This window comes from Eptesicus fuscus, chromosome 7 (assembly GCF_027574615.1).
Source record: "Eptesicus fuscus isolate TK198812 chromosome 7, DD_ASM_mEF_20220401, whole genome shotgun sequence".
In the NCBI taxonomy this organism is placed as follows: domain Eukaryota; kingdom Metazoa; phylum Chordata; class Mammalia; order Chiroptera; family Vespertilionidae; genus Eptesicus; species Eptesicus fuscus.
Window position 1 is genome coordinate 102,427,650 of NC_072479.1, and position 229,672 is coordinate 102,657,321.

At 47.8% G+C, this 229,672-nt stretch overlaps 3 protein-coding genes and 2 pseudogenes across 6 annotated transcripts; 3 read left to right on the forward strand and 2 right to left on the reverse strand.

Annotated features, from left to right (window-relative positions):
* Positions 1-29,280: 29,280 nt before the first annotated feature.
* On the reverse strand, positions 29,281-113,449 carry ENTHD1 (ENTH domain containing 1). Its single transcript, XM_054719548.1, has 7 exons — positions 113,431-113,449; positions 108,082-108,585; positions 99,974-100,117; positions 87,209-87,327; positions 75,223-75,352; positions 38,265-38,660; positions 29,281-30,550 (listed from the first exon to the last, which is right to left on the reverse strand). The coding sequence occupies exons 2-7, from the start codon at positions 108,428-108,430 to the stop codon at positions 29,937-29,939; spliced, it is 1,752 nt and encodes a 583-aa protein (XP_054575523.1). The 5' UTR covers positions 108,431-108,585; positions 113,431-113,449; the 3' UTR covers positions 29,281-29,936.
* On the forward strand, positions 59,864-60,126 carry LOC103289068 (60S ribosomal protein L37a-like; annotated as a pseudogene).
* Positions 62,855-65,412, reverse strand: LOC103289067 (acidic leucine-rich nuclear phosphoprotein 32 family member A-like; annotated as a pseudogene).
* A 54-nt stretch (positions 113,450-113,503) lies between the features above and the next one.
* Positions 113,504-182,546, forward strand: GRAP2 (GRB2 related adaptor protein 2). Of its 4 annotated transcripts, none has more exons than XM_028149961.2 (9): positions 113,504-113,691; positions 119,417-119,480; positions 162,305-162,396; positions 170,409-170,500; positions 174,418-174,537; positions 177,503-177,671; positions 179,798-179,986; positions 181,460-181,582; positions 182,243-182,546. In XM_028149961.2, the coding sequence occupies exons 3-9, from the start codon at positions 162,319-162,321 to the stop codon at positions 182,420-182,422; spliced, it is 951 nt and encodes a 316-aa protein (XP_028005762.1). In that variant the 5' UTR covers positions 113,504-113,691; positions 119,417-119,480; positions 162,305-162,318; the 3' UTR covers positions 182,423-182,546. The 4 variants fall into 4 exon arrangements, with proteins under 4 accessions (XP_028005762.1, XP_054575525.1, XP_054575524.1 ...); XM_054719550.1 differs by lacking the exon at positions 113,504-113,691 and adding an exon at positions 113,741-114,019; XM_054719549.1 differs by lacking the exon at positions 113,504-113,691 and adding an exon at positions 114,197-114,405.
* A 13,676-nt stretch (positions 182,547-196,222) lies between these two features.
* On the forward strand, positions 196,223-227,256 carry FAM83F (family with sequence similarity 83 member F). Its single transcript, XM_008144600.3, has 5 exons — positions 196,223-196,784; positions 218,332-218,499; positions 218,984-219,105; positions 220,018-220,700; positions 226,956-227,256. Exons 1-5 carry the CDS (start codon positions 196,290-196,292, stop codon positions 227,003-227,005), a joined length of 1,518 nt encoding a protein of 505 aa, XP_008142822.2. The 5' UTR covers positions 196,223-196,289; the 3' UTR covers positions 227,006-227,256.
* Positions 227,257-229,672: the final 2,416 nt, after the last annotated feature.

The following is a 229,672-nucleotide window of genomic DNA, read 5'->3' on the forward strand; positions in this document are numbered from 1 at the left end:
TGGGAGCAGGCGTGGAAACCTGCCTGGGCCCTGGGACCACCCACCCCCCTTCACACCCTGTCACCTGGAGCCAGCCCCCCGCCTCCCCCCCCCCCCCCCCCCACACACCCCTGTTTCACTTTCCCGCCTTCCCAAAGCTGCAGAGCAGGTTTCACGACAGCAGTGCTTCTCGCGCGGTTTGCAGACGGGCATTTTTCTTTGAACGGTTTATGCATTTAGTTCAGTGTTTATTAGGAAGACAGCAGTCACTGAGCCCTGCACGTCACAGACATCTTGCTTAGGTCAAGGCTAAGCTTTTAAAAGTGAGTAGACAGGTCAGTCTAAAGAAGATTGGGAAGGTGGTGGCCGTCGGGGGTGGGACACGCTGCACTTCAGCAATAACCAGGCCTTTTCCCTCTGAAATCTCAGATGCTGTGGCTGGGCCCTGCCTTAGGGGGCCTGTCCTTGTTCCCAAACCCTGACCTTGAAGAACGTGGCTTCAGGCCGGGCTGGCAGGTGGTGTGTGGGGGGTAGCTGCTTGGACAGGCTCTGGGTGTCTCCCGAGGCCTCTGTCGGTGCTGTCGGTGCCGTGGAGCCGGGCCGGCGAGGCAGGCAGACCTGGACTGGGCCCTGCACCGCCGGAGCGCGCTCTCCTTACCCGAAGTGTGGATGGTCGGCCTCGGTGAGCGTACAGGACGGCAGCCTCCAGGGTGAGGGGCTAGCCGGGCTCTCCCTCTTGGTCTTGTCCTGCCCCTGGGTGGCCCATCCCTGCAGGGGGTGGCCTGGCACAAGCCCGAAGCTGCTGCTCCAGAGCACCTGGGGCCGCCTCCCTTGCTGTGCTGATCGGTTCATTTTGGGGCAGGAGAGGGGCAGGCAGGCCTGTCTGGCTCTGCGCGCCCTCCCCACCCACACTGGGGGGGCTCCCAGCAGTCGAAGTTAGAGGGAGCAGCACACACATTACTCAGCATGTTCCTCGAGGGACCCGTGTGCCGGAGCCTGGAGGAGGGCAGCGGGCTCTGTCTGGGTGAAGTGGGTGAGTTGGCTTGGGCCCCAGGGGACGGCATGGACACTGGTCAGCAGCTTCTACTTTCTGGGCGCAGGCGTCACCCCGTTTAATGGGCACGGTGGCCCAGAGCGGTGTGCACACCAGGGAAGTGGCACCAGAGAGCAGAGCGTGCGCCGGGGTGGGACTAGCTGAGCCTAGAGGAGAGACGCTTCGCCTGGGGAGTCACGGGAGCCGGTCTGGCTCCTGGCGGCCCAGTGCTGTTCCCAGGCCTGGGGGACAGAAGCTGCGATTGGCTGGCCAGGACGAGCTGCAGTGGGGAGGGTTAGGTGATGGCCCCTGGGCCCTTCCTGATCCTACGGCCTGGCCTGTCCGTCACAAAAGCACAAACTTACCCTCATCCCCACAGGCCTGGCCCTGGGGCGAGCGGGGACGTGGGGTGGAGCTCCCCACGCTGTCTGTGTGCAGGCTCTGCAGAGTGGGGGCTGGCAGGCACCTGGTGTCTGCGCAGACGGACCCACGACCAGCCAGGGGTGTGGTCCACCCCCGCCAAAGCCTCTTCCCGCCGCCCGCCCTCCTGCACCAGGCAGCACCCCAAAAGACGCAGTATGCACAGTGCCCGTCCGTCTGCCGTCTCCCCTTCAGGTCCTCTCCCTGGAGCCTTGTCTCCAGGGCCCCCTTTGCTGCATTGTGTAAGGGCTTGGGGTCTTAGAAGCCGCTACACATACTCTTTTTGTCTTTGTGCAATAATCAGTGTTTCCGGTGGGGCCGGGTGGAGCTGGGGCCTGAGGAGGAGGCAGAGGCCACCTCCTCCGGGAAGCCCTCAGCCTGGCTCTGCTGCTGTGACTACTGCACTCCCAGTCGCTGTACAGTTTCTATGGTGTGAATGAACCTCCCTCCTAGTTGCTGATGGCGCTGGTCCCCGCTGGCCCAGATGGCCTGGGCACAGAGAGACCACGTGGCAGCTGCCGCCAGCGTTGTTCTGAATAAAACCCAGCAGCCTATTTCAGAATGCCTCTGCGTCCGTGCTGCTCTCTCGGCAGGTGGGTGTGGAGCTGGGGGGTTCTCCGGAGGTGGGGTCCTCCATCAAGCCCAGGCTGGGGCCTGGGGTGTCTGGGACCTGGAGAAGGGCCCCGTGGCAGGGACCCCTCATGGCGGGGGGATGGGTCAGGGTCTGCTGGGCTGGGGAGGAGGCAGGGCCTGGCTCTCACGCTCTGGTTCGGGAGCTAAGATGCTGGACCTGGGTGATGGGTCACACGGGAATCATAACCTACTCTATTTGGCACTGTTTCCTGGATTCGTGTTATGGATATTATCAGGACTCTCGGCTGCAAATGACAAAAAATTAAAAAAATAAAATAAAAAACAAGCTCAAAGGAGCTTAAGAATAAAGGAAAGGGCGAGAGCGAGGAAAGGAAGGGAGGGAAGAAAGAAAGAAATAAGAAGGACGTGACTTAGTAGCTAAAGGGCCCCGAGGTGGTCTGGCTTCAGGTACAGTTGGGTCCAGGGCTCCAGCTGACACTCAGGGCACAGCCCTTCCCTGCCTCTTAGCTCTGCTTCCTTCTGTGCTTGCTCCCTCCTCTCCTGTGCCACAGGCAGCCCCGGCTTCAGCCTGCCCACCAGTCCCCTCACGGTCAGGCCAAGTCCATGGAATCAGCCACGCTCTGATGGCCCGGCCTGACCTCGGGGGCCCAGGCCCTGGCGACGGCAGCCCCTTCCCTGTGTCGGGCACCTGGTTCGCTCTCTGTCCCAACCCTGTTTGAATACCTCCTTGGCCCCGAAGGCCTGAGCCTGGCCCCCGTGTCCTGTCAACCAGGCCCACTCTCGCCTCCCCTGCTCCCTTTCTCCCTTTCCCCTGGCTAGTGCTTCATGGTCCCTTCAGGTCTCAGCTCAAATGCCACTTCCTCCAGGCAGCCTTCCCAGCTTCCCATGGCTTTGCCTGTCTCCTGACTGAGTCCTAGAGCCCAAGGGTCCCTCGTCGCAGCCCAGGGCCTAGTGCAGGGCTGAGCCTCAACACAAGTCAGCGATGGGTCTGTGTTTTGGAAGCCAAAGGGATTTTCAAGACCAATGAAGCCTCTCCCCCCTTTATCTATGCGAGAGAACGGAGGCCCAGAGAGGGGGCGCTGCTCGCAGGTCACACAGGAAGGAGGTGCTGGGGTGACCCGTGCCCACACTGCCCCTCCAGGGTGGGGGAGTGAGCGCCCAGCTCTCCCGCTGCAGTCACCGCCCCTGGGTGCAACCTGCTTTGTCTGGTCTCCCTCACCCGTTAATAATGGGATTAAAAGCAAGTTGCTGCCAACGGGAGTGACTGACTTTAAAAAAAAAACCCACCCAGGAACATTTAAAGAAAATGAAAAACTTGAGCCACCAGCACTTTTTATTTAAACCTGAATTCATGAATTTTAACCAAATAAACACTGGCGTGTTCGGTATTAATATATGTACGATTATGCAAAACTACTTTTATGGCTGTGACGAAAATTAGATTCTGACTCAGGGGTGGCATTCCAGGAGAGAGGCGTCCTCCTGTTCCCAGCACCGTGAACTCCGGTTGCTGTTGCCATGGTAACTGGGCTATCGTGGGAATCTGTGGACCAGAGGCTGGTTGGTCCTGTGGGGAGGGGCTGGGCTCAGCTCTGTCCCTGAACCTCACAGGAGATGGGCAGGCCACCAGTGGGAGCAGGTGGGGTAGGCAAAACCAGCAAGTGCTCAGTGCCCCCAGGTCACCCACATCCTTCCGCGCTCCCCAGGGAGGCATCCCTTTCACTTTTCAATAAACATTTGTTGAGCGCCTACTATGTGCTGGGCCTATGCTAGGTGCTGAGGATACAGAAGCAACAGGTGCCTGAGCTCATGAACCTGTATCTCAGAGCAGCAGACAGGTAATAAACAGCAAACAGACACGTGGGTTCCAGACACATCAGAGCCTGGGAGTCCCCGGAAGGCAATGGGGCAGGTGATGTGGGGAGTGACTCAGGGGAGGAGGGGGGAGGTCCTTTCACAGGGTGCTCAGGGAAGACCTCACGGGGGAGGGGTCATTTGAGCTGGGACCTAAAGGACCAGAGGGAGACAGTCATGCAAAGGCATTGCGACCCCTCAGAGTAGAGCCGCCAGCTAAAGTAGGACACGCCGTTCAATGTGCATTTCAGATAAACCACAAACACATTTTTAGTGTAAGTATGTCACATGTCATGTTTGGGACATGCACTAAAAAGTTACCCATGGTTCGTCTGAAATTCACATTTTTATTTGCTAAATCTGGCAAGCCTATGAGGGGAGGTGACTTGCCCAGGCCACCAGCAGCACAGCGGGCACACACTCTGCCCGTTTACCTGGCCACCCCAATTCCTCTCACTCACTTGCTCTGTTGGAAACCGACGGCCATGCCACATGGAGATGCCCTCCTGACGAGGAGTTGAACGATGCCTCCTGCCCTGGGGGAGGAGGCCCTCAGGGCAACAAACCCAGGGCAACGGATGCCGCCCACACTAGCAGGTCTCCCTCGGCCCAGCCAACACGTCAACTGCAGACTTGAGACCCCTCAAGCCAGAGGATGCAGTGAAGCCACGTCTGGTTCCCAACCCACAGAAACGGTGAAATCCTAAGAGTTGTTGTTTTAAGTTGCCTGATTTTGGGGTGATGTGTTACGCAGCCACGGGTAACTGATACAAGTACAAACTGGACCGTGTTATGAAATCACATCCCGTAGTAGGTAAAATTCTACAACAGGCAAGATTAGTGAGACGAGTGCATGATGGGAAACCATCAGAAGAGTGCTTGCCTCCTGGGAGCAGGGGCAGGACTGAGCGAAAGAGGCCCGAGGGAACGTTCTGGAAGGAAGGCAATGTCCTTTAATCTGATAGGGGCTTGTGTTACGCAGGCGTAAGCATTTGCGAAAATTCAACAGCTGACTTTCAAGATTTGTGCATTTCGTTATATGTAAGTTTTATATGCAAAACAGTAAACACTAAATTGTTTAGGGGAAATTGGACTGATGTCAAAAAATAAGATGGATTGATGGGTGGATATTGATAAAGCAAGTGTTATGAAATGTGAATGGTAAAAGTCCGCCATTACGGTCTATGGGTAGTCACTACAAATTCAACTTTGCTGTGTGTTTGAAATTTTCATAATGAAGTGTTGCAAAATCACCTATTCTGCAGATACAGAGTGCTTAATGGGAGAAGATTAGAATAATAGCACTGTGGTCTGATAGTTGTAATCAAGGTTTATTATGTGCTAAGCATCTGATGAGGCTTTTGCACACGTGTTGCCTCATTTCACCCTTAAGGCCAGCACACAAGGGAGCGATGAGGGTTCCTAATTTACAGGTGGGGAAACTGAGGCATACGTGAGTCGATCCAGCCATGTCATACATCAAGAAAGCTGCAAAGTTGGGATTTTCCCAGGTATGAGTGCTCAGAGGGGTGAGCTGTGACGGCCTGGGGGTGCCGTTCCCCTCTGTGCCTCAGTTTCCCGATCTCTGAAGCAGAGAGGCAACCTGCCCGTGGGTGAAGTCGGGGACAGCGGCTGCCCTTCTCCAGGGCTGTGTCTGTGCAGCTCCGCTGCTGTCGCAGGGAGAGGCTGTGGAGGCCTAGGCGGCCCCGCTTCCCCCCAAAGCAGGCGCAGTAGGTGGGGTGACCCCGCAGCATGGAGGCACTGTCACTCCCGGCCTGTCCTTCCTTAGAGGCCGGCCTCCTCTCCTCCAGGCCTGCTGCCCAGATGCCCGGCCGGGGGTTTCTGGGGACCTCACTCCCACGTAGCCGGGTCCCCCATCGGCAGTGACTGGGCATAGAGGGCCTACCCATCATAGCCCCTCAGGCCCCCAGGGCCTCGCCCAGCCCTTCTCTTCGCCAGGAAAAAGGCCACTCAGTTTAGGCCCCAGCCCTGCCCCTGACCGTGCCGATGGGACACAGGCATGGCTTCCCCGGGTGGGAGCACCCGCGCCCGGAAACACGCATTCGAAGCCCAGTTCCGACCCGGGAGGAGCAGGAAGAGAGGACGGTGGAGAGCGTGGTCCATGACTCCCACACTGTCCCCACCCGGCACCCCGCCCCCCACTTAGTCACCTCTGACCACCGTCCTAACGTCCCTCACCCCCTGGGAGTAATGCTAGTCATCACAGGTCCTGTGTCCCCCCAGGCCCGTGGTCGGCAAACTGCGGCTCGCGAGCCACGTGCGGCTCTTTGGCCCCTTGAGTGTGGCTCTTCCACAAAATACCACGGCCTGGGCGAGTCTATTTTGAAGAAGTGGCGTTAGAAGAAGTTTAAGTTTAAAAAATGTGGCTCTCAAAAGAAATTTCAATCGTACTGTTGATATTTGGCTCTGTTGACTAATGAGTTTGCCGACCACTGCCCCAGGCTTTTGCAGGCAAGGGCAGGTGTGGGGGGGAGGGAGGGAATAGGAGGCGGGACTACGGGGCCAGGAAGAGGGACGGGTGCTAAGGGAGCACTTTTTGTTGTTGTTAATCCTCACCCGAGGATATATTTTCCCATTGATTTTTAGAAAGAGTGGGAGGGAGGGAGAGAGACACATTGATTGGTTGCCTCCCTCACATGCCCAGACTGGGACCCAGGAAGGAACCTGCAATCCAGGTTCTTCGACAGGGAATCGAACCCTAACCCTTCGCGGCACGGGCTGCCGCTATAACCACCGCGCCAGGCCGGCAGCGCGTGGTTGAGCACTTCCAGTGCCCTGGGCTGCTCTCCCTCCACCCTCACAGCAGCCGGTGAAGTGGACGCTGTCATTCCCGCTCCTGTGGACAAGGGACTGGGCTCCCGAGGTGACGTGACTCCAGCCCTGACCTGCAAGGCCTGTCCTCCGGTCTAAGGAGAACATGCGTGACATAAGCCACCTGCCTAGAGGTGTGTGGGCTTCTGAGCGAGTGGCCGAACCTGCAGCACAGCCTTCCCAACGCTCTTTAACCCTAAAACCCAGAGGCTCTGCTATAAGCGGGGTAACCAGGCGAGGGAGGTGCAAAGGAGGAGCGATTGTTTTCTGGAATCTAGAGTGCAGTGCGGTGACCAAAATAGGCCCCTCAAGTTCAGGGGCCGGTCCAGGCCGCAGGAAACGGGGGAGTGTGGCCGGCACGCCGTGGGCTGACGTGATGCTCTGCGCCCTGGCCAGCTCTGGGCCACGTGCTGGGGCCCCTCCGGCTGCTGCCCCCGAGCCCCACCTGCCCTCACTCCCCAGGAGCTCCTTCAGAGCGGGCCACGTCTGAGTGGGCTGGGGACTCGGCCGGCCCAGGGCCTGGCCCAGGGTGCTGACCGGGCGGGGAAGGGAAGGAGGACCTCTCTCGGACCATCTTCCCATTTGCAATGCCAGCGAGCCCCTCTGCTCTGGGCCCGTGGTCCCGCCTCCTGAGAGCCGGAGCCCTGCAAAGGTTCTGTGTGTGATACCCAACGGCGGAACAGCTGTATGCGGGCTGATTCGGGCCGCGCGGGGGGCCGGTGTACTAGCAAACAGCGCTCGCTGCCACAGCAGGGAAACCCCACATCCCAGCGGCCTTTGTCCTGCTCGTGGAAAGTCTGAAACCAAAGGTAGTTCTCCTCCCAGCAGCCACGAGGGATCCAGGCGCACCCATCCAGTGGCTCCTCCATCTTCATCCTGTGGATCGTGGGGGAGGTTTCAACGGGCTGACCTCAAACAGGTCCCACTGGACAGAACGCAGTCACGTGAGCACTCTTAGCTGTGTGTGGGGGGAGTGGGGCTGGGAATGTGATCTAGCTGTGAACCCCAAAGGAAGGAGAAGTGGTTTGGGGGCCAGCAAGAGCTATTCTGCTGCAGTCAGATCTTCTGGGGGCAGCAGGGGTAACGGAGGAGACACTCCTGTTACAAAACACTTAAACGTGTAGGATCAGTTACCACAAACGTCTTCATTCAATGACCAGCTAAGTTTGCAGGGAATCATGGGAAATTCCCGAGAAACAAGGCCACCAGACCAGGAAGCACATGCTGACCGCGGCTGCACCGAAGCGGCGGCCCATCCCGGGCACCTGGAACCTTGGGGTTTAACACGATGCAGGAACGGAAGACGTCATTTTATCCTGAGCTCATAAAAGATTGGGTGCAGGACGTGAGACCCCATGGGAGCTGGGACCTTCAAAGTGGTGCCCGAGCGTAAGGGTGGCTTATAAATGCGGGATGGGAGCTCCCTTCATGGGAGTGTTTGCTTAAACTGCCCTTGGTTCGTGCTTGAGACCCACACTTGTAAGCTGAGGTCCAAATGTGGGGTCCAGAAAACCCCAAGCCAAGAAATTAACCTGAAGCGATGTCGGGCTGGTACACTGGGGCACGTGGCCAGGGCACACCCTGGTCTGGGCGCTCCCAGCGTCCCTCCGAAGACCAGCAGGCCCACAGTCTCAAACGGCCAAACACAGGAGGAGGAAGCAGCCATGGCGAGTCGGTCGGCAGACCACCCACGCAGAACTAGCCCCCGCGATTTCAGGTGTTTGCATGAGCAGCACTGGAATAAAAACGAGTTAAAGAGGTTTCTAAAGAGAGAAGAATTGAGACCATGGATGAGGAAAGAAAGACGATACGAGACAGAGAGATGGAAAAGAAGCAAGCAGAACCCCTGGAAGTGGAAATTGTAATCACTGAAGCATGAAACTCACTGGGGCGGGGGGTCAGCCGCAGACACACACGGTTCAGGAGGGAATGACGGACCCAGAAGATGCGGCTGAAGCGATTAGCAGAAGGCACAAGGCAGGGCCGGGGAAGGAGACACAGAAAATGAGGAACGGAGCTTAAATGACGAGAAGGTGGGAGTGAGGAGGAAAATGCACATCTATTTGGAGTTCCAGCGGGAGAAGAGAGAACGGGAGAACAGAGTCATTATTCAAAGAGGCGATGGCTGAGGCTTTCCCAGAATGGATAAAGGTCATGAATTTCAGATCAGGGCACACAACTGATCCTTCGCCAGGGATAAAGAAAACCACCCACACGGGGACCCATCTCAGTGCACAGAAGAGGAGATTTTACAAGAAGCCGGAGGGAAGAGACAGAAGGACCCTCACGGGAATGGCAAGTCGATGGAGAGCAAACTCCCGGGCCAGGAGCCGGGATGCAATATCATCAAGTAGTAACAAATAAATGACTTGTCCACCTAGAATCGATACCAAGTGAAAACGTTTCTCAAGAACAAGATGGAGATGTCTCCAGACAAAGCGCGGACCATGCAGGTGCCAGCGCCCCTCACGGAGCCGCTTCTAAAGGGAGGAGATCCAGAAGGAAGGAAGGCCCAGGGGCCAGAGCAGGGGGGCCAAGACGGCCGAGGCGCGGGGAAGCCTACATGTACGCTGACGTGATAGCGCAATTCTAATCCTGTCTCATCTGGGGGCTAAACGATACAATGTTCAGCGAGGTTCTGGTATTTTTCCATGATGCCTATTTTGATGCTTTTTGGAAAAACACCAAATACGAAATTCTTTGAAAAACTGTTTTCTGCTTTGCCTGTGCCCAAGTGCGCACTGTCCACCTGTGGGGTGATTGAACACCTGGACGGGAGCCTGGAAAGCCCGAACTCTTGGCCAAAGGAGAGAATTCCCAGGATGTTGGTTCCTCGGGCCGGTCTTCCCAGGCCCCGGCCCGGTGGTTCCCCAGCAGAGCACCTGGAGGGCTCGTTAGTCCCGGGCGCTGCGCCCCGCCCCTGAGTCCACGCAGCCGCAGCAGAGTCTGCATTTCCAAGTCCCCAGGGGCTGCTGGCCCCCCAGCACCACGGGAACCATCGGAGAACCATCGCGTTAGCCCAAGGACCCCACGTCTCTCCGTCTGTGCGGGGCTGGCCGCTCCTCCAGGAGGCCTTCCAGCACGCACACCTCATCAAGCAGGGACTGCGTTTTCATCGTCTCCGCCTTCTCACCACTGCCTGCTCAGAGCGGAGCAGATGCTACGTCACTTTTAGTTGAATGACTGACTTTCTAAGCCTTCAAGGGTATATTGTGTCCAGTAGGTCTTTGAGTGGGGGTGGAAGTCAGAGATACCTCTGGGCCCTGTGCGTGCTCGCGCACACACACACACGCACACACACACACACAGACACCCACACAGACACACACACACACACACACACAGACAGACACACACACACAGACAGACACACACAGACACACACACACACACACACACAGACACACACACAGACACACACAGACAGACAGACACACACACACACACACACACAGACACAGACACACACACACAGACACACACAGACACACACACACACACACACACACACACACACACGCTTTCTCTTCACCGGAGTCAGCAGGTCTCCTCCACCTCTTAGCAGCTTCTCGGGCGCCCCCTGTGCGTCAGGCCTGGCGCTGGGCGGGCCCATTCTACTGTCCTTTGCTTGGTTGGGACAAGCAGGGTTCCCCAGGGGCTGCACCCGGGGACTTTTTCTAAAAAACGAGCCCCAGGGTGATTCTTCTAGCTTCCCTTCCTCCTCCAACCCCCCCACACCGAAGGCCAGGTCCCTTCAGGATTGGTGTAGGGTCCCAAAAAGTCCTCGCTCCTCCTCTCCCCTGAAGCTGTCCGTCTCCTGGCGGCAGGATTAAGTGGGACACCACGGGCAATTGAGCCCAACGAGCTTAAGACGCTCCGTTCCAGGAGACGGCCCTGCTGACAGGAGGGGCTCCTGTGGAGCCCTGTGCCCCCTCCCCCCACCCCATCCCCCGCCAGGGGGAGGGAGGGCGGTGCTGCAGGTCCGCGCTGCCCAGAGAGGTGCCCAGAGCACTCAGTGGGCGCCCGGGAGCCCCGGGTGGCTGGCTTGTGAGGACGGATTAAGAAGACGGATGGCCTGTCCCTGAGCCAGGAAATGAGTCTCCTTGCAAACCTCTGAGGCCGGGCGTGGAGGAGGCGAGCTTTATCCAGAGCAGCTCAGGGGAGTAACGAGGAGCAATGGGTTGAAACTGAGCCGAGTGTCAGGAGAGATGTCTGGGCCGGGAAGCCTGCGGTGGGTGGTTGGAAGCCGGCTCTGGCGGGAAGGGGCGGGCCTGCTGCCTTGATTGATGGGCTCTGGCTGCACCGGGTGTGGCAGGCGCACCTGGGAGAGCCCGGGCCTGCGGGGATAACCCGCATCAGCCGGGGACCACTTCTCTGAAGCCACTTTCGCCATGGCCCTCCTCTCCTGGGCCCCCCAATCCCTGGGCGGCCAGACCGCCTGCATCCTCCCTGAACACGGGCGAGTTACAGCCGGGGCCTCTGTGGGCTGCCCGAGGCCAGGAGCTCCCAGGAGGGGTGGGGTCCCAAAGAGGGAGAGAGGCAGAGCTCGGGCCTCTGCTGTCCTCGGGGCAGGCGTTTGTTCTTGGTGTCTGTCCTTTTCCTGGGGGAGGGGGATGTCTAGGCACCAGCACCCACTGTGGGGGGCCCAGGTCACACAGCGGGTGCACAGCGGCGTGGGGATTCGAACACCAAGCGGGTTAATTCCAGAGCCCAGCTTTCTGCTCCGGGTCCCGGCGAGGAAAGCTCAGGAAGGCTCACCTCGCCACCGAGGTGCTCTCGAAAGCATCTCCAGGGCCGCGGGGACTGCGGCACCCCAACGCACGCACCCCTTTCCCGAGCGGGCAGTTGGAGCGTTCCTCCACTAATGACCGGGCCTCACAGTAACGTGGGTCCAGGTGGCAGGCAGGGCCCAGCGCTGAGGAATGGGACGGCGCCGGCCCCGGTGGCTCCTTGGCTGCAAGAAGCAGCCTGACTCCCGCTCTGACTCAGGGCCCAGAACAGGGGGGCACAGGCTGTGGGTGCCGGGGGGGGGGGGGCCTCCACCCTGCCCAGCGCCTGCACGGCTTCACTGGAGCCGGGGAGGCAAACACTGGTTCTCCCCACTTTGCAAATGAGAGACCGGGGTGGGGGAGGGGGGCGGGGGCAGGGGAGGCGCAGCATCCTGCCCACCGGAGGCTGTGAAGTGCAGATACGGTTCAAACCCTGATTTCCTTTCCGCCTCGCCCGCCCAAGGGCACACGTCTGGCTCTGCTGTTATTGCTTCATCGCTCCCAGCCCCTCCCAGAGGGAGGCAGGCCTGGTACCCGCAGGGCCCAGGGAGGTACTTGTCCAGCCCGGCCCTCGTACGCGCTCTGCCTTCTGAGGGCCAGCCTGGGCTGAGAGCCTGGGACCTGCTGCGGCCGCGGGCCTATAAAGCAGGGACGCCCTCCTCATGCAAGCCCGACGCGTCCAGACAAGATTCGCCCTGGCCTGAGAGATGGACCAGGACCCACGTCTGTAAGGGAGAGGGTGGAGTCTGTCCCCGTTACCTTGTCTGGAGCTTGGAAATGGCACTGAAACTTCTGACGTTCACAGAGGTCCCTGCCCAAGCCCAAAAAGGCCCTGCCCCGGGTGGGGTGGCCTGAAGAGCCCCATCAACATCCCCCATCAAAGACCAGGCCCCTGGCCCTCCAGCCTCTGGGAAGGGGAGGAGGTGCTGGTGGACGGGCCGCCTCGGCCTCGGGGCTGAGGCCAGTGTGGGGCCCACAGCGTCCTCACCGCTGGACGGCAAGCATCTTCCTGCCTTCAGTAACCCTGAGGATTCTGGGGGGGCCCCGGCCCGCTCTCACTCAGCGCCCCTTCTCCCAGGGCCGTCAGCCTGGGGGGAGAGGCTGGCCGCTTGGGGCTCCCTGGCCCGCGGGCCCCTGATGGGCTCGGGGGTGCCAGCCTCTGCCTGCTGGGCGTGGCCGGCCGGCCAGGCGTCCGGGGCTCAGACTTGCCCCGATTTTAATGGGAGGCGTGAGCGTCTCCGTGTGGGTCCTGTCTCCACGCGGAGCCTGTTACACAAGGAGTCATCTCTCCGCCCAGATGCCCGCTTTTCCTGTAGCTCCGCGTGCAGCTTCGCTGGACCCCGGCTGCATAAAACGGTGAGGCCTCCCTCCGCCTCCGGGAGGGGAGCCGGTTCTGGCTCGACTGTCATATGTTAATGGAACTGCCGTTGCCTGGAGCTCCAGGCGGCCCCCTGCCTTCAGCGCGCGGCCTCCGGGCCGCACTGGCCATCATTAGAGAAGGTGCTACTGCGCTTCAGTTAGTGACCAGGTTTAGCAACCGTGGGGCCTCTCCTCCCGGGCTCCGAGGGTAACGGCCTGCCTGGGCCGCCCCCGCCCCCTCCCCAGCCTGCTGCCTCCCCCGCGTCACTGCCTCTGGGCGCTGGGACCTGCTCAGCTCTCTGTGACCAGGCCCTGAGCCCAAGGGCAGCCCGGAGCCTGGCCTCCCAACCTTCCTCTGCGCCCAGACCACTGACCACCCAACGGGCGGACTCGCCTCCTCATCCCTCCCCGGCACCCAGCCTCCCCTCCCCCACCCTCCCTAGGATCCACTTTAAGTGCAAATGAATCGGAATGCACCAGCCTCTCACCTTGGGCAGCTCCCCAGAGCTTTCAGAATAAATTAGGCTCCCTCTCCCTCCCTCCCTCCCTCCCCCTCACGTCAGCTGCCCTCTGTCCACTCCCCCACTCTTCTCTCCAGTTTCCTGCCTCGAAAACCCAAGGCAGCTGCAGTCGCCCCTCCCACCCCCACTTCTCCCAGCGTCCCCTCCCATGCCGGTCCCTCGGCCCGAGTGCCCTCCCCTCCCTGATTCCCCGGGCTTTGCGGGGTTGTGAAATGTCACATTGGGTGAAAACTTTTATTTCCCAGCTTATATAAGCCTTAGCCGCAATGTGCCCCCCGAGACACGCTGACGCCGGTTCCCACCCCACGGAGCCGCAGAAGGACAATAAACCTCACGCATTCTGGAGCGAGGCGGGTCTCCTCGCCTTCTCCTCATTACCCCGCAGCCTCCAGGGACCAGTAACGGACGGGGTGGTGGCGGGGGGCGGGGCAGCTGCGCTCACAGCCCCGGGGCCACAGACCCACCCGAGACGTGTGCGGGACAGCGAGGGCCTGTCCAGCGCTCTTGCCCGTCTTTGTGGCTGTGCTCCTTCCATTTCTCAGAAATGCTCCTCCTGCAGCTCAAGCCTCTCCACGGACACGACAGGGATCTCGGGCAGGTGCACGCCCGGGTCAAAGGTCAGACAGGAGCTTGGAGGAAACTGGAGGGGCGGGGACGCAGGGTTTGAGTCAGCGTGGGAAGCAGCCACAGGCCGGTGGTAACAAGTGGGCCCGCAGGGAAGACGGAGTTGAACGGACCCTCTGGGGGGTCAGTGTCCTGATTTCAAAGGGCCTCGGGTTTGGGCGGTGCCCCTGGTGCCGCGTGGGGAGGCGGGGTGGCGGGTGCCCTGGAAGGTGGCTGTAGGCGCACGGTGGGTGCTGAGGGTGCAGAGCCCAGGACAGAGGCTTGGCTGGGATTGGTTGTTTGCACACCGCTCCGGAGGCGGTTTAAATAAGGAGAGCTTGTCGCCAGGATCCAGGGGGACCTCCCTCCCGCCTCCGTCTGGGGCGCTTGTCCTCAGCGCCCGCCCCTCTCTGCAGGCCAGCTCCATCCTCACGCGCAGGCGGCGCGGTTCCGCTCTCCGGAGACTTTGCCTTCGCTGCTCTCTCACTCCTCATCTAGACGCGCAAACCAGCACCGTCTCAGGCCTCTCAGCGTCTGCGGAGTCCCAGACAGAGGCCGTTAGCCCCGGTCGCACCTGGGGTGCCCACGGTGGTCTCCTGGGAGGAGGGAGTCCCCTTTCCCACGGGGCTGGAACAAGCTCTCTTTGGATGTACATCCATGCATCTCTGTTACAGACAAAACGTAGATCAGGGAGCCGCCCCCAGGTGAACTGCGGAGAGCTACCCTCTCCCCGCTCCCCCTCCACCCCCAACCCGAAGTGTCCCTCTGCGGCCAACCTTGAGGATGGAGGTCGTATCATTATTACGGAAAGTGGCAAATTCCTTACAGAAACCAGGCTCAGAGAGGGGGAGGGGCTTGCCTGAGGTCACACAGTAACCGGAGGGCCAGGGGGAGAGCCTGTTTCCTACAGCTTGGCGCGTGGGAAGGAAAACCTGATGTCAGAGGAGTGAGCCTCTGATGACATCTCCGCCTCCTCCGTAGGCTGGTCCGGGAGAGAACGGCTCTGCGCCCCTGCAGTGACCCCCGAGAGCCTCCTGGAGGCGGGCCGCCAGCCAGCCTTTCTGCTCCATCTGAGCCTCCCAGCTCCCACGGTGCCGCGGGGGGTACTTCCCGGCAGTAACCGCCCCTGTGTCTGTCCATCAGGCGTCGGACACGCCCCTTGGGAGGGGAGGCGGTCATTTCCTGGCTCCCCGCTGCCTTCATTGAAACTCCAGATGCCCATGTTGCTCACCTCTCGGGGCCTTGCAGATGGGGCGCCTGCCTGTTTGCAGGACAGCTCCTGTCACTCACAGCGGGCCCCGCCCTGCAGATAGGCTGCTCAGGGATGCATGGCCTGTGCCCTCTGCCCCCCACTTCTCCACCTGGCGAGCAGAGCCTTGAAGACCCAGGGCAAATGGCATCTTTTCGTGACACCTTCCAGGGCCTGCGTATCACTTCCCCATCCCTGACAGGATCAGTCACCCCACCCCACCCCACCCCACCCCAGCACAGCACAGCACAGCACAGCACAGCACAGCTGCCTCTAGGACAGTCCATTCTATGACAACAGGGGGGACCTGTCTCCAGTCTGCCCCTCAAGGTCACAGACAAGGTCATCTCCATCTTGGTGTCCTTGAACTTGGCTTCGCAGAGGCACTCAGGAAATGGCCACGTTTTATTTAAATTCAGGAAAGAAGGGACGACCGTCGATCCCTTCTTACCTGAAAGTGGTCCCGGAGAGCGTGTGGGTGGGACGACCTTCAGAGTCCTGTCTCTGGGGAGGGGTCCCCAGACCCTCCCTCCCACGGTGGCAGCCGTAGAGAGCTCTGTCCCAGGTTCCAGCCTCACATGACCCCTCACCCGGAAGCTGGTCTCATTTTTCTTCCTCCGACCCTGCCTCCAGCTCGGTGCCGATGAGGCCGGAAATCGTGGACTTCACAGTCCGCCTGCAACCGCGCTTCCTGCCTGTGTGACTGTCCCAAGACGGGAGCAAGTGTCCCCTCTGGCGGAGACGCCGGATGGCAAGGCCCGATCGGAGGGCTGGGCCACCTCGGTGCTCGGCAAACACGGCTGCTGCCACCTCTCTGGCGTCGCCCCTGAGCCGGGTGGTCCCGCTGCAGCCTCGCCACGGCTCACTGAGTGGTTTTACATGGAATTGGAGCCTTCTTTCCTCTGTTCCGTTTCCCCACGATCACTCTGACCCCCTCCTATCGAAGGACTGGGGGAGTTAGACTCAGCGGTTCAAGTCGGGGGGACCGAGATTGGGGGGGGTTTTTTCCATCTTTCTCGAAGCTTTTTGCAACGAGATTATTTCTATCCTGGTCTTGTCTGAGCCCCGGCTGGTGCCCTCTGCGTCATGGGAACAGGCGGGGAGCGGAATGAAATGGAAAAGTAAACATCAGCCTGAACCAAGACGCTCGCTTTTGACATTGGAGACCAGGCGAGGAGACAGGGGGGCCCCTGCCTGAGTCCTGCGCCTCCGCTGGCAGGGGCCTTGGCGCCCCCTTAGCTTCTCAGAGTCGAGGTTCCTCCCGTGTGAGGCCCGTAATCGCTAAGCCCTGCCTAAGCACATAATGATGGCTACTTTAAAGGTTTCTCTGCAAACCCTGATGGGGAATCAAATGAAAAAAGTGTGAAGAAACCACTTTCTAAACTGAAAAACAGTGTATAACTACTAGCCATTGTTTAAAAAATGTGTGAGATATCTTTTTTTTTTTTTTCAAATCCTCACCCGAGGATATTTTTTCCATTGCTTTTCAGAGAGAGTGGAAGAGAAGGAGGGGGAGGGAGAGAGAGAGAGAGAGAGAGAGAGAGAGAGAGATCGATTGGTTGCCTCCTGCATGAGCCCCAACCAGGGCTGAGGATCTAACCTACAACCCAGGTATGTGCCCTGGACCAGGAATCGAACTCGAGACCCTTCGGTGCACAGGCCGATGCTCTAACCGCTTAGCAACACTGGGCAGGGCAAGACAGCCTTGCAGTGGAATAGTCTTCAGCCTTCAAAGGAAGAGAATTCCGATACAGGTTGCACAGAGATGAAAGGGGCCAGCCACAGAAAGACAAGTACCCTCCGCTTCCATGTCAATGCGGTGCCCAGAGGCGTCCAATCACGAGGGCGGGGCTGCGGGGCTGCGGGACAGGGAAGCGTTAGCGGGTAATGGGCACCTTTCCGTGCGGGGTGATGGGAGAATCGTGGAGATGGTGGTGCTGATGGCTGCACAGCAGTGTGACTGTACTTACTGCCACCCACCTGCACCCTTACAGAGACTAAAATGGTAAGTTTTATGTACATTTTACCACAATTTTTTTTAAAAAGCCACTTTTTCGGGATGGAAAATGAGGGAATGGAGACGTACCTCATTTCCGGAAAACAATAAAGGGGTGTGTGTGTGTTTCCTTTAGACAGAGACACGTACAACGAAGGGCCGTGAGCGGGGCTTCGGAGGGAAGGCTGCCGTCCAGGAGGCTGAGGTGTTTGCAGCCTCCAGGCCCGTGCCCTTCACGTGGGAGAGAGGCTGGTACCGCCTGTAACATTTTTAAAGGTCAGAGCCGAGCGGAATGTCAGCCACTGCCTAAATGCATGATAAGAGCGAACTTAAAAATTAATTACAGGGCCCCTCCTGCTGACCCTGGGGGGGCCCAGTGGTGCGGAGCCCGGCCGCCCCTCCGAGGGGCCGACCTCAGAGACCCGTCCCGGCGGCTTTGTTCTCGGGCACAGCTCCGCGCTGCTTCAGGCCATTGTCCTGGCCAGCGATATGCTTTGAAATTGAAAGCTGTTCTAATTGGACACAAAGGGAGACACCTTCTGGATCGGGAGCCCAGCCGGGAATAAAAGCTGTACTTAGCCGCGGGCGGAAGGAAGAGCAGGTCGGCGGGGCGCCTGGGGACCGTCCTAAGCTACAGGACCCCCTGAGACAGAGCCCGGGAGGGTGGACAGAGCGCTCTGGAGCGCCCATCACGGCCGCGGGCTTTCCACGTGGCGCCTGACTTACGTTCTCCCAGTTTCCAAGGCGGCCCTGGGTCAGGGGGTGCCTTCCTTCGCTCACTCACTCAGGAATTTCTCTATCAGTCAGTATGGCAAGGTTCTGCTGCAGTGACAGCATCAGCATGCACCAACCAACACACACTCATGCTACGTGTCTCTCTCTCTCTCTTTTTAAATTTATCTTGATTGTTGATAGTGTTACAGATGTCCCCTTTATTGTTTTCCCCAGGGGCCCCCCTTCTCTCCCAGGCCTTCACCACACTATTATGCTATGTGTCTCTTGCCAGCCAGCGCCACGTCTCCCACCTTGGGACCCAGGCCATTCCATACCAGGAGACGTGACTCATAATGCAAAGGGTTTGGCCACGTTTTAAGTGACTTAGCCACGCCTAACCTCCAGGGAGCGGGGAGCGCAGCTTTGCCTTGTGCTGGGGAGGAGGGGGGCCGGACGATTCCATCAGCACGGTATGTTTTCCTGCTTGCTTTGCTGGGCTGTCCTTGGGATGGAGGAATTGTATGTGACGCACTTTGTAAATCATCAAGTCCTCACGGATGTAAATGACGCACGTGAGATACAAATGTAAAGTACGAGTGTATTCTCATTGTTGCTGTTACCGACATCAATAACCTTTCCTGTGTTTTTTTTTTTTTTTTTAACAAACATATTTCTTTATTGATTTCAGAGAGGAAGGGAGAAGGAGAGAGAGAGATAGAAACATCAATGATGAGAGAGAATCATCGATCAGCTGCCTCCTGCACGCCCCCTACTGGGGACCGAGCCCGCAACCCAGGCATGTGCCCTTGGCCGGAATCGAACCCGGGACCCTTCAGTCCGCAGGCTGACACTCCATCCACTGAGCCACGCCGGCTAGGGCACCTTTCCTGTGTTTTACTCCAGGCAGAACCAGCCATGACCGACCGTCAGCCAAAGTCGTGGGAGGCGCTCTTCCCAGCGGGACCGAGACGCCGAGCAGACGCGGCTCTGTGAGCGTGCTCCCCGCGTTTGCCTTCTGGTGTCTGACAGTCATTAGATTTTTTTCTTCCTCTGCTGAAATTTCTATCATTATCCAATCCCAAAGCCACAGAAGCATCCGAATTTTAATAGAGCTGGGCCCCTGGGCCTGCGAGCGAGGCATCTCGATGCTCAGCCACAGATGGAAGCGCTGGCCTCCACGTGGCGAGGCGAGCGCTGCGGCTTTCACCCATCCCGGGGGCTCAGGCCCCGCAGGGCCCCGGAGAAGCTCCTGGGAGAGCATTCAGAGGCCCGGCGCCCGTGTCGCTGGCTCGGTCCTGCTGGCCCTGGCCCTGGCCCAAGGTGATGCCATAGGATGGATAGCAGGGCTTTAGAGAAAACTCATCAACCAGAGTCTGACAACCTCGAAAAGTTTCCAAATGCCTGTCCTTGAGGGTTCTGCTCGCAATTGTGTTTCCTTATTCTCTCCCTCAGCCCGTGCCCTTCCCGCAGCCGCTCTGTCTCTTCCCTTATCCTTTTAGCGGGTAGTTCTCATTCTGCCCCCCCCCCCCACCCCCGCCCCAACACGCACATTTAGCCCCGGGTTCTCTCTCTGCACTTCTTCTCTGAGAGGAAGTGGAGTGCAACGCAGCTGCAAGAACTCTGGGCTCCAGGCAGACCTGCATTCGGTCCCTGCCTCTGACCCTTACTGGGTGCTCCCGGCCAGTTCCCGAACCTCTCTGAGCCCAATTCCCTTCCCAGCGTGGGGGAGGCAACGCCTGGTGTATAGAGCTTGCTGTGTGACTATGATAAACTCATGCCTTTCTGTCCTCCCTCTCCTTCCCGCACTGGCCACCTTGGCCCAAGACCCACACCACCCCGCTCTGGGCTCCCCAGTCCCCCTGCTCCCTGCCCTGGCAACTCAGCCCACGGGGCCCTGGCTCAGCCCAGCCCTGAAGGCCCGACCAATGCGCCCCCCCCCCCCCGCCCCGCCGCCCCTGTCTCAACTCCTCTGCGTGCCAGGCAGCGCCGGTGGGTGGAGGGGATGGGCATGAGGGATCCTCGGGGGCGGGGGGGGAGGGGGGCAAAAAGTCAGCTGGGGCACAGCTGCGTCGGCTTTAAGCGAGGCAGAGATAAACGCGGAGCCTGTGTATTACTTTGGCGGCTTCGGTTGGGCTTCTGGCCTGTGACTCAGTCAGAGGCTGGGCCGGGGGCCCCACGGCACAGAATTACCCTCCAGTTAATGTTCAGTCCACGCGAGCAGCCCCGTCCCCGGTGCGGGCTCACCCGTGGGCGCCGCACGCACCAGGCACCCAGGAGAGCCTCCTTCTCTCCCAGGCCCCGTCTGTGGCTCTCAGTCACCTTGACCGCTGGAACACAGCTCCATGGGACCATCGCTCGGGGGTGTCCTGGGTTCCCCTCACTCCAGGCCTCCAGCCTTCTCTGACATCCCCTGGGCCCACCCGCTCAGCCGTGCCCGCGCTCCCTCCCAGCCTCTGTGAGTCATTTGGAAATCTGGACTTGGGGTCCTTGGACCTTGCTTGCAGCCTCTTTGGGGTGCCATTTCTGCCCCCGTGGGCCGGCCTCCTCCTCATCTCTGCAGCCTGCTTCCAGCGCCCCCAGTATGGCCTCCGGACCTCGGCGGCCAGGTTCTGGCCGCACACAACCTCTCCTCTCTGGGTTTATAGCCCCCGAGATGCTGGTGCATTTTTTTCCTGAATGGACACCCCCAAGTGGACACTCCGGCCCCCGCCGGCCTCTCCAGCCTCATCTCCCCACTGCTTTTCTCTCTCGTGTCCCCGGCTCTTTCCTGTCCCTGTCCTATGCCCACCACCGCTGGGAAAGCCACCCCATCTTTCCAAGCCTCGGTCTCCCCATCTGTCAGAGGGAGGATAATGGGCCCACTCAGGATTATTTCAAGGGTTAAAGGCGCCCACAGGAAAGTACCCAGCCCTCCTGGGTGTTTGTTGAATGAACAAATGAATGAATGAATAAACACTTGAAGTCTGGTCCCTTTTGATCTGGCCTTTTACAAACCAGTCTCCGCCGGCTGGAACGTGTCTGGAGAAGCTGATAAGGCCGGTGTTTCTGAACCTATAACGCCCAGGTGGCGGTGACCCCGGCAGTGACCCCGGCGAGGGGCGGCCCTCCCGTGAGGGACGTTTTTCAGAGAGTGTCAGCCGGGGCCCTGAGCAGAGAGACGCGGGCCCCGCGCGGCGCCGCTCTTCTGAATGCTGCTCCTCGGGGTGCAGGCGCCCAGCGGCAGGGCAATCGATGCGGCAGGGCAGACACAAAAGCCCACGCGACGTGGGGCCCGGAGAGACACCGCGACCGTCAATTAGCGCCAGGCACAGCGTTCGACCTGTGTCCTTGTCAAAGGGGGCGGCCCGCCGGTTGGCTTGGTGCCCCTTGGTGGATGCTGAAAACCCCGGCTCTGAGAAATGCTTCTCCTTGTCAGCTGATGGAACCACAAAGTCAGCGCAGGAAGCACCTGCTGGTGTGCCATTGCCTGGGTTACACTGACAGGCCAAGTGTGTGAGGTCTGTGGGACACGCCGAGATGGAAGGAGGGGGCTGATCTTTGCTGGGCATCTACTATGTGCCCGGCACCGTGTGGGTACGTTTTCATTGAATTCTCACAATAACCGGGCAATTGACTTTTGATGCAGGTGAAGGGACCGAGGCTGAGGTGTCAATCAGCCCTGTCTGACCCCCAAACTGTGCGAGTCCCATGAGCCTGCAGAGCCTGCGTGGATGAGAGGCCAGACAAGGAGGACCGGCCTTGGGGTCCGCTGCCTCCTCAGGACTGGACCGATCCGGGTGGGTGCCTGCGGGAGGGCCTGTTTTATTGACATGTTTGTTCACATGTGAGGAGAAGAGATGCTACGTGTGGGACACGGGGACTGGGATGGGCTGAATTGTGTCTCCTAAAAAATAAACGTTGAGTTCTGACCCCCAGGACCTGAGACGGTCCTAGTCCAATAGGAAGGGTGTCCTTACAAAAGGGGGCCTTTGGACTCAGAGATGGACACGCGCAGAGGGGAGGCATGCGATGGGACACAGGGCGAAGGCCGGGGGAGGCAGAAGCTGAGGAAGGCGGAGGTTGCGGGGCACCGAAGCCAGAGGGAGGCCTGGAACATTCCACTCAGCCCTCAGGGAGCACCAACCTGCCAACACCCGGCCCCAGCCTGTGGCCCCCAGAGCTGTGACGTCACACTTCTGCTCTCCCAGGCCCCACGCCCATGGCACTTCGTTCCGGCAGCTCTGGGACACGAGTGCAGGGGCGTGGCTGTGGCTCCGCTCTCTTGTTGGCGCATTCGGCCCTGGCGTGGCGCGGCCAGGCCACTCTCTCAGCAAAGCCGGCCGACCTCCCGGTGGGAGGGCTTTGGTGGCAGCCCCGGTATCACCAGCATCGCCACCGGAAGTCACCCGCCCTGGGCCCCGGGGAGCGTGGTGAAGACAGCGTTCTCATCCCATTTCCGCCCGCTGTGCCGCGATGCCCGAGGGGCCCGCCAGCCGGCCACGGAGACCAACTTCAGGGCGAACTGCACACACCGGAGAGAAATCCCAGAAGGCACCTGCTCACTCCTAACCCTGCCCACCACGGGGTTGTTTTGACACTAGAGGCCGGTGCATGAAAATTCATGCACTGGAGGGGGGTCCCTCAGCCCAGCCTGCCCCCCTCACAGTTCCTCGATCGGGGGAAGGCGACGCCCCCATCACACCTCTGCTGCTGCCACTGCCAGCAGCGCCAGCCTCAAATGGTCCTGATTGCCTGAGCCTCGGGTGGCCCTGGGCGGCTGGGCAGCCGACATCCGAGGCTTGCCTGCACCTCGAGCCTGCCCTGGGTGGCTGGGGGGCTGAGGGGACTGGGGGATTCTGGAGGCAGGCACACAGCCCCTGCAGGGCTGAGGGGACTGGGCGCCACCATCTTTGAGGGTGTGACAGTCAATTAGCATATTCCCTCCTTATTGGCTGTGGGTGCCACCATCTTTGTGGGGGTGTGATGGCCAATTAGCATATTCCCTCTTTATTAGATAGGATTCTTTAAAATTGGGAGTTCTTATGAATGAATGAATGAATGAATGAACTCATTGCTCATTAATATTCAAGCCTCTACTTTATTTTTCCATGTGGGACTGGTGATGGGCTAGGAAGTGGGCGTGGGGCGTGTACTGCTTATGTTCCAACGTTAGACAGCAGGGGGTATGGCTGAGAACCTGGGCAGGTGAGTCACCGAGGCTCACCCGGCAATGACTGTCATTTAGGCATCTAGACAGAATCACAGGGACATCCACCTCCCCCCTGCGGCTCGTCTCAAGAATGCCAGGTGTCTGGTCTTTGTGGAACACTGTTTCCAATAACCCTGGCTTTGCAGGGGGAGACGTGGAGATGAATGAGCCATAGAAAACACTAATTTCCATACATTAGAGATAATAGAATATGTTAATAGCTTACACAAAGCTAATCTACAAGATGAAGATTATAACAGACAATTTAAGGGCAGAGACGCCACAGTGAGTTTTTGGCAGCTGATCAGAGTCGGGCGCTTCCCTGTGCTTTCGGAGAGGAGCTGCAGGCGCCTGGCCGGCAGGAGACAACGCCGCCAGCATCCAAAACCTGGGGGAGGCCCTCGCCCCGCTGCCCGGGGCTGTGTGACCTTGAGCAGGTGACTCAGCCTCTCTGGGGCCCCAATCCTTCATCTGCCTAACTCTCCAAAGAGCCATGAAACTAAATAGAAATGTATCCAAGTGCTTTGTAAAGGGCTCCCCTAACGTTTGGAAGCACAAGGCCAGGGAGATGTGAACAATTGCGAGGGGACTGAACTGTGAGCAGCAGAAACTGGAGATAACCAGTTGCTCCCTCTGCAGCTTCCTAAAACCCTTCATGAGGCTTGTCCGCCCACCCCGGCCTACAGGGCAGGTAAGGAGCCCTGGGCCTTTTGCTCCTAAGCCGCATGCCATGACTGTCCTAGGGGCCGGTGGCTGGTTAAGGCGGTTAATGCAGCGTCCCCTTCAACAGAGCAGGGACCATTCAGAGGCCACGCTCAGCAGTGCTTCCCAGCAAACAGGTGAGGAAGCTGGCGCGGAGCTGCCCGCCTCCAAGGGACCGGTCAGCTGTGCTCAGCAAAGGAGGGGCTCTCAGAAGGCCACCTCCCGCCCGGCCCCTCTGCAGCCAGAAAAGCCCATCCTCCCTGCGGGGTCCAGAGGCTCCTGTTTATTTGGGGGGCACCGTGTGGATGCTGATGGATGGAAGGCACCGCTTGTGCATCTTCTGTACGGGCCCCCTGCCTCATGGACACGGGAAGTTTGGGCTTCACGTTTCCTGATAGACACGGGGGACTGTGCCCTCTTTCACGGTCCCCAGGGGGGTCAGCTGGGGCGGGGGATGTTGCCTACCATACCTGCCTTCCATCCCAGACCAGCCGTCACCCCAATCCCGCCTCTTTCAGGCTCAAGTCAGCGTTTCGGTTACGTCCCATCCTGTCCTTTCTCCAAAGGCTTTTAAACTGTCGCCGACTTGCCACTCTGCCCTGTGCAAGGGCCAGAGACCGCGGTGGTGTCCTCCCTCCGCTGGTTCCCCGTATCCTGGGAATTTGTGCTCTTCCAGCTGCGTGTTCATTCCCACACTTGGCTCATCCAGTGAGTTACTGCTTCCAGTTCAGTCCTCCCTCTGTGTTCTGTTTTGGAGGTTTGGGGTTAATTCCGCCAGCTTCTCGGGGTTGGCGGCTGCTCCTGAGCCTCTCGGGCCCAGGGGAGTGGAAGGGACGCAAATAGCCCATCATTACCAGCGACGAGGAAGCTAACCGCTCAGGGACACCGCTAAGCGCTCCCACCATCTTTTAATGAAGTATGAACATATTACTGTTAGGTGACTGAGTTCAAAGCTAATTTTGTGTTAGTTTCTGTCCGCTGTTTCTGGCTGCTCTGTGTGGCTTCCGAGTGCAAATTATATTCTCCAGCGGCAGAGACCAACCCACCAGAGAAACGGAAATTCCCACTGCTGGGCCGAGCCAGTGAGAACCGTCCCCAATTAAAACCGCCTGTGTGTGGCTCCGTGACATTAATTAGGTGGAAAGAGAGAAAATGGGACAGTCTCTCCATCTCCAAAGCAGCCCTTCATGTGCTCTCGCTCTGCCCCAGCCGCTGCTGATTTGGGTCTAGACATGAAAGAGGCAAGGAAGGGCTGGGGGTGTGCAGGGAGGCAGACGGCGCCTCAGAAACGGGGGAACCGGCGGAAGGAGACCCGGAGGTGTGCGGTGGCTGCTTCTGCAGAGCCGTCCTGGAGTGAGGGGGGCGGTGACCAGCTGGAGAGCAGGAGGCGGAAGGAGAGGGCAAGTGAGGAAGGCGAGGCTCCCGGCTCCTCCCCAGGACAGCGGACCTGCCTGTCTTTCCGCTTTCCTGTCCCCGCCAGTGGCCACTGCCACCTGGCCACCCTCACCCTGAACTGTGAGGCAGTGTGATCACATGGTTGCACGTACAAGCTCCACACCAAGACAGACCAGGGTTCAAGGTCTGGCTTTGACACTTACTACTTCCTGTGTGGCCCTGGACAAGTTCCTGAGCTTTGCTTAGCCTCTGTTTTCTCACGTGCAGTGTGACAACACGAGGACCTTCCTGGTGAGGGTGTTGAGAGAATTAAAGAGTGCCTATGCCCTAGCCCCGTGGTCGGCAAACTGCGGCTCGAGAGCCACATGCGGCTCTTTGGCCCCTTGAGTGTGGCTCTTCCACAAAATACCACGGCCTGGGCGAGTCTATTTTGAAGAATGGCGTTAGAAGAAGTTTGAAGAATGGCGTTAGAAGAAGTTTAAGTTTAAAAAATTTGGCTCTCAAAAGAAATTTCAATTGTACTGTTGATATTAGGCTCTGTTGACTAATGAGTTTGCCTACCACTGGGCCTAGCCGGTTTGGCTCAGTGGATAGAGCGCTGGCCTGCGGACTGAAGGGTCCCAGGTTCGATTCTGGTCAAGGGCCTATGCCCGGTTGCAGGTTCGATCCCCGTAGGGGGCGTGCAGGAGGCAGCTGAAGAGTGAATCTCTCTCATCATTGATGTTTCTATCTCTCTCTCCCTCTCCCTTCCTCTCTGAAATTAAAAAAATATATATATATATATATTTTTTATTTTTTTTTTAAAGAGTGCTTAGAATGCCCTGGCCGGTGTGGCTCCGTTGGCTGGATGTCGTCCTATACGCCAAAAGGTTGTGGGTTCGATTCCCGGTCAGGGCACATACCTAGGATGCGTGTTCGATCCCCAGTCAGGACACGTATGGAAGGCAACCAACAGATGTTCTCTCTCACACTGATGTTTCTCTCTCTCTGCCGTCCCTGCTCTCTAAAATCAATAAGCATACTCTCAGGTGAGGATTTAAAAAAGTGCTTAGAACATTGTTAGCATTTAATAAGTGTCAACCATTATTATTACTGCTGGAGTAATAATATTAAAGCAGAGTTCTGGAGCTCGTCCTTCCCTCATCCCTACCTCTCACCGCACATTTGGAATTAATCACCTAGTCCCAAACTTGTACTTGTGCACCTTGCCAGGGCGCTCTGCGGTGTGAGAATGATGTGGTAGACGAGGGGAGACAGTTCTCAGCTGCAGCACAATGGAACGCAGAGATTGCATTATCGCATAATGGAATTCTACTGTGTGAATAGCGGCAAATGCCGGAGGCCACAATTCTGCAATAATTACCATATCTTTGAGAACTTTCTGCACCATCAGTGAGAAAGCAGAATTCAAAATTACCCAACAAAATCGTCCTGAAAACCTAGTTTCTTCTGAGCCAATTTACTCTTTTCTAAGCCTGCCTGATGAAAGGTGGCATCCACATTCTGCCATAACAATAATATGCGTGGCCTCGGCAAATTACTTGCAGTTCTGCAAGAAATAAAAATCAGTTCCACGTCTCCACGCCCTTTTATCACATCTCAGAATCCACCGTATTAAAAATAGGGAAGCCTAGCAAAACAGCCCCCAGTGCACTGAATATGCACCCCCTCCACCCAGCTGTTCTCACGATCCCTTTCCCTTTAAAATGGGGGCGCGCAAAAGGAGGGATCCTGGCACACCCAGGAGCAAACCCCTGTCACACCGAACTCACTCGGTGGGGAGATGAGTCACCAGGTCTCCAAAAACCCTTTGAAAGTTTATTTTAATCAGTTTGTGAATGGATTTTGGGAACCCTTTAATCCTCACATTTCTATGACATTTTATTTCCAATAGGATCCATTTCCTTGTCATTCAGTTCTTTTCTGTGAGCCAGGCTAGAAATGCTACGTGACCGCTGCTGACTGGGCTGCTGAGTCAGGGAAACCACAGTGCTCACATTTCTGACCTGCCGTTTTGGATGTTGTGTCCTCAGACTCACCTAGTTCTCTCCTGCTCCCAGCTTTTGTACACGCTGTTCTCTCTGCCCAGAAGATTCCCTGTCTGCCCTGACTCCCGTTGCTTGACGAAGTCCTGCTTATCCTTCTGAATTCAGCTTGGACTTCATTTCTGCCAGGAAGCGCTCCCTGGCCTCCACATCAGAGCAGGTTGTCCCTCTGTACCAGGCGCCCCCACACCAGCCTGTGCTTACCAAGTTCATAGGACTTACCAGGTGCACATTGCACTCCAATTACCCATCTACCTCTCCGCGTCTCCACTAGACTGTCACTCTGACACAGGACTGCAGCCACCTTGCTCACCATTGTGTCCCCGAAGTCTAGCAAATGACCGACTCATAACCGGGGCTGCTTACGTATGGAAAGGATGAACACATGAATCATTTGACAGTAAGTAAGCTGTCAAGTATTTTTATAGCTGCCTGATAAGAGCCTCAGGTTGCAAGTAAAGTACTTAAGAGAGTAACGTCTAATGAAGTGTTTTAAAACTGAGATAATTACAGTCAATCAGAATATACCCACTTCTAAGTTAAGCCAAGTTTGTTCTATTCGTTTAATGGAGTTGGCTAAATAGAAACTCAAATAAGTGTTTGCTAATTAACAAATTGCTGAATTAAAGTACGCGAGCTCTAGTTAAAATCTGAAGTTCCCATGTGCGTGTACTAAGCACACAGTGAGGTCGTTTCTCAAAGGGATGGTTTTTGTTGTCAGTTATTTGTGAGGTTCGTCTGAGTAACTTTCTAGACATTGGAAGCAGCACATTTTGGTGATGGGGGTGGGGAGGGAGGAGTGCTTGATCTCTGGAGGGTTTATTCTCCTCTCTGAGCAAGCTGCATCTCAGAGATGTCCTAGCCAGTACACAAAGGAGACACCGTATCCTTCTATCCCCTATGAATCCACTCGTGGATCTCCCAGGTGTATGAAGAAAGCCAACAGAAGATGTCTTAGGACTTTTTTATGCTCGATTTTATTCCATAAAGAGGTTTTATTTGGCCAACATGTCATTTAGTGACATTTATTTCATTAATCCTGGAATCCATATTTCAGCTCAAAAGTTACTTCCTTAAAAATTCCTTTGCCAGGTTAAATCCTCAAGAACCTTTCCCAGAACTATTAGCCTTTACATTTTTGAGAAAACAACTTGATCTCTGAAATTTCTCTAGAACTCAAGCTCTGAGGACAGGAGCTACATCTGGTTTTGCTCACCACTCTATCCCCAGGGCCTGGTGCAGAGTCTTATGAGTAACAGGAACTGAAAAAGACCGAGACCCAATGGGTAAATGATGGCAGAAGCCACTTTTCCCCAAGGGCACTTGTTGAGTTCAACAGATTCCAACTCTCATTCTGATAACCTGGCCAGGTGACAGGAACAGAAATCGCCTCACCCACGGTGAACTCTAGCAAGAGATGCTCCTTCCACCAAAGTCAAACCCAATGACTATGCAATGAGAATGAATTGGGAACGAACCATCCCTATGAGGAATTGAAGTCTGGGATTAAGCTGGGTATTCTAGAACACTCCAACAAAGGTCTTCAAGAACCTGTGCTGCCTGGCACTCTGCCCTGCCTTTCCTCCCTGGCCTCATCTCCTCCCGCTCTCCCCTTTCCTCACTCACCGCAGCCACCCTGGCCTCCTTGACATTCCTCCAACCTGCCAAAGACCTTCCTGCTTTTGAGTCTTGGCACTAACAGTTCCCTCCAGTTCTTGACTAGTTTGCATGAAAATCAATTCTGATTTGGGGGTGGCATCCAGGCATTAGAGTATTGTTTACACGTCCTGTATTTCTTCGAAATTATCAGGAATCATCTTAGCTTTTTATAGATTTGTTGAAACTGAGTGATGGGTACATGCAGCCCCTTACACTGTTCTATCAACCAAATACAAAACAAAAGAAAAGCTTCTCCAGTGATCCTCAGGTGCAACAGGGTTGAGAAGCATTGGCCTGTAATCCCCAAATGAGACCATTCTGCTTATAAATATAGTAATTGAGGCATGTTTTAATGAATTAAAAAGATACAAGATGAAAAATATCAAATTTATTTTTGAAAATACAAGAAAAGAGAGTAAACATTTGAATTCACTTTGCAATATACATGAACAACAAAAACACCTGTTCCATGTTCTTTTTGTCTCAACTAAACTCCTAACCAACATGGCATCCATAAGAAGGGGAAGGTTCTGGCCCTTGGTTTGCAGAACAGAAACGTGGCATGAGAACATGTAAAACCTGTGCCCCAGACTCAATCTTCCTAACTCAAGGCAAAGGCTTGATGACAATGACACCCCACACAGATGAGAAGTAAAGGGCCTCTCACCACCAGCTTACCCCAGAGCTCTAGAATAGTCATTTCCCACGTGAGGGCTTACCTTAACTTTCACTGCTGTGTAAATGTATTTTGAGTTCAACAGATTAAAGTACAGAGCATGGAAGAATGAAATTCTCTTCGGTTTCAAATGAACTAATATCTAAATCTGAAAATATTATCAAAGGTGAACCTTTTCTGTTTAAAAAAATAAACCACCCAAGTGAATTTATTGATGTGAAAGATACTTGTTAATAAATCTGACAAAGAAAAATCAAACCGTCAGTCTATTTTGCCATAGTAATGAGAATCTATAGCAGGCTAACTCCGTGTCGGGGAAGTGGGACCACAGAGCTCTATCAGAAATGGTTACTGGGATGATTCTATTGGGTCTGAGCTCTCCTCAGAAGACTGGGGCAGCGGCGAAGCCGTGCTGACTTGTGGGCTATTCCCACTCATTCTTACCAGATGGCTGTTGATGACACCAAGTTCTTGTATCACCAGACTCAGATCTTCGTGTAATTTGACTACTGCATTTTTTACCTCCCCTAGAAGACCCTGAATGGAATTGTTTGCCTTAGGCTCCTGAGGCAGGCCTTTGGTTGTCTGAAAACTAGAACAGGGCACAGAGGTGAAGTGGTCTACATGTTGGGTGGAAAACCCTACCCAATTACTGCTGGAAATCTGACTTATCTTCTTTTTAGCAGAATCAGAGTTATCGGGAAGACTTTCCAGTAGATTGAAGTTGTCACTTTCTTCATCAGAAGACAGTGAGCTCATGGGAGCAAAGGGGTGACGAACCCTGGCTGTCTTATCTTTCTCTTTAAAGGAGACAGAAGAAGACTGTTGATGGGATAAAGCACAGTAGGAAGGTCCCGCCAAACTCCGGGGTAAGAGAGGAGCAGACTTGTCTGGAGAGGCCGATTCAGGAGACGACATGGATAGAGTAGAAAAGGAGGATGTCCCCTCAGAGGTGGTTGACACTAAAATGTATAAACGAGAGAGAAAGGTTATGCAACATACAAATGAGAGTACTAGCTAGAATAATTTTACAGTGTCAAATCCTATCTGAAAGGTCTCAACATAAATACCCTACTTAGAATTTGATGTGCAAAATAATCATAATAAACCTAAAGCAGGAAACAGAGAAAATCTAAAGATTTTCTGAAGGAAACTAAAATAAAATGACCAATATTTATCTTCACTCTCAGAGCCTGACTACCATATTTTTATATTGCACTTATCAGAGAGAGCAGAAAGTCAAGCATTACGCCCCATTCTACTGATGGCATTTTAAGTTGGCATTTAAAATAGAAAGTCTGAGAAACCTGCAACTTACATTCCTTCTCCATTTTTTCTTCTACAGAGAATACTATGGCAAAATGAACAACCAACTACAACTATCAAAAGTTGTGAAACTAATTTTTTCTCTCAGTAGTCAAATATGTCAAGACTGAAGTCCAGTCCATCTGAGATCCAGAACACTAGTGCATGCATGCAATTAGTTTTCCACCAAGAAACTGCATGTAAAATAAAAAGCATTCTAAGTCTATTTTCCATAAAATTAAAGATTTAATAACATTTTAACTTTCAGGAAAAATTGTATTAAATCTCTTCTTCAGCACTTCATTCTAAATCATTATTTTCCAAAGTGTATTCTGAGGAATGCGATGTGCCTGACGGTGTAAAAAGATGTTCTGTGAAAAACGGGGCTTCCAAGTCAAATCAGACTGAGCGACTGCATACCGTGCCTCCCATTAGATTAGCGCAGTATTTACTCTGTTTTCCCAGACTTTCTTGGACACAGAACTTCTTCTTGTCTCCTTGGAATATCGATGTACATTCATTTATGTATTAGGTGGTACAAATGGTTAGTTCTAAAATCTTTGAAACTAACTCTGGACTTGCTACTTAAATAAAAAAATAAAAAAAACGTACTCTCTATAGTCATAGAACAGGGAAATCAATGCTTACCACTTAGCACCTATGACTTATATATTCCTTTCTATATTATTTTATTTCCTTTACATACCCACATCCATTTAAACTAAATTGGACCTCTTGTAAAAATTATGGCTGGTGTAGGCGGCTTCTATTTTCTGCTTCAAAGCTTTCCAGTTCTCAGGAAAAATCCCAATCACAAAACGTTCTGGGGTGAGATGAGTCCTCTAGTGACGCAGCAGCAGGGTATGAAAGGGAAGTAGCATGTCATCGGCACATGGTCAGGAGGAGACCAGCCCCCTGAGACTCAGGCCGGCTTATCCACCGTCTCTCCTTGGATTAAAAGGGGGACGACAGTTTCCTGCCATGCTAATGACGAAAGCCTCAACATATGCGTGCCCCGAGTCACACGACATGTCCCTGCACCACCCTCCTGTGTGGCTCTCCTGTTTCCTACACCCCGTGTCTTTCTCTTTCGTGGTTTACTCTCAGTTTGGAGTAGCACATTCTCCAGCAGTTCACTGGAAATGGATGCAGAGAAGTAAACATTTTGAGAACTTGCTTGTTTGAACATGTCTATAAAGAATGATTGATAGATATGCAAATCTTTACTGAAAAAGGAAGAGTGGGAGAAAGGGTGAGAGGCTATATTTAATTATTAGAAAGTAGTCACAAAACCTGAGCAATATTTATATTCCATTTCTCAAATTGTGCATGAGTTTGAACTGGGATTAATAGATGAAAGTTATAGGAAAACAGATTTTAGCCCAATTAAAAAAAAACACATAACATTTTCTAATGCTTCTCCACACATGAAGTGGGTGTGTGGGGAAAGGGTGAGCACGCATGATGGGCTCAGGCACAGCCTGCATGGCTGTTTGCAGGACTGTTTCATGCATCAGGTGGACAGACTATATGTCCTTGATGAGACTCCAAAATTCCAGGACCCAAAGCATATCTTTAAGTTACTAAGAAACTATTCTAGAAATAGTGCACCCTGGTCAGGAAAAATGATTTTAATGAGAAACTCTTAAGTAGGTCAAGAGGAAATAATATTTAAGTCAAATATTACCTTACTAGAGGCCCAGTGCATGATTAAATCATGCACGTGTAGGGTCCCCTACACGCTTTCGCTTTCGATCACGGGGGAGCTGGGTGCCTGTCCACTGGTGCACCAGGCCTTTCAGAAGCCTCCGGTGCGGGGAAGGCTTCTGAAAGGCCTGGTGCTGGAGCAGACAGGCACCCAGCTCCCCCACTTTTGATGGTCCGCAGCGGGACGTGAGCTCGCTGCCCCAGAGGCCCCTTCTGTGCCGCAGCACAGCCATGGCGCAGACGCTGAGCTCGCGCCGCCGCTGGTGACGCAAGCTCAGCGTCCCACCGGCCCAATCAGCCACCCCGGCCACCCCAAGTCCTGCCCCCCTGCGCCTCCTGGCCAATCATGGGCATAGCGAAGGTACGGTCAATTTGCATATTTGTCTATTATTAGGTAGGATATTTTTTAAGATAACCCACTTACTTTAGTCACATATATACAATGCGGTTAAAATATCTGGACTTTAGTGGTTCTCAAAGTTGGTCCCTGAACCAGTAGCAGCGGCCGCGGCAGCACCTGGGGATTTGTTAAGGATAAAGGTCCTGGGCTTCACTGCAGACCCACTAACTCAGACAGAGTGTTAACAAGCCTCCAGGTGTCTCCGGGTGTGTCAGCGTGTGAGAACCCCCGCTCTCTCCTGCACCTCCACCTTTTGTTTCCGCGGCGGCGGCAGCGGCTGCCTAAATAGCTCACCACTGCTCACAGTTTCGCAGCTTTGATTCCTGGGCTACGTGATGCCTTGGCTCTAAGGAGCCACTTCCCCTCTAATTGCTGCACACCATTTACTTTGTTTCCAAACAGCACAGCTGCACCAGACACTTCAGGCTGCGCTCGGGGGCAGCTCCCCGCCCGCTCGGGTACCCTTCTCTGACGCACTCAGAAGTTAGGAGGGTACCTGGTTAACTTTCATCCCAAGTTAACTTTCATCAAGCAGTTGATCTGCCAAAGCTGAAACCCAGCAATTATTGCAAATAAGCTGCAGTAAATGTGTGATGTATGCACACCAATTAATGCTCCGCTTGCCTCAAGATCGCACCGATGAGACGATCCCAAGTGCTGTGTCATCTCTAACTTTATACTCACGAGTAACACCGAACCATTATATTACAACTTTAAATTTAAAAAGCATTTAGAACTCTTGGGTGCAAAAGTAAACTGACTAATACATTTCTAGAAATATTTTAGAACTTAGCTGTACTGTGAATTTTTGTATAACTAGTAGGTCCTTGGTCAATTAAATACAGTTCATTGTAAACCACAGGGATTTTTTTTCCCATTCTCCAATTCATTTATTTCAATTTTCCTAGCTGGTTTATAATGACTGCCAAGTTAGCTCTACACATAAATTAAAATATTCTGATTTTGTCCAGTGGTTAAAAAATAGTTTACACAGACCTTCATAGCAGAATTATTCATAATAGTCAAAAGGGAAAACAACTCAAATGTCCATCAGCTGTGAGTGGATAAAGGAAATGTGTTTGTCTATACAATGGAATATTATTCTGCCATAAAAAGGAACAAAGTAGGATACATGCTATAACATGGATGAACCTTAAAAACATTATGCAAAGTGAAGGACACAGTCACCGAGGCCCCATGCTGTATGATCCACCATATAAAGTGCCCAGAACAGGCAAATCCATAGAGACAGACGAGAGACTAGTGGTTGCAGGAGTTAGGGAGAGGGGGGAGTGGAGGGGGGCTGCTAATGAGCACAGGGCTTTGGGTGAAGACATACCGCTAGAGGCGTTGCTGGGCTGTCGGGGGCAGGGCAGCAGCTTGGCCGTGACTTCCCGGTGGGACAAGGCTCCCTTCAACACGGAGCTTCTGAACCGGCCCAACCGTGGCTCGGGGTTAGCTGAAAGGGTTTGCAGAACTGTTTCCTATCGTTTTCCCACTTCTTTTGAGGAAATGGTTAATTTTTCCGGCACTGGAGTCTTCAGTTAAGTTTTTGGGGAGTCTAAAGTTATATGCAGATTTTCAACTGCTCAAGTGGGTGTTGGTGTCCCTAACACCCGTGTTGTTTAAGGGTCCATTGTACTGTTTTTCCTATACACACACACTTATGATACAGTTTAACTTATAAATTAGACACAGTAAGAAATTAATGACAATAATAAAATGGAACTATTATAACAATGCAGTATAATAAAAGTTATGTGAATATGGCCACTCGTTTCAGGGGATCCCTTGCTGCAGTCTCCATATGGGCTCAATGCTTTCTGACGCGACATGCTGTCATCATTTGGAACACGTTTTCTGCTCATGTCTTCCACCCACAGATTTAATGCCTTTTCCATCCTAACTAAGCAGTTATCACCAGCTGCGGCTGGAACTTACAGTTTGAGGTGTGACAATAAAACTAGCACAAATTTCTTTTTCCTGCTTCACAATTCACGGACAGATGATTTGTTCTTACCACAGAGCTTAGCAACCTCAGCATACGATTTCTCTTCTTTCCTTATTAAGTCAACAACTTTCCCCCTTTCACTTGAAAGCAGCACTGACTGGCTTCTCTCGGCACATCCAAATGGCCAGCATCACTACTCTTATGCTTCGGAGCCATTACTAAGTGAAAGAAGGGTCACATGAACACAAGCGCCGAGAGACCTCACAGTCGTCTGACCACCTGGATGGCTACACAGTGACTAATGGGCAGATGACATAAACGTCATGGACATGTGGACAAAGGGGATGATTAATATCCTGGGCGGGATGGAGGGGAAAGCATAAGATTCTACCGTGCTACTCAGACCAACATGCCATTTTAAACTTATGAATTGTTTATTTCTGAAATTTTCCATTGAATATTTTCAATTCGCAGTTGGCCAGTGGTAGGTGAAACTTGAAATGCAAAACCACGAAAAAGGGGGGTGGGAGGCTACTGGACCACCTTCTCTATCCTCCATCATCCCGAGTGATGCCAGCGTCCATGGAGACTAGTCATCCATCCTCACCTCATCATTTCTTGAATCCTCAACCAGCCATTCCCCTGAGTATTCCTTCGAACATGTCATCACTCAGAACTGCCTCTCTCTGAAATCTTATTTTCCAAGATTACTTTCCTTCTGAATTTCTTCCAGCCCCCTCATTCCTTTAAATACATCTACCCTTTGCCCTCGTTGAGACAACAGATCTAACCCTTTGCACTCGCTTGCTTTTTTATCGATTCCTTTATTCTACTCGGGATTTAATTTTTTAAATGCCCCAGATTTTACAAAGCGTGGCAGTAGAATAAAAAACTGGAGTTTCTTTTCATACAAACTTATTTATTTGGATTTTTTTATATTTCAAATTATTGATACATTCAAAGAGTATAAAAAGAGCTGCTACCGATGCTAACTGTGTCGAGTCACACTCGACATCCGAGTGGAAAAGGCTAATGATGCTTTTGTTTCCTCTCACTCTACCAGGGTCTGCCTGGCTCTACTTTCTTTCTAGTCCAGTGTAGAATCCCATCATCCATCACTTTTAACCACTTTCTTGCTACCTCCTTGCTGCTGTGTCTTCTGCCTTACCTGCTGCTAATCCCTAATCCGAGAGTCAGCAAACCTCTTTCTAAAGGACCAGATAGCAAATATTTTAGGCTTTGTGGGACATACAGTGTCGGTTGCAACTGCTCAGCTCTGCTGTTATAGCACAAAAACAGCCAAAGACAGTATGTAAACCAATTAGTGTGGTTGTGTTCCAAGAGCCCTTAGATTATAAAAAACAGTCAGCAGGCCCTGGCCAGTTTCACTCAGTGGTTAGAGCGTCGGCCCTTGGACAGAAGGATCTCAGGTTCGAGGGCATATACCTCAGTTGCAGGCTCGATTCCCTGGTTGGGGCACGTGCAGGAGGCAACCAATCAATGTGTCTCTCTCACATAGATGTTTCTCTCTCCCTCCACTTCCTCTCTACTTTCTCTTAAAAAATCGATGGAAAAAATATCCTCAGGTGAGTATTAAAACTACCCAGTGGGCCAGGGTAGTTTACCAATCACTGACCTAACCTTATTCCAATTTATATATCTACCTTTTTCATTCCCACTCCCAGGCTGCTCGGCACTACTGGAGAAAAGCATAGATCCCATAAACTAGGATTGCTGCAAATGACCACTCCTTCATTTTATCTGTGTCTCATCAGTTCCCCCTTCCATTCTCTAGAGTGGTTACTCTAGATCTATTCCAGTCTCTTCACAGCCGTAATATCACTCCAAACTCCTCAGTCTTGGCAGGTGACATCAGACAGTAAGATATTGAGGCCAAGACTACAGTATATGGTACCTGGAGGCTTAATACATCTTAATTATTAAAATCAACAAAACCCTTCCCTCACACTGATACATCCTTTCTCCTCCTTTCTTACAGGCCCTCAGGATGAGGTGACTCCCTTCTGTTCTGATTCTAGGCCACCTCCCCCAGATCATGCTCCATCTTGGGCTATCTCCCTCTTCCTCACCCTCTCTTGTCTCCTATCTCTACCCAGTTTCCTTTCACACAATAGCCTCTGAAGTGCCACCTCCCTGTTTCACCTCCTCCAAACCCATTCTCCACACTCCCTGAGAGAGTAATTTTTCTAAAACACATTGGTAAAGCTACTCACCTGACTTACAACCATTAGTGACTTGCATTGTCTCCAAAATAAAGTCCAAACTTAACCTGGAAGACATAGCGCATCTATCCCGGCTTAATTGTCCAATGTTTTCTTCTATTACTTTTTCAACTACATTTTCCATTCCTTCTCTACTAAGCTGCTTTTAGTTTGCTTATTAAATACTGAGTGCCTCCTAAGTGCAAGGCACTGTGGTTGGTGCTGAGGATAGAATAATAAACAGGGTAGATGTGGTCCCTTCCTGCATGAGGTTCACATTCCACTTTTGGGGAACGACATTAAAAAAAACCTTAATGCATATATAATTATATTTAATTAGAGTGACAATAGGTGCTAGGGAGAATAATTGTAGGATATTAAGATAGCATACAGTTGGGGAGATTTGAAATAATCTAGGGGTCCGGAAATCTTGAAGAAGTGATGTTTGAGCTGACCTCTAAAGGATGAGTAGGAGTGAACTAGGGAAGAAGGGGATTAGAAGTCAGAGGGAACAAGAGTCCACAGGTGGTGAAGCCACATGGTTTACTTGACAAATGGAAAGAACATCAGGCTGCTGAAAGGCAGAAGCTAGACTGCGCAGGCCTGGAAGGCTATTGGATCTTTAGGAACATGGGAGCAGCCCACGGTTTAAGTGGGGAGGATTAGTCATCAGGTCATTCTGGCTGTTCTACGGAGAATTAATTGGAGCTTCACAGAATTTCTTTGCTCAGTCACAACTCTGTATTATTCCTCAGCCTGCGTGCCCTTTCTGGAAGGACAGAAGTTTACTTGTTCCTGAGAATAAATGAGAAAACCAAAAGGAAGCTCTTGTCTATGCTAGTTCTTTCTAATGTGATCTCCGACAGAACTGCTCAGAACTTGTGCTTCAGTCGAGCACTTGTCACCCACAAGGATGGACTGCCCATTAGCCCTTTAATTAAAGGGCACTCTCCCTACTGAGGCAGTCCTCTATGGCACACACATTTTAATGCCACTGAGAGTGAAAGGGGGGAACCAAATAGGGGGCAGAGAGCAGAGAAAAGCAAATGAAGAATGCTTCATAAGAGCATTCTTTTTTTTTTTAGACTCACCCCATTCCGTTAAGCTCCTGAGAATATCAACATCCCTCTGAACAATGCTGGGCTGGGCTGGTTTCTGAGGGTCCTTATCGATTCCAGTCTCCTTCGCTGGGTCAAACGTCTTGAACGAGGGAGAGACATAGAGCGTCTCTACAGAGGCCTGGTTACAGAAAGTCGAATCCGACTTGGATATTCTTACACTTGGATGGGTCGACTCTTCTTTACTGGATGACCCAAATGCTGGTAAAGTTGTCAATTTTTCGAAATTTTTTGCAGTTGTCTGCTTTTCGAGAGGCATTGGAAAAGGGTTTTCTGTGACAGTATTTGTAATGGTACTCTCTGGTTTCTTGTCCAAATTCACATTTGTCTGCAGAGATGGGTTTTTTCCTGAGGGAGTAGGTACAGCATCTGTAAAATAACAAATCAAAACTGAAAACACTAATTGTTTTGCATTCTTAGTGTTTCTCTCCTGCCTCTTTGAAGTAACCCGCACGGTAGCTGACGCCTTAGTCACTCGGAGGCTGCCTTCCTCCTCACTGAAGCACAGCGAGAGGAAAGCTTCAAACAACTTGTCTTAAAATATTTCCACCTTCACCTACTTACCTGCTTCTGAAACCACTATGTTTTTAGTACTTTCAAGCTTTCCTTTTTTACTTGTAAACTAGATAAACTAGAAGAAATTTGGCATATTGGTCTATCCTTATAGAATCCCCAGTCACACACACAAAAAGCCTTTCTCTCCTGAAATAAAAATAAAAAAATGTCTTCTTGCCCCAATGTTTCAACAAAGCCCACGAAAGAAAATCACTACTTTAGGCAGTGGTCTAATTTTAGTAAATCCTTTGTCACATGGGAGAAAAGAGGCCATCTTTCAGAGCTGTTTGTGATGATTACTAAAGTGTTAAGTTCCATCTGGTCAGGGATCTTTGTCCATTTTATTTATTAATATCACCAAGTATATGGAGTATAACAAAGTACCTGGACTATAACAGATAAATAATAGTTATTACAAATAGAAGGAACTGGAGGAGTTCCAAGGAGTTGGTATTTAAGGTGGGTCAGATATAGGAATATCTCTTGAATCTATGAATTATGAGCTTGGTCCAAATGTACCTTGTTACCCATACTCAGCCCTAGGGCTTGCTCTCAAATAGTTTCACCTGAAGTTGAATATGGACAGGAAGAAAATTATTTCTAAGGGAGAGAGAGTTCTTGAAATTAAAAGCATAACTATGTGAGAGAGGACAACAGCAAGATTGTCATTAGAAGCTCCCAAAAAAGAGGATACAGGAATTGTGTAATTCATTACGAAGTATTTGTATATCACAATGTACATCAGAACCTACCTCATAGTGCACATTCATATGTTAGCAGCATCACTTTCAGGCTCTGAGTTACCAAGAAAAGCAATTTTCTTACACTCTAAAAACCTTCCTTTCGATTTTCATCCATAGTTGGAGGCCAACTCCGGGCAAAAAACGCTGCTAGTATACCAGTTAGACAATTCAAGAAATGTACATCACTACCTCTACCAGGAATTCCATTTTTTCCCAACCCTTCCATCTCCGAAATTCATTATCTTTCAAAACTCAATTCAAGAATCACCTTCTCTTTCCTGCCTGTAACCTATTGTTGTCTTACCATATCCCATTTGGAATCCTGTGAATAACATTTCATCTCATTTATTACAAGGCTCCTCTCCCCTCCTGAAAACGGGCTCTCGAGGAGACCTTGTTAGGAGTCACCTTTGTATCTCAGCACCTAAGAGTGCCACTCCCATAGGATGTGTTCGATAAATGCTTGAGTGAAGGACAGACTGAAGCACAAGGACCAAGAAAAAGTAATGCCTTTGTTTTTCTAAATTGAATATAGTTTACTTAGTAATGATGAAAGGAAATAGAAAACTGGTAGATGAAAACAACTTCTAGAATACTCCTAATTTGCATATGAACAAGTTATATCTAGTTGGTAAAGGCTCTGTTAAAAATATTAACATATTCCTAGTAGAATACTAGATTTATAGTATTCCAAAGTACATGTGTACATCTCCATATTTATATAAAAGTAAATTTTAGTCAAATATTTTCCGTTGACTTTCATTCTACATGTGAGAAAAATGGGGGTGAGGGGAAAGTCTTTTTCTAATTATTTATTTTTATTTTTAATATATATATTTTTTATTTCAGAGAGGAAGGGAGAGGGAGAGAGAGATAGAAACATCAATGATGAGAGAGAATCATTGATTGGCTGCTTCCTGCACGCCCCACACTGGGGATCGAGCCCACAACCTGGGCATTGCCCTGACTGGGAATCGAACTGTGACAGCCTGGTTCACAGATGGACGCTCAACCACTGAGCCACACAGGCTGGGCACAAGATTCTAATATTTTATATAGTGAGACTGTGAAATGTTAAAGATATATAATTTAATCACTGGAGAAAAAACTAAAATTCATGCAAAGAGGCATAACTAAGAAGCCAACTGATAAGTTAAAAATTTAAAAGTATTGAATTAGCTCAAGAGAAGACAGCAATGAAAGCACAGAGGAACAAAACACAGGTGGGACAAACAGATGGGACAAGAAGAAAGTAAAATAGTAAATCTAAATTCAAGTGTATCAGTAATTATACTAAAATGCAAATTATAAATTTTCAGACTGGATAAAAAACAAGATCCAATCGTATGCTGTATACAAGAGACAAGCTTAAAAACGAAGTCACATGTAAGCTGAAGGATTGAAAAAAAGATATCATGCAACAATAAACCTAAAAAAGCTTAGTGGCTATCTTAATATCAGGTAAAATAGGCTTCAAGACAAGGAGTATTACTAGAGAATAAAAAGGACATTTCATAATGACAAAAGGGCCAAACATCTTGAAGATATAACATTATAAATGTGTAAATGCCTAATAATAGAACTACAAATAAATGAAGTAAAAAAATTAAAGAGAGAATTAGACAAATCCCACTAAATCACATTTGGAAATTCTGACATCCCTCTCTAAGCAACTGATAGAATAGATGAAATATCAGCATGAATACAGAAGATGTACACAACACTATTAACTCTCTTGGTTCAACCAACATCTACAAACCCTCACATTGGTGGGTTTTTCCTCCTTGAAACTCATTCCTCCATAGATGCTTCAGCAGAACTTCGCTGGCTCTTCTCCATCTCTCTAGGCAATCTTCTCAACATTCCTCCCTGGCTCTGTTCCCTCTAAATTGCACACATTCTATCCTTGACTCTTTTATCTTCTGCTCCTACCATCTCCCAGGGTGATGTCATCTATTACCTATTTAAACTAGGACTAGATCTATCACTTGTATGCAGGTAATGAACACATTTTAATTCTCAGCCCAGACTCCTGCTAAGGTCTAGCCCCAAAATATATATATATATATTCCTCTGCACAGGGAGGTCTTATTGCCCTCCAACCTCCTCATCCTTGGGTGTACATTTTACCTCTATTAATATGACCATCAAGCACAATTTATTTCAAATATTACAAATTTGATAAATATGTAGTAAGTACAAGGATGTGGCAAGCACTATTCTACGCTCTGGCAATGGCGGTAAACAAATGGTTGTTTATGACTTGTTATAATTTCCTGTTTAGAGACCTGTCACCTCCAGTAGACTGCAGACCCCTTCAGGGCACACATCTTGTTCAATGTGCTCAGGCCAAAGGTGACGAGCAAAGTGCCTGACAGTCATTGATACATGTTTGTTCAATGAACCGTTATCTGAATAGCTTAATCATGGAACTAAACTCAATGGCAGAGAAAGTCTTACAGGACTTTGTGATAGAGGCCAGGACCTGAGACTTCCAACATCACACAATGGTTAAAGGGCAAAAGTAGGACTAGAACCCGAGGTTCCTGAATCCTAAATCAATGTTCTTTTTATGAGGGGAATAAAGGAAGGAACAAAAAATCTGGTAGAGCCTGTTGTACCAAGTATTTCTCTACTAGCACTTGTTCTAATAGGTCAGAACTGTAAGGTGACTGAGCCCTTCTTGGGATCACTCCGCCTGTCCCGGGTGGTGCTTTCAGAGGTGCGGGGCCATGGGGAGGGGACTCAGTTAAGTACACAGTTGGCCTATGTTCTTGGATCCATATAAAGAATGAATAGCATTTATGGAACATTTTCTGAAGCCCAGGAGAACTTGTGGGGATTTGATGGAGAACAGCAATGAATACTGTCTTTATATGTTTAAACACAAAGCACATAAATGCATGCTCTGTAAACACTCAAATGACTGTTTCATAAGGGCTTCCCAACTTTCTCTGAGAGAGAATGTCTCTGAATTCCACCAAAAAGGCAGAGGGGAGTAGAGAGTGAATTAATTTGGTTGGCTCGCTTTTCTCATTTTCTTTCCATTCAAACCTGAATGTCAAAGAGCTTTGTTCTCAAGTATCTATCCAGCAGACTCCTGGATGGGAAGCCCAGTATGAAATTGAGACTACATCAGCTTTCTCTATTGCACAGTGCTTTACACTTGCAAATATATTTGATTAATGCAAAATGGGACCTTGAAATTTTGGTCAAATCAAAGCTGGCTTGATTATTCTTGATATTTTATCTTATCCGAAGAAGCTTATTCTCTACGTAAGACATCAGACTGCAAATTTAAATACAGACTTTCACTGAAGTGCCTGAAGTAAGGAAAAAACAAACCAACAGTAATACACCGCCAGCTTAGAGCCTAAGGACAAAAGAGAACGCTCCGCCATTGAAGGTGCTGAAATGGTGTTGCTAGTTTGGAGAAAATGCTGAAGTCATTGTTGAAAGAGAACTTCAGATTTAATTCTGAGTTAAGAGACTTTGCCTGCAGACAGGAACATTCCACACTGGTAACTCCTTTTCATTTTTCAATAATTCCACTGCCTTGTTCCAGGTACTACAATTACTGAATATTATTTTATATTCCATTGTACTGTGAATCTAAGAATGGGTGTTATATTCCAGTGGAGCTATTGCTGTGATCAATTCTGTTGGTCTAACAAATAGTATCCAATTACAGCTACAAAGCAGAGAGCTGGCAAGCATGACAGAAAATGGATCCCAAAATATGTCTTTCTGTGGTTTAACAATGTGTAACTGAAGGAGCGCCTACTTTAGTAATTATGTTAATCAAAGGAAATAGGATCTGAAGATAATAAGGCCATTTTTTCTAAGCCACAGTTATAAATTATTAATATAGCAGGATGCTCTGTATTGCTCATTGATATATTCCTATAAAGTAGAAAAGCCACTAATTTAAAATAGATATTCAATGTGAAACTTAACATATTTGACATGGAAATCATAATATATTTGTCTTACGGTGTATATATATGAAACCCCAAATAATCGTATTAAGTTGGAATAGCTATAATTTCCCTATGGTCTGTGTTAAGTGTTGTGTGTGTGCATATATGTGTATGTATGTAAACACACAATTGTAGGTTCTAAGAACTTTTTATTATCACTACATTTAGCTGTATTATATTATACCAAAATATTAAAATAAGAAAACATATTTGGAAAATGTAGCTATGAAATACCTCAAGTATATTACTTCTTTCAATATAATTTGAGTTAATGGTTTAACTTCTCATAGGAAAATAGATTTGTTGACACACTTAAAGGTGCTTTTTATTTTTTATCCTCACCTGAGGATATTTTTCCATTGATTTTTAGAGAGAGTGGAAAAGAGAGGGAAAGTCAGAGATAAATATTGACGTGAGAGAAACACATCGACTGGTTGCCTCCTGCAGGTGCCCAACCAGGGCCCAGGCCAGGGAGGAGCCTGCAACTGAGGTAATATGCCCTTGACCGGAGTCAAACCCGGGATCCTTCTGTCGGCAGGCTGACACTCTATCCATTGAGCTGTACTGGCTAGGGCAAAGGTGCTTTTCTTTTAAAATTTCTTCAAGTAGATAGCTGAAGACTCCCAGGCCAGGAATATGGATCATAAAAAACAGGTACAGGATTCTCATTATTACATTTCACACAATTACAGTTCTATCAATAATAAAAATTGTAATTTCCTTCAATAGATAATCATTATAAAACTGAGGCTGAAAATGTCTCTGGGAAGCTGGCAATCATTAGTACCTCGATGTTTTCAGCCTTTCAGGCCGGAGTGGAATCTGGTCTCCAGCACGCTAAGGCCTCCATGCTTTACAGAGCACACTCCAGGCCAAACAGATGAGCTGGGGTCTGAAGGTCAAGTGCTTGTGATTGTCAGACCAAGTCTTATAATGACAGTAACACCCTATGGGTGACTTTAGGAGAGTCAGAAGTTAAGCTAGATTGGGTCAGGGGTTTAATTCTGACATGAATTAAATATATGAAATGCTTGAAATGGTACCTGGCACATGGTAAACACTATGTAGTTACTGGGTGGAATCACAAGGGATTCAAAATGGGACCTTGAAATTTTGGTCACATCAAAGCTGGTTTGATTATTCTTGGTATCTTATCTTATCCTGCCATGGGCCGACTGGAAGCAATGGGAACCTGAACACACCAGGTACTCTCCCCTCCCCTCAGAAACCCCTGTACTTATGGACCACAAGCATGATGCATGCCCTTTGTGCCCACCACTTCTTGCATTTAAGGCCAAGAGAGCTGTCATGCTGTGGAAAGATGATGATGAGAAGAACTATAATTCTTAAACATTTCCCTCATTAGATGTACAGACCAACAGTAAAATTTCTTACTTCAATACTGAGTAGGAATCACGACTAAATCTGCAACACTGCAACAAACCTTTAAATATCATTTAAATTGTGCACTCAGAGGAAGTGCTATTTGAGCACCCTATTACTCAAAATAAGCAAAAAAGAAACCCCCAAAACACACACACCACCAACGAACGACAACAAAATCCCAAACAACCCCTCCAAATCCCACCTATTAAAATGTAATATCCTATATAATAAAGAGCTAATATGCAAATGGTCATCACGCCCTCACACTCTCATGCCCTCGCGCTGGGGCAGGGGGACCTTAGCCGGGCCGGGGGACCTGAGGCCACGCCCCCCCGACCCAGTGCCAGGGCTGGGGGATCTGAGTCTGCACCCCCTGCCCCAGCGCCGGGGGACCTGAGGCTGCGCCCTCTGCCCCGGCACCAGGGCCGGGGGACCTGAGGCCATACTCCCCACCCTGGCGCTGGGGCCAGGGAACCTGAGGCGGGGCCGGAGGACCTGAGGCTTCACCTGCCACCCCGGCGCCAGGCCGGGGGACCTGGTGCTGCGCCAGGGGACCTGAGGCCATGCCTCCCCCCGGTGCCAGGCCAGGGGGCCTGAAGCTGTGCCCCCACCCTGCGGAACTTGATGGGGGTGGGGCCAGCTGTGTATGGATCTTGTGTGATTTTGAGGCACGGACAGGTGGGCGGAGAGACTTGACTCTGGGTTCCGCAGCGCACCCCAGACTCTGACAGGAGGGAGAGTTTCATATACATTTTACTAATTTTCTTTCATCTCTGACACTTCTATTATAGAGAAAGGGCAAATAGCAATATTAAAATATTTCCTCTAATTAATTCCCTTTTAATGTGCATGAATTTCATGCACCGGGCCACTAGTATTATATATGTCCCTTTGAAAAACACCTCACTGAGAAACCAAGATGGCGGCATAGGTTAAACACCTAACCTGCAGCCGGGCACAACAATTTCAAAAATACAACTAGAGGTCAGAACGGACATCGTCCAGAACCACAGGAGAGCTGGCGGACTGAAATGCCCACAGCTGGGGGGAAGGAGAAGGCCACGGGGACAGTCGGGGAAGCCGTAAAAGCCTGAGGTATGGAGAAACGGGCGGAGACACGAGCACACGCGCCTGCGGGGAGGATGGAACCGGAGAGGAGGGGGAGGCTGATGACCTGGCCGGAGTTCACTGGCAGGAAGGAGATAAAGGCTCCGGAGTGCGCTGAGCACCGGCTCCGATTGCACTGAACCCCATTCCGGGCGAAACCCTGGGAAACTCACTCACTTTCGCAACTCCGCCGCCCCCGCAGGCTGCCCGGCCCGGGACGCTGGGGACGCCGCCGCAGCGGCGGCGCCCGGAGCCCGGTGGCCTCCCAGCACCCGTCCCCGCCGCGCAGCCCCCGCGCGCCTGGTCCCGCGGGCAGCGCGCCCCGCACACCGGACGGAGGCCCGGGCGCCCTCTCCGTGCACCTCCCGGCGGCGCTAGACTTCAGTAGAGTTGACTGAATTCAAGGGATTAAAAAGTATAAATTGGGGGGACGCCGCGGCGGCGACGTCCGGAACACGGTGATGGCGGTGCCTGGAGCTCGGCGGCCGCCCAGCGCCCGTCCCAGCCGCGCAGCCCTCGCGCGCCTGGTTCCGCGGGACGCGCGCACCGCGCACCGGACGGAGGCCAGGGCGCCCTTTCCGTGCACCTCCCGGCGGCGCTAGACTTCAGTAGAGTTGACTGAATTCAAGGGATTAAAAAGTATAAATTGGGGGGACGCCGCGGCGGCGACGTCCGGAACACGGTGATGGCGGTGCCTGGAGCTCGGCAGCCGCCCAGCGCCCATCCCAGCCGCGCAGCCCTCGCACGCCTGGTTCCGCGGGACGCGCGCACCGCGCACCGGACGGAGGCCCGGGCGCCCTTTCCGTGCACCTCCCGGCGGCGCTAGACTTCAGTAGAGTTGACTGAATTCAAGGGATTAAAAAGTATAAATTGGGGGGACGCCGCGGCGGCGACGTCCGGAACACGGTGATGGCGGTGCCTGGAGCTCGGCGGCCGCCCAGCGCCCGTCCCAGCCGCGCAGCCCTCGCGCGCCTGGTTCCGCGGGACGCGCGCACCGCGCACCGGACGGAGGCCCGGGCGCCCTTTCCCTGCACCTCCCGGCGGCGCTAGACTTCAGTAGAGTTGACTGAAATGAAGGGATTAAGAAGTACAAATTGAGAAGTTTGAAAAAGATGGCGGCGGAGGTTAAAGGCTGTTCTGTTGCCTCGCACCCAGCGAAATCGGAGGGGATGAGGTGTGGAGGTGCGTGGGTCTGGCTGGTGGCGGGGGAAAGGGGCTTTTGTTCCAAACCTAAGGGAGATTAGCTCTCCATCACCCTGAAACCCATCTTCTGGCGAACCCCGGGAGACCCAGATGCCTGCGGGGAGAGGCGGGACTCTTGCAGAGGTGCGCCCAGCAATCAGTGTTTGCTGCGCTGGAGTGCGGAACGAGGGGACTTAGATACATGGAAGGCAGAAGGACCAGACTCACAGCCATCGAGGCTCGCCGCACCATGGCCTGTTGGCGCCCTGAGACCCCGCCCCGCCCTGGGACCCGCCCCGCATGTTTTGAAGACCTGCCCCGCAAGTCTTGCAGGCACACCTGCGCCCCAAGCAACGGCTTATGCATGTGGGTGGCCTGCCCTCTGGCAGCGGACCAGATGATCTGCTGTTCTAGTCGGACTGCTCCAGGGCCACTCAGACAGGAGGAAGAAACTACAGTTTTTGCTGTAATCCTTGCTGAGTGCCTAAGGCAGTAGCTGATCTACACCCCATTGGAGACCCAGAAACGAGGGCATCTAGTGGTCTGTGGGAGATGACACCAGATTTCAACCACGTGCATAAGGGACACATTCAACAGGAATATTCAGTGAGCGTCAAAGCTTTGCTGCACCAAGACCCGGCCCATAAACGTGTCTCCTGCACAGCAACTCTTCCTTTATAGACAAAGAGAGCCCCCCCAGTGACACCAACAACAATCAAGACTTAACTATACAAAGGAGGACCAAGATGGAGGCATAGGGCGGAAGCCTGATTGTTGCCTACCACAACAACTTTGAGACTACGACAAGAGAGCAGAGCAGACACCATCCAAGACCACCATAGGGCTGGCTGAGTAGAAGCTCTACAACTAGAATAAAAGAGGGGTATGTGGGATGATGCTGATGCCGGTGACCCAAAGACCACACTTTAAGAACTACAGCTCAGGCGACACAAAAGAACTATGGCTCAGGCGATACAACAGCGGCATGGAACGTGCTCGGCGCAGTTCCCCCGGCGGTCTCCGGCTGAGGGGACGGCTCCACTGGCAGCCAAGCACGGACAGACGAGTCCCTATGAGACATGGGGTGAGAGATTCCGCGCTTGCTGACCTCTGAGTCCGTCAAGAATCTCAACGCCCCGGAAGCGGCCAGGTGCGCATGCTCGGCGACCGGCCACCTATGCAGACCCAAGGGCCGACGCAGCGACGCCAGACTGGCCCACCGCCATGCACCGGGTGCACCGGAGCTTCGCCGAGCCGCCGCCCGACGAGTTCTGCAGCAGCCATACTGGAGCTCTGGAAGGATGGCCAGGGGAATTGCTGAGGGGGGATTGACCGGCAGGAATTGGGATCGGGAAGATGGGGCCCCGCTGAGACCCGGGTGCGGGCGGGGTTGCGCGCCTCTGGACTCGGGTGTGGTCACACGCCTCTGGGTATAAGTGAGGCCTCACGTCCCGGGGTCTAGGTGAGGCCACATGCCCCTGGGTCCAGGTGAGGCCGGACTCCGGGTCCGGGTGAGGCCAAGTGCCCCTGGACCCGGATGACGCTGGACCCCATGCCCGGGCGAGGCCAAGCGCCCCTGGGTCTGGGAGAGCCCACACACCCCTGGGTCCAGGCGAGACCATGTGTCCCTGGATCCGGGTGAGGCTGCGTGCACCTAGGCCCGGGTGAGCCCAAGTGGCCCTGGGTCTGGGAGAGGCCAAGCGTCCCTGGGTGCGGGTGAGACCATGTGTCCCTGGATCCGGGTAAGGCCTCGTGCACCTAGGCCCGGGTGAGGCCACGTGCCCCTGGGTCTGGGAGAGGCCAAGCGTCCCTGGGTCCAGGCGAGACCATGCGTCCCTGGATCCGGATGAGGCCTCGTGCACCTAGGCCCGGGTGAGCCCAAGTGGCCCTGGGTCTGGGAGAGGCCAAGCGTCCCTGGGTCCGGGTGAGACCATGTGTCCCTGGATCCGGGTGATGCCTTGTGCACCTAGGCCCGGGTGAGCCCAAGTGGCCCTGGGTCTGGGAGAGGCCAAGCGTCCCTGGGTACGGGTGAGACCATGTGTCCCTGGATCTGGATGAGGCCTCGTGCACCTAGGCCCGGGTGAGCCCAAGTGGCCCTGGGTCTGGGAGAGGCCAAGCGTCCCTGGGTCCGGGTGAGACCATGCGTCCCTGGATCCGGATGAGGCCTAGTGCACCTAGGCCCGGGTGAGCCCAAGTGGCCCTGGGTCGGGGAGAGGCCAAGCGTCCCTGGGTCCGGGTGAGACCATGTGTCCCTGGATCCGGGTGAGGCCTCGTGCACCTAGGCCCGGGTGAGCCCAAGTGGCCCTGGGTCGGGGAGAGGCCAAGCGTCCCTGGGTGCGGGTGAGACCATGTGTCCCTGGATCCGGGTGAGGCCTCGTGCACCTAGGCCAGGTGAGCCCAAGTGGCCCTGGGTCTGGGAGAGGCCAAGCGTCCCTGGGTCCGGGTGAGACCATGTGTCCCTGGATCCGGGTGAGGCCTCGTTCACCTAGGCCCGGGTGAGCCCAAGTGGCCCTGGGTCTGGGAGAGGCCAAGCGTCCCTGGGTCCGGGTGAGACCATGCGTCCCTGGATCCGGATGAGGCCTCGTGCACCTAGGCCCGGGTGAGCCCAAGAGGCCCTGGGTCTGGGAGAGGCCAAGCGTCCCTGGGTCCGGGTGAGACCATGTGTCCCTGGATCCGGATGAGGCCTCGTGCACCTAGGCCCGGGTGAGCCCAAGTGGCCCTGGGTCTGGGAGAGGCCAAGTGTCCCTGGGTCCGGGTGAGACCATGTGTCCCTGGATCCGGGTGAGGCCTCGTGCACCTAGGCCCGGGTGAGCCCAAGTGGCCCTGGGTCTGGGAGAGGCCAAGCGTCCCTGGGTCCGGGTGAGACCATGTGTCCCTGGATCCGGGTGAGGCCTCGTGCACCTAGGCCCGGGTGAGCCCAAGTGGCCCTGGGTCTGGGAGAGGCCAAGCGTCCCTGGGTCCGGGTGAGACCATGTGTCCCTGGATCCGGGTGAGGCCTCGTGCACCTAGGCCCGGGTGAGCCCAAGTGGCCCTGGGTCTGGGAGAGGCCAAGCGTCCCTGGGTCCGGGTGAGACCATGTGTCCCTGGATCCGGGTGAGGCCTCGTGCACCTAGGCCCGGGTGAGGCCACGTGCCCCTGGGTCTGGGAGAGGCCAAGCATCCCTGGGTCCGGGTGAGACCATGTGTCCCAGGATCCGGGTGAGGCCTCGTGCACCTAGGCCCGGGTGAGCCCAAGTGGCCCTGGGTCTGGGAGAGGCCAAGCGTCCCTGGGTCCGGGTGAGACCATGTGTCCCTGGATCCGGGTGAGGCCTCGTGCACCTAGGCCCGGGTGAGCCCAAGTGGCCCTGGGTCTGGGAGAGGCCAAGCGTCCCTGGGTCCGGGTGAGACCATGTGTCCCTGGATCCGGGTGAGGCCTCGTGCACCTAGGCCCGGGTGAGCCCAAGTGGCCCTGGGTCTGGGAGAGGCCAAGCGTCCCTGGGTCCGGGTGAGACCATGTGTCCCAGGATCCGGGTGAGGCCTCGTTCACCTAGGCCCGGGTGAGCCCAAGTGGCCCTGGGTCTGGGAGAGGCCAAGCGTCCCTGGGTCCGGGTGAGACCATGCGTCCCTGGATCCGGATGAGGCCTCGTGCACCTAGGCCCGGGTGAGCCCAAGAGGCCCTGGGTCTGGGAGAGGCCAAGCGTCCCTGGGTCCGGGTGAGACCATGTGTCCCTGGATCCGGATGAGGCCTCGTGCACCTAGGCCCGGGTGAGCCCAAGTGGCCCTGGGTCTGGGAGAGGCCAAGCGTCCCTGGGTCCGGGTGAGACCATGTGTCCCTGGATCCGAGTGAGGCCTCGTGAACCTAGGCCCGGGTGAGGCCACGTGCCCCTGGGTCTGGGAGAGGCCAAGCGTCCCTGGGTCCGGGTGAGACCATGCGTCCCTGGATCCGGATGAGGCCTCGTGCACCTAGGCCCGGGTGAGCCCAAGTGGCCCTGGGTCTGGGAGAGGCCAAGCGTCCCTGGGTCCGGGAAAGACCATGTGTCCCTGGATCCAGGTGAGGCCTTGTGCAACTAAGCCCGGGTGAGGCCACGTGCCCCTGGGTCTGGGAGAGGCCAAGTGTCCTTGGGTACGGGTGAAGCCAGATCCTGGGTCCGGGTGAGGCCGTGCGCCCCTGGATCCAACCGGGTGAGGCTGGGTCCCAAGCCCGGGTGAGACCACGCGCCCCTTGGGTATGGGTGAGACCACGTGCCCCTTAGTCCAGGTGACGCCGTGCCCCTGGGATCGGCCGAGACCAAACCAGAGGGAGTCAGACCTCCATTACCACCATTTGTCCACCATCCAGAGCTGAGGGGTCAGTGCTGACATGTACACATAAGGAACTACTGGACATCGAAATTGGGTCTCAAAAGAACTGTTGGTCCAGGGGGAAGCTCGCTACAGATTGATTCATTTGCCTGTCAGCATAAATATTATTGCTCGTCTCACATTCAGTTCTTATTAGTATATATCTAGTGACATTTGATCTCGTTCATCTAGAGGAAACGATGAACAACATAGACTGAGGAACAAGAACAGAACCAGAAGCAAGGAGGCATCGATCGGACTATCGGGCCTCAGAGGGAGGATACGGGAGGGTAGGGGGAGGGTGGGGGGAGGGGGAGAGTCCAACCAAAGGACCTGTATGCATGCATATAAGCCTATCCAACGGTTAAGTTCAACAGGGGATTGGGGCATGCGTGGGGAGAGGGGTGGGATGGGAATGGGGGGATGAGGACAAATATGTGACACCTTAATCAATAAAGAAATTAAAAAAAAAAAAAAAAAGAAAACTTCAAAAAAAAAAAAAAAAAAGAAAAAAGAAAAACACCTCACTGACAACCTAAGAGGACATATTCCATTTCTTTCCACCCTCAGACAGAAGCAGTTGTATGATCCTTGTTCTTATAGCTCTTTGCTTTTATTTTAATAACCAGAGGCCCGGTGCGTGAAATTCGTGCACTTGGCAGGGTCCCTCAACCCAGCCTGTACCCTTTCGCAGTTCGGGAGCCACTGCCACTGCGCTCGCCAGCCGTGAGCCCGGCTTCTGGCTGAGTGGTGCTCCCCTGTGGTTGCTCACTGACCACCAGGGGGCAGCTCCTGTATTGAGCGTCTGCCCCCTAGTGATCAGTGCACGTCATAGCAACTGGTCATTCCACTGTTTGGTCAATTTTCATATTAGCCTTTTATTATATAGGATATGACTATATTGCAATTTATCTATTAATGATTTATCTTTTTATTACAGCATATATTTTCATTCATTCATTTATGCAACAGTTATATTGGGACTAGAACATTATTATGAACTATACCTAAAAATACAAAAGCCAGCCCAGCCAGCATGGCTTAGTGGTTGGGCATCAATCTATGAACCAGGAAATCATGGTTCAATTACCTGTCAGGGTACATACCCAGATTACAGACTGGATCCCCAGTAGGGGGCATGCAGGAAGCAGCCAATCTAAGTGATTCTTTCTCATCATTGCTGTTTCTCTCTCTCTCCCCCTCTTCCTTACTACCTCTGAAGTCAATAAAAGCATATTAAAAAAAAAAAAAACTTTCAGAAAGGAAAAATAAAATTGTTTGAAAGTAAAAGCTCAGTGGACATGGATGGATGAAATAATCCTACCTAATAAAATAGTAATATGCAAACTGACCACACATTCACTATGCCCAAGCCACGCCCACCAGCCAAAGCCACACCCACCAGCCAATCAGGGCGAGTATGCAAATTATCCAACAAAGATGGCAGTAATTTGCATACGCTGAGGGAGGGAGGAGTGAAGACTGAAGACAACCTAGAACAGTGATGGCGAACCTATGACACGCGTGTCAGCACTGACATGCATAGCCATTTCTGATGACACATGGCCGCATGCCGAGGATGAAACATTTGCTGCTCCTGAGGATGAAACATTTGCGACTAGAGTCTTGGAGTTAGTTTTTTCCTCAAAGTGACACACTACCCGAGTTATGCTCAGTTTTTTGGCGAAGTTTGACACACCAAGCTCAAAAGGTTGCCCATCACTGACTTAGAAGGAAGAGGGAGGAAAAGGGGAAAGCAAGGTGGCTGCCAGAGGGAAAGCCCGGGCAGGGCGGAGTGAGGCGGGTGGCAGCGGCTGCTGCGGCTGCTTGCAGGATTCTTCCTGCAAATGGGCTACTAGTAGATTAGATAAAACTGAAGTGAGAATTAGCATCAGGGAGGTGGTTGGAATAAGCTGAACCAGAACTGGGTGTCCCACATTAGGGGGCTCCCAGGGTATACTCATATTCACCCCACAAGACAGCCAGCATTTGGGTACCTACTATAGAGAGGGCATGGAGCCAAAGAAGCAACAGCCAATAGATGTATGACCACCACAGTGGCCAGATGAGGGAGAGCAGACACTTGTCCCTTACTCCCTGCCCTCTGTCCTAATACCCAAGTAGAGCTGAGCTCAAAGGAGGGAGCTGTGACCCATACGCTGCTTGGTCCCATAAGTGGACCTCCAGAAGAGTAAAACAGGACCCCAGGAGGGAAGGGCATACAGCCTCAAAGCACAGAGGTGTGACAGAACCTGGTGTGTTGGGGAACCTTCAGTAAATCAGAGTGGCTGGAATGGGATGGGGCAGGTAATGAGACTGGAAGGAGAGGTGGAACTCAGATTAGATGTGATTTTGGTCTTACTCCTCACATCCATATTTTTTTCTTCTTTGATCTCTGTGCTATATTATTGAATGGTATCTTTGTACCTATCTTCTAGTTTCCAATTTTCTCTTTTTCAAATCTGTCTAATCATCTGTCCTTATGGATTCCATTTTTTTTTTTCGGCAAGCATTTCATACTCAGCTGTTTAATATTCTGCAGCTAATAGTTCATAGCTGAAACCCTTGTAGGCTAACCCTGTGGTTTGTGTCTCGTAGACTCTCAGCCATTCAGGCTTGTTCCTTGTGTTTCTGGCTGTCACTGGTGGTGACATCGTGCTTGGCTGAGGTTAACCTGTAAGAGTCTGGGGGAGGGGAATCCGTATGGAGCAACAGCAGAGCAGACTTTTTGGACACTTTTGACAATCCAGCATGGAGTCACTGTAGCCATGACAGTTTTGTCAAGTGCTATGTCAAGACTGAGGTAACGAGAACACTCTTTGGTAGCACCCAAAACCACAAGTCTGGGCACTCAGTGGGACCTCCACCCCTGGGGGGGCTATAAGAACTCAGAGCTCCAACCACTAAGCCACACCAACTGTACCATGGTCATACTGGGAGCCTGCTGGACTTCCCCTGCAGCCACCTGGCTTAAGAACAATGCCCACCTCTCCGCCTGTGGACACGCCAGTGACCCAGTGACTGGGACTTTGTGTCCAGCACTCGCTCGTTCCTGTAAGCTCCCTGTCTCTGTGTGTAACCTGTGTGTGACTCTACTGGCTTATTGGGGAGGTCTCCCCTAATGAACCTGGCAGTGTGGAAAGACAGAAGCGTGTGTGATGCTTCCATGCTCATGACAGGGTCTTGGTCAGGCTGCCTTCCTCCAGGAAGAATCTGTTTGTCAGGAGCAGGACTACAGGCCTGGAGCCGGTGCACCTCCTTGAACACTTCACTTAAAGCAGAAGTTGAGGCTCCACTGCCTGCTGGGTTGGCTCCAGCCTAGTGTTCTGATTGTGATGCTGATATCAGCACTGGCCTCCGGGAACCTGCCTGGAGATTCCTTCACACTCAGCCCCCTGCTCCAATCAGGTTTCAGTCCTCAGGCCTACTGCCGTTAGTCTGCTTTTGTGCTGTTTTGCCCGTGGAGATTTCCTTTAACCCCCCTGCATCCAACAATGCACTAAAAGGTATCTTTTATCCAGAATCTAGTTTTGTGGGTCTTTTTTTAACAGCAGGAGGACCTCCACATTGCTGAAAATGAAAGAAGTCAGGAGTATAGTTTTTATCCTGCAGATAATGAAGAGCCATTAAAGGCTGCTTTGAAGTTTTGTGTGTTATCCAGATCACTGGGGAGAGCGCTGGCAGACAGACAGGAGTGAGACTCAGGCAAGGAGATCGCTGACCAAGGTATTCTAACAGTGCAAGTAACACATGACAAAGGCCTGCGAAGTAGGCATAGAGATGACACTTAAAATATGATCATCAAAGAATTGTCACAACTTAGTGATTGAATATTTCTGAATAATTAGGCTTTCTCCAAGTTTACAGGTAGCAAGGACTGGTGACTATCATTATCAGAGTACTAAGCATTCCTTTCTGGGGTTTTTTCCCTCAGTACAATGAGTGAAATAACTTCTGTAGGAGTTCAAACAAGCTGCCCCAAGATGTGTAACTCTGGAGGGTCGATTATGTCAAGCTGGAAACAATCAAGGCCTAGAAGGCTCAGGAAGAACCTTAGGCCTCCCCCCAAATGCCTAAAAGAATCTAACATGGAGGACCTACTCCAGGAAGGGAGCTACCCTCATAGATAACTAGGTTAATCTAAAGTAGGGAGGAAGCTAGCAAGGCCTGTTAGATCGAAATCCATCCTGTGTCCCATTGTTAAAGATGACCCAGCAAATATTTATTTACTAAACATTAACGTATTCATCTCCTTGTGAACTGCCTTACTTCCTGTTTGAAGTCCTGGACCCCGACTTTCCTCTCCTTACCATGGAATGACATATATGCCTCATTTTTCCTGTCTTTGGAATTTTCACGCATATGTGAATTTCCCATGTGCACATATTAATACTTAATTTCTCCTGTTAATCTGTTGTATGTCGTTTGGATTATTCGACTAGCCAGAAAGAAGAACTAAGTGGGAAAGAGGAAAGTGTCCCATCTCCAACACCACTGATGTAAAACACCTTTTTCATGTATATTTACTAAACACATTTGACCTTGGCATGAGCCACAACTGGGTTATCGGGATTTGTAACTGCTGTAGCCCTTTGCTTATCTTGTCTCCAGGCCACAAGGCATGATGATCCAAAAGAAACACATGCTGCAAAAGTCTAAGGCACCTCCAGAGCTCCTCTTAGTGCAATAGTGCAGCCATCTGAAACACACACACACACACACACACACACACACACACACACACTAAAATCTTTAGAAAGGAAAAGAGAACATTTGTAGGAGGCTAATCCATCTCTCAGAAACTAGGTCATTCCTTGTCTTCTCTGCCCAGTCCTCTGAAGCATCTGTACACTGTTGTGTGGAAGATAGTAATACGAATTGGAACAAATTAAGTACCACTATTTCCATTTCATTAAAACTGCTAACTTCAGGGAAAATGAAGCTGTAGTTTGTACACGTTGGACCTGTTGGATTATAATCAACAACAAGGGCAAAAGGATTAGCTACTTACTAGATTTCTCAGAATTTACTACACGATTGGGCATGTTTGCTGATGACCTACTTTCAAGATGTGTTGTGCTTTTTATTTTTTTTTTTTAATGGTAATGAAATGCTCGTATCTCTCAAATGCACAACAAACATACAACCACCAGCTAGATAGCACAGTTAGAATTTTTAAAAATTATGTGTTTCAAGGAAAGACATTGGGGAGAGGATGCAGAGAGCATGGCCTAACAACATAACAGCAAGGCGGTGCTGTTAGATATCAGTGGACACAGGCAAAGAAAGGTGGACAACTTAGGAGCAATGGGATAAGTTTCCTCTCAGCAGAAGGCAGGGTGAAGAGATGCCAGGAACCAGGGAGCAAATATTTTCCCCATCCCCAAAGCCATAAAGCCAAGCAGTCCCTGAAACTTTGAGGCCACCCTCAAGAGGAAAAGGGAGAAAGGGAAATCCTGAACTGACTAATTTAAACTGGAGGATGACTGAGAAAACAGAATAACCAAGTTTATATTTTCTGCCACCAAGAAATTTAAGGTTATCTTGAATTATAGAAAAATATAGGGACTACTTTTGGCACAGTTGAGGCCACGGCTTGAAAACATCACACCCATGACTCAAATGTGAGTAAGTGGGAAAGACTCTTCCACGCCCCGACAGCCCTTTGTCTTTCTTCACCCACCGCTTCTAATTAAGACAGCTCCTTAGCTCTCCCTCTGCTCTCCAGATCTTCCTGCCTCTAAAACTAACTTGAGTAACAACAGCTGGAACTGGGGCGAGATCACCCATACTGTGTCTCTGGGTTTCTGCCACACTAGAGACAGATCCTGGTTTTAGACCAGATTTGAAGTGATATGAAAGGAAAAGCTAAAGAAATAATATCTGGGCCAACACCAATGCCCATGTGCATTCCCTCTCTATATCCTTGAACATTATTTCAAACTAAAGGCACAGTGCACGGATTCATGCACCAGTGAGGTCCCTCAGCCTGGCCTGTGCCCTCTCGCAGTCCAGCACACCTCGGGGAATGTAGTAGTGCGTGAAGTGGCAGGAGGCCAGGGTGCCGCTCCCGCTCATCCTGGCCCCGCTGCGCCTGCCACCGCTGCTTGGTAGCACTGCACAGAGGCGGGAGAGGCTTACGCTGCCGCAGCTGCACTTGCCAGCCGTGAGCCCAGCGTCTGGTGCCTGTTGGTCAGCTGAGCGGCACTCCCGCTGTGGGAGCGCACTGACCACCAGGGTGCAGCTCCTTCGTTGAGCATCTGCACCCTGGTGGTCAGTGCACACCATAGCTACCAGCCAGTCGTCCAGTCATCAGGTCGACAGGTCAGTTAGGCTTTTATATATATAGACTAGAGGCCGGTGCACGAAATTCGTGCACAGGGGGTGTGTCCCTCAGCCTAGCCTGCACCCTCTCCAATCTGGGACCCCTTGAGGGATGTCCAACTGCCCATTTAGGCCTGATCCTCCCAGTAGGATAGGGCCTAAACGGACAGTCAGACATCTCTCTCACAATCCAGGACTGCTGACTCCCAACTGTTTGCCTGCCTGCCTTCCTAATTGCCCCTAACCACTTCTGCCTGCCAGCCTGATTGCCCCCTAACCACTCCCCTGCCAGCCTGATTGATGCCTAACTGCTCCCCTGCCAGCCTGATTGCCCCCAACTGCCCTCCCCTGCAGGCCTTGTTCCCCCCAACTGCCCTCCCCTGCAGGCCTTGTTCCCCCCAACTGCCCTCTCCTGCAGGCCTGCTCCCCCCAACTGCCCTCCCCTGCAAGCCTGGTCCCCCCAACTGCTCTCCCCTGCAGGCCTGGGTCCCCCCAAACTGCCCTTCCCTGCAGGCCCGGTTGCCCCCAACTTCCCTCCCCTGCCGGCCTGACCGCCCACAACTGCCCTCCCTTGCAGGCCTGGTCCCTCCCAACTGCCCTCCCCTGCTGGCCATCTTGTGGTGGCCATATTGTGTCCACATGGAGGCAGCCATCTTTGACCACATGGGGGCAGCCATCTTGTGTTGGAGTGATGGCCAATTTGCATATTACTCTTTTATTAGATAGGAGGACTAGGGGCCCAGTGCATGAATTCATGCACCTTGAAAGGAATTATGGGCCACGAGGCTATGGTGGGCACAGGGGCGGGTCTCAGCCCATCCTCTGGGCCCCCGCCCGGCTCCTCCCGTTGTGGCCCCCAGTCCCCTGCCAGCCGCCCCACTCCTGCTGCTGCTCCCATGCGCTGACAGTGCTGGCCCCACTTGCACCTGCTGACACTGACGGCCCAATTACCCCTCAGGAGCATGGGGAGGTGGAGAAGCTCTTAGGGGTGATTGGGGCTGGCAGCCACCTCTCACACCAGCTGCCAAGCAATCGGGACCAGCACCGGGCGCTGGCAGCAGGTGCAAGCAGTGGCTCCAGTGCCAGCTGTGGGTGCGAGCAGGGCCGGCGCTGGCAGTGGGTGTGAGTGGCGGGTCCAGCACCAGCAGAGTGCAAGTAGGGCCAACGCCAGCAGTGGGTGCGAGCTGCCAGCCCCGATCGCCCCTCAGGAGTAGGGGGAGGTGGAGAAGCCCTGAGGGGTGATCGGGGCTGGCAGCCGCCACTCGCACCCGCTGACAGCGCCAAGCGATCGGGGCTGGTGCCAGGTGCCGGCAGCAGGTGTGAGCACTGGGCAGGACTGTGGTGCATGGGAGCAAAGAATTTTCAGCAATCACCAGAGGCTCACCCCGATGACAGCGAATGGTGCCCCGCATTGGCCTGGCGCACCCGCTCACGTGCTCCACCATCCCGCCACAGCCAACGCCAGCCATGTTCCACACGTATCTCTGGTGGTCAGCGCATATCATAGCAACCGGTTGTTCGGTTGTTCCGCCGTTTGGTCTATTTGCATATTAGGGTTTTATATATAAAGATGGTATGCATTCTGAGTACTTCCACCTTTTAAACAGACTCTCTTTAGCCAACATAACAATTCAGTGTCAATTAGGGATGAGAAAGATTCCTCAAAAGATGACTCTGCTGGCAGCGAACCTCACTAGTGAACTTAAGAGTCCACCCACTGTGCTGCTCTTCCTGCTCTTCTTTTAAAACACTATGATGAATCTTCTCTGAAGATACTTTGAAAGTATATACAAAAAATACGGAAACATAATTTCAAATGATACTTAGCCAACTAATATTTAGTGGAGCTCTTATTAGGTGGCTAAGCACTGGGTTAGAGACAGAGAACACAATGATGAACAACACACAGATCTTCTCTTATCTTCTCTTAAAACAACAACAACAACAACATAATCTAGGACCTAGTTCGTGGCACCATGGCTAAACGCACCAGCGTCAGAATCATTGGTAAACACAGGAACCATTACGGTACTCCCTCAGTAAAATGATGAAGAAAATTGAAATCAGCCAGCACGACAAGTACACTTGCTCCTTCTGTGGCAAAACCAAGATGAAGAGGTGAGTTGTGGGGATCAGGCACTGTGGTTCCTGCATGAAAACAGTAGCTGGTGGTACCTGGATCTACAACACCACTTCTGCCAGCACAGTAAAGTCTGCCATCAGAAGACTGAAGAACTGAAAGACCAGTAGCTCCACAATTCGAAACATGCTAGACTATAATAAATGGGTTCATTTGTATAACCAAAATAATCATAGTCTAATCAATGGAAGAGAATAGAGAGCCCAGAAATAAACCCAGGTTATATGGTCAATTAATTTGCTACAAAGTAGCCAAGAATATATGATAAGGAAAAGTCAATCTCGTCAACAAATGGTGTTGGGAAAACTGGACAGCCACAGGCAAAAGAATGAAACTGGACCACTATTTTACGCCATACACAAAAATTAACTTAAAATGGATCAAAGATTTGAGTATAAGACCTAAAACCATAAAAGCCCTAGAAGAAAACAGGTGGCAAGCCTTGTGACATCGGTCTTTGTGATGGTTTTTTGGATTTGACACCAAAAGTAAAGACAACAAAAGCAAAAATAAACAACCGGGGCTACATCAAACTAAAAAGCTTCTGCACAGCAAAGGAAACCATCACCAGAATGAAAAGGCAACCTACTGAATTGGAAAGAAATATTTTTTCAAACCATGTATCTGAAAAGGGGTTAATATCCAAAATATATGAAGAATCATACAACTCAATAGCAAAAAAACAAACAAAAAACAAACACAAATAATCTGATTTTAAAAGTGGGCAGAGGATCCAAATAGACATTTTCTCAAAGAAGAAATAAGATGGCTGACAGGTACATGCAAAAGTGCTCAACATCACTAATGATGAGGGGAATGCAAGTCAAACCACAATGAGATATCACCTCGTCCCTCTTAGCACGGCTACGATCAAAGAGGTAAGAAATAAGTGTTAGAGAGACTGGGCATTCAGGCCTGTCTTAGTCTGTAAGGGCTCTGTAACAAAATATCACAGACTGGGTAGCTTATAAACAACAGAAAGTGATTTCTCACAGTTCTGCAGGCTGAAGTCCAAGATCAGGGTGACGGCAATAGTCAGGTTCCGGTGAAGGCCTTCTTCCCGGGAGTAGACTGCTGACTCCTTCCTATGTGCTCCCACGTGGTGGACGGGGCTGGGGAGCTCTATGGGGTCTTTTTATAAATCACTAATTCCATCCATGAGGGTTCCACCCTGGTGACCTAATCACTTCCCAGAGGCCCCACCTCCCAATACCATCCCTTGGGCATTAGGTTTTCAACGTATTTGAGGGGAACACAAACGTTCAGACCAGCGCGAAGCGCCTTTGCCTAGGAAGCTCCAGGTTCACGTCTGTTATTCTGGCATCACTATTAGTTCTGCCCCTTTGACTTCAAAAGTGTCATGGCTCGGACAGTGAGTTACATGGTCACCTTTACTGATATGACTGTTTACTTTCCTGACATCCACTTAATCCTAAAACCCTGCTCATTTCTTTCAGTTAAGCTCCCTCCTACCCTGGTCTCTCACACCCTGTTCACTTTGCCTAACATATTCTCTTCTTCACTCCTCACTTGGTCTGTTCATTCTGTGTCGTAGGGAAAACAGTGTAGTAAACTGTTGTTCAAACTGTAGGTTGTAAAATCAATTTTGTGGGTCACATTCAGATTTTTTTAAAGTAAAACTGTCTGGAATAAAAGAGAATCGATCAGAATGCATTGCCAATAACTAGTTTGTGAAACTGTTGTTTCGGGAGCATGAGCGATTGTGTGTGGACTGGGTCATGACCTGAAAGGCATCTCTGACTGGATCAGAGTCAAAAGGTTTGAAACACATCGCCATAGGCCGCGGGATCAGACTATTTGATCTAAATCCTGACTTTGCCACTTCCTAGCTTTGTGACCTAGGACAAGTTATTTAAACTGTGTGGATTTATTTAAACTGTGTGGATTTTCCTCATTTATCTTACGAGATTGTTACAAAAATTAAATGAATTAAAATGCTTAAAACTGCACTCAGCACACACAACAGGTGTTGACCATTTATCATTACCTATCCTCAGGTTCTAGTTGGAACATCACTCTCTCCAGAAAGCCTCCCCTAACATCCAAAGTCAGGGTTAGGTGCCCTGCTGTGTCCTCCCCTTCTTAACACTTATCTCACTGGTCTGAGGAGATGTGACCAGATCTGATTAGACCACTGGGAGCTACAGAAAGGCGGGTCTCTTGTTCATCATTTGGTATCTAGCAATTAGCATAGTACCTGGCACATAATAGGTATCAGTACATTTTTGCAGAATTAATAATTTAATCACTCTTGGAAATAGATACACAGCCATTTGTTTTGTGCAAATAAAGTCATCTTGGGACTTACACACCTGAGAAGTCACAGTCATTTTGATGAAGAACCTGTCACCTTAGTTTAGATTAAGCCTGATTCTCTTAATTTGAAATGTCAGAGGGTTATATAACTTTTTATAATATACACTCGTTAGCAATGTAGTAAAAGATTTATGTTGGATGGCTTCTTGATCTAAAATTCATAAATAATTTTAAAATCAGCACCTATTAATTTTTCTTTTAATCATTACGATGGAAAAAGTTGGGTACTGTGTGACAAATAGAAGGTGGCACCTTAATTTATTTATTTTTGGGGGGCAGTAAAAATAGTATTTTATTCCACCCCCTCCCACTCACCATCTCCCCACAACCCCCAGTGCACTTTTCCCTTCTCGGTCCCATAGCAATGTTACAATCAGAAAACAAATGTGTGTTGTTTTTTTTTGGGGTGGGGGGGCGCACGGGATTTGGGGAGAAGTATGGGTAAAAACAGTCAAATTACAGTAGGAATTTTTCCAAATAGGTCATCCACTTAGTCATCATCTTCTCCCTCATCTTCAGGTTCTCATTTTTGCTTCTGAGCCCTTTCTTCAAGATCTTTTTCATCTTCCTTGTTTTTTACTTCCCAGTCATTATAACCTCTTCATCCTCCTCATTCTCCCCAGTCACATCCTCCTCTTCTTCCACTCCTCCTCCCCCTCCTCCCCCTCGCCCTCTCCTCCTCCCTCCCCCTCCCCTTCCCCCTTCCCCTCCCTATTCCCCCTCCCCCTCCTCCTCCTCCTCTTCCTCCTCTTCCTCCTCCTCAGAGTCCAGGCCCTCTACATAGCCCTGGGCGCGTGAGTCAGGGGCCTCCTTGTCATCCTTCCAGATATGTGAGTTATGGGAGGAGCTTGAACACGTTTTATCCGTCGTCATTCAGGTTGGTTACCTCACAATTGAAAAGGTTGTCTTGAGGTTTTCTAACTTTTTCAGTGGCTCTATTGTGCTGAGGTCTCTAATTTTGTTGACACTTTTCTGCCAATACTTCCAGGCCCCCTGAGATTCTGTTACCGCTTAGTTCAAGCTTCTTAAGTTTGTTTAACTTTGGTAAGTTTGTGACTGAGGTGAAGGCCATGTTGATTGTACTTGAGAACTCCAGTTCTTCAAATTCATCTGCAAGGCCTTCGATTTTGCCTTCATTAGACAGACAATTGTTCCGGACAAGCTCCTTCACATCAGAGGGCGTCCTGCTCCACAGCTCTAAGTGAGTCCATTGTCCGTGTCCATCTCCTGTGCTCTCTCTCTGCAGAGGCCCCTAAGCCAGTGGAATTAAATCAATACACCCTGACCCCACAGCCACACATTTTAGAATTTGAAGGCTCAACCAGCTCTGCTCCATTCTTCAAAAGGTGGCATATTTAAATGTACTTACCATCCATCTTTCTAGTCTTTTATTTTACTGAGCTCTGCAAATAATTGTGGTTTTGCTCTATTCATTCATTTCAATGTAAGCCTTTAAATAATTTTATCTATGTCTTTTTCATGTATGAATCATGTTTCCCATATTTTTGAAGTAAAAAGGAACAATTAAGTTAAAAAGCATTTTAATTGGCTTTATTAATACCAACTATATAATACATAATTACTATGTTGATAACCTCTCAAAGTTCTCTAATCAGTTCTTTAATTTGAAGAATGCTTTGCAACGCTCTGGTGATTGACATAGACTATTTCGGGGAAATGTGACTATTTCAGGGAAATGTGAAAGCATCCAGCAACTGCCCTCAAAATGGAAGACATCAATCAGTGCCCAGTTTATGAGCAACATATAAAAGAATATGCAACGGCTAGAAAAGTATTGCATTACCAGGGGTGACAAAGAGCAGAGCCCAGAGTAGTGCTGCGCTAGCGGCAGATTCACCCGGACCCCTGGGGGTGGTCTGGGGAACTCCTGTACAACTAACTCTCCTACTAAGTCAAATGGACACTTATGTCAGATGATGATGCGGGTTACAATTAAATAAAGCAGAGAAGAGGGGAGGGGTGCCAATGGTGGGCGGGTGTCAGTTTTTAATAAAATGTTCAGGAAGACCTCCCTAGACGGTGACATTTCAGCAGGACATGAAAAGAGGGGAGAGAGAGAGAGGAGAGAGAGAGAGAGAGAGAGAGAGAGAGACAAAGAGTGAGAGACCGAGGAGCACCATGGGGACAGGATGCAGGAGTGACTTCAGAACAAAAGGCCTTCCTCTGGCACACTGTAAAGGAAGCTAAAGGCTCCATAAAAGGGGACTGGGAATAAATCCGTTATGTGCTCAGCTATCTTCCAACTGCCCTGGAGGACACTCCTTTCACCAGGCATTAAAAACGTTCAGTGATGGGCACCAGCATTTGTTTTCTGATTGTAACAGCTTTGTGGAGCTTGTCATCTGTAGGCTGAAGATGACCACTGGGTGATGCAGTGGAATCAGGCCCCTGATCTCTGTGGAAATGATGGCATCCTGGAGTGGTGGAAGCCAGATGGTTGTGCTTAACTCTTGGAGACAACTTGGCACAATAACCATAGTTAGCCACAGGGATACAGTGATAACAGCTTTTTGTTGTTTTTTACTTTCAGGGATGTGTCATAATGGTTAATGAATCATAAGGCCTATAGGAAATAGATAAGCAGCCTACTACGTGCTGCTAGACATACATAGATGGAAGACTTAACTATTGTTATCATGGTGGGGTTCGTGGTCTCTTACCCAATTCCTAAACCTAAGCCAGTTCACAGAGCCAGAGCCTCTTGATTGAGGGGAAGGTCAGATCCCTTCAAGGAAGAATCCTGAAATTCCACCACAGGCATATATAGTAAATCTTGCTCTAAGCCTTCCCTACAGGTACCTGAAGCCATTTCAACAACAACTGTACTGGGAAAGGGAAATACACAGAATTTCCAGGTCTTGTTAGATGCTGGCTCTTAACTGACACTAATGTCTGGAGATCCAACAACTCCACTGTAGTCTACTGAGTAGAGATTTATGGAAATCAGGTGGCACCTGAAGTCTTGGCCTAGGCTCCACCCCACAATGGGCCTAGTAAAACCACAGACCTACCTCTAGCTATTTCCATGGTCTCAGAACGTATAATGGGAATAGAACACTCAGTAACTGGCAGAATCCCCACATCGGTTCCATGACCCATGGAATTCAGGCTATTATGGTTAGAAGGACCAGGTAGAAGCCCTCAGAATTACACCCCCCACCCCCCAAAAAAATCTTTCAGGGGAAACTTCAAAGATTACTGCCACCATCAAAGATTGATTCTTATCACATTCCAATATCACCTGCCTGCTTTTCTGAAAAGCCAGATGGATTGTGGAGAATGACTAGATTATTGCAAATATAATCAGGTGGTGATGCCAATCATAGCCGTAGTTCCAGCTGTGGTATCCTTACTCTCAGCCTAGAAATGTTTTCCCAAAATCTATTAATAAAGATAATTAGAATCAGTTAGCCTTCATGTGACTGATTATGACACAGTATACCTTGATTGTCTTGCCTCACAGCTATGTCAACTCTGCTCTATTAAGAGGGACCTGGATTTTCTTGATATCCCACAGAACATCACACGGATCCAGTACAGTGATGATATGATGCTAACTGGACTTACTAAGCATGGAGGAGCGAGCACTCTTGGTGCTACCTGCATGCAGAAGGTGGGTGATAAGTCCTGGGAAAGTCCAAGGGCCTGCCACACCTGTGCAATGTTTATACAGTGGTGAGGAGAGGGTCAGGATATCTTCTCTAACGTGAGAGGCAAGTTGTTGCATCTCAAACTGCCCAACACACACACACACAAATCACAGTAATCATGGAGGCAATGTATACCACATTTGGGCGTCGGCTCTGATCATGTACCCCCGTTTTGAGTGCTCATCAAAGCAAGAAAAGGTTCTGCAGCAGGCCCAGCCCACTGCACAGGCTGCCCGGACAGTACAACCTAGAACCAACGCAAGTGCCTCAGGCAGAGACAGATGCTAAATGCAGCCTCTCATGAGCCCCAGCAGGAAATCACAAAGCTGATCTCTAGGGCTTTGGGGGAAGGCCATGCCTTCTTTGCCTACACCACAGGATGCCAAATAACTACGTGCCCATCAGGTAATGGGTATTATCTGGGCCACAGAACATACAATTGGACATGAAGAGTTTTCCACTGTGAAATCAAAATGACACACATGAGATCAGATCAAGCCCGTCCAGAAGCCCATGTGAACCACACAATCAGAGGACTCAGTCTCCTTGGAGCCTGTTCCCACTCCTTTTTGCCTCTCATCAACTTACACCTGTAGCTCCCTGGAGACCTGACAGTTAAGAGGGAAAAGTACCAGGTTGGTTTACAGATGAATCTGTAAGGTATGCCAGCACTAGCCAGAAGTGGATAACTGCTTAATTATAGCTCTACTCAGAAGTGCCCCTGAAAGACAGTAGGAAAATCCTCCAAAGTAGAATTGCAAACAGTACATCTAGATACACACTTCATGTGGAAAACAAGATGCAATTCAAGGGCAGTGGCTGATGGGTGCACTCAGGAACTTGGAAAGAATAAGACTGGAAGATTAGTGACAAAGAAATATGTGGATGGACCTCTCAGAATGTATGTGCATATTATGTGAAGATATTCATGTGCTATATAAAGGCCTACAAGGGGACATTTACTGTGGAAGAGGCCCTCAAAAATCAGATGGCAAGATGCTCTGTTTAATGGCCATCAATCACTCTCTTCCATGGTCCAATGGATTTGGCCATGCTCCAGGGATGGAGGTTATCCATGGGCGCAACAATATGAACTTCCCCTCACCTACGTAACCTGGCTACAAAGCTGCCGAAAGTGGAGTTAATGTTCCACTCCAGGCATGGCATCACTTTCCAGGGAAAATGGCCAGAGCTGCCTTCCCTGCCCGCAGCCCTCCCACCAGCACCACCATTAGTGAACCTACCGAATACCTCATCTATTTTCCCATCATCTCACAAACACCCCTACATATACTATTCCATAGAATTAAAAAAATACTTTCCAACTCTTTAAGAATCTAGCAAAATATCAGTGTCAAACATGACAAAGAGAATATGAGAAAAGACATTTCTGGTGAATTTTACTCATAGATATGGATGCAAAGCTCCTAAACAAAACATTAGCAAATCAAACTCAGCAATATATGTAGTAAAAGATTATATATCATGGCAAAATTGGGCTTTTTTTCAGGAATTCAAGGTTGTTTTACTATTTGGACATCAACTAATATACAAAATTAACAGTTCAAAGGAGAAAAACCTATAACCATTAATACAGATGTTAAAAATGGAGAAATTTAACATATATTTATGATAAAAGTGTTAAATTAGGAATGGAGATCTGCAGAAATGCATATAATAAGCCTGTTTTAATGGCAAATGGTGAAATCATGCTCTTTAAGACACAGACTAAATCTAGGAAGCTCACGATCACATTTTTATTCAGCACTGTCTGAGAGGTTCTACCTACATGGCTAGGTAAGAAAACAAAATACATGGTTTAAAAACAAAGAAACAAATCTGCCATCATTTACAGATGATATGATTTTCAATATAAGAAACCCAGTAGAATCTACAGATAAATTAGGAAAATTGGTAAGAATTAAGCAAGGCTACTAGTTATAAAATCAATATACAAAAATTAATTTCACTCATTTTCGCCATCAATAGTTAGAAAATCTATACTAATAAAAGAGAAACATGCCAGATTAACCATCACTCCGCTATACCCACCAGCCAATCAGAGCGAGTATGCAAATTAACCCAACTAAGATGGCGGCCGCCACAGAGCTGGAGTGAGCAGGAGGCTTGGGTTGCCCCCGGCAATGGAGGAAGCCAAGCTTCCCGCCCGCCCTGGCAGGCCCTGGCCTCCGCTCAAGGCTACAAAGTTTCAATTATAGAAGATAAATAAATCCCAGATACCTGCTTCCAGCAGGCCTGGCCTATGCTTGGGTTGCCAGAGGGCTTGGCGGGCCTACAAACCACCACAGGCCCCTTGCCCAGGCCTCCCCACGCCCCAAGGGAACCCCCACCCTGATCCGAGACACCTTTCAGGGCAAACCAGCCGGCCCCCACCCGTGAACCAGACCTCTATCCTATCTAATAAAAGAGTAATATGCAAATTGACCATCACTCCAACACACAAGATGGCTGCCCCCATGTGGACACAAGATGGCTGCCACAAGATGGCCAGCAGGGGAGGGCAGTTGGGAGGGACCAGGCCTGCAAGGGAGGGCAGTTATGGGCGATCAGGCCAGCAGGGGAGGCAGTTGGGAGGGACCAGGCCTGCAAGGGAGGGCAGTTGGGGATGATCAAGCCTGCATGGGAGGAGTGAGGGGTGACCAGGCCAGCAGAGGAGGGAAGTTGGGGGTGACCAAGCCTGCAGGGAAGGGCAGTTGGGGGGGACCCAGGCCTGCAGGGGAGGAGAGTTGGGGGGGACCAGGCCTGCAGGGGAGGGAAGTGGGGGGAGACCCAGGCCTGCAGGGGAGAGCAGTTGGGGAGGACCAGGCCTGCAAGGGAGGGTAGTTGGGGGGGACCCAGGCCTGCAGGGGAGAGCAGTTGGGGGGGACCAGGCCTGTAGGGGAGGGAAGTTGAGGGGACCCAGGCCTGCAGGGGAGAGCAGTTGGGGAGGACCAGGCCTACAAGGGAGGGTAGTTGGGGGGGACCCAGGCCTGCAGGGGAGAGCAGTTGGGGGGGACCAGGCCTGCAGGGGAGGGCAGTTAGGGGTGACCAGGCCTGCAGGGGAGGTCAGTTAGGGGTGACCAGGCCTGCAGGGGAGAGCAGTTGGCGGGGACCAGGCCTGCAGTGGAGGGCAGTTTAGAGGGACCCAAGCCTGCAGGGGAGGGTAGTTGGGGGGGGGGGGGGGGGGGGGGGGAGACCAGACCAGCAGGGGAGAGCAGTTAGGGTTGATGAGGCTGGCAGGGGAGGGCAGTTGGGGGGGACCAGGCCGGCAGGGGAGAGCAGTTAAGGACAACCAGGCTGGCAGGGGAGGGCAGTTAGGGGTGACCAGGCCTGCAGGAGAGGGAAGTTAGGGGTGACCAGGCCTGCAGGGGAGGGAAGTTGGGGGGACCCAGGCCTGCAGGAGAGAGCAGTTGAGGGGGACCCAGGCCTGCAGGGGAAGGCAGTTAGGGGTGACCAGGCTGGCAGAGGAGGGAAGTTGGGGGCGACCAAACCTGCAGAAGAGCAGTTGGGGGCGACAGAGCCTGCAGGGAAGAGCAGTTGGGGGGGACCAGGCCTGCAGGGGAGGGCAGTTAGGGGTGACCAGGCCTGCAGGGGAGGGCAGTTAGGGGCAATCAGGCTGGCAGGGGAGCAGTTAGGCATCAATCAGGCTGGCAGGGGAGTGGTTGGGGGTGATCAGGCTGGCAGGCAGAAGCGGTTAGGGGCAATCAGGAAGGCAGGCAGGCGAGCAGTTGGGAGCCAGCAGTCCTGGATTGTGAGAGGGATGTCCCAGATTGGAGAGGGTGCAGGCTGGGCTGAGGGACACGCCCCCACCCCCGTGCACGAATTTCGTGCACCGGGCCCCTTAGTACAATTTATAAAGTGATATATTTTACAGTAGCTACCAAAGTACATAAAGTACCAAGGACTATATCTAACAAAAGATATACAAGACCTGTATGAAGAAAACTATAAAATATAATACTTTAGCCACGGTCAGGTGGCTCAGTTGGCTGAAGCACCAAAGTGTTGTGGGTTTGATTCCCAGTCAGGGCACATACCTAGGTTGCAGGTTTAATCTCCGGTCGGGGCGAGTACAGGGGGCACCAATTGATGTTTCTCTCTCTCACATCAATGTTTCTCTCTCTGTCTCAAAATCAATAAAATACTTCCTTGAGTGAGGATAAAAATAAATAAATAAATATAATACAGTAAAGAAGATTTAAATGAACAGAATAATTTGATATTGTAAAAATGTCACTTCTCCAAATTGATTTAAAGATTGACAGTGCCGATGAAAACTGTAATGGAGTGGGGGGTTTTTTCAAGGAATGTGACAAAACTTTTTTGTAGAAAAGCAAAAAGTAAAAAATAGACAAAACACTCCTGATGAAGGAAGTCATCAAGAATTATTGCAAAGGTAGAGTAATTAAAACTATTTGTTGGTGCAGGGATAATCAAATAATTTACAGAACAGAATAAAGAGCTCAGAAACAAATCCATGCACATGTGTAAACTTGCTTTAGGATACAGATGGCATTACAGTTCAGCTAGGAAAGAACAGACTTTTCAATAAAATGATGCTGGGACAGCTGGATATCCATTTAGAAATAAAATTAGACTCCTGCTTCCACCATACACAAAACCAATACCAGCTGCATTAAAATTTTAATTGTGGAAAGCAAAACTAGAAAATTTTTAACTTACATAGAAGTATCTTTATGGTCTTGGCACAAGAAAAAAAATTTTTAATAACAAGATACAGAAAGTACAAACATAGGAATAAAATTTTACCTCATTAAAACTGAGAACTTCTGTTATTCAAAAGACTCTTTACAAAGTGGAAAGATAAGTCATGAACTGGACAAATGTATTTTAAAAATGAAATGTTAGCCTCCAGAATAGATGAAGAATTTCTACAAATCAATTAAGAAAAAGCCAAACAACCAAATAGAAAAATGGACAAAAGATCAGAACAGACATTTCACAGATGAGGAAATATTGATGAACCATACACATTTGAAAATATGCTCAATTTAATTATTAAACAATACATTTTAAAACAAATGAGATACCAACCATCACCCAAAAGATTGGCGGCTCCCCTCCCCTCCCCCAAAATGACACTATACTGTAAAGAGCTGGTGAGGACATGGTGCAACTAGAACTTTGGAAAACAACTTGGCACTACCTAATAAATTTAAAGATGTTCATAATGAAACATCAGCAATTTCACTCTGAAATATGTGCCCTAGAGAAACTCTTGTCCATGAGAACCAGGGGTCTCATACAAGCATGTTTATAAACAGCACTGTTTACAATACAAAAAACTTGAGCACCATACTGATGACAGTGTTCTAGAGTGGAATAAATGAATACGCTCTAATACATGTACACAATAAAATACTATACAGCCATGACAACCATGTACACATATAGATGAATCTTAAAAACATATTACTGAGTGATAAGAAGTCACAGAAAAATAAACTCAATGACTATCTATAATAATAAAAGGATAATATGCTAATTAGACCGGACGTCCTTCCAGACGAAGCTGGGACCGACTGAAGCCCGGGTCCCAGGTGCCCGAGGGAAGCTGGTGCCGGTGCCAGCAGCCGGGGGAAGGCAGGCCCACTCTTGCACGAATTTTCGTGCATTAGGCCTCTAGTATTTAGATAAAATTTTAAAGCCTGTAAAATTAATAATGTATTTTTCAGAGTATAAACATATGTAGTAAAACTATAAAGAAAAGCAAGGAATGGTGAGCACAAAATTCAAAAGAATAGTCACTCAGAAGAAAGAAATGGGCTCAGTGAAGCAACGATCAAGTGTTGGTGAGGGTGAGTACTCCCAAACGCACAGGCCAGAGTGCGAACAGTGGATCACTGTGCCTATGAGGGAAACGGCAGGAAGAAAGGAGAACTGAGGATGCTGCACCAGAATCACTTTCCTACTTTATTTTTGTCTTGGACTGAAGTTGCCAAAATTATAACATGGAAATTAGAACCATCTGTTGACAGTATAAGTTAGTGAGCTGGGCAGAATTTACCAAAAGAAATTGAGTAATGTATTTTAGAATCTGTTTCAAATTGTGGAAAAATATAAATAAAAAGCCTACTTTATTTGGGAGAGGAAAAAGCTGTCATTTTATCATTATCTATAATGGTAAACATGGAAATAACTTAAATAACCATTAACATAATATTGGTTAAGTAAAATAGGAGACATTCATACTGTGGCACATTGTTATAATAGTTATAAAAAAATTAAATAAATCAGGAACAGTGAAATGGACCAAAGGAACAGGAGTTGTTAAATAGATGCTACTTAGTAGAGGTTAGAGTCATTTCAAAACAGAAGAGAAAAATGAATTAGTTAGTAAATGTTTTGAGACACTGGATGCTCACTGCTGTATCTCAAAACATTCACAAATATATTAAATCCAGATAGGTTAAAGGAACTAAAAAAATTAAAATGAAATATGGGTGAACATGCACTCTGAACCTATGGGGGAAAAGCCTTCTTAAAAACACAAAAACAAAAGCTCAGAAGGAAAAGAGGAATAAATATGACTATATGAAACAGAAAGCCTCTATAAAAACATCAACAAAACAAAAAAAACTTCTATAAAAAAGGTTTAAAGGTAATTCATAGCCTGTAAAATGATATTTGCAACATAAATAACAGAAAGGATTAGTAAAATGGTAGAATCATCCCTCGTGTGACATATTTTGTGACTTTTTTCCTCTTAACGGTTGCCAGTGATGCTCATTTATACTCAATTTCACTTGTATTAAAATGTTGGCAGGGGAACCATGTGCACAAAGCCTGGACATGTATATTTACAGCACCTTTATTTATAACTAGAGGCCCAGTGCATGAAATTCATGCACGGGTATGGTCCCTTAGACCTGGCCTGTGATCAGTGCCATCTTCCCCAGCTGCCCACAGCTGGCCCTGCCCCCCGCCACCACCCACCTTGGTTTCCCATTTGCCATCAGGTGATTGAAGCCTGCCAGCTGGGGGGAAGAACTGAAAGGTCGGCTGTTCCCGCCCACTCGCCAGCCACGCCCCTGCTGTGGGTCGCCCTCTGTGTGTGGGGCAACCAGTGGGGCAGGGGCCTTGGCCTGGCACCGCCCACGTCCCTTGCCACCCACCCTCGGTTCCCCATTTGCCATCGAGCGATCAGAGCCTGATGTCTGGGGGAAGGGACTGAGAGGTTGGCTGTTCCCACTTGCTCACCGGCCCCGCCCCTGCCGTGAGTCGCCCTCTGTGTGTGGGGTGACTGGCAGCGCAGGGGCCTTGGCCTGGCACCACCCGCATCCCCTGCCACCCATCCCCAGGTCCCCGTTCACCATTGGGCAATCGGAGCCTGCTGGACAGAGAAAGGGACCAAGAGGTGGTCAGTGCACCTCATAGTGACTGGTCGAGTGGTTGTTCTGCCATTAGGGTCAATTTGCATATGACCCTTTTATTATATAGGATTGCCAAAACTTGGACACAACCAAGATGTTCTTCAGTAGGTGAATGGGTAAGTACCCTAGTGTATCCTATTCAGCATTAAAGGGAAAAGCCTATCAAGCCATGAAAAGACACATATCACTAAGTGAAAGAAGCCAGTCTGAAAAGGCTACATCCTGTATGATGCCAACTATGTGACTTTTTGGAACAGACAAAAGTATGGAGACAGTTCCAATATCAGTGGTTACCAGTGGGTAGCGGGGGATGTAGAAATGAATAGCAGACCATAGAGGAATTTTAGGGCAGTGAAACTTCTCTGTGTCATCCGATAATGGTGGACACATGTTACAAATTTGTCATAGAATGTATCACACCAAGAGTGAAGCCTAATGTAAACTATGGGGTTTGGATGATATTGTAGGTGATCATAAAGTGTTAATGTAGGTTCACTGACTGCTATGAATGTACCACTGTGATGCGGGATGCTAACAGTGTGGGGAGCAGTGCTTATCTGGAAGTAGGGGGTGTATGAGAAATCTCTGTACCTTCTGCTCAATTTTGTTGTGATCCTAAAACTGCTCTTAAAAATAAAATCTATTAAAAATGTGGGGGAAATGTATGGGGTTACTAATAAAAATACAAAATGTTTCCTTACTACTCTTCCTTCAAGCTTCTGGATTTGGATCAGTTTACATAAAGTGTATTCTAAGAATACAAAGCAAGATGTCTACAAAACTGTAACCACTTATAACTAATTATCCATGTGAATAATGCCATCCTTGTGTGGCAAATATTAGCCACAACTTCTTGTTTTTGTGTCTATTAAAATATCCTCACCATTCTCATGACTGGTTTTATAAGGAAACTATAAACATGAACTTGTAAAATAAATCTATACTAACAAGCTACAGTTTTTATATTTTTTGGATACTGGGGATCTAGTTAAGGGAAAAGTGTTGGTGCATAGTCCAAAGATGAGGGAGAGGATGAAACTCAGAACATAAGGAGCCACCTCTGTGATAAGGGAAAGCATTCCTGGGTGAATATAAAAGCAAAGATATCTGAAGGGATGAAAATACTAATGAAGAAGTTTCATTCTCATATTGGCAGAAGATCTTTCATCCTATTTTTTGAGAAAATCAAGAGGAAGAATGGACTGAAAATTGAGTGTTCATAGAGAATAGAAAGGATGAAGTGGCTCAACAATGAATCAATCAGATCTTGAGGAGCAGTAGAGCCCAGTTGGAATTTAATGGTGTAATTTATTGGAGACAGATTTTGTATAATTTTATATTGTGCCTTTTTCTCTAATGTTAATTACTCAAGAAGTAATTAACCAATTTGTTGGATACTATATACATCTTGCTTTTCATCTAATGCTTGCTTCTGAAAAACGGCATAATTTAAAGTCTTTAGCAAAGAGAAGTTAATACAAATAAAAAAAGAAACTAAAATTAATTTGTTCTGTTCTTAACCATTCATAAAAGATGTAAGGCTTATAGTTAATAATTTTTTAAACAAAACAATGAAAAATAGAGAAAAAAAAACACTGAAATAAATGGTAAAATAAGATTATAGACTCACATGTGGGTTGAATTTGCCCATTCCAGTCTTGTCCCTCATATTCAAAGTTAAATTAAAGCTGTTGTTGCTATATTTCACAAAATAAAATTTGATGAAAAAAAATCCTGCCCAGTGTTTCTTATTCACGTTTCTGAGTAAACTTCCTATTCTTTAACCAACTTACCTGCATTCCAGAGGTTACAATCTTCTGCTTGCCCTTCTGACAACCATGTAGGTGATGAGATACTAGTAATGGCTGGAGGAACTGTCGGCAAAAGTGGCTTTGGGTCATCCTCATAAAATAACATCAGGTCCTTACAGAAAACAAGAGAGCACATAAAAGTTGGAAAAAAAAAAGAATACCATTGCCTCAGTTTGCTACAATGGATGGGCAATTTGTGGAGATACAATCTATATGCACTATGTGCAAAATGTGCATAAACACATTTTGACTGAAAGAATTCACACATGAGCTATCTATACACTTGGGTGTCCACTGAGTATAGGATGATCCAAATAAAGTATATGCAGTGGGACTGGTTAATAAATCTTTTCCTTCCATAAATGGGGATATTTAATAGTACTTTATTATAGTACTAGAGGCCTGGTTCATGAAAATTCATGCACTGGAGTGGGGGTTCCTCAGCCCCGCCTGCCTCCTCTCACAGTCCGGGAGCTCTCAGGGGCAGGAGGCGACCTGGCAATCAGGGGAAGGCAATGCTCCCATCACACCTCTGCTGCTGCCACTGCCAGCAGCACAAGCCTCGGCCAGCCCTGGTTACCTGAGCCTCGGGCGGCCCTGGGAGGCTGGGCAGCTGCCATCGAGGCTTGCCTGCACCTTGGGCCGGCCCTGGGTGGCTGGGGGGCTGAGGGGACTGGGGAACTCTGGAGGCAGGTGCGCAGCACGCCAGTGGGGTTGAGCAGACTGGGCACCACCATCTTGTGGCTGTAGGGGTCGCCATCTTTGAGGGCATGGAAGTCAATTAGCATATTCCCTCCTTATTGGTTGTGGGCGTTACCATCTTTGTGAGGGTGTGATGGTCAATTACCATATTCCCTCTTTATTAGATAGGATAATTAACATATAGTAAATGCATAAACCTTAAGTATGAGCTCAGTAACTTTTAACTTTAGGTGTATACCTATATAACCACATTTCTTTCACTCCAGAAAGTTCTCTGGAGTTCCTTTATAGTTGATACCATCCCTCCATCACTAGTAAACAGTATTCCATATTCTATCACCATCAATGAGTTTGCCTGTTCTTGAACTTCATATAAAGATAACCATACACTATATATTCTTGTGTATCTGATTCTCATTGTTTAACATAATGGTCATGAGATGCATCCGTATTTTGTGTGCAAGTAGTCCCCCCTTATCTGTGGTTTTGCTTTCTGTAGTTTTAGTTATCCATAGTCAAACACTCTCCAAAAATACTAAACAAAAATTCCTGAAATAAACAATTCATAAGTTTTAAATTGTGTACCATTCTGAGTAGCATGATGAAATCTTGTGCTGTCCCACTCTGTCCTGCTGGAATGCAAATAGTCCCTCTGTGCAGCATATTCATGCTGTACATGCTGCCCACCTGTTAGTCACTTAGTAGCTGTCTTGGTGATCTGATTGACTGTCACATTATCACAATGGTTGTGTTCAAGTAACTCTTATAGTAGCCTAATGCTATGTCACTTCATCTCACCACGGAGGCACTGTATCATCTCACATCATCACAAGAAGAAGGGTGAGTATAGTACTACCAGAGGCCCAGTCACGAAATTCATGCACAGGTAGGGTCCCTAGCAGCTGCTGGCTGCCGGCTGCTATCCGGGGCACCTCCCTTCCCTGGGCTGCCTGTCGCCACCACCAGCCGGGGGGCGGGAGGGGCTCCCTTCCTCTAGCCGCCTGCTGCCACCGCTGCCACTGGCCCTGCCCCTTGGTTGAACTCCTGGTCAAACTCCTGGTGGAGGGGACAATTTGCATATTAGGCTTTTATTATATAGAACTAGAGGCCTGGTGCACGAAATTCATGCACGGGGGGCTGTGTCCCTCAGCCGAGCCTGCACCCTCTCCAATCTGGGATGCTACCAGGATCGGGCCTAAACAGGCAGTCAGACATCCCTCTCACAATCCAGGACGGCTGGCTCCCAACTGCTTGCCTGCCTGCCTTCCTGATTGCCCCTAACCGCTTCTGCCTGCCAGCCTGATCACCCCCAACCACTCCCCTGCCAGCCGGATTGATGCCTAACTGCTCCCCTGTCAGCCTGGTCACCCCCAACTGCCCTCCCTTGCAGGCCTGGTCCCCCACAACTGCCCTTCCCTGCAGGTCTGGTTGCCCCCAACTTGCCTCCTCTGCCAGCCTGGTCACCCCTAATTGCCCTCCCCTGCAGGCTTGATCGTGCCCCACTGCCCTCCCTTGCAGGCCTGGTCCCTCCCAACTGCCCTCCCCTGCTGGCCTGATCGCCCACAACTGCCCTCCCTTGCAGGCCTGGTCCCTCCCAACTGCCCTCCCCTGCTGGCCATCTTGTGGCAGCCATCTTTGACCATATGGGGGCAGTCATCTTGTGTGTTGGAGTGATGGTCAATTTGCATATTACTCTTTTATTAGATAGGATAAGATATTTTTGAGAGACAGAAACCACATTCACATAATTTTTAGTGCAGTATATTGTTATAATTGTTCTCTTTATTATGTTATTGTTAATCTGTTACTGTGCCTAATTATAAATTTATCACAGGTATTAGGAAAAACAGTACATATGGGGTTCAATATTATCCTAGTTTCAGGCATCCACTGGATCTTGGAGCATATCCCCCGTGGATAAGTTGGAACAACTGCATCGGTATTTCTTTTTTGTAAGAAATATTCCATTGTGTGAATATATCACAATTAAAAAAAATTCTTTATTATTTAAAGTATTACATATGTCTCCTTTTTCCCCCATTGACCTCTCCCCAGCCACTCCCACCCCCAGCACATGCCCTCACCCGCCTAGTGTCTGTGTCCACTGGTTATGCTTACATGCATGCATACAAGTCCTTTGGTTGATCTCTTACCCCCTCCCCCACCCTCCCCTGCCTTCTCTCTGAGGTTTGATAGTCCACTCGATGCTTCTCTGTCTCTGGATTTATTTTTGTTCATCAGTTTATGTTGTTCATTATATCCACAAATGAGTGAGATCATCTGATATTTATCTTTCTCTGACTAGCTTACTTCACTTAGCATAATGCTCTCCATGTCCATCCATCCTGTTGCGAATCATAAAAGTTTTCTTTTTTATAGCAGCATAGTATTCCATTGTGTAGATGTACCACAGGTTTGTGTTGTTTTATTTTTGTTTTTTAAAAATATATATTTTATTGATTTTTAACAGAGAGGAAGGGAGAGGGATAGAGAGTTGGAAACATCGATGAGAGAAAAACATCGATCAGCTGCCTCCTGCACACCTCCCATTGGGAATGTGCCCGCAACCAAGGCACATGCCCTTGACCGGAATCAAACCTGGGACCTTTCAGTCCGCAGGCCGATGCTCTATCCACTGAGCCAAACCGATTAGAGCATGTACACAGTTTTTTAATCCACTCATCTGTTGATGGGCATTTAGGCTGTTTCCAAATCTTAGCTATGGTGAATTGTGTTGCTATGAACATATTGGGTGCATATATCCTTTCTGATTGGTGTTTCTGATTTCTTGGGATATTCACAATTTTTAATCCATTCTTCTGCATATGGACATTTGGGTTATTTCCAAATTTCAGTTATTAAGAATAAAGCTCACTACCCCGGATATTACTAGGTGTACCAGTTAATAATGCGGATTTTTTTCAATAGCTGGAATTACACATATGTTGATATATATGCGATTTGATATGTATGCTATTTGTTGTATTGACAGCAAGCTTCAAAATTTCATATGTCAAATTTGCTGAAGGTGTTAACGGGGACAGACTGTAGTCTAATTTCATAGATATTTTTACGCTTAAAAAATGTCGAACTTTTATTTATTTTGACATCATTGTAGATTCACATTCAGTTGTGAAAAATAATAGATTCTGTGTATATCCTTTACTCTTTACCCAGCTTCCCTGGTAACATGCTGCAAAATTATAGCACAGTATTATATCCTGAATATTGACAATGAAATGATCAAAATAAAGAACATTTTCATCACAAGGATCCTTCCTGATGCCTTTTAATTACCAGCCCCCACAACTACTAATCTGTTCTCCGTTTTCATAATTTTGACATTTAAAGAATGTTATATAAATGGCATTTTTTAACTTGGCATAATTCCTGGAGATTTACCTAAGTTGCTGTGTGTATCAATAATTTGTTCCTTTTTATTGCCAATTAGTATCCATGGTATAGATGTAAGACAGCTTAATTCATTAAAGGACATCTGGGTTGTCTTCAGATTTTAGCAATTACAAATAAAGCTGCTTTCAACACTGTGTTTAGGTTTTTGAATGAAAATAAGTTTTCATAACTCTGGGATAAATGCCTAAAAATGCAACTGCTGAGTCATATAATAATTGCATGTTTAGTTTTATAAAGAAAGTGCCACTATTTTCCTGAGTAATTGTACCACCTTACAATATATATGCGATCCAATTTCTCCACATGCTCACCAGCATTTGGTGTTGTCACTACTTTTTATTTTAGCTATCTTGATACTCACTGTGTGTTTATATTACATGTTCCTAATAGCTAATGCTGTTGAACATCTTTTCACTTGCTTTACTGGCCATCTGTATTTGCTGATGTGGCTGTTCATATCATTTGCCCATTTTCTAACTGGATTGTTTGGTTTTAACTGTTGAGTTTTAAGAATTCTTTATATGCTCCAGATGTTAGTTGTTTGCTAGATAGTGGCTTGCAAATATTTTCTCCCAGTTTGTAGCTCTCATGTCCACCCTCTTAACAGGGTCTTTCACAGAGCAAAAGCTTTTGTTTTTATTTTATTTTTTAGTTACATTTATTGGGGTGACATTGGTTAATAAGATTATATAGGTTTCAAGTGTACATTTCTATGATACATGATCTGTATATCGCATTGTGCACCCAAAGTCAAATCACCTTCTATTGCCATATATTTGGCTGCCTTTACCTTTTACTACCCCCCACGTCCTTCCCTCTGGTAACCACCATACTGTGTCTCTATGAGTTTCAGTTTTATATCCCACATATGAGTAAAATTGAATGGTTCTGAGTTTTTCCTGACTGACATTTCACTTAGTATAAAATGTGTGCAAATAAATGTTTTCAAATTTTCAAGTAGATACCCAGAAGAGGGATTGCTGGGTCATATGGTAACTCTATTCTTAATTTCTGGAGGAACCTCCATACTGTTTTCCATAGTGGCTATACCAGTTTACATTCCCACCAGCAGTAAATGAGGGTTCCTTTTTCTCCACAACCTTTCCAACACTTGTTATTACTTGTCTTGTTAATAATAGCCATTCTAATATGTGTGAGGTGGTATCTCCTAGTTTTGATTTGCATTTCCCTAACAGCTAGTGAAGTTGAGCATCTTTTCATATATCTGTTGGCCATTTGTATGTCTTCTAGGGAGAAGTGTCTGTTCAGGTCCTCTGCCCACTTTTAATTGGATTGTTTGTTTGGTGTTGAGTTGTATTGGTTCTTTATATATTTTGGATATTAACCCCTTGTCAGAGCTGTTGTTTGTAAATATCTTCTCCCCTTCAGTTGGTTGCCCTTTTGTTTTGTTGGCAGTTTCTTTTGCTGTGCATAAGCCTTTTGGTTTGATATAGTCCCATTCATTTATTTTTGCCTTTGCTTTCCTTGCCTTTGGGGTCAAATTCATAAAAGCTTCTCTAAGAGCAACACAATGGCCACAATACGATATAATAATCATGATATATTATTTTTTAATGTATTGTTGTATTCAATTTGTATTCATAAATTTAGTACCTATGTTTTCTTCTATGTAATTTATTGTTTCAGATCGTATACTTAGGTCTTTGATCCTTTTTGAAATAATTTTTGTACACGGGGACAGACTGTAGTCTAATTTCATTCGTTTGCATGTGGCTTTCCAATTTTCCCAGCGCCATTTATTGAAGAGGCTTTCTTTTCTCCATTATATGTTTTCTGTTCCTTTGTCAAAAATTACTTGCCCATATACATGTGGTTTTTATTTCTTGGTTCTCAGTTCTGTTCCATTGGTCTGTGTGTCTGTTTTCCTGTCAATACCATGCTGTTTTGATTATCGTTGCTCGGTAGTATAATTTAAAGTCAGGTAGTGTGAGACCTTTGGCTTCGTTCTTTTCCCTGAGAATTCCTTTGGCTATCCTGGGTCTTTTGTGGTTCCATACATATCTGATATTTTTGGTTTATTTCTTTAAAAAGTGTCATTGGGATTTTGATGGGGATTGCATTAAATCTGTATATTGATTTGGTAATATGGACATTTTAACTATGTTGTTTCTTCCAATCCATGAACATGGAATATCTTCCAATTTCACTGTGTCTTTTACAATCTCTTTTTTGTAGTTTTCAGTACATAGGTCCTTCACATCCTTTGTTGAAAGTTGATTCCTAGGTATTTTATTCTTTTTGTTGCAAATGCAAAAGGAATTTTTTTCATTTATTTTTCTAATATTTCATTGTTAGTATATAGAAATGCAGTGGATTTCTGAACATTGATTTTGTATCCTGCAACTTTACTCTATTTGTTTATTATTTCTAAAAGTTTTTGGTGGAGTCTTTAGGATTTTCTATATAAAAAATCATGTCATCTGCAAAAAGTAACACTTTTACTTTTTCATTCCCAGTTTGGATGCCTTTTGTTTCTTTCTCTTACCTGTTTGCTCTGGCTAGGATACCCAGTACTGTGTTGACTGAGAGTAGTAAGAGTGGATATCCTTGTCTTGTTCCTGATTTTAGAGGAAAAGCTTTCAACTTTTCAACATTGAGTATATTATGTTGAGGTACTTTCCTTCTATACCTATTTTATTGAGTATTTGAATCATAAATGGATGTTGTACCTTACCAAACACTTTTTCTGCATCTATTGATAAGCCCGTATGATTTTTATCCTTTGTTTTGTTAATGTAGTGTATTACATTGATTGATTTGCATATATTGAACCATCCTTGTGCTCCTGGAATGAACCCCACCTTAATCATGATTTATTATTTTTTAATGTATTATTGTATTCAATTTGCTAGTATTTTGTGTTTCTGTCTGTTGTTTTTATTTGGTGGTATTCCATACCTTATTCCTCTGCTTCCTCTTTCTTAAAGTTATGTGTCTCAATTTTGTGGGTTGTGTGTGTGTGTGTGTGTGTGTGTGTGTGTGTATGGTTACCATTAGGTTTATGAAAAAGAAAGTTTCATATATACAGTAGTCCTTTTTCTTTTTAATCTAACCTCCTTTGCAAATTCAGACCTTACTCGCACCCCTTTTATGTTTTGGTTGTCACAAATTATCCCTGTTTATGCTGTTAAGTTTGTTGATGATCTTACTTGTGGAGCAAAAGTTTTAAATTGTGATGTCTTACATCATGTTTTTTTCTTTTAGGGATTATGTTTTTGGCCAGCCCTACATCCAAAAGGGTTTTCTCCAATATATTTTTTTAAGTATTATACTTTTATATTTAAGTCTGTGATCCATTTGGAGTGAATTTCTGTTTAAGGTTTAATTTCAAAGTCATGGTTTTGCCCAAAAAATGTCCAACTGCTCGAATATAATTTATTGAAAATGTTATCTTTAAATTTCTTTTGTCAAAAATCAGTTGGCCATATTTGTGTGGGTCTATTTCTTAGTTCTCTACTATGTTTCATTGACTTGAGTCTAGCCCTCCATCAACATGAAAAATCCCTATATGATTACCAACAGGAAATGGTTAAATAAATTAAGATTCATTTATATATTAAGAATACAGCAAAGTTAATATGTACTGATATAAAAATATGTCCACAACATGTAAGTTTAGTGATAAAAGCATATTTTAAAACAATATACATTGAACGATTGCATTTATTACTATAGGAAGTTGTGCTAGATACATTGCTTAGTTCAAAGCATGTTACAGAGCACCATGCAATGAATAAATACATTCAGGTAAAAGAAATGTAAGGACACAGAAAATTTCTTCCCAAAATTCATAAAAAAAACTGCTGTATAGTTGACTCTTAGAAAAGGAACAGAAGGAATAGAGAGAAATAAAAAGAAACTCTGTTTTTCACTTTTTACCCTTCAATATTGTTTAAAATTTTCAATAAGTATTGTCTAATTTAAAAAGAATAAAAGTACTAACATAAAAATAAAACAGGATTCAAGCATAAAGCAATGATGCAGTAGGCAAAGGGATAATAAATTAACATAACTAAAATAAGCATAATTTCCATTTTTCTAACAGCTTTGATGAGTTCAAATTTTTACAAATATAATAAGTGACATGCTAATAAACCCAAAGATAAAAACTGTTTATTCTTAATTTAGCAAAATAATAAATGAAGGCAGCAGGAAATAAATATTTATCTCCTATCACTAGCAATTTAGTAACTCACAAGGAGACTGAAGGCTTTGGTCACCTTTAATTTTGTGTGAATCAATTCATAGCATCCCTATCTGTTGCTATGGGAACAACTGCGACAGAAAAAGTCATAGCCTCATTGTTGAATCTCTTCCAACAGGAAAAGAGGAAGGTTTTTTGAGGTGGTGAAAAGCTACAAATGGCCTTATTAATTAGCAGACTTAATAAGAAAAATTCTGGACAGTATGCAAAGAGAAAACACACTTATGTCTCAGTGTCACGCACGTAAAGGCTTTTCTTTACACAGGCAAGCACTGCTCTGCCTTTGAAAGCCATGTTCTAGTACTGCTGTTAGATAATTCTTTCATTTATAGAAAGAAAATAGTTAAAGAGGTTTCTATTTAAAGTTTTTAAAAGATATTTTTAAGCACTCCTCATTGTGCCTAAGCAACCAACAATATCATTTCTTCCTCATTCTCTATTAAGAACATGAGGATTTTAATGTAGATGCAGTACATTTGGCAACAACAATTAGGTTTACTGTTCAGCATGAGAGCTCTTGTCTTCTGCGGCAAGAGCAGGTTTCTGAAGAGGGCAATAGGGTGGCATCAAATGTTCCTGACAGTCATTAGGAGATGCTTGTCAGTAGTAATGTTTTGAAAAAGGGAGATCCAGCTTTAAACTTCCTTTGAGGGAAAGGAACCATTTTTTTACTCATTGATATAAGATGTGGAATGATGTAAATCAATTACTGTACCTCCCTCTAAAGTAAGAAAAACAAATAATAATGAGAAGTTAATGACCGATACAAAAAAAGACTAAGTAGCACTTTATATCTCTGTTAGGCTCCAATGCATGTAAGATTATTCCAGTCGATTTTCTCCCTTAAAAGCCATCAGCAACAAATAAATTGATCTCAAATTTAAAAATCATTTTGACTTAATGTCATATATTTTAAAATAATCTAGACATTTTCAATCTATGGGCTATTATGCAATTAAGGAATAGTGAAATTTTAATTTTATGTACTTCTCAGAGCTGCTATAAATCCAGTACCTAATTGGGTTGGGGAAAGGAGCTGGAAACAGAAGGTCAAGAAATAATTCCAATCTCCCTCGCAGGAGCTGTGGCAGCGAATACTAAACAAAGCACTCCGAGCAGGAGACCAAACAAGCCTCTTTCACAGGAAAGGAAGAGAAGGAAGTTACTATTGAAAGTCTACTATTCATTGATTTCATTAAAAAAATGTGGCAACTAACGATTCAGTAATGAATAAAACTTAAAAAGGTCTCTAGTCTCAAGAAGCTTTCCTTCTGGTAGGAGAAACACATACCAAACAGAAAAACTAGTGAGTGAATAAGATAATTTCATATAGTCTTGAGTGGAACAGATTTCCAATCCAGATGGTTCTATAAGTTTCATACTTTGGGGACACCTTCCTCTTCCAAACACATAGCAATGAAAGGGAAAATGCAAATGTGAAAATTAAGGACACAGTCATGGTCAAACACAAGATGAACATCTTCCTGGATGAGAGCATAACAGAAACACATAACGGTAAGGAGGTGGAAGCTGTGGACCTTTAGGGCTTTGGATCCAGAAAAAGGCAGAGAAAGCCAGGAGCTCAACTCTGAGGGGATAAGTACAGATTTAAAGTGCCCATGCAAGACAGGAGTGTTGAATATGGGCTCACTGTTTGAAATTATGTCCAGGCATTGGGATCTCCTACTTAATGAAGAAGCTGAAATAACCAGGCATTAATCACAGCCTGGATCCATGGCCTCTTAAAGTATTATACCCAAGTAGGTGAGAGGACACAAACTAAACTTCACCAACAACTGATCCTCAGCACCCATTGGTCTGAGAACCAGATCTGGAACATCTCTGATATGAGCACAAGGAAGGAGCCCCAAGCTGCCAGTGTAATTCCTCAATGTGGATCTGTGACCCTAAGTGTCAGAAGGAAGCAAATGAAAACCTGTTAGGCAGGAAAGGACTGTAAGGACTCCCAGAAAGAAGAAAGATTAAAAACTTGAGCCACTTGCTCTGGCCGGTGTGGCTCAGTTGGTTGGAGCATTGTCCTGCACACCAAAAGGGGGCGGGTTTGATTCCTGGTCAGTGCACATACCCTAGTTTCGGGTTTGATCTCTGGTTGGGGCACATAGTGGTGCAAGGTGGCCAATTGATGTTTCTCTCTCACGTCAATGTTTCTCTCTCCCCCTTCCTCTCTCTTTAAAAATCTATAAAAAGCATATCATTGAGTGAGGATTAAAAAAAGAAGACAAATTAAATAGAAATATTAAATATCAAATGTAAAAATAGAATACTGAAATAGAGAACAGATGGGATAAATAGTGGAATGGATATAGCTGAGAACAAATTAGTAAACTGAAGGTCAGATTGAGGAACTTTAGAAGAAGAAAAAAAGAAAACAGCCACTCTGGAAAACAGTTTGACAGTTTCTTACAAAACCAGCAATCATACTCTTAGACATTTATCCCAGAGATTTGAAAACTTTACATACAAAAACTATACATAAATGTTCACTGCAGCTTTATTCATCAACAGCCCCTAACTGGAAGCACCCAAATACCTTTCATTGGGTGAATAGTTGAATAAACTCTGATATATCTATAAAATGGGGTGCTTTCAAAAATAAACAATAAAAAGGAATGAATTATTGAAACATGTAACAACCTGAATGGATCTCAAGAGCATTATGATGAGTGAAAAAAAAATCTATCTCAAAAGGTTACATTTACATAGCATTCTAGAAATAACAAAACTATAGATGGAGAAAAGATCAGTGGTTGCCAGGAGGAGGTTGTCGGGGGTAAGATTGTGTAGGTAGCATAAGGGCATGAGGGACTTCTTTTGTGGGGATAGAACAGTTCTGTATCTTCATTTTGGCGCTGGTTATACAAATCTATACTTAGAATAAAATTACATAGAATGCACACACATACACACACAAATGGGGGTTAAAAAACTGAACACTGAATTGAAAATTGTAGTCTATTTAGTTGTAACATACCAATGTTCATTTCCTAGTTTTGATATTGTACTTCAGCTATGTTAAGATGTTGATATTGGGGTAGGTGGGGAAAGGGTACATGGGACTCCATACTATTTCTGCAACTTCCTATAATATAATCATTTCATAACAAAATGTTTTTTAAAAACTGAGTAGAGAATGATAAACTGTTCAAAAAATTAAATATTGTTTTTCCACAGAGATTCAAATAACATAAGATCCTATCTCACACTATATAGTAAAATTCTAGAGGGCATAAGGATTTCAACATTTAGAAAAAAAAAAGTACAAGATCTTTATTATATTAGGATAAAAAAGATTTTTAAATGCACAAGCTACAAAGGGAAGCTGATAATTTAATCTTATTCTTATTTAAAACTCTGTATAACAAAAACGAAGTTTAAAAGACAAGCAGTTTCTCTTAGAATATAAGCTGAAAAAGGCAAGAAAACCCACTCTCCCCTAGAGCCTGCAGAAAGGAACACAGCCCTGCGGACACCTTGACTTTAGCCCAGAGAGACCATGTCAGACTTCCAGCCCACAGAACTGTAAGATAATACATTTGCATTGACTTAAGGCACTAAGTGTGTGGTAGTTTTTTAGAGCAGCAATAGGAAACTACCACAGCAACTTACCTCTGTTGATTTCCAAGCACTGAACTTGAATGGTAGTGTTTCCTGGGACAACACAGCATCCCCAGGCAGCTGACTGTCTTGCCACTGCTCTTGTTTCCATCCGGCCTTGGAAGTGTTCCCTGTCAATGACATAAAGAGAAGATTTTACTTTGGCAAAAAATTGTAATGTTTTTACATTACCTCATGATTTTTAAAGTAATTACTTATGAAGATCCATTTTGCCTACAAAATATATATGATCTACCAATGGTTACCTATAAATAGCAATCACTTTAATATAGCCCTTTATAATAATAAATTGAGACAGATTTAAAAAATACAACTTCAATTCTAGCCCTTCCCTCATCAACAATTTTTATTTTATAGATTATGTGAAACATCTTTTTTAATATAAGGCAAGTATTATATAGAAAGAGTTTGAAAATGATTCAAATGAAATTTTAGCAAAATAGGAATAACTATAATTATTCTAAGTAATACGTTTTAAAACATATTTTTATTGATTTCATAGAGGAAGGGGGAGGGAGAGAGATATAGAAACATCAATGATGAGAATCATTGATTGGCTGCCTCCTGCACACCCCACACTAAGGTTTGAGCCCAAACCTGAACAGGGGCATATACCCTGATTAGGAATCAAACTGCAACCTCCTGGTTTATAGGTCAATGCTCAACCACTGAGCCACGCCAGCCAGGCTCTAAGTAATATTTAAAAGAAGTTTATTACTGCTGTGTGAACTTCATGTGTTCTAAGCAAAACTATCAAGAATGTATATATTATTTGACAAGAACTTTTAAACAAAAAATTTTAAAACTTAAACATAAAACATGCCAATGAAAATAAAGATATTTCTGCTTATATATTTGTACTAAACTGAACATATTTGTAGTCTTACTATCACTTCCTCCCTATGTTAATTGCTATGTAAACCAAGTATTAGTACCAACTCTCTATCAGCATACTATTGGGTACAAACTGGTGTATGCACATCACTGTGAATACTTGAATACTTCCCAAGGACCAGGTGGGCCTAATCATTCTACAGGAATCAATACCCAGGCGCACAACTTCTGTGTATATCCTTTCCAAAACTGATCGTTCTGAGAATGCAACTATGTGGTCAGGGTAGTTCTTTCCCCTTTCCCTTTCACAATCAATTTTATGCCACTTTATAAAGACAGACATAATCTTAGCCGAATCTTATTATGGCACATCTTCCCTTAAGTGCAAGCATAAGAACCTCTAAGGCACCAAACAACAGCAAAAAAGACGGAGATGGGGTCACCTCCTTTAATCAAGGCATGAAAAATCCAAAGCAGAGCCTCAAAGTCTTTCCTGTCAAAGTATAGCATTGGTAACAGGGAATTTTGGTCCATACTGGGATATTTGGTATTCAGATATATTACAGTACTAGAGGCCCAGTGCATGAAATTCGTGCACGGGGGGGGGGGGGGGGCGGTGTCCCTAAGCCCAGCCTGCACCCTCTCCAAACTGGGACCCCTCGAGGGATGTCCGGCTGCCCGTTTAGGCCCGATCCCACCGCTGGATCCAGGACTGCTGGCTCCCAACTGCTCGCCTGCCTGCCTTCCTGATTGCCCCTAACCCCTTCTGCCTGCCAGCCTGATCACCCCCTAACCACTCCCCTGCCAGCCTGATTGATGTCTAACTGCTCCCCTGCCAGCCTGTTTGTCCCTAACTGCCCTCCCCTGCTGGCCTGGTCACCCCTAACTGCCCTCCCCTGCAGGCCTGGTCCACCCCCCCCCCAACTGCCCTCCCCTGCAGGCCTGGTCCCCCCTAACTGCTCTCCACTGCAGGCCTGGGTCCCCCCCAACTTCCCTCCTCATTTAATTTAATTTTCACATTTGCCGGCCTGCTGTGAAATTAAATTAATGAAATTAATTTTTTTAATGAAATTAATTTTTTTAATATATTTTATTGATTTTTTACAGAGAGAGGAAGGGAGATAGAGAGTCAGAAACATCAATGTGAGAGAAACATCGATCAGCTGCCTCCTGCACAGATATGCCCGCAACCAAGGTACATGCCCTTGACCGGAATCGAACCTGGACCTTTCAGTCTGCAGGCCGACGCTCTATCCACTGAGCCAAACCGGTTTCGGCTGAAATTAATTTTTTAATTAAATGAAATTTAACTAAATTTCATATTTTTTTAATGAAATTCTACATTTTAATGAAATTTAATTTTCACATTTGCCGGCCTGGTCACACCTAACTGCCCTCTCCTGCAGGCTTGATCACCCCCAACTGCCCTCCCTTGCAGGCCTGGTTCCTCCCAACTGCCCTCCCCTGCTGGCCATCTTGTGGTGGCCATCTTGTGTCCACATGGGGGCAGGATCTTTGACCACATGGGGGCAGCCATCTTGTGTGTTGGAGTGATGGTCAATCTGCATATTACTCTTTTATTAGATAGGATAGAGGCCTGGTGCATGGGTGGGGGCCAGCTGGTTTGCCCTGAAGGGTGTCCCGGATCAGGGTGGGGGTTCCCTTGGGGTGTGGGGCCACCTGGGCAAGGGGCCTGTGGTGGTTTGCAGGCCGGCCATGCCCCCCGGCAACCTAAGCATAGGCTGGAAGCAGGTAATCTGGGATTTATGTATCTTCTAAATAATTGAAACTTTGTAGCCTGGAGTGGAGCCAAGCTTCCTGCTTGCTCCGTGGCGGCAGCCATTTCTGTTGGGATTTATGTATCTTCTAAAATTGAAACTTTGTAGCATTGAATGGAGGCCTAGGCAGGCAAGGGCAGGCGGAAAGCTTGGCTTCCTCCATTGCCGGGGAAACCCAAGCCTCCCTCCTGCTCTCTGTGGCCACAGCCATCTTGGCTGGGTTTATTTGCATATTCACTCCTGATTTGCTGGTGGGCGTGGTTGGTGGGCGTGGCTTGTGGGTGTAGCAGAGGTACAGTCAATTTGCATATTACTCTTTTATTAGATAGGATGGAGAAGCAGGGGAGTTGACAAATTTCATTTAATATGGTTGTGCTTTACAACTCCCAACTATTGTCAAAGAATGCATCATTCCTGAGAAAGAGTCCCATGAGAAGAAAGCAAAAAGCCTGGGAGGCAGGGGCCCTTATTTCATCAATGCATCAACCTTATGACAAGGCTCCATGCCTTGGCTTTCTATCTTAGGAAAAGAGCCCAGGAGTGTGAATACAACCAAAGTGACGTGTGTTTGCACGTTTATTTGAATAAAAAAGTAGGATATTTTATTTTAAAATATATGATTTGGTTGATTGTTTTGACAGTAAAGTCTGGTTTTGCCAATTATGGTAAATAATTTCCAAATATTGAATGAACCAAACCCACACTTCTGAATAGTTGGTTAAAATATATTTAAAGCATATGACACATAAAATCATTTTCTCAAAAAATTCTTGTATTGACAGATATATTGCTAGAATGTTTCCCTATTTCCCATTCATTCTGAGTATATTGTGTTAAGTGTAACAGGTATAATTAACAGTCATTTGATAAATGTTAGTAAAGGTTTTTTTTGTTATTATTCTCAGAAACTGAAAAAGTAAATTATTCCTACTGACTGTTTAACTGTTTAGTCTTTTTCTAAGTAGGGTATTTCTAATCCTTTGCTTTCAACGACATGAAGAAAGACTTATTGAAGTTAAGAGTTGACAAGAAATGAAAAACATTTTTATAATAAACCAATATATAAATTTTGGCATATTATTTGGAAGGTATTCATAGAATGACATTGCATAATAAAATACCTCCTATTCCTATCTACAATTTTGTGTGAACAAGTCTTCTCAGCATTTACATATATAAAAATGTAAAACAGAAATGGAATTCATGCTATTATTTCTAGCAATAGGTAATGTTCATACATAGATAAATGAAAAGTTCCATGCATCTCATAAAAACATGAATTTCCAATAAAATTGTATCCTTTATGTGTGTTTTTAAAATTTTAAATATGTTTTTATTGATTTTAGAGGGGGAGAGGGAGAGAAACATCGATAGGCTGCCCCCTGCCTGCCCCCTACTGGGGATCAAACCCACAAACCAGGCACATGCCCTCACCAGGATTTGAACTGGCAACCTCTCTGTGCTTGGGACAACACTCAACCAACCGAGCCACACTGGCCATGGCTCCTTTATGTTTAGTAAGTATTTATAATACATTTATGTGGTTTTGATTTTGCCTGATTATGTACCAAAAATAATTGGAATGATAAGGCAATCTAGAAGAAATATTTTACCACTTAAAGCCTCTAATCAGAAAAAATTTAAAAATAATTTCAATTTATACACATATTTGATTCTTATATACAAACTAGTAGTCCTGCACACGAATCTGTGCGCCAGTAGCTCTCTGTGGGGCCTAGCTGCTCTGCGCCCTCTGCCCAGAGGCTCTCCACGGCCCAGAGGCCTATCTGTAGCCGGGTATACAATGCTTGCCTCATTGCCGCAGTGACGAAGCAAGCATTCTGCCAGGCTGTTCACGCTGCCCGCTCTCAGCAGCCGCCCCCGACCCCTGGGACTGGGTGGCTTCGGCAGGGCTGAGAGGACAGGGCGCCGCCATCTTGTGGCTATGGGCACCGCCATCTTTGTGATGGAGTGATGGTTAATTTGCATATTACCCTTTTATTCGATAGGATTATATAAATATTTTATGCTTGATTTTCCTTTCAAGCATAAAAATACTTTCTATTAGGATAAAATTCTGGGAAGGATATTGAACAAAAATATGACTTCAAATAGAAAAGGGAATAATGTAAAATTTCCAACAGTTAAAGAGGACTTCATGTATTTTTTTCAAATGAATGACTGTAAGTATCAATCACAATAGCATTTAGATTCCTTTAGATACATTTAAAAGTCTCATATGACAGTTTTTGTTTTATTTTCTTTTACCTTCAATGTCAATTATTTTAATTACATCCTTTGTGCTTACTTATACTTATGATAATATTTAACATGTCAACTTAAAACTGTGTAAAGAGGCATGTAATTTTTCAAAATAATTTTAGGGATTATGCAAGAAAAAACAGCTTGAAAAGCAATGGTATAGAACAATGGATTGACCTTGCCTTCAAAAAGTTTTAGCCTGACTAGAAAGACAAGTTTAACATACAGGCTAATGGAAACAATTAAAGGAGAATAATTATATGCCAAACTTCTTTAAATTAACTAACTTTAGGACTAGACATGCTGAGGAGGGAAAAAAAACCCCACAATGTATACCAGAGTAATAAGAAAGAGCCTTAAATAGGAAGTAAAATTTGAATAAGTTTTGAAGGATGGCTAGGTTTCTGATAAATGTGGACAGAGAAATTATTCCAAGCAGAGGGCCTACATGGGCAAAAGAAGCAAGTATGGTGTATACCAAGCATGTCAAACTCGCAGCCGGCTAAATGAGGCTTGTGGCCCGCCAGCCACGAGTTTGACATGCTTGGTGTATACCAAAGATACTAAAGAAAGAAATAAGAACTTTTCATTTACGTTTCTAGCTTTGCATTTTCTTATAGCTTCACATGAAAATGAATAATTAAAATGAGCTTATTTTGGGATTGGAGATTTTGTGATTGGAGTTTATTTTGGGATTGGAGATTTTAGAATTAGTGCTGGCAAATAGTAGGTTTGAGGCTTAGATCATCTATGTATTTTCGTGTGATTTAATCGGGAACTATATCATCACTCTTTGAGGATTCAGCAACAAAATCATCCTTGAAATGATAATGACCTAGATTTCAGACATCATAGTAGATTAAAAAAATTTTTCAGGAAGTCAATGTTGAAGTGTGAGGAAACTGAAGAATAGTAAGAATTGTGAAATAAAAAATACCTTGCATATTAGGAGATACACTTTAGCCTAGAATAGCTAAAATGTTACATACAGATATTAACTAATCTTACAGGGGCAAGAAGGAAGATAGTTATAATATAGTGAGTCAATGGAAACTCATTTAGAAATTTTTTTAGAATCAAACAGCACAGCACTGAAAGTGAGGTGTGTTTAATTAAATAAGATCATTTCTGGATTTCACAAGCAAATGGAAAGGGATAACACACATTTAGTTCCTTGTGGAAATAAAGTCCCTTTGGTATCATAAGCTATTTATCAATTGAGACTGTGAACTCACATGCCAAGGAGGACCAGTATATGAATGAGAAACCTCAAAGCAAAAAGTGAAGATGCTACCGGAAATGATGCTAGTGAGTCATTCGAAGATGAGTGCTTAGATACCAAGGCTATAGGTACTTGGTAGAAACTATCTAGAGAGAAGCTGTAGATCTCGTTGAGCCTGTACCCTCAGATAATACCACAAAGCAGAACTGGTAGACCCTGTGATACTTCTTAGATGAGATATCAAACTGACATTCAAACTATCAGACATTAACAATGCAACAGCACATCTTGGAAATGAAATGTTCCGTAAGTTGAACAAATTTCCAAATTGTTCCATTTATTATTTAGCATATAATAAACATTGTTGCTATGTATTGACAATGTCCTTTCAGGTATAATTTAAGTAAATTAGTCATTTACTTAACAAAATTAATTTTTAAGAATAAAAACATTTCTTAAAATAAACAAGTTAATTTTAAATAACAAACAAATCCATCATACAAAACAGTTAGGGGGATTGACCAAAGAACATATATGCATAGCCCATGGACAAAGACAATAGTGTGGTGAAGGCCAGGGGTTCGGGGTAGGGGCAGGGACCGAGTGGAGGTGGGCAAAGAGGGGGGGAAATGTCTGTAATAGTGTCAACAATAAAAAAAAAGAAAATAGTCAGTGGGCTAATGAAGAACTGATAAGATATAAAAGTCTCATAGTGATTAAATTTCTATCTAACCTTTACGGAATGAGTTCAGAACCTTAACAATTTCACCGTCTTATGCTTTAGCATCTTCAAGTAATGGATAGTTGTCCTAATTTTTAAAAAATGTCATTTTATAATAATTTAAACTTGCAGAAAAATTGTAAGAATAGTACAAGGAACTCCCATATACTCTTCATCCCGATTCACCAATTGTTAACATCTTTTGATATGATTATATGGATAGAAAGGTACCTAGAATTTATGTTCATCTGAGATTAACTATGACTATTTCTGAGTGATGGGATTGGAAGTGACTGATTCTGTATAATAAGCCTGCATTGTTTTTACAGGAATAGAGTGATTTTTTTTCTGAAATAAAAACAAAAGAAAAAAAAAAGCTGACTGGAACCAACTATTCTAATTTGATTAATAGTGGTTGGTGTAGGGTGGAAGGGATATAAGTTATTGTTATTTTCATTTTTGTACAATTATTTACTTCAAACATTTTTTTAAATCATTGTTTGACATTCATCAATGAAAATTTTTGAGTAGCAACCACCATTTGTACCATAAGCCCTGCTATCTAGGCTGTACATGAAAAGGCAACCAAGTATGACTCCATGCCAACTCTGTTAGCACAAAGTTCATTATAGGAATTGTAACAGCAACATTAGTGTTTTTGCTTATAAAAGCACTAGTGGCCTGGTGCACAAAATTCATGCACTCGGCGGGTAGAGGGTCCCTCAGCCCGGATTGCGAGAGGGTGCAGGCCAGGCCAAAGGACCCCACCAGGGTAGGATCAGGCCGGGGAGGGATGCAGGAGGTTGGCCAGCTGGGGAGGGACCGCGGGAGGGCTCCAGGGCATGTCTGGCTTGTCTCGCTCAGTCCCGATTGGCTGGACCCCAGCAGCAAGCTAACCTACAATTTGGAGCATCTGCCCCCTGGTGGTCAGTGCACATCATAGCGAGCAGTTGAGTGGCCTTAGCATATCATTAGCATATTATGCTTTGATTGGTTGAATGACCGACTGGACAACCAGACACTTAGCATACATATTAAGCTTTTATTATATAGGATGACGACTATTTTGAAGTTTAACTTTTGGTCCAACAGGAATCATACCATTTTTAGGAGAATGTTTCCATGACATAGACCAGAGTAATCCTTCTCAAATACGGGTAAAGTTCCATTGCAAAGAATACTACTATTAAAGAGCTCTTTATGGAAGATCAGACAACCATGAGAAGTAATGGTTTGCTAATCTGGTTGTACACAATGTCTGTGGTGGTAGTTTTTATAACTATTACCTCTAAAAAGGGAACTAACTCTGATGCTTACAGCTCAGAGAAGCTGAGTTATAACTGTGCTTTATATACTTTCCTGTCTTGCCATCAAGCAGCAATTATCCTTCAGCTCATCTCTTCCTCAAAACATCAAAATCATCTAAACAAAACCACCCAAGCTACCTACTAGAATTAAAACATGGGGAAAACATCCAGGAATAGAAAAAAGGAGTATAAGTAGTGATGTGTGTATAACACCTTCTCTAAAGTACCTCTTTTCCCCTGCTAATTTACAACAAAGAAGCTAGACACAGCTGTTTCAGCTCTAGATCCTAAAGCCTGGAAATCATATTTCTAGCAATGCATTCAATTTTACATTTCATTATAACGAAATAATTTAGAGATGTATTTGCATTCCTTCTGATGGAAAATACCTGCATGATACCATCACTTGCCTCTATTTTCTCTAACTCAAATGTTAGAGTCATTTTCAATTTCTCTTTCTTCTCCAATACATCATGTACTTACTCCATTTCCTCTCTATATTCTATCTTTAAACATTACCTTTCCCTCATTTCAATAACCCTAGAGCAGGTCTTGGATGCTTGGGTGGAAACAACTGTCTCTTACAAGCCTCCCTCCAGTTTGTTTCTCCTCCACTTCTACACCAAGCAATAATAATATCTTCCACCAACAGCTGTTTTCAGTAATAAGAAAGCTAAGTTCTGTGACTAAGCTAAACATCCCTTCTGTTCTCCAAGGCCTACAATGGTTCCTAGTTGCCAATTACATCAAATTGAAATTTCCAAATACTGTTCACTATGTCCTTAATGAACTGTGCTGAGTACTCTGAACTATCTGTTCACATTTTCCTAATATTCAAATCTATATTCTCTATTCTATGTAATCTGACAACCTGTATTAACATGATTAATTCGTTTCTTGTTTGTATTCTTTCCCACTATGGTCAGGACTATTTGCTGTCCTTATATTTATTTATTATCTCCTTTCTCCTTAACAATAGATTTTCTAACTTTCATCTGGGAACATAGCTGTCCAGTATAAAGTCTGCATTACTCAGCCTCTCTTGCAGCTAGGAATATCCATGTGAGTATGTGCTAAACAATAATATGTAAGCCAAATGTCATCAGCAACTTCAATAAGTGTTTATAAAAGGAAGGATCATTCATATTTCAACTTCTCCTTCCTACTGGCTAGACTGCAGATGTGATGACTGGATCATGAAATAGAAGTTATGTGCTGAGTTTGGTGGAGCAACAAGAAAGAGGGAGCCCTGGGTCACTGACATCATTGAGAGCCATAGCAGTCCTAGAATACCTTGTTCCAGACTCCTATTATATACTAGAGGCCCAATGCACGAAATTTGTGCAAGGGGTTTGGTCCTTGCAGCCGCGGCAGCTTGCCTTGGCCCTCGGAGCCCTGGCTTCGTCCGGAAGGTTGTCTGGAAGGACATCTAGAAGGATGTCCAGAAGGTCATTCGGCTGTCCGGTCTAATTAGCATATTACACTTTTATTATTATAGATATGTGCTACCATTTTTATGGCCTCTATTACTATCATTGTGGGTGTACCAAATTCTAACTGATCCATCCATCTCTAAGTTTTTATTTGCTACTTCTCCTATCCCACTAAGATGGCCCCCCAATTTTTCCTAACTTCCCTCCTACCTCAAATTGTCAGTTTTCTTTCTTCCTTTAAAATACAGCTTCAGATTCAAACACAGAATCCTACATGGAAATGGTAATATTGCTAAGCTTACTTAATTAAATTATTCTTCTTTGAACAAAAAAAAACATACATATCTATATGGATAAATAAAATTAAAAATAATGTAACAGATTTTTAACAAATTTACTACAGCTTATACACCTAAACATTCACTATTTAAATAGTACTCTTACTACAGATTCATTTTAATGATGCCACCATTCACCAAAACTTTTTGCACATTAAGAAAAAACAACACAAAACCCGTGACTCTTCCATCACTAGATATAACCTCCATGAGAGTGGAAATATACCCAATTTGCTTACCAGGCCTAGAACAGTATCTAACATATAGTAAATAGGTACTCAAGACATATTTACAGTATGAAAAATATAAATTGTAGCAAAATGTCTTCATTTTAAGGTAGACTGATTTTTTTAAAAAGAGTCAAAAGTCATTCAGGGCTTAGGCTAGTGAATAAGATGTGTCATAAAGCTGGGAATATAATTTTGGGTTAAAAAAAAGTAGTGACTATAACATAATAAGCTAGATTTTTCTTGTATGAATCCTGAAACAGCTCAGAGATGAGCCAGTTCTGTAGCAGTTCAGGGCCTCGTTTCCCAAGCTTATAGTTAAGGATGCCAAGCTCGCTCCAGTTCCAGAGCATTTTGCACCGCTGTTCCCTCTGCCCGGAACACTCCAGCTATTACATGGATTACTCCTCACATCATTGAGGTCTCCCTTTATATATTCACCTCCTCCAAAAGGCCTTCCCTTACTACCTGACCTAAAATAAAGTGGTTCCTGTCCTTCTCTGTCCCGACCCTGCTTTCCTTGTTTTCTTCTGTAGACAGAAATTGCCACTTCACTATCTGACATAATAGCTTTTGTTTTGCTTTGTTGTTTATTTGTTTTTAATATATTTTATTGATTTCAGAGAGAAAGGGAGAGGGAGAGAGAGATAGAAACATCAATGATGTGAGAGAATTATTGATTGGCTGCCTCCTGCATGCCCCCCACTGGGGACTGAGCCCACAACCCAGGCATGTGCCCTTGGCCGGAATCGAACCTGGGACCTTTCAGTCCGCAGGCTGACACTCTATCCATTGAGCCAAACCAGCTAGGTCTGTTTTGTTTTTTTGTTAATCCTCACCCAAAGGTATTTTTTCCATTGGTTTTTAGAGAGAGTGGAAGTAAGAGAGGGAGGGGGAGAAAGAGAGAGAGAGAGATAGAGAGAGAGAGAGAGAGAGAGAGAGAGAGAGAGAGAGAGAGAGAGAAACACCAATATAAGAGACACAGTGATTGGCTGCCTCCCACATATACCCCAACCAGGGCCAGGGATTGGGGCCAGGAATCAGGGACAGGGATTAAAACTGTACATGCCCTTGATGGGGAATCAAACCCGTGACCCTTCCATGCTCGGGCAGACGCTCTAACCACTGAGAACACTAGCCAGAGCCTGACATAATAGTTTTATATCTATTTCGCTTATGTGTCTTTAATATCTGTCTCAGTCACTAGAATATCTTCTCCACAATGAAAAGGACTTTATTATCAGTGCTATAGCTCCAAATTTCTGCTAGACATCAAAATTTCAAATAATAAACTCAATAAAATTATGTTTATAATAAAAGAGAAAAGGAGAGAGAGAAGAAATGAAGGAAGGTACAAGAAAGGTAACAGAGAATTAGCAAAAGGGGTAAAGAAACTCTAGATAAACCACAACTGGTTATTTTACAGTTACTTCTTTTTAGTGTCAGTTTGAATTCAAGGCTTCCGTGAGAAAATTTCAAAATGGGTCTAACTCTTTTGAGATATATTTCAAAGGAATGGGCACCCTAGAGAAAGAGGTTCCATCACCTTTTAGAAGCATTTGGGTGGTATTTACTATTATAATTACAATGGCCACCTCTTTACTGTATTCCCATCTCCCCCGTCCCCACAAGTACAGACTGAGAACTCCTGACTGAGTCAAATACTTTAATGATTTCTAGTAGAACTGGTTTGTGTTGGTATTACTATTAACATTTGGAATGTCTACTCATATTGAATACCTGCATCTCTTTCAGATCATGAGAAACAGATTTACCTAAAGCTAGAGGTACAATACTTGTAACTAATTATATGTTACTCCTACTAAGCCCCTCACTTATAGCACAAAGTTTAGTTCTGTTCAAGGGACAATTATCTACGTCAGATTTCATTAATGTTTCTGTTTCCTCAACCTGTCCATTCCTTAAACACAGCTTATCAAAAAACAGGGCTTGTACTAGAGAACTTAGGGCAAAATAACAGTCCTTTATGTTTTAGCAAATTTGTTAGAAAAAAAAATCATTTTCATGCTTTCTAATAAAAAAACAAATCCCTTTTTAAGAAAAGTTCAGTAGTCCAGAATTAACATTTTAGTCAAAGGAAAGAGTTTTAGAGCAATTTTGAAAAATTGAGGCACATTTAAGAAAATGTCAATTTCCTGATTTATAGAATTAAATGGCACAAATGCACACACACCCAGATCCTAGTCTCAGAAAACAGTTCTTACTGACATTCCAATTTTAATTATAATCTTGAAAATCAATCAGGATGCAAAATAGGGTAGTCACTTATTTAATTCCTTTTAAGCTCAAAATCATTTTATTTGAATCCCAGATAACTGCATTCAGAAAATAGCCATAAAATATTATACTGAATATTATTCTTCATCTTTGTTCTCTAAAGTATGATGACTAATATAGTAGTAATATTACAACTAGTATAATATTAACAAGTTTGTGCTAAAAGTTACGTTTTATATTTTTTAGTTGTTCTTAAATACCTATTGCATTTTAGTCCAATGTTCACATTATACGCACTTCTTTTACGTAGCCTTGCAACCTTAAGAAGCTTACACTTCTTCTCTGAGGCAGGAACTTCTGGTGTGGGGGCAGAAGCCCAGGCTGTTGATGAGTTACCTGTATGAGGTAATCTTTTAGAAAATGCCATAGAGTAGGAGCTACGCCGTCTAGTCCGACACGCTACTTCCCTCTCTTTATGCAGCAACTGCTCATCCATCAGCAATGTTATGACTTGCTTAGACTTTTCCCGGATATGATAACCTGAAAAATACATTGAATGTGCATAGAAAAAAATATTAATGAAGGCTACAATTAATTTCTATTCAAAAGAAGATTAGGGAAAATGAATATGTGAGCAAAGTGAAAAAAAAAACAACCTGTGGCAAATGTAGAGGGAAACCTAAGTTTCATTGCAATTATCAATAAATATATTCATTTTCTTATACTTCAAGAAATAAATAAACATAAGGTGAAATTATATCAGGTGGCATTAAATTATTCACTTTAATTTAAAGAGCTACATAATCTGCAAGAAGTCAAACAAAATTGGCAAAGAGGAGGAATGAATTAGATCTAGATGTACTGACCTAGATGAATGACCATGACATACGGCGGAAGATTTAAAATAATGTGCATTGTATGACTCAAATCTGTAAAGCACAGGGGAAAATAAACCAATGTTTGTATCCAGGAGAGAAAAGTGGATGAATGGACGGATTGATGATGGATGGATGGATGGATGGATGGATGGATGGATGGATGGATAATGGTGGGGGAGGCAGACAAACCACTGTGTACCCACAATATTATTAATATGTTACCTTGGAGGGGTACAACTACAGAGGAAAAGAAAAGAAAGGGCAACTGACTTTTCTTTGACATGAACTCCTAGCAACTTGACGCCATTAACAGAGCGCCAGAGCACAGTCTAAGACCGGGATTCCAACCACGCTGCTGCCCTCTATCACCTGTGACTCTGAACCAGGTGTCTGTCTGGCCTGAGTTTCCTTCAGTCTAATTCACAGATATAAAAGTTTACTCTTTCAAACATGTGGTAATATTATTATTCTCAATCTTTTTCTATGAAAAATGATATAAGAAATCCCTTACTTCTCCACATCTTGGGACCAACTTATATTAACATTTCATGTTACTCCAAGCCTTCTTTGAGGTAAGCTGAAAAGTCTCTGAATATCCACTATTATATTCATTTTGGGCTCCAAGTGTAATGAATTAAACATTAATGTTTCCAACTATAACTTACTAGTAGTGGAAATAATTTGAAATGGTCAAATTGAGGGTATACAGGGGTGAGCAAACGTAGGTTTATAGTTGTTTGTATGGAAAATACAGTAATTAATAAATATAAGAATAAACTGTTTCACATACTCACAACTGTAAACCTATTTTTGCCCACCCCATATTTAGAGAAGAGGGGCCAACAATGTTTTCTAAGTGCCAGTCATTTAATCAAGGATTGATAGAGATCGTGTGAGAAACCGTTGCTCAAGTTGCCATCTTTTTCGAGATTTTATCCAATTTCACTTCTTAGTCATTTCTTCCTTTCAAATTCTCTTATAACTGCTTCAAACCATATCATTCTAAACACGCTAATTTCCTATAATTATCTTACAGTTTATAACCAAAAAAATCCACAGTGTTTTGGGTTACCACTCATTGCCACATGATAGACAGACGTCTCCTGTGACTGTCAGCCTTAGGGGACCAGAAACACACCAGACACTACCTCCCCCCATAACTGACATAGCTTGGTTTGGGTGGGGAGTGAAAAACTTCTTTTCCCTTTAATTTCAGGAGCTCATCTCCTTCCACTTTTCCCCTCACTCCCTCTATTCTAGCCACCCTGGCTGCCTTATTCTATAATCCTACCATGCTCTTTATCTCCTCAGAGCTGTGTGCTGGCTGTTGCTTCTACCAGGAACTCTTTGCATGGCTAGATCCTTGATTCATTCAGGTCTCTACTCCAATGTCACCGCCTCAGAGAAGCCTTTCCTCTGCTCACCCTCTCTAAAATAGCCCAGCCCATCAGTCCTCCCAAACTCAAGTCCTTTCACCTTGGCATTAATCACTACCTAATATTGTATTATATATTTATTTAATTGTTTATTGTTTCCTCACCTAGAAATAAGCTCCATTAGGGCAAAGAATCTCATTCATCCAGTATCTTCAGCATCTAGAAGAGTGGTTGCATATGGTAGATGCTTAATAAATATTTAATGAATGAATGAATGAATCAATAAAAGGAGCAAATTACCAAAAATCTCAATTTCCTTCTTGACTTAGTACAAATGGATAATGAGAGCCAATTTACAACGTAGCTGCCTAAGGAAGTTTCTTGACCTGAAATAACTTCTTGCAACACCCCTAATTAGAAAAAGTTAGAAGTTATGGAACAGATGTGGAATATTCTACTTGGAGTCTGCATGGATTGATAGGGATTGAGGGCAGCTTTCCTCATTCAAAGCGACAAGCAGGTACATAGAGTAGACAGCCAACTGCAGTAATGGAAGCTTTCTCCCTGAAACACTGGGGCTCCTCCCTGAGTAGCAGTCTGCAGCATCAGTAAGGTCAGGTCATAGGAGTTGACAGAAAATTGGGAAGAAATCACCCAGACATGAACTTCCTGCTCACGGCTGCCCACTGCCCTGGCTACCTCCCCACCATCCTTGAGATGCTGAATAATAGACACTTGACTGTTCTAAAGCATCAAAGTTGAAAGTGAAAAATTTTAAGAACCCAATAAGCCTGTTTCAAGGATGGGTTAAATATTAACAATAATAAAAATAAGACGGCATCTACCTCACTTCCAACCAACATGTTTTTGTTTCTTTTTTTAGAGAGAGTGGAAGGGAGGGAGGGGGAGAAAGAGAGAAACATCAATGTGAGAGAGACACATCTATTGGTTGCCTCCTGCCCACGGGAGGGAATCGAACCTGCGACCCTTCAGGGCTTGGTCGACGCTCTAACCACTTAGTAACACCGGCCAGGGCTAACCAATATGTTTTTAAATAAAGGAAAGAGGACACAGAACTAAAATAGACTATTACTGGAAATAGAATAAACTTAGGCAGTAACTTCTTTGTATCAGAAGGAGAGAACGAAAAGAGAGGGTTGGGGAAAAGGAGAGGGAAAGGGAGGGAGATATAGGGAGACAGAGAGAGGGAGAAAATGTGGCTTCTCTGAAACAAGATACTATGCAAGCGGTCAATATCCAAAGATACTGTATAAAACACATCAAGATGAAAAGCTTGTTATAGTTGAGTTGAAGGTTAAAGTAAAAATAAAATTATGTACTATTTTTAATTAGGAATATTTGGCTATAAGCAACAGAAACTCAATTTGAACTGGCTAAGGCAAAGGGCATGGAAAAACCAGGGGTTGCAATTGGGCCTCAGGTCCAAATGAAGCAGAAACTGGAAAACTACCAGGAAGGACTCTTTCTTTTCTCCTCTCCCACTCTGCTTCTCTCTGTTTAATGCCTTCATTTTCTCCTACTGCAGACCGGCTTCTTCGATCTGGATGTGGATATGGCCACAAACAGCTCCAGGTTCACCTCACAGTCTGCCACCTGAGAAGTCTCCGTCTTCTGTTCTTCAAATTTGAAAAATCCAGGAGAAAACTCTGTTCCAGCTAGCAAGTCACATGCCCATCACTATGGCCAGAGAGTGAAACGTTACCCTTGGCAACTCCCAGTAGAAAGGCACAGTAGAGCGAGGGGAGGATAAACGGGATAGAAAAGTGAACAAGCAGAAGACCCACTGAGGAGTCCTCCCAAACTCAAGGCAGAGGCCTTTGAGGACATGCAAGTCAGAACAACCATGCAACAGACCAATACCCAAGGTTATTCACATTTAATCGTTCTGAACACTTACGTTTCAGAAAATGTTCTAAACAGTGGGGGCACAGGTGAAGAAAAAAAATAGACAAGGACCCTACACAAGATAATTCCAGAGAAAAATAAATACTCTAAAGGAAATAAAGAGTGATGTGCTAAACATTAATTTGGGGTGTGGTCAAGAAATGTCTTGCTGAGGAAGTACCACATTAGTTGAGTCTTGAACAGCAAGAAAAAGCCACCTATGCAGATGTACCAGGAGAAAGCACCTGGCAGAGGGACCATCTCAGCCCTCATTTCTTCAGTAAAGCCTTTCTGAGAGGAAAAAGCACTTCCCACTCGCCCAACACACACATCAGGGCCGCAGACTTGGTCAGGCCCCACTCTCACACTACACTTATCTTTTATAGTACTTCCACAGTTTGTAATTGCTATTTGATAAATGTCTTTTTTCTCTATCAACATATAACATTCTTCAAGGCCAGAACTATACTTGTTTGCTTAAGCAATACTTAATGCTTGTTAAATGAATGAATGAATGAATGAATGAATGTGCTGAGAAAACTTCCCAAATACAGGGAAGGAGTCTATGTAAGTTCATAACTGAATATCAAGTGAAGAGATTTGGAAACATGGTAAATTCAAAGATCTTGGGCACAGAGATGCACCAGCATGAAAGATACAGACCAGACTTTTTGATTTATATGTACTGAGCTTCACACAGTAGTTACAAAACATCTTAATTCTCCTTTCTCATTCTGACCCACCAAAATCTACTCTTCTCCCCATATTCCTTTCTCGGTGAATTTTATCTCCATTTTAAGCCAGAAATATGAGCACTCACCTCTTCAAATGCAATAATGTATGTCTATTGATTGTACTAAATCAATACTAAATATCTTCTAAGCCCATTCTCTCCACTCTATCTCCCTTCTCCCTGATCATTTGTTGGTGTTCTAAATTATTTACTTACTAGAGGCCCTGTGCATGACATTCGTGCACTGGGGGGTGGGGGTGTCCCCTCAGCCCGGCCATGCCCTCTCACAGTCCAGGATGTCTGCCTGCCAGCTTAGGCCCACTCCCCATGGGACTGGGTCTAAGCTGGCAGTGGGACATCCCCCGAGGGGTCCTCAACACTGCTGCAGAGGCGGGAGAGGCTCCTGCCACTGCCACTGCACTCACCAGCCGTAAGCCCGGCTTCTGGCTGAGCGGAGCTCCCCCTGTGGGAGAGCACTGACCATCAGGGGGCAGCTCCTGCATTGAGCGTCAGCCCCCTGGTGGTCAATGCACATCATAGCGACCGGTCATTCCGCCTTTAGGTCGATATGCATATTAGGGTTTTATTATATAGGATTTTTAGTCTCCCTTCCAATCTATCCTTCACAATGCCTCAGGGATGGGGGTGGGGAGAGAGGAGAGAAGTATCCTAAACATTAAGTTATTTTCAAGGTAAAAAACCTTCAGTCCAGTTGGCACAGTAAGTTCAGGCTTCAAATTACCCTTGGCTCTGCTCCAAAAATCACAGTAATAATAGATCATCAGTCTCAAAAACAAGATAAAAACCTCCATGATCCAGAAATATAAAAGAAATGAAAAGGCAGTGAGCAGGGCTGAAGCCACAGGCTGTTGGACTCTTGATCTGACACCAGGAGTTCAGCTCCTCAGGTGTCAGGGAATCAGCACTGTCCACTCTTTGATGTTAGGGGTTATCCATGTTTGTGAGAGAAGTCTTGGAAGAAAGAAAAAAGCCCCAAATAGCTTCTTGGGCTATAATTTATTTGTAGTTGTGGGTCTCTCTAGAAGCAAGAGGCCATACATTCAGCCTTAAGGCTTGAAACTAAACTAAGCCACCTGCTGGCTCAGGGACTGGATCCACGACACACACCCTAGTATTATCTCAAGCAGGAGCCCTGAGCTACCTTTCTAAGGGCTATACTGAAGGCTCGAAGGGAGCTGGGTGGCAGGAACTGAAAAACCAACATAAAGGGAAAAGTGAACAGGGGTGGTTGGGGAATAACATCTCACTCAAATAAGCTGAAAATTAAAATTCCAAAATAGATTTTTTTTTAAATATGTTAGTAGTCAATGAAAGAGCAATCACAACAAATTCACTCCGAATGAAATCAGTGTTCTACAAGACTCTATGGGATTTTCTATAAATCAATAATCTACATTGTTTTAGGATTTAAACAAAGATTTTATTTTGTTGTTGTTAATCCTCACCCAAGGATATTTTTTTCATTGATTTTTAGAGAGTGGAAGGGACAGAGCATGGAGGAAGGATGAAAGGGAGAAACATTGATGTGAGAGAGACAGAAAGTAGATTAGAAGTGAGCAGGGGACATATGCTTAATAGTGGAGATGGTTATGTAACATTGAGAATGTAATTAATGTCTGAATTGTACATTTAAAATGGCAAGTTTTATGTTATATATATTTTGAGCTTTAAAAATAATATACCAAAGCCATGGAATTGTACACTTTAAATGGGTGAATTATATTATACTGTATATGACATATCTCAATAACACTGTTTTAAAAAAGTGAAGAAAAGCCCTGGCCAGTGTTGTTCAGTGGTCAGAGCATTGCCTTGCACCAAAGGTTTGATTCTCAGTCAACAACACATACCTGAGTTGTAGGTTCAATCCCCAACCCCAACTGGGGCACATGAACGAGGCAACCAATCAATGTGTCTCCCTCACATCAATATTTCTCTCTCTCTCTCTCTCTCTATCTATCTATCTCTCTCTCTCTCTCTCTCTCTCTCTCTCTCTCTCCTCCCTTCCTCCCTTCCATTCTCTCTAAAATCAATGGAAAAAAATATCCTCGAGTAAGGATTAACAACAACAAAAAAGTGAAGTACAAAAAGAGAAATTAGGTCTCTCAAGCTATAAAAAGACATTGAAGAATCTTAAATGCATATTGCTAAGTGAAAGAAACCAGTCTGAAAAAGCTACATGCCATGTGATTCCAACTATGGAGACAGTAAAAAGATCAGTGGTTGTCAAGGCTTGAGGAGGGTGAGGCAGGGGAGAATGAATAGGTAGAGAACAGGGCACTTACAAGGCAGTAAACTGGATATGATAACAGAACGGTAGATACATATCACTATGCATTTTCAAAACCCATAGAACTGTAGAACAGAGTGAACCATGATGTAAACTAAGGACATTAGGTAATAATAATAATCCTTATATAATAAAAGGCTAATATGCAAATCGACTGAACGGCAGAACGACCAGTTGCTATGACATGCACTGACCACCAGGGGGCCGATGCTCAATGTAGGAGCTTTCCCCTGGTGGTCAGTGAGCTCCCACAGGGGGAGCGCCACTCAGACCGAAGCCAGGCTCACGGCTGGTGAGCGCAGCAGCGGTGGCAGCAGCCTCTCCCGCCTCCATGGCAGCACTAAGGATGTCTGACTGATGGCAGGCCTAAGCCATCAGTCGGACATCCACCGAGGGCTCAAGGACTGCGGGAGGGCACAGGCCAGGCTGAGGGAACTCCCCCACCACCACCAGTGCATGAATTTCGTGCACCAGACCTCTAATATATCAATATTGATTCATCAATTGCAACAAATGTACCACACTAATGCAAGATGTTCAATAGGTGAAACCATGAGAGGGTAGGAAAGGGTATGTAAGATCGCTGTACTTTCTGCACAATTTTTCTGTAAACTGCTGTAAAAACAGTCTATTTTTTAAAATGTACACTTACCACAGAAACTGGCACTGAATTATATCCTTTTCTCATTATTCCTAAGATTATTCACTTTAAGCACAAATAATAATTTTACATTGGATGGGGAGGAAGTGCTGCTTCTTTTACCAATGTAGAAAATCAGGCACTACTGAATCATCTCAGTTCAGTACTCTATTTACCCTTTCCCTACTTCACCCCCTCTTCCACTGACAAAATTATTTTATGACTTAGATTTTGTATTCATAAAACCACTTGAATATAGCTAGTCTTTGAAGATTCCATAGCCTTTGCAAACATTTCCTTATATTTATGACTAAACTCCAATCTAATTATAGTTATGAATTATAGTGATATTATTTTACCCATTTGCCATACCTCCTGTTTTATTCACTTTGCTCATTTTCTATGAGGTATTTTATCATGAACCAAAGTGTTAGTTTTATACATCCTTTTGGAGGGGAAAAAAACACCAACAACATAAAATGCTGCCCTCTAAGGCTCTCAAGAGACAACACAAAGGATTAAACTGGGAAGCACAACTGTCCCAGAGGAAAGGTAGCTAATTCGTTTAAGAACAACTTTTCCCCAGCTCCTGGTTTAAAATTATTCCCTCCCAAGCTCCTACTCTTTATTAGCACACAGTGTACACTTCTTTAACTGTTACCTTGGTCTTTTCCAGCTTCATCTATGTGTTGAAAATCTTTTAGTGTTTGAAGGTTACAGAACCTCTCTCGGCAGAGCTGAATAACTTTCTTAGATCCATTCTTGAGGAGATAATCCATTAGCATAAGGGATTTATACACATGGCGCCAGTTCTTCCCATGGTCGTTTAGTCTCTGCCATAGCATATTCATAATCTCTGAGAGAGAAATCGTGTTGAAAGTCAGGTCACTGATAGCTAACATCAGGGAACTAGAAGGACCCCAAGGATCATTAGAAGTTGCTTCCCTGACTTTTATTTCAGCATCTGAGTAATTTTTCACAAAGTTTTTCACTTGCCTCCTGAATGCCATAGGTAAGACAAGTCTGAAGGTGAGATAGGAGAGGAGAGCAATGGCATAGGAGTATATGTAACTGGTTTATAAAACCCTTGGCAGGTCATTGGTCTCCGTTTCTGCTGTTCCGGAATACAAATGATTAATCATCATCTTGACAAGGCATCAATTTCCTGTAAAGAAAAGCACACACAAACATGTAAGTTAATTATTTTTTTAATGTCTATTGAACACCAAGTCAGTCTGAAAAATCTAGCTTTAGTTTCTAAATCAGCCCCTCGCTTACATCAGCCAGAATTGAGGGTACATATAAATGTTTCTAAGATCATTATGGGATAATCTCTCATAAGGGATTGGCCTATTTAATTTAGAGCAATGTAAGTGGTCTTTCTAGTCCTAATGGTTCCTGCAGAAAATATCATTCATCCTCTTTGGCCAGAAATAGAATTATTACAAAGCATTTCATGGACAGTGAACAACTTAGTGTAAGAAAATAGGGCTTGGGCCCTAGCTGATTTGGCTCAGTGCATAGAGCATTGGCCATGGACTGAAGAGTCTCAGGTTTAATTCCAGTCAAGGGCACGTACCTAGGTTACAGGCTCGGTCCCAGGCCCTGGTCGGGGCACGAGCAGGAGGCTACCAATCGATGTGTTTCTCTCACATCGATGTTTCTCTCTCTGTGTTTCTCCTCCTCCCTTCCACTCTCTCTAAAAATCAATGGAAGAATACCCTTGAGTGAGATTAACCAAAAAAAGAAAAGGAAAATGAGACTTGGGCTCTGACATATCATGCTTAAGATTTGTTGTCATATCTAAAAATATTAAGTTCTAAAAGTAATTAAGATGGTGAAAATTGAGTCTCAAAGTCACCAAGTAACCCTATGGTCATATTCTTTTTAGAACTACAAGCCATTAGAATCAGATCTAAATGTGGTCCGCTTTCTTGTTAATCAAAAGGGGGAAGGAAGGGTCACCAACTATTACGACAAGTAGTTGCACCTCAGTGGACTCCACATCTGACTCATGGTACCCTAAAGCAATATTTAGTCCTAGTAAAACTAGTACATTCAAGGAAAAGATTAAATTACTTTCTTTATTCAACTTGAAAAAAATGAAGTCTGAGGTTAGAACAGTATGATTCAAACAGTGTAAGAATTTTCCTAAAATCTGAAGTGACAGGCATGTCTCTCTCAGATCTCAAAACAAGTGCACAAAGAAAGTCCCATGTAGGTTGATTAAAAAAAAATACATTAAAACTTAAAAGGGGTATGCACCCCAAAACTTTAAATGATGCTTGTGAATGGTCAATTCTCAGGTTACATGAAACTCTTCCCTTTCTCTGTTTTCATTATTTTGCATTAAGGTGGGTCAATTAGTTTGCAATTTCTATAGTGACCACCACTGATGACCACCAAAATAGTGCACACCAAATTGATTTCAAGCCCTGTGAGCATCTAGACTCAATGAAGCCTCCACAATCTATAATTAGATTCTGCTAGAGAAACTGTATACATACAAAAGAAAATGGTTAAAATCCATAACAAATGTGTTTGTTATTTTTAATTTTGTTTTCTCTTCCTTGACCTTCTCAAATTCCAGCTCAGGCTTTATTAATTCCTGTGTGTGTACTTATGGAAGACATAAATTTTCAGAAGCATTCTAAATGAACTATTATGTCCTTTTTAAAAAATAAGAGGAGATAATCTTTTTTTAATACAACACATCCTCAAATAAGCAAGATAGAAAATGCATCAGTTTAATTAAGATTTCTCAGAAAGAGACTATCATCAACCCAGGAAGAAAAAAATAAATTGTGTGCTTTTTAATTTTTCTGATTTTTTTCTCATTTTCACTTCAAATACAAGCATTTTTATATGACTCACTACTGCAGCAAAAACCCAGTGTATAAGCTATTAAAATTTTCAATCATGAGAGTTTTCTTTTTCTATTGTCCTTTTTTCCCCTCTACCAAGCTCACAAAATGTAGAGATGCACTGTGACATTGGCTTAGAGCAACAAATATTGATCTGTTTCCTCACAATTCTATTAAAAAAACAACACCCTGTTAGAATCATACCCTTCTGTAATTGAACAATAGTCATTAAAACCCATTTTTTTCTTTTTGGAGAGCTATCTATATTTTGGTGGGACAAAACCCTAATTTTTAGGCTTTCCTATTTTCTATAACCTGCATTTTTAAATTAAAAAAATGTTTTCTTAAATTAATTTTCTGCCCCAGAAAACTACCTGAATAATAGCCTTCAATCCAATATAGTAGTTTAAAATGGATGTTGTTGGCATCATACCAAAATTAAATACATTTCCAACCATTAGAAAAACCAAAAAGAAAAACATCTGGATAAGTGAATTAGTGTCATTTATTAACATATGGTACTTTGTGACAAGATAAAGAATATGTAAGACACGATCCTACTCTTGATGTTTTCACACTAAGAAGTTCAATTAACTGTAGCTGTAAATTATATGTTGGTTTATTATGTGTTTTAGATACCTTACTACATGCAAACGCTCAATTTACTCATATCATTAAATACTTGAGATTATTATCACAATGATGAGACAAAATTAGTGCCCCCAAAAGGTAAATTTTCATACCAGAATTTGGGTAGTCTGACTACCCCAATCCCTATAATACGTAGAAATGGAGGAAAGTAAGATATTCCATACCCCAAATCTATGTCACCTCCTTTCAGAGGCCTTCACTGCCCTTGCTAACTACTTATGTCTTCCCATCAAAGTCTTTTTAGCACCCAGTGTATTTCCTTTATGGACTTATCATAATCTGTACATATGTATTTGTCATTTGCTCTTTGGCTTTCTCCACCACCAGATTGGCCCTTGACAGCAGGGACCTTGTCCATCTTATTTACCAGTGTAATCCTATTGACTAACATGTACCTAGCACGTAGTAGGTACTCAAGAAACAGGTGTTGGGTGAGTGGCCAAATGGTTGAATGATTATGCTTTGGGATAAAACTACATTGATTCTATATCTTTAGATTATAAACATGACATTTTAAAAATGTAACCCAGCTCTTGGAATTGTCCAATAAAACTCTAGAGTATTGAGCAAATGTTCTCAAATCAATAAATATTTCTTGAATACCTACCACTTATACAGCTTTGTGGAAGATATCTATATCTATCTCTATATCTATATATGTATATAGACATATCTATATCCATGTGTATATAGCTATTTCTATGTACATATATATAAAAGCCTAATATGCTAATTGTCCCTTCAACCATTTGACCGTTCGACCAGTCACTATGATGTGCACTGACCACCAGGGGGCAGATGCTCCAACTGGTAGATTAGCTTGCTGCTGGGGTCCAGCCAATCGGGACTGGGCGAGACAGGCCGGACATGCCCTGGAGCTCTCCATGGTCCCACTCCGGCCCCAAATGTGACCGGGCCCCAATCGTGAACTGGTGGGGTCCCTCGGGCTGTCCTGCACCCACTCGCAATCCAGGACCCCTCGGGGGATGTCAGAGAGCTGGTTTTGGCCTGATCCCCTCAGGCCAGGCCAAGAGACCCCACTGGTGCACAAATCCATGCACCGTGCCTCTAGTAAGAAATATAAAACATGATCCCTACATTAAAAACACATCATTAAGGATCTATTCCCATTAAATAACTCCAAAATGAACAAATGAAGTAGAAGAAGTCTCTTTTCTTTTTAGGTTTATCCACAATGCTTTGCCAAAAGCTGTTTCCTCCAACTTCACCTGAATCATATAACAGGAAGTCATTTTAACTTATCAAGTGACATTAAACTACTGGTCCACAATTTCTTATCCAAATCCATTGAGGCCAGATGAGTTGCAGAATTCAAACTCAAATTTTAATTTTATTTTTTTACTTTTGAAGGGTAATGCCATGCCTGTACCGTATATCTGTACATATGTACTTGTCATGATACCCACAGTAAGGTGTGGGGCCACTATGAACAGTCAAACATTAACGTGACTGCAACCAAAACCTCTAAGTATATGGAATAAATTGAGACAAATGGCTCGTTTCAGTTCAGGTCTTGCCACCATATAAGTTCGGGGGGAAATTGGTTTTCAAAACTTGTTGGGTATTAAAATTGAGGATAAGGGGTTGAGTTGCTGAAACGCCTTTTTCCAAAGACATAAAATAATAACAACAACCACATCCAAGAGGCTCAGTGCCAAGAAGCATGTCTAGAAAGATGGATTTAGGGTAGTGCAATAATGAGGAGAAAACAGCTCTCGTGTTCGTATAGGTTCTGCCTATAGACATGAGTTCAGCTCAGGAGGAAATAAGGTCTGACCAAGACTGTTACTATAAAATGAGTATAGAGAATACCATGACATTAGATGTAACTGTTCCGACGGAAAGAACATTGTCGGAGCCCCTCCTGTGTGCTCATTAATTAACTCCATTAGTTTTCCAGAGTTGACCATCTAACGGGCTCCATTCTAGGAGCCGGAGGATCAGGTGCACAAGCCACAGTCACCACCCTCAGAAGTAATTAGCTCTCTTGACTGCGTGCTCACCTTCACCTGTCTCATCTCCTCAGTTTAATGAGGATCCCAAAGGCAGGGTGTGAGGCCCTGCTCTGCCATCTCCTCATGAAGGCGTACACTTGGCTGGGCCTCAGTCCCCCTCTGCAGCCCTAGGACTAATCCCCACACAGGCAGGACGGTTGGGAGGAAGAAATGAGATGCGTGGGGGAGAATTCTATACGTGAAGGGTGTGGCCGAGAGGGAACCAACTTCCAGCGACTGCCCTCTCAGAGCACACAATTTACTTGGAGGGGGAGGCTGGGCGCGGAGAAGCTTCTAGAAAGCGGGAGTGATGAGATGGCGTCACACAGCAGGGACCTTCCCTCCCGCAGACTGTGCGGACCTCGACCCCCTTTCACTGGTACTCGGACGGCACCGGCACCGGCTTGAGACAGAAGGAGACTAAGCAGGCCCCTTCACGCCGACCTCCATTACCGCGCCCTCCTCCAAAAGAGAATCTACCTGAGCACAAAGTCCAGCTCTCGCGCGTTGGGACCTTTTCCCACTCAAATTCAAGCCCTCGGCTCCCCAGGCCTAGCCGCCTCCTCCAACCAGGCCCAAGTGCCTTTGCCCCGTCCCACTTCCGCTTTCTCACTTCCGGCCCCTCACTTCCGGCCTCGCGCTTGCCTTCTCTCCTAGGTCTGGTGCGTGCGGCTCCCAGGGCCTCGAGCGAGAGAGACGCGAGGGGTTAAACCCAGCTCGGGGGCATTGGGTGGAACGAAGGTAAATGTCTTCATTTAACAATCTGTTGAACTGTGGCGCGACCCTAATTCTCCTTTCAAAGACTGAATTTCACAGTTCTGTGTTGGTGTGGTTTGAACTGGCTAAAAATGCCGTCCGCAGCTGATTTCCACCTCGAAGGACAAAGGAGGTAAAAGTCGTGTCTAGAGATGAAAAGAGCACTGTGCGCGATGGACAGTGACAGGGTGCCTCCAGCGATGACCCTCGGCAGTCCCTGAACGATGCAGCCGGTCTTCAGTGAACGCCCATTAGGTGCCAGGCACCCCGCCACGCAGGAAGGACCCAGACGTAAAACACAATCCAGTGGCCCGTGAGTTTGCAGGCTAGTGGTAGTGGAGGTGACAGCCACCGTCACAGAAGATGGTGACAGGATGTGTATGGCGTAATAAGAGAGGAGCAAGCATCTGAGTACGCCAAGGAGTATTTAAGGGCAGGTTTCACAGAAGAGTTTACATTTGATTTGAGCCTTAAAAAATGACCCGGAGTTCACTGAATAAGCAAAGTAGAGGAGGCCATTAAGAGGCTAAGGACCCCTCATGTGTAAAAGCCTGAACGCTGAGAGCTGGCTTATTGCCTTGGGAAAACTGCCAGTCCTGTAGCTACGATGGCCATTGCAAAGGCTGTTAGCAGAACAGCAGAGGGAGATGAAGTGGCAGAGGGAAATCAGATCACGAGGGACCTTGTCCGTGCTACTCGGTGATTTTATCCAGCAGGCATTGGAAATAGAATCAAACCTATGTTTTAAAGCATGTTGGTGGTTGAGTGGAATATGTCAGCATTCAACGAGGATGGAGGGCAAAGACCCAGAGAATAGGAAAGTGCTTAGTAGGTGCAAGTAACATTTGTTTTTAGTTCTTACTACTTCAATTATAATAATTATTATAACAGCCCACATTGTTCATGCTGACATATAGATAGAAACATATAATATAAAATGTAGGAGACATGAAAGAAGTTGGTCTGCTTGAAATATTGCTTAGCCAGCTGTAATATACTGTAGAGCAGTGGGGTAGTAGCAGAGGGAAGTAGAAAAGGTGGCCAGGAAAGAGGTTGTTCAAGGCCATGAATATCATGCTAAAGTGCTATTCTGTAAAGTAAGGGGGGAGGGGGGACAAACAAGTATTTTATATATTGCGTTACAGTTTATGAAGATTTTTTCCTAAGCATATCTTATGTAAATTTCAAAGGAACTCTGAAAAGTAGGCATTAATTATCCCATTTTACATATGAGGCAGTGAGTTTGGGGAACATGCATTCATTCTGCATGATTGAGCACCTGCTGTGTGCCAGGCACTCGGCCGAGCCACGGAATACAAGGAAATTACAGTCTAATATCTCATAGAGGAGACAGGAGTAAATCAGCAATTATAATAGGTTGCCATGATAAAGGCAAGGATGAAGTGATATGGGAGTAAAAAAGGGATTCGTCTAAATCTACAAAGTTAGGGAAGGCTTCCTGGAGTAGGTGAACTTGAGCTGAGTTTGCAGGAACAAATAGGTTACATAATTGCCCACAATTATCCAAGTAGCATTCAGCTAGCAAGTGATTTAGCTAGAACTTGAACACAAACGTGCTGTGTCCTGTTCTGTGCCCTTCCCCTACCCTAAGGATTAACCTTTGGTCCTTGATGTTGAGCTCCCATTGATATGCTCAATCACAAGTCTACCTGTTGTATTTTGAGACAGGCAGAGATCCCACTTTTTCTTTTTAAAACCATTCATTTTCTCCTTTTAGACAGAATCTCTGGATAAATGTGAAAGTAGGTTGATTAGGCTCTGCATAAGTGTAGTGCTACCTATCCAGGGGAATTAACTCCGGAAAGTGGCATTATGTAAGAGGTCCTTTTTATCTGCTTTCCTCCATTTGGGGGGCACCATAATTTAGTTGCAATAATGTAGTATTCACCAAATACAGACATCGTTTTACAACAATAATTTGTTGTGTTCCTCCCCACCCCCGAAACTCAGTTTTATAGAAGTCAGCAAAGTTTTCTTCTCTTGATTTCTAGGGCATCGCTGCTCCTTCTCATCTCTTCGGCTGGTTTCTTCTCATTTCTCTGACCTCTCAACTTTGCAGCAGCCTGTTCTCTGTATTCTTCAGGTGGCTTTATCCAGTCTCACACCTTTAAACACCCTTCTCTTTCAACAATTCTCAGTGTTTCATTATCAGCTCTAACCTCTCCTGACCAGCCCCCCTACTGGTATTTCTCAGAGACATCTCAAATTTAATATGTCCAAATTCCTGACTTTCCAAACCTGCTCCCCCATCTCAGTAAGTGACACAGCCTTGCTTCTGGCTTCTCAGGCCATGACCTTGGAGTCATCGTTGACTCCTGTCTTTGTCACACCGCACATCATATTCCTCAGCTCATCTTTCATACTAAATCTATATGTGGTCCATAGTTAATAAATGGACTATAAGTGCCACATTCTAATACACAATAAAATAATAATATCTCTGTTTCCAGACTTTACGGTCACCCTGTATATTCAGAATTCAGTTGCTTCCACAACCTTCACTTCCCACAAACTGTCCTAGGTTGCCATCATCTCTTGCCAGGAATAGTACAGTAGCCTCCTAACTGGTCTCCCTGCTTCTGTTCTTGCTCTCTTATAATCTAATCTCAACACAACAACTGGAGTGATCCTTTTAAAACTTAAAACCCAAGTCAGGTCATATAATAATACCCAGTTCAAAATCTTCCATTGACTCCCATCTCACTCAGAGTAAAACCCAGAGACCTTGCCGTGACTAGCAAGGCCTGAAGTGTTCTGGTCTCTCTCTAACCTCCATCCCGACAGGCTTGCTCCCACCTTAAGCCTTTGCATCTGCTGGTCCCTATACCTGCAAAGCTGTCTGTCCAGAGAGCTATTAGGCTGGCACCATGGCTTTGTTTTGGACTTGGCTCAAAAGTCCTTTGATCTTCCAGTAAAATCACAACCCCCCACCTCGGCCACACTCCCTATGACTTTTGCCCCATTTTATGTTTCTCTGTGGTAGTACAACCATCTGACATGCGTCCTGTTTCTCCTTGTGCCAGAAGTAAGATTCAGGATGGTAGGAGCCATGTTTTGTTCACTCATACATTCCCAGCACTTAAAACAGGCCTAACACCAAGTAGGTGTTCAAACATTATTGAATGAATGAAAAGAGTGACTGGATCTACACTATTGAATAAGAAGCACATATTACCATAGAGTTAGATTAAACATGGTTATGCACAAGAAGTTCTGATATTAACAACAATTCCCTCAAAAAGAATTGCTAAACATTTTTAAACAAGTATAGTTTTAAAAGAAAAACTCACCATTGTAGATAAGTTGAGATTTCACATATTCCTAAACCCTCCCAAATTTGCTTATATTCTTCTGAGTGTCCATGATGGTGAGGGCTGAAATGCTGGCATTCTCACATTACAGTCTTTATTCCAAGGTTCTGCCTTTGCATTTGTTCAGTTATAGAGTTGTTATGAAATAAACCAATAAGTGGCCTTGCTACCCTCCCAATATCCTCTAGCACATCTGCTGATTGTTACTTACTACTGAAATAACTTCTCTTAGAGATTTTTCTGTTCTGCACTCTGCCCATACTTGTTAGGGGAAGGGATATGTTCTCCCTGGAATGCAGTATCCTGTGGAAAAGTAGCTTCCTCATTAAGGTGCAAGCTAAAAACCCCATGGTACTTCCTATAGAGCACTACTCACCTTTTCCTTTCTTCCCACTCCCCAGCCATGGAAGTTTAGGGATTCAGTGTTTAACCACTCACTTGGGATAAGGACTGTGGCCAGAGGATTCAGTGTTTGAAAACCAGCAGTGGAGCTGTTGAGTGTAATGATGATCCAGGTCGGTAAACCAAGAGGACTAAAGGATAGTGAGGCCAACCTTGAGATGTCATTGTTTTAAAATCAGCAACATGTTGTTATCTTGAAATTTCTATCTTTACAACGTGTGGAAATAACGGGGATCCTGTTCAGACACATCTTGAATTTAAGGAAATTCAACAAGCTGGCATTATTGAAAAGAAAGTCCTTCAAAGAGTTGAGAGTAGCAAATTACTTCTTTTAACTCGTTTAACAAATACAGGGTGTCCCCAAAAAATGTATACACACTTTAACAGTTCAATTTTGAACATGAAATGTATGTTATTAAACACTGCCTTTATAATTACTCAAAGTGTGTGTGTATATTTTGGGGACCCCCTGTATTTACTGAGCATCTACCTACTATGACCAAGGTACTCTGCTGTTTCTACACCAGATTCTCCTTTTCTATTTCAATTTTTTTAAAAAGAAAATCATTACCAAATAAAAGCTCAAAAGGGTAAATCTTGAGCAAGGTTTAGGTATAAAAGGGCAAAGAGATAGAAAAAGATACCATTTCACAGTATAGAATAAGTTTAAATTTTAGAATCCCAAATTGAGTCTTATATAATACCTTTCTTCTTAGCCTTCAAGGGATTAATGGTAGGAATATCCTGTGAGCCAGCAGTTTCCTCTTTATCTTGGGACCAGTTCCCCAACTCTGAACGGTGCCACTTAGCAAATAGAAATGTGTCTAATTTTTTAAAATATATCTTATTGATTTTTTTTACAGAGAGGAAGGGAGAGGGATAGAGAGTTAGAAACACTGATGAGAGAGAAACATCTATCAGCTGCCTCCTGCACACCCCCTACTGGGGATGTGCCCGCAACCAAGGTACATGCCCTTGACCAGAATTGAACCTAGGACCCCTCAGTCCACAGGCTGACGCTCTATCCACTGAGCCAAACCAGTTAGAGCAAAAACATGTCTAATTTTGTGCAAAAGATGCAACGTTGCAATCCATTTTCCAACAAGAGAAAAGATATGGAAAGAGGCCTTCACAAGTTGTACTTGTTATGGGAGGGAGGAACTTAGAGAGGCAGGTGAGTTATAAATTTGAAGATAAGAACTAAGAAAGTTGAGGTGACAAAAACTTTAAGGCAGTGAAAAAAAAATCTTAAAATTTCAGAAATCCTTTAGTCCAACCAACTCAAGAGAAAGTGAATCCCAGAAGTTGAAGTAGCCAGTCCCACTTCATGTCCTGACAGTGGTAAAACAGGTTGGAACGCATCCTGGCTCAGAGCTTTTCTCTTTTTTGTTTGTTTGCTAAGGGTAATATTATGGGCTAAGTGCACTGAGAAAGCATTTTCCCTGGGATTTTAATATTGTGAGTGAACCGGAGTAGTATTAAGTAAGTTCCCCTAAGAATTCTTAATGTTTCTATGGATGCTTGGCTATACTAAGAGGAAATAAGCATTTTCCTTAAGACCAGCAGCAGCTTGCCGATGGATCATCTCCAGGACTAGAAATTTTCTTATGTGAACATAATGGTTCAGGAGGAAATTTGTTAAAACTGAAACCAAGCATAAAGAAGCAAAGTGTTTCAGTGAACCTCCTGCATTTTAGTTCAACTCTGGCAGCAAGAAAACAAAACCACATAATCTAAGGCTCACGCCCAACTCTCTGAAGCCCCATATCTGCTAGTTCCTGTGTGGTTTGCCTGCAGACTGCAGGACTGACTGGGGGTAGTTTGGAGGAGGGAGTAAGAGGTAGGGAGGAGGAGGAACTTTAATGGTTCTGTGAGCGTGTACCCTCTGTTTAGTGTGGTAATTGGAAGACAGCACAAGGTGTATCTGTACCCTGAAATGCAGTAATTTGGATGTGAATGCATCTTCCTTCTTGCAGGAGAGGATTCTAATAACTCAGTGTCAAAGCCAAGATACAGACTCAACTGCTTCTCTTCTGAAAGGTATGTCATTATACAATGTCGGTTCACATACTCTAGACATCTTGAACAGTTTTATAATTTGCAGAATGCTCTCTATGAGTCAGATCCAATTAAAATGAACCCCATGGGCTTTCCAAATATTGCTTTTAATACGTTGGTCCATCAGCTAAGGTCTCTAAATCATTTGTTGTGGCAATGGCTGTGGTGATAGGATTTGACTTCCATCTAGCAAGTGAACTAGAAGACCTGTTCCTTACCCAGCCCATTACAGAAAAACACCTCCACTGACTGGCTTCTGAGCCATATCAGAGAGAGACTTTAGGCCCTGGGATCACAAAGGTGAAATTTCACTTCACCATAGTCAGCATTTGATTCAAACTGGGGAGTGGAGGTGAGGGGTTGAGCAGCAATGAATGAACACTAGTACGCTGAGGTCAGGATTTCTCTTATTGCTCTCATGTATACTTCTATTAGTATTTATGTTACCTTAACAAAGAACTCCAGTTTGGGTTTCTTTACAAAAAGAAAACATTATGTTGAAATAGATTTTGAGGAGAGTGCTGTCTATCTTTGTCTCTATTAACCGTTAATGCTATATCCCTAAGACTGTCTTTAGTTCAGGCAACAAGTCTTAAGACACCTCCTCTATGCTCTTTGCCCATCTGTTCCTGAATGTGAGGATTGAACACACCTGCCAAGGATTTTACTAACTTTAAAATATTGTATTTAAACACGATTTTGTGGGGGGAAAATATTGTATTTATATACCCCAAATTAGGCCTTGTTAATTAAGCCCATGCTCTTAATTTGCACATTACTGAAAATAAGCATCCCTAGATAAATTAAGAGAGGAAAAATTTAGGATCTAAAAATCCAATGGAAAGGATTACATGTTGCTTATGTTGTGTCATATGAGAATGGGAAACCTCAGGTTGAAGACTCTTGTCCTATACAACTACATTTATCATAGATTGTTTAGCTCCTTAGTGGTCCCCTCTCCCATTTTTTTTTTCTTATTTTTGGTTTCAGAAAGAACATTTACTGTAAGTATATTCTGCTTTAACAAGCCAGTGTATTTTTTTATAAAACTTAATATTTTTAAATAATTTAAAGTGATTCTCTTTATAAAAGGACCCATTATTAAATAAAGAAAACTATGTAAATAGTCAGCTAGGTGCATTTAAATTTCAAGTTTTAAACATTCTGATTTGCACTCTTTTTGAGAAATTTTTTGGTGTTTTTTTTTTAAGAGAGACAGCCCTATATCATTGAATAAAATTACCTTTTTAGATTGAACTGGGAGTGTCTTCCCTGTAGTAAACTGTAATCTTATTCTCCCTAAATTGTAATAGATTTTTATCTTTTTAAAAAGACTTTACTGAAGCAGAGGGGAAGGAGGTGATCAGTTTGTTCAATATGAAGAAATATCTCTATTGCTAATATAATATCCTTTTGAATTTCTTCCACATCTTAGACCCTGATAAAAATCCCTTTTTAAAAAAATTTCAATAGTTCTATGTCTACCTTATAGGAATATTATAAGAATAAATGAGTTAACATAGATATGAAGTGCCTTAGGAAAATGGCACTTTGAAAATACAAAATGATATCATTATTATTTTTTTGAATCTTGATCATTTTCTTCCCACCTCTTATACAAAGTGTATTTCACTTACTACCTAAAGCCATCTCTTTGAGAACCATTGCCTTCTGGATGAGCTGAAAATGACTCTAGTTTCCACATATTTATTGATCCTCAGAGAATAACATCCACTGGTGTTGGTGACTTGTAGGGTTCATGCCGAAACTTGAGCAAAACTTGCCTCTTTTCCTGAATCAAGAAAAGTCGACAATTGTTCAAAACTGTGTCATTAAGTGTGATTCCATCAGTATTTTCTAAACAAGTAATAGTAGTTGCTTCTGGATTAGTCCTAGGGACAGATTCTTCATTTTCGTGCCCTTGCAAAACAAACTCAAAACTTGGTCAAGAATCTTCATGACCTAAGTTATCTGAATCAAAGAATAGGGTCGATTGGCCCCCATTTTGCCCATCTCAAGTATTTGCCCAGCATATCTTGATCCGTAAAGAAACAACACATCCTCCTCTTTCCCTCTCCCTCTCCCTCTCCCTTCCCCCTCCCTCTCTCCTCCTCTCCCTCTTCTTCCTCTCCCTCTCCCTCTCCCTCTCCCTCTCCCTCTCCCTCTCCCTCTCCCTCTCTACTTTGCAAGCCTCAGGAAAGCATACTACATAACATAAATGAACACTGGCAAACATTTATTGTACATTTACTATGTGTTAGGCACTGAATTCTCTTCAACAATGTTAATAACAGTTTTCAATAAGCTTGAGCCAATAGGAATTTAGTAACTTTATAAAACGTTTTCTTTTTAAATATCAATTCAGAGGCAAACGTTTTAGGGAATTAAAACACAAAACTATTACTATGTACGTGAAAATAAAAGTCCTACATGTTCTCCAAAGATGTAAGGCATATATCTTATGAAGAAAGTGAAGAAAATGTTCAAAATTAAAATTGAAATATTAGTACAATTAACACCTCTAGAATCACCTAGATTCAACAGTTGTGAACTTATTGCTATATTTGTTACATTAGTATGTGATTTCTTCCTGAACTACTTGTAAGTTATAGGCAAAATGACATTTCATCTCTAAATAATTCAGTACACATCTAAGAAGAAGGACATTTGCCTATATTACTACAATGCCATCATTATATCTAAGAAAATGAACAGTAATTCCTTAATATTATCTAATATCTAGGCCATATCTAACTTTCACCATTTGTCGCTGAAATGTCTTCCATACCTAAAAAATAACAAAACAAAACTGGATCTGATTGTTAAAAAAGAAAGCACATTTTTGCCGTGGTGTTTTATGTCTTTTTATTTGACATTGAATTTTTTAAAAGGTTAGGCCATTTATCTTGTGGAATGTTCCACATTCTGGATTTGTTGTTGCCTCATGATATCATTTAATTTCTTCCTTTACCCCGTGTATTTCCTGTAAACTCAAAGTTAGAACTAAAGTATTTATTATATTTCGAATGAGCATTTCTTGCAAGGTGCTTTATATTGCATCTCATCAGGAGGCACAGAATGCCAGGTTGTCCTTCTATTTGTGATGCTCAGTTTGATCACGGCTCAAGGTAGCGATCTCACTCCAGGGATCTCTGTTGCAAAGCTACTTTTTTCTCCTTTGCAATTGAGAAATAATCTGAGCAGGTGACACTTTGGCACATGGCAATATCCTGTGTCCCAACAAACTTCACCAGTGACTTTAGGCGATAATCCTTGCCTAAATCGACTATTCCATTAGGGGTCATATACATCTTAGTACACTTTGAAGAAGGATTAAACATACAAATTCATCATTATCAGCAGCAGCAGAAGATATTTCTTTTTTATAAGTATTTTTTTCTTTTTAAAATTTTATTGTTTGATTTTAGAGAGAAAGAAAGGGAGGGAGAGAGATAGAAAGAGAAACATTGATTTGTCGTTCCACTTTGTGCATTCATTGGTTGGTTCTCGTAAGTGCCTTGACTGGGGATCCGGCCTGCAACCTTGGCGTATCGAAACGATGCTCCACCCAACTGAGCTACCCGGCCAGGGCAACAGGAGATAGTTATTGAGTGTATAAGTTTAGGTAACAACAACAACAAGTAACATTTGCTGAATGCTTGCTGAGGAGCCAGACAGTCTGGGTTTGAAGCCAATCCTTCAGTTACTAATTGGGCCAACTGGGACAAGTTACTTAGTCTTTCTGTGCCTTAGTTTCTTAAGCTATAAAATGAGAGTAATAATTGCACCTATCTCCTCGTATCATTTTAAAGATGAAATAATTTATACATATAAAGTTCCTAAAACAGTGTCTGTTATTTGCCAAGCACTAGTCTGACACTTAGCAAGTATTAAATCATTTGCTTCTCATAATGGCACAATGAAATAAGTGCTAATATTATCCTTCTTTCACAAGTGAGGAAACTGAGGTACAGAGAAGTTAGGTAACTTGCACAAGGTCACTTAACTAGTATGTGATAGAGTCCAGATTTGAACCCAGGTGGTCTGTCAGGGAGAAGTGACACAAATGAAACTGAATGGAAATCAGTAACAGGACCCCTCACTCCCCAAGCACCACCACCACCATCCAAGTTTTTTTTTTTTTTAATATATTTTTTATTGATTTTTTACAGAGAGGAAGGGAGAAGGGATAGAGAGTTAGAAACATCAATGAGAGAGAAACAGCAGCTGCTTCCTACACACCCCCTACTGGGGATGTGCCTGCAACCAAGGTACATGCCCTTGACCGGAATCGAATCTGGGACCTTTCAGTCCGCAGGCCGGTGCTCTATTCACTGAACCAAACCAGTTAGGGCCACCATCCAAGTTTTAAGTTAAGTTATTGAAAACCTGGGAGTGTTGCTACCAAAATATTTTTTGGTTTTGTTCATCTGAATTAGAGCAATAGATGAGTTTACTTATTGCATTTATATACCTTAAGGCTCTGTATAAGAAACTTTAAATATAAAAGATAATACTAGGAACTAAAAAATGTAGAACGATAAAGGAATAAGAAGGAAAAAACGGAAAGGAATAATAAGAGAGGGGAGTTAGGAGACCTCAGAGCCTCAGGACACAAGATGATATTTTGATATATCAAGGGAAAAGAATCTCTTATTTTCCACATTCCTGTACTGTATAAGATGTTACTGCTAAAACACAAGAGTATAGCCATTGTCAGATTTATAAAAGACCACACTGGATTTCTTCATGGGACAAAGGATGAGTCTTGTTAGAAGGTGACTTCCCTAATTGGTTATCTCAGGCACTCAGACATTCCGTAAATCAGTCTGGCTTCTGAAACAACTACACTGAAAAGGCCTTACAAGCTGGGGATTGGTCCCTACCCCTTCATTAACATTACAGAAGGGTTCCAGTGCTGTCTTATTTGCTCCTTTGATTGCCATTACAGAAAACTCTCAAGTGTAATTTTCTAAAGAGAACTAAAAATAAATGAGAAAAAAATCCAACATTAATAATGTTTTCATGCATTTCTAACACAGTCATTGCTAAATTGTTTCCGCCTTTTTTATGTTTTTTAATGAAAAGCACTCTAATTGATCAATTGGTCACGAATAATACTTTCCCATTTGTTTTTCTCCACACCTCTCAGCCTTCCAGAACCACAGGTTTAATGTGGCAGCCTACAAATGGTGTATGATTGGTGTCTTCTGTCTGGTGCTTTGTCAGAAAATACTGGAAACAATCTGCTGGGAACTCAGTAGGAACTCAGTAAATAATATGTGGATAGTTCTCCTGTTAAATATGATTTTAAAGAAAAGTCTTTTTAAATAACTAAGAAACCTAGCCGGTTTGGCTCAATGGATAGTGTCGGCCTGCGAACTGAAAGGTCCCAGGTTCGATGCCCTGAGTTGTGGGCTCTATCCCCAATGGGGACTTGCAGGAGGCAGCCAATCCATGATTCTCTCTCATCTTGGAGTTTCTATCTCTCTCTCCCTTCTTCCTTCCTCTCTGAAATCAATAAAAATATATAAAAATAAATAAATAAGAAATATTACTAGAAAAGTACACAAGTAGAAAAAAATCTGGGTGATTTGTTTGAAATTTGTATTCATTTTATAGGTCACAGATTTTTAGCACCTTATGGAGCAAAATGTGAAGTCAGATTTGAACCCCTCCCCCAAAGAGAATTATATTCTAAAATTATGAATTATTATTAATTATACCCTTATTATTAAGGCTAGCAGGAAGATCTCAACCATATGCTAAATCTAAGAAAAGTGTCATATTTTAATACAGTATGTAAACTCTTTAAGTTAATCATAAATATGTTGATATCCAAGACAGCACATAGGTTATCTCTGGTGGGGGTGAGGTGGAGGGTGGAGGGGAGTGTCAGAGACACATTTACAAAGCTGAGGAAAGCTATAGAAATTCTCTTGAGGGGAGAGGAGGGGCGGCAAGGTGAGCGGGGTATGCCAGCTCTCATCCACACACTCCTGTACACAGAATTTCCAATGGTCCATGGATCCCCGGAGTTCATCCATATATCTTTGACAGGAAAAATGTCCTTTATTTGGAGTTTTGTCTTTTCCCCCTGAGCCTTATAAAGCTTTAAAAAGAGTTTTAGAACATTATCTCGTTTGATCTGGCTGTGATCTTTGAGGTAGACAGACCACATATTTTACCTCTGGTTTTGCAGAGTGGGAAAGGCAAAGCTCATGAGGTTAAGCGACTTGCTCAAGGTGATTTTGCCGATATCTGCCAAGACAGCACCAAGGCTGGTAAGCTGTAGCCCTGGCCTCCTCCTACTGCACTGGTCTGGGCACAGCATTCTGGAGACACAGGAACCCTTTCTGGGACTTCTGGAGTCTGAATTCCGGCTCTACTGGAAACAAGACACTATAACCACTCTGGGCCTCAGTTTCCTTCTTGGTCAAGTGTGAGGTTAGACCATGTGTTCTCTAAAGTTCTTTTGGTTCTGTTGCAAACTACCTAATCCCACTGGGGCTGAGAACAGAAATGACCTTTCTATGATAGATGGCAAGACCTTTCAACCCTTCCCTGTAGGTCATAAGAGCTGGCGTCCAATTCCTGATGGGTTCCTTTGCAATATCCAAATCCTGTTAGAAACTATAAACATCAATAGCGCTTTGATGGCCTGTTTGTGTGTCGTTCTGCTGGTTGCTTCATTTTCCTGCAGGGCTGACTGTCTCACAGCGATTTTGCTCTAACGCTGCTCTGCATCATACAGACATAACACGATATTTTATTATCCCTCTTGGGTAGTTCAGGGTATAATATGGAAATAAATCATGTTGATGGACTTATTTTGGGCTGATAGACCTTATCCTTCTGAAAAGGTTATTCCTCTTGAAGGACCCAAACCTTCCACCCGATTTTTCATTATTAAGAGTTATTTTTATATTTTCTTAATATCCCTGAAATGTGCTTGGAAACTTGAGACTCATGAAAGGCCCTGCAGAACTGAATGCAGAAACCCTGAGACAGGAAAGATGTGACCAAGCTTTTGGAGGTATTTGGAGAATCTTTGAGCCAGTATAATTAGGACAAGTTTGTATGTTAACATTTGATTCAGATTTATAAAAAGTGTCCATAGCATATGCTGCCAAGTACACAAAATCCATGTTATAGTCCCCGTTTAATTCTGAGTCTCTCCGGGAAGCTAAAACAAGCAGGAAATTCTTATGTTCCATATGTCGGTAAACTAGGATTTTAGAACAGCAATTGTCAAACGGTGGAACTGCAGAAGCAAGGGTCTGCTGCACATTGCAGGCACCCCCCTGCTCGTGGCCTCTGGACTCATCCAAGCCAAGTACCGCCAGCATGGACAGGATGGCTACCTCAATAACCAGGAAGCTGGCAATCTTTATTCGTGATTACCAGCTGATGATAAGAAATTGGGGGCCCTGTTTCTCAGTCATTTGCTCTTTCAATTTTCTAAAAGAACTTCAGGCTGGCAAATGGCGTTATATCAACTTCTTACAGAGAAATATATAATTTGCTCTGTACTGTGTCAGGTCATCGGACTGTGGGAGGTAATACTGTCCGGGATGAGAGTGACAGAGCATGAACTTAGTCCCATGTTTTGTATTCTATTCTCAGGGTGCCCCATCCACTCCTCTGTGCTTGAGTGAAATTATACCATTCTTTAACCTGCTACCTAGGAGACTCAGGAAGAGACAGGCATTGTTACCCCAAAAGCATTTTTATGTCTTTGATATAAATATTCAGTATTTCATTTATAAAATGCATAACATGTTGCTTTCTTATGTAAACAAACCCATTAGTGGAATTTCTGTCTCCTACACCAATATTGTTAAGTAGACTACTAATTCATTTTATAAACCAGAAACTATGTGATGTGGCGACTTGACACTGGGTACCCTGTAACTACCCAAAAAAAGGAGAAGGTGTGAAGTCAAAGAATCCCCCAGCTGGAGAGTAATTCCCAAGCCCTGCACCAAGCAAGACGGAGCTCTTAGAGTGTAAACTCTGTTTTTCTCCAGCGTGGACACACAAGTTTTATTTTAAAATGCAAAATGCAGGGAGAAGTAAGTTTTACTACACAGCCATCTCTGTCAGCTTGTATTATTTTATAAAGTGAAGGTTCAATTAGGTGTTATTATCATCAAGAGAGCACGCTGTAATGCTTTGTCATGTAGACGCTGTAAAAAATTACCTGTCTGGTTACTTTAATTCATCTTTTGGCTCCCCTCAGTCTCTAATTCACTGTACCCAGATGTACTGAGAACATTTAGGGTAATAAAAACAAAAACAAAATGGCGTCCTTTTCCCTAAGGAACTACCAAGCTATTAGGGAAACTGGGACAAACAAAAGAAAATGCTACTGCAGTGCAGAGCTCATGATGAGGAGATAACAGAGTAAGTGGCTCAAGGCGGGGCTTTGCAGAGAGGGCTTCCTGAAGGAGGTGCACCTGCAGGCAGAGGGAGATGGCTTGTCGAAGAGGCATAAATGCATCCACAAATTTGCACATTTCAAGAAAATCATAGGAGGAGCAGGGTCTTCTTCACTGAAGATCTGTTTATTTTGCAAATGACAGAGTTGAGAGGGCTCTCATGATTCCCCCCTCCTCCCTTGGGGATCTAGAAATTAAACTTCTGCCACTGGAAACTCTACCTTAAGCTCTTTTTCCAGAAAGACTGCTCTTCTCTCATTTCCAACCATGCCTCTCTCTAAGACTTCTCTTTCAAACACAAATATCCTTCATTCTTTTAACTACTCTCCCATGATGTGGTTTTACACGCTGTCTTCATCTTAAGCATTCATCTCTGTCAGACTGTCCATTTAAGGCCCCTCCTGAACCATGGTGCCCGGAATGGGACAGAGCTCTCCGGGAGTAGTCTGACAAATGCAGAACACCAGGGAGTAGTATCCTCCCTTGATGTATACCTTATACTTCTCTTACTATGGCCCAACATTGCATAAGCCTTTTGGCCATTCATGTCACACTGCTGACTCAGAGTGAAATTGTGGTCAACTAAAACCCATGAGTTCCCATGCACTATTATTAAGTCAGATCTTTATTCTGTACCTAGGCACAGAGGTTTAAGTGTAGAGAAATTTATCCCTTTTATACTTAATCATATCAATAACCCCCTATCAAAATATTTCAGAGCTGGCATATTAGTTCTTCCCAGCAGGTGAGTGTGTGCTTATTTGCTATGAGGGCATAGCTAGTCTCTTGCTTGGTCACTGGAAGAGGCCGCCAAAGGGTCAGTACCTGATTATCTCCTTCCTATTGATAAATTGTCTGCAACTCTGCACAAATCTACATCTTTAGACAAACTAGTGAGCCTTAACCTTCCTTATTATAAAATAGGAGCAAATGTGAATGGTCATTTACTTCCCAAGGATGCAAAACCATGATGTCTACAAAACTCGAAGTAAAAGTTACTCAGAGGCAGTATATATGAGAGGAAGAAATTTTTATTTTAAGCTCTTGGCAGCTTTCAGAAGATTTGATTTTCCTTATCACTTCATGATACAGTAAATAACATTCATTTTTGCAACTGGTTTAAAGTTATAATTGAGTTATCTGATTTGGGGTTGCAGTAACATCATGTGATATCAGTATAATTTCAGTGGACAATTTTTTGTAATTTGTGTAAACACCATAAGGTGTATCTGTTTTATTGCAAGGCTCTGTTTAAAGTGATTCTACTCTCTCCATCCCCTCCCCCACCCCCATCCTCACCCCTAGCCTCTTCCGTTAGTAAAACAAGGGCTATGAAGACCTTGAAGTTTAGGTTTTCATCAGACTTTTGGAAACCTCTGAAAGTCTTGCCAAACTAGCTTAGCAGTTCATAGGTTTTCATTTCTGGCCAAAGCAGAGAACTCACAGGAAACTTGTATAATATTTATAATTTTAAGCTAATAGAAATGTCACATTTCAGAACACATTCCTGTGAGCAGTTTCATTTATTATAGAAAGGTACAGGGAACATACAGGTTTTCCTAATCTGCCATTCTAATGCAAATTTTAAGGTTGTCATGATCATGACCTTGAAATTATTAAGATTCAAAACCCCTCTGCACCCCTCCCCAGTGATTTTGTTTAGGGTCTTGCTATTCAGTGTGAAATCTGGGGATCACTAGCATTGACACCACCTGGGAGCTGGTTATAAATGAGGATCCCAGACCCTGCCTCTAACCTACCAAATCAGAATCTTAACTTTAAAAAGATTCCCCTGGTAATTCTTATGCACAATAAAATCTGAGAATTGACCTAGGGTGAAGGGATTTCATCCCACTTTACCCATTATCTACATTGTGTTGTGATACAAAACTTACAAAATTCCATTTGGTGCTTACTAAGAGTTTAGAGTTGTTAGTTAACATTTTACCAGATTTAAATATTCTGTATACATCCAGCTTATATACATCAAGCTATTTCTCAAATATATAACTGGCTTTAAAATACTCTTATCTTTGTGGGTTCTTATAGAACAGAAGCTGTCAACAGAGGGTGATTTTGACAACCCCTCCCCACCCCCAGGGATATTTCTCAATGTCTGCAGACATTTCTGGTCGCCACAATTTGAGTGGGGGTGGGGGTGTCACTGGCACCAGTTTGAGTGGGTAGAGGCCAGGAATGCTACTAAGGATCCTATTGTGCACTGGACAGTCCCCACAACAAAGACCTAACCAGCCCAACCTGTCAATAATAATGAGGTTGAGAGGCCCTATGATAGAGGTGTATGGTCTGTAGAGAAAGTCAGATGTGCAGCCATACATAACGGAATGCCGTAGGAAAATGGAGCCATGTGCCACGTCATGGTATGGGCAGGCAAAGAGCAAATAGATTGACAGCTGCCTGAGCGATGATGGTGGGGGCTTGGAAGGAAGGGAGTGGAAAATCCAGCCACAGGTGAGAGGAGACATCAGGACGGATAGTAAGTAACCAGTGCGCACAAAGACAGTCAGCTCTGGGTAACAGGCGGGGCTCAGAGGCTGCACACAGGGCGGTGTGGGCTGGAGAGACACAGGCTCCATGCGGGGCTACTAGGTCTGATCGTAAAATCATGTGAGACCTGGAGAACAGGAAAGGATTCCGAGTGTTAGCATAGGAGTACACGGTGGATTTCAAACGCAGTAAGATGTGGACTTTGGAGCAAGACAGAGTCCCACTTGCTAAAATTGGGACACCCCAGAGCCAGGCCAGCAGCAGGGGGTGAGCTTTCAGCTAGAGTGAGCGCCTTAAATCCCTCCCAACCGGGAAGTGCTTCGTGTTGTGTTTGCAGTGCCGTTCACCTGCAGGAAGAGGTCAGGTGCTTCCAGCTATGGAGATAGGAGGGCGAGAAGCAGTCTGGGTGCTGACACCGGCTGCTAAAAAATCACAGGATAAGGACTGGAATAGAACGAGAGTCTCTTCAGGTTATTATCCTACTGCAGGGCACCTAAATCATTTTGGAAAGATTATCTACTCTTCAAGTATAAAATTTCCAGAGAAAGATGTGTTAAGGATGTGTGTTGATGCCTAATCCAATCTAAACCAAGACTTCCGCATTCCTAACCCTGAGCCCCGGACTGGGATGTAATGTAGTTGACTCTTTTATCCTACCCTGCACACAGGGTGCTTTCTAACATTCAGTGATGGTAAGTAACACAAACTGCCTCCACAGCTGCCAGGCCCAGCCTTCCCTGCTCTGGGCTGAAGAGTCTCCATTCCATTAGCGTGTCACCTTGAGTCTCTGCCTAACCTCTTATCCCTTCGTAATTCTCCATGCGCTCTCCAAGTTTTGTCTGCTTATGATAGTCACCACCAAAACGTATTTATTAAATACATGCTGTATTTACCTAGGAAAGCAAAGAAGGGGAAAATACTAAAGGATATACATGGTTTGATTGGTTTTTATTAGTCTTTCTCTCTCCAAGGAGTTGTCAATCTTTGCCAAATTCATACACTTGTTAGAGCAGTAGTCTTTAGGCTAAGTTCCACTGGAATATTCTGATTGTCCTTGCAGATACTTTCACTGTGGCCCTCACCTAAGGACTATAGAGTTCACTGTTACATAAAGTAGCCCTGATGTGAATTTAGCTCTAAATAAAAAAGATAAATGCATTTGCTCAGTTCCAGAGAAGGTATTATACTGCCGTGTGAACTTTGTTTCAAATGAGTTGCAAAACCAAGTTCTTTTCCACAAAAAGGGATTTATTCAACAGAATTCATTCACTTTGCTGCAACTGGATTAATTCCATTCCACACCATGTCTCTTAAGTAGAAAAGTAAACTGATTTGCAGCAGACTGAAAGGATATGTTGACGCATCCAAGTCAGGGAGATTATGCCAACTAGATTACAACCATCATGGTGGGCCAGTTGTTTTAGTTTCTGTAAAGTAGTTGCAAAAGCACACCCCTTCGGTATGTGGGCTGAGAACAGCTTATTAAAGTTACAGTAGATTGGGGATGTGGTAGAATGAGAAAGCACGCAGATGTGCAAAATGAGATGAGTGTTCTGCCCCTTCCTCTGGCCGGAACCACTCGTCCACTCCTCAGTGTTATACAAGAATGTTCATTTTGTCTTACACCCATGTTCCAAAAGCCACCATTTCAGATTTTTGAATTGTGTTTCACATGGCACTATTCAAGATATGCGCCCAGCCCCACTTGTGGTTAAGCAGGTACTGGCTGTGGGCTCATTGTGGGCTCAGCACTGTGCTAAGTACCACCTGGTAATGGGCCTCCACCCTCCACTCACTCCATCCTCCACTCTCTGCTGCACACCGTCTTTTCTGCATCGCTCTCCATTTCCACAGACACCATCTCTTCAGCTTCCCTCGGCTTTCAGTCTCTGTTATCTTGGGAGCCTTCCTTTCATTTCTCCTGAATTGCTGGCTTTATTCTGGCTTTCACTTCTAACACAAGAAGGCTGCTCATGGAAATTTTTCTGATTTCCATAGCTAGTAGTTTGTGTAACTAGTAGTTACTTTCAAAGGAAATAGCTTGTGGAGAAAAAGCAGCTGGGTGATACATTAAAATTCAGTAAGATTGAGTAGCACAGTTGAAAAAGAAAATTGGAGAAATTGAGGCACTGACCCCTCCATGGGTAAGCTAGAGGCCTTCAACATTCCTTACAGCCAAAACACGCTCACTCCACTGAGAACACATGCTCTGTTCTAAGGACCATGCCTTCATTCTTGCTTGAGCTCCCCATCCTCACTTAGTCACCTTTCAAAATCCCAGCAACCTTCAAGGGCAAGCCCCAAAACTTCCCCTCTTCCCAGCTCTTCCCCAGACAGAATTAATCTTTTTCTCTCCAGCACTCATGTCAGCCTATGGTAGAATTATTTATGTGGGTATTGATCTCCCTGAATTGACTCTGACCTGCTGAAGGGCATCTGCCAGGCTTTCCCCTCCCTCTGTGAGTAACAGCTCAGAGTGGAGTGGCCAGAGGATAAAAGAGAAAACTCCAAAGACCAAAAATGTCCACAAAAAGGTTTTCTTCCCAGAAGCTGGTCTCAGATATGGAAATGTCCTTGGGTGAGCTACCTCCGGGAAGGAAGACCCCTCTGAAATGGAGCAGGGCCTAGTCAGTAAACTCATAAAAACCCCATGAGTGGTGGGTACAGGGAAGCTTCTATTTCTTCTTCGCATTTCTGTACCTTTAAAATGGTCATAAAAAGACCCCATCCTATTTAAAAATTAGTGAGTTGAGTAACTTGCACTATAACTTGATTTTCAGCCTAGAAGTTTCCCTGTAGTTTAAATCACAAAAGTCATCCTTTGTTTCCTAGCTTAATTGTATTTATCTACTGGATATGGTACCCCTTGAACTTGTTGGTTCTTTCACACAATGCCAGGTTACACTGCACCTTTGTTGAAAGGAACTCCTTGTGCAGGGCGTGGGGCCCTTAGAGGAAGAAAAGTTCCACTATTTAGCACATTTGAAAAATCCTTCAGCTGATTGAATATTTTAATACCTTATCTTTGGCAGAGCAATAGTCATTTTTAGGAATCATCTATGAACCAATGAGCCATTTAACTATTGCCAAGTACATAATAAGTGCTCAGTAAATATTTTTTAAATAAATTAGAATGATATGCACTTCTGAATGAAAGACAACTTGAGTCCTTTAAAGCAGAACACAATGGGTATAGTTTCCAATTGCTGTTCTTTATGTCCATTAGAAATTATAGAAAAATGGGAAGTTGGGTGGGGGAGATCAGACACTGTTATGGAAACTGCATGGATGATTAGCAGATTGTAATTTTGTTTATAGTGACTTGATACACAGTGCTTTGAGGGTTTTATTGTCATCCTGGATTAAAGCTGTGTTGTTACTATAATAGAAGATTGGCCCAGAGCCCTCCTCCAGTGCCAGACTCTCTAGTACCGCTTCTGTTCTTCCATCAACAGCCCAGGGTCCCCCGCCCCCCAAAACTCTGTGGGATGCAGTCCTGGCACAGACCCCTAACCTCAAACTCCAGCCAACTTCTCTACAACTCACTTTCCCCCCTTCACCTGCCGGATGCTTCTTGTTCTCAGACATTACACCCTGAAATTGGGGCTTTCAGTGAGTTAAAAAGGGAAATATAGAATTACCTGGCTCTATCAGTGTTTTAAGTATTCTTGTAGACTGAAATGAGAGCTCTGTACAAAACCATTGAATTCTTTCTTAAGATATGCTAATTTCTTCTCTCTTTGATTGAACTGTTGACCTTCTAGATATATGACTAGTTATTACCTCAAGTATGTTTGGAACTATTCTCACCCTAACCATTCAAAAATGTAATTAGCATGAAGACATTATTGTAGGAGCACATCACCGCGGGCTAGGATCTTATTAGATAGCACAAATTGAGTGGAATTAAGCATGCTCTGGTGCTTTAAAAAAAAAAAAAATCTGAGAAAAATTGGTGGCGCTGGAAGAAAACTTAAAATGAACGCTTTTGTGAGCCCCTCTTGCTCACACATTTGATTTGTATAAGAATCCAAACGTAGAGAGGGTTGTGGTTCTTCTGTTTGAAAAATGAAAGCAACTCTGTTTTCTCAGAACTCGGCTTTTACGATGGGGCTGCTGCACAGTTCTGGGTCAACCAAAACCAAAATAATACATTTTAGAGCTCGAGCTTATCCCCCCAAGAAATGCATAGCATTTTAAGACATCATCCCACTTATCCTCGCAACAACAGATGCAATAGAGAATGACTATTCTCTAGGACAGTGGTCGGCAAACTCATTAGTCACCAGAGCCAAATATCAGCAGTACAACGATTGAAATTTCTTTTGAGAGCCGAAAACCGACTTCTGCGCATGGGCCACGAAGTTTCAATCGCACTGTACGTGCGCGCCCGCACGTGGTATTTTGTGGAAGAGCCACACTCAAGGGGCCAAAGAGCCGCATGTGGCTCGAGAGCCGCAGTTTGCTGACCACTGCTCTAGGAGATCATTAATAAGCAGGGGAAACTGAGGCCCAAGGAGGTGCGATCACTCCGGTCACTCACGCTCCTTGCACATTGCCCATCTCTTCCACCGTAGAAGGCGCTCTTTATTTTCTGACTTGGAAACCATGTCGTGCTGCCTGCTCAATTATTTCAGTATGTACTCCTGAGTTTGGGGCTAATCCCAGCTGTTATGAAACTTTATATGAATAATAATGAAGCTCCTCATTCCTGGGATCACAAAGTGACCATTTCTAGTTCATTCCAGGGCACTTTGGATGCCCTCGTGGGGCCCTAAAGGATGGGAAGTTTCAGGAGAGCTCTTGCCTGATTCTGTCATTCACCTCATTTGTGAGTCTATAATGGGATTTAGTGCACAGAGATGTGTCACATAAACAGTAATTTCTCATTATTGTACTAACATTTTTCCCTAATTGCAAAAGTATATCTGACCTGAATTTATTCTTGTCGTGTCTGTGTGCGCAAGCAGAGTCTTATTTGTCTTTACAATATATTAATAATGTATTAATTAGCTTCCCAGTGCTGCCCAAACAAGGAACAGAAAGATTTATCTAAATCATGAAACACGAAACAACGCTAACAATTTGTTAATTTTATTTTAAGGACAGTCTCAGCATTAGGCAGTGTGGCAAAATGTAGGCCTATTTTTGAGCGAAGATAGCAGAAAACACTGCTCAATTAATAAAACATTTGTTTAACACCTACTGTGCACAAACTCTGAGAGGCAAAAGAGGCGAAGACAAATAAATTGGCTAATTTCGTTTTATAGTCACAGTTAAAAGGCAATCAAGGGCAAGGTAATATGTGTTTTGATTTAGTGTCAAAGTAGCTTACATATATCAGATGGAACCATATGAAATTGACAACGTCTGACAGTTTTTTACCAAAAGAAGTGGCAATTTCATGATTCAACCTAATATTAAGATACCCTTGTCATGCTGTAACAGCTCCTAAAACGTTACTCTGTTCATTTTCTTTCTATTTTTTAAATTAAATGACTCGTTTCAAGTTGAAGCTGTCATTATTAGACAATCAATAGAAGGTAAATACAGGTCAGAGTTTTTCATACTTATTTTTGTAGACTCAAAAATAATATATATTTTGTAGGTTTACTTTTGCTTATTTGACATAGAGTCATGCATGAGCCTGCTACCGGTTCCTCACGTGTGATGTTCCCCAACTCGGTTTCTCGTGCCATTTCCTTAGTGATTTCCATGCAGAACTGGCATCGCTCTTCCCTTCGTTTCTGCAGAGATGTGTGCATGTAGAACACTCCACTTATTTAGGAGATTAAATCTAACATCCGGTCTGCCAGTCAGGTTACTGAGAAACCAGAACAGCTCACCATAGGTGTATTCCACTAAATACGTTCTTCTAGTTCCATCGACGTTTAACAAATATTTACCAGGCACCTATTTTGCGTGAGCCGTGGAGTCAGTCCTCTGCCGAATATGAAGTTGTGTAAACAGAAAATGTATGCATTAATATAAATACAAATGTAGTGCTGACTGTATAGACCAGGCACTGTCCCAAGTACTTGACAAGTATTAATCTACTTAACACTACCCAAGGGGGTAGATTCCAGTGTTATATTCATTTTAAAGATGAGGAAAAGTGAAGCCAGAGAGGTTAAGTGAGCTTTTAGTACCCAAACGCTTAACCAAGACACCAATAAATTACCTGGTTATTGTGGGAGCCCCGATGCTAGAAAGCGAGTGCTTTTCCTGGACCGTGAACTAAAAGTGTGAGCAATTAGCAATGCCCCCTAATGCCCTCAATATCAGCCAGGCCAACTTGTGTACAATGTCAGCACACACTTGAGCCTATCCCACTGGGCTTACTCCCAGCTCAGGACACAAAGACACACCCCTGTGAGGCCCCTGACACTCATTGGGACACAGGCCACATGCACTGACCAGGGCATTCTTGCAGAGTCACATCTTACCCCAAATCTTATCACAACCCTGCCGGAGGCCAGACACTATCAAGAAAATGTTCACTCATCTTCCCGTTATGCCCAATGTGTGAACTCTGATAACACATCTAAATTCGAAGAAAATCAACAGACATCATCTCAGTCAACCTGAAAAGTCCAGTGAGTCATTCACAGTCTTTTCACAGGGCTCCTGCCCAGCCACCCGGTTCTCCTGTACCAGCCTCCGGGCCTCCCACAGCCCGCATGCAGCTCAGCGCTTGATCATTCTCTGCCGCTGAAGCTGATCGAATGAGCGTTGCCTTCCTTTTGTACAGGCATTTGAGTTGCTAGGCAAGCTGCTGCTTGTCTGTGCCGACAGCGACCCCACTGCTTCGGTCCCCGAGGCAGGCTAAACTAGGTCGCCTTGGAAAAAACAACAAGGAATAAGATGCTGGCTTTTCAGCCCCCAAGAGTAAAATCCATCACTCTGAAGGTAAAATCATAATATCTAAATTTGACCCGATTTATGTCAGGTCTTGTAAACACAGGCACACATGTGGATGCTTAAACCATGTATGCTGACTGCTGAAAACAAAAACAACACACTGTCTCATTAGAAAGATAAGAGCTGGCAGGCCAGCTCACCAGAATAAAGAAGAATGGGCACTCTAACTTTGCACGCACGCACATTGCTGTAATGAAGTCCACAAGACAGTTAGTTGCTCTAGCAATGACGGGCAAATAATGTTTTCAAGGATTTTTGCATTAAATTTAAACCAGTCCCATGTTACTTACTTTCACGAGCTTAGCTTTCGGCCTCCATCCTCAGCTAGAGGTCTGGCATCGATTGCAGCCTCTTGTAAGGCTGTAGGTAAGAGCAAAGGCTCAGGAGCCAGACAGCCCTGGCTGGAATGTCATGGCTACCATTTTCCAGCTGTGCATCCAGGTAAGTTACTTAACTACACGGTGCCTCCATTTCCTCACCTGCAAAATGAACTCACGCGGGTTTGTTATGAAGATTTGATGAAGTAGATGGAAAAGTGTTTAGAACAATGCCTGGTTCAGAGGAAGCCCACAACACATGTGATTTTGTTTTAGTAACTTGAAATGGGCTTACATATCCCAGTTAGGAAGCCTTTGAGTTCTGTTCTGTTTTCAACTTTAATCTTTGTAGCAGTTCAATCTCATTTCTTCTTTTTCTATGTACATGCAGAAGGAGGATGACTAGTCATCCTTGGAGTACAATCTTCAATAAAAGCCTTTATTTAGTTTCTTCAAGTTTCTTTTCTGCAGTAAATGATCCAGATTACTTAATGGTTCTGTTTTACATGCTTCGATCATTTATTTGAACTTCTCAACCATCTCCAGATTTATAGTAAATGCAGAAATATTGTCTAAGAAATTTGGTTTTGAAATTTCTTATCATCTGCATCCATTAACTCAAATGTTTAAAATCCATTGTTCATAAGATCTAAGTTAAGTTCTTTCCCATATTGGTAGGTTGGTTTTATTCTGTCATATTGCCATAATCACCTAATTTTCAAATGGATAGTTCAGCACAAGCCGAACCAGAGAAACCATAGGTCATTCATTCATCAAATATTTATTGAGGGTCTACTATATGCCAGGCCCTGTGCTATGTTTCAGATTATAAATAAGACACTTCCATCTGGCTTGTGTGGTTCAGTGGATTGAGCATCGTCCTATGCACCAAGAGGTCACTGGTTGGATTCCGGTCAGGGCATATGCCTGATTGCGGGCTTGATCCCCAGTAGGGGGTGTGCAGGAGGCAGCCAATTGACGTTTCTCTCTCATAGGTGTTTCTGTCTCTCTGCCCATCTCCCTTCCTCTCTCTCTAAAATCAGTAAAAATATATTTTACGAAATATTTGAAGGAGCTTACAGCTTGGGAGGGAAGACACAGAAGTAAACAGACCACTGCAAAAGTCTGCTATTAGATGCTGTACTTGAAGTGAGAAGGCATCAGCATAACCCTGGGAGAGAAGGGAGGGAGAATGCAGCTCTGCGTGGTGGGAACAGCAAGGCTACACAGAGAAGATGACTTTTGAACCATATGAAAGAATGACAAGGATTGAGAGGAAAGAAGGATGAGAATATTCAGGAAGAAGCAGTAATTTGCAGGTTGGATGGCAAGGGAGCCTTCAAAGACGCAGGTATGAGTGGGGCCCAGGATCTAGGAAGGATGCAGCGATACAAAGCTTCCTAGGTTAGCTGGGGCCAGGCCGGTAGCGACCAGACCCAGAACCCTGAGCTCCATCCTGCAGGCACGAGGATCCAGGGGAGGGTGTGTTTACAATTTCCTCTGGAAGTATGACCAGGGGACACTGGAGGCCTTTGAGCCTAGAAACAGAGAAGTGGGCTGCTGGGGTCATGGAGAGAGATTATGAAGCCTGCGCTGAGGAAAGGGTGATGGAAACAAGACATTCAATTTAAAAGATGGGGCTTAAAGACTCAGGCGAGAGGGCTGTCAGATTTGGGAAAGAGAGGGAGGAACCCAGAAGGAATTCCAGGTTTCCTATGCGTGAGGGTCGTGACACCATATAATGCCATCATGGAGCGAATACAAGTTGGCACAAATCCTTCTCCTAGAAATGCTCCTCGAAGACGTAGGACCTGTGAAAAGTCTATAGGGAATGCCAACAGCACATGCAAAGAGCAATATATTTCTTACTATTTATTTTTTTTAAAATACCCATTAATATATGTGACATACATGAGCTAAGATAATACTTACCTGCGAGTCTTCATTTTTTAATTGTCTGGAAATTAGTTGTCCAAATATGATGTTAGTATTAATTCAGTTCTCTATGCCTGACATAGTATATATCTATTTGTTTGTTTACTTACTTATGTGTCTCCCCCAGCTGAAAACAGGCTCAAGGACTTTGCCTCTTTTCTCCCATCTCCATCCCCAGCACCTAAAATGGTGTTTGACTCGTGATGGGTAAAAAGAAACAATCCTATCCTTTGCTAATGAGGAAAGAAAAGAGAAAAAAATTTAGATTTAAAACAGTTTTTCATGAACAGATCCAATTTGCAGAAATGGAAATGAAGTTTAAAAGCTATTTTTCTTCCTGAAGCTCTACTTCTGGGAAAATCACGGCTGCCAGCTTAGATGGTGGTTTTAACCGCCCGGTTACAAGTTCTGTGCAGTTGTACGGATTGGCAAAGCTCAGCTTCCTTAAATGCTGTTGGATCAGTAAGGAAGCGGTGATTTTCCTTATTGATTTAATGCCAGTTCCTCTTTTGTGAAAAATCCCATGTGCTACTCAATGGAACATGGACGATAAAAACTGAACATCGGGGCCAGACTTAAGTAAGTCACTCATGTTCCTCTCTAGTCAGGTGATGCTAAACCGTTTCTACTTTCAGTCTGCAGTGTTCAGCGTTTTCCCCTTTAAATTTAGCAGAGTGATTATTCCCCCTGGTGGGTTGCACATATGCTCCCTTTGATCTGTGAAATAGCTCATTCCTGGATGAACTTTAAGCTCCAAAGTAACGCATATAAAATACTGTTTATGAATCGTGGGAGAAATGTTTCACAATCTTATTACTCCAAAATGGTTGCACCAAACTCTCTCTGAGGTTCCTTTTTGTTTTTTACCCAAGAAGAGAGAAAAAGAACTTTAGGCCACAGCAGTATGATAACAATAATAATCATACTTCCCAGGGATTTTACTCCATAGGCTCATAAAGGCTGCAATGTAGGAAACGTATCATCAGCGAATACTTACTGTGAGCAGGACCCTGTGCCAGGTGCATGGACTCCCAAGAGGGTGAGGCACAGTTCCTATCTCTGGGCTTACAAATTAGCTGGGGAGGTCTGACCCAAACCACAAAGTAAAATCAATAGGCACAAATGAACGACATGGTCAGTAAGTGCCACACAGGGTTCAGAGGAGGCTGGGGTGTCTAGACAGCATTCATAGAGGAGATGGACTGGAATTTGAGTTGGACCTTTAGTGGGCGGTCTGGAAGGAGAAAAGGCAGAGAGGTGAGAACATTTGTGGATTCCGTTGCCAGGAGTCCCATCTGGCTGAGGTGGAGGTTGTGGCAGGTAAGGGAGGGGAGAGATTGGGGATGGCCTTGAATGCCACTCTAAGGACTTTGGGCTTGATTCTGTAAGTCAACTGGAATCATTGAGTTTTTGAGCAGAAAGAATATGAGCTGAACAATGTTTCACAGAAACTAGATCAAGCAGGGATCTGTGCTATGAATTTCATTGGGGGGCTTCAGAATTGAGATGAGACACCGGCCCAGGCTGAGAACAGTGGGATACCTCCATCCTGCGACACATTTCTGTGAATACTTCTTAGGGATTCTATGAAATTGTGCTCAGTGTGCCAGGCTGCCTCCACACTCCAAGAGCACTTGATCCTGGGATGTTATCATGTGCTGAAAGAGCTTCATGATTTGTACATAGAACAGACCCAGGTGTGGTCTATGTGCAGACTTCAGAATCCAGGCGACTTCCAGTCTGAAAGCTGGGAGGACTCTTGGAGCCTGCCAAGTCCATCTCCTCAGCTAACCTACACAGAAGCCGGCCCTTGCCCTGTTCCCACGCTCATCGGTGACAGGTCCAGGCAGGACCAGAGCTCCTTACTGCACTCCAGCAGCTCGCCCAGCGCTGGTCCAGATTCTGCTTTGAGATATGTGTGTGTGTGTGTGTGTGTGTGTGTGTGTGTGTGTGTGTGTGTGTACAGATGCTGGCAGAATCCAGAAGAGCTTTTTGGCCCTCTAACTGAGATAGTTGAAGTTCCTTTCCTTTACTCCCCCAGACCCCCACCCCAATCCAGTCCTCACCTGAGCCCCCACTTCATTTCTGCCAACTCCCTGCCTCCATGCTTTCCTGCAACACCTTCTGCCTTCTAGTTCTCTGCTCACTCCTGGTGGTTTTTCATGTCCTGCCATTAATTGTGTTGTCTTCTTTGTCAGGAACTGTTTAAGGCCCCAGCTTAGGCCTCACCCCACCTTCAGGAAATGCCCCTGGCCTCAACCCCTCCCCTAGACAGACTTAGGTCTCCTGAGGAGCTCCCACATCACATGCACAGAGTTCTGTCTCTATGGCTCCAGGATGTCTTAGAATCCTCTGTGGATGGGCCTGCCTCCCATCCCTCAACTGTGAGCTCCTGGAGGGCAGGAACTGTGGCTCTGCATCATTGAGCACCGCGTGTCTAGCCCAGGGCCTGGCACACACTAGGCATGTAAAGGTCTGATGAATGAATGGCATTTGCCTTCATTCACTTAATAAATATTTATTGAGCAATCACTTATAATCACCTCAGTAGTCACACTTACATGTCAAAATATACCAGTGCACTCAAGCTCCAAATTATGCATGCATCAATTATGCTTCTAGAGTGTTAGCATGCACATGCAGCAGGGACTGCGTGCACCACCACATACCAGAGTGAGCAGACGCAGAAAACTGTGCCAGATGTCCCTGAAATTTACAAAGACCCAAGAACCAAAAATGACAGTTAGCTCCATAAGCCCTCTACAGGAAAAAAAAAATGCGAAAGAACAAAAGAACCTCGAGCAGAAGGAAGTGGCTATGTTTCTTTTTTTTTTTCTTTTCTTTTTTCTTTTTTTTCCCCCCCTGTGTGGGAAATTTACCAGGGGTGGGGGAGATTTACCAAAGCATTTTATGCTGGGCAGGTTCATGTAAGTCTGAGTTCCTCAAGGGTTGGCTTTAGAGCTATTAGGAAAATTCATTGCCATGCAGGAGTCAGGGGACTGGTTTTTATTCCGCTGGAAATTGTTAATGGGGACTGCATTAGCGGCCCCTTATCGCTTTGCCTGATAGAGAGACAGCAGGTTCACCCAAGCAATTCTGGAACCCTGATCACTGCCAATTAGGGGAGCATTGTCTGGCTGACATAACCAAGTGAGTATAAATATATTTATTGTGATTAGAATGGGGAAGGGAGACAGCAGAGAGATTGAAGCAGAAGCTGCCACCCCCTTGCCTGGCTCCGGCTTGTGTCAGACTCGGCGTGTCTATCACCGGGTGCTCAGTAAAAGGGGTCATGGCTTCCTAAGGTGGAAGGAACTGTGAGAATTTGGGATTAGCGTTGTTTTTCCCAGAAGGGACCCTGTGTCTCCTTACTTTTCCTCCTCTCTTCTTCCCTTTTTTCATGTTCGCTTCTGCGAAAGCTGAATAGGGAAGAGAAACTAGATGCCACGTTGATCACATTTTAATTCCACCCTGTTGGCCACGCCACCTCCACTTAGTTTATGTGCAATTCAAAGTGATCTTGGAGAATAATACTGTGACAGGACTTCCTCGCCCCCCCACCCCCACTGCCTTCCTGGGTGTGCAAGTCTGTCTGGCATGGGTCTGTCTCATTGTGGACTTGTGGGACTTTCGTGGAAATATCTGTGATGTGCCTCAGAGCTGGGATTGAAAGACCTGGATAAAAATAGTCCCCTGCAGGGGACTAGATATGGAAGGAATTTCAACACCTAAAAAAAGGAGGGCGGTGTTTAAGTCCTATCTGATGGCATTCTTGTCTGACTGGAGAGGGGTTTATGCATCTGCATAGATTTCAACATGCAGGCGGCATCTATTCATCCCCAGACAAATGGCCGAACCACATTGTTCTAGGAGTGGTCAACGCCTGAATTCCAGCTCATGGCTGAATTGGAACTCCGGCCAATGCAGGGCCAGTCCATCAAACATCTGACTTTTCTCACCCTTGACTATTGGATAACAGCAGTTACAGAGCTGAGTTCATTTCAGTTACTTCCCTCAGCCCTCCTCGTATGTGCTGCTCTGTTCCCCATTTGAAGGCTAGAGACGCTTCCCACCGGCTACAGCAGAGAGAGGAACCCCCTTCCCTGGGTCCTGTTCCTTCAGTTTGTCTTCACCACTGCAGATTGCTCTCAGCTTGTCTTCCTGAATATTTCAAAAATGATTTCATTTCTGGTGGCACAGATGTAATATGCAACCATATAAGGGAAGGCATAGATACACAAAATTAATAAGGGGCCCACGTAGGAGAAATGTCATCTGTAGATATCACTTAGCCTAAAGACATCTGACCACTCCTTGTTCAGCCTGTTCCTGCTAAATGTGTCCTCCTTCAGCTGCTCAAAAATTGTGAGGCCAAACTCTTCTCACCTCGCTACCAGAAATATGTGTTCCCTTTGCTTTTCAGATCATGATGGACAAAACACTTCTTTTTCCTGTCTTCTGCCTCTTGTGAGCTATATTGTTTTGGGGGAACTAGAGCTCATTTATCTCCAAGGCAGAAAGAAAGTCATTCCATATTTACCCGTTAACAAATTACCACTTACAGTGAAAATACGGAGGAACTCGCGCACTCTGCGGTAAATGGGGTTATCCGTCTTGGCTGAACCTTGGCTGATGGACAGCCACTGTTCCCTTCAAGTTGGCTTAATTTCCTTTCGTTGGTTTTCATTGCTTTACAGCAAAGCGAATTCTTGGTTCTTTGTTTGATTCTGCTTTTGAGGAATGGGCCTGTGTCCTCTGGGTTGTTTGTTTTGTGAGCTGGTTGGATTAAAGCCCTAACATTTATCGAGTAGCCTATTGTGTTGGGTCCTGTGGGTTCCTCTGAAGTCCTCCCTGCCTGAAAGGTTGATGAAGTCACTAATCTGAATGCTAACTCCCTTCTAATCCATTGTCTTTCTGCCATGTAAATGGGGGCGTGAAATCGCCATCGAACAAGAGACAGCGGGATGTCATAAACTGAGCTTGAGTTCTGTGGTCAGCGAGACCTAGGCCGTACAGCCGTGCAATCCTATGCCAAACAGTCTTTGTTATAAATACTGGTGGGAACAGCAGAACAGTCTGTTGTTGTTCTTTGCTCTTCTCCGTAATGAGATAAAGCCAAACAGACAGTGAAGAGCCTGGTCTAACTACATGGTACAAATTACAGATGACTGTAAGAAGGTATTTGGCCTGAACATTTAGGTGGCATTTCGTGTTGTATTTGATACATGTCACTTAGTTAAGAGGCTAAAAGCTCTTGAACACACACAAAACTCTTGATCTGGTTGGACATTACATCTAACATCATTTTGATTCTTTTTATTCAAGGTACTTCTCACTAGGAAGTGGTAAAAGAGATGATAGCAGTCCAGTTAATAGTATTGTCCCAATGTCAGTTTCCTGGGTTTGAAACTGTACTATGGTGATGTAAGATGTAACCATTAAAGATAGCAGCATAAAGGGTACAAGGGAACTCTCTGTACTATTTTTATCTCCTGTGGGTTTATTATTATTTCAAAATAAATATATTTAATGAGAGAGAATATAAATGGGATTGCAATTAGGAAATGAGTGTTCATCTTGTTTCAGTCCCTGCCTGGACAAATATTTATATTTTGTTTACCTCCTCCTCCCCTTTTCACATACAGACTTTGTGAGCAGTCAGATGTAAGAGCTCAGGCTCATTTTTCTATAGAAGAGAAGAAAGAAGTAGAATAAGCCAAGAGAACCTCTGCCAACATCAGATTAGAAGTCCTACTTCCTGCCTCTCCCCACCCCCTTCACCGACACAAACTTACCTCCTTCCTTCCATTCAACGGGAGATGCCGCACCTGCTGCCACAGACGAAGTCCTTCACCTGCACAGGCATCCACCCCTGACTGCTGTTCCCCAAGGCTCAGTCCTTCTGTGCAGTCTTCCCTTGGGAGTTCCTTCCCACCTGCGGTTTTAACATCCACCTGTATGAGAATAGCTCCCAAATTTATTTGTCTCCTCATATCTTTTGGCTGGGATCCACATCTACATACTCAACCCCTGACTAGAAATCTCTACCTAGATGTATCACATTTCACACTCCTTCCAATTTATCTTTTCTTCCTATATTGCCTTATCTCTGAAAATGTTGCCATCTACCATATTGCTCATGGCAGAAATATAAGAGCCATTCCTAGACCCACACTGCCCAATATTGCAGCCTCTAGCCACAGGTGCTATTAAGTTCTTCAGATATGGCTAGTTTAAGTTGAAATGTGCAGTAAGTGTAAAATACACTCCAGGCTTGGTTCAGAAAGAAGAGTGCAAAATGGTTTGATAATATTTTACACTGATTTCATGTTGAAATGACAATATGTTGGATATATTGGGTCAAATAAAATATTAAAAATAGTTTCCTCTTACTTTTTAATGTGCTGCTAGAATATTTTAAATTACCTGAGTGGCTTGTACTGTATTTCTATAGGATAGTGCTGCTCTAGACTTACCTGTCTTTTAGCCACTCCCAATTGGCCAAGAACTCACAGTGATGTTTTCTCAAGTCAGACACAGGACAATATTAATTAAGTGAACAGGCTGAATTTGAATCCTGGCTCCACATATTTTGATCCATATGAACCTGGGCATATATTTACTAGTTATAACTTCTTTGAACCTCAGTTTCCTCATCTGTCAGATGCATATAAAATAGTTCTTACTCCTCAGGTTCTCAAGCATAAAATGAGACGATATGTGGAAAACACTCGCTATGGAGATAAAAGCATGTGCAAAGGCCCATTGTCAAGAGAAAGAACATGGTCTCTCGTTGTCATATTTCAGGCCTTCATCATTTCTAGCCAAGATTTACAGTAGTCTTTCCATGTCTAGTTCACCCTGCCCTTTAGTCTCTCACACTGCCACCAGATTAAACATTTCATAATGCAAATATTATCAGTATTTTAGTTATTCCCTATCACCTTTTGGATAAAGTCCTTGGCATGTATGCAAAGCCCTCCATGGCCTGCCCTCATCCGAATCACAGTCCCACCCCCTGCCAGTCCATGATGGCCACAATGAACCAAATGGGCTCCCCAACTCCTATCTACACATACTGTTCTCTCTCTCTGTGATGTACATGCCCTCTACTTGTCTGCAAGACTGAGTTTATTTGTCACCTCATTTGGGAAGCTTCCCTGGTCCCTCCTGCACCTGTGCCCATCCTAGCATGGATTAGGAACCACCCGTTTGGGCTCCTCAACCACTTGAGGTTTGACTCTACCGTCACACTGATCTCACTTGTCTGGTCGACTTGTCTGTCTTTCCTGCCAGACTATCTACCAGCTGAGGCCCAGGATAGGTTCTCTAGTCCACTCTGAATCTCCATGCTGAGCACAGTGCTTGGCACAAAGTAGGACCTATAAATGTTTGTTGAGTGAATGCATGAAGTATCAGGAGCATGAGAGCCCAGTGGCATCAAGCAGCAGAAAATCTGAAGACTAGCCCAAGGAGAAAGCGCTGCTGCTTGGCCATGCAGACAGAGTTGGGAGAGAGAGAAAAGAATCTGGGCAAGAAGTCAGTAATGGGGGATTTGAAGTGAAAGATTATAAAGAAGAAAAGATCATGAAAAAAACAGAACCACATTTGGTACTGCTGGTGGTTTAGTAACTTCCTCTACATGGTTCCAGGAAGAGACGGGCTCTAGGAAGGCACAGATCATATAAAGAAAGGACAAGGTATCAGCAGCCGGTTCGAGGATTATTTGTCATCAGGAGTGGATGCATGGTGACACAAGTAAATGTCAACCTGGTGACTACGTGATGGGACTAATAATTTACTGGGGCTGCAGCCTAGGAATTTTTTACTGTGGTGCAAATGCCAGGCATGGAAAACTTTGACAATTTATAGATATGGGAAAGCAGATAGTGAATTTGAGAATAACGACGTGAAATGCCAGAATAATCACAAGAGGAATATCTGAATATGTAAGAGGGCTGAGAGGAGTCCTGCTTTATCACAAGTTTGGATTACAAGAAAATCTATATATATAAAAGCCAAGCAACTGGAACAATGGAACAGCCGGTCACTATGACACACACTGTGGCAGCCAACTGGCCCAATTGGGGCCCTGATCGGCCCCCCCCCCCCCGCAATCTCCCGCAACCCCTCCCCCCACGGCCCAGCCCCCATCGGGACGGGCAGCCAGACCCCACCTGTGCATGAATTCATGCACCAGGCCTCTAGTTTACTAATAAAAACAAAAAATTTCCATATATAAGACCCACTTATCAAAACTTGTAGTGTTCCATAATACATACTGATAAAAGGATGCCTTTTGACCTACACAATATTAAAAAGAACAAGTAATGCAAAAAAGGTAGAGAAAGAAAGTAGGATATTTTGAAGCTCATAGGATACACATAGAAAATATGTACCTCTGCATGCAAGCCATAACCTTGACAACAACACCTTAAGGCTTTATTCCAAGACCTCAGGTCTCACTCCACAGGTTAGCCCACTTCCCAATTTTCGTGTAAGAGATCTTGTGGGAGAGGCATGTGTGAGTTGAAGGGGCACAGGGGAAATCAAGATGAGACGATGGGAAATTGAGATGATTCCTTGCCATGGTTCTTAACACTGAAATTTCCATGGAGAAGGTGAAATTTTGAGTTATACTAAGAAACTATTTGTTGTTCATCTGAATTCAATTTGAACTGGGCATTCTGTATTTTGTCTAGCAGCCCTCCCTGGTGAGGTATGCACTTTCTCCTTCATGCCTCCCGAGAGCCACAGACAGCATGTCTCAATCGTTAGCAATTGGTGCATAAAGTAGCAGTAGCTAACAACTGTTGAGTGCCCATTATGTGCCAGGTGCCATACTAAGTGGTTTAGATGGATATTTCACATACTCTTCACAAGAACACTGTGGGGAAGGCATTACTATTATTTGTTTTAAAGATGACGAAACTGAGCCTCAGAGAATTAAATAACTTGCTCAGAATCACCCAGATAGCTAGTGGTAGAGCCAGGATTTGAACTCTGGGCAGCCTGGCTCCAAAAGCCCAAGTGCTTACCCACCTCACTTGACATGGCACAGCACTAAGCCAGGGGTAGATACACTGAGTCCCCCAGAAGAATAAAAGAGCTAGAGCACAGGGTACGATGGGCAGGCTCTGAAGAAGGCCTTGAAGGAGCAGTTGAAATTAGACCAGGCGGCTTTGTTTAAGTTGGAAAAGTGTGCCCCTAACTTTAGACAGAAGCAGTCCCATCCCAGAACTCACAGCTTGATTAGAAGAGCACCAGATGGCCCTGCCCGGTGTTGTTCAGTGTTTAGAGCATCACCCCCCACACCAAAGGTTCTCAGGTTCAAGTCCCAGTCAAGGGCACGGTTCATCCCCATGGGTGTGTATGGGAGGCAACCAGTCGATGTGTCTCTTTCACATCAGTGTTTCTCTCTCTGTCTCTCTCTCTATATCTCTCTCTCTCTCTCTCTCTGTCTCTCTGTCTCTCTCTCTCTCCCTTCTCCCTCCCTCCCTTCCACTCTCACTAAAAATCAATGGAAAACCTTGAGTAAATATTTTAAGAAGGAGAAGAAGAAGAGCACCAGATGGACTTTAACCCCACTGCAGGCTCAGCCCAGGGCCCTTGTACAGTGAACATGCACGGCTGTACGTAGGAGCCTGAGTTAGATGACGAAGAAAAAGCCGTGCAGAGGCAAAGATGCAGATGGGGAGCTTAGAGAATAATGAGAAACCATTTTCTAAAGTGCACTGTACGGGGCATGTGGTTTTCTGAACTCAATTTAGAGACAGGATGGGGGAGATTGCTGAAGGCCTGAAATGATAGTGGATCGAATGGGGAGATGACTCCAAGGTGTACGTCAGAAAGCTTCAACACACGGGTTGCTGCTCCATCCAGCAGGAGGAATGGGGTGGGAGGAGAATGAGGCTTGGTAGGTAAGGTGACAGCAGCTTATTTAAAAGACATTAAAAGAAAACTCAATAGCCTGGAAAAGAGGACAGGGAGTAGGGAACAGAAAACACAAAAGAGGGAAAATGAGTGAGAAGATTAACTTCTTCCACTTAGCATTTTCCCACGTGTGGCCCTAAAGGAAGAGTTGACCCTGTTCTGGTTTATTTTCTTCTCCTAAAGAGGAATTAGACTGGCATATAAGGAAAGGGCCGCAGGCACAATACAGTGGTTTTAGCAAGGCATTTGATTATATTTTTCATGATACCCTAGAGAACAAAATGCAGAAAGACAGGCCGAATGATAACTAATCTGGTGGGTTTGAGTTGATACTCAAAGAATAGATTCATAGGTTAATGACAACCTGGAGAGTTTTAAGATGATAAGAGTGTTTAGGTAAAAAGCTGAGTTCCAAGATAACCGATTTACTTATGATCATGCAGCTGAGGAAGAAAGGAGCCGGGATTCAAACCCAGCTCTGCCTGACTCCAAAGCCCGTATTCTATTTATTATGGAATAAAGACCAAAAAGGCATTATGTTTGCTTATGAAAAAAAGAGTTGGAAGAGATAAACAGAAGATAGGAATACAAATCCATGCCCAAAAGAATTGTGACTAATGGAAGAAACTTCCCACGGGGGAGGGCAAAAACAAGGTGAATGGTAAACAGATTAAATGTGAGCTCACATTTTGGTTCCCAAAAATCCCCTGCAGAATTAGAGAGGCCTGGCCTGACTCTGCTTTACGGTGGGCAACACTTGGGGTTTTGTCATGGTTGTTGTTGTTGAACTCCCTGACAACCAACAGCGTAACACATCCTTAAAGATCTGTACAGCCCTGGCCAGCATCACTCAGTGGTTAGAGGGTCAGCCTGCGCACTGAAGGGTCAAGGGTTCGATTCTCAGTCAAGGGCACATACGTGGGTTGCAGGTCCAATCTCTGGCTCCAGTTGGGGTGTGTTTGGGAGGCAACCAATAGATGTGTCTCTATCATATCGATGTTTCTCTCTCTTCTCCTCTTTCCCTTTTCTCCCCCTCCCCTCTCTCTAAAAATCAATGGAAAAAAATACCCTCACTACTCGTGTGAGGATTTAAAATACATATATATATGTATGTATGTATATATATATATATATATATATATATATCCTATATAATAAAGAGGTAATATGCAAATTGACTGTCATGCCCTCGCACAGGATGGCCGCCTCCATGTGGTCACAAGATGGCTGGCAGGGGAGGGCAGCTGTGGGCGATCAGGCCAGCAGGGGAGGGCAGTTAAGGGTGACCAGGCCAGCAGTGAAGGGGAGTTGGGAGCGACCGGGTTGGCAGTTGGGGGCAATTGGGCTGGCAGGGGAGTAGTTACGGGGTGATCAGGCTGGCAGGCAGGCAAGTTGGGATCAAGCAGTCGGACATTCCCCGAGGGGTCCCAAATTGGAGAGGATGCAGGCTAGGCTGAGGGTCACCCCCCCCCCATGCACAAATTTCGTGCACCAGGCCTTATGTATGTATATATATACGTGTGTGTGTGTGTGTGTGTGTGTGTGTGTGTGTGTGTGTGTGTTGTACAGATAAAGTAATTAAATAGTCCCATTCTACTCAGTCCAGCTCAGACCACACCTTGAACACTGGGTTCAACTCCAGGTAACACATTCTGAGAAGAACATTGAAAAACTGATGTGACCTGGAGAGCAAGGAGTCTGAGCCTTGTCACAGGGAGGCCCCTGGGGATATTTCAGCTTATCAATATGGAATTGGGGCTTGTGAACATCATCTTCATATATTCAGTGTCTTTATTTCTTAGGGCAGAATTCAGATTGAAGATTATAGTGAGACATTTCGGTTCCTATAACAACTCCTGCCCCTTCCACCCCTCCCTGTGCCCTTTCTCTGACATCTCAATACATTAGGGAAAGACGGGACAAACTTTCGGGTCACTTCCAACTTTGAGAACCTAAGATTTAGGGCCCTACTTAATCAAAACTGGCAATTAAAAAGAAACAGAACGACTTTAAACAAGACAAATACAGGTGTTCATCAGTTTAAGCAAACTCAGATTAAGACCTAAATTTCTACTTGATGGAAGTAATTTGCACTATCATTCCTCTTATTGGCAGCTCTTTAGTACCTTTAGGGGTGAATTAATATATAAAAATGTAATTATCACCAGCTTTTCAGCATAGACATATCAAATTAAGCAAGGTGAGCTGTTACACAAGTTAATATCCGCTTTGGCGAGTTTTATGACCAGCGAACTGAAAAAATGACCCATGTTCCAATAATAAATGGGGGCTTGGGAACGTACGTAAAAGTGACAAGAAGATGAAAGTAGCTGTGGCTGTGCAGTCGTCTACTCTACCCTTTCGAGCTTTGCCCAAACAGGAATTAAGGCAGCGCAGACGGTGAGCGAAGGGGAGAGGACTTCGTCTGTGATACTACAGCCCTGGTGACGACAGAGCTAGACCATGGAAGCTTTCAAATGTATGACAAATGAGCCGTGCTTCCCACGCCCAAATCAACACAAACAAACATGAAGTGAACAGAAGGGGTGGAAGGAAAAGAGAACATAAAGGCGCCATAATATCCTGGTGATACATTTGAGGGGAAATCGTGATGCAAATAGAAAATAGGAAGTGAAAAAATAAATGAAGCCTGGAGATGTGCAAAATGGTCTCTCTGCCTGTCTCCTTGCCCTCCACTCACATCCACCACCGCCCCTCCCACCCTTCTTATAGGGCTCATTACATCGGTTCTGATTCCGGATGGATGTTTGTAATGCTTCATTCACGTTGGGGTTTTGACAGCAGGATTCATGGTGTCTCCGGAGACAGTTGTCATTGCTTTAGGAAACAATAAGGCTAAAACGAGGAAATGGCAAGTGACGTATCTCAGGTTGGCAGCAGAGTGGGGCTGGGAGAAACCTCTCCAGCAGGATTGGTGGCTCTTTCTGTTTCATTTTCTTGTTGTGTTGCGATTGATGTTCTCTTAGGGTGTCGTTTAAATAAGAAAAGTGGAGGAGATTTAAAAAACACATTTTAGATAGACTTTTTTATTATTATTAGATTCATGGTGAGTAATGTTTTGAGGAGAAAGAAAAAGAACTTGAAAATGCAGAATATATTATGGGGACATTTAATGGTGGGAAAGATTAGAAAATGAGAGAGAAAACTGAACAGAAAGGAATAGAACAGAGCAGTAGCTTGTAAATTGATTAACGGAGATTGTTTCCATTTCTGCCATTGCCTTAAAGCATGTGATTGCCTGGTCTGGGGTCAGCCACGTTTATTGCAATCTTTGCCTCTTTGACCAAGGAGTGATGGGCCTGACTTCTGTGGGTGTGTGAGAATTGTTGCCACCAATTGCTTGGCTGAAGGACAGCCGACCAAGAAGGGTCGGGGACCCTAAGCTAGTTAGTGATTATCCTGAGCCAGTGCAAGACTGGCACCGTGTTGCTAGGACTGGCAGGGGCGCGCGGTGAAGCAGGAGCACAGCCTGAGGAGCCAGGGGTGTGAGGAATAACGGGGACTTGAGAAGCTGAAAAGGAAGACTGTATATGCTTAGTGGGTATGCACTTTTTATAAACAGTTTTGAAATTTTTTTTTCTCTATAAGAAAGGGTGGTAGATAGCAGAGATGCTTTAGAGAAAGACACTAAACTGTCAAACACCAAGGAAGAGCCGAGCATTCTCCATCCTCCTCCCGACAGTGCTGTGGGGCGAGGATTATGATCTGGATTCCTGATGAGAACACGGAGGCATGGAGAATTGTCTCCCCAGCTACCAATCAGATCTGAGGTTGGAAGCAGGTCTCCCTGAGGTCCAGGTCGCAGGGACCTGCGCCATTGCCAGCAGCCTCACCTTGCAGACAGTGGCAAGTTAAGAAGAGGATGGCATGTGCTTGAGTTTGATGGAACATGTACATTACACTTAAAGACAAAGATATTTTTCTAACAAAGAATTTGAGGACAAATAACATTTGAACTTAGAAAAAGTTATGTTTTATAAGCCAGACTGGTATTGATTTAAAAAGAATGAGGTGATACATAATCAGAGAAGGAATATAATATTGTATGTCAACTATGCTTTAACAAAAAATAATTTAAAAAATAAATCAGAAAAAGGAAGAGCAAATGACCCTTCATCTGGACATCACTCAACTTCAAGGCTGCTCCCCAGGGGAGGGGACCTGCACAGGGACAATCTCCTGATTTGTCCCCTTCCTCTTCTATTCCCTCCTCTCACTATCCTGCCCCCCACCCCCACCCCCCCCCCAAAAAAACACCTTATGCAGGAAAAGAGGAACTAATTTAAAAGGAGGACAGCATCCTTGAGACCAGTGGGATCTCCCTGATCCACAGTGGCAAACAGGGACCTGCAGAACAGCAATTTGATTAAATAAGGATATACAGGATTTAGAGGAGCTCTCCAGTTGTGCACAGCGTGTCTGTACGTCTTTGAAATATTTTTATTTGGCTTCCAAGCCTAGAAACCAAGTGCCTTCTAGCTGAAGAGATGGTTCCTATTGGAAAAATTGGAAGAAATCTCAAGACAAGGCCAAAGGCTGGGACTGAAACCCTAAGAGGTTGGCAGAGGGTCTGCAGGAGGCGCATTGGTGGACAGTCAGGTCAGGTTGTGTAAAACCAGCCTCACTGAGGAGGCCGATGGGCGGAGCCTGAGCAGCCCAAGGAGAGAACAGCACACCTAAAAACCCACTGCTCATTAGTTACCTGTCACCAGAGACAGCTCTGTTGCTGCATTCCATGGAGGCGGAGCAGCCAGAGGTTGAGTGTTATGTGGGGAACACACATGCACAGAAAGATGGGGAACGCCCTGAAGGCTTCTTTCATAAGCCACTCCTTGTGGCCTCCACGACTGGCATCAGCAGATCAGCCGCCAGGAACTGCTTGCTGTTCTCAGACAGGGTTTGGAGGGCCCCTCTAGTTCCCTGGGTTCACCCGCTTGTCATGCAAGGGGACTTATGCTTTCCTGGGACTTTGGAGGGGAAATAAGGAGTCGCCGGGAACAAGGAAAGTAAGAATGTCCTGTGTGCATAAAAGCATACACTGAATGGCCAGATTATTATGATCTCTGAACGCATAATAGTCTGGCCACTCAGTGTATATCCTATATAATAAAAGGCTAATATGCAAATCCCCTCGACTAGGAGTTCGACCAGCAGGTAGGCCAGCCAACTGCCCATGTCCCCTCCCCCTGACCAGGCTGGCCGGACCCCACCTATGCACAAATTCATGCACCAGGCTTCTAATACACACACACACACACACACACACACACACACACACACACACACACACACTCAGTGGCCAGATTATTATGCGTTCAGAGATCATAATAATCTGGCCACTCAGTGTATAAAGTGGAGGCTCTCCGAGGGTACTGAAATCGCAGCCACCAACCAGAAATGGTGTGGTGGGGTATGTTTCGCTTGTCTTGACTCACTCTGGTAGCTATGAAATCAGAACTGTTTAGATCCCATGGAGAGAGCATCTGTGGAAACAGGCCAGGTCCTCTTGAGAAAGCCGTTTATGCCCCGGGGATCCTGAGCCCCAAAAGAAATGGTCTTGCCTCTGACTTGGGAGGTCCAGATAAGCACAGGAACTGTTGGTTGGAAATGGTTTAAAGCAGAGACCCCTGAAGGCCACTCCCAAGTTCATGGCTACCTGCAAGCTGGGTTGCCACTGCCATGATTCAGCTCCCACCACACCCTCTGCACTTGGCCCAGGAGCTGAGTCCCCAGATAATCCAGAAGGAGGATTTCCTTACTAGAAAAGGATTTGAGGGTCTCTATTTTAAATATGAGTTAGAGATAATTCAAGAGTAAGCACAGTAAAAAATATATATGTATATGTAAGCCTTGTTAGACATTCAGGGAGAAGGTTAACATTTCCAACTTGGCCCGCTGATTAAGAGGTCTCCTGTAAGCAGCGATTCTGCTGGGTTAGAATAGAGCGAAACTGTTGTCAGATGAGAACTCACACTGAGAAAAGGCCAGCCTCGATCTCTTGGCCAGCCTCAGCCTTTTGCTTCTCTTCTTTTCCGTTTCTTTTCCAGAACAGATTTGTTTGGGTCTGGAGAAGACTATTTAAGCAGCAGCTGACAGGTGAACTATAGGGAGTTGTTCATCCTATGCTTATGAATTTTCAAGGTTAATGATTTATGTTGAAACCTATATGTTTCTGTTTTTTTTATCTTAACCCTACAGGTGGGACTGGAGCCTTTCTGCCTCAGTTTATCCCCTTTTACTGGACATTGGACAGAGGAACAGGGCCCTGAAAATAACTAAGAGGGGTTTCAACACAAACCGTTAACCTGGAGTCAAAAGCAGGAGCGAGGGACCAGTCACTTTGAGATGAACAGGGACCACCTTTTCTGGAAACTCAGAGGGAATTTAAGCATCAAGAAACGTAGGAGCAGATGGCTTCGAATTCTTTTCCATCTAAGCAATTCTGTATTTTATGGGTTTTAGACTCTTTGAAATGTTAAAGTTTATATGCCTCAAATGCATAAAAGACAATGAGCATAATTGGGAAACCTGTCTAGATAAAGGGACTCACATACAAAGAAAAGTTACCAGATGGAATTGTCGGTTTGGGGTGCACCATTGCCCTCTATTGGAATGAAGAAACCAGACCTTTAGTGTGGGTGTGTGTTTCATTATCTCTGCCTTCGTTTGCTGAGAAGTCAGGGCACCTTTGAGTGGGAAATTAATTTATCTTTGTAAATAGGTCTTATCTGCTGTCCCTTCCCCTAGGAAATCAATGACAGTTGTACCTCTGATGGCAGATGATTTATCATGTTTTTATTGACTCAGCAAACGTGTATTAAGTGCCTACTAAGCACTGGCTAGGTATTGTAGGGAATCTAAGAATAAATAACAGCAGTAGCTACTATTAGCATTTGTTGGATACCTACTATGTGCCAAGGTCTTTATACACATGAACACACAGCCCCATGAAGTCAGTGTAGTTACTGCTGTCTTATGGATGAAGAAACAGGGCACTTGAGAAGTAAGTGGCACATCCCAGATTCAAATCCAGGCCCATCAACTCCTAAGCCTACCCTTTGTCCACTAATGTACAGCCTTTCTCCTCAAGTTTACTAACCATTAGGAAGACAGGAGACGGATATAAACTTTTATGCCACGGATTGGCAAACTGTTGCCAGTAGGCCAAATCAACCCATCACATCATTTTGAGAACAAGCTAAGATGGTTTTTACATTTTTAAATGGTTGTGAAAAATCAGAAGAGCAATCATACTGTGTGGCGTGTAAAAGTATATTCGAATCTGAGCGTTCGTAGATAATGTTTTATTGGAATCCAGCTTCTCCCTTTCCCTCACTCTTCTCCCGGCTGCCTTGTGGGCTGCAACAGCACAGCGGGTTGTGGTAGAGACCGTATGGCCACAAAGCCAAAAATATCTACTCTCTGGCCCTTACAGAAACCGTTTGCCGACTCCCAGTCTATACTCCAAAGTGAAAAGCTATGTATCAATAGGAGAGGTTTTTAAAAAGGGGTTTGAGAGTTAAGAAGAGGGAAAACGAATATTGATTTAACCCAGGGTGCGAGGTGCCTCAAGGGTTATACAGGTGTGTTCAGTTTTAAAACTCAGGTTTTAAGGTGCAGGAAAATCCAGACTTTAAAAGAGGTAAATTAAAGGGTAGTGATTTGCATAACAAATTTTCCTTTTCACTTTGTAAAAGGATTCACCACGGGGGTTCTTTTATGGAATGAGCTTCCATATGTATGCTAATATGGTTCATTTACGAATACTCTATTCATAATAACTTTTCAAGAACAGAGCTATTGTGTACAGGGAGGCTTAGCTACAATTTTTTCCTGGCGGGGTAAGGTTTCCTATTTCTGGAAAGTCATTGAGCTGACCCATCAGTTCCTGAGGGCAGCAAATGCTCTGTCTCAGGAGGGGCTTTGCCTAACAAATAGAGAAGCTGTGGCTTCCAAGTGTCTGCCTTAAGTGAAGTTCAATGGCTGGTACAACTTCACACTTTTAGCCAAGTTCCTCTTCGTAGCTACAGCCCAAAACCTAAAACGTTAGCCCCTCACTATTCTGTGTTAACTCCTCACTATTCTATCACTTTATTTGATGCACAAGATAAATTTATAAAAATTATATTTGTTGCTAATGTCCTAATAAATATGCTACAAGCAGTACAGTTGATCCTTGACACGGGTTTGAACTGTGCCAGTTTACTTACACGTGGGTTTTTGTTTTGTGTTGTTTTTTTTGTGTGTTTTTCAGTAAATGTCTGTACAGTTTTTGACCTGAGGTGAGGAGTCCATGGAAGTGGAGGGCCTACTGTATGCACTGATCTAGGAGACTTGAGCAACCTCAGATTTTGGCATCTGTGGGGGTCCTGGAACCTAACCCCCATGTTGTTTAAGAGTCTTATAAAAAGCAGTGTTTCTCACTCCCCCTCCCCCCCAAAGCCTTATCTTAACTGAATTACAGTATAAACTGGGGCAAGTCATATGATCTTCAAATTAGAACTCTCCCCAGAAAAATAGGAAGTGGGGTCACTGATTCCATTTAGGACCCGGCTCCCTCTTTCAATGGACCTTGAGCCTGAATCTTCAGACAGCTTTCTGGTGTTACGCAATTGCTCTTGTTAAGAGATGCATAAAACAGAAACCTTGACTATTCATAGCTATCTTAGGAGGAGCTGAAATATTTTAAGAGGTTTCTTACCATTTTGATAGTAACCATGTGTTTCTGAACACATCCACTTATTCTGGCTTTCCATTAAGGATTTTCTTTTCAATAAACATGTAGACTTACCTTACATCAGTTTGGTACATGATACAGATTGGTTTTACAGCTTTTAATGAACTGAACTAGAAATTTCTAAGCACAGCAGCGCACAGAGGTCACAGTGCAACAAATATCTTAAGGTAAAATGAGGTCTTTTGATAGAACTACATCTGCATGAACAAATCAGATAAAAAATTTTAAAAGGTTTCTGTATGCCTTCTGGATTAAAAAATAAATTATTAATGTCTCCAGATACTAAGTTGCTAAAGGACGGAGGGGAAAAGGCTGCGAGTTTTGTTGCAAGAGCTCTTCTTGCAAAATCTAACTAATTTGATATCACATGACTTCGTTGTTAGAGCAGTATTCGAAATTACAGAAGATGAGATGCTTCATCAGCTTCATTTCACCAAAATTGCTATATGTGGTGACATTATGTGTGACCAGGTATTCATATGTAGGTAAATGACATCCGTTAAGGATGGTATTTCACAGCACTGTCTCCTGGCTTTTGTTTCCACTCTCTGTGGTGACTCTATTTTAGACGTAGAGAAGCATTCCTGGTGTTTAGTCTGAATACTTTTTCAGGTTCATTGGTGGTAAAAGAAGCTTGAATGGAAATGCAAGGGCAGAGAAACTCGTGCGTGGGGAGTCCTGTGCGGTGCTGCCCTGTGGTGAGGCGGATCTGTGTCGCGGGGCTGCTAATGGCTATTCCCTGCCATTAGTGAAGGGGGAGTGAGGCAGATGCAGAGGGCCGGGGAGAAGCAGAGGTCGCAGCAGGGACAGGAGCCCTGCACGGCTCTGAGGTAGGATTCCTGGATAAATGGCATTGTCGCCGGGTTGGGGTGGGCAGGGGGAGGCTGCTGGAGGTGGCTTGCCTGCCCCTGGAAACTGTCACTTCTCAGTCACACTCTATGGCAGATAGCATTTCAGCCATTTCTAAAGCTGATCACTGGCAGGAAAAGCACATTTAATCCATCTGGGAGGTCCTCTGAAAGGGTGGCTCTGTCTTCTTCTCCCTGTGAGGTCAGTAGCACTGTTACTGCAGACAGCATGGAGAAGGCATTGCACTCTCGAATTCTAATTCTAGAAACAGCTTCTCTTTCCCCCTTCATATTTCTCTCTCTCTCTCTCTCTCTCTCTCTCTCTCTCTCTCTCTCTCTTTCTCTCTCTCTCTCTCTCTCTCTTCCACTCTCCCTCTCTCATCTCTATCTTTCCTCCTTTCTATCTCAAAAGTGTTGCTACCATGTTTTATCATATATTCACATATATAGTTTCCCAGATGCAGTATGCGGTGGTAGTGGGTACAGATTATAAAACTAACAGATAAATATTGAATAAACTACATTACTTCAGTTTTATTTTTCCCTGGTGGCAATTTTAAACTTTCCCAAATTAAATTAAAACGAATGGCTATAGAGGAATGAGATATAAATTTTTACGCATTTCTATGATCAAACAGGAGACCGGCCTCCAGGGGTGGCACATGTACCATCCTCTGCTATTAGGGAGGCAGAGAATGGTAAAATCAAGGGAAGAATTTGCAAAGCCGTGTGATTTGAACAAAAACAAAGCATACCTCACTCCCCCCTGAACAGCTTCCTCCTACCAAACAGCAGCTGAACAGATTTCATTTCACAAATGGGAATGGGATGCAAACCAGTTTTTTCAAAGGGATTTCATGAAGAGTGGGCCTGTTTCGTTGGGTTTTCTGAGCCAGGATTAATATTATAAGCAGGGGAGCTATGTGATGTGGCTGTGTCGTTGAAAGCCAGCCACCTGCCTCGTGGGGGAAGGAGAAAAGTGCCACTATTCAGAGGCAGTTCTGCTTCCGCCTCAGCCCTCTCTCTGAAGTGACTTACAGCCTGGGCCCAGGGTGTAATCGGAGTTACATGTAATGGAGGAAAGATCTTCCCAAGCTCAAGGTCACATCTAGAGCAGGCCTTGAATATTCTTTTCATCTCTAATTTATGTGACTTTCTAATATGTTTAGCATTTGCACTCCCCTTGTCTCCATCCTGCTCATTAAGGTAAATTTGCATGGAAATGGGATCTTGGTTTTCAGGACCATTCACCTGACACTTGATCTCCTGAAGTGACCAGTGTCCACTGCTGATACCATGAGGGTGACCCTCAGACATCACATCTTAATGTGGTGCCAACTAGAGGCAAGGCCTTAATTAGGGGAAGCTCTGGATGTTAAAGTAATGGAGTGAATCAAATCATCAAAGGCATTTAGCACTCACTGTGGAGGGCAGAATAGGCCTTCCCGTTGAGTGGGTCATCCTAGGTCACAAAAATTTTAATTCGCCTTAGATGGACAGATCTTGAAGAAAGTGTACAAAAAGTATACTTTTTTCTTGTGCTTTCGAAATCATTTTGATGTGTGATAGAGCTCAGACAGCAGTGACATTTTACTTTGGCTCCTGAAATATTTTTTGCTTAATATCTTTCTTTGGGATTGGTAATATTCATCTCTACAAATTACCTTTGGACGACCAAGCAAATGTGGAAAATCAAAGAGATGAGCCCCTTGCTATCACCACTACACAGGTCTCCTCTGTTACCAGGAGGGGTCAATATTTTAACTAAATTCAGAAGTAGCGGCTCCAATCCCCTGATCTCGGCTGCTGCACCCTCCCACCCGTGGCGGCCTTTCTTCCTTATTTACCCAAATCTTGTCACTTAGGCAGAAATCACCACTGAGGGGACAATTCACTGGTCCCAGTTTACTGGTCACTGAAAGTCAATTAAGTTTGAGTATTACTAACCTAAAGGGTTTCGGACTTGGGCAAATTTTGCAAAACATAAAAGCCAAACAACAGCTTTCAAGACTGTGTCCTGACAGTAAGCCATCTTAGCAGAGAACCAAAGGATTTGAGGGTCACGGAGAATAAATATCAAATTTCAATGAGAAAAGTTCTAGGAGATGGGAGAGATGAGAAGAAAACTTGTGCTGCTGTTAGCCAGCCTACTTTTGCTGAGGATAAATTCATTCCATCAGATTATTTTAAAACAAAAATGCTTCTTAGCTTTACCTTCTATAATGTTTTCAATCTATTTAATTTAATTGCACCCTCTTATTAGTTGAATATTATGAACCCCATTTTACAGAAGAGGAAACGGAGACTCCAAGAGGCTAGTTACTTGCAGCCATTCACCAACAAAATCAGGTGTCAGCTCCCTATTACATCCCACTGTCTCCTAGAACAAAAAAACAAAAACAAAAACCTCCATTTCATTTGTAGGCTGACCTATTTCTCTCTACACAGGTTTCATCTGTTACTAGGAGGGGTCAATATTTTAACTCAATTCAGAAGTACTAAAATGAAAATTTTCCAAATGTACTTGGCTTACACAATATTAATAACATAAATTAGGAAGCTGACTAATCGAGTCTCCCAACTCTAAAACCAGGAAGCTTTCTACTCTCAAACATGCAGAAGGACCTGAAGGTCCCCTCTGGCCAGCACTGTCTAATTCTCTTAAATGATTCAGATGTAAAAGATGCCATGGCATCTGTCTAATTCACACCACCTGGTTAAATATAGCTGCCAAGGGGCCGCCTCGGACCAGACTGTGTTTAGAGAACAGTCTTTCCAGCCCCTCAGGCCTCAAGTTAGAGATGATCGCAAGTCTCCTTCCTTATCAACCGGAAATGGAGATGCCCCAGAAATGGTGACAGGCCGGGCCAGGCAAAGGGAGGTGAAGAGAGAGTCAGTCTCTGGCTTTCATTTCCTGCTCCTGGCATCTGGGGATTCAGAGAGTGATGCCAGGAATCAGGCCCCAAAGGCTCCAGCAAGACTCTTCTCAAAAACAAGAGTCTTCACAGTACGCCTGCGCCTCGCTCTCCAGCCTGAGACAGTGGACCACTCGCCTACCAACTGTTCAGACTGCTACCCAGCACCATCTGCGCTGCTGCCCTTCTCCCGGCAGAACGGCACAATGACCACGTTCTTTTTCTTCCAGCTCCTCCTCACAACATGGAAGCCATCGCCAAGTTTGATTTCACCGCCTCGGGCGAGGATGAGCTGAGCTTTCACGCTGGAGATACTCTTAAGGTAGGTGATGTGAGGCCCAGGGGTGCCCTGGGGAGTTCAGGTTACTCTTGTCTGGCCACTGACTTAAAATAACAATACATGCCTTTGTTTCTAAAGAATTACACACAGTTCCTTTCCAAAACAGAAGTTCACCTCAATCAAAAGGGTTCCTTCTGAGCACCTATATGCCAGCTACCAGCCCAGGGGATGGAAGTGCGGTTGGCATAAGACGTCATCCTTGTCCTGAGATGCCCGTTGTCTCTGGAGGGGAAACCAATCCATCCAAAGGGCTGTTGTAGATGCTCTTATCCAAGAGCTCGGGGAGCACACATGAGGGAGGAAGTGGTCCCACCGTGAAAGGTGGGTTTGTAGGCAGTGTGGCAACATCAGTTGTTAGGATGTAATGAAGGTGAGTTGGGCTTTTCACTGAAGCTCGGAGAGGAGCAAGCCCCTGTGGAATTCTGTGCACATGGTGAGATTCAGCAGGGCTGGGGCTACAAGATGAGGGTGTGGGTGGAAACAGGACTCAACCAAGGCCATGCACACCCAGCCTGCACTGGAGTTGTAGTGGCCACTTGCTAAGCTGAAGAGGCCTTGGACCTCTTCCAAATTTCATGCCTCACACTGGCAGACTGTGCATCTTAGCCCCTGTTTTATGTAAAAGAGTAAAAGTGGCCTTCAAGAGGCCACTGGGGAGTCTGAGATGCCAATATCCCCCTGCCTGGCCTCAGAGCACCTCGGCTATTCTGATCCCTGGCTCCCAGCAGCACTGAGGCCACCATTGTCTCACCACTAAGAATTATGCTTGTTATAGAAAGAAACGTGTCGGTACGTGAGAGGTGACTCAGAAAGTGTCTGTGGAGCACAAACCAGATAGGATGACTTGGTTCGGAACTTGAACACCCCCAACATTTGTCCTTCTAGCTGCTCTCACCTTGCAAGATCTAGTAAGGTGGTTGCAAAAAAATGTGCCTTCGATGTTAGAGCTTTTCAAGGTCAAAATGTCCTTTGGCTGCTGACTCAGGAAAAGGTGACCTTCAATTCTTTGGGATCTTATCAAGGTCACAGAAGGGTCTGCCACCTGGTGAGCAATCTCTCCCTTACCTATGGGCATTGTGAACATATGACTCATCTCTCATTTCAAATAGAACCTAATATCTTGTTTAAATTTTCCCTATTCTCCAGAAAAGTTAAAAGGAAAAAAACACACACTTCCCTCAACTCCATTTCTCAATCCAGCTTCCAATTTCCTGCCTCTCTTTTGCTGCTAATACTGGGATGGATTCTCTATGCTGGTGCTTCTACTCCCTCCCTTCCCATTCATTCCATGGGAACCCTGGAATCTGACTTTCACCCCCAACACTCCCTTAAAATCCACCAGCGATGTCCTCATCAACACTAATAAAAGAGAAACATGCAAATTGACCATCACTCTGCTACACCCACCAGCCAATCAGAGCAAGTATGCAAATTAACCCAACTAAGATGGCAGCCACCATGGAGCTGGAGCAAGCAGGAGGCTTGGGTTGCCCCGGCGATGGAGGAAGCCAAGCTTCCCACCCACCCTGGCTGGCCCTGGCCTCTGCTCAAGGCTATAAAGTTTCAATTATAGAAGATAATAAATCCCAGATATCTGCTTCCAGCAGGCCCTGGCCTATGCTTGGGTCACCGGGGGACATGGCCGGCCTGCAAACCACCACAGGCCCCTCGCCCAGGCCGCCCCATGCCCCAAGGGAACCCCCACACTGATCTGGGACACACTTCAGGGCAAACCAGCCGGCCCCCACCCGTGCACCAGGCCTCTATCCTATCTAATAAAAGAGTAATATGCAAATTGATTGTCACTCCAACACACAAGATGGCTGCCCTCATGTGGTCAAAGATGGCTGCCCCCATGTGGACACAAGATGGCTGCCACAAGATGGCCAGCAGGGGAGGGCAGTTGGGATGGACCAGGCCTGCAAGGGAGGGCAGTTGGGGGCAATCAAACCTGCAAGGGAGGGCAGTTAGGGGTGACCAGGCTGGCAGAGGAGGGAAGTTGGGGGCAACCGGGCCCGCAGGGAAGGGCAGTTGGGGGGGACCCAGGCCTTCTTGGGAGAGCAGTTGGGAGGGACCAGGACTGCAGGGGAGGGCAGTTAGGGGCAATCGGGCTGGCAGGGGAGTGGTTAGGGGGTGATCAGGCTGGCAGGCAGAAGCGGTTAGGGGCAATCAGGAAGGCAGGCAGGCAAGCAGTTGGAAGCCAACAGTCCTGGATTGTGAGAGGGATGTCCAACTGCCCGTTTAGGCCTAATCCTACTGGTTCCACAGGCAGGGCCTCTAACCCCCATGCGCAGACCATTCTGTGAAGCTTGGCCAGAAAGCCCCTCTGCTTTTCTCTTTACTGCACAGCTGCAATGGACAGAGTTTAAAAAGAAAGAGGAGTTTGGCCTTCTCATGGAGTTCCACACGAGCCTGCAGAAATGCAATCTAGTGATTCAAGAAATCCAGTAGGATCGGGCCTAAACGGGCAGTCAGACATCCCTCGAGGGGTCCCAGATTGGAGAGGGTGCAGGCTGGGCTGAGGGACACACCCCTCCATGCACGAATTTTGTGCACTGGGCCTCTAGTATAGAATATAATGATCCTACTACAATGCCTGTAGAGTGTGACACTGCTAACTCACTCTCCCGGATCTGAATGGAATTCTGTCTGACTTGCAAGCACTGTCCTCTGCTCTGAATACTTTTCTTCGATGATATCTCTCAAGCAATCCCCTTGTTTGCTAGAGAGGAGCTGATGCAGTCAAAAGGAGCATGGACTTTGGACCCAGATAAATCTGAGTTTGAATCCCAGCTTACTAGCTATGAGGTCTGGGCCAGTCACTTGCCCCCCTGAGCCTCAGTGTCTTCTATAAGTGGAAGCCGTATCTGTTTTGCAGGGTTGTGTGACGGGTTAGAGGTAATGGTCCCATCCCAAAGTGGATGCTTAGTAAGTGGCCACCATATTATTCGTATTACTCATTCCTGCTGCCTCTGCCTGTTCAGACTATGGCCATAGCCCCCTGACTGACCTCATCACCTCCTGTATCTTACTCCTTCAATCATTCTCTATACTAGCCCCGGAGGGATCTTTCTGGAAGACAGATCAGATCATGTCACTTCCTTATTAAGAAGCATTCAGTGGTCCCCCATTACCAATTGGTTGAAATCTAAGCCATCTGGCCCCAGCTTCATCGTGCTCACATGCATGAACACACACAGACACACACACACACAACACACACACACACACTCACATCTCTGTGTACCAATGCCCCCAGGACACACTACAGTATACACACCACCCTTTCTCATGCTCTCCCCATCCTCCAAATGCCCTTCTCCCACACACACACATTTGACCACCTCTGCCCCAGAACCCTCACCAATCCTCCCGCTCTTTTCCTACTGCCCTGGGAAAATTACCAATGGTAAGTACTCCCTCTTCAGTGATTCCACAGCATTTCACAGGCACTTTATTCAAGGCATTTATGATCCTGCCTCACATGACAGTTATTTATGGGCAGGCCGAGCGGCCGTGCTCTGATGTGCCTGTACATCCACCTCGGGTTGCTGTCCTTGCCCCGTGGGATCCTGATTGCCATTTGTGTGTTGGCCACAGGACAAAGCTCTGTGAGGGCGGGGGCTGGGTCTGCCTCAGCGTTTAGAACAGCAGAAAGGTGACCCTCCCTAATAGATGGTAAGTGAATGAATGGTTAACCCCTCCACGGGTCTGTGAGCTCACTGAGCAGAGCCATGCCGTCTTTGCATCTTCCCAGCATCTAGTACAAATCACGGCCCCGAACAGGTGCTCTGTACACATTTCTTGAATCGCTAGATTGCATTTCTGCAGGCTCGTGTGGAACTCCATGAGAAGGCCAAACTCCTCTTTCTTTTTAAACTCTGTCCATTGCAGCTGTGCAGTAAAGAGAAAAGCAGAGGGGCTTTCTGGCCGAGCTTCACAGAATGTCTGCCACATGGGGGTTAGTGGCCCTGCCTGTGGGACCCTCTGCATATGGCCGCAAAACCTGTCCCTTCCCCCCAGAGCTGAGCAACGCCCTGGGAGCCTCACCATTGTTTTCAAAGCCATTTCTTGACAGACTCTGCAACTCCCTCCCGGGATGCTCTTTTGTGTTTGGCCTTTAGAGCTAAATAAAAGGCTAAACAGACGTTTTCATTAGAAGGTACAAAAAATGCCTGCCCTGCTCGCCACCAAGCCACCCCCTCCAGCCTGTGAGTCCCCAGGCAGGGCGAAGGCCGCAGCTTATTCACCTCTGCATTCCCAGCACCTACGTGCAAACAGCAGGTGCTCACTAGATGCTGGTCGCAGAATGGTGAACAGAGAACTCCTGCCAAGTGACTTGAGCCCACTTCTCCTGTGAGAGAAGCATTTGAAAAGCTGGGCGCCAGGTGTTTTGTGTTTGTGTCAAACCTCGGACCTGCAGCTACACAGCATCAGTTGAATTTGCCAGTCTGTCTGTCTGCTTCTGTAGTACATCTAATCCGACCCCAATTCTTCCTACTAAAACATCGGCCTAAAAGCACTAATTTAATCCTGTGTCATTTACTTCAATATTTCATATTTCTGCTATGCCTCTAAGAGCAGTAATTCCATCCAATTTTAAAATTCTCCCAACCGTACATTTCATCCTCTTCCCACATCTAGCTTAGTGTCAGGCCATGGAGCCAGCAGTGTGTCCTGTAGGCAGTGTTATGAGAATGAAGACACGGTAAAGTGGAGTGTGAGACCTCCCATGTTCAGGCCCAACTCCTTGCTCAGGCTTCCGTGATGGCGACAAGAGATAGGGGGGACCGAGTAGATGGAGAGATGAGCACAGGAAATCTGGGGCCCCGCAACGGCAGGAGGAAACCACCTCCCCCCAAATACTCTTCTTTGCAGAAAATGGATTTTTTAAGACCTTGTCTTCTAGACACCAAAAATAGGCTGTAAATTCACCTCCCCGGGAACACAGTCTCAGGCAGACCGAACACCAGGTGGTGGGGAGAAGGGGCCGGCATCGTGCGATAATCTTTCAGTCTCGGGAGGAGGTGGATGGGTGTGAGCCACGATTACTAAAATGACAGCTAGTTTCAGGTCAGAGAACTGAGCACAGAATGTGGTTCTTCCCATGAAGAGCCAGTTTCCAAATGGCCTCTTTCACCTCATCCCTGCCCACTCTCCTGTTTGACGTTGGCCACGCAGGCCAAACTCCAAGTTCCCATGAGATGGGAGAAAGGAATTCCGAAACCATAGACCCGGGGACATGGCCCGCGTGAACTGTCCTCAAACAGTCCTCGTGCCTTTATGTGGATCCTACTTCTTCTTCTGACCTAGATTTTCTGCTCCCCACACCCCGCCGCATACACATACCACACGTCTCTAGTGACACCATAGCCACATTTAATGTAAGAAACTGTCAAGTTTTCTTTACTCAGCAATTCTAGAACTTAGTTAGAGGACACACTTTTATTTCTTCAGAACAAATGATTAAACTCAAGACATACATACTGAACGCTTTAAAGAACTTACAAAACCCTTCTGTGTCCTTCAGTGCTGGAGTCCTCCCTCATAAGAATATCACATTTTACAGAATGATATTTTTGAAAAACAGCACACTCCTTCTGAAGGCAGTCCAGGTACAGGGCTCATCTGATCTTCACATCAAGGCATGAGCCCGGGTTTCTGTCCCCATATTTCGGATGGTCAGTTGACTTGCCAAAGGTCACACAGCAAGTGACAGGGCCAAGCTAGAAACCAGCTCTTCTCATTCCAAACTCGAAGTGCTGTCCCCTTCCCTCCACGTTAGGAGGGATAGTAGAAAGAGGCCATCGTTGCTTCTCAATCACTTAGCTCCCTTTCATTCTCTTTTCATCTCTGGGACAGAGAAATGCAGGGGACCTGTGGCTGCAACTCCACCCACTTTCCTGCGACTCTAACATCCCAACCCCGCTGCTGAGTCCAGACACATGTCTCCCACTGCTCACTGAGCTTTTCTCCTCAGATGGTCCCGGAGGCAACCTGGCCTCACCCACACGCCAGCTGAGGCCCATGAGTTCCCCTCAGACCTGCTCCTCCTCCTGTATTTTCTATTTTAGTAAAGGCATCACCACCCACTCAGTCTCCCCAGCCAGAAACCCGGAGCCTTCCCAGAATCCCCATTCTCCCTTCGCTCCACAAACAGGCATGAAATCCTGCCCATTTTGCTTCCTGATTCCTCTAAAATGTGTCCTCACCTCTTCTTAGGCCAGATCCCCTCCGTCTCTCGCCTGGATGTCTGCAGTAGTCTTCCTGCAGTTCCTTCCCCGACTTTACCTGCGTCTCCGAGCTCTTTCTTCACTCTAATTCTCACTGTGTTATGTCCCTGCTTTAATGGCTCATCCTTCAATGGTTCCCATAAATATCAAGATAAAAATTCAAATTGTCAACATGGGCCCTGAGGCCAGGTGTCTGGTTTCCCCTCTCTCTATCTCTGGACAACGATCTAAACTCCCACCAGAGTAAGGCATTTTGCTCCCAGAATGCTCTGTACTTTCTCATATCCCAGGAGTGGTTCTTTGGACATCAGACTTCTCCTGGGTAACTCCTGTCATTGCCTGAACAGCCCAGATGTCCCCTCCTCCAGGTAGTCTTTCCGATCCGTCCTCTGCTTTCTCCTCCATCATAGCACTCCTATCAGTTAACACACTCTCAGCTACAAGAAACAGAAACTAAACATTGTTAAACAAAGATTTATTAATTTCCATCCAAAGTCCAGAAGTAGGCGGGCTCCTGGGTGGCTGATCCCATGGCTCAATGGCATCATCAGGTTCTTCCCACCTTCTTTCTCTGCCATCTTCGTTTGGAATTACTGTTCGAGTCTATGCCACATACTATAGAAACGTTCTCAGAGGGGAGCTGTGGGCAAATACTCGTCTTTTAATGGTGAAACGTTTCCGAAAATAACCAAAAGTCACATAGAGCCAAGGCAGGCCAGGCATGTGTAATCACAGTAGGTGATGACCTTTGGGATCACAGTCACGGGAGGACCATGCCATAGCGAGGCGGGACTTCTGGTTTGGCCTGTGACCTGGCTCTAACAGCGAGTTCAATTCCCACCAGCAGTGTGGGAGTGGTCCCGTTCTCTGCATCCGTGGCAGTGTTTGGTGCTACCTTCGCTTTTTATTTTAGCCATTCTGATAGGTGTGTGGTGGTAGCTCATTGTCATCTTAATTTGTGTTTCTCCATTGGCTAATAATGGTGAACACCTTTTCATGTGCTTCCTTGCCATCTGTATATGCTCTTTAATGAAATGGCTGTCTATGTCTTTTGTTCTTTTTTATTTGGGTTGTTTGGGCTTTTTTACTGTTGCATTTTGAGAATTCTTTATATAGTCTTGATGCTAAGATATGTATCAAGAGTACATGTGGTTTGCAAATAAAATAAATAAAATAAAAGCAAGTTTTAAAAAGGCATTCTAGATCTCTTGAGTTATGCCCAAATTGTTTGTGAGCCACATGGAGTGTGAACACAAAGAGTTACTGTTTTCAAAGCTGGCCCCACTTGGATATTTATGTTTTAATCTGCTTGTTTCCAAAAAAAAAAAAAAAATAGAACAAATTAAATTTTTAAAAGGATCCTGGTTACCTGACAGAGAAGAAAAATTATGGAGCAGTCACTCTTGCCTTCTTACCGTCAGCCCAGACAATGAGCTTAGGTGCTAAGGTCTGGGGCACATGAATTTCCAAACTAGAAAGAGAAAGGGGTTCTGGGAAGCCCCTGAGTGCTGAGCCTGGGAGGCCACGCCATGGCGGGGTCACCTGTGTAGGTGGCACTCACGGACAGAAATAGCTTGGGGTAAAGAAAAGCTAAACCCCAAAGATAGCTCTGCTGCTCCCCCACTAGGGCAGCTGTGTGGTTTCTTTGGTTTATTTTCTCTAAACCTAAAATAAAAGAGCATTCTTCACCCCGCAGCCCCTTTCTTTTGCTTCTTGGTGTCCTCCCTACAGTGTCTTTGTCCTTCATTCTCCTCCATGTAGATCTTAAGTAACCAAGAGGAGTGGTTCAAGGCAGAGCTTGGGAGCCAAGAAGGATACGTGCCCAAGAATTTTATAGACATCCAGTTTCCTGAGTAAGTATTTCCAGCCTGCTGAGACGGGCCTACCCACACGCACTCCCCTTACTGCTCAGTAGTCACTAAAATTATCCATGCACACCCAGGAGACTGTCAAAAATGGTTGCCTTGAGAGGGAACCACGCAGCTGAAGGCCAGGGGTGGGAGGGAGATTTGCATTTCGCTGCATTCTCTTTTGAATTTTATACCACCTGTTTAAAGTTCATAAACTAAAATCATCTATAATTGTAATCACAGGGTTTCCAAGAATTCCACTGGGGGCACTGTTGGCCATTGAACTTCAACAGCAGCTACTACAAAGCACTCCATTACCTCCCAGCCAACCAGCCCTCCCTCCTAACCAGGGATCCCAAACAGCTCTGGCCCTTGTCAGGCGTGTGGACACCCCCTGCCTTCCTTAAACCACACTCACACCAAAAAGAGAAGTCGGTGAGAGAGAAGGGGAAGTTCCCTTCATAAAGAGGAAATGAAAATTTGAGATTGAATCTCATTTGTCTCAAGAACTGACCACAAGGGTTAGATAGAAAGCTAATCTTGTCTGAGCGGCAGGGACTAGCCAACGAGCAAAGGTTTGCTAGAAAACCAAAGTGGGGAGGTGCAGTAGCGCTCCTGTGAACCAGTGCTGACCACTGTCCGCCACGCCCTCCCCCGCCCCTAATCTTCTGGATGACAACATGCCTTCCCGGCTCCTCAACCTCCAGCGCCTCTGCCACCGCCCTCTCAGCCCAGGGCCTTGCTTCCAGGGTCCCTGGGTCAGTGAAAGCCACCAGAAAAGCCCCTCCACTCCACCCGCTCCTGACTCACTGCATCCACCCACTGAGCCCTGACACTGCTTGGAAAGAACCTTCTGGGCTTCCAGCGAAAATTCTCCCCTCTCTCTCCCATATCAACTATCTTTCCCTCTCTGCTCAGTCATCCCATCAGCCAATGGCACTGCAATTTCTCCCACCCCCAGCCAAAAACCAAAACCAAAGCAAAACAAAAAACTCTGGATCCCAGATCCCCTTCCAGCTACCACTCCACTTCTTCAAAGGAATTGTTTATATTAATCATCTCTAACTCCTCCGCTCCCACTCTCTCTAGAATCCTTCCACCCCTGTGAACCCTTTTTATCAAGGTCACAGTGAACTGCATACAGTCCCGGTGGTCAATTCTTGGCCGTTATCTCAGCACAATTTGATTTTTTCCTTCCTCTTCGTTTGGCTCTGGGACACCCTTCCTCCTGACTGCTCCTCCTCTGTCCCCTTTGCTGCTTCTCCTCATCTTCCCAAGCTCCTTTAGTTTAGAATACGCCCTCCCAGTGAGGCCCTCCTGGCGGTGTTGTTAACACCCTCCTCCCCACCCCTCCTCTTTGTGTTCATTCTCCTCGCTCTTACCCTCCTCTGACACACTACCTATTGGAACTACTCTGTTGTTTACTGTGCACTGTGCGCCCCGCCCCTAGAATAGAAAGTCCCTGAAGGCGGGGATTTTGTCTCTTCTGCTCACCATTTATCCGCAGTGCCCAGAAGAGGGCCCAGCACTTTTCTAAATTATTGATTTGAGAGAGAGAGAGAGAGAGAGAGAGAGAAACATTGATTTGTTGTTCCACGTATTTATGCATTCATTGGTTGATTTTTGTATGTGCCCTGACTGGGAATCCAACCCGCTACCTTGGCATATCAGCACGACGTTCTAACCAACTGAGCTACCCAACCAGGGCTGGCCCAGCACTTGTTAATAAAAGCTATTGAATGAATGAATAGCTTTGGAATGATATGTAACATTGAAACCCTGGCCACTCATTTAATAAGTAGTATGTGGACAGCTTTGCAAGTCTTGAAAAGTGTCACTTATCAAATTCCAGTCGGAGGACAAATGTGTATTTTCTAAACAATCCCCTCATTGCCTGCTGCATCGTCTGATACATTTCCTTTGAGGTGTGGCTGCTGTGGAGCGTGTCCCGTTCTTGTTCCCATCCCCATTAGGTTTCCTACCCAAATCCCTGCAGGGCTTGTGGCAAATACTCTGGGCAGGACCTCTAGGCAAGTGATCACCAGACCCTCTGCTTCCCCCCCTCAGAGCCTACCCCACCGCCCCCTGCAGTCCTGGAATAAGGGCATCCCTCCGGCCACCCCTGTCTGTTCAGATTCCTGAGTTCTAGAGAGCTCAGGGATTGCTCACAAAGGCATCCCAAGCCGTGCCTGTTGGACATTCACCTTAAAGGGACGCACACACTGGCCTTCCAGTGGCAGCAATTAGGGCAGCCAGCTGGGAGCAATGGGACCCAGTCCCACCTTTGGCCGCTGAGTGATTGCAAATACTTGTTCCACTTTCCTGTGGTTGAGAGGTGACTGGCCTCCTCCGGAGGCTGTAGCCACTGTTTGCCTGGCCCGTGGAAGTGCTTGGCCCTTTCCGTTCTGGGTACTTCCCTAGTAGAGTCTTTGCTGTAGACATTTTGCTGCAGACATTTTCCCCATATAACTAATTGGCTGAATTCAGGCAATTTTACCGTAAAAAAAAAAAAAAAGATAAATAACTGGTTGACAGTTGTTATTTTCCTCTGCTTTGGCTTCATTTCTTTATTGACAAATCAATCAACTGCCATAAAAAAGAAAATAACTGTTTGGCAGTTTGATTTTGATTTCTTTGCTTGTTTGTTTGGTTTCATTTCTCCATTGATGAACCGATCAATTGCCTTCCACACACAGTGCATTTAAGCTAGTTGTCATTTTTGTCTCATTTCTCCATGACAAGCTCTCCTAGTTCCTCCCATTGCTGTACTGTCTGAGAGTTTTAGCCAGCCCTCTTCACGGTCTGTACAGTGAGAGGAGACGTGGTTGGGTCTTAACATAGCATTTCTTCCAGAGGAGGCAGATTGGCCCCAAAGGCGGGTTTCTTGTGCCCAAACACACTAATTGGAGGAGAGAGCGAGGCCCTGTGCGGGCACAGAGCTGAACCCACATTTCCCACAGAACGAAGACCAGTGCTCAGCTACGATCCCCAAAATAAAATCCGTTACCTGCGCAGCACTGCCAGGAAGCCACACGCACTTCAACTATATTCAAATAAAGCCCTTTTAGTTTTATGTCCTTTTATTTGTCGTGATTTTAACTTTTTTACTGCAAAATGGCCTTGTAACCATTAGTTATGCGGTGAAAATGTTTACAGCCAAAGGACTGGTGACAAAGATGTTTCTGGCAAATAGCTTGCAGTGAAGATACTAGGAATGCGGCCTTTTTCATAGATGACAGGCGGCCTGCCACTTCGGAGGCTGCCACCCTCGCTGCCCCCTGGAAAGGGCAGTCTCTCCTCGGTTTCTCCCTTTCCGGCCTATGCTCTGTAGACGTGGTTCCCTGGCTGCTGCCGGCCTCGCTCACTTCCAAGTACGTGTGCAGGGCTTCCCAGGTGCCTTGCAGCCTTGGCCGAGCATTGAGCGAGAGCTGGCCCTGGGCTTCTACTCTCCTTCCAGGCCCCGAGGTCTCAGCCTGGGAGCCCAGCCTCAGGCCCTCCCCAGTCTGCCCGGTGGCCGCCTCCAGTGCTTGCAGGGGTCCCTGTCTGCCTGGCACAGGGATGTCCCTGCAGTTCTTCCCTCGCAGCTTCCCTCCTGCAACTGCCAGCGGAGGCTGCCCCCCCTCCAGCCAGTCCCCACAAGGCCCCATTTTGGTGCAGCCACACATTTCCATAATGCAGGTTTTCTGAGCTGGACGGGCTTCGCCTGGAGGGGACAGAGGGGACGTCGCGGGCACACTCACTCGCTGTGCCTGAACCCGCCTGCACATTTGTTGGGCTTCCACAGCGCCTGGCCCCTCTTTCTCCTTTCTCCGCTGCTGCCCCCAGCCTCTCTCCTTGGGGTTATCTCACCTCTACCAGTACTTCCCCCTCCTATCGCTCTGGCATCTCACCAAAATCCTGTGGTTTTCTCTCCCCGGTAGATGGTTTCACGAAGGCCTCTCGCGACACCAGGCAGAGAACTTGCTCATGTCCAAGGAGGTTGGTTTCTTCATCATCCGGGCCAGCCAGAGCTCCCCCGGGGACTTCTCCATATCCGTCAGGTACTGCCATCCCCGACACCGCCCTGACCCGGACCTCAAAGCCATGAAGTGACCTCTTGCACGTGACCTATTGCTCAGGAGCGTGGTGGCCGAGGGGCCCAGGCATCTTATCAGCTGTGATGCTATCTACTTCCTTCCCATGACACATGCATGTAACTCCTAGGCACATTGGTTTGTGGCCAAAAACATGTATACATTTCTCTGCCTCCCTCTCCAGCGCAGGTGCTTCCGGAAAGATGGGATTTTTGTCTACCTCATCTCTGTGCCTTTAACAGTGCCTGTGCCCCGTGGGTGCTTGATGAGTATTTGTGAAAAGAAGTAGGGAGAATTGTCCACCTTCCTCCTGAGATCTAAATGGTAACCTTTTACTACAGATGGATGTCTGAGGCAGGGTCAGAGAGGAATGAAAACCCCTCGTCATCTCCATGGGGCACATATGGGGTGGAGGATGGCCGCACAAAACACCCACAACAGGCAGCAGGCAGAGCTGAGGCAGGCGGGGGTGGGGACACTAACAGCACACTCCCTAAAGCGCAGCACCCAGAGGAAGTGACTCAGTCCAGGCACCAGCGTGACACAGCCCCACACTCAGAGGCCCCGAGTCTGAACACGGTGCGTGTGGTCAGCCTGTCTGGGGTTGCCAGTCACGTTTCAGACTTGGTGACCACATGTGAAAGTGCAAGAATTCACGCTGATGGCAGCACGGGAGGGCGACAGCCTGCACGGCGAAGCCTGCTGTCGAGTTAGTTGACAGGAAATGCTGAGCTGGATCATTCAATATACTTTGAAAGGCCCTCGGCTTGAGTACATAAATCCGACCTCGGCTAATAAACTGAGGTCACTTTACTATTTAGAAAGAATGGATATTTTAAGGACTAGGTAGGAGGGGCTGACAAATAATGGGTCAATGATTTGTCTGTGCATGTGCCTCTCGAGTGTTCGAAAATAGCTTGCGCTTGTGCACATTGCCCTTGCAGTCTCGTTTAAACTCTTTAATTTTCCTTCCTTTTTCACAGCCTGGACAGTGGTATATTCTAGGTCAGGCCAGTATCAATGTCTCACAATTCTAAGCTTGTCACATCTCTTAATGAAATTTTGCTCTACCAATAAACCTTACAAGCCTAACCTAGTTCTTAAGGGCCTTGATTATGGAATGGACCAAGTGAGCTGTCAGCCTGAAGGGCACCTCCTGGTGCCTGTGGTTTGCATGAAGTTGGCTCTGGCCTCTTCAGCCAGGATCTATGACTTACATCTCCTTGACTGAAGTAGATTCTCTAAAGCAGTCAGCCTTGCCTTCCGCCAGAGCCTTCCCCTGCTATTGAGGCAATGCAGCTTCTTGTAACAGCGATCATTACCATAATCATGATCTCATCTTCTGCCGAAAAGTAGGGTAATGCATTCCAGAGCGAAGTCATTTTTTTAAATTTATTTACACATTTGCTTTCTGTCAGGGGCACAGATAATGAAGAGCTAATTGTAGTTCTGTCACTTAGCATCTTGATAAGCATCTGAAACACTAGGCTTTAGCCTTTTCTCTGCCCCTCCCAAAACACACTCTCTCCACCCAAATCCTGGCATCCCCCCCTCCCAGCTCACGAGAGTGAAAGGGTTAATGTTTCTCACTCTGTGGTCTTTGACCAGAGGCGGTGGATGAATAATATACCCCAAGGATATTCCCTCGGACTATGAGCTGAGCCATGTGGTGTTATGGGGAAGAAAACATCTGTGAGTGGCCATGCCATGAGTGCACGGTGTTGGTTACCACCCCAGAGCCGCCAAAGCAGAGCTCACTGCATGGGTTCACCTGCCCACAAGCAGAGCCCAGGATGTAAATGATACCGATGATCAGAATTCCTGTCCCCTCTGAGCACAGACCACTAACTCCATCCCTAAGAAAGCTCCACTAGCCATCCTTCAGACGTGTCTTCACTCTCACAACACTCTATATTCTTGAATTTTCTGCTGGATCAGGCAGTTGGCAGTGTTAACATCAGTTAATTTTTAGATATAAATGTGTGTCCATTTCACACATAAACTTGACATCCTAAAGAGAATGACTTGGAGCTGTTAGTAAAGGGCCAGTCCCTCCCTTTCGCGGTGAATAAAATCCAGTCTCTCCAACCCGCTACAAACAATACACCCTGTGTGCCCCTGCCCGTGAGTCCAGCCGGTGTTGGAAGATGCCCGTCTAAAGGAGTTAGCCTGTGTACATGGTGTGGCAGGCAGGAGTCAGAGACCCGGGGTTCTTGCCTCAGCTCTGCCATTCATTCATGGGGACCTTGACCAAGGCCCTCCATCTCTCTGAGCCTCAGCACCCTCAGCTGTAACATGGAGACATAAGGATAAACAATCTCTGAAGTCTGTTCCAATGAAAACTCCACAATTCTATGTAATACTTCTTTCCCCAAAAGCTCAAAATGCTTTGCAACCTTATTTATACACAACATAAACCAAGACCAAGAGACCGATGTGGAGACCAAGCATGACACGCTTCTCAAGGTAGGGTCTGGCTGTCCAGAGCAAGTCTGTGGGCTTGAAGGAGCTGGTTCAAAGTATTTCTGATAACGGAAAGATAACAAGGGCTTGAAAAACCCCTCCTTTCTGAGTCTTGGCAGAGTCCTTAGCATAGTACATTTCTCAGGGGTGGCCATATTTCAGATAAACATAGTCAAAAGGGCCTTGACCTCATAGTCTTTAAAGCACTTGGCACATTTTTTCTTATAAAAGGTCGACTCCAGTGTCAGAAGACACATTACCTTCTGCTCTAGTGCAGCCTGTGTCCTCAACAGCCCTTCCCCGCTAGAGCTTGACTGGCCCAACCCACCTGCCTAGTGATGAGCGAGCTCCCCATATCGCCATGTCCTACCCTAACAGAACTCGATTGGCATCCCCAGATGCCATCAACCCCGAAGGCGGGGACACTATCACCATGTAACACACACTTTGGATTTGCCTTGATCTCTAGGCACGAGGATGATGTTCAGCACTTCAAGGTCATGAGGGACAACAAGGGTAACTACTTCCTATGGACAGAGAAGTTTCCGTCCCTCAACAAGCTGGTGGACTTCTACAGGACAACGTCTATCTCCAAACAGAAGCAGATCTTCCTGAGGGATAGGACGCGAGAGGACCAGGTCAGCCCATCTCAGGATTGAAAAAATGTTTTAATATATATATGTTTATTATTGATTTCAGGGAGAGGAAGGGAGAGGGAGAGAGGGAAACATCAATGTGAGAGAGAATCATTGATTGGCTGCCTCCTGCATGTCCCCTACTGGGGATTGAGCCTGCAACCGGGCATGTGCCCTGACCGGGAATCGAACCGTGACTTCCAGTTCATGGGTCAACCCTCAACCATTGAGCCACACCGGCCAGGCCCATCTAGGGATTTTAGGCAGCTGGAGTCTTACATGAACCACCAAGACGATGTATTTGATGGGCAGGTCCTCTGAGGATTCTGAAAGGTAGAATAACTGCGAAGTCAGATCTCAGTTTAAATCCCTAGCCAGGTGACTTTGGAAAGTTCTCCGATCCTCAGTTTCCTCATCCATGAAATCAGGATGACAGTGATAGCCACCTCCTAAGATGGTTGTGAAGGTGAGAAGATAATGCGTCCCGTTCCCGTACATCATGCCTAACCACCGCAGCACTCGGTGCAGTGGGGCTCTTACTGTGGTACAGACATTACTGCATCACAGTTTCGGCCCAGAGCTAGAGCTTTGTGACAGAATTTGGGGTGGAGAGGAGGCATTGAAGTGGAAAACTTAGTGTAGTACAGGATTTATAGTAAGCATAGTCCTGGAAAATTTGGAATATAGAGACTTTGTTTTCACAGAAAATGCATCAGACAGACCTGGCTTTAAATCCTGATTTCATCACTAGCTATCCTTATGACCTGCCAAGTTAAGAAACCTTTCTGCCCTGGCCAGTGGCTCACTTGGTTGGAGTGCTATCCCGTGCTCCAAAAGATTGTGGGTTTGATTCCCAGTCAGGGTACATACCCAGGTTGCAGGTTTGATCCCCAGTTGGGGGCACATACGGGAGGCAACTGATTGATGTTTCCCTCTCACATCAATGTCTCTCTCTCACTCATTACCCCTCTTCCTCTCTCTAAAATCAATAAAAATATATCCTCGGATGAGGAATTAAAAAACATTTAAAAAACAAAAAAGAAACCTTTCTGAGTATAGAATGGACTGTTAAGAGGATTAATTGAGAAAATACCGGTATAGTTATAGCACTTGCCACAGATTCTGGTCCATAGTAGGTGCAATGAAAATACTAACTTGCCTTCCATGAGTAAATTCACAGACACACACACAATTTATAAAATGCTTTTCAAAGGAAAAAACGGAAGAGAGAGGTATAGGAAGAAGCGTTGACATCCCAGGGACGGGTTCTCTGAAAGGGCATTGAGACTGAGAGCAGCACATGCTGTGGGGAAACAAAGGAACCCATCCCTTTCAAGTAATTGGCTGCTTTTCAGCTGAGAAGTTACCATCAAAGGAGAAAAGGGTGTTCCCACCAAGAGCACACAGAAGTTCAGAAAGAAAAACAAAGGTTGGCCAAGACCTTGTGAGTTATTGTAACCAGGAAACGGACAGCGGTGTTAATTTACTAGGATGTGCATGCAGACAGAGAGAGGCCACATGAAACTGCCCTAAACTGGATTCAATGCGTTCGTATCTGTCAAGTGCTTGGGACGGTGCCTGGCATATACTAAACCCCTCTACAACTTAAATAAAAATAACGATCTCTGATTCCTGAGGTGGAGACCCTTAAGAAGAAGGCCTTGCTCCTCCCAGCATGCCCCGTGCAGGCCTGGTTTCCATGGTGCTGCAGGAGTGTTGTGTTTGTGTCTCATCACCAGGCTGTAAATGACAGTTCAGAATCATGCAAAGTCAATAGCAGAGCTTATCTGGAGGGTAGCATGTCCGGCATTGTGGCAACAGGCAATGAGGAGGGGTGGCATTGTGTCAAAAGAGAATATTTAAGCTTGATTACACAGAGAAAAAACAAGCCCACTAGGAATGGACTAAATGGAGACCATATGGAAAGTGTCAGTCTGTGACCCAGATACCTGACATCCCCAAAGTAGGAGAATCTGAGGGTCTGAACCATGGGTTCTCTCTAAGATGCCCCCCAACCTGTCATCGGTTTCTCGGAGCTGTCATGAGCAAAGTCTGGGAACAGCTGCCTGAAGGGTTGGGTAGAGCCAGGAGACATGGGAGGAGGATGGATCATCTTTGTTCTCTCCCAGGGTCGCCGGGGCAACAGCCTGGACCGATGGCCCCAGGGAGGCCCACATATCAGTGGGGCTGTGGGAGAAGAAAGCCGGCCTGCGATGAACCGGAAGCTGTCGGATCACCCACCACCCCCTCCATCACAGTATCCCCCGGCCCCACCGCTGGGGCAGCAGCGGTACCTGCAGCATCACCACTTTCATCAGGTGTCTGGAAGGGATGGAGTGGGCACAGTGAGGTGGGGGGAAGGCCCTTCTCTCCCCACCCCCACACTGAGGCTCAGGTCACCTTGATCCCACTGCCACTTACTGCGTGAGAACTCCCCGCGAGGCTGGAAACAGCCATGGCAAATAAACACCGTGGTTCTGCTGGGGTCCTGGGCTGCTGGCCCGGCCCCACCTCAGCAGGTCTCATGAAGTTCATAAAGAAGACGCTGGGCCCTGGCCAGTTTGACTCAGTGGATAGAGCATCGGGTCTGTGGACTGAAAGGTCCCAGATTCAATTCCAGGTTGTGGGCTTGATCCCCAGTGAGGGGCGTGCAGGAGGCAGCCAATCAATGATTTTCTCTCATCATTGATGTTTCTATCTCTCTCTCCCTCTCCCTTCCTCTCTAAAATCAATAAAAACATATTTTTAAAAAGAAGAAGAAGAAGATGCTGGGGCCCCAAGTGGTAGAAATACGATATGGGAACTGCTTTGGCAAAGAAGCCTGTGTGAATCAAATGGCTCCCTGCCTGAACACACACACACACACACACACACACACACACACACACTCACACTCACACACTCACACTCACACCCTTTCTTACCCCAAGGACTCAGGGAACAATTGCTTCACTTTCCTCTCAGCACAATTTCCAATCTGTTCACGTCCCTCACCCCACCGGGCTGTGGCGATCTACCGGAAAGACGGATTAACACCTGCCGTGGAGCCTGCCTTCCTTACTTATTTATTTACTCTCCCCGCCTTGTCCAGACGGGATTTGAGGCGGCTTACCGAGACGGACAATGCTGCCAGATAACATCGTCCCTAAACTCCTTCGCGGGGCACACAGAGTCCTTTGTGAGCGGCGCATACCTGCTCCCCAGCCTCTCTCCTGCTACCTCCCTCTGCTCCACACAAACACTCATCTCAGCAATGTCCACTACCTTTGTTACCGGCGTGCCCATTGCATCTTCTTTCATCCTTCCAGGCTTTCTATATGCTGCCCCCTCTGCCGCAGATGCCCTTTCCTGGCGCTCCCCCTCTAAGCTGGAGTTCAAGCATCACTTCCTCTCTGAAGCCCTCCCTGGTTACCCGGGCAGACTTAGACATTCGTCTCCCTGCTCACTTATCACTTACATGTGCACGATTCCCCCTCGGAACTGACGCCCCATGAAGACAAGGGACCTTCTCTTTCCAGCTACGTATCCCCATTGCTTAGAGCAGTATGAAGTACATGGTAGGTGCCTGATAAGCATTTCTTGATTGAATAATTGGGGCCTGCCATCATCTTTGTCTTCAGAATCTTAGGTGCCTTTGCCATCCCTCCGCCTCTCACCATCATCTGTAGGGTTTATTGCCATCGTCAGCAAGTATTACTGGAACCCGGGCCGTGTTTATCTGAGCAAGGCACTGGGGGAGACAGTGAGGGATGCCGGCGTGATGACAGGTCCTCCCTTGCGTCTGTTTCTAGGAACGCCGTGGAGGCAGCCTTGACATAAACGACGGACACTGTGGCCTGAGCATGGGCAGCGAAATGAATACCACCCTCATGCACCGGAGACACACCGACCCAGTGCAGCTGCAGGTGGCCGGGGTACGTGAACGTCCCTCTGGGCTCCCTGGAGGAGTGAGGGAGGCAGTTAGAGAGACGGTTGCTTCTCCGGGAACGATGCCAAACTGCACGGGGCTCAAACAGAGGTAGTGGGAACCCAGGTAGTGACCGTGCGGGGAGTGTTCCCGGCGGGGCTGGTCCCAGCCCCGCACAGTCCAGCCCCTTGTTCTCGGCCGGCCGGCGGCCTGGCCCGGTCCTTCTCCCATTTCTTGGCTCTGGTTCCGGTGGAGGGAGATGCGTTGCCTGGATCCCTCACTGATCCATCCTGACTCGGGTGCACGGGCACCGAGGGCTGTTAGTTTGGGCACTGCCGTTCTGTTTGTCACGTGAACAGAGTAGAAAGAGCACCTGTTGGCGTAGGGAGAGTCGTCCTCGAGGGTTCTCTTGGGGCCTGGGAGACTCTGTCAGCCCAAGTCCTGAGCCTCGACGATGACTCTTGGACTTGGAGCTCAGGCCGTGCAGCCGCATCTGCTTTCCGTTGCAGCGGGGTGCAATGTCTCCCGAGAGGCCCGCGTCAGCCTTCAGGGCAGGCTGCTCACAGAGGGCTTTGTCTGAATGTCAAAGCCAGCAGATTCCCGTCTGTGTGGCAGTGGCTCAGAGGCCGCCCAGCTCATAGGACCCCCCTGTGACTTCCCCCCACAGCGAGTGCGGTGGGCCCGGGCGCTGTATGACTTCGAGGCCCTGGAGGATGACGAGCTGGGATTCCGCTCCGGAGAGGTGGTCGAGGTCCTGGACAGCTCCAACCCGTCCTGGTGGACGGGCCGCCTGCACAACAAGCTGGGCCTCTTCCCTGCCAACTACGTGGCGCCCATGATCCGGTGAAGCCCTTCTCTGGGCCGGAGGCTTGTGTCTGAGCTGCCTGCAAGAGGAAGCAAGGAGGAAAGGCTGGAACTGCATGTGTGTGTGTGTGTGTGTGTGTGTGTGTGCACACATGCACACACATAAATGCCTGTGGATACACACATTTTATAATAGTAATTTATTGGCAGTTTAGTTGGTTAATTAGTTGATATGAAAGGAACTCAGGTGGAAGCTTATATTCATACTTGTTTTTCTGCCCCGCCAAGGGGTGTGCAGGAGGTGGGGACGCTTGGGGGAGGAGGGGGCAGGGAAGCTGAAACCCTTCCTCTCCTAAAGACGGCACCGCTTCCCCCTGGTCTCGGGAATTTTCAAGGAGCTGAGCAGAGAGCCACACCCGGAGCTGGACGCAGAACCCGGGGCGGGGCAGGACTCGGCGGGGCATGTTCTGGCTCACCTCACGCCCCACTCACCCCGAGGGTTTGCAGGGCAGCCTCCCGCCTGCTCTCCAAGGGAGAGGGTGCTGGGTTGAGAATTAGGGCGCAGCCGCTCAAGTCTGAGCTGGAGCGGCTGGGTGTGAGGCCTGGGCAAGGCCGGCACCTTCCTCTCCGTCAGTGGCTGCTCCTTGGCTGCTGCTCTTCCTGTGGCTGGAGAAACGGGGACACCGTGAGGGGCCACGCGCTGGGAAGTGAAGGGGCTTTCACACATGTCCCAGGGGCGTGCCTGGTGTACGCTGTGTCCCGGCTTCTAAGAGAGCAGCCGCTGGGTTGTGTAAAGTGCTCGGAGAAGCCCTGGCCCAGGATGCGGGTGGTGGAGTCATTGTTCTGTGGTTACAGGTGTCTCTTCAGGGCTCTGTTTGTTTTCTGTCTTGGTTTTCTGCGTTTTGAAGATGCCTTGCCCACCGGCTCAGAGAGAAGCCCACGCCACAAGAGCACTGACTAGTGATTGGCTAATTGTTGGTTGAACATGACCCTGGGCGGGGCCTGGCTTTCAGATGAGCTTCCTGTTCCCCTGACTGTTGGACCTGGGCTGGCACCTTCCCTCCACCCAGAGCCGCACCAGGGGAACCCACCCCAGTCTCTCAGCATCTCAGAGTGGACTGTGTCTCCCAGGACTCACCCCTGGGCATGAAACACACCAGCCAGGCTGGGGAAAGGGGCCCTGGGGAAGGACGCTCCGTGTCCTAGGCCAGTGGTCGGCAAACTCATTAGTCAGCAGAGCCAAATATCAACAGTACAACGATTGACATTTCTTTTGAGAGCCGAAAACCGACTTCTGCGCATGGGCCACGAAGTTTCAATCACACTGTATGTGCGCGCCCGCACATGGTATTTTGTAGAAGAGCCACACTCAAAGGGCCAAAGAGCCGCATGTGGCTTGCGAGCCGCAGTTTACCGACCACTGTCCTAGGGTAGCTGGCAGCACACCTCTGCGTGAGGGCACCTAGAAAGTTGTGTGTGTGTGTGTGTGTGTGTGTGTGTGTGTGTGTACACGCGCTGAGACGTGAAGAAAGGGTTGGGTTGAGTGTGTTAGTGAGGGGCATGTGGGGTGAGTGGGGGTCTGTTCCTTCTTCCTTAGTCCCTGCTGCTCTAAGGAGGGACGTGGACAACCATCATTGAAGGTGATATAAGCAGAAGAACGAGTTTGTGACTCAGAAGTAACTGTCAGTGTAATGCGGGCTCTGTCCCTTTGACTCTGAAGTCTACGATTCTCTGATCCCCACGACACCTTTAGAGAAAAACAGGACAAGAAGAGACTCCGTGGTGGGTCATGGGAGGGGAGAGAGAGTAGCCTGAGAGAAGCAGGGGGAGGCGAGCGTGTGTGAGGGGCATCTTGTAGCCTCTGAAAATGAAAGCACAGGGAGGAAAAAGTAGCAAAGACATTTCAAAAGATGAAGGAGCCGTGTGAGAGGCGCAGAGGGAGTGGAGGGAGCAAGAGGTTAAGTGGGACAGGCCAGGAAGACGCTGGAGTCAGCAGGCAGACGGCTCAGGAGGAGGGCGAGGGCGGAGGCAGGTGGGAGGAGGAATTGGAGCAGAGAGATGAACGCCAGCAGGTAGGGGCAAAGGCACCACAGGAATGAAGACAGAGCAGAGCAGAGGGGACTCAATCAGCTTTTTGGTGCGAGGCAATGTGAACACCGTATGGAAAATAAAAGCCAGAATTCATGTCTGATTTTACAGTATTTACAACCCATGCTTTAAACAGCCCACAAACCGGATCCGTCTGTCTGATTATGTGAGAATCAGCCCCAGTGAGGACAAAGTGAGAGCATTTGGTTCTGGCCTGGATTTCGTGCCTTGAAACACTTTTCAAGAAAGCGGTAATAAGACAAGGGCCCTTGTTTTGCGGGGCTGTGCCTGGTCACACACACACACACACACAGATAACACACATACACACACAGGTCACACACACATACACACACACAGATAACACACATACACACACACACAGATACACACACACACACACACAGATAACACACATACACACACAGAGTCACACACACATACACACACACAGATAACACACATACACACCCATAGATACACATACACACACAGAGATACACACATACACACACACACACACACACACAGGTCACACACACATACACACACATACATACACACACACACATAGATACACATACACACACAGAGATAACACACATACACACACAGGTCACACACACATACACACACACAGATAACACACATACACACACATACACACACACAGAGATACACACACAGATAACACACACACACACACAGATACACACACACACACACACACACACACACACACACACACGGCGCAGGAGGCTGACCACACAGTGTGGGCAGAGCTTTCCAGAACCCCTGGGACTGGGCCTTCTCTCCCCCCAGAGGCCACTGTGGGAGTCGTTTTAACTGAGGCGCCAAAATCGCCTGCTCATTAGGTGGCTCAGTTCAGAAGGAAGGTGCCACCCAGAGAACAAGGGCCGTAGGGACCAAGCTGAGAGGACAAGGTCAGCCAGGGGAGGGAGCTGACCCTCCTGGGCCCTGGTGCCGGCTGGGGGAGCCCCTGTGAGTGTGTCCACCCAATAGCACCTCAGCCCCAAGGCGCGTCCAGCAGTGCCTCGGGGCTGCACAACCAGGAAACAGCACACCGTCTCTGAATGCAGCTGCAATGCCCTGTGGGACTTGGGAGCGGGGAACTTCCAGCGAAAATCCAGTTCCTGTCGGACCAGTTGGGTTTCACCAACGGCATGCCGAGTTCCGCAAGCCGAGGCTCGCTGCGTTTCCAATGCCTGGCACCTGCCCCTGCCCACCCACTTTTAGACGGCCTTGGGGTGATCTAAGGCTGATGCTTCTCAAAGTAAATGTGACTGTGAGTTGCCTGGGGAGTGTGTAAAAACGCAGGTCCTGACTCAGTCCTGCCTTTCGACCAGTCTCAGAAGTTACGTTGCTTGGCCACGGACCACACTTTGAGCACAAGGACAGAGGACTTGGCAGTGAGCTAAACAGCTACTTGGACTTGGATCCCTTTTCTAGGGACATCAGGGCATCTTTCTTCTTTGCTAACAAATAAGTCACTTGGGCTGTGGGACAGAGAGACATGATTCAGAACTGTCATTATGACATCATATTTGGCTGCCCAGGTGACATATTATTATAACATCTTTATCTCCATCAAGAGTCAGGAAATTTTAGGGGGAGGGGCATTCAGGTGAAGTACAAACTGGGATTTCCAAATAGTATTGATTTTGAACGTGAGCAGAGGTCGCCGGACACGTTGAGAAAGCCTCAGGAAATCTGTAAACAAAATTGATTCCCATCATCGGGTGTGGGCCTGCTGGGCGGCAGGGGAATGGCCCATGTGACATCCTTAGGTCTGAGCCAGCCCAAAGCAAAACAGGCCGCATGGGAGGCAGACGGCACAGCCAGAACGTCTGCCGTTTGTCTGTCTGAAGTCCACAGTTCGGCCTACCTCTAGCAAGGCACGGGCATCAGAAAAACATCGTGTCGATTCTTTTTTTAAATACTGCTCAGGTTCCTTCACGTCTCTCCATGACCACAGCCATGCCAGCAACATCTCTCCCTTCGGCAACTGAGCCAGCCTCCTCCCCTTTCTCCCTGCCGCCCTTTTGCTCCCACGGCCTTCTCCACGCGGACAGCAGAGCAATCTGTAAACCAGGGATCTGATTGCATCACTCCCTTGCCCCTCACACTTGGGTTAAAGTGCAAAGTCCTAGTGTGGCCCTGTGAGGTCTGGCCCCTGCCTCCCTCCCCAGCCCCCTTCAGTGCCTCTCCCCTCCCTGCCTTCATGCTCCTGCCCCACTGGCCTTCACTCAGCCTCCAGATGGCCAAGGATTTGTCCCCACATCCTTTGCACCCGCTGTTCCCTCTACCTGGAATGCATCCCCTGTTCTTCACCTGGCTAATTGCTATGCATCTCCAGGTCTTGGTTTAAATGTCACTTTCTCAAATTGTTCTTTTCCGGCCCCTAATCTAAAACCATCCTTCCCATTACCAGGGGTGGGGAACCTTTTTTCTGCCAAGGGCCATTTGGATATTTAGAACATCTTTCACAGCCATACCAAATTATCAGCTTAAAAATTAGCCTGCTATATTTGGTCAAACATTTAATTAACTCACCCCTAATGTCATGGCAGGGCCAGACCACATGATTTCTCGGGCCTTACGTTAGACCGCCTCGTGGCTGCGGTGCTTTTCCTGGGTAGCCCTAGATGATGGCACTGGACTGGCCGTATGACTTAGACTGTAAGCTCCCTGGGGGCAGGGGGCATCTCTGTTTTGTAAACTGTTGTCTGCCCAGCCTCTAGCACTGTGCATGGCATACAGAAGCTCAATAAATATGTGTTTAATGAAGGAGGTGGGCAGTGGCTGTCAAGACCCAGTCTACAGGGAATATTAAAATATTCACATCTTAAATGGCCAGATCATTCCATAAACATTTCTCGAGGTAGTTAAAGAACAAGAATGCAGTGTGAGGGAGCACAGCTCCCAGCTTTTCCCCTCTAAGTCAAAATGCCTGTGTAAACAGACACACACACACACTCACCCTCACCCTCCCATCTACCCTCTGTGTGGATTTCCACATGCAGATGAAGCCAGGACGTCAGTGGGGTCAGATTCCATGCTATTCACAGAAGCCAGACCGTACATAATGAGGGCCTGTGTCTGCTGTGGGGACCGAGGCCCCAGCCAGCCTGATCTGTGTCCTCTGCAGCACAGGTTCTTCCAGGTATGGCCCTACCCAGGGTCATTTGTGAACACATCCTGATGTGGGCAATTCCGTTTCCACAGGTCAGAATTCCCCAGGGTGGGCAGCGAGGGGCGCCTCCCTCCCCCTGCTCCGTCTGACCTGGTTATGGGGAGTTGCTAGGTAACCGCTAGTCAGCCTCTGCTTCCCACGCCGAAAGGAGGGTTGGTTACCATGGCAAGTCCAGATGAGATGGGGCGTGCAGGGGAAAGCGAGTGCTGGCCAGGAGTTCTGCAGCCTGGATTCTGCCCGCACTCCCTCTGGGCCAGTGGGCCTTAGGGACGTGTCTTCATCCCTCTGGGCCTGAGTGTCCTTACCAGTCAAATAAAGGAGACGCTGGGCTCTTGCTCTGAATCGCTGATGCATGCAGCCAGCATAAACTAAACAAACATTGGCGTCCCATGCACCCCAGTGGAGAAGGCACCAGCTTTGAGTCAGACAGACCAGGGTTCCCGTCCAGACTCTGCCACTGACTGTGTGAGCCTGGACAAGTCACTTGACCTCTCTGAGGTCATGTAGAGAGCCAGAGCCAATAGCACGGAGTTGTCATGAGGAGGAAACACAGAATAGGAACTGCTTGGTAAGGGCTCAGCAATGGTGGGCAGCCCCGCTATGCCTTCCAGATGGCTGAAGCAGCCTTCTTTACCTAACCCCCCACCCCCAGGGACATTTTCCTACAAAGGCCTCCCCCTCCCACTTTATAACTCGCCTGTCCTATAGTCAGTCCTGCTCAAGGAAAATCTCTCTGCTTCGGTCAAACTGGTAACTTGCTGCTGGAGTAAATCAATTTGGAGAGAGGACCCCTCCCTCGGCCTCGCCCACCCTCGTCCAGGTGATGGCTGCCTGTAGGGGTGGCCAGCAGGGAACAGTGCTGAGGGTGTTGGCCAAATAAAGGAATGGTTCTTTGTTTAAATGTATTTTTCAAGTACAGTTGACATACGATATTATGTTAGTTTCAGGTGTACAACATGGTGGCTAGACATGTACATACCTTACAAAGCGATCTGCTGATGAGTCTAGTGCCCACCTGGCACCCTACACAGTTAGTACAATGTTATTGACTATATTCCTGACGCTGTACTTTACATCCCCAGGACTATTTTCATCACTGGCCATTGTACCTCTTAATCCCTTAGATCTTTTTCACCCACTCTCCAGCCCCGCTCCTGCCTGGCAACCAGCAGTTGCAGCATTCTTGACAAGAGCCAAGATTGGGAAGTAACTTAGGTGTCCATTGATAAATGAATGGATAAAGAAGAAGGGGTATGTATATATAATGGAATATTATTCAGCCATTTAAAAAAAGTGAAATCTTGCTATTTGCGACATGAGCAGACCTAGAGGATAATATACTAAGTGAAATAAGTCAGAGAAAGGCAAGTGCTTGATCATTTCACTGACATGTGGAATCTAAAAATAAATGAACAAATACAATAGAAACAAACTCATAGAAAGAGACCAAAGGAGTGAATCTTGCAGGGAGAAGTGCAGGCCAGACCGAGGGGTCGGCAGCAGCTGGAGCCACCACCTGCCTGCCTCTGGGCTCCCCGCCCTTACCCACCAGCCCACCTGACCGGGCACTTTCTCTACTGGAAAACCGTTCCCCTGCCGTCCTTGGCTTGGTGCCAGCTGCCTCCCGAAGGCGGGGAGGAGAGATGGAGGCAGGACCTGTGGGCTGCTCTGCAATGCCCCTGCCTTTCTATGGACCTGCGTCCACATCCTCACCAGCCTGCGAGGGCAGGGACAAAGCCATGTCCTTCCCAGTCTTCCTTGGGTCTAACCGTCCCTCTCCTGACATGTGCTCCTCGGGCCTTGCCCTAGACAGGGGTGCACTGAGGGTCCGTGCCCTGGGACATTTAGGTTTCAGTCTCCAAAGACAGGAATGAGCAGACACCAAGTAGATAGATAATTGCAGCTCCACCACCTTGTTTGAGGTCAGAGCTGTTTTAAAAATGTGTCCTCGAATAGTCCAGACACACCCCAGTTCCCCGGCACTGCCAGCGGGTGGGAGAAGAGGGTGTTTCGTCAGCAGCTCGGAGCCCTACGGGTAAAGGTTGCTCCAGACACCTGCTCAGCTCCCAGGGTGCGCCGCTCCAGGAATTCCCCGTGGCCGTGCTGCTGCCCTGAGGAACAGCGCCAGCCTGTAAGGGATGACTGAAGCGGACTAAGAATGAGTGACAGGGAGGGGCAGCAAAACCCAGGAATCGGGGTGTCCAGGAAGCGGGGGCAGTTGCAAAGTGGTTGGGGAGAGGAGCCCCTATGTTTCAAAGTTGCAGATACAACAAAGCCCCCAAGTCTGGAAGGCCTGGGAGGGCAGGAGTGTGCCGAGCACGTAACAAGAGCTCAATAAATCCCCCCTGGAAGGAGAGGTGAAGGCCTCAATGAGTCATGTCCAGCAGGGGAGAAGCCCAGTGAGTTCATTTCTCAGGCCAGAGGAGCAGGTCAGAAGTGAAAGCTGTTCAACTAGTTCGGTCCGAGGACCTACCCGCCTCCCTCACGGCGCCCACGGCAGCCCCTGCCCTGTTCTCACATCCTCTCTGGGAACAGCAGCAACGAGCCCGGGTTTCGCAGGGGCGCGAGAGAGCCTCGACGTTTTATAATAGCACTCGTGACACAAGTTGCCACCGAGGGGAAGTCAGCCCTGGGAACTCACCTGAGCATAGATCAAGAGGCGGGCTATTTGGGGACTCGCATTACCCGGATGGCCTGGGATGAACACAGCTCCGATTGCTGTTAACTACAAGGTGTCCTATCGTCACTGCTCACGCAGCCAGCAGTGCGCTGTGGGTGAGGGGAAGGCGAGTGAGAGCCAAGTTCCCAAGCAGGAGGGAGGGGCACAATTCCTTGCCAAGGAAGGAGGAGGTGCGATTTCTCAGGAAGGCCCAGTCACCTTGCCCCCGTGGCCTCAGTGAGGAGCCCCACCTCGCTCAGGGAAACTCCAGACCGAAGGCAGGAGGAGCCCGTGGAGAGCCAGAGGCCTCCTGGGATGCCACCATTCGGGGAATGTCCCCAGGCACCACAGGACCTGTGGCTAAAAGGAATGGTTTCCTGGCTGATAAGGCTCTTCAGGGTCTCGGTAATGAAGCTCCGAGTGCTCAGCTGGGTGGCAGGGTGGGAGGCCCGGGGCTCGGGCTGGGTGCACAGGTCCCGGCATTTCCACTTGCAGCGGATGGATAACCTTGAACAGACCTCCCGGAGCCTCAGTGAATTCATCTGTAACACCGGACAGCAATCACTTTCACAGTCTACTTCCCCAGATCGGGGCAGTCAGATCAGATAACTGTACATTAAAATACCTCCACAGCCTGAAACCGCTCGGCAAAGGCCACTGTGTCACTTACCAACCAGCCCTGTAAAGACGGGGTATCTGACCCCCCGCTAAACAAGGGGAGCCACCACAGCAGCTGGCTGGCATGTCTGATGCCTCTTCCTTCCTTAGAGACATGCGTGTTGTCTAGTACACATCAACTGCTCAGAAATGTTGATTGGATACATACGGCATTGGTGTGTAAAGGGAAACATTGCAGAAAGTCCACAGTGTGTTTCAATCAGATCTAAGTAAGATTTTGTCCGATGTGAACTGTCGCTCAAGTATTCTACTCAGATTCTCACCTTCTGTCCTATTCCACTTTGTGTCAGATAACATTTGTGCTCCTTCAGAGCAAAACCATGTCTTAATCATCGCACATGGGCCAGGACTTGGTCTTGATCGGAGCTGCATCCCCAGCGCGCAGAACATGCCCTTGTGCTCAGTAAGGCTCAATAAGGATATGGTGAATGAAAGAATGGTTTGCAACCTATAGTATAAGGCTAAGCATTCGGCAGATGTTTGTTGAATGAATAAGTTACTAAATAAGGGGAACACTGTCTTTTACTAAGGTCCATTTCCAGCGCTCTCAACACAGGCGGCGAAACAAAGGGGTAGGTAGTCAGGCTCTGGAGTCAGATGGTCCAGCTTTTAATCCCGGCTCTTCTTTACTAGCTGGGCAACCTAGAGTGAGCTCCTGAACCTCTCTGTGCTTCAGTTTTCTCACCTGTAAAAGGGGGATAATAATAATTTTTCCAATAGGGTTTTATGAATCCACTTGGAGGATACTTAAAATATTTAGCACAGTGCCTGGCACATAGTAACTGCTGCTATTTTTTAGTGACCATATAACTCTCTTAATAACCTTCATGGCTCCTCTCTAGCTATAGAATAAGATCTAGAGTCAAGGTCCCCACAATTTGGCCCCGATGTCCCTTCCTTCCGGGCCCACTTACCCACACTTGAACACCAACTACCCTTCACTGGCTTCCAGACCCTCCTCTAACTGATGTATATCCATTAGCTTGTTTCCTTTCTCACACGGCCCTGGACTTATTATTGCCCATATTTCACTGATGATGTGACCAAGGCTCAGAAAGGGGAAGTGGCTCCTCACTCAGGGACACACAGCTTATCCCAGGAAAGTGGGACTCCATTCCAGGACTCTCTGACATGAAAGCTCATGCTCCTAGTCACCGGCCTCTGAAATGCTTGCCATGCACAGTGTGACCTATGAACCAGCACTGCCAGCCCTACCCGGGAGCTTGCTAGAAATGGAGACCCTCGGGCCCCACCTCACACCTACTGAACCAGAATCTCAATTTTAGCAAGATTCCCCAGGTGCCTCCTAAGCACAGTCAAGTTTTAGAATCACGGTTGTAAACCACTTTCTACCAGTCAGACAGAACTAATTAAATCAAATACACGATCTCATTTAACCCCTACACCAATCTGAGAGCTCATAGGAGGTCAGAATTATTATCCCTTTTTACAGATGGGGACACTAAGGCTCTGAGGGTTAAGTGCAGCCATGCGCCACTCGACAACAGGGATGCATTCAGAGAAATGCGTCCTTAGGTGATTGTGTCATTGTGCAGACATCATAGAGCATTTGCACAAGCCTAGATGGGACAGCCTACTACACACCTAGGTTATATGGATAGCCTATGGCTCCTAGGCTACAAGCCTGTACAGCATGTGACTGCAAAAGAACATGAGATTAAATCAAACGCAAGAGAAAATGGTATAGTCAAGACACAGGTAAACATAAGCTGTATGAGGCTGCGGCTAGAAGAACACAGCATGCTATTTTACAGCAAACTTTGGGTGTTTTTTATAAGTAGAAAGTACACTCTAAAATAACAATAAAAAGTACAGTAAATACATAAACCAGTAACATAGTCATTTAGTATCAGGACCAAGTGTTGTGTACTGCATATAACTGTATTGCTGTGCTTTTATACCACTGGCAGCGCAGTAGATGTGTTTACACCAGCATCACCACAAACACACGAGTAACCCGTTGCACCACGACCTCACCATGGCTACGACACTCGGCTATAGGAACTTTTCAGCTCATTATAATCTTACTAGAGGCCTGATGCACAAAATTTGTGCAAGGGTAGGCCTTCGCAGCCCCAGCTGCCTCCCAGCCCCGGCTGCCAGGGCCCTCGTAGCCCCAGCTGCCTTGCAGCCCTGTGGCCCTGCCCCCTGCTCGCACCCGCCTTGGCCTGGTGCTGCCTGCATCTGCCGCCACACACACCATCGGTTCCCCGGCTCCGCGGAGCCCCCCAATTGATCGCCCCAAGGAGGGTGGCCTGGGCCTCCTAGCACCCGCCTTGGCTGACCTGGCACCAGTGCATGTTATAGTGTGGTCATCCAGACGGTTATCCTGCTGTTTGGTCAATTTGCATATTATGCTTTCATTATTATAGACTAGAGGCCCAGTGCACAAAATTCATGCTCTGGGCGGGGGGTGTCCCTTAGCCCGGCCTGCACCCTCTCCAATTTGGGACCCCTCAGGGGATGTCTGACTGCCAGTTTAGGCCCGATCCCACAGTCTGACATCCCTCTCACAATCCGGGACTGCTGGCTCCTAACCACTCGCCTGCCTGCCAGCCTGATTGCCCCTTAACCACTCCCCTGCTGGCCTGATTGACGCCTAACTGCTCCCCTGCCAGCCCAATCGCCCCCAACTGCTCCCCCCTGCCGTGACCCACCTCCTCTGCTGGGACCTGCCTCCCCTGCGCGAGGCAGCGGAGTCGCCGGGACCAACCTTCTCTGTGCCACACAGAGCTGAGGGACCCTCAGGCCTCACCATGAGGAGCGGCTGCCGGGCCCCGGCTCTGCTGTGCACACGGCCATCTTGTGGTGGCCATTTTGTGGTGGCCATCTTGTGATGACTAGCGCACAAGGGCATGAGGACCACCTAGGCTTTTATTAGTATAGATGGGACTGCTAACATCCATCATTGACCAAATTGTCACTAAGAGGCCCGTGACTGTACCTTGAACTGAACCCACGTGTACCTGATACCAGCCTCATGCTCTGACACACTCAATCTCAACTCTCTCTGCCTAGAATGTCCTTGCTCTCTCTCCCCTTGAATTCTCATCCTTTTAGGCTCCACTCAAAATCCCTTCCTGCCAGGTGAAGCCCTTCTTACCCACATCCCATTGGATAGCTTAATTACTCCTCCCCTCAGAGTCCCCACAGCCTCCTGCACATACCTGTCTCTTGGCCCCAATTCATTCTCTCTCTTTTTTTTTTTTTTCAATTAGAGTTGACATACAATATTATATTCGTTTCAGGTGTACAACATAGTGATGAGACATTTAGATACCTTCCAAAGTGACCACCCTGACAGGTCTCGTACCCGTATCTGACACCACCCATAGTTATTACAATATTATTGACTATATTCTCTACGCTGTACTTTACATCCCCTGTCAGTCTTTTTTAAAGAAATCTGTGCTGAGCCAGGCACATAGTAGGCCTCGAGTAAATGCTTGCTTCCAGGGCACAAGTCATTAGGAAACAAACTAAATGCCCCCCAGTCTAAAGATGAAAGTTTGTCTATACTGACAAGTGGAGTGTTAGCAGGAGTGAGGCTTGCCAATACCCAAGAGTAGAAAAAGGACACAGGTACAGTGACAAGCACCTCGTTACTCACCACTCCGATCTTTGGGCTGACTCAGGATGGCAGAACTGACTTAAAAAAAAAAAAACTTTTAAAAATGTGTTTTTTATTGATTTTTAGAGAGAGAGGGATAGAGAGATAGAAACATCCATGAGAGAGAAACATTGTCGATCAGCTGCCTCCTGCATGCCCCGCACTGGGGATTGAGCCCGTAACCCTGGTATGTGCCCTGCCTGACCAGGAATTGAACCAGTGACCACTTGGTTCATGGGTCGACACTCAACCACTGAGCCACACCAGCCAGGCAGAACTGACTATTGTAACAAAATTTGCTTATATTTGAAAATCTAATCCTCATTTTATTTTAAGACCATCAAAAGGAAACCTATTCAAATTCCCTGGGTTAAAATCAGGTCCCAAATCCTGTCATTTCACAAGAGAAATAAAATAGACAAAAGTGCTTTTAATGTAGGGCAAAGAGCTCTGAGACAGAGAACCCCAAGGGCTGTTTCTCTTCACAGGGAGCGTGGGCAAACCACATGTTTCCAAGCCTCAATTTCCTCATCTGGAAATGAGGGGTTGGACTAGTTTCTGAAGCTCTAAGATGCTGTGCTATAAAATGAGGGAAATGTGAGCCCTTGGTTGCTATGATCTGAAAATATTTTGAATGTAGAGGATCAAATGTACAGTCGTGCTTGAACAAAATAATATGTTAATGACTAAGAAGAGTCTATTGAATCCAGTGGGAAACAGCAGAGCTGCTGCTGGGGGTGGTGATGTGTGTGTGTGTGTGTGTGTGTGTGTGTGTGTGTGTGTGTGTGTGTGTGGTGTCTCCTCATGTGCGGCTTTCTTCCTTGAGCTCAAACATCTATTTTGAATCACTAATATGGTAATCAGGCCTCTGGCAGCCTATCTTGCCCAAACACACATACACACGCACGCACACGCACACACATGCCCACTCCACTTCAAATTAAAATGGGGTGAAATTCCACCACTGCTGCCTGCTTACTAGTACATCCTTGCTGCATTTGGGTGGGTTTTGTTTTGTGTTTTTTTTTTAAAGAAATTTTTATCGTGGTGCAGGTGTTGAATTGACGGCTTCTGAAGGGAGGCCGCTGATCTCTGAAATGGGACGCGTGGGCCTGGGGCTGGGGGTTTTATTATCATTTTCCTTGTGCACACTACCCGCCCCTTACCATCCAGTCCAGCATCGGGGCCCCAGGCTCTCCAACCGGGAGAGGTCAGATCCGCAGCCCCAGAAGCGCCCCGGCCCAGCACGTGCTCGGGCCTCCCCGCGGGGGGGGGGGGTTGGGGGGGACATGACCGCGCACCTGCGACGCCTCTGGCTCTGGCTCCGCGGGAGGGTGAGCTCCCCAACCTTGCTCCCACGAAGCGTCTGGCCGGGGAGGTGGAAGCGAGCCAGAGGCCGCCCGTGGGACCTCCCGCGAGTCCCCCAGGACACCCCGCCCCCCGCGCCGGGTCGTCGGTGCCGCTCGCGCCTGCAGAGGCGGAGGGCGAGGCCGCCCCTCCCCGCCCGACGGCCGCGCCCGCGCCCCGGCCCGCGCCGATTGGCCGACCGCGCGGCCAGGTGAGGCGCCCCGCCCCTCGGCGGCTCCAGGTGCGGCGGTGGGACCGGGGCCGCTGCCGGGCCGGGGCGGGTGGCCGGCACCATGGCCGAGTCCCAGCTGAGCTGCCTGGACGAGGCCCACGTGAACGAGCGGGTGACCGAGGCGCATGCCGCCTTCTACTACTGCGAGCGGCGGCGGGCGGCGCTGGAGGCGCTGCTGGGCGGCGGCGAGCGGGCCTACCGGGAGCGGGTCCAGCAGGAGCAGCTGCGGGACTTCTTGTCCAGCCAGGAGCGCCAGGCCCTCCGCGCCGCCTGGAGCCCCTACGAGGACCCCGCCCCCGCCGCCAGCACCACCTCCCGGGGCAAGAGCAAGGCCAAGGCCAAGGCCCCGCCGCCGGCCTCCGCCGACCCCAGGGAGTCCCTGGCCTACTGGCCCGACCGCTCCGACACCGAGGTGCCCCCGCTGGACCTGGGCTGGACCAACACCGGCTTTTACCGCGGCGTGAGTCGCGTCACCCTCTTCACCCACCCCCCCAAGGAGGAGAAAGCACCCCACCTCAAGCAGGTGATCAGGCAGATGATCCAACAGGCCCAGAAGGTAGGCCCTGTCCCCGCCACCTCCTGGGTGGGGAGCCTCACACCCAGTTCCTTGGACCAGGCCCCGCCTCAGGGGCAAACGGCCCTGCCCACCCTTGGGGCAAAGGGTCCAGGATGCCTCATGCACGTCCTGGGGCTGTGCTGAGGCCTCTGGAGGAGGTGTGTGTCCGAGTTGGCAAATTATAAAGTAATGAGCAGTTGTTGGTCCTTATTACAGTGCCCAGGGCGCGGGCTTCCACCTGCCATGTGCTTCCGTGTCCCGGTGAAGTTCCTATCCCCAGGGAAGAGCCGGGGCTGGTGGGGCCCTGTGGTAAAATGGGCCACTCGGAGGTCATGGCGATACCTGCCTGCTGCCCAAGGTTTTACAAGATATTTCCCTGGCCATTTCCTCATTTGATCTTCAAAACAACCTCCGGAAGCCGGTGGTTTGACCTCCTCACCCCTGCCCTAGCCATGATGCTCTTAGCCTGCGTCGGAGTCAAGGTCGGCCTAGCTAGCCCATCGGATTCACACCCCAACTAGAGCTCAAGCAGCCTGGAATGAATGAGGGATTGTGAGCACCTACTATGTGCCTGGCTCTGTGCTGGGCACCTGGACAAGGCAGGTCGCTGGACTCAGCCGCTCAGAAAAAGCTCCCACTTACCTCGTTTGCTATGCACAGGGGCCAAAAGGAAGGAATTCGAGCATCTAGATTGCCTGATTAGAATACAGGTGGGGCCGGTAGGTTGTGGGGCAGAAAAAAAGATTTTAATCTTTACTCTGTGCCCTTGGGTAGAGTTTCCAGCTAAAATATAGGATGCCCCATTAACTTTGAATTTCAGATAAACAACAAATACTTTTTTTAGTATTAATATGCCCCACATATTGCATGGGGCATACCAACTATTAAAAAGTTAATCGTTATTTATCTGAAACTCCAAGTTAATGGGGCATCCTGTGTTTTATTTACTCAGTCCGGCTCCCCTCCACAGAGATTTGCACCAGCAGCCTTTGGTGTCCAGTTCAGCATATACAACAGAAGTGGCTTGGGTTCACGGTTCTAATTCAACTCCATGAACATGGTTGAAGTTCAGTTACCTCTGGAGGCTGAATGGCCTAGGGAGGGAGGATTAACCTGGAAAGACCAGTGGGGGGGGGGGGCTGTGTGGCTCGGAGGCACCTCTTCCAGGAAGGGGTGGTGATGCAGGTTGTTGGCTAGATTGGCCACCAGAAGGAAGGGTTAACTTGCTCCATACTCCCCCCCCCCCCTTTCCTACGCAATTCTTCTTTGTCTGCCTGAGCTGTCTTTGTGTATTCATCGCATTCTGCAAAAGACAAAGGCAGGTTTGAACAGGGCAGAAAGGACAGGGATGACGGTTTTGCGGCAGGCTGCCCCTGGGGTCAGGTCTTGTAATACGAACACGCCTCGATGCATTAGCACTCAATGTGTGCCAGCATATCGATGATTTGTCTGCAGTTTCTCTTGTGCTTTTCACGACAGCGAGGGGAACTGGGTATTTTCCTTATTTTTGGATTCAGAACAGTTAAGTTACTTGCCGAGGGTCACATAGCTAGTACGTGGTTGAGCCAGGATTTAAACGCCGGAGTCCTTGCTCTTAACCACTGTGTTGCCTGCTCTGCTGTCTGACGATGGTGCAGCAGGATTAAGCCAAGGAGCTTGAGTGGAGATAGCCTGGTCACAACCTGGTTCCAGGTTGTATACCCCCGTTGCAAGAAGAGATGAGCAGGGCCCCTGCCCACTGGGGCTTCTTGTCGCTTGCGTGGTGGAGGGTTCTTTTTTAAAAAATATATATTTTATTGTTTTTTTACGGAGAGGAAGTGAGAGGGATAGAGAGTTAGAAACATCGATGAGAGAGAATCATCGATCAGCTGCCTCCTACACACTCCCTACTGGGTATGTGCCCGCAACCAAGGTCCATGCCCTTGATCGGAATCGAACCTGGGACCCTTCAGTCCACAGGCGGACGCTCTATCCACTGAGCCAAACCGGTCAGGGCTGATGGAGTGTTCTGAACTCTTTAAATATTTAACAACAGAAATTTTAACCCTTGTAAGCTGTTCCAGTATTCCGATCTGTACATAGTTAAGAATCGGTGTTTCCTGAGTGCTCAGTGTCAGGTGCTGGCCATGGGAGGATATAATCTGTGGCCTTTGCCTGCCAAGAGTTAACTCACAGGCTGGGGGATGTGCTCAAAGCACGAGTTTTTGAGGCTGGATGTGCTCAATCTGGGAGGGCTGCCTGAGGGAGGTGCATTGCTGAGTCAAACAGGGAGAGAGAAGAACCTGGAGTGGACAGAGTCTCCATAAGACACTGAGGAGAAGGAGGGAGAGATGTTTGCTTCAAAACAGCAAGCAGCTTTGATTGGCAGAAGGGAAGAGCTGTCCTGGTGAGAGCTGAGTATTGTGTGGGGCCTGGTGTGGGGGTCCTAAAACTGGGTGCAAAGCGGGTGGCCACCTCCCGGGGAGAAGCAGCTTCTGACCCTGTCTGTACCCCTCAACTCCCAGGCCCTCGGGGCCCCACTCTTCATTCCTGCCGCTCACATCAGCACAGCGCCTTCTTCTCAAAGACCCTGTGAAGTAGGTAGGGCAGAGGGGTAGACTCTGTTTCACAGGGGAGGAAACTGAGGCACGGAGAAGGCAAGGGCCTTGGCCAAAGGTCACATGGCTGGTCATAGAAAGATACTGAGCCCTGGCTTCTGCTCTAACAGCTACCCCTCTGACCACTGCCTGCCGCCATCCCTTTCCCGACTCATCCAACTGGCAAGCAACCCTCCGAGGCCAAGACTAGGTCCTTCCTCCTTCCTTGTCACCCCGAGGGAGGGAGTTTCTTTGTTTTCGGTGAGTCTGGCTGCTGTGAGGCAGGTGGGGCAGACTGGGCAATGCTTTAAGTGCAGAGACTGGGTGATGGGGGAAGAGAGGTGCAGGACATGTGTGTCCAACTGTGAGCCAGAGTTCTGTCTTTTATCTCATCTAATCCTCAGAATAATCACATGAGGTTATTCCTGAGCGATAACCAGAAACTAGGGCTCTGTGGCTGTGACTTACCCGCAGCTGCAGACCAGTGAGGCTTCCCAGCCTGGGCCTCAGGGATGCGGAAAAAGGAGCATAAAGGAGACGCTTTGAAAATGTGATGGGGGTTGGGGAGGAGGGGCAGAGGGCCGTGGCCAGTGAGGGAACAGCCCAGCGGGTGTGGAGGTGGGACCACGTGGAATGGGAGGAGGTGTTTGAGGCCGGCAGGCTTATCTGCTCTCCCGGCCTCTGCAAAGGTCAGGAGGCCCTCCCGGTGGCAGGGGGCAGCCAGCGTTCGAACATGCGTGTTTGCTTGTGGGGTGGGGTTTTTATCATGTTTTTCCCGGGGAGTTGTCTGTGTATTTTAGTGTCACTGAATGTTGTCTTTTGTCTGCTTAAACTGCGGGCGGAAAGGTTGCCTTCAGGGACCCAGAAATGAGTCCCTGGTGTGTCCCTGGCTGGCCGAGATGCCCAGCGGAGGTTGGGCTGCTGCTTGGGCTGCTAAGGTCATTGTCACTGCCAGGGGGCGGACTTAAAGCAGGACCACGTATTGCCTGGGAAACTCTTGGTTCTTACATGGGCAGAGCGAGAGGCTCCAACAACTCGAATTTGGATGGACTTTCGACTCTGAAGGGTAATGCACCCATTTGATCACTGCACAGATATAAAAATATAAATTTCAATCCTCACCTGAGGATGTTTTTCCATTGATTTTTAGAGAAAGTGGAGGGGGGAGGGGAGAGACAGAGAGAGAGAAACATTGATGTGAGAGAGACATATTGATTGGTTGCCTCCCACACGTGCCCCGGACAGGGGCTGAGGATCGAGCCTGCACCTGAGGCACGTGCCCTTGACTGGAATTGTGACCCTTCAAGTCCTCGGGTCAACACTCTCTCCAGTGAACCAAACCAGCTAGGGCTGGACAGATATCTTGAGGTCTACTGTGTGCTAAGCACTTTAGTAGAAAACAGACATATTAAACACTCTTAAGTGGCCTAATGGTCTGCTAACCCGTCATTATAATGCAGTGTGCTGAGTGCTTGCGTAGAGGGTGTGGCGGGAGGGCCGCTAACCCAGCCCCGGAATCGGGTTAGGGCAGGGCCTTTGATGCCGAGGACCTGTCCACAGCGTGTCTGAACGCCGCAGGAAGGTCAGACTGCCCCAAGCCACCCAGCCCTCCTTGTGCCCAGGCCCCCTGCTGACCCGCTGACCAGCAGCTGCCATGTGTGAGGCTGCAGGGCAGGGCTAGAGAGTATTTATTACCTGTGCCTCACCTCTGCATTCCTGCGTCCCATTTCCTCTGAGCCTCAATCCCCTTGTACGGCAGAGTGCTGTCTTCATTTCACAGCGGAGGCCTCCGAGGTCTAAAAGGGTGGAATGCCTTATCTTCAGACCAACAACAAGAGTACGCAGCTTCCCCAAGTCCCTGGCCAGGATGACCAGTAACCCTGCAAAGATGATAAGCATAACCAGGAAAGGGAGGCTGCTGGACGAGGCCGCTTTTATTAACCAGGGGACGGAGGGGCGTGGGTAGCCAGGCTCGGCCCTACCTCATCTCTGCCTATTGACGGGTTTGTGCCCTTGCCCTCAGGGCCCGATTCAGATGGCACCTCTTCCTTGGCACTTTATCGGGTTTACAATCCAAAAGGGGTTTTGTTGTTCTCAGATGAGGCTCCCTGTCGGTGCCGCCCGGGTGCCTGGCGCACAGCTCGCTGCAGGAGGACCCCTTTCATCCCTGGGGACTGCGAGCTTGGGAGGAGCCAGGTCTCCAGGCCTTGTCCCTCACACCGTCACCCAGAAGGGCCTGATTAGCCACACAGGCTCAGCCCAAAGAGCCCCGGGCAGTCGGGGAAGACTCCCCACAACTTCCCGGGCAGGGCCCACGGGAAGCCAGTGATTTGCTTAAATGATTAGAAGCTGTCTCCTATTGGCCACTGTCCCTCTCCGTCCCTCTGTCCCCTGTTGAACTGCACATCACCCAGGGGACCCCTTTAATCCCCAGCGTAACAAGCTGTCTGGCAGCAGAGAGAATGCTCTAAATTGGGGGGTGGGGGACTAAGGGGGATCAGAAGGATTTGGGGAAAGGCTCCAGGCAGGCGGCATGCTGGCCAGGTGAGCAGCCTTGTTAGAGATCTGGGCAGCGGATACGATGAGTGGACAGCTGGGTACACATGCCCAGGGGGTGTGGCACAGTCTTGGAGTCAGCAGCTCACGCTGGGAGACGGAGCTTTGCAGGTGGCCGCCTTTGCCACTGGGTCGAGCCCACGGCTTTCCCCTGTTACCTTCCTCGGCACTGTTCTCATTCAGTACATCCAACAGGTAGTACCGAGCGCCTTCTCTGTGCAGGCCCCATGCTGGCCATTGGATAGAGACACGAATCGGATGTAAAAATAACCAAGAAAAAAAAAAAGCTTACATATAGAATTTTTTCCATGTTGCTGATTTGTGAAATCTGAGTCTGAGAATACATTCATTAGCCACCTCACCACCGTGTTTGCGAGCTGGTTCCTATTCCGGACTTGCTCCTAACACCTCTCTCCCGCCCTCCTTTCCTGATCTCTTCCCCTTCCCTCTCACAGGGACAGTTGACTGTCGCTAGAGCTTCCGAGTTGCCTTTTGAAGCCCATGACCTGCGGGTCCGACACGCTGTCCCCTCTCCTCTGCCTAACCCAGTGGTCGGCAAACTCATTCGTCAACAGAGCCAAATATCAACAGTACAACAATTGAAATTCCTTTGGAGAGCCACATTTTTTAAACTTAAACTTCTTCTAACGCCACTTCTTCAACATAGACTCGCCCAGGCCGTGGTATTTTGTGGAAGAGCCACACTCAAGGGGCCAAAGAGCCGCATGTGGCTCGCGAGCCGCAGTTTGCCGATCACTGGCCTAACCCTTCTGCCCTCCACAAGTGACCATTCCACACGGGCTTTGTTTCTGGACAGTTGCAGGGTCCTTGTCCCTCGGAGGCTGGTGATCATGGTACAGCTGCAGCTCCAGGGACGCAGCACGGCAGAGCCCTTGCGGGACCTTGCCCCGGCCTGTCCCGGCATCCCTGCCAAGGCCCAGGTGCATGGCTGTTAGAGGCTCCTTTGTGCTCAGTCACTGGCCCCAGGCGCGGCGATTTCTGAGCAAAGGACACCCAGCTTCACCCCAGGCACAGAGGACAGGCTCCGAAGGTGAGAGGCCCTGGCTCTGTCCTGATCTGGCCACTTACCCTGTTCCTTTGGGTAAATCACTTCCCCCTCTGCGGCCCCTGACCTGCACAATGGGAGGATAATACCTGGATTCCTGGATGGTTTTGAAAAACGACAGAGAATGTGTGTGTGAAAGACACGGACGTGGAAAGTAACTGCGCCTCCTCTGTCTTTTCTGGGAGCAGGGGAGGGAAGTGCAGTGGAATTTCCCCCCAGAAAGTAGGGGTGCCCAGCCAGGCGGTTAGATTGTCGGGGCAGGTGTGTTTCCTGTTTCCTCTGAGTGAGCGAGGAGCAGCGGCCTGCCCATGGCCTCCCCCTCTCTCCTCTCCCTGAATTTATCTGTTGGTCTTGATTTAGTCGTGGCGGTTTGTCAGGGCGGCTGTCTGTCTGCCTGGTTCTGCTGTCTGCCAGGCTGTGGCACCTGAATCCTCAGCCAAGGATCTGCTCTGGGATGCCCTGCGCCGAGACAAGACAGAAGGCACTCAGGCTCCCCGATTCCTAAACCCGGGAGGCCCGAGGGTGTTCCCCTCGCACCATCACCCAGAAGGGCCTGACCAGTCACACAGGCTCAGCCCGAAGAGCCCCAGGGCAGTCTGGGAGGACTCCCCACAACTCTGAGCTTTCCAGGGAGGGCGATGGGCCTGGAGGGACAGGCTATTCTCTGTCTGGAGGAGAGGGAAAGCGAGGCTTAATTCCTGTGAAATCTACCACTTTGGGCCCCTGACAGTGAGGATGGGTGTTTCCCAGGGAGTGCAAAAGTAAGAGATGGGGCCTGGGTGAGCCGGCGCCTTCTCGTGACCTCTCTCGACACAGAGCCGGGTCTGCTGAGCAGCGGTCTCAGGAGGCCAGGCCACTGCGGGGGGAGGAGGACACAGCTAGGAACTAGAGCCTGGATGTCCTTGTCCTTGCTCTGGCTGTCTCTTTCCTCACCCACTAGGTGACCTTGGGCAAATCATTTGACCTTGCTGGGCCTCCATCTCTGCATCTGGAGAGTGGGGATAATTTTTGCCTTCTTGCTTACAAGACTGCTCTGAGATGCTAGTGCAAGACTATGAGACAGCACTTTGAAAAAGATGAGTAATGTTTGCAGATAAAAGGGATTTCTATTAAGAGGGACTAACGTTATTGAAAGATAGGTGCTTCACGTGTGATTTCTGTCGATTGATTCAATCCTTGCAAGAGAAGTGGTAAGGCCAGCCGGGCTCCACGCAGGCCCGAGGTCAAGGCTGTGTCCTGCCACAAACTCAGGCTACCGTTGGGGGCTGCCCCCTGGGACCACATCTTCCCTCTAAAACTTCCAGAAACAAAATCTATCAGCCTGGCCCCAAGAAGCTCACACGTTTGTCTGGAGACGGACAAGTACACGGTTGCTAGCTGCTCTGACCCATGTAATGGGGGAGAGGTAGGAGACACTGCGTGGGGACACTGGGCAGGTGTCCCCGGGAAGCCTCCCGGGACCTGTTGTCCTCTTAACGGCCACTTTCTGGCCCAAGAGTCTTGTGTCCTCGATGACAAGCTGAGACCTTGATGGATTCCCAGCCAGACACCCCCATCCCTCCACGTTGTCGCCCCTGAGGATGCTGCCTCACCTTGGCGGCCAGATCCACCTTCCTTTTCTCGGGTGTGCAAGGCCGAGCCTGTTCTGGGGAAGCTTCCCCTGGGGGTGGAGGGAGCCGGCAGAGAACCAACAAGCCCGGGGTGGGTCCTGGCACTGTCCCCCGCTCCCCCGCCCCGAGGCTGAGTCACGCAGGGATCCCTGCTCTTCCCCCTCCAGCACCTCACCACCCCAGGGCCATGAACAGTCAGCTTAGCTGCCTTCCGGAGAGTTCTCTCTCCCCTTCTCTGAATCTGTGGGGTCTGTGGACTTGCCAGGGGGCCCAGAATCATCGGCCTGGACAAGAGTGTTTCTCATTATTAGTCTCTCTGGCCCGAGTTTCCCGTCTCCTGGGAGCTCATCCTGGCGTAGCTGGCCGAGTGGTCATCATTCTGTGGGGCCCCTCGCAGTACTGGCTGGGCACGTGGGAGGCTCCGCATGAAAGTCCTTTTTGTTCTTTTTAGCAGTGAGTCAACGGGTGGCTGGGTGGGGGTGGGCACCTGTAGGCGGATCTTTGAGGACAGACTGTGTCCTTAACGCCCCCTCCCAGGAGGGTGCCCGGACTGCCTGGAGAGGCCCCACGTTCCATAGTTCGCTCAGCGTGTTTTTTCTGAGGACCTAGTATGTGCCATGTTCCAGAAACACACAGATGAATAAAAGGTGGACCCCACTCTTCATTCTAATGGGGGAGGTAACAAGAAAATAAATGGCAGCACAGTGAGGCGGGTTAATAGCTGTGACTTATTGAGCAATTCAACTAAATGCCAGGCATGTGCCAGCCCTGAGGAATAGATATCATTAAATTTTCACCAAAATCCACCACTTTCCATTGTACGGATGAGGAAAGTGAGGATCAGAGAGGATAAGGCCATTCTGCTAGCGCCGTGGTGGGCAAACTGCGGCTCGCGAGCCACATGCGGCTCTTTGGCCCCTTGAGTGTGGCTCTTCTACAAAATACCACGGCCTGGGCGAGTCTATTTTGAAGAAGTGGCGTTAGAAGAAGTTTAAGTTTAAAAAATGTGGCTCTCAAAAGGAATTTCAATCGTTGTCCTGTTGATATCTGGCTCTGTGGGCTAATGAGTTTGCCGACCGCTGGGCTAGTGGAACTGGGTGGGAACCGAGTTGAATCTGATTCCCACCAGACTCCAGGGAGCACAGGCCCCCGGGAATGCACAGCCGAAGCAGCCAGACTGGACGGAGAGAGCAGGCAGGGGCGGGAGTGTGCGAGAATGGAGGCCTGGGAACACGTGGATTCACGCTATTCCCCTCACTCCAACACCTTCGTTTTTGTTTTCTTTTTTGTTAAACCTCACCCGAGGATATTTTTTCCAAGGAAGGAAAGAGGTGGGGGGGGGGCGGGGGAAGAGAGAGGGAGAGAGATACACATCGATTAGTTGCCTCCCACATGCGCCCCAACCGGGATCAGGGATCGAACCTGCAACCCAGGTACGTGCCCTTGACCGGGAATCGAACCCGAGATCCTTTGGTGCTCGGGCCAACAGTCTGACCACGTAGCCACACCAGCCAGGGCTCCGACACCTTCTTGGCCACCTTCCCCAACCGAATTCCTCCCTGTGCGCTCCACCCGCCTCTGGGGAGCCCGCCCGGTTGCATCACCTGATGGTGACCACAAAGGGATCCTCGCTGCTCAGAGCCCCCCAGGGCAGCTGTCAGCTCCAGACGTCTTGCCCTGATGGATCCGTCAGGAAGCTCCCCGGCGGGTCCGCCCCGAGCCCTGCCTTGCTCTGCCCGTGCGTTACAAAGTGCTCAGAGCTCCCGGCCAGAGCCAACCCAGCAGCTGAGCCTAAGGATCGTTTGTGTATCTTCATTGGATTTTTTTTTAGCAGCTGATTTATCTCCCTAATTATGTTTAGCTTTAAGCTAACGTTAAAATGAGCTTGCATTAGATAATTTTCACTAATTAACACCAACTTAGTGCAGGGGACGTCGTCCCCGAAGCAAGCCGTGGGGCAGGGAAAAGCTGGCCTAGGATCTTAAGAAGAATCGCCACGCTCACTCCCCGGCGAATCACATACGGTTCTTCACGGCTGACGGAGTTGGCCTTGCTCACGTGGGTACAGTCTGTTCTCTCTCTCTGGAGAGCCAGCCTGTGTGCCTCCTTCAGCAGCCAGGTTTAGGGTACGGGTGTGAGGAGTGACGGCCGCCTAGGGTCAGATCCACAGGGAATGAGCGCCAGTGGTGACACAGGGAGGCGTGACCGCGGGGCTGGACACAGAGCCCTGCGCTGAGGGCGCGTGCCAAGGTCTGGGAGAGGGAGCGGCCTGGCTGGGCAGAATCGGGCTCCAGCGGCTGCCAGTGCAGCGAGGGAGCCTGGTGCTTAATGATGTCTCATTAGTGAGCCTGAAACTGTGTAACATGGCTACAGACAGCTGGGAAGCCTCAGCTGACAAAGCACAGATGCCCCGCTGGTGGGATGCGGGCAGCCTGGCCTCCAAACAGAATAGGACCCATGGGTCTTGGCCCCGCCCTCTGGATGGCCCAGGGCCCTGGTCCACGCCGCTCCCTCAGCTCCCCAGGGGAGGACCCCTCTGCAGAGGGAGTCTGTTTGGAGCAGTTACTGCCAGTCAGGCCCTGTGCAGGCAGGAAGGACGTGCAGGAGGGAAGGACGGGCCTCTGTCCTTCACACACCCCTCGGCCAAGTGCTCAGACACAGGCCTGAGCCGACCAGCATCCTGGGGAGGGCACACACTGCCCTGGGGGCCGGGGACAGAGTAGGGTCCTGGTTCAGCCTCAGGGAAGAGTGGAACGGGAAAGGGCATTCCCATTGCCACAGGGATAGGGTGGTGACGGCAAGAGTTAGGTCATGAGGGCAGAGCCTGCTGGGCGTGTTTGGAGAACTTAGCGTGTTGATTGTCAGGGGGCGGGAGTGGGTTGGACATACACGGAGGGTCTTCAGCCAGGCTGAGGGCTTGATTCTGTGGGCAGTTGGGGGCCAGAGTGTTTGAGCAAGGGAACATGTTTAGGGCTGTGTTGTTGGATCCGCCTGCCCAGAGGAAGCATGATCGGGACTGTGAAGCTAGTACCTCCATCAAGCTGACCCTGCGCACCTACTGTGTGCCAGACACTGCAGGGAAGAAGGGCAGAGGCCGGCCAAGGGGCAGGCATCAGACCAGATCCTGTCCAGGCACCACAGCGTTTCTTTGCATCCTCAACAGAACCATGAGGCAGCCTCACTCTTCAGGTGGAATCCAGAGGGGTTCAGTAGCGCCCACAATCCTGCCGCCAGGATGGGACTCTGGACTCCACAGTCGCTGTCCCCCCTGCCATATGCCCTTGGACTGTGGAGATTTGCCCCCTCCTGGTGCAGACATTGGTGATGCTTCAAATAGGGCCTGCTGCAGCCTTGACGACCAAAGAAAGTCTCTGGGTGTCCCCGAGCCCAGCCCCTACCCCCAAGAGAAGAATTGTTCCGTCCCCCCAGCCCTGCTCTGGGCCAGGGTCCCGGAGCCACCCCCCGCACCCGCCCCAGGCCATCTCTGCTCTGCTGTGGGTTTCTCAGCAGGAGCTCCGGCTGCTCAGAGTGCGGGGATAGCCGCCCAGCCTTGCTCCGCTATCAGCACACCATACACTCTTCTTCCCTTAATTGGGCTGCCCTCCCCCTCAATTAGCGCAAGTGTGACCTTCCTGGGAGTGGAGGGTCACCCAGGCTGGGCCTGCAGAGCGCGGTATTGAGCAAAAGGAAAACACCTCCACCTCGATGTCTGCACGGGGCGGAGCTCTGAGCTCTGCCTCTGGATCCCCCCTCACACACACCCCAGCTCTGCGCCCCCACACAGGCTGCTTCCTCCCCTCCCGCCCCTCCTCTGAAGGGACGGCCTTTGTTCTGGTTCCCTCTCTGAGGAGAGAGGAGGCCTTGGCATTTGCCCGCTGCTCCTCACGGGCCCCGCACTGTGCTCCGTGTGCCTCCCGCACCGTCTCACTCAGAACTCGGTGAACGTGTCACCTCCCCATTTTACAGTGAAGAAACGGAGGCTGAGATTGAGTGCGTCGCTCCGGGCCACACCAGCAGGAAGATTTTCTGCTTCCAGAGGGTATATTCTCTCCCAAACACCAGTGGTTCAGCAAAGTGTTACCAGCCAGACAGGGAGACCTCGGGCCTTGTCTTCTTAAAGGAAAAGATTCAATCAAGAGAGAAAGTGCAGCAAAGCAAGCAAGAATGTAATGGCTGCAGCAAAAGCCCCCTCAGGACAGCACAGAAGAGGCAACAGGAGAGCCCAGGCTGGGCTGCTGTGGCTCCCTGGGAAGTCAGAGAAAAGGGGCCTTGGAGACAGGTCCGGGGGTTAGCCCGACACGAGCTGATGCTGCCCACTGCTCCCCTGGTTGCAAGTTTTGTGGGGTCCCTCAGAGCCTGGGAGATGCACACCTGTGGGGGAAGGAGAGGGGGCAGGGGAAGGTGCTCCCCAGAGGGCCCTCCCCCCCCTCAGGGTGTTTCTCTCTCTCTTGCAGGGGGAATTTTAGGGGAGCTCTCAGGGGAGGCCTCTATAGAATATGCATCAGCTCTCCAGGTGTGCTCCTTCCTGGTCTCCACTGCTTGGTTGGCACCCGGGGTCATTAGTCAATGCCGCTGGTCCTGAGGCAGCCATGGGGTTGCTGGTCTGGTTTTGCTGCTTTTCTGGGCCTGGAGCTGAAATACAACTGAGGCCTGGATGTTATCTTTAGGGAGGAAAGGTGTGGGTGTCTAACTGCATGGCCAGTGATATGAAAGGTCAGGGGGTCGAAGCCACATGACCAGTGATATGCTAGGGAGGAAAGGTTACCCCGGGGGCGAGGTCCTGGTTTTCCTAGATTTGCTCGTTGCTAGGCGCTCAGGGCTTTCCGCCCTGCTGACCCGTATCTGGCCCATCGTCTTTGCTCTGCTCATGTCGGTCTAACTGCCTTGCACAAAAGTCTGATCCATCCACCACCTGCATTCGGAGCACCGGAGGGGATGATGCTATCAACGTGCACTTTCACGGGCCTGCAGAATCCGAATCCCCGAGGCGGAGGCTCCGTCTGCACATTCAGCAGGCACCCCCACCCCAGGGGAGTCTTCACACGCTGACCTATAGGATATCTGTAGCCCCTGACCCCTCTTTGGGGAGCTCAGAGAAGGACATTCCACAGTTGGAGAGGCTGCCCGGCTGGCCCAGCACTACCCTCCATGGGAACAGGAAGGCCTGCTCTCTGGTCCCAGACAAACTGACTCCCCTGGGCTGCCAGGCAGATGGCTGTTCCGGGAGGCAGAAGCTTGACCAGTTTGCCCAGGTGCTGCCCTCCCTGCCCCGAGGGACCGTAGGGTTGAAGGTGTGGAGTCGGCACCCCTCACCTGTGGCAAGTGAACTTAATGGGCCCTCGTGACTGCAGAGCTTCTTCCTGGGACGTCCGGACATGATCTCACCTGAACCGCCCAGCAGGCCTGGGAAGGGAGCAGGGTGAGCATGGGGAGGGGGGTGTCAGAGTCGGGCCCCAGGCTCACATGAGTCATCAGAGGGAAAGCAGGAGCAGGGACATGCCTCCGTAGGCTCCCTTTCTTTCCGCCCTGGGAAGAAGTGACCGTGCCAGCACAGCCCTGCGGTGAGCAGGCTGGGCCTATGACCTCTTGCTTTTTCCCACCACAGATCTGAGTGAGAAAGGGGTGGGTCTTTGCCAGAACAGCTACCACCCCCACCCTAGTACCGAGAGCTCTGCATCTGCAGAACTGGGCAAACCAGTGAGGGAGAGGGTGGTCGAGTCCAGTTCTACCAGTGCATCTTGGTTTTGTCTGACCAGAGGTGGCCTGGGGTCCTAGCCAGAGTAGACCTGTCCCCAGAGCCTGCCGTGACCACATCATCTGGGGGTGATAGCTCAGGACTCGTGCCAGACGCCTAGCTTTAGGCCTACCTCTGCCAAGACCCAGGTGGACAACTTAACCTCCAGGGTAGGCTCTAGCTAAGTTTCCTCCTAGCTCGGAGGAAATGTCCTTCTGGAATGTTCTTCAGTGCAGGGGCCAAGTGCAGAGGGGCAGCCTTCAGGCGGGCACAGCCAAGGGGGCTTTGTGGGGCTGCCATGCAGCCCATGGTCCACAGACTGGCTTGCGTCCATCACAGAGAGGACGGCATCCTTTTGTAGTTTCCACAAAGGTGCTTGCTCCATGGACTAGTGGCAACCCTGCCTCCTGCCTCACGTCCTTGGTGTGGACTTCTGCCCCGAGGTTAAGTGCTGTCCTCACTCATGGGCTGGCTGCTCCTTCAGCATCTTGGGTGGATGGAGCAGAGCAGAGAGACCAGGTCTCAGAGCTGTTGGCTCAGGCAGCAGTCCCTTCTCTGCAGCCTTGAGGAAGAACTGAACTCTGCCTTCAGCAAGACAATCCAACCAGGAACTTTGCTCAGCATTCTTTTTTCTCTCCACCCCAGTGCCCTGTCATTATTGAAATAAAAGAGATAACTACAAAGCTACGCCCATCCCCCACAAATACAACAATAAACATGAAACAGCCTCCATTCAGACATTCATTCCACAAACATGGAGAACTGACTTGGTGTTGAGATGTCCCCTGAGGGTAGAGATTCTGAGAGAAATCATGATCCCTGCCATCCAGGAGCCCACAGCCAGAAAGGGACAGAGCCATTCGGCAGATGTAACTCTGTTACTTGCCTGGCATACAGTGTGGGCAGGATGCAAGGAGTAGGGAACACTGTTGGGTGGGGAGAAGTTCAGGAAGTCCTCGGCTGAGTCTTGAGAGATGCATGGATGTTGCACAGGGTGTGGAAGGGGAGGAACAAGGCCCTAAACTGCCTGATATGTGTGGTGATTCTCAAGAGATGTCTGTCGGGGTGGAGGGGGTGAGATGCTGGGATTTTTGCCCCCAGGAAATATTTATTCATGTCTACAGACATTTTTTTTTTTTTTTGGTTGTCACCACACTGGCATGCTCCTAAATAAACATCCTGCAATGCACAGAACAGCCCCCACAACAGGAGGCCCCAAGAGGTCAATATTGCCAAGAAATGGTGTGTGAGGGTAACTGTAGGTCGTTCTACACGGCTGAAGAGAAGGGCAGAGGTGAAACGGCACGATGAAGCTGGGGGCGGGGGGAAGTCGGGGTTGGGGGGGCTTTCAAATGCCAAGTTAAGGGTTTGGACCGCTCTTGATTCGGGAGGATCACTGCTGTGATGAATGACTTGGAGCGCAGAGATGGAGTAGGAAGGGGATACTAGTGAGGGAGCTATTCCAGGGGTTCAGTAGGAAATGCGGGGCCTGAGCTAGGGCAGCAGTCCAGGGGGAACAGGAAGGAGTGGAGCCAGAGAAGCAGCTGGAGCAGGTGGGACCTGCTAGACTCGATGACGGATTGGATTTGGTCAGTGGGGAGAAGAAGGAAGAGCCAGTGGATGTGGGTAGCGGACAGGATGTTGATTTTGGAGAGGCGGGGGCGGGAGGCGGTGGAGGCCGGTGAGCAGGCTCTGAGGTCTAGTCGGGGTCATCTAATACACCAGGGGTGCCGTCACCAGCTGTCTTGAGCCAAGGAGTGCATGGGGGAAGGTGGAGTCCTTTTCCTTATTACCTGATGGTAATTAAGGAGTGCAGAAAGAGAACCTGAAAAGCTGGCAGTTTAATTAATGGTGAATGACAGGTAGAGGGGAATTCTGAGGCTCCCCGGGCCCCCCTCCTCCTCCCCCTCCTCACTGCAGCAGGATATCAAAGCAGGAGACCTGCCGCTAAGCAAACACCCGATGAGAAGTCTTACAGCATCAGAGCCTCCTTGCCAGCGCCCGCCACAGCTTCCAAAGACTCCTGCCACCTGGAATTAACCTCTCTCCTCCGCGCCCGCCGGCGCCGCACATCCGTGGGTACCCGCTAAAGGACACCGCGAGCCTGCCCAGAGGAGGGGTGGCTGTGCTCTCCCGATGAAATCTGTCTCCCCCGGTTCTGAGCCTGTGACGTCCTTCTTTAAAAACCCGATCTGGCACTGACCTCAGGAGTCTTGAAGTCCAGTTTGGTGCGGAGGGTCACGTGGCGCATTAAACACCCGGGCAGAGGGAGGGGGAGCTGGTTTTCCTGGGCCTGGTGCTGTGGCGCTGGATGCCACGGGGGTCTGGGAGACCCAAGTGGAGGGTAATTATCACTTCTCCTCCACAACGAGATTGCCGGAGTCGGCGAGTCAGCGAGCAATTGATTTTTTTCCTACTACAGCTATTTCACTGTTTAATTGGTAGTGACACAGATGGCTGGCGCGCACCAGGGGGCCACAGACCAAGCCCGAAAGCAGGGCCCTCGGATTTTCTCTCCCTCCAATTTGTGATCCCATCCCATCACAGCCTTCACGGGTGGGGGCAGGGCAGCCGGCTTCCTGCCTGCTCTTTCCATCACAAAACAAAAGCCGCAGTGTGAATCCAGAACGCCTCCCTGAGCCAGTCAAGCCATCCCCAGCCACAGACTGAGAGTCCACTTTAAGCTGGACACTGTGGAGAGTTTGGAAATGAGCAACTGATGGACTCTGGCCTCAGACAGCACTGGGGAGCTCAGACATCAGGAGCCCTCCCAGACCATGGGAAGCCGTGTTCTGACGGAAGGAGGCCAGAAGTGTCATGTTAAAACCCTCTGTAATTAAGCCCAGCCCCACTGCCATACCCACCCCGAACTGTTCCAGGCCAGCTGTTCGTTCCGGATCTCAAATACAGCGCTGATCGAGAGCCACAGTTCGTGGTCCGCGGCCATCATCAGTCCCTCTTCTTTTACGTTCTCCTTCCCTAGCAGCCACCCTTAGGTATTTAGCTTATGTCCTTGGCCATGTCTGTATCCTTGAAAAACACACTGTGTTATTTTATTTGCGCTGGTATTAGACTATAGATCTTGTCCTCTAACATTTTAAATCAAACTCTCTGTTTTAAAGATACCAAGTTCTATGTGCAGAACTAGTTCATTGCTTCTGTCTGCTGCGCTGTTGTGTACATTCCTGACATTGTACATACCTGGTATCTATTCTTCTAGAAATTCACATTAAGTTGTTGCCAACTCTTTGCTATCCTAAAGAAAGCTGCAGTGAGTATCCTTGTCCCTGTCCCCTCATTGACCTGTGCAAAGGCCCGGGAGGTTCCCTGGGTGCTGGCTGCCGTTAGACACATCCTTAAGTCCACTAAGCTCCATTCCTTGCTCCTGGGAGTAGCTGCACCAGTGTTCCCTCCCACCATTTCTTTGCTTTAATCTGAATTCTTCTGATCGCTTTATATACTTATTAGCCATTCAGATATCTCCTCTAGGAATTGCCTATTCATTTCCTTTGCCCATTTTCCTAATCAGTTTCCTGGGGTTTTTTCTTGCCAGTTTGCAGAGGTCCTGGCCCTAGATGGGTAGCTCAGTTGGTTAGAGCATCTTCCAGAAAGGCCAAGGTTGCAAGTTCAATCCTGGGTCAGGGCACATACAAGAATCAACCAATGAATGCACAAATAAGTATACAACAAATTGATCTGTATCTCTCTCTATCTATCTCTCTCTCTCTCTCCCTTCTCCCTCTCCCACTCCTTTTCCCTCTCTCCCTCTCCTTTTCCCTTCCTCTCTCTCTCTCTAAAATAAAGAAATTAATTAATTAAAAAATTTGTAGGGATCCCTTGTGTATTATTAATTCCTTTTGATCACAGACTTTGCAGATACCTTCTCCCTGTCACCCTTCAGTTACCTTGGTCTATGGCATCTTCCTTTGAACAAAAAAAATCCCTAATTTGTGGAGCATGTCTTTTAAATTTTTTATTTGCCTTAAGATTTGTGCTTTTGGAATCTTAAGCAATCCTTTATTACCTGTGTCATGAAGATGTCTTACTAAATATCATCAATTCCTTTATTAGTTTTCTCTTTCACATTTAGCTATTTAGCCTACCTGCAGTTCACCTTTATATATAGTCTGAGGTAGGGATCCACTTATTTTTCTCTGTACAGGAAGCCAATTTCCCCAATAGCATCTACTATACAGCATCCTTTCTCCACCGAGTTGTGATTCTACCTCTATCAGACTTAAGGTTTTGTGCAGGTTTGTAGGTACACATATGTTTCTGGTCTCTCCATTATATTCCATCAGTCTATTTGTTAGTTCCTTCCTACTTCAGTACCACAGTCCTTACCACTATAGCGCTGTAGTGTATCTACTATCTGGTAGGACAAGTGTTCCTTTTAGCTTTTCTTTTTCAAAATTGGCTTAGCTATTATGGATCTTTTTTCTTTCTCACATCTTAGAAGTATTTGGGTTCCTCAAAAAAATGTACTGAACTTTTATTGGGTTTTATTAGCCCTTTGTACGCCATTAAGTGTCTATAGACACAAGCGGCGGACCTTCCCCACACGCACACGCGCCCATAGCCGCAAACCTCGCCTATCAACTCTGGTCACCCAGTTTTAAAATCAGACTTGTTAGTGACATCTCTGGGTTTGTAAAAAATATCATGGCAACTTAAACTCATAAATATCCCAGCGTACATGGAAGAAATGGGGGGTGGTTTCCATTTTGGACGCGTGGCAGTTAACTGGTTAATATGGGAGAATTGGATTTTTTTTTTTTTTTGTTTTAAATATATTTTATTGATTTTTCACAGAGAGGAAGGGAGAGGGATAGAGAGTTAGAAACATCGATGAGAGAGAAACATCGATCAGCTGCCTCCTGCACACCCCCCACTGGGGATGTGCCCGCAACCAAGGTACATGCCCTTGACCGGAATCGAACCCGGGACCCTTCAGTCCGCAGGCCGACACTGTATCCACTGAGCCAAACCAGTCAGGGCGGATTTTTAAATATTAAATCATAATATCCATGATTTATCTCTTCCTTTATTCACTTATTTAAAAAGATGTTTTTAATAGAGTTTTATAAATTTCTTCATAAAGGTATTAATTCCCAAATACTATGTGCTTAAGTTGCAATTTTGAGGGGATCTTATTTGCTTTTTTCTTTTTTTTTAGTTGAGTATTTTTGTAAAAGAAGAATGTTGTTGGTTTTTGTAAATTTTTCTTGTACCTGGCAATCTTGCCGAATTCTATTAATTTTAATAGTTTTTCTCTGCATTGTAGGAGGTTTTTTCTATAAAAATATATCTCTGAATACTGGTAGTTTTTGTTTCTTCTAATCCTTCTAACTCTTATTTCTTTTCTTGTCATAGTGCATTGGTTAGGACCGCCAATGTTTTGTTAAATAGCAGTGGTGATAGTATTTTTTACTTGCTTGAGACTGAAAGAGATTGCATCTAAAATTTCTAAGTATGCTTCAGGCAGGTGGGTTTTTAGTAGTTAGCCTTTATCAAGTTAAGGTCTCTCCTACTTCTAGTTTTTTTTGAGAATTTTATTCACAAATAGGGATCTAGTGTTATCAAATATTTTTTTAAAAATCTATTAAGGTAATGTATGATCTCCCCTCCTTGACACCATAACTGTTATAAATTAAAATGATATATTTTCTGATATTCAATAATTCTTACATTCCTAGGATAAACCTTACTTAATTATGCTATGTTATGTTTAATTCACTTTTAATGACTTATCCTTGTCATTTTTATTTTTAAATTCATTGATGTATAAATGGTCCTAATATTCTTTTTATCATTTCCTTAAAATTAAGAATTTCTTAAAAAGTAGACATGTCTGTAGTTATTTCTCTTTTTTTCACTCAGTATTTTATTTGCATATCCTCTGTTTTTGTCAGTCTTGCTAGAAATTTGTCTATCTTGCTTAGTCTTTTTAAAAAGTCAGTTTTTTATGTGATGTTTCTAAAATAACTTACAGCTGTCCCATCTCTGTGACCCAGTATGATGCAGTGAAATGAAGACGGTGGAGTTCAAACGAAGACCTGAGTTCAGATCCCTGCTCTGCTACCTGCTGGGTGGCCTCGGGCACATTTCTTGCCCCTTTGCATTTACATCCTCATCTGTAGCATGGGGATTACAATCCTCCTCATTGTGAGGATCATATTAGAAACGTTGCCGAAAGCACCTGGAGCATGTGAGACACGTTAAGAGTGTTCAGTGCATGTTAATCCCTGTCTTCAGGCCTTTCTGCTGTGCTGTTTGCCTGAAATGCCAGCCCACGTGGCACCTGTGTGCAGATTAGAAAAGGTGCCCCTTCCTCAGGCAGGCACAGTTCCCAGGCACCCCCAGCCAGGGCCCATGCAGTGCACAGCCTGCAGACCCAGGCACGGCCGCCCTGCCCACTCCCCTGCTCTGTTTCCCTCTCTGCCCATTTTTCATGGTGCCCCCCCCAGCCCCATCCCGCTGCCCATTCTCCTGGTTTCAGCTTCCTCACGCAAGTCTTTCTTGTTCTCCTCTGGCTGAGAGTTATCAATCTCTTTCCTTCCTTCACCCACCCTGAACTCACATCACATCTCATTTGTGCATCTCTTAAGGCATTGATTTCATCTTACCTCATGTCTTAGTTCTTTTGTGCAAATGTCTTATCATTCCTCCTGGATTAATCCCTTGAAGTTAGGGATTATAGTTTATTTGTCTTTAGATCCTCCCTCTGCCTGGGCAGCTCAGTAAATGTTACTTGTATAAATGATTGGGTGTTAAACGTAGGAGCTAAGAAGAGCCTTAAATAATGTTGTGTAAATGGGGTTGGGGTGGGGTTCTTGAGAGGCAGGAGTCGTGGCAATGCACGTGTGCGAAGGTGATGATAAAAATGACGGTGATGGTGTGGAGGGTACCACTTACTGGGCTTCCCATGCGCGGGGCACTGTGTTAAGTGCTTTCACAGTTTCTCAGCCCTCCCGACAGCGCTTTGAGATAGGTGTTACTATTAGCTCCATTTTGCTGCCAAGGAAACGAGGGCTCTGACGAGTCAGCAGTGAGCAGGTACCCAGGTGTGGTCTGCCTGACTTGACCAGCAGGTGCCCTCATCCACACAACCACGACCACTTACTGAGGACTCACTCCATTCCAGGCGCTGTGTGTGATGCTTCACAGGCCTTGTCTGTCATCCTAACGGCGAAAGTATGTGCAGGGCACCTCTACTTTGCAGATAAGGAGGCTCATCAAGATTAAGCGACTTGCCTAAGGTCACATCAGAGGAAAGGTCGCCTAACCAGATCTCTCTGACCCCAAAGCATGCTCTGTCTTCTGCATCAGGTGCACAGTGCTTGGAGCCAACAAGAAAACCCTTGCACTGGAGCTGGGGCGGGGGAGGGAAGTAGAGGAAGTGAAGGTCAGAAGAGCAGGCCTCAGGCTGCGGACGGCCTGGCCTGCCAGCATGGAAATCAAGGGTCCCGGCAGTGACCTCGCTTTGAGGATGGAGTGGGATGGCCTGCACACCTAGAGGCCGGGAGTCCGAGCTCACTGGAGCTCTGCCCAGGTCGGCCCATAGGGAAGCGCGGGGCTTTTCCCTGAGCTTTGCCTTAGGGAAGCTGCAGGGAGATCAGAGCGCCTGCAGAGAAAGCCTGTTGGAGCAGGTCTGCGGCTTGTGGAAATGAGTCCATCCCTTGCCTCTCAGTGATCACATCTCCTGAGCCTGCTTGTCTCCACGGGGTCCTCAGCCTCCCAGACCTCGCCCATACGGCTTCTGCAGAGCTGCTGGGAAATCCTCAGGGGGGAGAGGTTTGTCAGGGATGGCCTGCACCCTCGGGGGTTCCCAGAGCAGCGGGCGCAGAGGTGCTCAGACATGGGTGAGGAAGTAAGGAACCCAGGAGAGGGACCGATGGAGATTTTGACTGTTGGCCACCAGTCACTCCGGGCTCTCCCTGGGCCCAGGTGTGTCTCTGCAGGTGTGAGGTCACCATGTGCCTCACCAGTGCCCTTCCCCTCCCAGGTCATTGCCGTGGTCATGGACCTCTTCACCGATGGCGATATCTTCCAAGACATTGTGGACGCTGCCTCGAAGCGCCGGGTGCCCGTGTACATCATCCTGGATGAGTCGGGCGTGAAGTATTTCCTGGAGATGTGTCGGGGCCTGGAGCTCACGGACTACCGTATTCGGGTGAGTTGCACCACTGCGGGCCGGCCGTGTGAGGACCAGAAACTGAGACAGAGATGGCCTCTGCCCCTTTCTCTGCCTCCTCTCCAGTTCAGGGGCTCAGACGAACATCACGATCTCAATCCCTTCTGTCTAAAACCTGATCTCGTGAACCGATAACCCTAAATTACACGCCAAGCTTAAATTCTATCACAAGACTGCTGGGGCTAAGGAGGCAGCTCTGGCCCAGATCTGGGGTGCTCAGCCTATGGTCCAAGGTCAAAGCTAGGGCCGTGGTTCTCTTCTGGGGAGCTTTGGGCACAGGCAGGAAGCACCCTGAGGTTATCCACACCCAAAGCAAGATTTGCTGACTTCTCCCTGCTGTCTAGTGGGGGTTCTCCCGCAAGGCCATCGGGAGCAGAGCTGAGTGCAGACAGGAGCCAGCAGGCAGGTCAGAGGCTCGCAGGCCCCAACCTGAGTGACCCTGTCTTTCTTTTCTTCTCCACAGAACATCCGTGTCCGCTCTGTGACGGGCGTTGGCTTCTACATGCCCATGGGGAAGATCAAAGGGACCCTGTCATCGAAGTTCTTAATGGTAGATGGTGACAAAGTAGCCACGGGATCTTACAGGTCAGAGAAGGGCCTGGGAGGCCTCTATTCCTCGTAATAAATGTTCATATTCAGGAATGGGCTGGGCGGGGCCTCCGTGGTCATGGGTTTACGAGGTATTGTCTGATCCGATGGCAAAGAAGAGCCTCCTGGCTCGTCCTTCCCCTCAAACTTTGTGGCTACCGGATTATTCCAGGGAGAGGGCCAGCTCTTCCTCTGCTTTTCACGGTCCACCGCCAATGGCTGCGTGGTGAGGCTCGTTGTGAGGCGGGACAAGCAGGAAGCAGAGTGGGTCAGATCTGGGAAAGAAATGTGAGGGTGTGGCGCGGAAGGAACGTCCCCCGAATTCTGAGGCTGAAGTAGATTATCAGGAACGTGAGAGACTACGTCTGTGCGAGGGTCTGCCCTCCGCGTGAATTAAAACCTAGCTGCCAGAAAGAAAGCTGGGTACCGAAACCCGTCACAAACGACCTGCGTCCTCTTGCACAGTTCAAGCAGGGCTTTCGCAGACTCGGTGCTTTGATAAGTCACAGGAGAACCAACAAGGAATGGAGTGATATTAGGAATAGCAGCAGCTCCAGTGACCGCTTACTAAACGTGTGCGTTGCGGCAGCCACTGCGCTGGATACCGGATACACGTTTTCTCACTGGAGCCTCCCAACAGCTCTGTGACGGTGCACCCCGTGAGCCCCATTTTACACAGGGTGGAACCCAGGATGGAACCCAGGCCCGACTTCTCATCCCCTTGCCTGGCACCCACGGCCTGCTTCCTGCACTTGAGGCCAAGACCGGGGCAAAAAGGGAGATTTGGGTCAGCGGAGGGACAGGATCCCAGCACGAAGGCTGGGCGGTGCCTTCCCCTGGGCCTGCGTGGCAGGGCGAGGTCCCTGGCCCGGGCACATGTGTCTTGCTTTTCCGTCCCCACATTCCCAGGTTCACCTGGAGCTCCTCTTACGTGGACAGGAACCTCCTCCTCCTCCTGACGGGGCAGAACGTGGAGCCCTTCGACGTGGAGTTCCGGGAACTGTACGCCATCTCCGAGGAGGTGAGCTTGTACCAGCAGCTGGGCCTGGCAGGGGGGGCCGGCATCTTCGGCCCTTACTCCTCCACCGTGGCTCGCAAGCTCATCAACCCCAAGTACGCCCTGGTGTCCGGGAGCCGCCACCCGCCGGGCGAGATGATGCGCTGGGCTGCCCGGCAGCAGCGGGAGGCCGGCGGCAGCCCCGAGGGGCAGGAGGAGGGCAGCAGAGGCGGCGAGGCGGCCCAGCGCCTGGAGAACTTCCTGAACGACCTGGTCACGCTGGAGCAGGTGCCGCCCCCCGTGGAGCCCGTGCCCTCGGGAGAGCTGAGTCGGAAGGTTGGCAGGGTGGTCTCTCCCCTGCACGTGGACCTAAAGGCCCGGGAGGCTCTGGCCCGGAATGGCAAGGGCGAAGCGCTCAACGGGGACGCCGCCCAGGCCAAGGAGGGCAAGCGCTTGAGCTACAGGCTCTTCGGCCGCCGGGCCAAGAGGCCCGCAGCGCCCAACGGCATGGCCAGCTCCCTCTCCACGGAGAACTTCGCCGAAGTGGAGTTTAAGGGGAAGAGGCCCAACGACGGCTCCGGTGCCCACGCCTCAGGTGAGCCCTCCCGCTCGGCCCGGGGCTCCCCGGCCTCTGGCCCACCTCGGGGAGCGTAGACCTGGGCCTGCAGAAAGGCAGCGCGCTGGCATGGAGGAGCCCTGGTCGGGGTCAGACCGTCCTCATTCCCCTCTGCCCCTGCTTTCATCCGGCTCACGGTCTGGGCTGGAGGAAACGGAGTGGCCACTGCAGGTCTGCGTCTCCGCTCCCTCTTCTCTGACGGGGAGCGTGATGCTCGCCTTGCCCAGCTGTTCTGAGGATATAAGGTGCCCAGACAGTGCCGGGCGTGGGGGAGGCTGAGCGCAGCTATTGCTGCTACTAGAGGCGAAGAAAGTTTCTCCTTTGTAGATGAAGCCACGGAGCCACCGCGCAGCGGAGGGGCCGGGCCAAGGCTCGACCCTGCCTCTGAGTCCAGGGCTCCATCTAGCAAAGCTTGTTCCTTGTCAGCAGGATCTAACCTGGACAAACACGCCCCAGCCTCACCTGCGCCCCACCAACGCCCTGACCCACTTTCCTCATTTCTGCTATAAGTAGTTTGACTGGGCTCCTCCCTGTGTTTATCTGATAAGCGGTGTTTGCCGGCTGCTTACCTCTGGGAGAGTTTGTTCCTGATGGTGATGTCCTTCTGGCTGTCTCACTGGATCCCCTAGAGCAAGCAAGTCAAACTCAAAGGCTCACACGGGCCGAATAAACAAGGTTTACGTGTGTGTGGGCCGCAAAAAAACAAAAGCTTCCATTTTCATAGAAACGTAGGTTTATTTTGATAGAGACACGCTGAATACAAAGGGCTGAAATAAGTGAGTAATCGTTAACATAAAATAATAGAACATTTTAATAAAAAATAATATTTTTTCTTGAACATTAACTTACCAGACACTGAATAGCTGCACAAATGAATAAGCGTAACGCAAATAAACCTATTTTTTTTTGTTCTCCGGAAGCGAAATATTTCCTGTTGCGCACACCAAACAAGTCAGTCCAGGACTAATGACATGGCCATCGGCTGCTAAAATATTCGCTGCTGGTATTAGTGGGGAGAAATGGTGCGCCTGCGAGTAAGGCGCGTTAGGTGAATAAGGGAAATGAATGCAACACGATTATAGTCATCAGTCATTAGTGAATGTTGTAGTTTGTTATTAATAATTATGTATAACGGGATATGGTAAACATTAAGTTATGAAATGTTTATTAAAACGTTTCTTACATACCGTTATATTGGCTGGGCCACATGCAGCCACGAGTTTGACATGCTCGCCCTAGAGGACCTGGCCTTATTTCTTTCTCTGGAGCAGTTTCCAGTGTGGCCTTTCCAGAGGCTGGTGGTGACGGCCAGGGCTGCTGCTGGTGCCTTTGCTAGTGTCAGCATCTCGGAACCAAAAAGGTTTCCACGTGGGGGTTTCTCCCTCGGTGGCTCTGGGGCCTTGCCGCAGTGACTGGCTCCCTGGCCTGCCAGGGAGTGACGGCAGGGCCTGAGGTCTGGCCCTGGGCAGGCTGAGCACGCTCAGGACCCCTGCATCGCCCACAGCCCCAGCTTTGACCTGATAGTGAGTGGCCTGAGTGCAAGGATCTTCCCCTCCGCTCATCCCACAGCCCTGCTACCGAGCCTGGCGCACTCTGCTCCTAAAGTGAGGCCGGGCCTGGAGTCTCGGTGAATGGGGCCCAGCGGGAGCACCGTGCTGCACCACCGTAGGGCCAGGGAGCGTTTACTGAGCACCTCCATGTGCTAGGTCCGTCCCTAGGTGCTTCCTCTCTCACTGGCCCCCACAACAACCTGGAAGCTTGGAGAGGTGACTTTAGTGGCCCCTAGCACAGGGGGCCTGGGGCCAGGACTCACACCCAGGCCAGGACCCAGCTTCTGCCAGGGGACGGGGTGACTAGCCTAGTCCCATTTCCCCTCTGCTCCCTGGTTCCCCCAACACCAGATGCTGCTGCTGCTTTGCACCTCTTGTTTGGAGGCAGGGTTGCCATGGTGAACACCTGGCAGGGAAGGGAGGGGGAGGGCTGAGCCCAACCGCAAAAGGGGCCATTTCCCAAGTCCTGACGGAGGTGAAGTGGAAGCTTTCTCTTCCTTCAGCCCCTCACCCTGAGGTGCTGTTTCCATAGAAACGGAAGGCCCATTGTCTTGTCCCTTCTTGCTGCCTTTCCCGAGTCTCTCAGCAGAGTCTCTCAGCATCGGGTTCCCTGCTTACATGACCTGGGCAGTCTTTGCTCAGTCACACCACTCACAGGGTGCCCAGGAGCCAGCCAAGCAGCCCTGGTCTGTGCCCTGGGGAAGCCCCTCTCCCCCGGGCCGGGCACCCAGAGAGAGCGCGACACCCAAAGAGATGGTGAGAGAGAGAACAGCAAACTCGAGAGTCACAAGAAGGGGTGCCCAGCAAGATCACTCTATTCCTCTCCATTCTTTGGAAGGAACACGGAGTGGCCTTGTCCAGCACAGCCTCTGCCCGCCTGGTGGGCATCCAGTCCCTGAGGGCCTGAAATTCAAGTCCCTAACGAGACTTTCTCTCCCTGCTGCTTTCCTCCCTCAAAGTCCGGGCTGTGTGAGTGCCTCCTCTCAGTCACTAGGAAGCTGGGTCTCTAGGACTCTGTGCCAGAGGGTGAGGCTCCTGACAGCACGGAGACCCCCGAGGTTGGCACTGGTAACCCCGGTGCACGTGGGACTGTCAGCTGCTCCCTTAGGGCCCCCACCCAGGGAAAGGCTCCTTGTCCTGCAGGGAACGTTCAGACCATCATCACAGCCGCCAGCCACGGACCGCAGCTCCCGCTCCCCGTGCCTTGCTCCCCATCCTCTGGACATTCCCTTTCACCTCCCGGGCCCTTTCCTGGTCAAGAAGAGCCGGGGTGAGCCGGGGAGGGGTTCCAAGGTCGCTTTGAGCTCTGATTCTGACTCTGTCCTTCCCGTCTCTGCTGCCCTCGTCGCAAGGGAGAGCCGGGCCGATGACAGAGGGAGAGCCGGGCCGGTGACAGAGGGAGAGCCGGGCCGGTGACAGGACGGGAGAAGGAGAGAGGAACGGAAAAGCTAGGTGCTGACAGCCTGTGAAAGTGATGCAAACCCCAGTGCGGGCCTTGGGAGGACCTTCAGAATCCCTTCCTTTAGGGCTGACGGTCAGCAGGCGGCCACCAGTGGTTTGAAGGCTCACGGCGCCCTCTACTGGCGAAGCTGCGCACCTTCTCCTTGTGGTTTTTCTCTTGGCTGAGACCTTGCTCCTGCGCTAAGTGCGCTCGGCGCCTTTGCCCACAATTCAGGGTCACTCCAATGGGTCCTGACCCAGCCGGGGTTTAAACTGCAGTGTCGTGTTGTGAGCCTGGGCATCGTCACCACTGAGGCCCCGGGCACTCAGCACAGGTGAAGGGAGCGGAGGGAGCCCCTTCAAGGCACTGATCCCACTAGAGAGGCAGGACCCTTCTCCTCAGGGCGGAGGGCACAGTCCGCCCGCCATTCCGGTTGCTCTTGGGCAGGCGTCCTCCAACCACGGCCCGCGGGCCCCATGCGGGTGTTTTTGCCATTTTGTTTTTTTACTTGAAAATAAGATATGTGCAGTGTGCATAGGAATTTGTTCATAGTTGTGTTTTTTTAAACTATAGTCCGGCCCTCCAACGGTCTGAGGGACAGTGAACTGGCCCCCTGTTTAAAAAGTTTGAGGACCCCTGCTCTTGGGCCTCGGCAGGGCTTTGTCACCATCTAGGTGGTGAGGTGAGTGTAGAGGGCACCTATGTCCCCATCTGTTGATGCCATTCGTTTTTGTGAGTGTTTTGGTGGTGGTTTTGTTTTTATCCTCACATGACATAGAGCAAGGGAGAGAAATATCAGCGTGAGAGAGAAACATTGATCGGTTGCCTCCTGCCCACGACCCGATCAGGGATCAAACCTACAACCTAAGTATGTGCCCTGACTGGGAATGGAACCTGCAGCCTTTTGGTGTGTGGGACCATGCTCCAGCCAGCGGAGCCACCTGGCCAGAGCTGCCTGGTCATTCACTTAACGCCTAACGAATGTCCGTCTCTGCAAAGTCTGCTGTGCCGGGCCTTGTTCTCCGTTCCTGGGGCGGCCGGGAGCACAGCGAGCGAAGTCCCGCTCTGATAGAGTGGACACCATGCTGCAGAGAGAGGGCAGGGCGGCGAGGGCCCTTTGATGAAGGGACATTTGAGCAGAGACTTGAATGGAGGGAGGGAGAGAGCCAGGTGGACATCCAGGGGAAGAACCTTCCAGAAAAGGGGGATGTGGAGCCCTGAAACCTGAAGGAAGGCGAAGCCTCTTGCCCTCGTCCTGCTGTCCATGTCGGTGCAGTGTCCTCGCCCTCCTCTCCCCCCGCCCCAGCTGTCCCCCTCCTGCCCTGACTTCATGCTGCCTCCTCCCACTTCCACCCCAATTTCAGTCTCACTCAGTGTGACCTCCCTTTGAAGTTTGACTTTCTCTCATCAGCCTCCTCCGGGCATCCATGCCACAGATTCTCTATAAAAAAAAATAAAAATGGGGCTGTTCATGATTCTTCCCCATTAACCGGAGCAGGTCTGATTTGCCTCGGAGTCTTGCCGAGCACGGGCATGCGGTGGGCTCCCCATCCCTGTGCGCTGAGGGAGCTCTGGAACATAAAGAATTTTCCCTCAAACGGTGTCTCTGTCAGAGGCATGACAATGAATTCCGGGTATAAAGGGTCTCCCCAGGCTCTCATCCAGCCTCTCGGCATGAGCGTGAGTGTGCGGATCCCTGCCCTCCCCGGGGGCAGCTGGGGGGCGTGCTGGCTCCTCTGACACCCCTGCCCGTCCCACTCCCAGTCCGGGGCTTATTTCACTCACCTGCCTCCAAAACGCTGCCGCCTCCGGGGAGGACCGTGGCACCTGCTCAGTAGGCCAAGCAAATAAAAGGAGCCACGAGGAGGAGAAGTGGGGGCGGACGTGTCCACCTTGCTGAGGCACAAGCTTGTCCTCTTCCAACCCAGGCAGCCTGCATGGCGGAGGGGGCTGTGCCTGGATTTGGAAAATCAGGTTCTGGAGCCGACAGAAGGGGCTGTGGGGCGGCAGGAGGTTGTCCCTTCGGAGCTGCACCGGGGCAGCCTCAGCTCCGCCGAGGAAGATGACCAAGCTCCTTGACCCTGGGACCCTCCGGGAGGGAAGGGGCACGGTCACCGGGTCCCCTCCCACCACCTCTAAGCTCTATGTGCCGTCAGCACCTCCTCCAGGGAGCTCAGCTGGGCTTGTAGTCAGTCCCAAGGAGGGTTGATGGCGCAGGGCAGGGGGGAGGGACCCCACTCGGCCTGTCCAGTGTCCCTCTTGGCCCAGGGGAAGAGGCAGCCAGCACCTTAATTACATCCACAGCTGAAGTGAGAGGGGACGGCGGTGTGAGCATCAGGCAGAGGACCTGAGCCTTGCCGTGTGGAAAGGAACTGGCCGGGAATGGCTGGGCAGCGTCCACCTGGGAGGAAGGCAGCCAGCCCTGCACAAGGGCGTGGGGCCAGCAGCCAGCACCTCGAAGGCAGGCCAGGAGCTGGCCAGTGTCTGCCTTGCAGTGTAAGAGCAGGCATCCCGCCCCAGGAGCCACCGACCTCCGCGAGGGATGATAGAGGAGGGGCCTGGGGCGAGGAGAGCTGCTTCTCTAGCCTGGAGCACCGCTGCCGTTCCCTCCTTTCAGCGGGCCGTGTTCTCCCCCTCCATTCAAACCGCCTCCCCACGCATGGGGTCCCGGCCACGGTGCCGGCTCCCCGTCAGCCTGCCCACCCCTGAGGCACAAGCTTGTCCTCTTCCAACCCAGGCAGGCTGCATGGCGGAGGGAGCTACGCCCGGATTTGGAAAATCAGGTTCTGGAGCCGACAGGCTCTGGGCTGACAGCAACTTCTCAGAGCGCGGCTGCCGTGAGGAGCTGCGAGAATGGCTGTGGTTATGCCTTGTGGCCTCTGGGGCTGCATCCGGTATCAGCTACAGGCGAACCGCCTCCTAACAAGACTTTCCGGCATTGATTATAGCTGTTGGCTTGGGGTCTACATCCTCCCCCCTGCCCCCCCTGAGATCAGAAGAGGGCAGATCCCTCGATGGCCCGACCCGCGGCGGCCTTGCCGAGGCGGCCATGACGGGGAGACTCTTTCCTTTTGCTTCCCTGGGGCCCTACTGCCCTGCTTCCAGGTCCGCACTTTGGGAGAGAGACGGTGACCCCAGCCCCAAACCTGAGGTGTGGGCGGTGCACACAGGAGAGGCGCTGGAGGAGAGTCCACTGAGCCCTTCACTCACCTCCTTTCCTGCCTGGGTCCCTTGTCTCCGCAGGTAAATCAAGTCCCAGTCCTGCCAAGTCCAGCAATTGCGTGATTTCCTGAGCCGCGGGCCAGTGGTGGGCAGGACCTGGATGCCCCGCCGCCCCGTCCTGTGGCGAACACAGGTCAAACCCTGCACCAGTTTGCACATCGGACCCCTACTGTCCTGCCCAGCAGCCTCCATCCTGGCCTCAGGGACCCTGCACCCCAGATGTGAGGATCTGCCACCTCTCGAGGCGGCCACGCGCCTCCACACGACTAGGGGTGTCTGGGCAGGGGGCGCTCTTCCTTGTTTACATGAAGTGGAAGCTTGACTAGTGTCCTCTCTCCTTTGTGCCCGACACCCTCCCGCCACGAGGCCCGCCTCACCCTGCAGGCCCCAGAGGGGCGAGCCCATACCTTTCTCCCTTAATGTGGAGGGCCTCCCGGGCAGCCCCCGCCCCTGACTTCTCTCCTGGGCGTCCGGGTGCTTTTGGTCCCCCAGCAGGTTTGATGGAGTAAAAGGGAAGAAGACGGGCCTTTGGACTGAAGGCAGAGGAGACCAGGTCAGCTGGGACGCCGCTGACGTGGCCTCCCGGGGTCCCTGCGGCTCCTGCACTAGACTCTGAGTGGCCTGAGGATAAGACCGCCCACGGGAGCCAGCGGCAGCAGTGGATGCTGAGGGCTCCTCCCCTCACTCTGCGCCATCCGGGAGCTCTCTGCCCCGAGGGGTCCAGACCCCCTTGGCCGTTGCCTGCTGTAAGCCGTGACGGGGTTCTTGTAGTGCCTTCACCTGGGGCCACTCCCTCCCCTTAATGTGCCTTGATTGGCACCCAAAGCTTGGCCAAACGGTAGATCCTGGTGGCCTGGGAGGTTGGCAGGAGCGTCAGCTCTTTCCCCGCCCCCGAGATGGCCCTTCACCCCCTTCACCAGCCAGGACTTGGGTTCCTTGTCTGGTTACACCTCAGCCAAAGACCAGCCTTAGCTCCTGCCGAAAGGCAGACGGTTTAGGGCCCTCAGCCTCTCCAAAGGGCCTAATTACCATGATGCCAGGCCAGCAGACCTGCCTAGAACCACACTCTACCCTCACCCCACTGTGCGACGGGGGTCTGAGGAGAGAGTTTGCTGATGCACACTGGACAAATTGCCAAACTGCAGGCTCTGCGAGCAGCCCCCCACCCCCACCCTGGCAGGTGCTGGGGGTCAGAGCCAGCGCTGTGAACCCTGAATGCACCAGGCCTCTCACTTTGAACCAAACTCGTGTCCTGTGTCTTTCCTTCTGCAAAACCCCGGGGGGCACCAGCAGCAGCGGGGAGGGCCCAGATGCCTGTGCGGAGGCTGGTGTGAGGCCCGCCCGGCTGTGCTGAGGTGAGCAGATGTCCTGTGAGGAGCGGGAAGTGGCCAGCACAGGGCAGTCATTGGAGAAGAACCTCGGGGAGGGGAGGGTGGTGGTGTGTGTGCCGGGGGCGAGCCTGGTTCCCAGGGCTCCTCTGTTCATCCTGAGGTCGGACCCCGACCCTCCTCCCTGAGCTTTTGTGAGGATTAAACACTTTCCGGGAAGTGCTTTCTCATGCACCAGAGCCTGGCAATGTGGCACGTGCTCGTTCTGGAAGGGCAGGCAGGGAGGGAGGGACGGGCAACTGGGGGCTGTGGCCGTCCTCTTGACAGCGTGGGACACAGGTGGGTAAAGACCAACGGGGGAAAGAGGACACTGTGGGTGAGGAGAGTGGACAGCTCTGGGGACCAGGGAGGAGGCCGGGGAGGGACCAGCTCCAAGGGATTCTGCACGGAATTCTAGGGCCTCTTCTGCGAGAAAAGCAGCTCTGTCCCCCTTCCCTTCTGCCCAGAGCAGGCCCAGCACCTCCCTGTCCTGACGCGTAGGAGGATCCAGATTGGAAGTCCCAAGTTAGGACAGCCTGGAGCCAGGCCTCCTTCCCGCCCCCGTTTCCCTGTGCGCCAAGGCGGGGTTATCTGGCCTCACAGAAACGGGGTGGACGACACACACAGGGGAATGGGAGAGTGCAGGCCCCTCCCCGGTGGCCCAGTCTCCTCATCCCCAGCAGAGGTTTGGACAAGCGGCCTCTGACCCCCTCCAGCCCTGAGATGCTTGCGCAGAGACGGTGGTGCAAAGATTGCTGGGAATCCTGGCGCCCAAGAATGCGGCTCCTGAAGTGCGGCCCTCTGCCCGAGCTCAGCCCACCCCGTCCTGTGTCCTGGCTCCTCGGTTCTTAGATCCTCTGCCCTCTCTCTGTCCCAGCACTTGCACACACTCCGTGACATATCCTCTCATCAAATCTCAAGGGTACAGCTGGCCTTCCCAGTTGGGTGGCAAGTTCAAGGGTGGATCATGCCCTTGGTTCCCCCGCAGCGGCTTGCACAAGGCCTGTAGCGTCAGAAGGGCGGGGAGAAACGGGGATCAGAGGGATGAGAGCGCTCCGCGGGGGGCCTGGCTTCCCTGCCTCCATCCCCCCCCCACCCCCGAGCTGCCCACTTTCTGAGCTGCCTCCTGTAGGTGGTGTTCACAACGGGTGTGGCTGTGTGGGAAGGGCGGCCTCCTAGGAGCACAGGTGCCTGAGGGCCGAGTCCCGGGGGCTGCTGCCACCCTGGATCCTGCCCCATCGGGGCCGGAAGCACGGACTCCTGCATGGCGCTGGGAGGCTTTCCCTTGAGGTTTAGCAAGACTTCCCAGTCTCTTGCCAGATGTCTGTCGTTAGGTATGGTTAGTGCTAGGCCTGATCCCTCAAGGGTGCT

What these genes read in the sequence shown, in the direction of transcription:
- ENTHD1 (XM_054719548.1), bottom strand. Translation starts at nt 108,430, where the DNA reads ATGGCATTCAGGAGGCAAGTGAAAAACTTTGTGAAAAATTACTCAGAT. An exon ending in TGAAGCTGGAAAAGACCAAG is followed by an intron (nt 100,118 to 108,081) that starts GTAACAGTTAAA and finishes TGTATTTTTCAG; the next exon opens with GTTATCATATCCGGGAAAAG. An exon ending in GTGCTTGGAAATCAACAGAG is followed by an intron (nt 75,353 to 87,208) that starts GTAAGTTGCTGT and finishes GTTTTCTGTAAG; the next exon opens with GACCTGATGTTATTTTATGA.
- GRAP2 (XM_028149961.2), top strand. Translation starts at nt 162,319, where the DNA reads ATGGAAGCCATCGCCAAGTTTGATTTCACCGCCTCGGGCGAGGATGAG. An exon ending in AGCATCACCACTTTCATCAG is followed by an intron (nt 179,987 to 181,459) that starts GTGTCTGGAAGG and finishes GTCTGTTTCTAG; the next exon opens with GAACGCCGTGGAGGCAGCCT. An exon ending in TGCAGCTGCAGGTGGCCGGG is followed by an intron (nt 181,583 to 182,242) that starts GTACGTGAACGT and finishes TTCCCCCCACAG; the next exon opens with CGAGTGCGGTGGGCCCGGGC.
- FAM83F (XM_008144600.3), top strand. Translation starts at nt 196,290, where the DNA reads ATGGCCGAGTCCCAGCTGAGCTGCCTGGACGAGGCCCACGTGAACGAG. An exon ending in GTAGCCACGGGATCTTACAG is followed by an intron (nt 219,106 to 220,017) that starts GTCAGAGAAGGG and finishes CCACATTCCCAG; the next exon opens with GTTCACCTGGAGCTCCTCTT. An exon ending in CTCCGGTGCCCACGCCTCAG is followed by an intron (nt 220,701 to 226,955) that starts GTGAGCCCTCCC and finishes TTGTCTCCGCAG; the next exon opens with GTAAATCAAGTCCCAGTCCT.